Below are 232,929 nucleotides of genomic sequence, written 5' to 3'. Positions count from 1 at the left end.
CCTGAACCGGAGGAGAGAGGCAGGAACTACAATTACCCCAGACGAGAGAAAGCTTATATTAGTTCCTAGGTTTACGGAGGGAACCCTTTATTAATTTCCCTGATCCACAGAAGGAAAAAAAAGCCTAGTTATGCTTAGAAAGCAAACAGCTGTACATGTCAGAGGACCATGGCGTAAAGATTCAGGAATCGCAAGTCAATCACAGTGTTTTATCCTCAGTGCTACTGAGAATCATTTGATATCACTGCAGAGCCAACCCTGTCCCTCTGCGAGTTATTTATACTCCCTTACCTGTTGTAAAGGCTGGATCATGAGTTTACACAGTTTGTAAAGGGTGGGCCATAGGTACAGTATATACACTCTGTGAAGACAGAGCTGTATGTTTATTCACTCTTTAATGACAGGGCTTCACAGAGCTTATTCAGTTTGTAAAGGCTGGGCCATGAGTTTATACACTCTGTGTAGACGGAGTTGTATGTTTATACACTCTTTAATGACAGGGCTTCACAGAGCTTATTCAGTTTGTAAAGGCTGGGCCATGAGTTTACACACTCTGTGAAGATGGCACTGTGAGTTTATACCCTCTGTAAATACAGTAAGTACAGGCCTATGGGTTCATGCAGGTGTATTCTCTGTACAGGCTGGGCTGTGGGTGTACACCCTTTGTGAAGGCCGTTTGTTACACACTCTTAATAATGACCACCAGCTCTATAGTGTGACGGTGTCTGTGAAGGAACCTGGGACAAGGTGTTTGACTGTAGGAAACATGACCGCACCATTGATTCTGCTCTTGGAAATGGTGTAACTTTCATCCCCAAGTTCAATCTGATCTGCTTGGATCACTGCTGTCCTTCACACTGCTGTTTGTATTGGGAGGATCCATCACATTCTGCATGTCAGTGTTTTCTTTGTATTTAAATACTGTATTTTTTCAATCAATCTGCCTCTAGTGTAATAATATTAATAATAATTATGACGGTCAGCTGTTCCTATGTTTAGTATGTTATGTATAATTTATTTTTTCCTTTATTGGGTATTTATTACCTTATGAAACTGCTTATAAAAAGAGCAGAACATTTAGCTTTTAGGCATTTAGATTGTAGAGTATCTTTTTACATTTTATTTGAGATTTCTGTCTGTCTATTTTGTTTTTATTATTATTATTATTATTATTATTATTATTATTATTATTATTATATTGTCATATAATAATAATAACCCTTTTGACGCTGTTATTTTTGAGGAGTTTGTACAATTTACTGCTGTTGCAAAGGAGAAAAGATTTACTTTCAGTTGTGCATCCTCATTAACTCTCATGTCCAAACCCATTTCTTAAAGCACTCTGTATGGACAACTAAAAGAACACGTTTTTGTAATGGTTTATGTATAATGTGAAATGTCCTCTTTTTTGAAGATAAAGAAAAATTATATTGTACCCAGTTTTCACTGAACAAAAAGAGCCTGGCTCAATATTGCTGGGATTTTTTCACATGCAACGCCATGGAACGTCATTGATTTGGACCATGGTCCCCACCCACCTACGGTCCTGCTGTGAATCATGCAGTTTACAGGATACTGTGCCAGATTAAGGGTGTGAGGGCAGGTCTAGCAGCTAATCACGGAGCTGCCCCCTCAGTATAGGTGCTCTTGGCTGTGCATCTATACACACTCAAAGTTTCCACTGTTTACACCCCTATACAATATGTACGACCGAAGATCGTTGTAGAGAGGGAACAGTGTCTGGGTTGGACAGTATTCATGCCGGTGATGTTCCACTGTGTTGCAATGGCCATGGAAGATGACATGTTTTGTTTATGTAACTCCAGACCTGGAGAAAAATGCTTTGTTTTAGCTCCACAGCATGGCTTAGCCATGTCAATTCTTCAGGTGAGCTGCCAGAGTGTGGTCCTTAGTCATACCCTGTCAGCTGGCATCACGATTTCCATATCATACAGAGACCCCCAACAGCCCTACTCCCTGCCACATAGCATAGCTACCTGTCGCACAGTGATCCTTACAATCACACAGAGTGAGGCACTGGACCTCATGACCACGCCCTGCCAGAGAGTAATTCTGACCCGCTCCACTTTCAGACCCCATTCCTGAAGAAATGTTTACACACATAACATAAGGGGAGGAGCAAGTGATTGACGTGATGGAGGGGGTGGAGTTACTTCAGCTGGTATGCTGTATTGTTACAACAATAATAACTGCAGTAATAATGTTGATGAAAAAAAAAACTAAAAGACAATCAAAGTCAGAAATGGAGCTCAAAACAAAGTTATAGAGTAAACAAACTTATCTTGTGTCTCAACTTGAAATTAAAGATAATTTTGTAAATATAAGAGGTATAGATTTATATTTTGTTCATAACACAGTGTAATATAAGTTGTATATTTCTTTTGTCTTTTATTGATGTTATCCATGCCACAAAAAGAGCAGGTGTTGTGTTATCCATGCCACAATAAGAGCAGATGTTGATGTACTCTTGCAAAAAAAAAAAAAAAAAAGGAAAAAAAAGAAAAAAAGCCGTGGGTTGACACCTTCTGTTCCGAGTTCACTTTTTCAGTATTATTGCCAGTTAAGGCTCTAATAAAGACAGCGATGAGTTCTGTAACGCCCTGCTGGTCCTGGTGAGTACTTTCTGCCTCATGTGGTCTGTAATGCCTTGCTGAGCTTGGTGAGTACTTTGGTACAGTGATGAAGTCTATATCGCCTTTATGAGCTTAGCAAGTACTTTTACAAGATACTCTGTGTTGTCAGCTGGACGTTATCACTTGGCTGTCCAATCAATGAGCTATCGGTCTCCATCACTATGTAACCATGAATTTCTAATCGCTAGATAGGACTAGACTAGATAAGTTGATTGAACCAACTCTGCCATTTTTGTGAAAAAGTCTAAATACTTTCTGTGGAAATTAATTTATAAATAAATAAGCAGATAAGTTACTGAAAATTCACATTTTAGTAGTAATATGTCGGCTTGCGAGAAGTTTTTAGTTTTTATGTGTAGTTATTTCTGTGTATTGATGTGACTTATAAGTATTTTCCCCCAGCTGGGTCTATCTTCAGCTTGATATTACAAAAACAGGTTTTGAAAAATAAACACAATTTCAAAGGCAACAAAGGAAAGCATCATCTTCTGAGCAACTGAACACTCTTTTGTAAATCATGACTGTTCATTAGACATGGGGAAAGGAGGAACATGCAGATGACAGTTAAAGGAGCAAGCTGTTGCTAGCTACCTTCACATATGTTTAAACATAAAATCTCATTGTACACATAATCCGATGCTTCAAATATTGACTTTCACTTAATAAGCTTGAAACAGTCCGATGAACGACTATGACTCCCAATTACAAAAAGGTGAAGGCCATTGACAGCTTCATTTGCTAGCTTCAGCTAATCTGGTGGCTTGTCCTGCTAAAGGGACACTGTTGGGACCCAAACCATGATGGTGTCAGCACAGATTGTAAAAGGGGGTCACACTGGGCAATGCATAGCTGCCCACTGTGGTCCAGGAAGGGGGAGCTGTGGTCAGCGACTACCCTGCTACCTGCCGTCCACATGAAAAGGCTTTGGGGTGAGGCAACCTGGGCAGTACAAAAAAACAAGCAAGACACAAAAAACGTATTCCCTGTGTCACCAGTTTTACACATTTCTGCAAAATGTCGAACTTTTTTATCGGCATTGAATTGTAAACCACTTTACCTTATCTCCTCTAGGTTTTAAGTTAAATGCCTACCAATGAGAACACCATTAAATGTGCCCTGAACCACAGATACAGGAAGAGTCTGCACCATACTGTACGGATGCGGAAACAGACTACCGACGCAATCTATCAGACATACTCTGTGCTTTTCCTTTTCCTAATAAATGAGGAAATATCCACTCCATATACAGTACAACTAAACATAATGCTCCAGATGTGGTGATGGGGAAACCGTGCACACGGAGGTGCCTTTTTAAAATAGAGAATCAGAATTATTTTCAATCATTTAAATTTCTCATAGAGGATTTTTGACCTCAGTGTATTGGTCACATTCCACAACCCAACATTGCATTAAAAGGCTATAATGCAATATTTGAAGAAACCAGGGCAGAGGAGATTCTAAATTCATAGGTAATGGAATGATTCCACTTGGGGCAATCTACATTTTTAATCTGGTGCCTGCAGGACAACCAGAAAACTAAGTTTGCCCATCTCTTTTGTTTACTGCATGTGTGCCTGTGTGTGTGTGTGTGTGTGTGTCTTTCTACAGTCAACATACCCATTAGCAGTTGTGTCTGAATTTCATATTACATTTTTTTTTAAGTCAGCCCTTTTAATATGAAAACACTTGAATGTTTTAGATACTTTTATCCAAAATGGATGCTGCTGCTGCAACAATTCTGTTATTGAATAATTAACAGCTGAAGGTAAGACACCATTTAGCCCCAGCGTGCGCGTGTGTCCCCTTCATTTTGTAGAGGGCCTGCTCCAACAGCTTGGTGAAATATGGAAATTTAATCGTGGGTGTTGGAAATTGAGTGAAAACGATGTCACATTAATGATTTAAAGAAGGTAATAGGATGTGATGTGCTGCAAAGCCCCAAGCTAAGCCTAGTTTAAGACATTTGCTTAATGTATTCATGAGGGGGAGGGATTTGAGAGAGCACTCAGGGCTGCGCATGGCCTGAAAGGTTGCACTGTGTTGCCATAGACCCAACACAGGCTTAAATTGCACACTGCGCTGTGGTAGGGTGAACACATTCTGAAAGGTTGCACTGTGTTGCCATAGACCCAACACAGGCTTAAATTGCACACTGCGCTGTGGTAGGGTGAACACATTCTGAAAGGTTGCAGACTGTGTTGCCATAGACCCAACACAGGCTTAAATTGCACACTGCGCTGTGGTAGGGTGAACACATTCTGAAAGGTTGCAGACTGTGTTGCCATAGACCCAACACAGGCTTAAATTGCACACTGCGCTGTGGTAGGGTGAACACATTCTGAAAGGTTGCAGACTGTGTTGCCATAGACCCAACACAGGCTTAAATTGCACACTGCGCTGTGGTAGGGTGAACACATTCTGAAAGGTTGCAGACTGTGTTGCCATAGACCCAACACAGGCTTAAATTGCACACTGCACTGTGGTAGGGTGAACACAGTCTGAAAGGTTGCAGACTGTGTTGCCATAGACCAAACACAGGCTTAAATTGCACACTGCGCTGTGGTAGGGTGAACACAGTCTGAAATATTACTCTGTGTTGCTGTAGAGTCAGCACAGGCTGAAAGGTTACCAGTGGTTGCTGACAGGTGAACATAGTTTGAAATGTTACAGACTGTGTTGCTGTGTACTTTCTGCCCTCCAAATCAAAACTCATTATAGTATCTCCAAACGCTGATCTAAAATCATATTAAACTATTATAAACAGTTGTCTTTTCTTCAACCATCCCCAAGTGAACAGTAATGTTATAGACTGAGATTGTGTTGTTAACTGAAGTGCAGAAAATGTATATTTACAAATGTAGATTTAGCAGAGCATTTACTAAAAGCAATTGTTGAAATTAATACAGAACCATTTTTTGTTTGTTCAGTTGGTCTGCTTGATATGTTAGCCACACAACAAAGCACTACTTGTAAATATGAAGGGCCTATTGGGTGATATGTGGATGGGCCCCACAGTCTGGTATCAAATTCAGACTGAGCCACGGCCAGCCGCGGCTGGCAGTTCCACATGCTGGTGCATAATAGTGCGTTTAACTGGAAGACTGTGGGGAGAAAAGAATGCTTGAACAGGCTCTCCAGAATTGAGGGTGTAAGTTGCAGCAATCAGCAAGAACACACACAAATTGGCCATTCTAAATTAGGAGTTATCAAAAGATACATATATGAAGGCCGACTTAAAAATAATCAAATCAAAATCCTGTCAAACACTGTCAAAAAAAGCTGTCAAACACAAGCCTGTTATTGGATAAGACAGGAGGTACTGGAGGCTTGTCTTCCCTCAGTCATAGCTGAACTCCCGTCTGACTGACCATGCATTTGCTCAGTTTAAATATTCAGTGACTTCATCAGCTGCAGCTGCTCTGTTTATTTTTCACCACGTATTGACAGGAAAATCTGTCCTCAAGAACCTTCTGCCCTTCTCTCTCTTACGGAGTTTCCAACTTTCACTGTCAAAAGATTCTACAAAAAAATCAAAGGTAAACCTCTCCTACAATATGTTGTAATTAATTTAAGGTATTTATTTATTATTCCTCTTATCAAATATCTGTTGAACCCCTAAGCAATAAACATTTTTTTTTTTTTTTACTGTCAATGTTTTCTGCATTCAGCTCAGTGATGGAATGATGTCTCAGCCCAAAAGATGAATCAGACTACCTGCCACTCTAGATAAATAAGTCCCTATACATCTATGATTATAGGACCTTTGCTTTCTGTAGCACCTATCATCTGCCATATCTGTATCTGTTTATCCGAATTATTAAAAATATTTTTTTCTTGTCATTGGCACCACATGTACACATGCTAATAAAATGATAATGACATACAGGCCTGCTGTTCCGAGCACGTGTTGAAGAAAGGGAGGGGTCACCCAAAGCAGAAGAAGTAAATAAATCAAAAGCAAATAAACACGTCCATGAAATGTGCAGCATACGACTGCATGCAGTAAAATACAGAGATCTGCATTCTGCAAATGATCACAGAGTGGGGATGAAGTACACCAACCACTCACATCAGCAAGATACCGATAAATGCTAATTAAAATCACAGGTCCGGGAAGTCAAGCAGAATACAACTGAATGCAAATTAGACAAACCCAAGTTTAAGAGAATCCCTGAAAACAGATGTAGATAAATCACTGGATAGAAATTATGAATACAAACATTTGGATTCTTAAATAAATCAATTATCAATAAATAAAAACAAAACATACAGACCTCTGAATGTTGTTGGGTAGCACTGAATGTAGATTAAGTAAACAGACCCCTGGTATCTGCTAAATATCACTGAATTCAGATTATGTCAGCAGTTTGTTGTGTCGAGATGAGTTGGCAGTGAAATGAGCAGGGATTACAAAGGGGAGAATAAGAAATAGTAGTGATGAATTGACCAAGAATTTGTGAGAACAGCGTAAACACTAAGGACACATGAATCACCACCTAACCCCCCACCCCACCCCCGCGCACACACACACACACACACACACACACACACACACACGTACACACACACACACACACACACCCCTTCGTTCTCACTCCTTAAGTGCCCATTCCAACACAGACACCAACAGGCCATCACAAAATCTGTAATGGCTGCCGGCTGATACTACATCACCATTCTCCTCATGAGCCATAATGGCTGCCAACTGAGCAAAGAGCCCACTGCTGTCCCCTGCAGGCAGTAAACTGCCCCTCTGCCCAAGAGCCAGGCAGTCCGCAGGGACCAAAACTCTTCTGTCCAGACTGCGATACTTGCCTTTCCTCATCTTCTTGGAGTGCTCTGTTGCGCAAATCACCCGTCTCCTCCCAGCGCGAACATCACTGCATGAGACTTGCCACTTTTCTCTCATCAATGTTTTTCCTGCCTCGAATCCTACAGGCCTACTTCCAGGTAAAGTCGAATTGGCTGCACGCACTCCAGCTGAGGTCGTTCATGCCAGCAATTGACTTAATCGCGTTGTTCAGGCATGTCATGTTTCTCATGCCAATTCTTCACATACAGTATATATGAGCAGAGGTTGCATTAAAGACATAGTACACTCATTCGTATATTCATAGCAGATACACGAACATGTAATTCGACAGTGTACATTTGTATGCTTGTATATATCATGTTTTGCACAGCTTCCTATGTGGCTGATTGCAGGACATTGTGGTCAATATTTTTTTGTGATTGTAGGAATGCAATCTCACTCTGGAGCATTCAGTCAGTCAGAGTTAAAACTGAATCTGAACATGACTATGTTAATGCAGAATTTCATGCAGAATACATTAATTTACAATGTTGATCTTTTTAGCTGATGGACACCACAGCTCTACTCTCACTGAACACATTAGGCAGACCTGTACACCAGCTTGTTAATGCCAATATTTAATGAGCCAATCATGTGGCAGCAACTAAATGCCGAAAAGCACACAGACATGGTCAAGAGATTCAGATTTTTTTCAGACCAAATATCAGAATGAGGAAGAAATGTGATCTAAGCCACGGAATGATTGTTGGTGGCAGGCAGGGTGGTTTGAATATCTCAGAAACTGCTGTTCTCCTGGGATTTTAACACACAACAGTCTCTATAGTTTGCATAGAATGGAAAAGAAAATCCAGTGATGCGGGCAAAATGCCTTGTTAATGAGAGAGGCTAGAGGAGTAGGGCTGGTCAAAGCTGACAGGAAGGTGACAGTAATGCAAATAACCACTAATTACAACAATGGTATGCAGAAGAGCATCTCTGAACACACAACGTGTCAAACCTCTTACGGTAAGTGGATAGGCTACAGCAGCAGAAGATCTATAGAATAAGTCTAATAAATACCTAATAAAGTGCTCACTGAGTGTATATGGGCTGGATCTATGTTATAGAAAAATCATACAAATGTCTATGTCCCGAAAAAGAAAAGTGAGGAAATAATTTTGTCTATAATGAATGATTGACACAAATATATAAAATATCAGATTTAGGAAATATTTGAAATACAAAATATGACACATTTAATGAGATTTTATTATATGTATCCACCTACCTCCATGCAGTTAATTCCACTGTAAATATTAAACACTGTATAATTAGTATAATTGCAACAAATGCTGTTTACTGTAACTAACTTCTTCAGTTGGTAATTATATAAACCTGAATCTTGGTCTTCAAACCTCATTTGGGTCAAACTTGAATTGTGTGTGCCTGTTTTATATGAATAATTAATATTATATTATAGGGGCTGGAAACCCCTCTGTAAATAAATACATCTTTTCAACAAACTTAACATGAAACATTTTATTTGAACTCACTTTAAACATTTTTACCCACTCCTCACATAAGGGATGCTTTTACTAATGCTTATACCTCGAAAATTAGACAGCAGAGCAGGAGCATATTTTGAAGGTACACTGTCTGAAATAAAGGTACAGTGGATTTTTCTGCTCCAACGAAAAATATATATTTATATCCTGAAAGGTACAATAATGTTCTTTATGTAATAATTACATTATACAAGCAAAAAAGGTACAAATTAATTATTAAACACATGGCTTGGGGCACAATTTTATGGGTAGCACCCCAGTTACAAGCGTTTATGGACTTTTCTGTGTGTTTCTTCAGAGCGTGCTGGGAAGATTACCTCTCTCAGGGTTCTTACGCACAGTGAGAGCTGCACTCTGATCATAGCTGCCTCTCCTGTAGTATCCTGTAGCATTTTAGCTGCAGTTTTTGAATGGGTCACAACCTGCAATTATCCTATAATTCAGAAAGAAAAAAGGGGACATTTGTTAATAAGTAACTACTGTATATAATTTTTATTTTTTATTTTTTTACAAAAAAAGTTAAACAAAATTCTGCTTCTCTAACATTTAAGTTTTAGTTTAGCTGGTTAATATTTAGTGTCGCCTAGCTATTACTTTATTATTTAAAGTTCTGGATTATGAGTGATGACTGTAATGTAAAATGAAATGAAAACTATAACTATAGTAATCAGGAGCACAGGATATGTTTGATGCACCAGGAGTAGTGGATGTTTTTCATTTATATTCTTGCTGTGCAAAGGTAGAGGGGTTGCACTGAAGAGAGCACTTGAAATTATCTAGTTTCTTAGCTGCATATAAACACCTCTTTAAAAACAAACTGGCTGGCAATAACTGTAGAGTGAGAAATGGGCAAATCTCAGCAGTCTACGCACTGGCCACAATTTTCAGCCATGCAAGCCTCATTTATTATATAAATCAAGAGTGTTTATTTTGGTCAGAGATTTGTGTCAGGAGGATTCCGATGGCATTGATGTAGCCTTGGCTGTCTCTCTGTCTAGAAAAATAACTTGCTGGCTTTTCCATTATACTAAGTCACATACTAAAACTATTCATGCAGTCAGATGGCTCACAATGTGTCATGGGGACTTTTTCCATTCTGTCTTTACCCTGAAAGTCATTTAAACCAGCATTCATTTGTGATTCCCATGCTGGGAAATTATGGAAAATTGGGGAAATTGCACCACACCTTTGATCTGACAGTTTCCAGTGGGCATCTCTAAGTTCTCTTTAAGTTCTTAATATTTTTTGACATAATACAAGTGTCTGGGATGAGAAAAACATGTTGCAGTGAAAATATTTTAAAATATATATTTTATTTAATTTTAATTAATTGTCTTTTATGTTAAGAGTAATACTCTATAGTGCAGTAATTTAGCTAAAATGTAATGTCGTTGTTTGAGGACACTGGGTCTCAGGAGATTAAGACTTTACCATAACTGTGTGATCTCTGGCTTGTGTAGGATTCGAACATTCTCAATGGGGGTGCTATTGTTTGGCTCAATTAATATACTGTTTCTTAAAATATGCTGCTATGTTTATTGACTGGTTCCCTCAGAGGAACTAACATTCTGTATTGTATGCTGAAGAGCATGTTTCTAGACCTTCACTGAAAAAAATATGTAAATGCTTCAAACTTCAAATTCAAATTTATACTTCTCTGGTATACACATATATCATTTAGGTTTTCTCAATTGAAAAGGTTAATTCCAATTAAGTTAAACAAATATACATAAAGTAGAAAACGTATTGGATAAACAGAATTTTAGGTTTATCAAGAACACAGTTTTGCGGATTCAAATGAAAAAACATTCTCCCTGCCCCACCAGTAGTATATATGTATTATTTAACGACTTGATTAGATCCATAATCTGTTTATCGGACGCCAAACATTATCTGAAAAAGACTAAGCTGATTGAGTGTCAGTGAGGGAAGAAGTGACCCGTGTCTCTCCTGAAGAGATCCCCTGTACAGCACACAGCATCAGGCATGTGTGGGTGCTTTCACATACTTCCCTCCAAAGTGCTGCAGAGCTCAGAGCAGCTTGCCATTTTGTAAATTTGCCATGCACAAAAACAGTCCAAACTATGGATTGCACAAAACATTAAACTTTTTTAAAATGTTAATTTTGAAAAATCATTCAAAGTAAAAAAAAAATTGTTTTAGCAAATGTTTATTGTAAAATATATTAGTAATAAATATATTAGTAAAAAAAAATTGAGATTTAAATAAATGAAATTTAAATTCTCAGCAAAGTACAGCCTTTAAAAACTAAATATTGACAAACACACAAAACCACATACACGCATTCGTTTTCCGTTTTCAGTCGTATGTGTTTGTACGTGTGCGTCCATGTGTGCTTCTGTGTGTAATTTCGCTTTGAGAGTGTGTCAATATATGCGAGTCGGTATATGCGATGTTTGTGTGAAAGGTGAAAACAAATTCAAGAAATCACAATTTAACAGTCTGTACAGGTTGTTGCTATATCAGCTGTTGCACATGTATGGCTTATCAAGCCTGGTGTTATAACCGGAGTGTAGAGTCAGGTGGGGACAGTGATTTGGGAGTGTAGAGTCAGGTGGGGACAGTGATTTGGGAGTGTAGAGTCAGGTGGGGACAGTGATTTGGGAGTGTAGGAGTCAGGTGGGGACAGTGATTTGGGAGTGTAGAGTCAGGTGGGGACAGTGATTTGGGAGTGTAGAGTCAGGTGGGGACAGTGATTTGGGAGTGTAGGAGTCAGGTGGGGACAGTGATTTGGGAGTGTAGGAGCCAGGTGGGGACAGTGATTTGGGAGTGTAGAGTCAGGTGGGGACAGTGATTTGGGAGTGTAGGAGTCAGGTGGGGACAGTGATTTGGGAGTGTAGGAGTCAGGTGGGGACAGTGATTTGGGAGTGTAGGAGTCAGGTGGGGACAGTGATTTGGGAGTGTAGGAGTCAGGTGGGGACAGGGTGAAGTAGGATGGTTTATGTAATGATCTCTCAAGAAGGAGGAGCTCAAATGGAAATTGGGAGGGATTTAAAATGAAAGGAGCAAAGGGCCAGGAGTAACTGATTGGAGAAGGGGAGAGAAAGAGGTTTTAGATTTTAGGAGGTGAGGGGGATGGCTTTTGGATGAGAAGATTTAAGCAGGAGGGGTTTTGGAAGAAAGCGAGTGAGTATGTATTTGTGTGATGGGGGGTGGTGGGATGGATTTGAGCTCTCTTCCAGTTTTTCTCTGAAAATTTTAGCACTGGTACTTGGGAGCCATTTGAAGTGCGTAGCAAAGGTTGTCAAGGGATTAATCTCATATCACGCTGTGGTGCAGAAAAAAAGCTTCTTCCAAGAATTAAACACAATTTATCCATCAAAATAGTTCTTTCAGAATCCGAGACAAGCATAAATAATATCTCCGTGGTCCAGATTCGCTAATTTAGGAGCTTAGTGTCTTTAAATGCTATTACTGGCACTGACAAGGTTAAACAGAGCTGCTGTGGAGAGTGATTCATTATCCGTCTGTGCAGCATCTGAGGGTTCGAGATGCATACCTGACACCCACAATTCCCCACTCGACCTCCGAAACACCAGGGGTGACAAATTCTACACGTCCCCCATCCTTCACTCCAAATTCCAGCTTCACCACCCTGTGCTCACTCTCTGATACTCTCTGCCTCCTCTACTCTGTTTCTGACTACCAGTATTTTGGCTTGAAGATCCTACTTGCTTGAGGTTATGATCTCTTTAAACATGTGATTTCAGATTGTCAATAATAAAAGTACTTTTGGTGCCCAATGTTATGTTTAATTGATCCTGTGTAAGTACAGTTGTATGTTACAGCGTCATACTGGGTGAGTTTTTTATAAGAACACATTTGTCTGCTGTCTTGGGACAGTATAGCCCCTATTCCACCTAATTTATCTGCCTATGTTAGATCAGTTTGAATTTAAGTTTTCCCTTAAATACAAACACTTTTTTTCTTCACAAATGCAGTTCAACTGGAGCAATCACCAAAATGACTGAAACAAATTTAGTTTGCATGGAAGAGATTGCATTTGCATGTATATTTTTTACATTTTGAATTGAATCAAGCCCACTGTATAAAATAGTTGTTTGAGATGAGGTTATCCATCCTGTCCCATATACTGTATAGGTGTTCTAAAAGTGTGATTGAAGACTTTCTATCAGTTTGCTGGCAACGCATATGCCTGGCTCATCATGGAACCCTTTAGAAACAAATAGTCTGTAGTGTATGAGAGAATGGAGGACTGAACATTATTCAGCACAAAGACACAGAGTTCAGTGCCCATTGAACCCTCACATCTGAGCTCCAGACCTGCCAGAGACGCAAAGAACCTGGCTTCTGGCCAGGGTAAACATCAGAGTGCAGCAGGGTCTGGCTGTGTGGAGACTAGCTGGAGTGACACAGAGGAGGGAAATATAGAATCAGTGGGTCTGAGAAGAAATAGGGTTCCCTCCTCTTTTTCCACAAAGTCTACCCGAGAAGTGACAGGCTTCCTCGGTAACCAATAAGGGCACAGAAGGCTTTTCATTTCAATACTGACCAACCCCTGTCCATGCAACACGCTCTGTCTACTTAAAAGGGAGAAAAATCTGCCTTCCTCTACGTGTCTAAAATAGCATCGGCCTCCATGAGCATCCAGACGTCTAATTTTGATTTGTGTTAGGACCTCAGTGGGATGTTAAACCAGCAAAAAGACATGGATGTGCTTTTTTAACTTGACTATTCCAGAGGGTAACTGCACAAAAGAAAGGCACAGTAGTACATCGCAATTAGTGAGGAGCGCTGCTGCCGGCATGGCTTTGAGTATTCCGATTGGTGGGTTTAAAAGAGCTCAATTATCTGGCACAACAGGATGTACTCTGTGCATTGGCTTTGGGGAGCAATCAAACCTCAGGATCGCCCGGCTAAATTGATCCCACATGAAGAAGCACAGGGGTCTGTGATTGTTCCCCTGGGCCTGCAACACCAAGTTATAATTTTGATAGAATAAAAGGCAAGCTACAACTTTAGCTTCAGTTCAGCCCAAGTAATACCTGTGTGTACTCTCATTCTTTTTGAAATGTGGCACGTGCACGCCAAAATCTTGTATTTGTGTTATAGTTCAGATCTTGTACTATTTCAAAGACTTATGAAAGATGTTACATGCTCCTGCAAATACCTGTGGCTGTGTCAGTTTCAAATCTTTTTTCTTTTCTTTTTTCTCAAGCCAAGCTGATAATATGTACTGCCAGTGACAAATGAAACTTCACCATTCAGTAACATAATGCTTCAGCAGCTGTTTCTCCCATGAGGAACAAACAACAGTGAAATGACACAAGAACAAGGAAAACCCCACATGAACAGAAGCAGAAGAGGGGGTGCTCAGAGATGTGAGTTAGATTCATCTGAACACCTGCTTTATCTACCCCAAGAAAATGATGGAAGTCAGTGGAATAAAGCAGAGCCCGCAGTGGAAGTTTTTAATCACCACCAGCAATGAAACGTTAGGCTTGATAGTGCATGTGGTAATAGTTGTGGTCTCATCCCAAGATGGTGACACATATTATAATGTCTCCCTGATTTCATGGCATATCAGCCCTGATTCAAATGATTCCAGCACAGCTAAATCGTGTAGTGAGTCAGATTAACTTGAAAAAAATTAAGTGTGTTCCTGACTTAAGGGACTCTTTGGAGGAAATAGGCGAGTGGTGATCTCTAAGCACACTGCAGAAGGAGCAAGGAGCTACCAAGGGGATTGTCTGATCAGTGGTTTGAAAGCCGTTATCACCATGGTGACTGAAACACACACTATCTGCTATCGTTTGTCACTCTTCTTTTTGAACAATAATATGAGGGTGGTCAGACTTGATGTTCTTTCAAATGTGTTTATACTGTTATTATAGTTAGTCATATTTTTCTTATAATTCACAGATCACCAATGTTCAAATTCTGAGTGTGAAGATGAAGGCATTTTCACTATAACTTTGTTTGAAATGTTTTAATGTGATATGGGAAGATATCTTTTTAACATATTACTTCAATCTTAAACTGCTGGTGGTATAAATCTATGAGTGCTTAAGGCTACCTGCTGGTGATTACAATTAACAAGGAAAGCAAGTGTTTGTGGAGCAGGAGGGAGGCCATTTTGTAAGGGGGGTTGAGGACATTTTTATGAAAAACATTTTTTTTGAATGCAGTAAATACACTTTTTTCAATCCATCATATATCAGATGGAAAAGTGATGGGCAGCTTTGTCACAGTGAGACAGCTGAGCAAAAATAAATATATACTGAGTGAGCAATTTATTTGGTATTTATTAGACTTATTTTTTTAACTTATTGGTCTTCTGCTGCTGTAGCCTATCCACTTAAGCGGTTTGACATGTTGAGCGTTCAGAGATGCTCTTCTGCATACCACTGTTGTAATGCATGGTTATTTGCGTTACTGTCACCTTCCTGTCAGCTTTGACCAGTCTGTCCCTTTTCTCTCTGACCTCTCTCATTAACAAGGTGTGTTTGCCCGCAGAACTGCTGCTCATTGGATGTTTTTAGTTTTTCGCACCATTCTCTGCAAACTCCAGAGACTGAAAATCCCAGGAGATCCGTTGTTTCTGAGATATTCAAACCACCCTGTCTGGCACCAACAATCATTCCACAATCAAAGTCACTTAGATCATACTTCTTCCCCATTCTGACATTAGGTCTGAAAAACAGCTGAACCTCTTGACCATGTCTGCATGCCTTTATGCCTTTCATTGCTGGTGTACAGGTCTACTAATAAAGTGCTCAGTGTATATATGTAGGTGTACATTCTCTCTCCCTCTCTGAGACCAAAACCAGTATTAGAATTCCTCTTGTCTGGAGTGTGTGTCTGCTGTATGAAACCTATAGGAAACGGCATGTCAATGGAAGCCCCTCGGCATGTAATAAGTTTGGGGTTCACCATTAGCTTGAGTAGCATGTTCAGGATATGCTTAGCTACTCCTGCCAGGGTAAATTCAGAATTGTGTGCCGGCTTAGTGTCACAGTGGAGTTCATTCAGATTGTCTTAGTGGGGGGTTTTCACTATGCAGGGACAGGGACGGGCAGGGTGACAGCCTGTCAGTGTCGCCCCCCCCCCCCCCCCCCCCTCAAAGCAGGTTAAGAGGGAAAGAGCAGAACCATGCTCAGCACAAACCCCACCCCTTCCACCAGCATCAACATGACAGGGGATGGAGTCAAAGACATGTCATTAACACCTGATAGGGTGGGGCTAGGTTCGACAGGCCTGAGACCTGAGGATACGTGAGCCAGTCAAAGTGAGCGTGCTGCACAGTAGCAGCACCTAGAGCATCCACAGTAACAGAACTATGAGATGAATGTGTCCAGCAGACAAACACCTGGACTAGTCCCATCCATTACGATGTACTCTTTGTCTTCATGACTCTCTGTATTGATGTGGGAAAGAGACAATTAAGGGGCCACATAAACAGTGGTACAGTCCAAAGGGAGGCCAACTCTCAGGCTCAAAAAGGACATTGTTTTGGTTGTGGGTTTGATTTCCAGCAGTGACAGTCTGTACTGTAGTCCCATCTATAATCTTCTACTTCCCATCTGAAAAAAGCAAGAAAAAAATATTTAAAGGAGGGCAGACTTTCTGCTCTCCTTTTATTAAAAATGGAGCCACATAGACTTCAGGAAACTAATATCATGTCAACTAACAAATTCCTCACAGTGTTTTAATCATTCTTTTGAGACCTAATATAGTCAAACACAAGCACAAACTTTAGAAAAATATTTAACACCCTTTTCTACACTGATCAGAAGAAGCCATTTAAAATTAGGCCTAAATATATATATTTCTTTACCCTTTCCACTTTTCCCCCCTAGAGGGCAATTTCCACCTATTTTGTTCTAGTCGTATAAAAGTGTCAATATCTCAAAAAACAATTTCCTGCCCACACATGGTTGAAGACTGAAATGAAAGAACAGGATTGTTCAGTCTGAAATTTGTTCAAAGAATATTTAATCACATTTTGGACTATGCTCATGTCATCTGCTGTATTAACAATTAAAGTGCTTATATCTGTGTTCTACAAAGCACTTACTGTAGATTAATAACAAATGTTTGATCTCTTATTCATTACTCTGAACTATACAGAATATACAATTGAACCTCCCTAACAACTATAGATAGAAATACTTGTACACTTCAGTTTACAATGCCATAATAGGGAATCTTTATTCTTATATTTATTCCATATAAATATAAGAAATACAGTGAGGTGCAAAGATTTGGGCACCCTGGTTTAAATGTCTGTGACATTGTATCTGTACATGATCAAAAGCAAACCTGAATTCGAAATGGTGGAGTTAACATGAGACCTTTCTGCAAATTTTAAGGCATGATTGCTTTTAATTCTTAGTTTTTTTCACACAGGTCTAGCTGTTCACAGGACAACATTACAACCTACTTTAAACAACAAAGACCTACATGGCAGAGTTGCCAGAAAGACTGACCTCAACACAAAATTAAGCATCTGAAGTATGCAAAAGAAAACACTGAGAAGCCTTAAGTGTTTTGGAACTCTGTGCTTTGGACTGTCAAAAGGAGAAAAAAAAACGGTGAAGCCTGTGTACAGAAGAACACCATGCCAATTGTGATGCATGGAGGTGGATGCATTATGTTTTGGGGTAGTGTGGCAGCTGGGGGCATAGGACATATTGTGCGAGTGGAAGGAAAAATGGATTCTACGAAATATCAAGAAATTCTGGAGGCTAATGTTTGAAGGTCAGTCCTGACATTGATGTTGAGAAGAGGTTGGGTATTCCAGAAAAGGATCCAAAGCATACCCCAAAATTTTTCAAATCTGTGGAGAGATCTCAAACATGCCATACATGCAAGGAGACCGAAGAATATTTCTGAGCTAGAGGAAGAATGGGGAAGAATTGAAAGACTCTTATCTGGCTACAGGAAGTGTTTACAAGCTGTTATATTTGCCCGAGGAATGACAAAGTATTAACTGACAGGGTTCCCAAACTTTTGCACAGGGTCTTTTTCCTAAATTTAAGTAAAAAGTAATCTTGCTTAAATATTTGAAGAAATGTGTCATGTTTAACTTCAATACCAATTGTAAAAGATTTTTTGCACACCACTGTATTGCATTGACCTCCAATATTTCACTTTTATTTTGTCCAAAGGATGAGAACTGAATTGAGGAAAGAAGTATTCATGTTTTATGCACCCTACACTGCAAATAAAATGTATTGAACATTTCTTTGACTTCAAAAGACACTTAAAGTGGAGGGTAATAAATGGTGTCAACCTTGCTTGCATTTCAAAAGATTATTTTTGAACTGTAAGGACCCACATTTGTAGCTATCATTAGAAACATATCACTCCAATATGATTACTTACTGACAAACATGTTGACCAACTGACCTGTTTTAAACAGTCATGCATTTTACCTGGGTAAAAGTAACTCAAAATAAAGTGGTGTTAGAAAACACAGTTTATATGCAAATAAGCTTAATTTGCACATCCTACACAGTTTAGGAGACTTACATTTACATAAAGAACAAAACTAGACTGAAATGAAAAAAAAAAGGGAGCCAAGCAGCGAAGCTGCGTAGGCATACAGTGTGATTCTACCTTTTCTTATTCATCATCATCATCATCATCATCATCATCATCATCTTTTTCTTCTGGCTAGGGTATCTATGGCAACCCCTAGAACCATATAGTAAAAAGTTTCAAAATTTGGCACACTGATTGGAGAGAGTCCCATGATTATTTTCACCAAGATTCATGGTCTAACGCCACCAACGGGTCAAAGTTGGAGGTACGTTTATGCATGTAAGTTTTGAGCCGTATGCCCAATTTTCAAAAACGAGGTACCGTTGGATTCCTTGGATCAAACAAAAATGTTTTTTACATAATAACTATTGATGGGTTTGCCTTAAAATAGTAATTATTGTGTGTGGTTGTAACTTGGGAGATCCCAAGGCCAAGACAAAAGCATGCATCCATTACATTCAATCAAAAATAAAAGCAAAGTTGCCAAACAAGAATGGGATATCTCAGCAATGCTTTGATGTGTTACTACCAAACTTGGTATATGAACTCAGGACACCTTCCCGAGGATGTGGAAAAAATTTGACCACTGGGGGGCGCTGCAACAAGCAAAAACTACTTTTTGCATCGTAAGTGTTGATGTGTTTTCCTTAACAAAAGTGATTCTTGTAGCAGATGATGCTTTGGGAGATCCCAAAGATGAGATTTGGCATAGATGATCCTTGGATAACGAAAGTTATCAGATGGATTTTCTATTTTTAAAAACATTCATCCATTACAGATAAATCAAAGGCAAACGACCTAAACAGGACATGAGCTCATATCTTAGTTATACCCAATCATTGGTCACTTGACATAAAATTTACTTTCAGTCCTTACAGCCACACTTTTAACATGATCTGATCAAGTTGCCATGGCGACCCTGCCCTGCTGGACTGCTTAGCCCCCTTCAACCCTGCTTGCAGGTTTAATTATAAATATGATTGAAGTAATGAATACACTAGTATTCATACCTTCCTTTAATTTGACAGGGGTGATTTGGGTGTTCGATAACTTTTTTCATTAAAGAAATGAAATAGTAATTGGTTTTGTTTTGTGTTTACTCAGGTTTCCCTTTTCTAATATTGCATTTTGTCTAAAGATCTGGAACCATTCTGCGTGAAAAACACAAAATAAGCAGGAAGGGGGCAGATACTTTTTCAAGGCACTGTACTGCACATATACAGACAAATTCACATGTATTATATGTGCTCATATACACATTTATTAAACAGTATTCCTAGACAGATACCTCATTGGTATAATAAGGCTGTATTTTTGGGAGCATGTAAACATGTGTGAAGCAATAAAAATGTACTATAGAAAAAAAAAATGATATAATAAATATTTACTATGGATAATAATATTCATAATTACTAATGAATTTAAAAATCATGATACTGACATGGAACATAAAAAAAAAACCCTCAATTAAATTAATTTCTTCAATCAAATGAACTCTATAGGTGTTTTGAAAACTTCAAGCCTGCTAAAACATTGACATTGGCCTGTGGGCCTGTTGGCCAAAGTCCGCTCCATCCAGATTCAATACCCAACCCTTAGGGTCTGTCCATGTGCTGGAAAAGTGCCTTGATTGGACGAGCCACTGAGCCACCTGTAAAACAGCTGTGAGATAGTCTTACTATTATTACTGAAGATGACCATTTTAGTCACTGACATCAACTAAGCCATCATCTGACATAAAAACTATTAAATTAAAACCTGAATAATGCTAAATCCAAACATGCTCCATATAAATTGTCAGTCTATTTTTTCACTAGTATTAACATTTTAAGTGGTTTACAAGAAATAAAATATAAGATCTAGTGATGTTGGTTTCAAGTCTCTTCATCAAATATAGCAAAAATGTATTATCATTTAAATATTACAAGTTTAATTTACTGGTTCAGCACCACCATGTGGCCAATCAGTAGTGAATTCAGTCTGTTACTGGAAATTGCTCAATATAAATGTGCTAAAGTTTCATAAGAATCTGTGAGGCAATAAGCCCGGAAATCAGAAAAGGGGTGGCTGTTAAAATACGACAATAGGATAGATAAATAAATAATAATACCCACAAAAATAAGAAGTGCTCACACCCCAAATAATCATACCCCATATCATAATCAGGGCACAGTCACCACTAGCCATGCACAACTATATCAGCCCCTTACACCTCTAGAAGCTAGCTACATAATTACAACAGTTCTACCTCCTCTAGCTCTATGCAGCTCGAGCAGTCACACAGCTCTATCCATTCCACACATAACCCAGCTCTACACACCTGTAATGAAATTCCACCAGCTTTACCCAACACTTTCAACATTACATGGGCCCCGTGGTCTTGCTTCTTCTAAAAGACAATCACTCAGTCCACAATTCCAAGATGCACAACAGAACACTATCCTTACATAAAAGGGGAAAGTGCAGTTCTTGAATATTTAAGATCTGGAAGCACAAATTAAGACAGTTTTTTTGCCAACATCCAAAAATATTTTTGCATATAAAAAGACGAAAAGGTGAAGTTGTTGTAACATGAGTTTGCAGTCGCTCCTGCGATATTTAATATCCGTTCAGCGCGGTGCCAAAACAAGGCAACAGAATAAACGTGGTGGGAGGAAGCTGGGGAATTTTTTTTTTTTTTACAGAAGGCTGAAAAACAAGAGGATCTTGCAGCTCGGTGGCGCGGAGCCTGTGTCTCTGCGAGCGGAGCAGGTGACAGGTGACGAAGAGCGAAGGAGACGCGCACCCGGTTCATACCTCCACTGTCTGCCTCCCACACGGCCCCGCTTCTCTCGCCAGGTGGCAGGGTGCCCGGCGGGGCCCGAGGTGTAGCGCGTATCAATCACACACCAACACCTCGCACCCACAGCCCGCTGCAACCTATCGCTCTTCTCACCTTCCCTTCCTTCACCATCTGCACCGCACAGACGAGGACAGCCTGCCAAACCACCGCCTCCTACAGCCCTCTGCACACGAGAGCCCGAGAGCGCTAAACAGGGCCGCGGTAAGCTTTTCATTCGCACCCAGGGAAGGCAATTCCTCGGAGGAATGGTTCCCAAACGCTTCCCTGAGAATGCAGGGGTTGTTTAATTCTGAAGGGGGCTTCGACCAGCCCTGAATTCCTGACTCCAACAGGTGGTCGTGCTGTAGTCATCACTCCCATGAACCTCTCCTTTTAAGGTGTTTGGTCCTCGCTTTCATAAATATCGCAGTTTAATATGTGACATCCTCACTTTGATAACATTGTATTGCAGTCGTTGCCTTCATAAGCACTGCAAATTAACATGTGATCTTTTTACACTCACGGCTCAGCATTAGCATCTCAGTTCAAAATGTGGCTTGCTCTTATATCTGCAGTTACACCTGGTTCACTGCTTTGCTAACATGGAGGTTTTAACATTCCACTTCTTCACCAGTATGCCATTTAAAGCATGATTGTCTGCAGTTTAGAGCTGAATAAAAATTGATAAGTTAAATGGATAAAGAGATTATGCTTATTGCCATATGTTATAGTGTTGCCTTTCACTATCAGTCTTTGATATGAGATGAAGTGATGGCACTCCCTTCATCTTTTTTCATTTTATTCCATTTGGTGGTCTTGTGTTTTGTTACAGCACCAAAAGCCACCAGTTAGCCCTAAGACTTGCCCGTGCTTCCATCCACCACTGGACTATAAGTCCCAGATATGAGACTGTGAAATTTTCAGAACAGTTTAATGACTTATAATGAGATTCATAAAACATGGATAAACTTACAGAAAAAAACAAGCTGACAGCAAGCAGGCTTGACATTTGGCCTTCCATAATTAAGACCGTGCCAGATTCCATCCCACTAAATCTCAGTGCTAAATCATTATTCTCCGCGGTGTTGACTTTGTCATGTCATTTGCTTAAGCTTTACCATTTTCGTAAATATTGCAGCCAAAATTACATCACAGTTTTTTTCCTTAATTGCTTGCCCTCCAAACACAATCTGCTTTGGCATTACAGAACATCATATCTGAGTTCATACAGGCGGTGAACTGGCACACAATCTGCGCTCGGAAAAGAAAGGCTGAGAAGATGAAGTGTTGAGGAGCTGGAGATGCAGTCGGAGGAGAGAACTGATCACACAGACAAGCTGTGGAGCAGCAGGCAGGGGGAGCAGGGCTATGAGCACCGCAGAGAGGAGAGGAGAGGAGAGGAGAGGCTTGGGGGAGCACAGAGAAATGGAATAGGCAGAAAATGTATATGTGTACCAAAGAGAAAGGAGAGGGGAAACAAGTATAAGTGCCAGATATATATATAAAGAGAGAGAGAGGGGGAGAGAGAATGCTTTTTAAAAGAAAAAATATGTATGGTTGGGGGACAAAGGGGAATGGACAGTATCACAGCTGATCCAAATATTCCAGCCTCCATGACACAAAGGAATGTGGCCAGGAATGGTTCCCTCTCCAATCAGCCCTGAGAAACCGTCCCCATCTGCTCCCCACTGTGGATGGGGCAGATCACCTGGGGCGTGTTCAGGAAATACAACCTTCAAACCCCCCATATGCTTTTTCCACTGAGTGCGTGGATCATTGCCTACGTTAAAATGGTTCCTAACACAGTTCAGCCATGCTTCTCCTTGGTACTACTTACTGTGGGATTGTGAAAAGGTGTTTGACCTGGTGTGCCGGCCATCTTGCCGCTGTCCATGGACAGGAGGCCAATTAAGCTCCTGTTCTGAGCAAACTAAACTCTGCAAAAGAAACGCTGGACGGCATTGTTCATACCTCCCCAACATAGCTGCTGTGTAAAGCAATTCACAGCAGGAGATGACATTCAACATCATTTTTGTAAATTATCTTTGCATATTTGTATATCCACAGTAGCAAACATATCCAACTGAATTACATTTCAAACTAAATTGTAATTGTGAAAAGGTTATACTGTAATATTTTTACTGGCTATGTGAAAATATATATTTTTTATGGGCGGCAAGGTAAATCATACACTTTCATATGTCCTGACAGTTGGCGTTGCTATTTCACAGAAGGGAAAGCATAAACCCTTTCCCACCTGCCTTTTAAATGGAACACCCCAACCGTTTTTGCATTCTTTCACAACAGGACTGTGTACTGAAATCAGCCTCAGTGAGGAGGTGAACGCCTTTTAGAGGTGGTCACTCCGGTTTGGTCCCATTCCTGCCATTTCTGAAACATAGAGAGAATCTAACTGAGAGGTTTCAGAGGAAAGATCTCAGGGAGACCAGTCGTAAAATTAGAGCCTGCATGCCACCATGTCCCGTGAGACTGTCTATCATTCAGAGTCATACATTATACTCCATGTTAAACAAGTGGCTTTTTTCATGAAATAATGAGAGTTTCACAAAACTTTGTGATGATGCAGGCGGCCAAACAGTGATAGAGAACTCAGCAGGATCCTGTAATCTCTGTGATTGTCGGAGAGTTTTCTGTAGCCCAGTGCAAACTGTGCTCTTAAGCCATCTGCTATTAACTTTAATCCCCAAAGCTAGGGGGCAAGATGACACCCAGTAAATACCAATAACAAATAAAAGTGCTCTAATAGCAAGTCTCGCAGCTCCATCGCTCCTCCTTTTTATCCTGCTAATCTGTGGGGCAGTTTGACACTCAATTAAAAGTGAAGAATGAGATTTTCAGTTTCACAAAATGAACCAATTTCTGCGGTTCAAGGGTAGACCTTCCGGAGATGCCTGCCCCTGTTAAATGAAGAGATCTGTGCGATTCCTCTGAAAACAAACACGGGCAAGAAGGGACCGCAGCACTCCGAGGGAGCTCCAGACCTCGTCGCTGAAGCGCCATGCCCATTGACAAACTAGTGTGTGTCGCAGCGTGGCGCGAGATTTAACACGAGCCCGTAACTGTAGGAACTGAGAAACTGCTGCATCCCCTCTGACCTGTGAAGCCATCTAGGATGTCTCACACAATGGCCATCTGGAGCGGTCTGCTGTCATTTGCAAATAATTATCCGAGCGCAGATTATAGCGCAATAATGATTTTGTGCAGTAAGGTAACATTTAACCTTGTACTTGCTGAAGAGGGTGTAGAGCAGTGAAGCAAGGCGTGGCCTGCGAGCACGGCCTCACAGCTGAGGCGGGGGCAGTCTTCTCCGGGACACGGCTCTGTGGTGTGGTGTGTATTGCAGGCAAGGTGCATAACCTGCTCCTCGTGACCAAGAAAAAGCTGCATCAAAAACTAAAAACAATGTGCTAAAAAACACATTTTTTAAATGTACGACCATCATTTTTGGGGGATTGGCGGTCTCAATTAAATCTAGGAATTTCTAATCATAATATATATTTTGAGCATGAGATGGGCCACTTTGGCTCTATATTGGAGGAACAGGTAACACTGCCCCCTATGGGTTTGAATAAACCATAAATGGCAGCTCTGAGCCAGGGACTGAAGTAAGGATTGAGTGCTCCCTGAGGACTAAAACTTATTTAAAAAATAAGTGCTCTAAGGAACCAACAGCCAAAATTTTCCCTAGCTACAGTCTTACCCTGTGACCTGTAGTCAAATTCATCACTGCGTTTCCCTCCGCAACTTATGGTGAACCCTACTGTGCATGCTCTTGGCTTGAGGTCACTACAGAACCAAGCACACAGAGGCTTTTTTCAGGTCATTCTCACCTTTATTGCATGAACTCCCTTTACCTGCTGTCTTACAGTACCCATAGTGCCCTGCGCCTATGTTCATGGTCTGGGTTTGACCTTAAAACTGAGTTCAAAAAGGAACAAATTTGAGAAAGAAAAGATCTCTGCTATTGCAAATTTAGAGAGTAGACAACTGATACTATCCAGGGCTATGGTGTTGTGTTTCCTCTCTCAGTCAAAGAGAGACAGGAAGAAAATGGGACAGGCTGGACCAAAACAAAACAAGGACAAATGAATAGTTCAATTTATCCACAGTCAAACTCAGTCCACTTCAGTTCAAATGTAAACAGTATAAAAGCTTTTTGTTTTCAAAGCTACTATGCCTAATTTAAAAAGACAGACTATCCAGAAATCTCATCCATGCAACACACCCAATTTCAAAATCAGTGAACACTAGTAAATTATTAGGATGTAAACATCAACATGAAGCCAAGTGTACAGCCTAAAGACAATGTGAAGCTGTGCCTCCCTCCTGTGAACACACAGATTTGACCTTTAAACTGTAAACGAGCAAAGAAACAGCTACAGGGAGGGGGGCAGTGGTGGGTGAGCGGGTCAGGCATGTTTATGCCACAGCAGAAGGGCGGTTTAAGCGGGCACTGGGCTGGAGGAAAAGCCAGCACTGGGCTTTGTTTGTGCTGCAGGGTGCCGAGATGCTCACAAGCCCACAGAGTGATATAAAGTCATCCGTCACTAGAGAGCCCTCACGACGCCAAGAGAGGTCTAGAAGTCCACAGAGCAGACTCCACAGCTATGGGAACATGTCTTCCTGTTATCCACGTCCAATAAAAAAATATAAACTGGCCAACTGTTTACATTCCAGTTGACAATATATGACTTTTACACTGACTTTACCAACATGTTGATCTGGATAACTGTCCAGATGGATGTGCATTATACTTTGTAATGTGGCCTTTTTTATAATAAAGCCTTTTTTAACAGTTTCTAGAAGACAGAGTAGCCTGGAATTTCCATGGTTTTACTGGATATTCACGTCACTACTTTTTCCATTGAGCATCTCTCTTCTTTTTGAAGCCACAGCATTGGTCATTTTATTTTTCTCTCTAACCAAATGGGTGTTTCCTATCTGCCAAAAATGAGAAATATTATTCACTATGGAAAATATAACTCAGACAATGACGCAATTGTAAAGAGCTGTAATAGTGCATTCAAAATGGATGCACATACCTTCAAATTAATTAGTCTGCACTTTCATTTAGATCGTTTGAACATACATCCATATGGAGTGAACCCTGTAGGGATTACAGCAATTAAAATTTGTTTCACTGTCCAAATACGTACAGACATCACCGTGTAACAAATATTTTATAATCATTCCTTTCTCAGTTACACAATAGGCCAGTTTTGGTTATCATCTTCTGAGCATAGCGTTTTTTTAACCTAAATTCCATATCTACTTTCTCATTGTTTGAAAAGAGCTGGGAAGATGGAGAGGTTTGGAGATTCTGATTGGCTCAGAGGGAACCCATTGGCACACAGCATAGGTTGACTGCGTTTGGCTCCAATTGCAAGGTAATAACTTTCTTCACTAGACGATGAGACAGCCTCTCACATCCTCATCAGTCAAAGAAGAGTCATGCTCTTACTAAACTCCACAAGTTAAGTTATATTTATGCTATAAAACCTTTTTTGTTTGTTTAAACCCTTTATTCCTTATACCCCAATGAAATGCTTCTGTATGTACGAGATAAATAGGAATTCCTAACTCCACTGGTTCATTTGTCATGGTATGAATTCCAAGAGAGTACCCCAGAAATAGCTTCAGCGATGTTAATGTGAGCTGCCTGAGGCTCAGATCATGTAGGAGGCTTTGGTGATATGTGCCTTTCGCATATTTTGTCCTGGGTATTTTTTTTTTTAAGAGAAAGATATGCGCTTCCATTGCAGCCACTGAAAAAGGTGCATTTTTGTTCTACAGTACATTGTAGGAGGCTATGCCTATTATTTTGCTATGACATTACAGTTTTAATTGAATTGGATGCAATTTATTCTTAAGAAAACTTTTAATTAAACACCATATGGCCAGATTGTGGAGAAGTGGCCCCCATGATTTTCCCTGAGGGACATTTATAGGCATAATTAAGAATATGAACTGTACTGACAGAGATGGAATAGAAACTTGCAATGAAAACGTACAGTGTAGAAAATCCATTTCTATGGTGTTACTGGTGGTGGGGGCTGGGGAGTTGTGACTCCTTTTGCAAAGTCTAGTGAGAAACGGCAGAGAGAACGGCATTGTGGGATTGGTCACCTGATGGATGAAGACCTGTGGCATGGAGAGTACATACTTATTTTGAGTTAACTTGAGATCAGTGCAAAATTCCTCTCTGAGTCTATTTATGTGGGATTGGGAAGTTATGATACTTTCCTGTAAATGGTTCTTGATTCATGGTTTGCCATTAGTCAGGGTCAATACTTGAACTCTGGGAAAGTACTTTCATCATCTCCCAAGAACTTCCTACAATTGCAACAGGCTTCATAAAACAGGACTAAGTTCCAGCACTGTAGATCAAGATGGCGCCAGGATTAGTATTTTATCTAAAGTGGAGATTCTTCCCATAATTCTGTTTATATTCTGTTTAAGTTATACATTTTCACATGATTGCTATGTAAAATGAAAGCTCAGGCTCAGGCTTATATCAATGACTAGGAGCAGCAGTGAACTAGTTAGTGCCCACTATTAGAAGACTGTTTAACAAAATCTTATAAAATATCCAAATATATCCATCATGCTAGATACAATATAAGTTTGTATATTCATTTCTGGACTAACAAGTAACCATGAGAATCAAATCATATTTTACTATGATAATGCTGTAATATATCGTAATAATAACAAAATATTCTACTTGTAGCTAGCTAGCTGGCTAGTTAACTGCATCACAGTATTTAGACAAATAGAAGAAACAAACATCATATTGTTACTGGCTTATTAAATCCTTGTAATTTCCTTGTTGCCAGGAAATTACAGTTTTGACATGACACTTGTATAGTGCACATGGCAGCTGATTTACATAAGGACAGAATCAGAACGTATCGTCAACGCTAAGCTAGCACACAGCAAGCACTCAGAGCACACCATTAGAACACTGACCAAGGCCACACGAGGAATCCATCTCCCCAAGAAGCAAAGAGACGGTTATCTTATCTTTCTGGGAATTGTTTTGAAAAAAAGGAGAAGCTAGTGGAAACATTTCAGTAGAGAAAAGTAAGCATATGAGTCCAAAGGAAACGAAGAAAATAAATCAAGCACAACTCTAAACAAAAAGCATAAGGTTTGTGTGTGTGTGTGTGTGTGTGTGTGTGTGTGTGTGTGTGTGTGTGCTGATAGAGAGAGACAGCGATCCAAAGACAAAAGAGGGTCAACAACAAGAGCGAGGGAAGCCAAGGTGATGGCAAACTGGTAGCAATAAAAGAAAAGAGTGACAAAGAGAACAAGATAAAGAGATTGAGACTGAGAGGGAACAGTGAGACAGTTTTCATTAGAACTAAATTAATTTGCGGGGAAACACAGAACTTGAGAAGAATAATCAACCATTTCATCTCTCGAGCATCACATCCCTCAACTTATCCTCAGAGCTGCTCCTTCTTGGTTTTTGCCTTTGTTTTTCTCAAGGACATATTAATTATTTTAGATTACATTGATTTTCATGCTGTTGGAAAGGGTTTCTGTACTTTCCTTTAGATCACAGCTCTTGTGTTCTTTCTGTAGAAACACAGCTTTTTGTAAGAGGGTGGTGAAGCTTTGTTGTATTGTAAATTCATTATGAATATTGTCTTCTGTTTGGTCTTCTATAGCTCACTGACAAGCAGCATCGGATCCTGGTCTCTTCTACAGGTCTAATGATTGCAACACAATAACTTCATCCAAGAGTGTCACACCATGTGGTCGGTCCAGCAGGGACTATATGGTGAGAACTGAAGCCCTAGCTTTTTCTGGACCAGTATTGTAACCCAGATTTTTCCCTTTCTCTGAGTGTGGAATGTCCAATTGTACTGCCACTATACTCATCACTACAACCTCCTCCATAAGTGGGAAAGACTGCAGATAATCACCCACACACACATTTGTTTTCACAAACACTGGTCCACATGGCCATTGCTTGAGAGGCCAAGGGCATGCTATGACATAGAAACAAACCTGAACGACTGAAGGCCACCCTCCCTGGTAAATGCTACAGTCAATTACCCGCCACCCCGTGGGGCTACAGGCAACAGTCAGCACTAGAACAGCCAGGCTTTCCATTCAGTCTCACACAGGAATATCTTAACAGGATGTTGCCCAGAACTGGGTATTTTCATAATCAAGTGGTCATTAAGGGTGACAGGGTACTGGTAAGAGTCAGCGTATCAACTGCTGGTGCTTGAATACAGGTGTAGGTGTTGCTACAGTGTGCATCGGTTCCCTACCTATAACCAGTACACAACTGATGCTGTAGTATTGCTGTGTATGCTAGTTCTGGTAACAGAACTATTGTAAAAATTAATTATTTCACTTCTCAGTTCACAGGATGTTGAAACTGTTTTGCCAAAGACCATTTTGTACAATAAGTAATCTTCACATAAAATACTGTCCTCTTCTCCAAGCAAAGACCCAGTCACACTCTTGTAATACACTGTCATCATAATTCAGCACCAAAGAAACAAACCAATCTTGTGTATGCATCAAGGAAAATATCCATCATCTGGCTGCACTGGGGAACAGACCAATTACTTGTCTGCTATAGTAAACAGGCCAATCAATGCATCTGCTCTGAGGAAGAGACCAATTACATACCTGCACTAAGGGGGACAAATCATACAGTCTGTGAGGAACAGACCAATCACGCATCAGTTCTGAGGAACCCACTATGTATGCATCTAATTTGAAAGCAGCAAATTTTATTTCTCTGTGCAACAGCACTCAGTTTTTCACCAGCAAGTTGTCTCCATCAGGCATGCATTCTTGATGCAGTAATTGGTAAGACACGTTGTAAGAAGAGTAAATAAACTTCCAACCTCAGAAGGCTGTTTGTTGACAGCCAGAATATTTATACTCAATGGAGCCTTTCAAGCATCTCATCAGCATTTACCATTAGGGCTGGGAGCCATTTTGCACCTGGAGTTTCAGAAGAGAAAAAATGAAGGAAAAAACCTGTGCCAATTCAAGCATGTGATAATATCCCTTCTCTTCTGTAAAATGTTTCTGAAGTGATTTCAGCATTTGAACAGTCCATAGCGCCTCAGAGCAACTTGCTCTGTACTCAGTTGCACAAGGGCTGAGTACAGAGAAGGTGGCCTTGAAGTGCACTGCATTGCAGCTTTTAACCATAAACAAAAGCACTGCAGATTGCGCCTTCTAAACTAAGCTTTTTCTGGCTCCTATTCTGTGCAGTCAGATCAGAGAATGGGGCTACCACTGCGGACTGGAGCATGGCCCCACTGTTCTGGAGCACGCTGTGCACTGTAATCAGTACATACAACCGTTCGCTCTACACTCATACTCCCTCCGCCCTACCCAAGTTCCCTTTGTCCATCAGATTTTCTTTTATAAAACAAAACTGTTGCAATTAGATGCATATTTGTATGCGATGAGACTACTGCACTGTGATATGAATTGTAGATATAATGTAATATATCTTATGACAGGATGAGACTGATGTGATGCAAAACTGTATGGATTGTGATAGGATGAGACTGTCGCATAGCTATATTTATTATGATAGGTTTGGACATAAGATACATATCGCGATAAGGTGAAACGTGTGTTATGCTATGAATTGTGATAGGTTGAAACTTTTAGAGTCAGCGGTGAAAAGAGAATAAAATGATATTGTGAAATGTATAGTGATATGCAGTATGTATGGATATATGTTGTGATACATATTGTTGTAGTGGAATATGCAACTCCCACAGCTCTGCCAGGTACTCTAGTGAGCACACAGGAGGATTTACACTTCAGAAGCACAGATGAGCCAACGAGTGGGTTACTACGGTTACAGACCTGAAATCTGTCCATGAACTGGGAATCCATCCAGCACTGCAGAAGTGCAAAACAATCTAATGCTCAGACACTCATGCTCATAGACTTGATTTTTCCAGGCTAATGAATTTAGATTCTTCAGAATTTGTAAGGTTAATTTCGTAGTCTAGTGTAAAACATAATCATAATAATCATGAGAATAATCATAATAGTAATAATAATTATGATGTTGATGATTATTATTATTATTAGTAGTAGTAGTAGTAGTAGTAGGAGGATTAGCAGCAGCAGCAGTAGTAGTAGTAGTAGTAGTAGTAGTAGTAGTAGTATTATCTTCCAGTACTTTTTGAAAATTGTATGTGTTTTTACACGTGCTTATTTTGAGCAGGTAATATATGGTAATAAATGCACTTACCAAAATAATTATATCACTGTTTGGCGTAGCTGGTACTTGAGGCTTCTAAAGATAATGGTGAAGAAAATGTACAGATCAATATGATGGTGGAGAGGCAAATGGCTTAAATATTATTGGACATATTGTGCTATGGTCGCTGATGGAGTTGAATAAAGACCCTGGTTATAATAGTGCTGGGCCGGGTCAGAGCAGGAGTGCGTCTTCCGTGAGCTTTCCAGCGGGGGCTTACGATTGATACCGATTCCCCTGAAAGTCAGAAGTGATTGATCTTCACGTGTTTGCAGAATCAGATAGAAGGCGTCTTTTTACACGTAATTCTTGGTTGGGATTTTCTGTATGTTAAGTTAACATGTTGAACTGTACGAAGAGCAAAAAGCTCTCCGATACAAGTTTTGTACTGATGCTACGCATGTTTACACTCTGAAGCCTGCATCGGTATAAACTAGAGTACCAACTAGCCGTGCGCAGTTACACAACGCACTCTAAACTGAGCGTCAAGGAAGTTTTGGCCAGCTTATTGCTGACACCTGCTGGTCGCTTTCATTATTATTTTCTATTTTTATTTTTTATTGAGCCTTGAGAAGTGTTCCGTTTGGATGATTTTGTCTTCCGTATGAACTTTCTTACCAAAGTAAATTACGTCCTGAAGTAGGCTAGTTCATGTAAACAGTATATAATTTCCTCTGCTTACTCTAATTTCCTTGTTGATCTATATTTCAGCTCTTACCTCATTGGTTTCTAACTACCTGCACAACATAGGCCTCACGACGACGGAAAATCCACGAGCTTCCAGGTTTACTGTAAACAAGGAATGGAGGGGTGGGTCATTTTGTATGCTGGCTTCCGTAGCCTATCAGGAGTATGTACATCAAGAGTATGTACATTAATAAATACAAATAACTACAAATTATTACAATATTTTACATGCAGGAAATTGTACTTTTTCGTTTTTATGCACTTAGCAAATAATAGACCCACCTACTCTTACTTGAATGTCAGCTGTAGCCTGTTACATCAGGTGTTGAACATAATTCGAAATGAGTTGACCCGAAATGTTTTATAGTTTTATAGTTGTGTTCCTCTCATTTCTCCTTAGGCCTAATGCTCTAACAAAAATCATATCTTGGTCCTATGGCTGCATTAATTTCCGGATCGTCACTCGGCCTCGACAATTGTAGAGCTACGATAGTATGAACGGTTAGCTATACCGTAGTTTTCTCTCGGTTTAGAGAAGCCTAACCGTGGTTGATAATTTATTAGAGTAGCCTACTGCTTTTACAGCAGATTCACTTAAATTTAGCTTTCCTTAAATGGGTTAATTACACACCTGGAATGAGGCCTAACCAAATGCGCATTTCACTGAGCGTAAATAGCAAATAGGCTATTCTGGAATTTAATTTTCAAGATCATTTAGCAGTAGGTGATGCCAGTGCTTTTCGACCATGGGTACTTTGCATGTCGTCAAATACGGTTTCAAATGACTTTCGGAGTGAGTGCTAAAATGGATTTAGATTTTATATAATATATAGCCTAGTTAAAATAAGCCATTTCCAGAGATGTGTGTCCATACTCATTACGCCTGAAACAAGGCTGCCTGGCTGTAAGGAGGGGGGCACCTGTGCAGGGAGATACACCTGCTCGAGGAGTAGCCTAAGGCTCGTTTCATACGACATTTCTGGTTTTCGTGAAGCTCCTTTCCTTTCTAAAAGCTCTACTCAATTATGTGTTTCTTCATCCGCTTGTGTATCCGTTTTTAAAAAATTGAACGCATTAAAACTGCGTTCTATGTATTTGTAGTAGTCGGTGTGTATTTGTCTTATTAGTAGTTATATTATTTGTGTAAATAAAATTTTAGTGGTGTGGCCTATTATTGACACTGATGGGACTGTTGCAATCTCTCTCTCTCTCTCTCTCTCTCTCTCTGTCAGCAGAAGTGCGCGCGCATGAATGAATATGCATGCTTTATATTTAACAAATTACGGTCTGTCTTTGGTCTTTTCATTTCTGTTTCATGCTGCACATACATGTTTTTCAGGCAGTCCTGGCAAGCTAGGGCATAGGCTGCAGTCGGCAAAAGAGGGTTGACTGTCTGCATGGATCTAATGTTAATTGTGGTGCAATACAGCATTCAAATATGTCAGTGGTGCAAGGTTGCCTGAAGTGATGACTGTGGAGCTGAGAGAGGAGAGGAATGATTTAATGCACTGATTGTGGCTGGGGAAATTAGCGTAAATACAGATGGGCCATATGTTTTACAGATTTGTACAAAACAATGTATCAGGACCAAGAACAACACAAAGATACCAACCAATAAATCCGAGCATAACGGTCTGGGTTTGGGGGGGGGGGGGAGAGACACAGACCTCACAGTGCAGTGTGCGATACAGGGAATGATGTGGAAAGAGAGGGGATGTGTAATCTGTAATGCAGAGAATGAGAGATGCAGACCCCACAGTGTTTGACACAAAGGGGCTAAGAGATACAGACTTCATAGTGGATGCATCTTTGTGTGCTGCTAAAGCACAACAAAGCCAAAGAAAAGTGGAGAGATTAGCTCCTGAGGCCTCTCTCAGAGGAAGTGGTGAACAGCATTGTAATCTAAGCCTGTTTGATCCCAAGGGATTGTGGGTCATAAAAAGATTGAGACTGGCAATCCTTTGTAAAGATAACATGTTTTTCAGCGTGTAGCTATTTATCCCTCTCTGCTTTGCTGCCTATTATATTATCTCCCCACACAGCAGGTGCTTGGATCGGAACTGTAATGTAAATCTAATCCAGGATCTTCAGCTCTTCATTCACTTATGGCTTTTATCCTTGTTCACATCGAACCCATTGTCATCGTATGCATTCCCTACAAATGCTTTCTTTGGTAGTAGTTTTCCATATGGCAGGGAAAACATCTGGTCCATCCATCTGTTCTCAGGGTTTTTTCCCTTCACGTATCTAATTCACAGCAGCCTGTGCATTTCGGCACAGGTAACGGTGTGGATTTCCTCTGTTCGGGCACAAACATCTGTACTACAGTCACCTATTACAAGTATTAACAGCAAAATTACATTAAAATGAACAGACAATATCCTACAGAATTAGGTTTTTGGTAATATTGCTGTCTTCAGTATTCACAGATTATATGACAGTTTCAGTTAATAACAGGTACAACAGTCCACAGTATTTGCTATTAATGCGACAGAATCAGGTCTTCACTAGCAGTCTCATGGTGTCGTACATGCATGACAAATACTACTGCCTCACTTATTTTGTATAAAGGAAATAGCTGTTAGTTCCACACTTACTTTCCTGCTTTCATACAGCTGTTTATGTACATTACACCTTTCAGTTGTATTCTGGCAAGCCCGTCTGTTGTGTGTGCCTGTTGTCCCAAAGCACATCCTCGGCTGTGGCTGTGGTTGGTATGTGTTTATTTTATCATGCTCAGAGGTATGGGGACTTGACTCCTGCTGGGTTTGGTATTGGGACATGGATCCTCCCTACTGGCACTAGAGGCCACACAACTTTTATCCTCACAAGTTTCAGTGGTTTCAGGACATGTAGCTGGCTTTGGTTGGAATTTGTTGGACCTATCCTGACCTATTCCTATCTATTCTACGTCCTCAGACTTGTATTCTAAGGCTGGATCTCAGAGTTCTTGTACCAGTACTAGTGCTTTTATAGGCTGGTGCACCATCACCTTCTACACTGCCATTTTCTGCTCAGAGCCTTGGTGAATGGCAGTGTTGGTCCTTGTCTTTCCATCACTTTTGGTACAGATTTATACTTGTTTCTTCTGTCCACAAGTTCCAGAATTCAACATCCTCACCAAACCTTCCATATTCCACAATTCCCTTAGTTTTCCCAAATAAGGCCTGGTCAGAGTAAGGGCTTCCGTTCATCTCATGACACATCTGGGGCCTGGCTTTCCCAACAAGATAGCCATTAGCAAAGGTCACTCTATTCCCAATAAAAAGGGTCGGGAGACAGTCCCACATCCTGATGGTCACACTGATTGGCCTTCCAGCTGTTTGTTTTTGAGTACTTGTGGCTCCACAAGCGAGAATTGTGGAGACCACTTTGGTCCACAGAACAGAAAAGTGCAACTATCATCCAGTAAGGTCCGGCCAGAACAGCAATGCTAATCGATCCTCCACAGCTAATCGATCCCCATGAGATGCCCCTCCCCTACAGGGGAAAGGGAATTATGGGGTAATTAGTTCCCACCTCCTGCAGATAGGGGAGGTAGCGTACATGGTAACAGAGAATGGGGACCTTTGTACAAACAGGCACACCCTTGTGAGTGAGGACAGACTCTGGATTGCCCTGAGGTGGTCGTGAACTGCATTACAAAGAACTGAACACAAATTGCATTCCTCCCGTTGCAGCCCGGTCCTGGATGCATGTAGGTTTATGGTCACCCCAGACCTAAAAATGTGGGAGGGAGGCTGTATAAGTATGTAATTCATACATATAGTGTACGAACATTCCCTTAGATGTACCTGAAGGCCAACAGCAGGAGTTTTGGAAACTGCTAAGAGTGAGATTTCTGTAGTGAAGTGGTAATTGGAATTGACAGAACAGGAAGATGATTTTATTTTAAAGGTTTTTTTTCCTCAATATGATGATATCAGAGAGATTTCTGAGAAGTTAGCAGAGGGCTGAGGGCTCAGTGGGTGGTGGGCGTGAGTTGTTAAACTACAATATGTGCAATCTGTTGTCAGCCTTTGTCATAAAAACTCAATAAACCTACTGCACTCTGCACTGTGCAGGCCTTTAGACTGGTTTTGTGTTAGAGAAGATAGCCAGTGGTGGAGAACAGATGTCTGCATCATTGTTGAGGATGTAGAAGGGTTGATCTTTCATAATAGTAAGGAATAATGTTCTTCAAAGACAAATCCAGGGACACTAAAGAGTGAACTGCTAAGATGTTCAAACTTACCTTCAAATCTAGGTAGGTATGACCACAGGGCTGTGACATAGCATTTATCACTTATTCAAACTCAGAAGCAATGGCTTTCAGTCATCTAATCTTTCAATACAGTATATTATTTATTGTGTGCTATATTTTGAAATGTTATTTTCTGGCAAAGACATGTCATGAGAACAATCTGAGTACAATTTATGTGGAAATAGGCTATTTCTGATAATGGTGATTTACTTAATACTCCTGCTTGACAAAATATAACAAAACATTGTATTTAATGAGGTCACTGAGAAAATATAGAACATGCAAGCTGTGTACAATTAACAGAAATATAAATACTCCCCTGCTTAATCCAAGTCATTCATCAGATAAAAATAGAATGAGGGAGTCTGTCATGATTAATGAGATGAGACTTGTGCTAATTACTGTTTCCTCCACAGGTAATTAGGTTGGCACAGCTAATCAAGATGAATGAACACTTTGACCTCTCCTGCAGCTACCTGAATTGTTACTCCTAAACTCATCAGCATGCTCTAACAATGCACGCTTCTCATATCCCATCATTTCTAAATGGCAAGAATATCTATGTTAAAACACTGGTAGACCCCATTTGTCCCTGTGTGCGTTTTACACTGCCATTTTTTAAAATCTCTTTCTCTCTGTTATTACACACCTAGATTCTGCATCATTATACCACACGTCTCACTCGTATCTGAACTTTATTACATTGTTAATCTTGCTTCCACTCTGTCACTCTCTTATTTGTTGACAGATGGTTTATCTTTCATCTGCTGTGCTCTCACACTCTCAGAAATGACATTGCCTCTCTTTCACACACACATGCACGTGCGCACATACGCACACACACACGCACACAGAGAGTCCATTTATATTTAAGTATTTTTAGGCAGACTTATTACACAGTATACTTGAAAAAACTTTTAACCAAAAAATCTAAATAACAGATTGCAAAAACAATTTTACCTAACTAAATGTGCTTGTGGTGTATTTGAGGTCATAACAATCCAGTGCCCTTGTATGACTTGTTGCTTTGCGTGCATATTTATGCAATGTATTGGCATGACCTGCCTTAATCCTGCAAACATATATGGGAAAATTCCACACGATCAAGCCCCAACAGGTCTTGAAGCATTTTAGATTCGGCTCATTAAAATGAAGCTGATCAGAGATGTACACAGGCAAACAAGCTGTACATTTTGAATAACAAATGTCCACTCTTTGGTCACAGGAGGGCGATTATCTGTGGCTGCACCCTGCCCAGAACTGTTAGAGCACTTAACTGCAGGAACAGCTGCTATATTCATATGTGCAGCACTGAACATGGGATGCTCTGCTAGCAGAACACACAGATGCATGCAAACAGCGTAAGTAACAGGTCAGAGAGGTAAAATTTCATGTGAAAGGTGTGAGGTTTCAGGGGGTTACCTTTTGCCATTTCATTTTAGTTTATAAATAGAATGGTCATAAACTGGGCAGTAGAAGTAGAATGTTAAATGGGATTCTGTATTAATTTAGAAGGTGGTAACAGCACTTGCAGGAACTTGGATCTGGTGCCTTATACTGTTTTCCCGACAGTTATATACACTTTAGTGAGCACTTTATTAGATATTTATTACTGATTGATTTTTAGTTTTTCTGCTGTTGTAACCATTTGTTCTACTGCGCACTTAATGGACCACACCCACGTAATGCTGCAAACAGCTACAAACAGGTCTGAACAAGTTTGAGTGACAGTAGATGCTCATACTGTAATTAACCACCTAGGTCAGCAACCAACCAGTTGAGACAAGGCAAGCAATATTAAGATGATAATGCAGCACTGATAATTCAGCCGTGCAGTTATTCACAACATTTCAATCCTCTAAATCAGCGATATTATTTATTTCCTGGTTGGATGCATTATGAATAGTAGGGTGCATGGTCGCCAACCAATTCAGACCCAGGATGAGGTGCGGTGAGTTAACTGTAACAACAAAAGCCTGGGCTGTTTCACAAAGCAAGATTATGGACTAAGGCTGAAATTAAAGCAGAAACGTTGAATTTGGCGGTGCGGACCGTGCTTTGGGCGTGCTCAAGGTATTTGCACTGGCTAAAGGTCTGTAAATCAGGTTCACCGTTTCTGAAAAATCTAAAGTAGTATTACATTGGCATTAGTAGGAACATGAAGTCTTTCTTCACACTTGCAGTGGTGTTGCAATCAGTTTAGACTCTTTCCATAATCTCAATGAAGAAGAAAAAAACTGCTTAATTTAAAGCAGGTGGAGACTTAAAGCTGTGATTTCAATGTGAAATTAAATTCTTTAAATCACTAATGTAGGCAAAATAGTGGAAGAAATACCGGTAGTTACTGGAGTCCAGTGGCTGGCGACAGAGGTAATAGAACAGTGTAACTGTGGGGCTTGTGAATGCTCACATTCATAAAAATTCAATGTGTATATTACGAGGTCTGAGAGACTCTTTATTTCAAGCACATTCTCCGATTATCTCAGCAGGAAGTGGTTGTAACTTGACATTTGCGAAATGAAAACAAGTTGAAATGAGAATGGGAGATATTGAATTCCGTAATTAATGAGCGGCTCTTGGTGGAAATGACTGGAGGGGTTGCAGTTAATTCAATTACCGTCAGAGCCAAAGTGCAGCTGTAATTATTTCACTCCACATTAAAAATAAAGAAATGATCTCATTGTACTATGGTCACCATTATCATTAAAGAAAACCAGCGAAACTGCCAAGTCAGTGTCAGTATTGAGTAGAAAGGGTGTGTACATCTTTATTCTTAAGAAAAAAAAAACCCAGGAGAAGAGTATAAAATTTTTTCCAGTAAATGCAGCATTTAATTGTGTGAAAATTCCACAAAATAAGGGGATTAAGTTAATATAAACTGTAAAGAAACACCCAGTGATTTAACATTTCTTGTGTCTTGCGCATTCACGCAATTTGTGTCCTGCTCCACTCAGGAGCAGTGAATGAAACTACACACCTAGGGAGAACACAATGCTTACTATGTAAATGGGGATGTGCAGAAACAAGGAGTGCTTGAAGCAATATCGAACAGGGGGCACTGCCGGCTATCCTGGATGCCACATGTTGATATTCGTTTATATAATTCAGTTTCAGGATCCATGCAAATAGTCCCTGGAAAGCAAGCAGTCCAAAACTGAGGCACAAATTATGCACGGGGAATTAAGACAATTCAATCCAGCTCCAATAGTTTTGTGTGCAAAGTAGGGAGGCCTCCTTTTGCATTTTTATTACTGCCAATATAATTACATTGGTAAACCATTTTATATTAACCTTTTGTCATTTCAAAATGATATTTAAATTATAATTTGAGTGAGAGTATGCCATTTCTGCAAACATAAATATTGCAAATTATCAATATTATACGTATTAATGTATTTATTTAATATTATTAAGATAAACACAAACAGGTTCATGATTATATAGTTCCCGAAGGACAATGGAATACACAACAAAATGCTCTTTAATTGCAGAAAACAATGACATCCACTGGTTGAAAATGGAACGCCACTCAAGCATCATTAATCTTGATGCATTTTCAAAATGTTTAATAAACAGTAATGGCAAAGCAAATATTTGAGATTTAAACCTTTAACCAGTTAACACAAATAGATGCAATTTGGTAAAATATTTTAAACCATTTGAAAATGCGATTATCTTGACAATTCTCAGAACGGAAACGACACACTTAAATTATCATTGCCAAAAATACAGTTTGAACTCCATTTTGAAGAGCAGCTTTTAGGTAAGATTTCTTTATGGCTAAGAAAAAAGAAAAAAAAACCCACCATGGAGAAAAAGAATCTGAAATCTCTGGTCATGGTTAGTGTTAATGATTTGGCACAATACTCAGAGCCCATGAACTGGGTGGAATCAATGCAGGCAGGCAGATGAGAGCCATTTAGGGCAACATAGTACCAGACATATTCTTGCAGGCAGAAAATACTAGACACATTCACACAGAGAGAGCAAGTACTGACTGCCACAAAGAGGGAAGCAGAACAAAAATAAAATTCTGAATCAATGGCCAATTTCCTCCGGATATCAAAGTCACATCCCACTATAGTCAGTGGTGTTTCACTATGGCCCTGAACTTGTCACGACAGCCTACTTCATGTTAAGAAGGACACCAGCGTTTGGCCTGTCTGACTTCACAACTTTCCAGTAAAAGAGAGGCCCAGGGTCGGTTCGGTCTTTTCTTTGCTTTCTGAATTAGTCTGTCAGCAGAAAGAGCACATTTGGAATTTCCAAGCATTTATTTTTTATTTTTTCCAAAGAATTAGACATTTTTATATTTCAGAATTATTATTAAATATTATTATTATTATTATTAAAATAACATTAATAGACTACTTTCGAGAAAAAATAAAAACTGGCTGTCTGGGATTACCTGGAGAACCAGAAGCAAGTGAGATGATCAAAGTCTGCAGAAGAACTGTGGCAAGTTGTTTAATGTTTGGAACAACCTACCAGACTTTCTTATAAAACAGCAAGATGGTGTACCCAAGTGAATTGATGCTGTTATAAAGGCGAAGGGTGATCACAACCAATATTAATCTGATTTCATTTTGAAACTTTTTCTGCTCTCTTTGCATTATGGACTTTATTTTTCTGTAAATGTACCTAAGACTTTTACACTGTACTGCAGACATTACTAAAATTACTAAAATATGAAATATACAGCTCAAGAACAATATAAAAAATGGAACTGGAATGGAACAAGGAACGATTAAAAAATCTAAAGGAAAAACAAATCCCTATCCTAGACGTCAGCTTGACCAAAGGTTGGAAAATGCGCCATTTTGAATAGGTCCGCCCATCAATGAACAGGAAGGGTGAAGTTGGGGTGCTGACTTGCTTAAGTAGAAGCAGGCCTTTACTCACTTCCATGTCACGAATAGGGGCAGGGATCCAGACAAAACAAAACTGTTCACCTTTTGTGGCAGTACATGGCTCCACACAAAATGTGGTGGCATGACTTAATGAGATTTGACAATAGGACTAATCTATAGTGGTCTACAAAATGGAGTCAAAACACTTGGCTTTTGAACCCAAAAAAAGTGATTTCGTGTTTATTACCCCTTTAAATTTAACAAGCATCGATTTGATTTCAATTCCTATGCGCCTAGAATAGAAATTAGATAGTTGCACGATTCCAATGTAGACAAACCATGCACATCACTAATTTTCATGATCAAATTTTGTTTTGGGAAGTTTGAGAGACACAGAATAAGAGACCAAACACCCCCTCCCTAACATACATGCACACTAAAGACCCAACAGACCAACACATAAGGAAGCATTTTCAAGTGGACAGACATCTATGGTTTAGATTTTATTACCATATACATCAATTGGATTTTTAAGCATTACAGTATTTCACAGTTTGATCCAGGTTCTTATATTAGTTTCTTAAAGAGGGCCAGAGACTATTTACAGTAACTCACATTACACCATTAGAGAGTTTATATTGCACATACTCAAATGTACTTATACACACATGCTACAAATGGGCAAAGACGAAATTCACAACGGGTGCATTTTCTATGAAGTTACAGGTCCAAAACTGCATCTGCTTGTTTGGAAGTTTGTGAATGGAGTCCAAACGTGACTGCGCATTAGCCACCTTATTTGCTTCTTGATGAGGTTTAAAATGTACTAATGAGCACATAATGCATACACAGGTATTTGTCAGACGTTAGGAGAGGATCCGATGCACTGACGCTGTAACAGGAGTGTCAGCGTGCAATTGCCGCCATTCAGTGTCATTTTTAAAGAGGCCATTTAAGGACTTAACATTTCACCAGTTGTGTGTGGCAAGACCACACTGATCCCCTGTACCCTCAGCAAAACTATAAATGTACAACTAACCAGTAAGTAAGCCCTAAGCTTTTCACTATTTACAGTAAACCCGATCTTATTGCTGGACTGTGTAGAGGCTACATTGCTGCAACAATGAGATCGCTACTTGACAAAGGCCCTTAAGTTCCATTTACATTTTATACACTATTTTACACGCTATCCGTTTATTGAGCCGGATATTGACTGAAGCAGTTCACAAGAGGCACCTTACTCAAGGTACGACAGTGGAGTCCCGCCCTGGCTATGCAAGGGAGACCACACGGTTAGGCTAGGTTAGGTTAGGCTAGGAAAAGGGCTTCATCAAGGCCTCTGCTCTGAACCACACACCTGGCTCAGGCTTTACCAATCTGACTTTCCCAGTCAACAGCACAAGAGACGGATGCTTTTTTTAATTACAATATGTATAAAAATGCTAGATTTGAAGAGTAAAAATGATACAATATTGTTTCATTTATAATAGAAATATGCATTATTTACAAGCAAAAACAAATATCAGCACTTTGGTGTAGGGTTCATCGAGAAGGTAAACATTCTTATTGCAAAGAAATCTCTTCAGCCTAGCACCGTGTTAAAACGTGAGACGGACAGACGGGCGGAAGCTAGGGCTTACAACGTGAAGGAGACAAACAGCAGTCAGTGGACCACAGCACAGGAAACATCTTTCACATACACAACCAAACCGGTCTTTGGTCTCCAAATCGCAACTCTTTCAGTTGAGGCAGCAAGTTTAAATTTGGGGGGAAAAAAATGCATGCCTTTTTTAGGACATGACGCTGGCTCTGTGTGAAAACTATATCTGTGCATACAAGGATATCGCACAGCGAGCCGTAAAAAAGAAACGTAAAACCGATACCATCTCACGCATGCTGGAACTGTAAGTGAGCCAATGTTAGCTCACGGTGATGAGCATTCGTGAGTGTGTGTGTGCGTGTGTGTGTGTCAGCGGTAACATTACCGTGCGGTGCATGGTGCTGGGTTATTCACAGACTTGACCTTAATGCATGAATTTGGGGTTTATGCAAAAGTGACCGTGCAATGCATGGTGTCGGGGTTTATACAGGACGGGCCATGCAGCGAATGATGTTGGGAATTCATACAAAGCTGACCATGCAATTTTCTGCATTTCGTAGACAGCCAACAGTGCAATGAATGAGGCAGGGGTTTAGAGAAAGCTGATGGTGTTGAGACGTGATGTTGGCGTTAACGCAGGGTGTATAGTGCGTTCCTGGGACTGGGGTCGATGCTGTCCAGTGTATGCAGCCGTATCCACAGGCGAGAGAATGTGTGTCGATCAGGGCAGCCACCTACAGGAGCTCAGCTCTGGGTCAGCCAGTGCAGATTCCCAGCAGTTTTTCAGGGAAAGGTGAGCGCCGTCACTTCAGGCTTCATTTTGAAGTACTGGTTGAAGCGTAATATGGCATACCTAAAATGGAGGAAAACGTGCACGAAACATAAATCAGGAGCGCACATGACACACTTCCTGATTTCAGCAGCCACGAGGACATGCAGAAGATGGTTATCGACCGTGGCGGGTGAACAGACCGCAGGCTGAGCGCAGGGGCAGAGCCCTGTCACACGACGTTAGGCGCAACTTACGCAACTTTAAATAGCAGCACCAACATGAGTGCTGTGTCATTACGCTCGCCTGGCAAGCTGACTGGGAAGCAGTATATTTAGAATTCAATACGTCTCACTTTACAGCTGTCGTCCCCTCCAAACGCATAAATTCACTACTCAGTGTCATTTCATGGATTATTCTACGCGAAAGGAAACTGGGTGCGTTACCTTTGCTACTGCTGATATTGCCATTTTCTTTTCTATGGCAGCGATAGTGCCGCGATAAGCACTTTGAGACTTGCCACAAATCGCGCTATAAGAACAACATTGACGATCATGCGATGCAAACTTCCCCAGTGAAAGCAGCGGTCATGCCAGTAGCCACAATCACACGGTTGGCGTGACTAACAGAGACACCTGATGGCAAAGCAACTTCAGAATGACTGAAGCAGCGTCGCCAATCCATCTGAGTCAGGAGAGAGTAACAGCAGGGAGGGCCCCAGACGCACTTACCCCAGGAAATCAAAGTCAATGGTGGAGTATTTCGCCTGGATTAACGCCCACAGGCCCCAGAAGAAATGGGAGGCCTAAAGAAAGAGAAAAGCAAAGTGTACCATAAATGTACTATAAGTGTAGTTACAGTATCAAAATGGAACTTATAAATGAGCGGCTAGGCAGCGGTTAGGTAGGGTGTATTGCATATTAACTTTTAAAAATTATAAACGCTCCCTTGGTACAACTCTACACATGCAGTGGAAAATGTTGGCTCTTCTGTCCTTGCGCATTTTAAGCACCACTGCTCTAGCTGTTTTGTAAAGACCCCAGTGTAACAACGTTGCGGTTTAAAACCATCCACACTAATCTGTAAGCTCCCTCCCAGTTAATAATTGAACTGGCAGAGATGTTTGTGTTCTGCATCAACGAAGCTATTGTCACATTCAATTAAGATATTTACAATGGCATTTTTGGTGTGTTCCACCATTGTTTCTTTCAAGGTCCAAACACAGAAGCACTGAAAAGATTAAAGTGCTTTTTTCGAATAATTTGTGCTGCTTTTTTCCAAGGCGAAAGACCGTAGGATGTTTTCTGAGGGGGCTGCCGGAGGTCTTCATTTGCAAGTAAAATAAGCTTTTACACAATGGACTACAATGCCTCGACCATTAATTACATGGAGATGCAGCAGAGCATTTATAATTAAATAAAATTATATACACACCACTTTAGATTAATTAGTTTCTTGTGTAAAAGATCATCACTGCATCTTACTAGAACCCATTCTCCAATAAAACGACCAAATAACAAGGGAGAAAGGCAGGCAACGCATTCTAAGAACATCAAAGAGCAGGCCCACAGGCCAGGCCTTTGAGACGGCCTCGTTTAGACTTCAAAGAGAGGCCCGACTTTAACGGGAACGTAACTAAACGCTCAGAGCCACACCGCGGGGCCACCCTTTCCCCTCTTAAACCAGCCATACAATGTTGTACACACACACACACACACAAGCACAAGTATATAAATATGAACTTCAGTAAGATGTACGAGTCGGCTCATCTACAGTTCCAGAGACAGTGGAATGGAATTCAGAAGACGGAGGCAGCGGCCAATCCAAGCACAGCCTTACAGATGATGAATTCAGAATTCAGTGATCCGCCCCACACACGCCTGCACATGTGCTTAAACAAGACCATGTGAGGATTGCGTAAGCATTCTATACAGAGAAAAATGTTCATGTAACATAACGGGTCAGGCAGGGACAAAACATTCTTGGGCCTGAAAATACAGGAACATTCAACACCCTGGGCGTAAGAATACGAGAACGTTCAGCACCCTGGGGCCAATCACACAGGAACGTTCAACGCCCTGGGCACAGAATTCAAGAAACTGGAGGCAACGTTCCTACATCCACTCAGACACTCACCAGGGCAAAGCGGTTGACCTGCACATACAGAACCTCCACCTCTGCGTGTGAGACCTCTGCACTCTGGTCTTTGTGCTCATTGTAGGCCTCCAGGTATGCCCTCAGCCACATGAGCTGGAGGTCTCGCCCAGGATAGAGACTGTAGTCCACTTCATTCACACCTGTCACACAAGCAGCTCGTTAGTAAAAAATGACCACTTACCCCAGCCTTGGATCTAAATAAATTGCAAGAATTCAGAAACAGCCTTCATAAAAGGACTTTGTGGTTTTTCTTTAATGCAGCATACGGCCGTCAGTAGCTACATAAAAATAACTTTTGAAGAAGGCAAAGACTGGCATGCTCAGTGTATGCTTAAACAGCTGGGAATCTACAAGAAATCCTATAGTGTGAACAGGCATCTGAACGGTCACATTGCAGTTCTGTCACTACATACCTGCAAACTCATTGAAGTGGTTCCCAATGTCATAGGCTTGATAATTGTAGCCAGCATATTCATAGTCAATGAACTTCACATTACCTGCATGGGGCAAACAAATGAATACTCAATTAGTACAAGACCAAAGTTTATATATAGAAAAAAACCCCCAGACATTATTCTTCAAATGTTAAAGCTGTACTGTATTTATACCCTGACCGAGGCCCTACATGGTGTTTAGACTAGACTATTCCCCCTCTAAGAGTATTTGTGGTGTTTGTATCAGGGTAAGAGTTTGTATTTTGGAAAGGGAGCTGTGGGAGAGAACATCCCAAAAAAATAGAGCAGAGCAGAGGACATACACATCCACACACAAGCAAGAGGTTACACAACAGCATGCATGGCTACGTATGAGTGGCCAAAACAGGAGGTGGGGCACATTCTTTGTTGTTTTTTTGAAACGCAAAAGCATTCCTTTGCCTGTCCAATTCAGGTCCTGCCTTAACTGAATAGGACTGTCAGGCAAGTCAGTGAGGAAACCTCAAGTGGTTTCAGAATGACCGCGTGAAGCCTGTCTAAATGAGATCAAAAAGGAACTTTGGGAAATAGAGTTTTACCCTGTGTACCCTTCATTTACTGACACTCTCCTCTGTTGGAAGAAATGCAAAAGGGGAAACCATTTTGCAAATGCATTCAAATGACCATTATGTATGCACCCTCAAGATAAACATGTCAGTCAGGGGGTCAAAAGCTCAACGTTCTGATTCTGGTCATTTGCCTTCAGCTTCTATCTGAAGATGTGCAGGTGAAGCTACACTGAGTCAGAAGGTGAAGCTACACTGAGTCAGAAGATGAAGCATGCACAGACTGTTAAGAAAAGAGAGAAGTTTGCCCTCTTGTGGATGAAAATGAGTTCAGCATTTCAGTTAACTACCAAGCATAAAAACAGTAAACAAATGAGCAAAATGCAAACCCTTACCCCAGAACAGAATTATTTTAATATTCCCCACTTGGCCCCATTTCAAATATTTCCTCTAACTATTCTCAAGTTTCAGCTGTCGTTAATAAGGTCATAAATCTGTGTGTGCATAAGAGTAATCTACCCTTTCCACCCTACTGCAAGCTGACTAATCCTGACTGTGTGCTTTTTCTATGCTGTACTGTGTGTGCTGTTCCACATGTTATATTTTACATTGTGCCTGATCAATAGTATACAGGGTGTTTAGTCTGCAGAAAGACATGTGAGGTGGTTACCAGGCCGGGTGCGATCCTAGCGGAACACAACAGAACACCTCCAGTCAGTGGCTATAGCCCTGCGCAGCAGATGAAGAAATCTGGGGCAAGCTCACATCTGTCACAGAACACACACCGCTTCACTGAAGAGACGCTGCCCTCCCCCCCGCCCCACGGGCCTCACACTTCCTGTGTCGGCACACTCCCCCACCAATACTGCATTCTCATTGGCCCTAGGTCAACCAATCGTCTCAGTTTACTGCTTACATGCAAATGATATGAAAGGTGGCCCCATGTGAGCTACTCCACAGATAGATTTTTAGCCTTTAGACCTCTCAAAATTTGTATAGCATTTGACTATGTGTCACCAGCCTATGAGAGGGAGCACAAAGAAAGATGAAGTCCCACAACAAGTCCCACAACACTGCCTGCTGTACTGTGCAGGGCGTGCCCAGTTCTAGTGCTGTACAGAACAGGGAACGGCAGGTTTTACTGTAGCACAGAACAACTGGGCGTGGCCGCTGAGAGCCGTCTCACCCTCTCCAGCAGGCGGCGCTGTCACTCCTAAGGGGAGAAAATCTAGAGAAGGAGCTGTGAGAGCACAAGGAGCCCTTGCCAGTGCAGCAAGGGCAACTCTGCGCTACCAACTCCCCCACCCCCCCTCCCAACACACACCCGCCCCAGCTTCAGAATAACCATTTCATTCACCACAGCTGGTTAATTCCACAGAATGCTGCAAGGCCAGCTTGAGTCATTCAGCCATTAATGAGTTAAAGCATTCACATGATTTCAAATGTAAAAAGCTAAAATAAAAAAAATCACACAGAAGTGCAGACGGGTGCGGGCCCGTGACACATTAGACCCGATGACAGCCCTCTCGAATGCTCGGGCCAGAGCCATGGCTATGGGCTACAGGGAGCTGGCCATCTGCTTCAGCTTCACCTGGGCTAACAGAAACTTCTCACCTCACCAGTCACAATACGACTTCCACAACAAGGAACTCTGCCCCGGTAGAGTGGGGGGCAGCTTTTAAGGGGCCCCCTTCCCCCCTGCCCTGACCAGCAGCCAACACCAGTAGGGCAGTGAGGTCGTCACCCAAGGACTGTGAGGTGAGAAGCTGCGACATGTTGCAATAAAACCCAGTCTTACCGGAAAAGCCTTCACACAGTGTGCCCTGACCAGCAAGCCGGCTGGCCTCCATGCTATACCTCTTTTCCAATACAGAGCTGGAACCAGGCTGGTTCAATTCTGAGTGGTTAGCTCAGTAGCTGCATCAACTCAGCCGGGGGCATACTGTGGACATCTGTAAGAGTCTGCAAGCTGCTTCCACCAGTGTTGTCACTAGCAACTAAGGGGGAAATCGAGCACTCCATCACTGCTTATGACCACTTAATAGTGGTTGACAGAAATGGTCAGAAGCCTAGTTTTTTGGAGAGAATCCCTCAGCTTTGGGACGTTGCAGCACCCAACGTGCTGCAGAAGTGGTTGTGGGTAATAGGACTACCTCTGGTCACTCTCCAGCCTGATTCCAGCCTGACAGCGGGAAAGGAGCTCAGTTACAGCACTTGTTGAGCGGTCTGACAGAAGCGGCGCGGCTCTGTGGCGGTCACTCACCTGCGCTCTGGTTGAAGATGATGTTCTTGCACAGCAGGTCGTTGTGGCACAGGACCACAGGGGAGCCTAGCACAGACAGACTCTGCTGCATCCACAGCATCTCCTCCTTCAGACACTCTGCGTTCGGAACCTCCTGGGAGAACCTGGGAGAACACGACACACCGCGTTTAATGAAGAAGCACCGCCTTGCTCGCGTTCCCGGGTGACAGTCTCAGGAGAACACACGCTCCGTCCCAGGATACAGGTTACATAACAACATGCACGCGCATGCTCCCTTTGTAGCATGCACCTCTGCTCTAAGATGAGACGGGGGCCCTACCTCAGGTTCTGGCTAGGGTCCTGGAAGTGAGTGGGCACCAGGGAGAAGTACTTCCCCATCTTCAGCCACAGGTCAGACCTAGGCATCCAGCCATTGTGCGCATGGATGGCATGGTACTTGGCCAGCTGCCTCGCAATTTGCCTGAAGGTCATAGAAACAGAAACAGGTTAATAAACAAGAATTACTTGATTACTCTGAAAGGCTTCATTCCAACGGCCATGAGTCACAGGAGTTACAGGAAGTCGAGCACAATTTTTTCACCCAATTAAAAGCAAAGCCTTGAGCGACATGGCTCAGGCAGTAAGAGCAGTCGTCTGGCAGTCGGAGGGTTGCCGGTGCGATCCCCCGCCCAGGCTGTATTGAAGTGTCCCTGAGCAAGACACCTAACCCCTAAATGCTCCTGACGAGCTGGTCGGTACCTTGCATGGCAGCCAATCGCCGTCGGTGTGGGAGTGTGTGTATGAATGGGTGAATGAGAAGCATCAATTGTACAGCGAAATGCCAACCATTTACCATTTATTCATTGCACTGACACACCCACACAAAGTTGAAAGCTCAACTTAACTACACAAGTCTAATTATCTGAACAGCCAGTACATGAACAGCCCTTCTCATCGGCATTATATTCCATTATGTTCATAGATGGGAGAAAGGAACAAAGATGAAAATACAGCAACAAATAAAAGGGTGGACTTTTCTGAAATGCAGGCACCGCACCCATGACTGTTAACATTGCACTGGATCATGAAGCCTGCAGGGCATGACTGAAAAACTACTCTTTTTTTCAGTGCTAATAACCTTGGCACAAACAGCACAGCACCCAGGGGGAAACAAGAGTGCCTGCAATCCTCCGTTTGGGGTCAGCTGGTAAGCAACCCGAATCAAGGGCAGGAAAGCGAAGGACTACCTGAAGATGGAGGGGCTGCGGATGTGCTCGGGTTCGAGGGCGGTGCCCGGCAGGAACTCGTAACAGAGGCCGTTGCTGAAGGTGCAGTAGAGGCGAGGGGCGCAGCGGTGTGCCTGCAGCACACGGAAGCTCTTCACCTCGTTCTCCCGGTCCACAAACAGCTCCGTCTTGTGGCCGTAGATACGCACCAGGACCACCTCCTGCATGACGTTGCCCACGTAGCAGCCAATCAGCTTGTTGGTGATGCCATCGGTGAAGCACTACATGAAAATAAAGGGAGGGCGGAAGAAAATGAGAGTTGAAGATTAAATGGATCCAAACGGTCCGGTTACCTGGGCGCCCACTTCCGCAGAGTAGACTGCTCAAGAAGGTGACCCCAGGCAGGAAGGTCTGTGCGTTCACACATTATCGCATTACTGCTTTCGTTTTGGGTTACGCTGGGACCGCCCTCACACACAATACAGAGGGATTGCCTGTAGCGTAGTGGTTAAGGTAAATGACTGGGACCCGCAAGGTCGGCGGTTCGATTCCCGGTGTAGCCACAATAAGATCCGCACAGCTGTTGGGCCCTTGAGCAAGGCCCTTAATCCTGCATTGCTCCAGGGGAGGATTGTCTCCTGCTTAGTCTAATCAACTGTAGGTTGCTCTGGGTAAGAGCGTCTGCCAAACGCCAATAATGTAATGTGGGATGGGATGCGATTCCAGACACAGAAGCCTTGTGCACCACTTCACCACGTTTGATTATGTTGGGCTTGTACCAGCCAAAGTTTTGACTAGAGTCCAAACGTGGGCAAACACAATGAAAACAGAACAGTCATTCCAGGGTGTTTGCCCTGCATTGTGATTGCTGACTACTAACATTCCATCTCTAATCGTGTACTACCACTTTTTATTTCTGAATGGAGCTAAAGGATCATCCGGAATTTTATTTTGCCGGACCTGCGATGAAAAGAATGTGCTGAGTTTACATTTCCCTGATCACTGATGAATAATTGTACCCCCCCTTGCTCTGACAGGTTGAGGGCACCAAACAGCCCGTCTGACAGATAAGAGAACTCAACGAGACGCGCACACAACCCCAAGTCAGACAAATTGTATGACAGCCCTCATCCCACACTGTATTTATGTAGCGAGACCAGGATAAGGAGATTTCACAAGCCAATGGCATATTAGGTGAGGCCAACCAATTCAACAGCGGCAAATTCTAGTTTCTGACTGGAGGGGCTTTGTCGAGGGAAAACTACAACATAATTTACATGATTGAGCAATAAGACATCAAGTTATCTGACATTGAGTTGCGCAACATAACTTTGCATTTCTGTATGGTGTTTATGGTTCAGATCCCCACACAAACAGTAATTGAACACCTTTGATAGGGTCTAGATTTTTGTAAACTTATGAGAAGGAACTGGAAGTTTTGCAAGCAGAATAAAAGATTAAAGAAAAATAAATCGCAACTTTCCAAACATCAACCACCTGTCAAAACTTGCAGACAGCATAGCAATTATAAGATCAAATAAATACGTATAGTAATGCAAAACACTAAAAGCTCAATAAGCCAAAGGCATAAGGCCACACCCATTATTAACCTACAAACACAACTAAACATATACAGACCTACACACGCCTCTCTAAAGAAGACACCATACAGAACCTCACAGATCAATACCACCACTTTAAGTGATCCAAACACAGGAGGTTCCAGTGTACTTCCCCAAATGGCATCTGGACCCACTGCCCAAAAGGGGAAGGTAACAGGCACCCTCAACATTATTCAGCACTGCAGGTGCTGTCAGTTTCAGCCACCCATAGCTGCTAACACAAGGCAGCACACAACATAACGTCGATGAAGAGTTTGGGTCTACTGCAACTGCAGTCCCAGACAGTTGTTGTCTATGCAACAAAGGATTTTTACACTTAGTTTCTGACAACCAGCAGACTTACAATGTTGGGTTTCAGGGCATTCAGGTGTGTGTGTGCTAAAGCAAGAAAACGACACTACATGTAACTCCAAGCAGCTTGCAAAGCCAGTTTTTTCCTCCAGAAATCGGGTGCATGTATTATCGGATTACTCTCCCAAAAATGCCTTTAATCATATTTTCGGTTCCAACCGAAAGTAACCTGCGCAAGCAAACTGTATCCTATATTGACATCACGACATGCGTCCTTAGCAATGAAGAGCTTGCGCTACTTGAAAATTGAGAAAGGAATTGCGGGAACGATCACTGTGAATGGTATACTAACTAATGTTCTATACGCTCCTTTGGACTCGAAGTGTATATTCTTTCTTTAGACCAAAAACACCAGAACGCCATGATACCAAACAAAAGCTGGCAGGTCGCCAGAAACTTCTGTAGACAATAAAAGTGAAATATAAAATATAACCCCAAAAGACCTTAATCTGTATTACAATGCCAGACAAGAGTTATTTTCATTCCTGGTTGTATATTAATAACTGAGTCACATCTTGGCTGGTGATGTAAATATAAAAGTAAAAGGTTCGGCATCTGACCATTTCAAACATGAAAAAATAAACTGCCTCCGCCATAAAAATGGAGGACTGCTCGTTTTGGCAATGGTGTACAGTGCGGTTTAGATTAGCGTTCATGTGGAGTAAGATAATGATTTCTTTTGGTTTTTTTACTCGCCATACATTGCTCTGCATAGAAAATATACAAATTATCTAAGGTTATGATAAGTTAAATATACATCCTAACAACTTACAGCTAGCTAGTTCAGTTTCACACAATTACGCACATCTAATAAGGACGCCGACACGTCAACCAGAATAGGAATTTCTAGCTAGCTACGATAAATTAAAAAAAACAACAAAAAAAACGTTTAGATCGAGAAGCTAGTCTAGCTAGCTACAACATTGGGTTAAGTTAACTTAGCCTACCCTACGTAACTTCGCATTCTCAAATGTATAGGCATCGAATTAGTAAGTTAGTCTATTACAAGCTAACGTTGTGGTAGCTAGCTGGCTAACGTTAGATTTCATTTTAGCTCTTAGTTTTGCCAGCTAGCTAACTTTTGGCTCAACTATTAGTATTAACTACTTGGCGCTATGTAGCCACACTACTCTTTACATTTAGCTTAGCTGTATTAGTACATTAAGCTACTAATTATAATAGTGTGCCTGATAGTTACAGGCGGGAATGTTAACGGAATATCCACATGGACATACGGATTCTTCCAATGTCCAACGACAGCGACAGGTTGCTATGCACGCAATAAAGCTTCGGTTAGATAACGTTACTCGTGTTACTCGAATGGTCGTGGAGGCCTTCGCACATAACGTTACCACATTAGCAGGCTAGGGGCTAGGTATCTACAGCGTTGTCCGATTTTTAGCTATATCAGATAGCCCGTAGCTTGGTAATCAGTGAGCTAGCTAGCTTGCTAGGTGACGCAGTCTTCAAAAACTACAAGAAGACACAACAGCATACTGTCCAGTTCAAGAGCAGCTATATTAGTGGTATTTCAACACAATTGTACAGCTAGCTATCTAGTCAGCATCAGTCTGATGAAAATACCTTCATTTTGACCTCTGATGGTTTCCAATGGGGTCTCAGTTCCTTCATCAGTTTCAATGCTCCTGATCTGAAATCATTCTCGTCTACAGTGACATTAAACTTGGGAACAGCAGGAGCTCCTTCTGGTACGTGGATGTAGTTTGCCATCTCAAGAAACTAAAATTATTGCGTTTTTCTAGTAACCACTTAAAGGCGTTTCAATGAATTGCTTATAGCTACGTCCCCGCTTGTGTGCTAGACTGCAACTTGCACGCCTTGCAGGTCAACCAACTACGCCTCTCGGAAAATTCCACCCCTGTATAAATTTCGCACGCGTTGCATTCTGGTACGCGATGACTCACTGCATCAGGCCAGGCGGTGCTTCTCTCGTCACTGAAATAAGGTGCATTATTTATCCGCTTATTTATTTGCCTTCGACTTTGATAACGATTTGTCAAGTATGGAATTTTGATAAATACACTATTCCGTTACGAATAGGAAGTCTGCATTTGATACATTTTGGCTTCACCATGTAGAAATTGCAGCAGCGTTTATACATAGTCCCCCCATTTCAGGGCACCATAATGTTTGGGACACAGCAATTGTATGTAAATGAAAGTAGTCATGTTTAGTATTGTGTTGCATATCCTTTTCATGTCATGACTTCCTGATGTCTGACCTATCAATATCATCAGAGTCTGAATATCTTATTATCAGGTTGTCCTACAAGCAATCCTAAAACTCTTTGCATTTGAATGGATCTCTATGGTAATTGGGAGATGAGACTTGATTTCTGTTTTTCCTGTTGAACTTAATGTAAAATATTCAGGAGAAACAATTATTTCCGTATCCACTGCATATCTGGCAGCAGCATGGTGGTTTGAGGCTCATTTGATACCTCGGACCCTTGATAACTTAAAGCCTAATTTACAGCTGAATCTAGTCCCATTTTTTTATTACATTATGCGCAGTTGCTATATTATGCGTCATTGTTACATTATCAGTTTTTACAAGCCCTTTGTCTTGAGGGTGCCAATAATTCTGGAGCCCACTGTTGCATTATTGTTGCATGATTAGTGCAGCTATGATTGTACAGAGAATAACTTTCAACAATAAGCTTCACAATTGAGGTTGTCGTCTTCTCCTACACTCTGCGGTGGGACAACTCACAACTGTAAGAACATTAGTATGTTATACCAAACTGGAATATCACTTCTCTGCTGCCGTGTTGGATACCTGAGACTGTTCTGTCCGCGCTTTCCTCCTCTGACCATTCGCTTATTTGTGCCTCCATATTTATTCCTCCATCTATTTCCTCATCCTCATCACTACGTTTGTATTTCTTTCCTGGTCTTCCAGTTGTGCTTTCTCTTCAATTTCCTTCTCTCTCCAATTAAAATACTTTTAACAAACTAATCTGGAGACATATTGACTTTTAAACTTTTAACTTTGAGTATCAACTAGCTAGCTGGCTAACACACTAACTTACATCTCGTAGAAGTTATTGTACCGTTTTAACAAGCTACTGTCACTTTGTGGACATCAGCAACCCTAAATTATATTCGCTGGCAAGCCCTCGCTGTCATCGTCTAAACTTTTAACTTAAATTACAACATACAGACATCTCGTTCGTACATAGCTAGCTTAACAGTTTTGATACGTCCGATCACCAACTTTGTTGTCTCTGCTTCGCATCAAAATTCCAAACAGCTCTGTCGCTACAGTGTCGCTCAGTGCAAGCAGATGTTTGATTGGTGCAAAATTAGACGTTCCTGTCAAAGACACGTAGCCAATCGACAACCTCACTGTAATATTTATGAACCAATCTCAGGCTAGGCTGGCTGGAAGATACCATTGACCTAATATTACAGTTCAATGGAAGATACCCTACCAGGGAATGGCTTTGTTTTTATGGCGTGGTTTTTATTTGGCTTGAGATGTGTTTTGGTATCGTGAGAGTGTGATAACAGTACGAAAGCGTGTGTCTCAAAAGCTTGAGAGTTGGAAACTCTGTGGATGTAAATGCCTTCAAATTAGAACTGACATTCTGAACTTTAACTCATATTCATTGTTTCATTTAAAATCTATTATGCTGGAGTACACAGTCAAAACAACAACAGAAATTGGTCATTGTGCAAATATTGTGGGACCGCGCACTGCCTGTAAACTGTATGTGCCCTGATTAAAAAGGCCCCCGCCTAAAAATAAAACATATGTGCAATCAGAGTAGTCTAGAACCGGGACTGTTTCAATTATATTATTACTTATTACCTATCGCCTACTAATAATCGCTATAATCTAATAATCAAAACATCATTAGAAACATGAATACAAAAGATAACATCGATTTAAATGTAATTTCACCTCAGTGCTGCGCCGTAGCTAATGTTTGTTTGAACACGGAGGGCTTTTAAGTTACTCATTTCCGGTGTTCGCGGAACCGTTTTCTTCTTCGTTTCCTTTTAATCTGAGTCGTCCTCCGTGGTTTCCAGACCCCCTCCCACACGAGTTGCATATATTGTAGCCGGTGGCGCAGCGTTTTGTGAGGGGCGAAACTGTGCACCCTTGTTCGGGGACGTGACGGTGTCGGTCTGGTTTATATTAGCCTTTCCTCGATTTGGCATATTGCAATCACACAGAGCGAACCGGTGAGTTAAGGTACCAGTTGGCGATATAATGACACAGTGATAGACTGTATTACAGCGTGTTTCGCAAACTGAAGCACAATGCCTTGTTAGCTAACATTGCTAGCTTGCTAGCTTTATAGCTCAATTTATTTAAGTTTTTTCATCCTTTTTTGTTTGTTCCAGATCGTTAGTCATATTACAACATCTCCTTTCAGTCATCTCCCTCCCGATTCGGCGTTGGTCTTTCTTTTTTCCTTGGGTGTCTGTAATCCCTGTGGTTCATCATGGCAATGAGACAGACTCCTCTGACTTGCTCTGGACACACCAGACCGGTGGTGGATTTGGCGTTCAGTGGAATAACACCGTTTGGATATTTCCTGATAAGCGCCTGTAAAGGTTAGTTTGGTAATGTACTTGTACTGTAAACCTATCCTTGATTGGACACGCGAATAGGGCAGGCTAAAATGGAAATTTCATGGTCTGTCTTGGAATAGTGTGTGTATATAAATAAGTTGTTCAACACACATTTGCCCAGGCACATTGTGTTTATTGGAAAGTATTTTTTTGCATCTGTCACCTGTCTCGTTATTGGCAGAATACATTCAGTATCCATGGATGGAGTAATTCATGGATCCATCTTATCTTTTTGTGATGCCTCCTGTAGATGGCAAACCCATGTTGCGCCAGGGAGACACAGGGGACTGGATTGGGACGTTCTTGGGTCACAAGGGTGCTGTCTGGGGCGCCACTTTGAATAAAGACGCCACAAAGGCAGCAACTGCAGCTGCAGATTTCACAGCGTAAGTACTTGCTCACGTAAACACACACATGTATATAATACATGCCCACATTGACATTTGTGTGTTTTATGGAATGTATTAATATGATTTGAATGTGCTTATAAAACTAGTTCCCTCTTGTGTTTCCTTCATTCACCCTCTGTTCTGTCACGCTGTTCAAATATGTATTTTTATCATCAAGACAACAGAAGGCAGAGAATGCCAGTAATTGCTGCTTTGGCTACGGTAACACTTGTTATACTGTAAAAGATAGTAATTAACTGTGGATGAAAAGTTGGATCATACACTGGGCGGCCTGTAGCGTAGTAGTTAAGGTATATGACTGGGACCTGCTCCTGGGAGTGTGAGGCTCCAGATCCAGATTTATTTATGTTGTTTTCTTTTGTTATTTGTCTTTGTCTTCAGTCCACTGGGATTTAGTTAGTGAGTTTGGTTCTATGTTCTTTTGTTCACAAAAAAAATAATATTCTGCTGCTACTTCATCAAGTCAACAAGTGAACCAATCTGCGGCAGCCATGCATGCCCAAACCATAACATTGCCACCACCATGTTTCACAGATGGGGGGGGGGGGTGCTTTGGTTCTTGGGCCCTTAACCCTGCATTGCTCTAGGGGAGGATTGTCTCCAAATGCCATTAATCAGACACTTCAGAATGCATGTATGCTGATGACTATACTGAAGTGATTTTCCCCAGAGAAGCCCAACCCACCCCCAATCATGATGTTGGTAACACAGGCCTTTACAGAATGTGGTACTCATTTACTGGTCTTGTTGCTTATGATGCTTTGTTGGCTGTTCTCCTGTGCTGTCATGACTATATTTTAAAAAGCGTTGTCCACAAATATTTATTTCCTTTCCCTATATTCCCTTACTATTTCTGTTTCCAACACAAGTTGATTCAGTCATAGTGTACATAATGCATGTTTTTTTTTTTTTTTTCCATCTCCTTACAGTAAGGTGTGGGATGCAGTCACAGGGGATGAGGTTCTCACACTGGCACACAAGCACATTGTGAAGTCTGTCACCTTCACCCAGGTATGCCCGGATTTGTTCTGCATGTCCTCTTAAAACTTCAGCTGAGGTCAGTGTGATACAAAATAAGCCACCTCCAACTTCCTCTCTCCAATCTTTAGGATAGCAATTACTTGCTGACTGGGGGAAATGATAAACTTTTGCGCATCTATGATCTCAGCAAGCCTGAAGCAGGTAGGTCTGTCATCCAGCATGGATGTGGTGTCTTGTGCAGGGTGACTGCCTGTGTTTATCTCTGAGTTTTTGTTTTGCATGTGCTTTTCCTGATCATGTACAAAATATCAATATTGTTTTTAAACAAGACTGACAAGTTTACTCCCACAAAATGTCATTAGGGGTAACTATTTTGAAATAATGTATTTTCTGTGCATTGCCTGCAAATGTATACCCATTCGGGAATTTTAATAATAGTATGAATGACATTGTGAAATCTTGCATTTGTTGCATGTCTCAAGATTACCCTTAATTTCTTTTCAACCACAGTATTCTAAGAAAACAATTTTAATGAATATGAAATCATTTTCTCCCTTGATGACAGATTTGTTTTGTTCTGAATCAAACATTACCTTGCATGAAAATGGATCATAGCCATACCTTGACTGAAATATGGTGTAATCCTGAGTTTTAGTTGGTTAAGACACACACTTACATATGTTGCAATTCTTGGTTTTAAATAATACAACATTTAACACATTTTACTGGCTTGCCTTTTGTGGTCTATGTGTTTATATCTGCAATTTGTTTAGATCCCCAGGAGATTACAGGCCACACCTCTGCCATTAAGAAAGCCCTGTGGTGTAACAACGACAGACAAATTATCTCAGCTGCAGATGACAAAACTGTCCGGTGAGCATTTGTTTTTGTTTGATATCCTGATGGCTGAATTGTCTGTGTGTATTCAATAGGAAAGTGCCAATGTTGTATTGTATTCAATATGAAAGTTGTGATTTGTCTCTGTTCTGCATAAAGTACTGATTATGCTGAACAGACAGCATAAAGTGTTGATATTTTTCAGTGTGGAGGTGCTAATATTGCTGTGTGTTCAGTATGGAGGTGCTGATATTTCTATGTGTTCAGTGTGCAAGTGCTGTACTGCTTGTTTCAGGCTTTGGGATAGGTCCAGTATGGAGGTGGTGAAGAGCCTCCCTTTCGATGCTTCTGTGAGTAGCATGGAGTACATACCGGATGGAGAGGTGCTGGTAATCACCTATGGGAAGACCATAGCCTTCTACAATGCACTCAGGTACTGAAACCCCCCATGCCCTTCCCCACAGTACATGGAGGTACTGGAAACTAACTTCCCTACAAGGAATGGTACAATGTGTGTTGAGTGAACATACCAAACTAGCCTCTTGTGCTCAGGTGCTGAACTGACCCTCTTCAAAAAATTGTGAAACCTGACATTACTTTATTATTCTTTTAGCCTCATTCAGTGTAGAACTTCTAGGTCACATTTTGTTCATTGGAAAATGTATTGAATACTTAACAGTAGGCATGTGAATGTCAGAACACTTAAATAGTTGACTGCCGTGGAGTTGTAAATGTTTACAAAAACTATGTACCGATAACCTGTTTTTTTCTGAAGCTGAAATGATAAGGTCAGTTTAAAATAAATGTGCATTCACCACTTCTAGACGAAATGCAGAAATCCCAATATCGCATTAGTTTCCAAGTAGCTATGTGATTTGTTGCTAGAATGGCCTAAGCTGTCATTTTCCTTGTGGAAAAACAGCCGAAGCAAAGCTGTGTTGGTAGTCCCGGGGGGTTGGAGGGAGAAGAGGGTTGCTCGGTGGGGGGGATGTTTTGTACAACTACGCTAGCAAGAGCAAGTAGCCTACGTCGGAACTGGGCCAATTCGTGTTTCATTTAGAATCCCGATTTCCAAAACATAAGGCGTGCATATGGACCTTCCCGGTGGGAAACTCATGGAGACTGTAAAACCGACACCACATGAAAGCAGGGTTAGAACCAGACTACAAAATTCCTTGTCAGGAGATTGCGAAAGCCTGGCAAGATAAACTATAATTACCTTTTTGCTGGTGCAAAACGGCAAAACTAGTGGGCTTGCTGAAGTCAAATGGCCTACACGACTTTGACTCCGTGCTCACAGCAATCAGTAATTAATGTAAATAATTGCCCAACTGGCCAATCAAATATTATCTGACTTGGTGTCCAATAAATGGACATGAAAATGCAATTAAATATGTCAGTATTGTTTTTTTTTTGGTATAAGCAGTATACATTGGTATAAGAGTCCAGACTAAAAGGTGATTGTGACACTGATCTCTCTGGCCTGTACAGCCTTGAATTGATCAAGACTGTGGATGCTCCTGCCTCCATCCACTCCGCCTCCCTCCACCCAGAGAAAGAGTTCTTTGTGGCTGGCGGAGATGATTTCAAGCTCTACAAATATGATTACAGCACTAAGGAGGAATTAGGTGAGTGCACACTATAGGACGAGTAATGGGGTTGAGTACACGCTAGAGCACACAGAGGGCGCTGGGTTGGTGTACAATTATGTACACTTAAATATTAAAGCAGGCTAAACATTCCCTCTGAAATTCTCATTCACGCTCTTGGTATATCCGGTTTAAGGATTTGGCAAAGCGCTGGAGAAACTAACACCCCTCCTTCCTGCAGAGTCGTATAAGGGCCACTTTGGGCCAGTGCACTGCGTGCGGTTCAGTCCAGACGGGGAACTGTACGCCAGCGGCTCAGAGGACGGCACGCTCAGACTGTGGCAGACTGCAGTGGGGAAAACATACGGCCTGTGGAAGTGTGTCCTCCCCGGTGAGTGTGTGTGTGCGTGTGGTCAGAACACTAGTTAAGTTAGGTCACTTTTGCTTTGTTTATTAAAAAAATAAATAAAAAAAAATTTTTTTTTTTTTTAAATAGGCCCTGGTCCTCATCTTCGTTGTACAGGTAGACGCTGAAATTGTACTTCCCTCTAGGGTCTTTCAGCGCACTTATCCCTGGTTATGGGTATGCACTTTGTTGTACGTCGCTCTGGATAAGAGCGTCTGCCAATTGCCATTAATGTAATGTAATGTAACACCATCTCCACTCCAGTGTCTCAACAATAGAAGTCCTCTCTGCTGGGTCCTTAATGAATAGTCTTTTTATGGCAGACCTGTGTGTATGGTTTCTGTTCTTTGGCAATTCTCAGTACAGACAACAGCACAAGTCCTTTGTATTGGGGCTGGAAGTAAAGAAATTACTAGTGTTTGTGGGGGGGAAATGTGTGGTTTTGCATTCCATCCACCGCTCCCTTCCCCGTTTGTTTACAGAGGAACTGGTGTCGGAGAACTCGGACACCCTGTACTGCACTGCTCCTGAAGTCAAGTCATGAGTGCCAGAGGTGTGTGCCCAAGACGAGAAGGAGAGCGGATTGGCTAGGTTCCTTCAGACCACGCCCCCCAGCACGGTGCAAGGCCTCTTCAATAAGGACCGAAGAGGAACTCACCTGGGAATCCAAGCAGACAAATACACCAAATACCACACACACACACCACACACCACACACCACACACACTACAGGGACATCCACAGGGGGAGCAGTAGAGCGGTGGGTGTTAGGGCCACAGCTGCCTGCTCTCTTTCTGGTGAGGTCGCACTCGGACCGGTCTTCTCCCAGTGCTGGAGAGACAGGGCCAGCTTTGATTCCTTTCATCTAGAAACAGCGCAATCTGTTTTGGCTGCACTTACAGAATACCTGATTTAGTTTTATTATGGGAAAAAAAAAAAAAAGATGCTTGGGAAAAATATATACTGTAAAGAACAAAAAAAAAAAAAAGGCAAGATTATTTTGGTTCCTGGCTTTGTTTTTTTTTTTTTAGGTCTTATGTTGCAATGTTACAGTTGTATTTGGTTATGAAAATAAAGAGGTACTGTTTACATGCATTTTCTGTCAGGGGTGAATTAGTGTTTGGCTATCGCATGTCCCCAGCCATTTTAATACAGTATAATACACACCATTTCTCTAGTGATGCTACTCGAAATAACAATTTCAATTTAGTTTTGTCATTGTCAAGACCACACCATTACATTTGGCGTGATTCCTATAATGGAAGAGACCGAATATCAAAGAAAATCAGTCTGGAAAAAATCTCTAGTTCACAAAAATGACAGGTACTTTTGCCGCCATAAATGAGTCAGACTACACGAAACCAGATTGTCAAGATCGCTATCATCAACCTACCCTGTTGCCCTTTTGTAGAGGGCAACTTTATTTTGAGTACAATGTTTGACGTCAGTTCTTTAAAAAAATAGAAGCATAAGTTTCTCCTCCAGGGTCCAAATTACAAGCACATTAAAAATGTTGGATCATTGATAAACATCCCCTTATTTAACAGTAGTTGTGTTCTCATGCATTACATTTACATTGTCGACAGAACATAAGATTTCCTTCTTAAATACAAATACCATGCCACTTTGCATTCTTCTTTAATTAGTATTGCCACACAATTAGTGCACTACATCATGTATTGCTATAATTTAATTGAAAAACAATGCTCTCTGAACTCTCCCGGGTACATTAGGCCGAACTAAGAGACAATGGTGCGTCTGGCCAGTGCTGCCACTCTGGGATTTCTCCAAATGAGAAAACTCACCAGGGAGGACTAATGTGGCACAGCGGGGCCCATGGCAAAGCAGATTACTGTGCATCAACTGAACAACCCAAACCATTCGACCATGCAGTCATCTCTGAGAGCGAGTGCCAAGGTATTCCAATAGTCAGATGGTACCCACAGACACAAGACAGATTCGCAATACGGAGCACTCCTCCAAAATTCAGCACCGCCACCTCTCACTGTCGTACTCGTGATGCTAAGGCACATACAAGTGCAGTCGGGTATCCTGAGCCACTCCAAAGAAAACTGAAGGAAAATCATACACCTCATATCAAAAATACAAAAAGACTTTTCTCGCTCTGCTGTTCTGTGTGGGAAGGCCACAACTGAGCTCAGCGCCCTTCACACCCACCTGGGCCCCCGACAGTCTACTGAATTCCCGCCCTTCTGCAATGGGGCGGGAAGCTCTTTGGAAGCCAGTCTGTCAAAGATGGCCGAAGGGCAGGGGGGATGCAGGTCGGGGCGTGTGGTCCAAAGTGCCATCAGTAGTTGGATCGGAGTCTTCGGTTTTCTTCCTTCAGCTTCTCGATCTCTTCTACTAGTGTGTCAGTCACAGAGTACTTCTCAATCAGCCCATGGATTTCATTCTGAAATCGAGCATCTGAATTAGACCATGGCTCTCATTCTGAAGCAGCATCTCAATTAAGACCATTGACCTCATTCTGAAATCGAGCATCTGACATAATTCCCCTCTAAGGAAACAGCGGGCGTGGGGTTAGCTCGGTCTTAAGCACAATGTGAATGGTAGACAAGTAGTGAAAATGCCTACCAGCTGTATGTAGAACTGCCGGATCATTTCAACCTGTAGGTTCACTATGTCCCTATGGCAGGCATCCCTGTGCACAAAGTGAGTCAAAAGAGGTTTAAAAACTAAAATAAAGTAAATACATATTTTTCAAAAGTCAGTCACTGAATCGGAGCAAAAAAATACACTAAAGTGTCCTCGAAAGGTTAATTTTTGCAAAAGAACATTGAAGGTATGAGTCTTCAAGGTAAGCTGTAGACACCGGTATAACTGGCAGCTCATTGAGACTCACCTGAAATCCTCCAGTGTCTCCTGGATCATGTTGCGAATGAAATGGATCTGCAGAGACGTAAGAGGAGCCCCCCCTGGCTCCCCCCCTATCGTCTCCATTATGCGCTCTGACAGACAGGAGGCCACACCCCCTGCACCTGTCACACGCACAAAGACACCGTTCACACCTGCACACACTACGTCCACTTGGTGAATACTCGGTTCCGATCGGATGCTAGGTGATTATTTTTGAATATGTGTTCAACATTTCGCTTCGCGTTGGGTGGTTCTTCGCCCCCGCATCGTGCGTTATTCCGCCTTACATATACAGCGAGTGCATAATATACATTATTACACACCATTACACTCTAGCACGCGTACGTGTGCACCATAACATACGCATATACTGTTCACATACAGTATCACACAGTGTTCATATGTAATTAAACGGTATGTCCACAGTTTAGATAAACGTCCTCTTCGACACGCATACATGCACATATAATGACTCACTAGGCGCAGGGGCTGGGGCGCTCGTGGGCAGTTTTCCGTTGAGTGGCGTGTCACAGCTCGACGCGGCTGCTGCATTGGATTGGGATCCCAGCGGAGTCGGCGTGGCCTGGGGAGAGACGGCCATGGGCAGCGGGTCCAGGTCCAGGCTGGGGAAGCTCGTCTTGCCCTCCCCCTGAACGACCGCAGACACCAGAGGATCAGAGAGATTAGCCTGAGCCATTAGTCAAAGCTCTCTTCCCATGTGTACACCAGGGAGTGATAATTCAGCCCTTACACTCCATACATTATGGATTTGTTACCCGTAACACATTCATTCAAGATAAAGGCAACCTCTTAGGTGACAGTGAGAGGTCGCAGTGCCTGAAAAGCAGGGAAATTCAAATACGAGTGCCAAGGCACCCTTATTATGACACAATATAGCTCACTGTCTTTCACGCACCACATGTGATCTCACATGACAATGAGCTTGCCAGGTCACTGAGGTATGTTTCCAAGATTTGTAATCTTCTCAAATTATGCAATAAAAGAATTGTGTTCGCTTATGTGTTAGCTATGACCACCATTACGCACAAGTGTGGCTTCACTTCACTGAAAAATTAACTGAAAAAATGCATCACAGATCGTCAAATTATTTTCTAACTTACAGAGATATGCTTGCACACAGAATAATAAGATTGCGTACTCTTAGTCGTTTAGCATGCGTGTACTGACAGTATAGAACTAAGCAGTTTAGCCCAGACTGACCGGTGTGATGTCCTGCACTGCGTGGCCTGAATCAGTTTCCTCTTCTCTAATTGGTGGAGGGGTCTCAAACACTGACAGGGGGCTGTAGCAGTGCCCCGCTGGAGTGCCAAGGGGAGTCCTACGGTGGGGCAGAGAGCTGGAGTACCGGGACAGGAAGTCCAGCTCTGGATACAAAAATGCACAAAACCGTCAACAAATTCATAGTACTCATAGTACTGACAATGTACACCGTCCATGAATATACGCATACCGTCTGCCTTCTGCCCACTAGGAGGGTCTCCCATTCCTTTGTGCGTTTTGTAGTCTAAAAAAAAAAAAAAACATAAAACAAACAAGTTTGTGTTTTCATCAGGAAACTGTTTGCATTTGATTTGGAACCATTGCAAGCTTCTACCAGAATGTAAGCAAAGCAAAAAGAACAGTATGCAGAAGCTGAGACCTAATTCTCGGAAGGCAAAGTACACACAAAAACACATCAGCATTACCTATAGATTAGATTTTTCAAATGCAATAAATGGGATTTTTATTCTTTATGACTGATGGGACAGCTTTTAGACTGAGACAGAGACAAGACAGAGGAGTAAAGGTGAAGAATAGTCAACACAATGGACTCATAAAAAATATTAACCCTTTCCAACTCATAAAACATGCATGTTATTCTTTACTTCATTTTAGAAAAATATTAAGCATTTTCCTTTTGAAGTAAATTTAGACCCCTAAGTGTTGCTGATAGGGGCCTGATAGCAAGCCCCAGTGTCGCCACAGTAAGATCAGTGCAGCTGTTGGCCCATGAGCAAGGCCCTAAAGCCTTTATCTAGTCTTTTTTAATGAGCCCCTGCTTAGTCTAAATAAATGTAATGTAGCGACTCACCCTCTCGGACGGGGGAGAAGATGTCCAGACTGTTGCGCCCTACATTGCTGAACTTGTCCAAGCTCGGGAGGCGGTCAGCATTGCGCTGCTCCTCTGTCTGTCTGGAGAAAACGTCTCTGCCTGCAGGCAGAAATATGAGCACTGACCAACTCACACAAGTACAGGTGTTTCATGCTGGGATAACATCTTCAGAGACAGACTGCATCACAGATGCAACCCTTTTAGTAATATATTAAGTGCAAAGCCCAGAAATGTATAAGCACCCACAATACAAATGAGAATTTAAAAAGTTTCTACTCCCAGCCCTGACCTGAGTTCTGAGAGTCCCCTCTCTCATCCACAGACTGCTTGGTGACAGGTTTGGGGCTCGGCATGGTTGTGGGAGCTGGAGGGCCCCACTGGAGATTAGTCAGCTTCCCTGACGTCCTCTTGCTAGGAACCGTTGACTTGCTGGACACCCCTCCTTTACTGGACTGTAAAATCATGCAGATAGGATGAATAAATGAAAACTGAACCTGTTCAAAGCCGCCAGCACTGACAACGAAGCGAGTGGTTCCTGCTTCTCTTGAGGTTTACGGGGGAATGTACCTTGGAATGGTGCGTATGGCAGTGCTGGAAGCGGAGGCAGGTGACAGAGGTCTTGTGTGCAGTTGTGGTCTTGACCGGAGCGTTGAGATTTCGCAGGTCGTACAGGTATACCTTCCCCTGGGTGGAGCCAACAGCAAGCCCTGCCCCGTCAGGTGTGAAGTCAATGGCAGTCAGGGGAGAGTCCACACGCATGCTGCGCAAGACACTGTGAACATACATGTCGTCACATGAGGAAGTGCACCGCCCTGTTGACAATCTAATTTTTAGCCTAGAAGAATGCTTTCATGCTGCCAGAAGAAGAAAAAGGGTTAGAAAACAGTCCTTACATTTTGCTGGAGGTGTCATAACAGATGATCTTCTTGTCCAGGCCCACAGTGACAAATAGCAGGTCATTGGCAGGGGAGAAGGCCAGCCCAGAACATGGGGCTTTGTGGGAACCCTCAAACACATGCAGCTCCTTCTGCGTGTTGGCATCCCAGAGCACAACCGTGCCACTATCCGAAACGCTCCCGAGCAGAGACCTCTTCACGTAGGAATACTTCAGGTCGTGAATGGGCTAAGGGAGGAAGCAATCCATCAATCAACCAACAAATCAATAATTTGATCGTTCACTCATTCCTTGCAAGCCAAGGGAGCTAATCATCAGTATAAATCATATGAACATACATACAAACATTACAGATATGACTGTGATCATGTGAACAAACATACAAAAAAGCTGACAGAAGAGACATTGATTACTACCACAGAGATTGCAAGTACATTGATTAAACAGGTAAAGGATATTACTGCTTGCACACTTCACATGCCTTACCTGGTTGGGCCCAAGTCCAAATGGCTTGCTGGACAAGTTGGTGGTAATGCTATGCATGATGATGTCACCGCTGGTGGAGCCAGAAGCAATGTAGCTGTCGTTCACATTGAAGGACACACAGGTCACTTCTTCCTTGTGGTCCTAAGCAGGTAAAGAGGGAATGTTACGAATTCTGGGATCCTTGGGGGCATGTTTACTGACAGAAAGACAGGATAAATGCACATGTGAATGAGGGAGACATTAACTGACAGCAAAATAAATATAAATACAGTATGCGACAGGCAATGAAAGAAAGCATCCGTTAGATTTTACTTCTGTAGTTTTTATCTGTAAAATATAGGACTGAAACTGAACATGTAATCATCACACTAGTGAGGAAAACATAATCTATCAAATGAAAGGTGGCTTGTCGATCTTGTATGCAGAAAGTAAAACTAGCACCCACAGCTGGGGCACAGACACCTGAGGGAGAGGTACAGATGCTTTCATTGGGGATAAAAACCAGAAACTGATGAAGGTTCAGAAACACAGATATCTGCGAGATGGACACAGACACAAACGTTTGTTGGAGGTGTGTAGTCACAGATACCCGAAGATATCAGATAGAGTCACCTGAGAACGGAGTACCGACACAATCAGAACAGACACAGGTACCTGAAGGGTGCGGTGCTGCTTCTTGGTCTTCAGATCCCAGATGTAGACGGTGCCATCCAGGCCTCCACTCACAAGGAACTGGGAGGTAGAGTTGAGACTGACACGAGTCTGTTTTTTCTGGGAATGCAGAAGAACACAAGCACAGACACAGACACAAATGAAAACAGTAAGCAAAGCAAAAAGGGCAGAAATTCCACAGTGGCCCTGCCAGAGAACTCACCCCCTCGGCCAGCTCCACCACTGGGACAGGTGAGGACTTCAGGCTGGAGACCACCAACTTATCTCCAACAGTGCTGGCACTGACCAGGAACTGATCTGAGCTGTGAGTCAAGGCACCCAACTAGAGAAAAATTAAGGGTGAGATGGCACATGTGAATGGGGGGCAAGCCTACTTCAGTGGAAATTAAATGAAGGATACTGTTGCTGCTCCAGCACACACGGGCCACAGGGTGAGTTGCGCTGTGTGGGTTGAACTGCTCCACCATCGTCATGGAGGCGGAGTTCCAGATCTTCACGTCATCGCCGGACGACACCAGCCGTATGACGTCCTCCATCGCAGCTGCTGCAGAGACAGAGGAGTGGCTTTTAGAACACAGAACATGGCTACACCCAAGTAAGTAGGGTACAAAGGCAGCACTGTGGCAGACAGAGCCACTATTCCCAGTGCATTGCTGGTGCCAAATAGCAGACAGACATCCGAGTGTCCACAATGCGGACTCTAATAGACTGCAGATACTAAGACTCAAACACTACCCAGGGTTTAAAAGTGAATAAAGCTCTTGCTTTCGCCCACTTTGCATAGCATTTGCTCTCTGTTCAAAGCTGGTCAAACCCGTTCTAACACCATTACCATTAAACCTTTTCCCCCGTGTGCTTTACTACAGCATTAACCGCTATAATTGATAGGATGAGAGATGGGGTGCAGTTCTGACAGGGGTGCAGTTCTGACAGGGGAGGGAAATTAACAGAGCAATAAGGTGTTATCTCAGTAAACGCCAAATTCTTAGCACAATATGTAGCTGGGTTCAGATTTAGCTATGAGTAACTGAATCAAAAAATCCACTGTCAAGGACAAACACATGATCGTGGTCATATCTGATACGTTAGACGTTGAACGGAAATCCGCTTCACGTTAAGTCATGCCAATAACATCAACATATTGTTAGCAAACTGACATCATAAATTCCGCGTTTGAATACTTCGAGAACATTTTTTTCAGGTTTCAAAGCGAGTTAAGCTAATATTGTTTTGAAATATTGTAATTTCCCCACCTCGCTTCAAGCATTATAGCTATCGTTATTTGACAACTTAAGAAGAAGCCCGAATCAAAAAGCTTTCCAACAATCCAACGAAGATGTTAGCAAATGTAAGCTATTATTAACTCATGACCTCAGAAATGTTGCTCGCAAACACTTTCCCAAAACTATTGAGCTGTAAGTTACCAAATAAAAGTGAAACATTTCTGGCAGACAATACTTCTAGAGATATTTATTGGCTGCACGTTATGATAATGCTGTCAATCGCTAACGTTGCTGAGGAGACGATTTAGCTAGCCTAGCTAGAAGTGGATAGCGAACTAGCGATACATTTCAAACGTTATTGTGAACTAAGCTTTCATTGTCCAATATAAGAAGAGAGACGATTTCCAAAAATTGCATTAAACCGTTCATTAGTATATCTTTTGTTTGTTTGAAGTTAGTGCTAGAAGTCTAACGTTAGCCAACTACTTTGCTTGCTAGCCAAGTTTCCCCAATGTTGAACTAACTTGGCTACCTAAATTGGCTAACAACAAACTAAGTTAGCTGACGTTAGGTAGCTAGCTAGCTAGCTATCGCTGTCTTAACACTTAGCGACCTTCTTTTCGGACAATTTGATCAAGACTATCGACTTCAGGCAGTACAATCTTAATCTTACTTTTCTCAATCAAAAGAGTATTTTGGTTCACTTTTCTCTCCTTTGGGGTCCCTCGAAGTAGCTACCTTGAGATTAAAGTTTCTCCTTTGCAAGAATTTCCGCGCCTGGAGCTCCAGAACTAAGTAATGCCTCCACTACGGCATGTCGGCAGGGCCAATATAATGAGCAAGAGCGAGTTCAACGATGCTGTGACGCCGATGGTTCAGTCCATCTCGGAAAATAAACCTGCATTCAAATCATATTCACTTGATTGTAATCTTATGTCGAATAGTAATGATTTATTGCTGTATATTTGTACTGATATGATTTGTACACGATTGCTCAATAAAATAAAAAATAAAAAAGCCTGCTTTCCACTCAAACTTTGTGGAACTTTTGGTTATAGATGTATACGTGTATTTTTTATATCCATAAATGTACATTTAGAAAGTTTACATACACTTGTAGAGAACATGTATGTCATGGCAGTCTTGAGTTTCCAATAATTTCTACAACTCATTTTTATGTGATGGAATGATTTTTCACAAAAAAAATGAATTTTGTTTCTTTTATGAATGTATTATGGGTCTTCTGAAAATGTGACCAAATCTTCTGGGTCAGAAATATACATACAGCAATGCTAATATTTGGTTAAATAGCCATCCACAAGCCATAGCTTTTGGTAGCCATCCACAAGCTTCTGGCAGGCTTCCGGTTGAATCTTTGACCACTCCTAATTATATTATCAGCATAACAACTTGAGTGAAAAGTTGCATTTTTAAAAAATGACATTAATTTCATAATTTCTTAGTATATGGTATGTCCACCTTTTGCTTTAATGGCAACGTGCACTCAAGCTGGCATCAACTCCACAAAACCAGATTATTATCCCAGCATTACTTAATGTCCCAAAGAGCATCTTGTGATGTTACTGAATGCTTGGCTTTCTTCAAGTGTCCCCATAAATGTTTAATAGGGTTGAGGTCCGGAGATTGTGGATTGTGCAGCAAGAAGTATCAAAAAGTGCCTGCAGAGTTCTGTTGGGCAGAAGAGACCAAGATCGACTTGTACTGTATCAGAGTGATAGCACAAGAAAAGTGCAAAACGAATTTCCCAAGAACCAAATCCCCTCCTCCTCTGTGAAACATGGTTGTGGGGGTGTTTTGGCATACAGTCAGGTCCATAAATATTGGGACATCGACATAATTCTCCTCTTTTTGGCTCTATACACCACTACAATCATGTTTCACAGAGGAGGAGGGGATTTGGTTCTTGGGAAATTCATTTTAACCTCTGCACTTTTCTTGTGCTATCACTCTGACCGATCTCAGTCGATCTTGGTCTCTTCTGCCCAACAGAACTCTGCAGGCACTTTTTGATACTTCCATGTTTCACAGAGAAGGAGGGGATTTGGTTCTTGGGAAATTCGTTTTAACCTCTGTGAAACATGGTTGTGGGGGTGTTCTGGCATACAGTCAGGTCCATAAATATTGGGACATCGACACAATTCTCCTGTTTTTGGCTCTATACACCACCACAATGGATTTGAAATGAAACAAACAAGATATGCTTTAACTGCAGACTTTCAGCTTTAATTTGAGGGTATTATTTAGAATTGTGTCGATGTCCCAATATTTATGGACCTGACTGTATATGGCTGCCACCAGTGCTGGCTCGTTTGCTGATAATGCCACTATTGATAACAGCAGCAGAATGAATTCCGAAGTGTACAGAAGTATTTTACCTGCTCAAGTTCAACCAAATACCTCCAATGCATAATGGCATCCTCGACTGTCATTGACACAACTCTGGTCCTCGTGTTGACAAATGCAATAATAGAAGGCAATCAAAAACCTAGAATCAAGACTAGATCCTGAATACGTTCTCATACCTGCACAAAGGAAGCGATTAAATACATATTATTAATCTGAAGGATCTGAGAAACCAAAAGTCCGATTACTGTCTTCGGTCGCCTGGACTAAATGGATGGGTTTTATATAAAAATGGATTTAATTCTTACATGGATCGCCCAATATGGATGTAAATAGCCACTGTCAATATATTTACAGCCTGCACTGTAGCATGTCATTATAACTTTGGCAACAGCTGCAAACTGATGGTCCATTGCATCTTCGACATAGTCGTGAGTGAAGTGAGCGGCTCTTCCTGTGACCACGAGAGGGCACACCACTACCATTGTAAATTGACAGCCATCTTTGTCTGGCGGTGATTGCGCCCGTTTTCTCAATGTTTCCAGAACTTTTAACGATTTAAATGGAGTTAAATGTTCATAAACATTAAGAACGACATTTAGAAACGTCTTGCAGAGAACTCGTATCACACGCATTTAGTGAATTAACGAGTATCGGATAACACGATAAAACCGAACCTAGAACTACTTAGAAAGCATTTCATATTTTACATATTTTAAATTCCAGGACGTTTAGAAAAAATATCAGCCTCCAGGGAGCTATAACATGATTCAATGTGTGTGAATACGTTTTTGTTTAGTGAAGGACGGGGTTGTCAGTTCCTGCAAATACCACTCAAGTACTACATTTTAAAACAACGTCCACGAACCGAGTGTAAGAGAACTATAGACAAAAGACACTGCGTGACACTGAAACTGCGTACAGTGAAAAACAGCACTAAATGTGTTTCTGAAATGGAAGTCGTGATATGTAATTTGATATAATATCTCTCAAATCAGTCAATGTGGGGTAATAATAAGTGGCTGCATGCCAAGTTACTAGTTGATGTCATAAGGCCGGTGTAATTTGGGATAAATGAGTAACAGCAACGCGTTTTCAATGTATCGCTTATATTTATATTTATTCAGTTTTACCAAGTTAAACACATCAGTGAAACATAGGAACGGTGGGTCTTCCAGGTTTTCCACCACCAACCAATTGTTCTGTATTGTTTCTTGAGCGCTCATATTTGTCTGCACTTTTAGCCAATGGTGACGTCGTTTATTTAGTGTTATTGGCCAATGGTATTCAACTGTGTTGGATGGTTTACAACACAGACTGCCCCTTGCGCACCATGGTCGGTTGCTAGTGGGCCGGGTACAAAGTGTTGCTTTCTTTCTTACTATGCCTGGCGTGTTTTGTCACTACTAGAACAGGCTAAAGTTATCCCTTCCGTTCTATGTCGCCCCTGCACATTCGCTGGAAGAGGCACGCTTTGCACGCAAAGGGAAAGAGAAACAGGAATTGTTGCTTGAGACCAGTTTAGCGAGCTAGCAAATTGTTTTTGATTCGCTGTTTCACTCGAACGAGAGACGGCAGTTGGCTAGCGTCAGCCAAACATTTATTTTCTTGTTGAGTATAAATTAGTTAGATAACCTCTCAGTTGTGCCAGTTTTATATTTGTCGTTATACTCAAGGTAAGCAAACATGTCGGAATTTCTGGAAGATCCGTCGATTCTGACGAAGGATAAACTGAAGAGTGAGCTGGTGGCGAACAATGTGTCTCTGCCGAGCGGCGAGCACAAGAAAGATGTTTATGTGCAACTGTACCTGAAGACCCTGACCGTGCGGAACAAGAAGAAAAGCCCTCCGGATGCATTCTCTAGCGATGAAGAGTTGCCTCCGCCTGTGGTCTCGAATAAAAGTCGTTCAGGAAGGGTGAGCGTTTCTCCCATCTCGCATGCACAACCTCATGTGCACATACACAAATTGTCCGGCATGCTAATGCCATCGGATTTCAGTTTCGCAGGTGTCATTTGTAGCGTAAGGAAAACAGCTCCTCCCGGTTTGAAGGCAAAGTTTTAGTAATAAATATTAGCTAATGTTAACGGCATAATACTGAGCCACCGTCCTTGAAAATATTTATATTGGCTAAGTTAGCTATGCATCTCACGCTGAATCTAAAATATTAGCTAGGAGGCTAGGCTAGCTGAGGCAGAAGTTAATAACTTATCTGTTGTTTTTGTAAGACATTGAGTTTGTCGAGCAAGATAATCTACACACATTTTTATGAGCATCACATCGATTATTTTTGTGTTCTTCGAAGCAGCTATGGAACGTTAGTTTCGCTTAAGATATCTGGTCCTCTTAGCTGAACAAATTCGCGTGTTGTGATTTGCCTGAGCGGTAGCGGACATTTTCCCGCCCAAATCATCTGCCAGTATTTGACAGCGCGGATTAGTGTCGCCTTGTGCTGCATGCAGCTGCTAACTTGTACGTTTACAGCTATTTCAGGGATACGTCAATTTTTTGATATTATGATATTTAGCTTCTACTGTATTTTCATGAAGTATACGAAACAACTAGTTAATTTAGATGTTTTTGTATCAGCTGCGTCAACTAACCTTATTGGCAATATTGAATTATATATTTCCTGTACGAAAAACATTTCCCCCAATTTACGATAGAGCGGTACAGCTACCGTGTCTAACATGGTGATTCCTAACCAAAATAGCTGGTAATTTGCAGAAGTTTTTATATTAATAATTTCTATTTCTGCCAAATGCCAATGTAATGTAATGTAATGTATTTCAGGGGGTATTTTAAGTGGAGAAGTGGCGAAAAACAGCATTTTCTGGCATACACATTTGTTATTTTAATGTATCAGTGAATCGGGATGTTTATTCACACAGGACAGACAGGCTGCAAGATCAGGCTATTCTGCAGATTTAAGGGTAGTTGAAGTTATGACTTTATATCATAATATGACAGTATGTGTCACTTACAATATATACACTCAGTCAGCGCTTTATTAGGTATTTATTGCACTTATTTTTTTAGACTTAAGTCTTCTACTGCTGTAGCCTACCCACTTAGAGGTTTACGCGTTGTGTGTTCAGAGATGCTTTTCTGCATACCACTGTTGTAATGCATGGTTATTTGCGTTACTGTCACCTTCCTGTCAGTTTCGACCAGTCTGGCCCTTCTCATCTGACCTCTCTCATGCATTTGTGCCCACATAACTGCTGCTCACTGGATGTTTTTTGTTTTTTGCACCATTTTCTACAAACTCTAGAGACTGTTGTGTGTGAAAATCCCAGGAGATAAGCAGTTTTTTAGATGCTCAAACCACCCTGTCTGGCACCAACAATCGTTCCACAATCAAAGTCACATTTTTTCCCCACTTTGACATTTGGTCTGAAAAACAGCTGAACCTCTTGACCACGTCTGTATGCTTTTATGCATTTAGTTGCTGCCACATGATTGGCAGATTGCATTAACAAGTTTGTATACAGGTCTACCTAAGAAAGTAATCACTTATTGTGTCTATATATGTATATCAAAAAAGAAACTAGATAACATCAAATAGAAATGGAGGGTAATGGATTACTTAAATTGGAGAGAACTTGACTGGCTCTTTGGTCTTGCCATAGAGACTTACAAGTGTAAAGAGGAATGGAAAGAAAGTTAGGCAGGTTGGCAGAGACTCATTTTGTATTGGCAAGTTAGCCCAAGTTTTGTGCTTAACCTCCAAGCAGATTACAAGGAAGCCCAGATCTTATATTTGCCTAGCCACAACCTAAGTTTCTGACATTCTGTTGATCCCAGTTTTGGGAGTCAGCTGGGTAGTTGCAGAAGTAGATGTACTTTTAGTAAAACTAATTCTGTCTGTTCTTGGCTTGCATGCACAGCTTTGTGGGAATAACGAATTTTGTTGTATATTGCGAAGGCACCTTTAATGGTTTTTATTTTGTTCTGAAGCAGGAATCCCCCTTCTGCCCATAGGACTCGAAATGGGCAGTTTGGAATTATTGGGCTGATGTCAAATATAACTGTGTTGACTTTAAGTTCTGTGTTTGATTGTACTTGCAAGGGGGACACAGAGTTGAAATCTCCTTGGTTGTAGTGCAGGTCCTTCTCATTTCTCATTATTGATTTTTTGTTCAAGCATCATGTACTTGTCCATGCAAGTACAAGTTATTTGCTCCTCTAATATACAGAACTGAAGAAGGCCTTAAAAAGCAGAATGCTGAGAAGCAGATGACAATCCTAAATATCTGTGGAGTTTTTTTTCGAGTGAACTGAGGGTTTGATCCTAAAATGTTGAAGTGCTGGTGAAACTGCAAGCTAATTGGTGCCAGCAAGATTGATAAACGAGGGCCCTTGTCTATAGGCCTAGTAGCGTATTCTTGTGGGTAGGAATCATGTTGGTATTCTGGGGCCTGTATCTATTAGCAATAATTGACAGGCTTTATTGGCTGATACTTCCCAGTCTTGCATTATAATATAAATTGCAAGCTTTAATTATAAAAAAAATTCAATAATAATAATAGTAATAATGAAATGAGTCAGATGATTATGATTGGGTGACATTTTTCATTTTCACGTTTTTGCATGTTCCATGCGACAGAGTAATAGGAAAGAGAGGTAAGTAAGTTCATGTGAGTAAGAAGTGTGTGTGTGCCTGCGCGTGCGCTGTGGGGGTTGGGAATCTGATAAAAGAAACAGCTGCTCTTTTGTTCTTGCTGTTGCTTTCCAGGAGTCAAGGCAGGTTTAGAGGGAATGCATATTAGCTGTGAAATTGCTACTTACCCTATATTTATCCCTGTACATTAAATAAGAGTGATAACTTGACCAAGAGACTATATGTGAAGTAAGCGTTAAAAAGAAAGGAAGAAAAGTGCTGGGATACTTCTCAAAGCAGAACCAAAACCATGTTGTTACAGTAAATTGCTGTCACGCCCATGGAAGCTTGCCCTGAAAAGCACATTGTTTTGTAATATTGAGGTGCCGTTGAGACCTTGCGAGATTCTCCAGTTCCTGCTGCTGAACTTGCTGTTTTCATAGTAGGCTCTGTCCCTTTATTGAGGAAATGCTTTCCCAGGGAAAGGAATGCTGTCCAGACTATTCAGATGTGGAGAATTATTTTTTCTATTTAAGAGTCTATTCTTCAAAAAGTTTAGCTGAGGGCCAAATTTTTAGCCACGTGAAATTCCCGGCTGTGTTTTTACGCAGTGGCAGATGGAGTCCCCTTTGGGTCACAGGAGGACCCAGGCCAATCCCTGGCCAGTAATTGTACTATGGTGTGGGCTTAAACTCGGCCAAAGTTTGTTTGGGTTCACTGTATTCTCTCCCCTCCCCTCCCACTTTAAAGGAATACACTTGGGAATTTTGGAAAATGTTTTCCAACTTACCCAGACTTGGACGAGATCGATTTAATTTGAGTTTTTGTGCATTCACTGGCTCGGTTTCCATGTTAGCAAAATGTGTTAGCTTAGCATGAACACTTGAAGCCTATAGGAATCAGTAGCCTACCTCCTTCTAAATGAAGAAATAAACTAAATGAAGAAATAAACTTTACTGCAACTCCGAAGCTGTCAAGGGTATCGTGTATTTGAAATGCACGTGCAGGAAACAAATTGTAAAAAGGAGAGACGTTTTGGAACTATAACTGCTGAACACGCATGTATCCTTCCATCCTTATCTTACTTTCAGAAGGTGTGCGGATCACTGCACTCAACCAGCGGATGACTGAAGGATACATGTGTGTTCAGCAGTTATAGTTCCAACCGTCTAACTCCAACTTCAGGTCTTTGTGCTAAGCTAACAGGTTATGCTAACATGGAAACTTAACATCTCATGTAAGTCTGGGTAAGTCGGAAAAAAGGTATATTTCCCAAAATGTTGGTGTATTCCTTTAAAGAAAAGTTATGGAGAGGTGATCACAGGGCTTTGAAATATCTGTGTTTGTAAGCCATGTCATTTACAGCAAGCTGGTTACAAAGTAAATTGCGTGCAAAAGATTTAGTGCATGCTCAGACTTAAGCCTAATTATATGTTTAGTTTTAGTCTGTGGAAATGCTTCATGTGGTGTTGGCTAGTCACATGGTTAATGAGGACAATTTTAAAACCTCACGTTATTTTTTAGCTGGCCTGACTGAGTGTGTACACTGTCTAGGAATTTCATTGGCCAGCTTTCCACTCTGTTAACGACTCCTGAACATGAGCTGCACTTGTCATTTTTTATTGGCACCATTTACATGCCTCACACAGTACGTGGGTGTTTTTAATGGATTAGTATCAAGGGTTTGTTTTTTCGTAGTGACGATGTACAAGTAACCAAGAGGGCTTTCACAATTGCACATAAAGACGATTTATGGTTTTTGCATATCTGTCATCTCTACTGCGCAATGAGACTGGGATAACCCAAACTCCACCCTCCCTCGCTGGGAAACGGCTCTGCCAGTTATGCCAGTTATGTCTCGGTTCGGAACGGGCACATTCGGCATTCTACAGCAGACTGTCCGTTGCATCACAACACTGAAATCCAGTACTTTGTGTAGGACACATCATTTGACAGCTCCCACGTAACACTTGGTAGAACTGCTGCTGCCTTACCCAAACTGCTCCCTGCTGACAATGGAAAGACTGCACTAAGTCCAGGTATATCTCCACAGAAAGCCACGAGGAAGACGGATAAGCCTCCCGCAGACGAAGTGGACGCCGCTGACCTGTCTGACGAGAGCTTGAGAGATCAGCTCCTGAAGTATGGAGTCAGTATAGGACCCATCGTGGGTGAGTCGCACATTCTCACACTGTTTTTCAAGTTACAGGTTATTCGGTTACTGTAACAAAAAGTTGTTTTTTTGTTTACACCTAAACTTGGTTTTCTCTAGACCATATGTTCAGGCACTGTTTCAGTGGTGGGTGGATGGGCCCCATAGTATTCTGTGGAATCTGAACCATGTCAGTGCTGTCTGTCACCAGCAGCCCCGCAAGGCAAATACACGGGCTTGAATTGGCTCCTGCATTGATGGGTTTCAGATGGTGGGATTGATCACACCCCAGTGACCTTGCTGGTTATTTGGGTGTACCTTGAGCACCTGTTGAGCTGCACATGATTTATCTTCTCAGACAAGACTATCGCCTGTATTATGGGAGGTGTATTTCAAATTGTCATTATCATTCCGTAGCCTGCCCCATGAATAGAGATACTTTAGCTCTCTTGTCGCCTCAAAACTGGTACATCGAGATTGTGGCCAGCGGAGTTTGTAGATGTTTAAATTCTACCAATCAGGCCCGTATAACCTAATTTTGCTTGGATACTGATGGCCTAGACATAACTCAATGCTATGGTACAGTAACAACTGCAGGTAAAATGTTGTCATGGAATCATTTCAGGCCGTTATAATTTTCTGATAAATGGTTTGATTCCTTTTCTGCATTTCATTCATCAATTTCTATCTCATAATAAAGTATGTCATGCAATTTGCCAACTTGCATTTCTTATATAGAAGTTGTCCTCGAGGTTTGTTCTGCATCTGCAGTGTTTTATTCTGTGTTATACAAAGTTTTTGGAAGTGGCATTGCTAGCTTTGGGGGCGAGCAGGTGCTGGTCTGTTATAGAAGCTGTTGTAACTGATGAAAATAATTGGCTATTCCACATTTGGGGAAAGAAAGGGGGGGGGGGAGCAATTAAGAGCAATTTTCTCTATAAAACGGATCTAGCCATCACACAATCTGTTGTTCTTCTTTTGAAACCCGAATTAGTCTCTCTCACACACATGCAAATGCATGAATAATCGGGTGCAGTTCAACAGTAGCACTCGCCCAAGTGGCGATCCAGGGCTAATCCCCAATTCTGTTTGTTCAAATCTCTTTCTGGTACTGCTAGCACAGAAGCAATGTGTGTTAAGAAGAAAATATGTAATTGGAATTGGAATATTAGTACAGTAGATTGTGACCATGCCTCATTATGTCATGACATTTTATTATTTATAAGAATGAACTATGGTTATAAAAAAAAAAAAAAAGTAAACATGGGCCGCCTTCATTTACACCAGTATACGTCATCACTGGATATTGGCCCAACCCTATCCACACACAGTATCAAGGATACCCCTCTTTTTCAGACACCAGGCTCCACTCTTAAGTAAGCTGCAAGATGGCACAGGCTCTTCTCCTCTGACCTCTCTTTAACAACGCGTTTCTGCCCACATAACTGCTGCTCACTGGATTATTTCTTTCTTTTTCTTTTTCCGCATCATTGTCTGCAAACTCTAGATACTGTTGTGTGTGAAAAGCCCAGGAGTTTCTGAGATGCTCAAACCACCCTGTCTGGCGCCAACAGTCATTCCACGGTCAAAGTCACATTTATTCCCCATTCTGATATTTGGTTTGCAAAACAGCTGAACCTCTTGAGTACGTTTGCGTGTTTTAATGCATTTAGTTGCTGCCACGTGATTGGCTAATTAAATATTTTCATTAACAAGTTAGTCTACCGGTCTACCTAATAAAGTGAGCACTGAGTCTATATTTTCTCTTCCTAGCAGCATCTAGATCGCTAGATAGCTAGCTGATAGTGAGCTAGATCCAGCCATTATTGTATAATTTCGAAAATAAAAGTGAAATTGTCAGATCGCGATATGATGTCCATTAATTAATTTGCTTATCAGTAGTGTCGCTACACTTAACTTAATTTGTCAGCTAAAACAGAAATCATACACTGAAAAGCTTCAAAAAATTATAGCACTCTGCTGCAGCCTCGGTAATTTTTAATTTTCTGATTTCAAATGTAATCCGTTCCTTTGATCTCTATTACCATCTTGTCGTCGTCCATTTTGAGGAATGTACCTCTTCCGATCCACTGCCTCCCACAACAGTGGACCGTAAATATAAAAATCCCGACGGCAAGTTCATCCTACCGCCTTCCATCTTGCCATCATTTTCTCATTGAAAACGGTGACATCCGGTTTCCTGCCGTCTACCATTCGCAGTGTGAACGGCCCTTTACACACAACCTGTGTTATTCCTTCTCCTAGCCTCCACCCGCAAGCTGTATGAAAGGAAGCTGCAGAAGCTGATGGAGCAGGGCCCCCCCGAGCCTGCACCCCCACCCGCTGCCCCCACAAAGATAGACAGCAACCAGAACGGCAACACGGACTCCGACCAGTACAGTGACAAGGAGGAAGGTGAAGCACATATCAGTATAATCATTCCCTACACTAACCCTAACCGCACCCCAGTATCACTCCAGGGTCTTCCCAAACAGTTATGCTGTGCTAGAGCCTTTCATTTACCCCACGTAACTAAATGCTTTTACCTGTATTCAAACGGGAGGAAGTTATCTAATGTAAGGCCTGTTGGATAACAAATATGCAACTGGCCAGTCCTGTGAGAACTGTGTGCACGGTCTGCCTTTAGGCCCTTGGGAGAACTATGAACTGTTCATCAGATTTTACCATCCACATATGGTACTACATTTTTCACTGAACTTCTCAAAGTAGCATGATGTGTGCCTAGTCCTACCCCGACAGGACAGAACACACTGTCCCCTGATTTCAAGTCAACTTTGCAATATCAGTAGTTCTCAGGCTTTGTTCTTGGCAAGTACATTCCCAAGCCATAACTTTTCTGCTCCTGAAGACATGTGTGGTGTTGTTTGTAGTTGAAAATGCAACCTGACTGGTCAGTTGCTGATTGAATGGAACTGTTTGCCAGAGGTGAGGGCAGTGCCTGAGCCAGAACCTGAGCCACAGCCCGAGCCAGTTCCTGTTGTGGAGAAACCTGCGAGGAGCAGAGGGAAAACCCCACCCCGCACCCGCCGTCAGGACCACAACCGAGTGAGTGACCCGCAGGCACATAGTTTTACACACATGCACATATGCGAGGGTCACATACAGTACCGCTTCACATGCCTGCACATATGAGAGTCGCATACCATTTTACATGCATGTCAATAATGCAAGTCACGTACCGGTTTACACACATACGCACTTTAACACGCATGTATGTAGTAAGTACCAGGATTATTGGCACCCTTAATAAAACATTTTTTTTAAAGGCTGCATATAATAAACTACATTGATTATCTTTCTTCTTTTCAAACATACAGGAAAAATATATACTTTTAGTTCAGTACGTTTACTCATGTTTCACAGTTTTTTTTCCGATTTCTAGTTTAAGTCCTGGTAATGGGTTAAACATACCATATAGCACTGTAAGGACAATAATAAAAAAAAAAGTTGCAAACTTGCCAGGACGCAAGTACACGTTGTTCCCAGGGAGAAAGATCACAGTTTACAGATTGGTTGCATCCTGGGGTCACCAAGAACCATCTCCATACCAGCAAACTCTTTGGAAGGGTGGCACGAAGATGGCGCTTGCTGATCGCAATAAACAAAACCAAGCATCTGGAGTTTACCAATCTTCATTGGAATTATGACGATATGGTCAGATGAGACCAAAATGGAAAGTTTTGGTCATACACACCATTGACATGTTAGTCGCATTCTATTTTACGCACACTCGCATATATAAGGGTCGCATTCTGTTTGACATAAATTTGCATGTGAGAGTCTTTCTGATTTCCATACGAATCATGTACTTGTGTCAGTCACTCCGGATAATAGTGTCTGCTAAATGAATATATTGGTGCTTAGGATTAGACCCAATATCTGTTTAATTGAATTTGTTCTGTACTGGCATCTTCTGTGGCGTACTTCAATGCCTATTAATGAACAAATAGTAAATATAGCCAAAGCTTACACACACACACACAGAGAGGTGAGAATGTTTTTGTAAGTTTATTTTAATTTTATTTTTTTTCTCATTGTTTTCAGTAAGAAAATAAGTTTTTCTTGATTTAAACTCGATTAACTGCGAGAGACATTGCAGGCTCCACAGCTGTCCGTATGAGTTGTGTTCTGCATGACGGGGAGGGTCGTATCCCCCTGCAGGCTTGGGTGGAGTGGGGATAAGGAGAATGGAGCGGGACTAAGCGTTCTGTGTAGGAATGGTCTATGAAGAGCATTCGTTCTGTATAATGGAGTGTGCTGTATCTGACCTCCAGATGGGAGGGAATGGATCCTGACTTCAGGAACCACATGACTTGGATTAGCTGGTTTTCCTTTGCTTGCTTGTTCTGTCCTCTTCTCCCACTGTCTCTGCACTAATATCCGACTGATTCCCCCACTCAAACTCTTGCCTCCTAAGACCAGAAGAGACTACTTTACCCCTCTGCTATTTTCCCGTAGACACTATCCACTTCCTTATCTCACCCAAGCTATTATATTCTCTGTAGTTCAGTTAGAAAATCCCTCTTCCTTACTCAACGGACCCTGCTAAACATCTCTCATCCATAACATAATACTACCCACCCCCACAGTTCTATTTCGGGTTTAAGTTAATTTAACTGAATGGAAGAGTGTTTCTGAAATACTAAGTGGGAACTGAGTTTTAATGTTGACAACTGTTGACAATGATAATAGCAGTCACTTGATTCATTCTTAGTTTAGCTTAAACTAGTTTAATTAACACAATGCTCAGAAAATAAATGGAACAAATATAAGTCATAGAAAATGATATTCACATGTATGGTTGCTGTATATCTAGACTACTACTTTTGATAGCCCAGAGGATTACGACTTGGGTCCATTAATTTGCCCACCCCTGTGCAAGCCTATGATACAGCTGTTGCACTGTTGCGTATCACTGCCCGTAAAAAAAAATCAATGCATGCAAGTATGTATTGAATGAAAAAAAGTTATATCAACCATAAAATCCATGTTGGCCATCTTTGATGGCGGTGTGTCAAAAGCCAATTACTATAGATAAGGAATCGGACTGTATGCCTCCGGTTTGCCTCCAGAGAATGAATGCGTTGAGCTCAGTGTGTTGCGTAAAGCGGTAATCGAATGGAATGTGTGCTGCATTTCGCCTGTCGTGTGTGTGCCTGTGCTCACATACGTGCATGCATGTGTGTGTGTGTTATCTGCCTGTGGAGGAGGACGACGAGGAGGAGGAGGAGCAGGTGGAGGATCATCTTGTCCTGAATGTGAAGAGAAGGTCGAGGCGATCCTCCCTGCGGCTGGACCAGAGAGTCCCTGCCAGCAATGACGGCGTAAACCTATCAGCACCCCCACCTCCTCTCTACACCTCCCTTGTGCACTTTGTTCCCTGGGGTTGTGTGCACTGGGTGTGGTGATGTTTGTGTTTGTTGTTGCAGTGGTTATAAAGTTTTATGGTTTACAGTCAATGCTGGGCACTTTGGGGATCGGTCAACCCCCTTTCTTGGGTGTTGCATGGTGACTATTTCTCAGGACTTTCTCAGCTCCTCTGTTTCTCTGTCTGCATTTCCTGCAGCAGGACGTTTCTGAGGGCCAAGCCCCCAGGCCAGTTACTCCCACCCCACAGGGAAAGGGCTCTAAACTTCCTAGACGGCAGTCTGTGGTGGGTTCTTGTGCCGAGTCGAGCTCAGGGAAATCGACGAAATGTGTTCCTCTCTCTTCATACCCTGTATGTGCAGCTCCTGCCCTTATGTTCCTTTAATCAGTTGTACTTTGAACTTTGCCCTTTCCTTTTATATTTTTTATTTCCTTTTCCTGTGTGACCTGCTGTTTCTTCTAAAGGGGCTGTTGCAGGAGCCTAAAAGTCTGTTGGTAAACAAATCTTCAGAACCCTCCCCCTTGTCGAAGTTTGAGGGGCTGGGTTTACCTTCCCCATCACCGCGTTTTGCCCACGTTCCCTCAACCAGAGGCATCCTGGAGCAGCCATCTTTACATCAACCCGCTCTGGTGGAATCTCTGTCTCCTGTAATCTCCCAGGTGGAGCTCACTTCCCTTTCCCCGCCACAGCGCCAGGTAGTGTGTGAGCTGTTTGATGCTGTTGAGTTATTGGCCACCGGTGTAGAGGTAAGATCTAGGACACTGGTTTAGTGTTGGGGATCTGGGGTGTAACTGTCACTAGTGACGAGGCATATTGGTGTGGATTCTGGATTGTCACTTGGTTGAATCTACAGCTCAACCTGATGCCCCTGCTCTTCTGTTTCTTTAATCCTGAGTGTGATGGGGTTTCTGTTTGTAGTTTAGTGTTAAATGTGGGCGGCATGGCTCAGGCAGTAAGAGCAGTCGTCTGGCAGTCGGAGGGTTGCCGGTTCGATCCCCCACCCGGGCTGTGTCGAAGTGTCCTGAGCAAGACACCTAACCCCCAAATGCTCCTGACGAGCTGGTTGGTGCCTTGCATGGCAGCCAATCGCCATCGGCGTGTGAGTGTGTGTATGAGTGGGTGAATGATAAGCATCAATTGTACAGCGCTTTGGATAAAGGCGCTATATAATTGCCAACCAGTTACCATTTGAATAGAGGCTAGGTACTGTGGGGATGATCAACCGCTTTTCTTGTGGTGATGCACTTCTACAGATTATTTCACAGGACTCTCTCCGGTCCTCTGTTTCTCTGGGCTCATTCCAATCACTTATTTTATCCTTCCCTGTCTACTCGTTCCTTGGCTTACCAGGAAATCAATAGACGTGCGCCATCTTTAAGAAAATTGCAACCCGTTTTATGTTCCTTCAAGAAGCTGGGAGGCTCCTGAAAATTAATTGACCAAGAAAACATGCGCACATCCTTTGCGGAAGAGGTTTTTCAGGAAGTTTAACATATAAACGATTGACCTGTGGATCCAGCTCTCCCCATCTGCCACGTGTCTTACTGATGTTGCTTCAAATTGACGCATGAAGGAGCAAGGACGTTCCATTTGCCTAATTCCCGTTTGCTCCTTTTCTCCCCGTCTTCTCTGACATTTCTGGCTTCCTTTCCTTGCCTCCCTGATGGGTGGAGCTAGCAGCAAGGAAAGGAAGGAGGTAAGAAATAAGCGATTGGAGTGAGCCCTCTTTCTGCATCACCTGCAGCAGGAAGTTTGTGATGTTCCTAACCCCAAGCCAGTTACTCCTGAACAGGAGTCAGTGGTGGATTCTTGTGCTGAGTCAAGCTCAAGGCAATCGCTGAGATGTGTTTCTCTCTCCATGTCCTGTATATGTGGCTCTTGCCCTTCTGTTCCTTTAATCAGTTGTGGTTTGAGCTTTGTCCTGCCCCTTTATAACTAAGATCTCACCATGTTCTTCTTAAGGGGGTGTTGCAGGAACCTAATGGTCTGCTTGTAAACAAGTCTTCAGAACCCTCCCCCTTGTCCAAGTTTGAGGGGGTGGGTTTGCGTTTTGCCCACGTCCCTTCAACCAGAGGCATCCTGGAGCAGCCATCTTTAAATCAACCCACTCCAGTGGAATCTCTGTCTCCTATAATCTCCCAGGTGGTGCTCACTTCCCTTTCCCTAGTGTGTGAGCTGCTTCATGCTGTTGAGTTATTGGGCACCGGTGTATAGTTAGAACCTGGGGCAGTGGCCTGATATGGGTATCCTTAAGGCAATGCTCTATTGTCAAGGGTGATGGTGTCAAGTGACTGCCATTATGGTATCAGTGTGGTGTAACTTTCACTCGGGTATCGCTGTGGAGGTAGCTGTCTGTAGAGCAGTGGTGTGTTTTGACTATCACAATGGTATTGGTGTGGTGTTACTATCACTAGGGAATCAGTGTGGAGGTTACGGTCACTAAGGCAGTGGTATGATCTGTGTGTGTAAAGGCCCGGACACACCAAACCGACGGTCGGCCGCGGAGCGCCGACAAAGATCGCCTCGCGTCGATACGCGTCGTTAGCTGTGCCGAACACACCGCAACGACGGTCCGCCGACGGCCGAGTTGCACATATGTTCTGCGCCTGCGTGAGAGGTAATAACTCTTGTCTTTCAAAAAATGGAAACCGGAAGACCGGGGAATGCGTTTGCATTGCGTTGGACCTAGAAGCAGCCATTGTCTCGCTTACAACAAACAGTTTGCAGCAATTTCCTTGTTCTCTCGCTATTTAGTAATACTAATCGAAAATTATGTCTGGTAGTGATAGTAACTTTGGAATGGCTTGCTTTCGTCGCTTCCGTTTCTCTTCTCGTGCACTGATTCGCTAGCTGGACAGCCAATCAGAGAGGTCTCTCTCATCGACGGCTCCGGGGGCTCCGACTCCAACGTGTTGAACTGGCGTCGGAGCCCTCCACACCGGAAAGACTCGGCCAACAGGGCGCCACCGACGTCCGACGGCCGACCGTCGGTTTGGTGTGTCCGGGCCTTAAACGTACTAAATAAGGGTCTGTAGCCGTTCTTCCAAGTTCTCTCCCCTATTCAGTGCTCTTTCTACCCTTTGTTTAACTCCACACTTAAATCTGTAGCCCCTACCAATTTGTTCCTTTAATCATTTGTGCTTTGTGCTTTGAGCTTTGTCCTGCCCCTAACTAAAATCTTCCCCCTTTAGGCCCAGGCTGACCCTATTTTTATTCTAAAGGGACTGTTGCAGCAGCCTAAATCTTCAGAACCCTCCCCCCTGTCTAAGTTTGAGGGGCTGGGTTTACGTTCCCCTTCACCACGTTTTGCCCACGTCCCCTTAACCAGAGGCATCCTGGAGCAGCCATCTTTAAATCAACCCACTCCAGTGGAATCTCTGTCTCCTATAATCTCCCAGGTGGTGCTCACTTCCCTTTCCCCGCCACAGCGCCAGGTAGTGTGTGAGCTGTTCGATGCTGTTGAGTTATTGGGCACCGGTGTATAGTTAGGACCTGGGTCAGTAGCATGTTATGGGTGTCATTAAGGCAGTGCTGTATTGTCATTTCAAGGGTGATGGTGTGGAATGACTGTCATTAGGGTATCGGTGTGGTGTACCTATCACTTGGGTTTTGTTCTGGTGTGACTCACTCAGGTATTGGTGTGGAGGTTACTGTCGCTAAGGCAGTGGTGTGATCTGGGTGTCTAAACTTTTTAGGTAAAGGTCTGTAACTCTACATCCCAAGTGCAGTCTCCTATATTCAGACCCTTCTCTGCCCCTTGTCCAACGCTACACCTAAAGCTGATGCCCCTGCCATTCTGTTCCTTAAATCAGTCATGCTTTAAGCTTTGTCCTTCCCCTTTATAAGTAAAATCTGCCTCTCTCCGATTATGACTGACCCTGTTTTCCTCTGAAGGGGGTGTTGCAGGAGCCTAAAATTCTGTTGGTAAACAAGTCTTCAGAACCCTCTTCCTTGTCCAAGTTTGACGCTGTGGGTTTGCGTTCCCCTTCACCTCATTTTGCCCACGTCCCCTCAACCATCCAGGAGCAGCCATCTTTACATCAACCCACTCAGGTGGAATCTGTGTCACCTGCATGCTCCCAAGTGGAGCTCACTTCCCTGGTGCAGACTGGCCTGTGTTCCCTATCCTCACAGGGTGTAGACTGGCCCGTGTTCCCTTCCCTCACAGGGTGTAGACTGGCCTGTGTTCCCTTCCCTCACACAGTGTAGACTGGCCCGTGTTCCCTTCCCTCACAGGGTGTAGACTGGCCCGTGTTCCCTTCCCTCACAGGGTGTAGACTGGCCCGTGTTCCCTATCCTCACAGGGTGTAGACTGGCCCGTGTTCCCTATCCTCACAGGGTGTAGACTGGCCCGTGTTCCCTATCCTCACAGGGTGTAGACTGGCCCGTGTTCCCTATCCTCACAGGGTGTAGACTGGCCTGTGTTCCCTATCCTCACAGGGTGTAAACTGGCCCTTGCTCCCTCCTCTCTCTCCCCGTATGTGGCGACAGTCTTTTCTGTAGTTTTAGTCAGTCTAACCCCTCTCCTCCGTGTCCCCTCCCCTACTCACACAGGAGGAATGGGTGTCTGAATGGTCCAGGAGCGACACCTCTATCATGCAGAAACTTCAGAGAATTGTCCCCTTGCCAGTTGCAGTCACCCCTGTGAGGGGACAGGGAAGTGGCTTTCAGGGGATTGGGGTGTGTCCGTAGCCCCGGGCAGCAGAGGGACCACAGGGAGTTATGGTGGAATGGGTCTGCTCCACATATCTGAAGCAGCTCTGCTGTCACATGGGTGATCACCGCAATGGAGACCTCTAGTGGTGTCCAGCTCTACACACACTGTGTGCTCTCCTTTTGTCATGATGTGTCTCTGGGCCACAGCCTTCAGGAACAGAGTAAGGAAGGACACAGCTAGTTATTAGCAAGCACTGTTTTCAGTCCTGGTCGTCGGGAATGATGGCCCTTTTTCAAACGGCTAATTTTAGTTCTAGCTGTTTGGAAGTTTATCGTTAATTGGGCCGTTTAAACAAATTCAGGTAAGGTATTGTCGTAATCATGAGCTGTTACTACTAGCTAGTTTTGGGACCTTAGTCCATGCATTTCTCCCCTTAGTTTTGTCCTTATGTGAGCCTCAACACTACCTGTGCATTTGCATGGCTAAGCACTATCTTTGGCTATTCTCTGGATGAGATCACCGGTTTGGATCAGTGAAAATGTGTGTCGGAGTAATGGCTGCCTTCACCATGGCACGTTCTGTCGTTTTACATACACAACCACACCCGCAGTCCCCTGGCTAATTCATCCTTTGTGTGTATACAGGTTGAGGAGAGGCTAGCAGCACGCGATCCAGTGTCTGTGGTGGGAGAGAAGGATCTTCTGAAGGAGATGTTCCCTAACCAACCCAGCACGCCCACAGGCATTAGGTGAGTCATCACACCTTCTCAGACTTGCCCCCACCTATCTAATGTTCATAGAGGACCAACTGAAAATGCCGCTTTGGTGCGAAAGTTTCAGACATTTTGCATCAATTTTAAAGCTGTTCCAAACTCCGAATTTAAAAAGCCACGCCATTCATCCTGGTGGTTTCAAGATATAAAAAAATAGTATTGTGGGTTATTTGCGTAAAAAATGGGTGCTTGGGTATCTGGCGTTTGCGACCGCAGCATTTGATTGTTTATTATTGCTGGGTGATACTTATCTGGATTGCAGGGTAATGTTACTTCTAAGTGATCAATGTTTAATTCTGTGATGGGATTGTCCACAAGGAATAGCTATTTTGGTATACTTCTCAGATCTGCTCAACAAGGCTAACTTAACACCTTAATACATTACATTACATTATTGGCATTTGGCAGACGCTCTTATCCAGAGCGACGTAAAGTTGATTAGACTAAGCAGGGGACAATCCTCCCCTGGAGCAATGCAGGGTTAAGGGCCTTGCTCAAGGGCCCAACGGCTGTGCGGATCTTATTGCGGCTACACCGGGATTCGAACCACCAACCTTGCGTGTCCCAGTCATTTACCTTAACCACCGCGCTACAGGCCGCCCCCCCATATAGCCAGGTATTTAGTCTGACCGTAGTCTCAATCTCATATTCTGTCTGTCTCACTCGCACGTCCTCTGTCTCTCAGTGCCACCTGTCGGCGGCCGATCCGGGGTGCGGCAGGGCGTCCCCTCACTGCCAGTGACTTCCGGCTGGACGACACGTGGCGGCGCTCCAAGCACATAGAGACCAGCACCTCCTACGTGGAGAACCGCAGCACGGTGCGAGCGGCAGCCCCGCTCCTCTCCTCCTCCTCCTCCTCCTCCTCTTCCTTCTCCTCCTCCTCGGTGGCAGCTCCCTCTGTGGGTGTGGCACGCCCGCGGCGCTCCCTGCCCGTGTGGCTGCAGCTGCTGCTGCTCAGCGGTGTGGCGGGGTTTCTCTTCTTCGTCTACCAGGCCATGGAGACCAACAAGATCAACCCATTCGGCGGCCCCAAGGATCTGGAGGGTGCTGGCCAGTAAGGTGGCCCTGACCCTGCCCCTGCCCCTGCCCCGTCCTGCCCTGTGATCGCCTCTGTCCTTCCTCCATGTCCCACCTGTTTCCAGTGAACTTACACGGTCTACTCCTCTCAGACATGACCCAGCCCACCATGCCCCAAGTAATCACACTCTTACCAGCTCCGCTTTGCTTGTGGATTAGTTATGCCCTATGTCCTCTTTCTCAAACATGGATTTCATTTCTCAATCTTTCCTCCTGGCTGTTTTTCTCTCCTCTTCCTCTTGTCTCCTCACACTCCCTCACTTCCTCTTTTATATTTGTTACATAGCCCCCACCTGCCCCCATGCACACACTTTCTCAGACTGTATGGAGTTGTCAAAAAGAAAAAAAAACTGGCTTCCAGAAGAACACATGGTCCTCATGTATATGAAGTCCTCTTTTTGTCTTTGCGTCTATAAGCATTCACTGGGATTTCAGGATTTTTGTCTATGTATGAGTTTGTGCTTTTTGTCTCAAGCTCTGAACCTCTTACTCACCTTGTGGAAGTAAGAGGGGGGAGGTCATTCTATCCTTTTGGAATTGAACCTGAAAAAGCTGACCGGTCAACTACCCCCAGGCAGAGCCATAATGTCTCTAGGTCCTGTAAAGGCTCTCTCTTCAGAGCCTGCATTTTAGAGAGTCTCTGATAAAGTACCTGAGCACCAAAGAGCACTTAATCTCAATGACGTTTTAAAGCACACTAGAATATCTCCATTACAGCCCAGGTACTTCTGTCTAGACTTTAAAGATAATTTATTAACCTTTAGATAAATTACATTCTGTAGTTTGATTGGGAAGTTTTAAAATTATTTTAATGACTGTGTTAATGTCAGCGATGAGGGTAGACTCGTACAGTATGGTCAGTGGTAGATGGTGAGACTGATCGGTGTTTGTGCTCTCATTAAGGCACATTTTTGTGCATCTGTGTGTTCTGCTATTGAATGGTTTGCACTCTTTTCCCTTCTTTCTCCCACCCAAAACCAGTCAAATAATCAACACCAAGTGCCGGGCTGAGTGACAGATTCTACAGAACATTCTCCTGGGCGATTTAACACCTGCTGTCTAATCTAGGGCAGGATTAATTGTGATTACCACCCACCCCTCCTTTCCCTGGGGTCTAATGTATGCAGCTATATCATGAATAAGAATCATGTTTTTAAAGTGCAAATGGAAAATTTCCAAAGGGGTTGTTTATATAGATGGTATATGCATTTTTGTTGTTGTCATTGTAGCATTTAAACCATGGACAAAAGTATAATTTTAAATAATAAAAATACAAATAGCAAGTTTCTGCCTTAAAGCAGGTATACCCATTAAAGACCAGAATATATCCATGTAACCTTGGAATTCTTTGATTTTGGACATTTGTGCCATATGGAGTAGGACCGATGTTTAGTCATGTTTGCCTGTGAACTTTTTTTTGTAACTGCAGTATTTTTCTAATGTGTGTCTTAAGAAAATAAAGCATCCAAAATGTTTTCAATAGTTTTTTATGTTTATATTAACAAGTAAAGGTAGCCGCTACTGCCTGCATGTAGACTGGAGCGGTGTGAGGCTGCTCTGCCTAGTTATTTTCAGGACAACACATGCATTATTAACACTGAAGCAGAATAACGCAGCAAGAAAATCTTTCAAATGTATTTATTTGACTCCTGCCTGATGGGTTTGTGGATGGGGAATAAAACATGTCATTGTGGGAAGGGTTTTTAACTTGCTGGGTTTTTATCGTAGTTGGTATAATTTGTAGAAATGGAAATAAAATTGGTTAACTTCAGATCAGCCCTCCCAAACCCTCTCTTTTGTGTGTCTCGAGTTCCCCCCTGAGTCATCGCCCTTCTTGCTCAGTGACCCACCACAGGGCTGCCCCCTATCTCCACTCATCTGCTGCGGGGAAGCAGGCCACCCGTGGACCCACAAGCCTTTGAGGCTGTTTTCACACTTAATGATGCTTGCTTGCGGATACTGCAGACTAGGCCTAAGCTTTACATCCTTCAACACCGCTTCCGAGCGCTTCACTCGTACTCATAACCCCTGAAGGCTGCACACTGGAACACACTTCATCACAGCCATTTTGAGCACTCCACACTGCAGCTGTTGACCCAAACATAAAATCTGGCATGGCTGGACTTCTACCTCTTGTACTGGGTTTGCATGTTGCTGTAGGGCAACTGGTGTGAACTGCTTTTGCTAGCATGGTACTAAGCAGAGTTGTTTGTCTTTAAAATGTATTTTGATAAAATGATCTCCATAACATGATGTACAGAAAGAAGTTGTGTTTTCCTTAAAATTGATTATTCAGATCAAAATTAAAACGGGTTGAGACCAATGATCAGTTTAAAGGGAGGCCTGCCACATCTATTTTCTGCTCCCCAGTTGGCACTGATAAAAAATATTATTAATGAGTTTTGTGAATTTTGATGCACATTTTTGTGCATGTTTAAAGAGATTGTTATTTGCAATTTGCGAAACAGATGCATCAGTCAGACATGCATACAAATGACCTAACCATCCATCCATCCATTATCTGAACCCGCTTATTCTGATCAGGGTCGCAGGGGGGCTGGAGCCTATCCCAGCATACATTGGGCGAAAGGCAGGAATACACCCTGGACAGGTCGCAATTTAGACTCTCCAATCAGCCTAACGTGCATGTCTTTGGACTGTGGGAGGAAACCGGAGTACCCGGAGGAAACCCACGCAGACACGGGGAGAACATGCAAACTCCGCACAGAGAGGCCCCGGCCGACGGGGATTTGAACCCAGGACCTCCTTGCTGTGAGGCGGCAGTGCTACCCACTGCACCATCCGTGCCGCCTATGACCTAACTAGCCGCCTGAATATGCAGAGAATGTATTTATTTTGTTTGAACTTCATTTAATTTACACTTCCTAAATCTATCTCTAAGTGCAAACCCTTAGAATTGTATGCTACCTAGTGATAGAATGTGATACTGACCCGTGTTCTGACAAAATGACTTACAAGGTGAATAAATACTGTCTTTGCACACATGGAAATGGCACCCTAGATCTACAAGGTGAAAGACATTAATTATATGGAAATTCAACTGTATGACATAAAATAAAGTACTTTTTTTGCTTTCCCCGTTATGTACTGACATCTTTTTTCTTTTTTTCTTTTTTTTGCCAGATTGGCTTCAATTAAGATAACAAAATAGGGAGGGAATTACAAGGGATCCTTGTAATTAATGTGTAGTCTCACAATTTAACTTATAATTATTCAAGCTGGTTTCTTAAAATAATCAAGAAGGGCTATGACAAATGTGTGGTAGGTTGCAGGGCTACATTACATGTTACAGTGGGTGATCTGTGCCTGGACAAATGACTAGCAATGGTGTTGGGGGCTGCCATAACGTGTGTGTTTGGTGGGGGGAGGTGCTGCTGAGGAGGTCAGTTCACCTGACTAACAAATTTAAAAATAGGCCTGGAGGAATGTGCCCTTCTGCCTGCCCTGTGTAATCTCCTTAAACTGCTAATGAAGCTCAGTTGTATGTGTGCATATAAAAGAGCCTTGTGTGCATGAACCCTTTTCTTTGTATCCTGCATGGAAATGTAAAAGTATGATTGTGCATATAATGCGTACTGGAGTACATTTTCATTCAGTTGTTGCTCTGTGTGAAAGTTCATGGCAACGACAGAAAGGTACCATAATGCGAATCAAGTAGTACAGTTCACTCGATAATTCCGTCTGCAAGTATTAACTTCCCACACCGGAACTGCATAAATCCACGACAACTATAGTGGTAACCGGAACTTGTCATATAAACAAAAGGAAATTGGGTGAGGAATCTCTACTTAAGGATTTAGTTTGCCTCTGTTTTTTGACTGGACAAATAGCAAATGACGTTTATATTTTAAGTGTAGTGACGTCGAGGAAGGACAAATTGATTCAAAGCGAGGACGTCGGGCCTTTACGAGCCGCGGGTGAAGGGAAGTGGAGGCGCCATTTTACAACAGCGGAAAGTGAGAATATGGCTTAATTCAATATTGTGAATGTTGTCCATTGTTTCACGTCGCATTAAACAAATGTTATTACAATGATTGCTTAGACTTGGTATTGCAATTTCGTCGAATAAATTTGATTTAAACCTAATCGTATCTCTCTTGATTTAAATGCAACTAGTGCTAGTTGGCTAACTTGGCTAAGTTAGACAAGTTAACTTACAGATTTAGCTAACTAGATAAGACTCAATTTATGGCTAAAGGTGATATTGGCGTGTTAGCTAAGTTACCTGCAAGTGTAATTTCCAAGCATATTGATTTGAAACGTAACTTTATTTCAGTTCCCTCCAAGTTTCTGTAGCTAATAGTAAGTTACTCCCTTTCACAGCGTTCTATCAAGAAAAATGTACCCTACCACGCTGACTCAGTTGGCCCGGGCGAATCCATTCAGTGCCCCATTATTCACGTTGCAACATATCGAGGAACCGAAACAAAGCAATGGACATGACCGACGCAGGTTAGCTGCAGCTGCAGTGGCCGGTAAGATTAAGCATTTCATTTTAATTCAACGCAGTTAGCCGTTAGCTAGCTTAATTTACTCCTCTTGCTTTGCAGGACAAGATGGGACCTCTTAAAAATGAGTCATTTCAGTTATCAGGGCAGGGGTAATGTTAGTCGTTTTAAGTCGTCAACGATAAACGTATATACATATACGCTTGTTTGTTTAAAATATGGGACGTTTGTGGATGGAATAGGCTAGTTAGCTAACTTATTCATTAAGCATACTTTAGCTAGCTCATGTTGGGTTGTGTATTTCGCTAACAATTCTAAAAATTACTAGTGAATTCAGTTGTAGCTAGCTAAATGGCTGCAGGTCGGATTAAAACACTCAATATTTGTGGTCTGGTGATATGTTAAACAAGTTACTAGGTAACGCTAGCCTAGGCAACTAGTGTACCTCCCAGGCCCCACCAGCCCTCCTTCAGGACGTAGCTAGCTAGAGGGCAAAACTAGACGATCTATTGGTGAGATGTCAAGAATAAAGTTAATCGAAAGGGCCTTCGCTTTTCCGCGAGGCTGTACCGCGAGATTTGTTTCAACTTGAACTTCAAGTAAAGGCTAATACAACTTGTTTTAACAACTTCGAACGATTCAGCGCCACGTGACCATCTTCGCTAGTGAGACGTTGCAGCAAAAGACAACATGATTGGTTGTTGCTGACTAATAAGTGACAGAAACGCAGCAATGTATATATTTAAATGACTAAAGTATGCATTTAACTTCTATTATACTGAAAATAGCAAGCTATGTTACATGCGCAAAACGTGTATTGTTAGAGGCACATTGACGGTGGTATGGTGGAATTCGGGTTCATGTGTGGTTAGTTTATAATTGATTGGTGGGTTATGCCCCTGTGTGTGCCATTATACTGGAGTTTTTTGTGATTCAGTGCTGTGGGATCATTGCACCTTTTTCCTTAGAGGGGGACAGCTGTGAATTTGGCTCCCAGAAGTATTTCCTCCTTTGTGGCTTGGGTGGGATTCTGAGCTGCGGCACCACACACACAGCAGTTGTGCCCTTGGACCTGGTCAAATGCAGAATTCAGGTCTGAGGCCCTAGCTGCAACCCTGAAAGGGCCAGTCTCTGCATGGTGTGAAGCACACTAACCTGAAGTAACAGCTGCTGAATTGCACTTTTTAAAACCGAAATAGCCTGTGCACATGGTGACTATCATCAGGACCAGCACCTTGAGCCTCCACAGGCCGCTTGGCACCTCCCCCTCTCAGAACCTCCACCTCACGCTCACGACTACTGTCTGTTCTGGCTCCACGGTGGTGGAACGAACTCCCCGTTGAGGTCAGAACTATAGAATCTCTCCCCACCTTCAAGCGCAAGCTGAAGACACACCTCTTCAAGCAGCACCTCTCCCCATCCCTCCCTACCTCCCTGTGAACCTTAATTGTTGTCTCTGTGACTTGCTTTGTGTATCGGTATTTTTAGTTGGCTAGGTAAGCAGTGCTTGGATAGTTAACTTTGGTAACTTTTGCTCTGTTTGTTTGTTTGTTCAAAAAAAACAAAAAAAAAAACAAATGGCCCTTGTTCTTATCTTTGTTGTACAGGTAGCAGTTGAAATTGTACTTACCTCTAGGGTCTTTCAGCGAACTTATCCCTGGTTATGGGTATGCACTTTGTTGTACGTCGCTCTGGATAAGAGCGTCTGCCAAATGCCAATAATGTAATGTAATGTAATCTGAGTAACCATATGAAATACCCAGCAACAAAGTACAATGGACATTTCTGGCTTCTTGTCCCGATGGATGATAATAGCTTCCCTTTGTATGTACCTGGCTCCATGCTGTTGATGTGAATGCTGCACTGTTCCAGGGCTGTAGGCCTAATGGCTAACAGTTTTGATAACCTTTCATTTGGACAGCAGTGTAGTGCAGTCATTAGGAAACACTGCTGAAAATGCAAAGGTTGTCAGTTTGATTCTCAGGTGGGGGACTTATTGTGTCTTTGAGCAAGGTACTGAGACTGATTCAATAAATATCCAGTTGTGTGAACGCTATACATGTCAAAAGAATATGCATTTGTAAGTTCTTTGTGTCTGCTAAAGGTCCAAAATGTAAGTGCAATGTGTATAGAAATGGTTGCTTTAATGGGTTGGTAGGATCCAGCGGTACATATGAATGACAAACCTGTTTTTATTCCCATTTGTTTCTGCTTTGTAGAGGCAATCATCCAAAGTAGGGTGCCGTTCATTACATTCTGTAATGTGCATACCCCAAATCCAAAGTTAGTCAGAACATAAAGGTTTGTGTAGCGTGTAGAAATGGATGAACATGACTCGTTAATGTGGTTAGCCTCCAGGTTGCTGATACTGGCATGGTGTGGTTTGCCGCTGCATGGTGTGAGCTTGACTGCACGGGGTGATGTGTGTTCCCTGCTACAGACTCGGAAGTGAGCTGTGAGTTTGGCTCCATGAAATATTACGCTCTCTGTGGCTTTGGGGGCATCCTGAGCTGCGGCCTCACGCACACGGCGGTCGTTCCCCTCGACCTGGTCAAGTGCCGCATACAGGTCTGTATCTGACCGCTCACTCACTCCTAACCACTTTGTGCACGAGTCTGGTTGCAGAGTAAGTCTGCTGACTGTCTGGAAGGCCTGCGAGAGGCAGCCCAAATATAGGAAATGTGGAAGTTCAGTATAGAAAAGAAACGCTTATGAACCTACTGGCTGGTTTCCACTTCCTCAGTAGTCTACATTCAGCTGAAATCATCCCACGGTCCAACTTTTTCGCAATTTTTATAACCAGTCCTAGGATTTTGAATATTGTGGTGTAATCAGATGTGACTGTTTGCTTTCGGTAGTGCTACCAAATTAAGAGAACCTGAATTTTATTTTGCTTGTAGACGTCCTGTATTTGTGTGAAGATGCAGCTCAACTTCAGCAAATGGACAAACTGCTGCAGTCTAGTCAAGTTCACGCAAATGATTTAAAAAATCACAAATACTCATTGTTTAGCCATTTTGTGTGAGTAAATACTCACTTAACACACTGTTTTATGTTAAGCGGCAGATCTTTTGGTTTGGTGCTGAAAGATATTTCGCAGTTTAAACCAGCTACATTTGAATGCTAAGGAGGAGCAGTCTCAGAACTGATCCAGCCTGGCCATAGCAGGATGAGTTGGGATTAGCCAGTATGACCTCAGTGGGGATCTGTCATGGGCTATTCAGTCTCCAATGTGCAATTCTAACTTGGATCTCTTTAGAGGGCGGGATCAGATGTGGGCATTTGCTAAATCATTTTATCCTTGTTGGGGGCATGTTGATTTCCTTGACTTAGATAGATAGGTTGGATGGCCTGTACCTGACTATGAATGTTTTCCCCAGAATTGCGTGTTGCCCCTCTAATCTTCTCATTTGTGTTTTCCAGGTGGATCCAGAAAAGTACAAGAGCATTTTCAACGGATTCTCCGTCACCCTAAAGGAGGATGGCACCAGAGGGCTGGCCAAGGGCTGGGCCCCTACGTTCATCGGGTACTCGATGCAGGGCCTCTGCAAGTTCGGCTTCTACGAGGTGTTCAAGGTCCTGTACAGCAACATGCTGGGAGAGGTGAGCGCACGCGGTAGGAGGTAGCGCTTTCCGACCGTAGCGTAAGGGTGAGCCGTTTGACAACGCCGCGACACTGTCTCTGCGCTCAGGAAAACACCTACCTGTGGAGGACGTCCCTCTACCTGGCAGCATCAGCCAGCGCGGAGTTCTTCGCTGACATAGCCCTGGCCCCTATGGAGGCGTGTAAAGTGCGTATCCAGACCCAGCCGGGCTACGCCAACACCCTGAGAGAGTGCGCTCCCAAGATGTACGCCGAGGAGGGCCTGTGGGCGTGAGTATTCCATGCCAAGGACGGTTAGTTTCAGCTTCATCACACAGGGAGTCCACAGAGCACTCTTTGTTCCGGTGAACGTGCCTTAATGTAAGCAGTCTTTATATGTTACTAAGTCACTGTACACGCTCCTTAGATCCACCTCTTGAGGGCGCTCCTGCACTGCTGCAGTCTGGAGGGCCCTCAGCAACTTTACCGGTTGTACAGTGAGAGGTGCTTGAGTCATTGGCGTGTGAGAGCAGTACACCTGCCCCCTGGCCCCCCGCTGCACTGGCCCCTCGCTGGCTCCGCCTGCAGGAAGCTCCCAGTGCAGCCAGGCCCGTGGGCGGACACTTCCTCCTTCAGTCCACACTGTTCTTTTTTTTCCTTCTCGGTGCATTCCTGCCATATCAGTTGGGCTAGTGGTCCACTCAGAGCTGGACGTTTCTGTTAAAGACAGGGCTGCCCAGTCCTCTTTCTGGAGATAACCTGCTGGACAGTTTAATTTCAACCCTGATTTGGCACTCCTGATTCTACTAATTAGCAGCTCGACAGCATCACTAGATTTGTTATAGTTGGACTGTAAACATACAGGACGGTAGCTCTCCAGGGACTGGGTTGAGCAGCCCTGGGTTAAGGCCATACCGCTTTGTCCGAATGTCTTGTCAGCCGGACCCGAGCTGGGCTGGAGGCCTGACTGCCTTCTCTCCTGCAGCTTCTACAAGGGCGTGGTTCCCCTGTGGATGAGGCAGATCCCGTACACCATGATGAAGTTCGCCTGCTTCGAGCGCACGGTAGAGGCCCTGTACAAGTACGTGGTGCCCAAGCCACGCAGCGAGTGCTCCAAGTCAGAGCAGCTGGTGGTCACCTTCGTGGCCGGTTACATCGGTGAGTACCGGGACCGGGCGGTTGGGCCTGCTGCTTTCTCAGGGAGGGCGATGGAGCAGTGGAGTGTGTGAGTACCCTGCTGCTTCCTGTAACGCCTCTCCTCCTCCTCCCTGCAGCTGGGGTGTTCTGCGCCATCGTGTCCCACCCTGCTGACTCCGTGGTGTCTGTGCTCAACAAGGAGAAGGGCAGCACTGCAGCACAGGTGCTGAAGAAGCTCGGACCCAAAGGTGAGTCCCCACACAGACCCTGAGCTCCGTTCTGCTCCAGCAGTCTCACTGACGACACTTAATATTCACATTTTAATATTGCTCAAGCTTGTATGGCATTGATTCATGGAGTAAGACTAATATAAGCAGTCTATCTGTTACCAAGTCACTGTACACGCTCCTTAGATCCACCTCTTGAGGGCGCTCCTGCACTGCTGCAGTCTGGAGGGCCCTCAGCAACTTTACCGGTTGTACAGTGAGAGGTGCTTGAGTCATTGGCGTGTGAGAGCAGTACACCTGCCCCCTGGCCCCCCGCTGCACTGGCCCCTCGCTGGCTCCGCCTGCAGGAAGCTCCCAGTGCAGCCAGGCCCGTGGGCGGACACTTCCTCCCTCAGTCACGTGATTGGGGCTTCAGGGAGAACAGAGGAGGCTACTGTGTGTGCACGCGTGTCCATGTCCATCTCTGACATATCTGTCTCTCAGGTGTGTGGAAGGGTCTGATTGCTCGTATCATCATGATCGGTACCCTGACGGCCCTGCAGTGGTTCATCTACGACTCGGTGAAGGTGTACTTCCGCCTGCCCCGCCCCCCTCCCCCGGAGATGCCCGAGTCCCTGAAGAAGAAGCTGGGCCTCACGGAGTGAGCCGACGGACTGTCTGCTCTCCACACGTCCGAGCATAACTCACAGCCCCCGTGTCTATTTAAGCACCTACTGCAATCCACAGCCCTGTACTGCTGCTCAAGCTCACTGAGGATAGAGAAGGGAGGTGGGCCTCCCGGCTAGGAGGATAGAGGGAAAGACTTGGCTGCGTGTCTGTTACATTTTGTGGAAATTGTAATAAAAAAAAAGGAAAAAACCTGATGAAACTGACTAGTGTGCTTTTTATTTATTTTTTATTTTTTTAAGGGCTGAAACGCTGGTAGTCAATGACCTCCTTTCTTTGGCCTAGTCTACAAAAATAGGCCAACTGTGTGTTTATTTATTTTTTTTTTTATCCCCACCAACCGCTCACCTGTTTTAGGCAGAGGAAAGCAAGCCTTAAAGGCATCATTTACATTTCTTTTTAATAGTTTAAAATTATATTTGCATGTTTTTTTGGTCAGGATGTGTAGGTATGCAATTTAGATTTTTACAGATTGTTTTATGAAAGCCATTCCATTCTTGTGCTGTAAAAGCTCTCATAAGATGGTGGCTTGGATGTGGGATGGTCTCTATCGATGGGTGGTTTAGGAGTATCCCCCCTCTATTTAGGTTTGGTTAGCTGGAGTAGGTTGGCTTGTTTTGGAATTTACTTTGACTTCTACTTTTGGTTATAGGTAGCCCCACTCAGCTTTTGCATTTCCTTTGGCAACACCACAGCCCAGCCCGATTGTAACTGGATTATTGGGGGCTCCTCCAGGATGTGTAGGGGTTCTTAAAGTGGGTGTGTAACTTTAGATGTAATGATGAATGTCCAAGAAGTAATGAAAGAAAATGAGAACTCAACATGACTAGCTCAATGTAAAAGACCAACAAGTAGGACAATTCCAAAAAAAAACTTTTCTGGTTAACCCAACCCAAATGGGGGCTGGCAAACATTCCTAACCTAGTGTCTTTACGTGAACTGGAAACATTGCGCCGATCCATGGAAGTCGCTCTCTTGCCCCGTCGCTGCAGACGATGGGGTGACACCACGGTAAAACCGAGAAACGGGTACACCTAATGCGGAGCTAACACAGGAGTAAGGATTTGCGCGAAAATGAGTACAATAAGCACAACACGAACTGCTATAGACAAGAATGAATGGGCTTTCGTGAAAACGCAGGCTGGCTGGCGGATATTTCGTTGGTAGAATGAACCTCCCAACGTGGTTAGGACACTGGAATCATTGGCTATCTTCCGACACAGACTGCAGTCCCAACTTGTCAGAGTGCATTGATTTTAGTTCCTGTCGCAGTCCCTCCTTTTGTATTATTTCAGGTAAATGCATTTTTATAGTTTTAGGATATATTTTTAAGATTTTGGAGAGTTCTCTGTATACATTTAGAATTTGTACTTTGTTTCTCAGTTATTAATGATTACTCGCATTAATGATTTGCCTTTGCATCAGTACTAATTAATCTGGGAATGCTAGCAAGTCTAAATCTATTGCGCAGATCAACCCGGTTAATGCTCATGTATTTTATTGAAAGTTTCTCTGGATGAGAGCATCTGAAATGAAAGTAATGTGATGAGTATGCTAGTACTCGATCTTTTAAACTGGAATTCTTAAAGACAAATCATTGAACTTGGCAGTTTGCGTGTAGACGAGAAAATGGTCGGTGTACATATTTTTGTCGTGGCAATCTGACAGGGAAGGCGATGCTTGTAAAGGTGTGGAATGAGCACATTGACAAAATGCATGGTGTGGATACGTATTTGATTGACAGCATAATGGCAGTAACAACTGGTGAGCGGTGTGTATGTTTGAGAGTGTGTTTGGGTGCATTGTTCTGGCCTCTGCACATTTAAATGGACTAATGCTGCAAATCTGCGTCACTCTTAATGTGCTTGGAGGAAGTGCTGGACCTAGTGTCGAGCAGTCCTGGCTGTGACTCAATTACTCTTGTTGTCATTATCGTCCATCGTGTTTGGTCCTGATTGTTAATGTAGTTTTAAGTCCTCTGAATGGAGACTCGGGGGGGTGGGTTCTGTGAAACATCCTCTCGTTATTTTCCTGGAATGGATCCCGCTACGGCTTCTTGATGGTGAGGGTGAAAGGCCACATAAATTGAAGCCCCATATTTCCGTGACCCATACATTGGTGTGTGTTTTCTGACAATAATAGCACAAAATTCTCCACTTTCCCTCTTGAATAATGCAGCACGGTCCCTGAGGTATCCAAACAGAAAAAGAAAAAAAATGTGTGTGGAATATGTTCCCTGATTTTTCTTTATACCTGGTTGTACAAATCAAATAATTCCTCAAATAGCCAGTGAATTTCGACAGATTTATCAAACCATTTCTCTTGTAGCTTTCTGTGTTTTCTTGAATGAACGTACCTGCTGAATACGTAAGACTTGTTCCCTTGAAGTTCATCTGTTTGCACTCCCACACAAAGCCTACAATGCTGTTTTCCAAAGCCATGAGGCCTGAATTTCTTGCATCGTAAGTTACTAACACCATTTAAATCCAAACAGATGTGAGCTCAGGCTTTTCAAGAAGTTGCCAAAATCTCTGAAGAACGCTTTGTAGCTAAGAATTCTGAGGGTTAGGTTTAGGGTAACAATGAACAAAATAAAAAATAAATACATTTTTGTATATACATTTCCCACCCCAAATTGAAAGGACATTTGTGCTGCCAACATGTGGTCTTGAAGTAACTTCTCTCACCTGCTGATTCACAGACTACAGCTACTGTAAACTTGCCCAGAGCGGAGTCCTTTCATGTCTATGATTCAAATGCACTGCTAAATAGGATCTAGTGGCTGGCAATCTCTAACTGACTGAACCCTCCCCACAGAAATTGGGTAGTCATCTATTGGGGTCCCCGTATGGAGCTGGAGCTGCAGCTGCAGTCAGCACTGTGAGGCTAGTGCTTCTTGAGTGCTTTTGTCACTGTGATTATGTATAAATGAAGTAAATGTTATGATCCACATCAAGTACACGTTTCTGTGTGATGGTACCAGTTCTTTTATTTGTTTAGATTTTTATTGCATGGAGGTACTCTGTCCCTGCTCTTGCAGTCACACAGAGTTGCGTTCGGTGTTTTCACTGTTTCGGTCAGAAGGGAATGGGGCTTAGTTTGTTTTTACTGTGGCATTATGTTTAGCAACAGCAATTTACCATTCAGAAACATCATACTTCTGAAAACTGGACTGGGAAAAACGTCATGCTGCATAAGGTCAACATGCAAGGGCAGAAGCAGACTCCTACCCATTCCAGCCCCTATGCGCGTGTGACTTTGAGCTTTTCCTGTGTTTTCAGGCATGGCTGTGTGTGGGTATGGGCGTGCCTCTGTCTCTGTCCTTGCTCATGTTGTAGAGGTTGTTCTCAAATAGCTGCCTCTGTTCCAGTGCACCTCATGACCTGCGCTGCCAGGCTGGGTATAATATTGCCTGCTGATAGACACAGGCAGGGTAGTAGAATCATGACAGCATATCAGCATTATTTACGTAATCAGAAATATTACATCCTTTGCAACATTTCATAATTAACATACTGTACAACTAAGGAGTCTGTATTGTGTAGAAAGTGACAATCGAGTGAATTGGTTTTGCAAATTAACTGGACAAAGTGAAGGAATTTGAATTCCATTTGAATTCACCCATTAAAAACAGTTAGCATCAGCACCATGCTATCTGTACTTGTGTAGTCAGCAGTACAGTGAGCCACTGCCACTTTACTGTATACTGTACACTGTATTGTGTACACTTTTCCACAATAGATCAAAAACATACTGTCTTCTACATGACAGACAGCATCAATCAGAGGTACATCTCTTATTCTAGGGGCGGCCTGTAGTGTAGTGGTTAAGGTAAAGGACTGGGACACACAAGGTCGGTGGTTCGATCCTCGATGTAGCCACAATAAGATCCGTACAGCCGTTGGGCCCTTGAGCAAGGCCCTTAACCCTGCATTGCTCCAGGGGAGGATTGTCTCCCGCTTAGTCTGATCAACTGTATGTCGCTCTGGATAAGAGCGTCTGCCAAATGCCAATAATGTAATAATGAAGGCAGACAACTGGACATTTTAACACATGAATTAATTTCCTTTCTTGTGGTTTTATTTGTTTGTAAGGCAGGGAATAAACAATCCCCAAAGTTAAAAGGTGCCATATGTTATCATCCTTTTTAGAGTGTGGTGTTCTAGGGATTTTGAACAGTATTTTAGTTTGCAGTAAATGGAATAAAATCCATTTAAATGTGTGTCAAACTGCAAGCCTGCCTGCTCTTCCACAATATTGACAGGGAAATAGACGGTTTCATAATTTGCTTGTATCTAACAATAATAATAGAATAGAGTAGATGTTATTGTTCTGAACATCTCAAAAACATAGATCATAGTTCATTGCACTGAACAATAAAATATTTAGCATTGTTTGGCATTTACTGTAATTATTCTAAACAGTGATAGGAAATAGATGGTAGCTGAAGTGTTGTATTGTGATGCAAAAGCATTCTGTTCTAACGTGTAACCCAGCAGTAAGTGCCTTTGGCTGGTGCTCCTACTTGCAGAACCGCCCGAGGGCCCATGCACGAGTCCTGGATAAAAGCCAGGAATGTCATGTGTTTTGTCTGTATAATGGCTGCATTAGTTGGTGACCCCTAAATCAGTGCCCTGCAGTCCCTGTAAATAACGGAAGTGGTTGTCTGAGTGCATTCATGTAACGGAATTTACTTTTGCAGTCTCTGGGGCAATTGGAGTAATTATGCAGGAGTCAGTAAGGACAGGCATGAAAAATCATCAGATGCCAGATGTTTTACTTTAATCTATATTTATGAGATAAACATATGTGTGGGAATGCATGTGCCTCTGCATGGTCCTTTGTCATGTGCATGTGCTGAGTTATTGTGTGCGTGTCTGCTTGTGGCTGTTGGGGGGAAGGGAGTTCCGAACATTTTGTTCTTGTGAGCTATGTTGCCTCATGCCATCAGTGTGCTAAAGCTGTATTTTAATAAAACCCAAATGAAAAGCTTCATCTCACTCTAATCTAAACCACAAGGCAACTAGCCTCAGTTCTTACAATGTATTTTTCACCAGCATCAGGAAACTGGACTGTCTGAAACTGACATTTACTTGGTCTTTTTAACAGAACCAGGTAGTTCAGCCCCCCCCCCAACTCCACACCAACCCTGTAAAGCGCTTTGAAACCCAGATGGTACATTCAATCCATACTTCAAGACATTTACAGGCATTTACTGGACAAATAGTCTAAACATTGATGTGCTTGCATGCGTGTTTTATGTTTGTAGTATATTACTGATAAGGCTGGGAGAAGGAAGGCAATGGCCTCTGTCTTATTATAATCCAGTCCCATTTTTATTACTGACTGGCAAGTACACTGAAGTGGGACAGGCCCTCAGCAAATATGCATTCATGAAGGAGCTCAAACACACATGCAAACTTACACTCAAGAATCTGTGGCAAACAATCCTCCTCCTCTTGGCTCAATATGTGGATTCATCTTTTCCAGTGCTCCGATTGGCTTGTCAGGTGGGAGGATCTCACGGCCCAACTAAGCTCTATTGTGATTGTTGTGGTCTGCAAGGATTGCTTTGGTAAGAAGGAATGCTAATTTATACAGCATGCTGTCAAACACCAACTCGTTGGTGCATTTGCACAGATACTGTAGATCTGCTGCAGAATACTCCAAAATTACTTTCATTTGCTGTTTTACAATTTTAAATAGTTAACAAAAATAGATTAGTTACATTACTGATAAGTTCGGAACTGTGTGTCATCCAGGGCTGAGATTGTTCTATTGTTACAAGTATTTCCCGCTTTAGAAGTGTATTTTTATATTGAGCTGGCAATTCTTGGAGAGAGGAAAGAGCACACCGAAAGAGAGGGAAAGTTTCCATAGCAACCAGGGTTACCTCTCGCTTAGAATGAGGTCAAAAGAGAGAGGGAGAATGTAGTAAGAGAGTGTAACATGAGGAGGTGGAGAGATGCATTATGAAAGAGAGCGTAAGCCCTTCTCTATATACGGTGGCTTACAGGAGGAATTCCCTGTCAGTTGCTATTCCAGACTCTTCATTTGTTCTTCATGGAACGCTGAAAATGGAAATTAATCTCCAAGGTCAAAGATAGCGAGTGACTGAGGTTCTAATTGCAGCACCGGCCACACTTCCCATGCTGGAGATAAGAGGCTTTCAGTCAATGACATACAGGACTTACAAAGCTAGATACAGTGCAGTTAGAGACAGTAGTAAGAACCAACACAGAAGTTCGATTTCATGGAGAAGAGAGAGAGCATAAGACACAATACAGACATCAGTTATATACTACTGGAGTTAGCCGATGTGTGTGTGTGAGCGTTTGTTTTTTCAACACAAGGTGCCACTATGCCCATGTTATAAGGTAAAACAGGAAGTCTAACTGGTGCACCAGATCACAGTACTCACTCTCCCTGGCCCACCCTTCACAATGATCTTGAACATCAACATCCCTTATTGTCATGGAATTGAAACTTGAGCAACATTACCCTCTTAGTTCAATAGGACTACCCCAGTCACACCAGACCCCACAGCTATAAAAACAATGATAAGCACAAACATCATTCCCACAGCTGTAGAAACTGCTCTCACCCCAATTTTTCCCAGGGGTGCATCAGATCACATGTATAACTATATTTGTTAACTAAATTGGGTGTATGGTATTCAAAATAAACAACAAATGCAAACTATTTTTGGGTGGAATCATTGAAATAAAGTATGTAAGCTATATTCCTGTAATTTAAAGATGTGTTTCTGGTGACAGTTAAGGTGAGGCACCACAGATGAAAAGGATGATTTTGGCTGGATGGGTACCTCTGGAGATATTATGACATTTAACTTCTATAACTGCAGTAGTTTCATAAAAATATATGAGACAATGAACAGAAACAACTTTAGGCAGTTCATTTGAACTTATATAGCTACCAAATTTTACTTTGCACTTCTTAGCCAAAAATAGCTGGGGAATTGCAGAGGACTTAAAAAAAATATATAGCTTTTATTTTATTGATAATTATTTTGAATATTTGAAACACATATTTGAGATATTTTTAAAAAGATAATTAATCAATAAAACAAAAAAATTGAAAAACACCTCTGTAATTCCCCAGTAGACTTAATCTACTGAGACAATAAACATGCTTTAACTAATATGCTAATTTGCATCCTTTTTTATTATCCATAAATAATTTGCATATGGATAATTTGCATATGTTACAAAAAAAAATAATGAAAGTCATAATACAAAATGGTTGCATTTGTGTCAACATTCAAAATATGAAATGTCATTTTGATTGGAAGCATTTCTCCCTATTCACCTGTGATACCTCCCCTTAACTCAACTATAATATAACAAAAACATAACTGTTCTGAAGATTTGAAGAAATCCAGCCATTGTTTCTGGAGAATTTGGATCCATCACTGTGGCTGTACATCTGTAAATGTACTTTGGAGTATGCATTGACTGTATGTGTGTTTATAACTTAGCTGTGTTATATACAGTATATTGGCACTGCATAGCTGCTGGAGAGGTCCGATTGGAATTCAATGTTTTTTGTACTGTAGGCAAGTCATTGTAGACCTTGTGTATATACTATAAGTAAACTGTGATTCATCTTCTGTCACCTAATGATGTAATTTTGCCTTTCTCTGACCATGTCCTCTTAATCTTCCATTTTAGAGAGGAGTCAGACATAGACCTTCTTGGCTCTGACTCTTAATATAATGGCAAATGCTAAAGTGTTTCTCATAAACTATTTTAAGTTCTAATAATATAATCGTAATGTGCAAAATAAAAACTTGAAAGTTTTTCAACAGTGGCATTCTATCAGGCCACAGTGCAGTTGTAAATAAATTGTCCACTGAGGTGTTGCAAGACACCTGTTCATGGACACAAGGTTTTCTGTCCAAAACAGGAACTTGGACTCTCGCCAACCTGTTTCCAAGGAAGCAGTGTGTCAGTCAACACATTCCACATTCCCTTTAAGAGTTTATATAGACAGAGACTGCCCATATCAGACCTGCTCTGTGCCCACGACCCTCCCGTTAAAGTAGTTTAATATTCCCTCCCAGACGAAAGCCTCTGCTCAACTTCAGCCTCTGCGATTCGTCACGCGCACACTCATTGACTCCGTTGCACACAGAACCTTCCTGAACCGAAGTGACGCATTCTTCCTCTCTTCAGCTTTGTTGGAACCAAGGGAACACGCAGTATTAATCTCTCCGCAAAAATGTATGTATTAAAGCCATTTTGCTTTTAAATTAGAGACTATTTATTTGACTAATCTCTGTGACAGATGATGGAGGTACAGTAGTGCATAGTCTACGCATACCATCGTACATCATGAATGATTAAATTAGCCTTTTCTGGGTACGCATTCTCCTACATTGGAAATAATCCTCGACCGCTATATTTTATTGTACCGACCGATGGATTGACCCATGGCCGGGAATATGATTTACTGTATTAGACGAACACCGTGTATACGATAAACGCATTTAAAAAAAAATAGCGTTTATCGTACACATGATTTGCATTCAATTTCAAAATGTAAGCACACTCAAAGGTAAGGCTAAAGATGCTGGTCCTTTTTACATGTAATTTACGTGTGGGTGAGTAAATTCAAAGCAGTAACTGGTCAATTCGAACATCACCTCTTTTTAAATCTCGTATTACAGTAAAGCCGAATACGAGTCTGCGACGAAATCGGCCATCTTTCCTCCATTTTATGGATGAACTTGACATTGTGCTTCACTGCTTCGGGCTTTCCCATTGCTATTCTAGCGGTATCGTCTAGTGAGAGAAATGTGAGACTTCCTGCATCTCGACGTGCATCGTGCTACATGTCTCATGGCTACTATTTTGTGGTTAGTTCACCATCAGAGCAGTGTGCTATAAGATTCTGGTTAGGTAAATTATGAAAATGATGTATAATAATTGACAGCCTTTGTAAGATCTGTAACTTTATAGCCTAGAGTTAGGGTATTATAAGGACAGTTCCTCCTCATGAAAAAATTATTAACAGAAGGATTCGTCCGCTTATAGGAAAATACCCAAGAAGTTTGTCCTGTTTTTGAACTTAGATACTATTTATACCCTTCACCTAACGGGCATTTTTACAGCATTCAGCCTATTTTTATTACGCTACTGTTGTTGCTATTGTTGCAAGAAACGTGGAGCGTATTGTTAAAATGTAGGTCAATTTTATTTCACTATCAGTCCTTTTTTATTACTTATTGACCTCGTATCATATTATAAACTAGGTTGCGTAAATTTCGACCTTTTTCCATTAGCTGAGCCAATTGTTTGTGACCTTGGGGACAAATACACTTTTCATTGTTTTTTTATGGATTTTATTATTTTACTCATGCAGATTGTGAGTAAACCATATGCAATCCGAATTCTGTCCCCATAATAAACACGGATTATAAAAAACAAGAATTAACACTAACGTTGGTTATTATAGCTGTCGCTGTGTCTTACCGACCTTCACTCTGGCCTGCTGTATTCTCGCTAGGCCTATAATAAATGATTCTGTTCGTTGATTATTGTTTGATAATCTCCCTAATTGTATACAGTGTTAAATGTAAAGTGAAAAGTATTGTGAATATTATATGGACAATAGACTTGAATTGAATAATAGTTTAACAAAAAAAGTATGAATAATAATTATTTGTTTTAACTTATTGTAAAGTATGTATGTATGTACATATGTATGTATGTATGATTTTGTGAATCAGTTTCTGTACCCAGTCATTTCTTGGAATGCCTGATTGCAATTGAAAATCCATCTTATCTCGCACATGCTCTTCTGTGCATTCTACGTTGCTGTCTGATGCTTTTTATCCCACTGCCTGCCATATGAGCTGCAATGACCCAGGACATCCCTGATGAAATTCTCCCTCCCAGTGTGCCCTATTATGCACAGTTTGCACAATAATGGTTTGCTGCAAGACAAAATCACTGTACTCAAATCCAGTATTGTGACACGACAAGCCACCTGCAGCTTCCCATTATTAATTTACTGTTTGTGGACAGATTACGAAATGGATTTAATAAAATGCTTTGGACAGTAAAGTGGTTTTGTACCAGCAATTTCTGACACATATGAAAGCTGCTATGTCGCTGCTTCATGGGCTAATGGTTTCATTGGGTTAATGGTGAGTTCATTAATAACATTATTTATTTGACTAATTCATGACTGAACCACACTAGCTAGTTGAATTAATCTGATATAAAAAGTATTTTTTTCTGGAAACACTCACTAATTAAATTCAGTAAACTGTAGTAAAACAATTACACATCCTCTATTTATATATCTTTTGTCAACAGTAGCACTGTGCAATTATCTATTAGGTTTTTATTGAGCTCTATTGTGTCTGTGGTTTTCAGTGAAATTATGAGCCCTGCAGGCACTTGAACTGTTGACATGCCAAGAGTAAACCACAGGAGTAAACCACATTTTATATGAGCTACCAATGTGCAGTATTTACTCTTTCAGTTCAAGTAATAACATTTATTTTTATTTTTACAGCTAATATGATATGGGTGAATGCTATTTATATGCAGTAGTCACAAATAGCCAGTTTTTTGCAATTTTTTCCCCATTTTTACTGTAGGTCAGCATGATAGGATAGTTTACTGATTAATATTGAGGATGCCTTTACTGATGTACATTTCGGGATATTGTAAAATGCAGTTTTTCATGTAAGCAATTGCATCTTTATTCTTTAGACCCCCCCGTGTCAAACATGGTAATCCTCAAGGTGATTGAAAAAAAATGCTGCTTTGCAAATGAAATGTGTAGCCACAACTTATAATGTTCCTTCAGATGTGCCATTGCACATAATTATTAACATTACTTTGAACAGAAGTTTCCCCTTCACTTCTCCACGTCGCAGCAATGTTCCGAGTTTATTTGGAATGGTTGGCGTGCAGCCAGATTGCATTCGTGCCGCAGTGCTGCAGTAACGCCAGCTCGCTGGCTGAACACACTCCTGCAGCGGGAATGGCGGTTGGAGAAGCAGGCTTTCCGCTAGCGCTCTGGTCTGTTAGCTTGGCCGCTGACAGGATTACTCTCCTCGGAACGCTGTGTAGGCCGGGGTAGGAGGAGGATTACTGGGCTATGTAGAGGATCGGAGAGACAGCAGCCTGCAGAAATGGCTGGGTGGCGGATTAAAGTGATGGCAGGGTCCTGGTACGCATGTGTGAACGGTGTGACGGGTGCTGTGTGCTCAGCGCCTTCCTGATCACCCCGGATAGGTTTCGGCAAGGTGTAATCGACCTGGGAGCTCAGCGCGTCCTACGTACGCTGAGCCACGATTGTCTGCCATGATAATTACGTGGTGGTGTTTGTGTCTGGCAGTTCGGAGCTTCAGCAGACAAAGCAAGTATTGCGTTTGTTTTTGTATTATAGCTCCTCTTTGCCATTGTGGCCAGGTCAGTGCGATTGTCTTCTAGACCATCTCGGGGGTAGAAGACATCGTGTGCTGCCGGTCTTTAACGTGGGAAGTCTTTGTGTGTAATTATTGTTGTGGTTTGACCTTGATGAAGAGGTCCTGTGAGGGCAACAGGATGTTGAGGTTATTGGTTCCTCCTTTCCGTCTCTGGATGTTTGAGCAGTCTGGGCAGTGTTGTGTTTGAGCACAGTCATGGTGAACAGAGCAGAATCTGTGAGGGGACAAATTAAGCTCTATATCACAGGGGTTTTGCGCTTACTCACAGCCGTCTGCTTAAACGTGTGTGTGTGTGTGTGTGTGAGACAGAGAGAGAGAGAGAGAGGGAGAGAGAGATGTTTATGTTAGCAGTGGTCTATTTTATAGCTCAGTGTGCATGTGTGTGAGAGAGAGAGAGAGAGAGACATGTTTTTATTAGCAGTGGTCTATTTTATAGCTCAGTGTGCGTGTGTGTGTGTGTGTGTGTGTGTCTTTGTATACAGTAACTATGGTACAGATCTTCACTTTTCCTATAATGCATGTACACTGCTTAAAGCAGCCACTTTTAAAGGGACAGGGACCTGTTACAGTCCTTTTTGTCTTGTATGATAATTACAATAAAATCCATAGATTCAACAAAATGCTTTGACACATGCCCAAGCTTCACCATATCCTGAGGCTACAGATGCATCACCCAACCCCGCGCAGTCTACATCCCTTTGTGTGGAATTTCTACTTTACCTGCTAGTTTAATACCTTAACTGTTACCCACTTGATAGATTTCTTATTACATTTCTGTTATATCCATTCTACCCTTACACCTTGCTGGCCAGCGGAGGAGTTTTTTTCTTGCCACTGGGACTTTATTTCCCCAGTGGAGAGTCTTGTTACCTGAGGTGCTTGGTCTCTGTAGGTTCAGGCCTGGTGTTTCCTCTCTGTTCTTTCCTCTGTAAAATGTCTTTGTGACAGTCTTCTGTGAAAAAGTAAGATTGTTCGTGTTGAGAAGGGGGCTATGTTGCCCTACTGTCACCATTTCCAGTAGTGAGTGTGAGTGTGCCATGTCTGATGGCAGCCTGTCGTCCTCCAGAGTGGATCATGGCCTCCGTTATGCAGAAGCTCATCACCCCCCTGAGCAGCGGCCCCAGTGAGGCCCCCAGGAACAAGGTGACCGTGGTGGGAGTGGGGCAGGTGGGCATGGCCTGTGCTGTCAGCATCCTGCTGCGGGTAAGAGCTCTCTCCTGTGTTACTGTCTACCTGACTGCTGTACGATTACTGAATTAATGTTACTTTATTACTGCTGGACAAATACTGTATCACTGTCTCTAAATGACTGCTTTACGATTTGTGAATTAATGTTACTATATTACTGCTGGACAAATACTGTATCACTGTCTGTACCTGACTGCTGTATGATTAGTGAATTTATGTTACTACATTACTGCTGAACAAATACTGTCTCACTGTCTTTACATGACTGCTGTACGATTAGTGAATTAATGTTACTATATTACTGCTGGACAAATACTGTATCAGTGTCTCTACATGACGGGTGTATGATTACAACTCCTTTAAATATTATGTTAGTGATGTAACTGTATCCTCAGTGCAGTAGAATATAAAAAGCACTACTTACATTCAGAAATGCCTGAAATAGTCTGCATTTTTATTAGACAGTTTCCTGACAGTTGCATCCTCCAACATGTGTGCAGCGAGCCAGTAATTCTTTCCTCTCAGCAATCAAGCTAAGCTGGACAGTCATTTAGTCAGGGGACTACATACTGTACATACCTATGTAGCCAGAGAGGCGACATGGCTCAGGCAGTAAGAGCAGTCGTCTGGCAGTTGGAGGGTTGCCTGTTCGATCCCCCGCCCGGGCTGTGTCGAAGTGTCCCTGAGCAAGACACCTAACCCCTAAATGCTCCCGACGAGCTGGTCGGTGCCTTGCATGGTGTGTGAGTGTGTGCATGAATGGGTGAATGAGAAGCATCAATTGTACAGCGCTTTGGATGAAGGCGCTATATAAATGCCAACCATTTACCATTTATGTAGCCCTTTGGTTCCTCCCTCCAGTCTGAGGAAGTATCCTACACATTTCCATCCATCCCTTCTCCCTATCTCTAATATTAGTCTCTCTCTCTCTCTCTGTTTGTCGGTATAGGAGATGGCTGATGAGTTGGCTCTGGTGGATGTCATTGAGGACAAACTGAAAGGGGAGATGATGGACCTGCAGCACGGAAGCCTCTTCCTTAAGACACCCAAAATCGTAGCTGATAAAGGTGCGAAAGACTCCCTGGGACTCTGTGAAGCCCTGCCGAGCGGCTGAGTGAGGCTCCTGCTGACCTGTGCTCCCGCACGTCTCTCTGTGCCACAGACTACTCCGTGACGGCCAACTCCCGCATCGTCGTGGTGACGGCTGGGGTGCGTCAGCAGGAGGGCGAGAGCCGGCTGAACCTGGTGCAGAGGAACGTCAACATCTTCAAGCATATCATTCCGCAGATCATCAAGTACAGCCCTGACTGCATCCTCGTTGTGGTGTCCAATCCAGGTACACGCGGGATATTTGCCCTTACACACGCAATCACACACACACACACTCACAATCACACACACACAAACACGCTGACACACATGCATGCACAGACACCCACAGAGCCAAGCTGTTACACCCCATTTAAGCAGAGGTGGAAGGTCCAGGGTTCAGAAAGTAAAAGCCCTGCCATCATTTTGAACCATGAACTCAGGCCATTAACTCAGGCAGCTGATTAATTTGTTTTACCTCCAGGCTGAAGACTTACAAATTAGCATTTGCAAGCGTTTGTGGAGGAATTTTACATTCTGAATCTTCCACCTCTGCTTTTAACTTCAGTAGTAAGTTCCTGCAGTGCCATGTTAAACGTAATGCTGTATTCGTGCAGTGGACGTCCTGACCTATGTGACCTGGAAGCTCAGTGGCCTGCCCAAGCACCGTGTCATCGGCAGCGGAACCAACCTGGACTCCGCCCGCTTCCGCTATCTGATGGCCGAAAAACTGGGCATCCACTCCACCAGCTTCAACGGCTGGATCCTCGGAGAGCACGGAGACTCCAGCGGTGAGTGTGTGTGCGTGCGTGCGTGCGTGTGTGTATGCGTCCGTGCGTGTGTGTATGTGTGTGTGTGTGTATGTATCTCACAGTTTGCATGTGTGTGTGTTTGTGCGTATGTGTGCATGTGTTTGTATCTCACTGTGCGTGTGTTTGTGCCCGTGTGTATGCCTCACAGTGTGTGTGTGTGTGTGTTTGTGCGTATGTGTGCATGTGTGTGTATCTCACAGTGTGTGTGTGTGTCACAAGAGACAAGTATCTCTTGACACAAAGGCAGAATTGAAACTTGTGGAAGAGGACACAGGGGACTAGCAAGCGTTTGTGACCTCTGGAGCGGGTTTCCTGTGTGTTTCAGTGCCTGTGTGGAGCGGTGCCAACGTGGCAGGGGTGAATCTGCAGAAGTTGAACCCTGATATCGGCACTGATGCTGACAAAGAGAACTGGAAGGATGCGCACAAGATGGTGGTGGACAGGTACTTCACATTACTGCAGAGTGAAATAAGGGCTGCTAGGATCATATTAAGACATGCTGTTTTTGAAATATGTGGTTATCATAAGATTGCTTTCTTCATAGAGTAAAAATGACAGAAAATGCATCTAATGTCATATTACAAGAAAGTAAGTGTAGCTAAATGAAAAGTATACACTTGTGTCGCCGTTGGATTTTATACATGATTATATTACACATTTCTTCAGCCACTGGTTTCAGTTTGCTTTTTATGTTAAGACCTTTGATTTATTTACCAGCAAAAGATTCCTGATTGTCTCCTCTGTGGATTCAGTATAATGATGATAGAAATGTACCTAAATATAATGCAAGCATTTAAGCATTATTCCTTCAATGTATTATAAATTGCCTAGAAAATCAGATGGCACCAGTTTCATTGAAACATAATTACGTGATGTCTGCAGTCTGGACCAGACTTTGAAAAACCCCCTTTGCACAAACTCTCCCTTCCCGCTATGCTTGCGCTATGTGCTGTTTTGGGAATAACACACATTGAAACCTTGCTCCTCAATAATGATCCTTTGTTAGAACCTCAGTGAATATCACATTCTATGATATTCTTTCTCTCTTGTTGTTAACTGTTACATTCATTGTTCCAGTGCTTATGAAGTGATCAGGCTGAAGGGCTACACTAACTGGGCCATCGGTCTGAGTGTGGCTGACCTGGCTGAGTCCCTCATCAAAAACCTGAACAGGATCCACCCTGTTTCCACCATGGTCAAGGTGAACACACAGAAAAATGCACAGCCTCACACAGCCACATGCTACCAGACTACTGCATACTGCCCTGCACTACCAAAACGCAACCACTCACCACTATGCACTATAACACTCAACCACATATCGCCTCAACCACACATTATCAGAGGACGTCATTTAGGCAGTTTATTTTTTGCGATTTATCCTGTACACTTTGTAGAGATGGATATTTACTGATGCAGTTGAGGACAAGCATCAGTTAGCCCACACACCCACGCAAGCGCACACACACATACACACAGAAATATGGACACGCATACACAGACACTTCCCCATATAATGGTAGTGAAAATAAGTCATAATCTATGCGTGTTGACTGAGAGGCTGCGTCTGCCACAGGGCATGTACGGGATCAGTGATGAGGTGTACCTGAGCCTGCCCTGCGTGCTGAACAACGGCGGCGTGAGCAGCGTCATCAACATGACCCTGACGGACGAGGAGATCGCTCAGCTGAAGAAGAGCGCTGACACTCTGTGGGGCATCCAGAAGGATCTGAAGGACCTGTAATTCCCTGATGCACCAGCAGAGGGCGCATCACACTCCGAAATCCTCCATTCACCACGTCTGCACTACAGTCCTCTCCTGCCGTTACTGCTACACTCTTCCTCCTCTCTCCTACCTTTACTATTGCACTCCACCTCTTTCTGAACAATACTGCTACACTCCAACGCCTATCTTGTGCTTTCACCAACACACTCCCACTGCTCATCAATTCACTTCAGGAGTAACTGTGTGTCCTTATCCCCCTCATAGACTGTGATCAGGTTTTTTAATTTTTTAACATTTCAGAATGACACCTAGACTTATTTTGCCACGTGCTCTCTATGTGCGACTATTTGGGCATGGTGAGACAGAAAAGAGCCTCTGATTCTCTCTGCCAAGGTCACAGGGAAAGCATAGTGAGGAGCATAAGATTGGCCATACTGTTACTGTTAGTTCTGTTGTACTTTGTGGTGAACAGTGTCCATGACTAAATAAAACATATGAGCTCATATTGTAGTTTTTTGTCTTTGTCCGTGGTGCGTACATGATCCCTTGATCCATGGATCAACCAAGGCATTCGTTTGCTTGCATAACCCTGTTGCACAAATTCTGAAAAAGATGGTCATATAGGACATCCTTTTGGCATGAATACCGATTCATTGCGGTAGTTAATGTCAATCAATCAAATGTGGTACCGTTTCTTTATTACATCCAAAACTCATTGCATCTCTGCTACAATCTCTAAATAACGAGAAACATTTTTTTCACTTGAATCCTTGACGTTTCATTTACTTAAAAAAAAAAAAGATTTAATATTAAGCTCCTTCGAATTTGTATCCAAACAAAAAACATCTCAGTATAATTTCAATTTTTGCGCATGGTTATTTATGTCCATTTTAGACTCCCATGTGAATGGAGGTGGCCCAGGATGGTCGTAGTCTGAATTAGTTGGTTTTCTTTATTTTCACTTAATATTACAACACTCGCCATTCGGCAGTACGTATGATAAGCATTCATTTCGTTGATATTATACAAGCTGTTTGGCTTTTTACGCTTTTATTTCCGTATAAACCTACCAATTTCCCATTTCAAAATAGTTATAGTTAAAAATAAAACTTGTTTTGTGACTTTTTATTATCATCGAGGCAACGGCGAAAAGCAATCACAATGGACATTGTTGCCAACGGCACAATAAAACTATAGGCCATGCGAATATAATGCTTAGAAATTAATATTTTCATAACATTAACGTTTCGTTAATTAAATAATGTAACATATTAAGATAAAATAAATATCCTGGTAAAAGTACAACATCTGTGTGTAACAAATGCAGGACGTTTTAATTAGCCCACGCAATGAAAATCTTTAACATTTGCATAATATGGAAATTAGAATTAACATATTTTAGGTATCATAAAAGGAAAAAAATGGATGAGGACTGCTTCTCCGGTCAGACTCTTCTCTCTTGGAAATACAGTAGATAGGGAAGAAGCTTGCTTGTCCCTGGTCTTGCAGTTTTGCTTTTCGGAAGGTAACTCCACTCGCGTTTTCCAAATCGGAGACCGAAAGGATTGCGGTTGAATTTACTCCGAGAATATCGGAGCCGGCAGGAAATATGGCCCTCGATTTCACTGTCTTTCAGGAAGAAGCAGAGATCCGGTTGTTCTGAGTAATTCTGATCTGCGACTTCTCTCGGTACTTTAGAGTGGCCCCAGACCCCAGCAGACGCACGCTCTGGATACAGAGAACCTAAACAATTAACACACAACAGACTATTTCCTACTTTTGTTTATATGGCGTCATCTTTCTTTGTTTCTAATCTGTGCTTCTAGGCTGCACAGTAGGCTGAATGTTCACTTCACATTATGGTTCAGTCTATGATTATCTAGAGATTATCTATGATTAAATAGAAGTATGCAAGTCAGTCTATGAAATATTAGATTCAGAAATATTATAAATATTATCCGATGTGTTAACTTCCCATGATTACTTTTCCACATTTTTACAAATTAAGATTTACCTGTGTTGTCCGTCCGCTCCGCAGAAATAAATGCATTTTGTGATTTCCCCATTGCTCCGTAGCAGCAAGCTATCACAGCAACCAACAGCAACGCGAATTTACTCATATTAGTTGTATGCAACAAAACCTAAACTCTTTCAAGAGTGAGTTTCTCTTATATGGTCCAGCTTCGTATAACAACCCTTGTCTGGTCAGTTGTGATAGTGAAGACGTGTAGCCCACAGTGTATATATTTAGGCTGTATATATGTAGTTCCATCGACTTAATTGACCTTAAATTGCAGTTGTGATAGCGAATGAGGCGTCCGCGTTTTTCCAACAACCGAATTGGTACGCTGTCCGTTCTTTACAGGTGCTGAATGTATTATGCACAATTTGTAGGAAATGACAAAATGACTCTGTTCCGTGAGTATTCTGTGTTCTAGTTATATTTTGCGAATGGAGTTGTTTTGATAATAATGCGAATTCCAACAGGAATGTACTACAAATATACGCAATGAGTCTGTGTCAAATTATATAACCAAATATGCGTGATTTTCAATGCTCAAACTACTGACGTAAATATATGCTGTTACTGTTTTTAGGGACAAGGAATTTATTATGCCGTTGTCCAGTAGGACAACATAGTCCTCCCATTTCAGTGCACCATAATGTTTGGGAAACGTGTTTCTGATTAGTTAGTTGTTTTAAAAGGCTTCCGTGGTGCAAGCAATCTTGATTGGCTTCTGATTGCCTTCTGATTGGAGTTTGTTATTGGTGATTGTCAACATGAAGATCAGAGTTGCGTGAGGTCAAAGAAGACATTATGAAAAAACAAAGACATATTAAAAATGAAGAGAGCACTGGTGTACGTTTGGGATTGTGTGTGGCATTAAGCACCGTCATATGAGTTCGGTGGTATTTAATTGAACTTCAGCAGATAAAATGTACGCTTCAGAATTGCTTTGCTTTCAATTTATTTGGTTTTTGGCAGTTCCATTTAGCCTCCACGCTTTACTCTTGCCATCACTCTGATACAAGTCAATCTTGGTCTCATCAGCAAACTAGTTGTTTGTATCTTGCAGTAAAGTTTGTGAAGTCTCCTATGGACAGTGGTCACACATCCACTCCTGCCTCCTGAATAGTCTTTCTGTTCTGTTGGACAAGTGTTTGGGGTTTTTTCTTCATTATGGTGAGAATGTGTCAGTCATCAACTGTGGAGGTCTTCCTTGGCCTGCCAGTCCCAGTGCTCTCTTTCTGCTTACTGATGTTCCAAACAGCGTCTTTTCATAAGGCTGAGGTATCTCTGAATGTTTTTTTCTTTTTGCCTTGTAACGGCCTCCTTGCTTTTCAAATGAATAAAGTTTAGTACAAAATCAAAACAGTTCTTAATGCTGTATTGATATACGTATTCCCATTCCTGTTACGTTGCAGCTCTTGCTCGAGGAGCCCGACAAGAAAACTGGGAAAAATAATAGAAAAGGGCGCTGTAAAATTATATTTTAAAGTGCGTTGAGTAAATGTATCCACTAGATGGCGATACATGAAGCGAACTAGACGTTATCTTCGAAAACCTTTACCAAGCAATAGTGTGCACCCCCTCCACCGCAACATTTTGAAACCGTTTGAACAAACATAAGAAAAGTGCGCGATTGGTCGAAGCGGTAACCCCTCTGTGGACCTAATTCAGTTTTTGTATGAACAGCAGGGTTACATTTAGATTAGGTACACACGCTTACAACATAATCCATAGCCCAATGCATCTGCCTTTATAAATACACCACCCACAAATTCAAGTATAACCACATACAAATGCATCATTAACTGGAGGAATTACCTTGATGTTAACGCTATTTCATTCGTGCCATTTCACACCAGAAACAATGAAGTGGTCACATAGCCAGTGGTTATCTTAACAATTATTTATTTATTTATTTATTTATTTATTTATTTATTTATTTATTTATTTATTTAATTTTTTATTTATGTTTTACGTAGATCGATTATAATTGTTTATTTAAATATAAGAATCTGTCCTGACATTCAAATGCTTCAGTGTTTTAACAGGCAAAATAATTTATGTGGAGTATATACAATACTGGACATTGACAGAAAGCGCAATAATGTCTTTCGCATACAAACGTGTATGCGCAGGTTTGCAAACGTGGACTTTAATCGTGCTGTCTGGGTGAAATAGGGGGGATGCGAACGCGAGTGGATTTGGTTAAAGTAGGCGGAGTAATTTGTTTGTGCCAGTTGTCCCCTCAATTGGACGTCTGTGAAAAAACCGCGAGGCTTACCAAGTTATTGAAAAGTCAGATACATTAAAACTTGTCATATTTTCGTGTCGGCGCCGGATTTTTGATAAGGTAAAATACGCGCGCGCGCGCGCACACACACACACACACACTTTTTTGGCTCTGTTCTGCAACTCATTGGATTTGAAATGAAACAATGAATGTGAGGTTAATGTGCAGGCTGCAAGCTTTACTGTGAGGGTATTTACAACAAATACATTTCAGGGTATTTACCCATATCAGGTGATCGATATAGGACAGCCATTTTCAACCATAGCCCTCCCATCTTTGGGGAGCAAAAGTATTTGGATAAATGAACATCATCTGAAATGAAGTTGTATTTCAGCTATCTTCAGTTCTTGTTTGATTATGGGTGCTTTGTATTCATTCTTGTCTTCAGCAATGCTATGCAATGAATGCTTGCTCAATTAGACTCAGGAAGGGTGAGTGAATTGGCCTTTAGCAGAATCGTTGGGGTCATTGGCCTTTTGTAAGGTGAAGTGCCATCCAATGAGTTTTGATGCATTCTGATGGATCTGAGCAGGCATTTCTGTATACAGTACTTCTGAATTCATCCAGCTGCTGCTGTAAGCAGTCGCATTCGGTACAGGTTATTACTCATCTCATCTATCCATAAGCCATGTTCCACAACTCTACTCCTGTTTTTAATGTAGTAACCTGGGTGCTCTGTCCTTGATTTGCATGGTGCGGTTATGCTGGTGTGTTCTATTTGCATGGTTTGGTTATGCTGGTGTAGTCTTCTCTTTATTGTAGCCTTTGACACATCGATGCCTACATCCTGGACTGTTTTTTAGTTAAGGGGGTTTTCTTGACAATTGAAAGTATTCTTTGGTCCTCCACTACAGTGGTCTTCTGTGGTCTACAAGGTTGTTACTTTCAAATAATGTATGAACGGTTGACTTTGACACATGTTTTGTGCTTATTTAATCAAGTTATTCATATTTTCCTGCCTCATGATGACCCATTTCTTCTGGCATTGACACTTACTTGGTCTTCATGTTGAGGGACAACAGCAACAGATAGAATCAACTATGATCTTTTATTAGTTAGGTATATTATAATGTTCATACCCTCAAATTAACTCTCCCAGTCTGCACTTTGCCCTCACAGTCTACACTTTGCCATTGCTTTATTTCAAACTGAATGTGCTGGAATACAGAGCCAACTATCTGGAGCCAAAAAGGTGCCACACTGTACTGTATGTGTGTAGTACATATGCAAGAAGGAGGCTCTGGGTTCTAGTCCCAGCCCGATCCTCTCTGGTGCATGTTCTCCCCTTGTTTGCGTGGTTGTGACTCGTGGGGTGGTACTATAAATACATATACATTTACAACAAAATGTCCAGTATCAAATCAACTTAACACTGATCATTTTACATTGTGTGTTTAATTGTTTGTTAGTAGGCACGTGCACTTTAGCCGGAAGCCAAGATGCCACTGTCCAGGTCTCTGTCGATGACATCACTAAGTGGCCTGCCAATTTGGGAGGATGAAAAGTTACCTGTGGAAGATTTACTCCTGTTTGAGGTTGCTTGGGAGGTAACTAATAAAGGTGCGAATTCATTAGTAATCAGTTACTGACTGACTGTTACTGTTACTTCCTGTGACAATGTCACTGACTGTGTTAATTCAGCTAATTATTCTAATAATAACAATAATAATATCTAATAATCCCTCATTCAATTAACATTTGAGAAAATTGTGTTAACCTTAAATATTGCATGGCGCTATCATTGATTGTACAGCTATTATGTTTTGACTTATTCATAGTGATGATTCTATACTCATGTTAATATGTGGCTGCTATGTATGGCATGACTATTAAATAGTGAAATTACATCCAGTCTAAATGACAGGAATACATAAAATATTTTCTTGGCTAGGTTTAGACATTTCCATCGCACTGATAAATGATCAGGTTGGTCTTAACAATTGGTGATATTTAAAAAAAATGTGATTTGAAATGATATATTCCCTCTTATGCTACACTCATTGTGCTATCCAGCAAGAATGTAGAAAACTGAACAGCTCAGTTTTAATGCAAATATAGTATAGCTGTGTGAAAGTAAATCAACCCTACTACACATATCTCATTTTTTTTAACCAAGAGAGTGTAGCAGCATTGTATTGCACCCGTCCATTCTGTGATGAAGAGCATTATTATTCAAAACAAAGACAGAATATTTACCTCCAGTGCAAATGCTGAGGCGTTGTGTGCCACAAGGGAGAAACGCTTGTCAGAGCAGTCAAATATGAATCCCTAGTTAAATATGACATTTCTGGAAGATCATTTTTTGTGTGGATACAGTGCTCTTTTCCAGACTGTTATGCTATGCTGTGAGAGTACTCCCTGGTTAGCTGTGGTTTTGGAGGGGTGACCTCAGCTCACAGTGCAGGCCTGTAACTCGAAGGCTATGGGATTGATTCTGTAAATATGCTTCAGTAAATATGCAGCTGTATAAAGGTGATATATGAGCTTAATTATATATGACATCTGTATAAGTCACCCTGGATAGCAGTCTGCTAGATGCTGAAATGTAAATGTTCAATTAATGTACTATATATATCGCTTTATGGTGACATTAGTTATGGAGGTAAGAGCGGTCGCCTGGCAGTTGGAAGGTTGTTGGTTCGATTTCCTGCCCTGGGTGTGTCAAAGTGTCCCTGTACAAGACACCCAACCCCCAATTGCTCCTGATGAGCTGATTGGTGCCTTGCATGGCAGCCTATCTCCGTGTGTGTGTGAATGAGGGCCATCGATTTGTATCAAAGTGCTTTATAAATACAGGCCATTTACCTTCATAATTGCACACATCAAAATATTAGCCCACAAATATATTAGCTCATACCGAATCTTGTTGTTGATATTAAATCACATGTAGAATCCCGTTAATGTATTATCACTCGTGATATTTAATTCTTCTGTATATTATTCATGCACTGGCTACTCTTCTGAATGCTATAAAAGTCAATGGTTTGTAAAAGCCCTGACTGTAGGAAACAGCAATCATGACATTGTTGCAACTGGGGTATAACAAGGACATATCTGTTTAAGGAGCTTTTATTCTTAAATATTTATTTAACTTTTAATTGATCAGACATTTTCCCTTAAACTCAGAATTTGCATTCCCAAAATGCAAAGTCTGCACCTAGATTCAACTATAGAATGTTTGTTATTGTACAATTATGCATTAACTAACGATGCAAAGACACACAGCCGGCCAAGAAACACTCAACTTACTTTTACTCCCCTAAAAGGGGTGACTTTAGGATATCATACCCTCAAATTAAAATTGACAGTCTGCAATTTAAGCTCATATTCATTGTTTTATCTGCAATCCAATGTGCTGGGCTACAGAGCCAAAACAACAGAAAAAGTGTCACTCCAAATACTTACACACAAGACTGTATGTGTGTGTGCATATGTATTGAGCAGTTGGAGGAATCTACACAGTAATCCAGACAAAGGCAAAACTGACTGTGGATGAATGGGGGGAGAACTTCTTCATGGTGGGGCCGTACTATGAGCACAACTTCAAGATGCAGGTGGAGGAGTGTGAGGCACCAAACCCAGCCATAAAGAAGGCCATGGATGCCCTGAACAACAATGGCTGTCAGGTACTGACTGAAATCTCCCAGTAGTCTCTAACCCTGTCCATAGCCTCTACCCTTACTCATAGCTCCTGTTTTTTCCCATGGCCTCAAAGCCCTGCTCATAACTCCCAACCCAAACCCTAACCACAAACCCCATTTCTGGCCATAGTAGTCATTTTATGTATTTTCTTTATTCATGAAAAACAATTTTGGGCAGGTCCCAAAAGTGAAAACATTTGGGTCATCCAAAATCAAGGCTTAACCCATGCACTAAATATTTCCCTAGCTCATAAACATACAGTAAATCTTATCATGCCACACCTAATACTTACTGTATTCTTAACTATAACCTTAACCCTGACCTGGCCATAGCCTGCAACTCTACCCACAGCCTTTACCTTATCCTGAAACTTCCCATAGCCTCAAACCTTGCCCATAATCTGCAACTCTTTAACCCTAATGCTAATATGGCCATAGCGTTTAACTCTCTCCAAAATATCCATTGTCACAAATAACCTATAATCACAGACATACGTGCCCTATACTATAGACTATAGTCTGATACTGTAATAATTCAATATGCATGGTATTGGTATGACACAACATTAATTATTCTTTATTCCATAAGTTGTTAGAAATAAAGGTCAGATATAAATAGCCTTTAACACCCAGGATTACTCATTAGAATCCTGTTCAATCCGGCACAAGTTCAACACATAACATTGGTTACATTTGACTGTGTGAAACTGGTGCTCACTGTTCTGTTGTAAAATACTGAATACCAGGTGAAAATGTCATACTTACATTCATGTAAATTATTCAATCTAATGCTGCATGTATGATGAATATAAGGGAAATATACTAATAAAATAGTATTCAGGGATTTGCTGGATGGCTTGTCTGGGGCAGGGCAACACAAATTCAACGCTTGTGATCAGGTTCAGATAGGAAGGCTCTGCATCTCATCATTCTCTAGTGACCCCCACTGGTCAGTTGGGTAACTGCAAGCCCACCAGCTAGGCTGCATGTGAAGTGTTCAGAGATTCATCTCTGTGCAAGCCTGACCTGCCAGCAGTGACGTAATAAGAAGTGGCACTTGGCATTGTGCATGTGTTGTCTGCGCAGTGGAGGATACAGTAATGAGAGCTGAAATATGATTGGACATTCCAAATTGAGAGAAAAATTATAAATAATGTATGATGTTGGACAGAAGTCCCTCCAATGGTAATAATATAGCATACTGATTTGAAGTGTGGATTTATGTTGTCAGTGTATGCTACTAGGGTAGTTTTTTTTGCTTTTGTAGTTGTCAGCTTCAGTATATGCATGCAGATGTACACATACTGTCAATGCATGCACCAACACAAAGTTTATCAGAATGTGAGCATTCTGATACCGCTGATTTAATCTCATTTCTGCTTTCTTTTTGATTGGCTGAGTATTGTGTTCACTGGGTGGATTTAGCAGCTCTGTGTTTTTTCTGTGTTATAATTGCACTTTTCAGTTAAAGAGTTCTGCTGTATGCACTTTAAGTGTTTCATATTGTAGAGGTAAGTGTGTTACAAGTACAGTATGCTGACCAGGCATATACTGTGTGTATATTAGGTGTGTGTTTGTGACGTGCTGCTGTGTTGCAGGTGCGCTTTGGCCGCTGGCTGATTGAGGGCAGCCCCTATGTCATTCTGTTTGATATCGGCTCTGCTGCCTGGAACTTGGACAGGTGGAAGGCGGAATTCTGGGATACCTGTGGGATCGGACTTCCATTCCATGACAGAGAAGCCAACGATTCCCTTATCTTCGGATCACTGAACGCTTGGTTCTTCAAAGAGGTGTGTGAGAAAGTATGATGTCTTGTTTTACATGCACAGCGCATTGGTGCAGATGCATTATTTCATTTGTCTCATTCACTAGAACAGTGCTAGATTTTAAGTAGCAGCAGAATACTGTACATCGCACGCACGGTAAAGTAGGCTACGTCTCTGAATGACAGCTGACAGACCAGCTCCAGGGCGCGCCCCATGTCATCGGTCACTTCCACGAGTGGCAGACGGGACCGGGGCTCATACTGTGCCGTTCGCGGAAGATCCCCATGGCAACCATCTTTACCACACACGCCACCCTGCTGGGCCGGTACCTGTGTGCTGCGAATGTGGACTTCTACAATAATCTGGACAAGGTGAGAGTTCCCCTCCCTCACCCACTCAAATAAAACACATTAAGCCTTTTCCCTTTCATACAGCTAGGAACGAATGAATGGTCTCGTTCAGGTGAATGGTAGCCACACATAGCTTCGCATTTCAGGCCTATCGTACCTTACCTAATTGCCTATTAATAAAGTCAAATCAACACTGTCAAAAGCATAACAGTTACAAGGTACCAGATATTTTGCAGAATCATTTTGCCTAAGTATTTCTCCAGTGTATGATGCAATGTACTTAAGTTTGTAGGGCGTCAGCGTAATCATTATTTTTGCCTTGCGGCCTTACTTTTTGTAGTTTTGAGACTGCTGAGCTGTTGTGTGATTGTGTTTCGTGTCTCAGTTCAACATCGATCACGAGGCTGGGGAAAGGCAGATTTACCACCGGTACTGTCTGGAGCGAGCCTCTGTCCACTGCTCCCACGTCTTCACCACCGTCTCTGAGATCACCGCCATCGAGGCTGACCACATGCTGCACAGGAGGCCAGGTGTGGGCTCCGTCAGTCACTGCTGTCTACTTCTGTTACCTGCTGTGCTTTCCTCTACACCTGGAACTAGCTGCTATTCCGAATGCTACTACATAGTGCATTACCTGGGAGTATATGCTGTCTCATCATCAGCAACTAGTCATTGTTATCTGGGGTCTTCAGGTTCTTTCACTAAACTTTTTTGTAGCTGGCGCATGGAACCAGATGTTTATCTGTGGAATGCATATGGAAGGTAACATCATGCCAGAGTTGCTTCTTGTTTCTAGACGTGGTAACACCAAACGGTCTGAACGTGAAGAAGTTCTCCGCTGTGCATGAGTTTCAGAATCTGCACTCCACAAACAAAGGCAAAATCCAGGAGTTTGTCCGAGGACACTTTTATGGGTGAGGAACGGCCTCTGTCTGAATGAACGCTTCTATGTTGATATACCTCGTCACTGCTGAGTCCATTTAAAAGTAAAAAACAAACTGGATTTAGTAATAAGCAGTAGCTCTCACACCCTGAGATAAAAATGTAAATGCATTTGATATACATCTATAGATTTTGAAATATACTCACATATTGCACTACACTTTTAAGTACCCCTGGACAAATTATTCAGTGCATTTATTTTTGTATTATTTTAAATAGGAGGACATTTGTAGCTCCTTTGGCTTAAGTTACAACATGTTCAAAAGAATTAATAGAGTATGTCCTTTTTTACATTGCATGTATCCTATAAAGCATATGCAAATAACTAGCAGTTTGCTAGTATTGTTTTAACAGTTCTCTTTTTACTGGCAGACATCTGGACTTCAATTTGGAGAAAACTCTATTTTTCTTCATTGCTGGCCGGTATGAGTTCTCCAACAAGGGGGCAGACGTCTTTTTGGAGTCACTGTCCAGGCTCAATTACTTGCTTAGGGTATGCTGTGTGCATCTGAGCACTCTTAACACTTACAGTAACAGTAAACCCAGCTACTGACCACTAAGTGTCTTTCCTAATGTATAAAATAGACCTACATGGCCGAATAACAATGTTTGTTATTTTTATGCATGCGTGTGTGTGTGTGTGCGTGTCTGTGTGTGTGTGTGTGTGTGTACGTGCTGTGTGCCTGTGTGGTACAGGTGCACAGGAACGACGTCACTGTGGTGGTGTTCTTTATAATGCCCGCAAAGACCAACAACTTCAACGTGGAGACTCTGAAGGGGCAGGCTGTACGCAAGCAGCTCTGGTAAAGACCCAGTGCTTCTCACAACAATAATCCAGAGCAATAACCTTTCACAAATACCGACACTAACCAAATACCAATACTAACCCCACCAACTATTGCCCAAGCCCCAAGAGCATTATTCAAACCCTGACCCTGCTGCTTATTACTGTAAATCATGTATTCTTGCCTAACAGGGACACTGCTCATTCCGTTAAGGAGAAGTTCGGCAAGAGGTTGTACGACGCCCTGTTAAAGTATGTTTCTTTTCTTTCTGTCATGCATGAGTTAGGTAATTAAGATAATGTGTTTTATGAACAATCCCACGACGGTCACTCCAGATTAGAACCTGTGCCCCTCCCTCTTTTATCCTCAGTTTCACCCAGGCCTGTTTTCCCACTTGTCAGTGGTGTGAATTCCCAGTCACTGTGACAAGTGATAATGATACTGTGCTGTTATTTCCAGAGTGGTCTTCATGGGTTGGCTGGGTGTTTCAATATTACGTCAGACTGGTGTTGATGACTTCCTGTAGCATGACCCGAGGCAGTAACAGTAACACCTTCTCCTCCGCCTTCTCCGCAGAGGGGAAATCCCTGACATGAATAAGATCCTGGACAAAGACGACTTCACCATCATGAAGAGAGCCATATACTCTACTCAGGTACAGAGGGAGAGAAAGAGCCATTTACGACACACAGATAGGACCTGAGAGCCCTTCCTCTGGACAGGTTTACATATAGTGGAAAAGACCAAGATGGACAGGGGAATCATTGCAGGGTTTTTGATTAATGTTTCACATACACAGGTTGTTGAGTCATTTTTAAATATGAGCACACAAGGTACAAATATCTGAACTGCATTAGACCAGAGTGATGTTGATTAGCTGTCATTCCTCCATCGCAACACACACAGTTACACACACGTGCACTCACGCATGCACATGCACACACACAAGCACACACACACACACACACACACACACACATAGTTAGAAACCCCGGGTCAATGGATTGTGAATGCTCCAGAATGTTCCAGCGATATATCTGTCAGACAATTAACAGAGATCTGTGCGCAAAATGCCGATAAAAAGCAATTTTATTAAGATTTATATCTGCATCTGCCTTTTGGAGACAGGAATATAAAAGCTATTGATTATTTATGAGTGGGCTTTGATAGATTTGGCCATTATGAGTTCTATTTTAAAACTCCGCTCTGTGGTACACAGTCACGTGAATCTCAGGGTAAGGAAGGATTGGCTTTGTGTCATGGAACACTAAGTCCATATTTTCAGATGGACTTCTCGCTTCTGTCCATTCAGTGGCAGAGAAATAAAACCTGTTTTTTGAGCTCCACTGGCCTGGACCGCTGAGGGATGTTTGCTATTGGCTATACCTTACCAGCATTAAATTACATCGCATCGCAGTGCAAAGGGAAGCTCATTCAAATGTTAATGGAACATGTGGGGAAAGTATGAGTATACCTGTGAGAACTATATATTTTTTCACATTTGTAATATTCTCACTGCCATCAGCATATGTCAAATTCATGTATTAAACCTATAGTTTCTGTTCAATCTAGTGCTCAAATATCACAATTTCCAGAACTTTAGAATTCATATTCTGTGCTTGTTGATTTGTAAAATAACATTACCAAACTTATGTTGCATGGAAAACATAATTTGAACTACTTTCAATTTACCTTTACTTACTTTTAAAGCTACCTTTCTTACATTAGCCATTTCTGTTCCTTACATAAAACTGATGTTTAGAAAGTAGCATATTAGCATTTGGGGAAAAAAAGAACCATGGATGCAAAATGGAGACCTGTTCAAATGAAACATGTCTTTTTCTGAAAGTTTACCAAAGGATACAACCTGCCAGAAAGAATGTGGCTAGCTTTTTGTACTCAAGTAACACCCAGAATCACCTTTAGACCTGTCAAGACTTCAGGCAGCATCTTCATACAACTACAGACTGAAAACATGAATTTATCAAGTACCAGGCATATGTCCAATACTTCTTACAGGCCCGTTGCTTATAACTGAGCAGGTTAACAGACTGCAATCTGATGTTTTACTCACACAGATACACACACGCTGCTCAACCTCTGACCTTTTCTTTACTGTACTGTTGGCAGAGACACAGCCTGCCCCCAGTGACCACTCACAACATGCTGGACGACACCACTGACCCAATCCTGGCCAACGTACGGCGCATTGGCCTCTTCAACGCCCGCACCGACAGGGTTAAGGTAGGCTGCTACTCCTGTATCCATCCAACTTCAGTACACAATAATGTGATCCACTCCGTCTTAATGAAGCTCTCTCAGGAACAATACAGCTGTGAGAAGATGTGTCCGTAGATTGTGTGCCACAAGTTAGTGTGGACTCCATTGACCATGCAGAGACAGAAGATTAGACAGCTTGAATTCCTGTCTCTGTGTTTCGTTTAATGTTTATTGTCATTATTCTGAATGCTCAGATTGTTTGCATTTGCTTTTCTTGTGTCTAATTGATTGTATCTACTCCATTCCTGTTCGTGAATGATTTCACTCTATGTGTGTATCCGTTGTTCGTATAATGCCTTATTAATAGATATAGCAATTATTTCCATTAGTTGTGAAATTGTTCACATCCAGACATAGTAGGTATTCATATCCCAATATTAATATTATAGGAATTTAGCAATAAGTACACCAATAGTGTAACTGTTCCTGAACTTTGCTGAATATCATATTGTCACAAAGTACTTCAGCTTTGAAGTACTGTGCATATTCAATGTATGCTGCCACCTCTGAGTGAAGGCTCAGGTATTCAGCTTGGAGGCTCTGTGCTGACATGTTCCCTCAGTGTGTTTAGGCTCTGTCTTTGTGCTCCTTAGATAGTGTTCCATCCAGAATTCCTGTCTTCCACCAGTCCTCTGCTCCCTATGGACTATGAGGAGTTTGTGCGCGGGTGCCACCTGGGCGTTTTCCCTTCTTACTATGAGCCCTGGGGCTACACACCAGGTGAATATACAGCATTATTGTCAATCCTACATGCTCACACATAACGTATACACATAAACCTGGTGTAAAGTATGCAGATTCCGCCCACTGTCATTATATGTGTAAAATGGGAAAAATGGTTGGCATTTATATAGCGCCTTTATCCAAAGCGCTGTACAATTGATACTTCTCATTCACCCATTCATACACACACTCACACACTGACAGCGATTGGCTGCCATGCAAGGCACCAACCAGCTCATCAGGAGCATTTGGGGGTTAGGTGTCTTGCTTAGGGACACTTGACACAGCCCGGGCGGGGGATCGAACCGGCAACCCTCCGACTGCCAGACGACTGCTCTTCCTGCCTGAGCCATGTTGCCCCAATGTTGTACCAATAAACCATTAAACACAGTACATACTGCATTCATCACGGTGATATAGTATTGTGCTTACCGTGTGTCTCTCTATTGGTTATTACTTTTCTTACCTGAATGTGTGATTGGGTGATTCTTTCACCAGGTGAGTGTACAGTGATGGGGATCCCCAGTGTGACCACAAACTTGTCTGGGTTTGGTTGCTTCATGGAGGAACATGTCTCAGACCCTACAGCGTACGGTATGTAAAACTTTGCCTTCACTCTGAGATCCTCACTCTTAGTACGTACCTACTCTCACTATGGAGTGACTCCCCATTTACTGAGAGCTCCTCTTTCCCCATACATAGTGTTTCAGACTCCATTTTAGCCAGCACCTCATGCCCCATTGTACCACTGGTTATGTGCCTCTACATTCTGGACCACCAGCAGTCCTGCTTCTCTTCTCTCAGGGATCTACATTGTGGACCGGCGATTTCGTTCGGCAGATGAGTCCTGTAACCAGCTCACACAGTTCATGTTTGGGTTCTGCCAGCAGTCCCGTCGACAACGCATCATCCAGCGGAACCGCACCGAGAGGCTCTCGGACCTACTGGACTGGAGGTATCTGGGAAGAGTGAGTAGTGAAATATATTTAATATGTTGTACTTTATTTAACTTGGAAACCATCTGTGTATTTTGTCTTGTATTTTTCTTAATGAGTAATTGCACTAATATCCCATGTCAGGTAAAACTGTCTGGTAATGCATGTGTATGTTTTTAAGGGCTTTCTACGGTCTTGGATGCCAATTAGTGACTAACCTGCTGCTTTGTTTGTAGTCTCAGTGTTGACCTGCTGTGCTGATTGGTTCATAGTCTCAGTGTTGACCCACTAAGTTGACTGGTTTATAGCCTCTGTGTTGAGCTGCTATGTTGCCTGGTTTATGGTCTCAGTGTTGAGCTGCTATGTTGACTGGTTTATAGTTTCAGTGTTGACCCACTATATTGACTGGTTTATAGTCTCAGTGTTGAGCTGCTGTGTTGACTGGTTTATAGTCTCAGTGTTGAGCTGCTGTGTTGGCTGGTTCATAGTCTCAGTGTTGAACTGCTGCGTTGATTGGTTCATAGTCTTAGTGTTGAGCTGCTATGTTGACTGGTTTATAGTCTCAGTGTTGAGCTGCTGTGTTGGCTGGTTTATCTGTGCTGTGTTGTCCCACTGTAGTAAATGTATTGGAGTGTCAATGTGGTGATGTGGTGTGTTGTTATGTTCCAGTTCTACATACATGCTCGACACCTGGCCTTAAGCAGAGCCTTTCCAGAAAAGTTCAAGATGGACCCAACCGCACCTCCAACTGTGAGTGTGACCTCAGTATATCATCACTGACATCTTCCGTGTATAGCAAAAACAAAGGAATTTACCTTGCTGTTCCAATACTTTTGGTGGGGGACTGTAACTTTACTTAAGTAAAGGAATAATATATATTTTAACTTATTGAAATATAAAGATGTCTCTGTAAAACGTACCTTTTTTGGAAAATTAATGCTTGGGCTCTTCAAATGGCCCAAGAGTGCCAGAGATGGGCTTGCTTTTGGCTTCATCCAAACCTGTAGCTATATAATTAGATTTGTTCATCCATCAAACTCTTATGATCAAGCTCAGATAGAACATAAAGCAGAAATATCACTGGCACTCCAGGACCAGGGTTGCCTTGTTTCTACCCCTGATACAGATGGTCAATATGTCACTGATAGAATAGACTTATTGCACAATATGTTACCCTACAGAGAAGGGTTTAGCGATGATATACTGTATACCCTTGGTCATATTCTGTAGCAGATAGACATTAAATTGAAAGTTGTAGATCTCCACAGGGAATGATTTTCTACATGTATTAAAGGTGCACTAGATAACAGGACAGAGAAATATTCAGGACATTAATTGAATGAAATGGTTGCTATATATAAATATTTTATTTTGTTCAAAGAATGCAATGGCTACTCTAGACTCTGTCCTGCCATATTAATGGGGGTGAAGGTCTAAGCTTTAGCTGTCTTGGTCTTTGATTGACAGCCCCTCAGGACTAGATAAAGTCCTGTCAAGTCTGACTCCTTTTCTCTGCACTTAATTGACAGTTTAACATTTTGGCAAACACTGACAGGGCATTGTTTGAATTCACTGCTTAAGTACATGTATACTTAAAAAAACAAGCACACATCTCTCACATCAACTGATACTGTACACAAACAAACATGTGGAAGGAATAAACCACTCCAAACCATGTGGTTCTCTTGTTCCTGTATATATATACATTGCCCTCCGTTTTTTATTTGTAATGAAATAATTCACATGTGATGGAAGTGCAGATTCTCAGCTTTTATTAAATGGTATGTTTATATATTTTGATTTCACCAGGTAGAAACAACAGTTTTTATATATAGTCCTCCATTTCAGGGCATCAGGTCACTTTGGGACAAATTCATATTATGGAAATGAAAGTAATCATGTTTAATAGTTGTCACACATGTTTTGATTCCAATGAATGCTTGAAATCTGTGACCCATAAAAATCACCAGGTACGGAATATCTGCCAGGCCTGTACTGCAGCCATCTTCAGCATCTGTATCACTGGCTAGTTCATTTGGATTCAGATTGAACGATTGCCAGTGAATAATTTTTAAGTTATTGGCTTTGAAAAACCCTTTTTCGCGTTAGCAATATGTTTGGGATCACTGTCTTGTTGTTGATTGAGGCATTTGCTTGAACTGGAGTATATAAGATATTATTCCAGAATTCAGTATGCTGCTATCAGCCTTTATGCTGTTATGTCATCAAGGAAGACATGTGAGCCAGTACATTACATTACAGTTGTTTACTGTGGTAGCCATCTGTCCACAGAACATTTTGCAGTGTAGCCTCTGTAATTATGTACGTTAAGTCGTCTGCAGAGAGTAGTCACTGTACATCCATGTCATGAGAGTTTTGGATCTGTTGGCCAGGGGTTTGGGGCTTCTTCTTTATTATAATGATAATTCTTTGGTAACCTACTATGGTTGATAACTTTTCTTTGGTTAGCTTCCTTGACTTTCATTGGCACTTTTTCATTTACATCATCTCTCTTTTTTTTTTAATAGAAATTTCCTCCGACAAATTGAAGAATCTCTTTCCTAATGTGTGTTTAACTGTGATAGGTATGTGTCCGGATTAAACATACGTTTTTCCTTTCTGCCGACAGACGGAAGGTTTCCGCTTCCCTCGTCCTCTTTCTGTGCCTCCCTCTCCCTCTGCCTCTCTGCACTCCACCCCTCACCACAGCGATGAGGAAGATGACGAGCCTTATGATGATGATGAGGAGGCAGAGCGTGACCGACAGAACATCAAACAAATCAATTAAATTAATAATTGAATGGCCAGAACAGTCAGCCTAAGGAGAATAGCAACTGGGGCAATCCTAATGGTCACTGGCAGCTTCACACAAACCTTTCTCCCATTTTCAACAACCCAACCCAAAGCTCTCACTTCCTCTCACAGCTCTCTCTGGTTTCCATAGCCTCCCTCACTCTATAGCTGTGACCCCCCACAGCCCTTCTCCTCATGCTACACCACTCTACCTGGCTCCACCCATAGCCTTTCTCCTTGTTCTAGTCCTTCAATTTTCCTGCCTTTAACCGTTGGATGGTAGAAGACTGTGATAAATTCCATGGCAATGGACTTAGATTATGTTGGTCAATGTTTTTTTTTATTTCTGCAGGAGAAATGTTATTAAATACTTAGAATGGAGTATTGCCATACAATCGATACCACTTACCATAAATGTGCATGCACATTGATATGCTTAGATGCTGCAATGTTATACCATAGAACAGCAATTAATTGAATTTATAAACAGCTATAAACAACACATTAACAAACTGTACAATTCCCAGAGTAAGGCAATCGGCACTTGCCATGGTGCTAGAAACACTGCAATGAGCAATTTGGTTCTTAAGCATGCCTTTATCAACACAAACAATATTACTTTGATGTTAATACATTTAATCCAGTGTTGGAAAACTGAATTTCCTGAGGGCTACTTTCTTAATAACAAAACTGTAGAAATATCATTAATGTTGTGAGCCCCCCACTAACCCAATGGCGAAGTTAGCTGTGCAGGGCAAAGGTATCTGTCTTTGTCCTTCAGGTGCTGTTGGAAAGAGGTTGATGTTGTTAAATATTCTGGACTATTCTGTGGAGAGACTAGATCATCCAATAAATAACCAAGTTACAAAGACAGCAGTACCACTCTGCCTTATTTATTCTTTATTCTGGAATGGACTGACTCAGAATCTCCAAAATAGTGCCTGTCTTTTAGTTAATATAACCTTTGACTCTGTTTCACGATATGGTAGGCATTTTCATAGCCCATTTATCCAAAGCACTGTACAATTGATGCTTCTCATTTACCCACTCATACACACACTCACACACCTACAGACGACTGCTCTTACCATCTGAGCCAATGTTGCCTTTACCTGACACAATTTAAAATAATTTAGATTTTAAGATCTAATATTGGTGGATGTGTTAATTACAGTTTAGACTTGATTGCTAAAGGACTCTTGTCCTGCAGCAGCTCATTGGATGATAACCTGCTGGTCCCACAGCACGTCACATCATGTGTTATGTGCATGACTCACAAGCTGGCTAGATGTCTACAGTCACTTCAGAGGCTGCAAAGGATGCTACTTCTTTAGATATGGATGTTTAGCTCCTCAGGGACCAAGAAGGCCAATATTAGCTATCCCCGTTCTCAATATGAATGAAATGTTAAGTGGAGAAGATGTAGGTATACGGGTGCAATACTCTGTGATAGATTAAGTGTAAGTTTACATGCCTTGACCAACTGGAAGGGGGTGTCCAAGCATTACCTGTACAATGGAGAGTGTTCAGTAAGAGAAACCATGCAGATCAAGTATAACAATTTATTTTGCCTGGTAGGTCACTTCTTTAATCACAATCCAATTACAATACATTATGTGAGAGGGAGAGAGTAATTAAGGGGGGGGGGGGGACGTTGTGGAGTAAAAGACATTGTGGGAAGTTGTAAACTTTATGGCATCTACGGAACTGTGGCCTGCTGGAAGTGGTGGTGAGTTTAAACTTCATCACCCCACCACCAGAGGAAGGCCACCTCACCTGCTCACTGCTAATGTATAAAGGTCTAATTATTTCATTATTAAGTGGTATTGTAGTCAGTCTGCCTTACATTGTGCACTACCAGCCATGGTCAGTGTCAATGAAAATGTTTTTAGTGTTATCTGAGATTGGTTCAGCACTCTCAAACAATACACTGCAACTAGAAACAACATTCACATCACTGTACAGGTGTGTCAGGGCTCAGCAACTCCATTCCTGGGGAGCCAATATAAATGCTGTTTTTTTATCCAAACCAATTATTCTGTCTTAATAGCATCTACAAACTCAGAAATCATATATGTGCAGTCTATAGCTCATGGAAGGAAATATCAAATAATGATGGACTGATTAGATATGTAATTAAAATGAACATGTAACATGAAATGGTTATGGTCCCTGTAGTGCACTCTTGCTGTTGGTTCATAGCACATATAGATGTATCAAATAATTCTGGAGTGTAATATTAATGTGCCTCCACACTAGAACTATGTGCTTACCATTTTCTTTGTGAGCATCTTTGTTAGGATTGAACATCTCAGCATTATAGTGAAGCAAACTGTAACACTATTGAAGGCACCCAGGCAGTATAACTGGTTAGCAATTGTTTTACAATAAAATGTGTTGCATTGAATGCAAAAGTGTTTTAATAGTACATTCAAAACATTCACTGCTACACCACATAATCCATTCTTTTTTTACATTACAGAATTAAATAAAAATGTAATACATTATTTAAATACTATAACGATCAATCAGATCAATTTATTATTTGAAGTATTCTCTTTTCCAAGCAGGCAGATCTTGCAAGTAGACTTGTTCTTGATTCTCATCAGCTGTAATGAGAGAAAATAAAATTTGATGAGATTTATGACACTGACCCATTCATGCAATGCTGTTTTTAAAGCATACTTCATATAAACAGCTTATCCTGATCCCTCCAGCTTTACATTTGAATCTGAGTTGATGAATTTATAATGGAGGGAGGAGAATACATTGGGGTTGGGAGTAGAATTTGTTCCAGCGGGGACAATGCATATGAATGAATTTACAAGCAGAAATATGCAACTTGTCTAATACATGTGAACTTGAAAAACAGGTAAAGGGATATCTAGTCTAAGAGGCCATTAGTTGGGTGAAAAAACATTGTAGAGATGTTGGAAAATTACTGTCCATATAGTACTGAAGTAGGAACTATATGTGCCCTGAGAAAGTTCAAATAGAGGAGCTACATGATTATATTGTAGCTATGGGACAACCACAAGTGATAACTGGTGCTACTGAATAGCAGGATAGGAGAACAATCCATGCAGTTTTTGCAGCACGCTGTGTTTTGAAATGAGCATGTACAGTTGTAGAAGTCCCACCTTCTCCTCTGGCCTGTTGGAGAAAGTCGAGGAGCACTGACGCTGCCTGGGACACTCTGCGTTGTTCTGTGTTCTGACTGCGTGTCTCTGAAAGCGTAGGACAAAATGTTGCATGCAGTTCACTGGTGGCCAACCCAATAAAGCATTCAGTGAAGACTCAAAGTGCTGACCACACACATTCTCATATTATGAAATTTTCCTTTGAAAATGTACCAGTTTTTCCCACCTTTTCAATGGCCTTGCTATAGTTTATTTCCAAACGATCAGCCCACTTTTACAGAGAGGACAGAAAGAAGAGCATTACCTAAATGTATGGTGTCATACAAGTTTCCTTCTTTTCTGTCTTCTGTCACAAAACGACGTCCCTCTAAAATAAAATAAAATAAAAAAGTTGTCCAAATGGGCACATATTTTAAATGGTTCTAATCAGCAATCAATACATTATTTGTCGTTTCAATGAAGCCTGTTATTAACAAGAGACGCAAAAGGCATTTTTCAAGACCTATAATTCGTAAACACAAACTAATGTGTTAAATACCTCTTCGGAAATCCACAGAGGCTGGATGCGCCGTACAAATAGTAATGCCAATATAATTCAGACTTCAAAATACAGCACATTTCACAGACGCGTTCCAAGAAACACAACGGTAAATACAACTACTGTATATTTTCTACATAAGTGAAAATGACAGAGCAGGATACATATAATGTATTTAAATATTTATACTTATTCGTATAGGTCGTGGAAGGTGAAATCGCGCAAGCTCGTGCGAATTCCTTTAAAATATCGAATGTTCCATAAACGTCAGGATTATCTGATAGACCTGAAGATACTGTATATGTCAAAGATGAAATTCGGAACAAATGCCACCTGAAAAGCCCTCCCCAGAAAACACCTGCAACTAGGCTCAGGATACTTACGCGCGCCCTTCAAGTACAGCATCGCCTGGGGAGTCCAGTTTCTCCGATGATAGGTATCCTTCAATCAGAAGCACAGATCGTTTGAATGAAGTTAGGACTTCTGAGTCACCAGTAAACAGTTATAAAAGAAGAGTATAACAATGTCATAGCTACCTTCGGCGCACTCCACGACTGAGAAACGAATGTTGCCAAGAATAGTAGAGTAAGGGAATAAGCCGTAAAAGTTCTCAAACCCTGAGGAAATAGAAACAAGGACTCTTATACATGGTTCTGGGTCCATGTAGCTAAGAACATTTGCTTCACCCATGACAATATCTTTTTATAATATTCATTAAAATGCTGCACTTATTCCCGTGCGTAAAAACGCACGTTGGATAATTGGTATGCTGTTGGAATCAATGTTAGCGTCATAACAATATACATCCGTGGCATGCACATAAATGCACAATGTTAGTTCCCCTCTATATTACTCAGAAAAATAAACCTGAAGTTTGCGAGATGTAAAGCAAGCATTACAGAAATTTACATGACCTATTTTGCTCTTTTATTTTGTACAGCACTTTGTAAACTAATGATTTAACATACTATTTCAACATGAAAAATGGCTACAAAAAAGCAACGAGTCTTACTTTCATTCTTGCAGTCATCTTCTCCAAGAGAGTTTGTCAGCGTTTAATGTAACGGCGATGCTATGTGGCTATGACGCACTCTTCCTCGCTCTTTATAAACAATCGCAAAGGTGGGGGTGTCTTGAGGGAACTCCTGTCAGAACCTGTGAACAAGACTTGCGTTGCTCTCCTGTGAGAATTGTCTAATTCGATCGGTTATAATGCGATTGAGAATGTGAGTTGGTTCTTTATAGCACGTATGCCATCTTTTGTTTCAATGTGATTTGATCTCCCCCCTCGGATAACCCCGACCTCTCACTCTTTACCTCCTTTATTATTTCTTCTCATTTATGTATTTAGGATATAGGTACAAATAATTGAAAACCACCTCTGGAGAAATTGCAATAATGGATAAACTGGCCAATTTATGGATAAGCCAGTGGGCTCCTGTATAATGTTCGGTGAATAATGTTCGCTCTGGCCTTTTTTATTTCTTATGTGCCTACTATGGAAGAAAATATTGCACTGGACATTATTAATATGTTTACTCCAGGTGCAGTGGAGCATAGCATTTTATAATGAACGGCCATTTTTATGAATGAAGGGATCGTTGACAGCCTGTCAATGAATGCCTGGGTGTTTGATTGGGCAGCCTCGGCAGAGTGACACTTCCTGCAAGCTCAAAGTGTGAGAGCTCGCGCCGTGGAGAGGCCCTCCAGCTGGTTTGAAAGGCCATTGCTAATTGGAAAAGGTAACATCGGTGTAATAAGATTTATTGAAAGGGTGACATTGCATTCCGGTAGATTTTAATGGTTGCACGTGTTAAAGGAGCATTTAAAAACATACATGATTTGTTATTTTATATACCTCATTTAGGAAAATATCATATATACTTTTTGGCGAAATTAGTCAGAGACTGAAATTATATTAGTGGAAACTGTTGTTGTACAGACACACAAGGCCAATTTGGCTCCCTTTACATGGGAGAGGACTGTGAAGGGTTGCACCTGTAGTCTGTTGCAGTAACTGAAGTTACAACTTCAGTTCACTGCTTTAAGTTGAATAGAAAGCTAAGGTTAACTTCAGTAGTCAGTAGTGTTTACTGACCATTCCATGATAATTGTCCCCATGTCTAAAGAGCACTTTCTATAGTTTTCTTTAAGATTTTGGATGGTATAGAATATATAAAATATATTATATTTTATATATTCTATACCTATCCGTTGTATATCGTGGATATTGGCACAGCTAGGAGTGTAACGGTGTAATAACGTCGTGCCTAACCACCCCGCTAGCTGTGGATAGCAATATCCACGGTATACCACGGGTTCTCGTTCCATAACGCTATAAAGTATATACTGTATATTTAAGAAGCATATGTTTTTAGTCTTTCAATGCATACAGCAATTCAAATCTGTATCTCGGGGGCACCTAATGAATCCGTTTTGACCTAGGTGAAATCTGATTAGTTTTTCACACTTCAATTTGCACCTAAGTGACACATCAGACGTGACAGATTTCCATCAAATGCCAAAAGTGCCCTAAGCGCTACTGCGTGTTGTATGAACTAAAGCATTGTGACTGTGTAGAAATGTCTTGCACTGTACAAAAATTCATTGACAGATTGTGAAACTCCAGCAAGCAAGACATTCTAATGTGGGTAATATTGTCAACAAGGGAGAAAACAAAAGCGTGAATACAGTAAGCTTCGCTGCATTTTAAAGGTAGAACTAATGTGGCAAATTTTGGACAAATAAAGAAACCTTGGGTCATTTATGCATTTCCCTAAGCTCAAAAACTACACAAGTTCTTTAGATATGAGATTGGGCAAATCTTTATTTAAATCAAAAATTAAATTTAAATGAGCTTTTTGTATTTTGTTAGGTTCTAACTAAAATAACTTAATTCAGACCAAGTATGTTGGTCCACAGTAAATGCCCATATCCAACAAACTGGGCCCTACAAAAGCAATCCTCACCCTGGGCTCCACTGTGTATAATTCAGGCCACAGCCCCAGGTCTATTCTGCATTGGCTGAGGCCGCACTCCAGTGCTCTATGTCCGCCACCTCCAGGGGAATCGGCAAGAATGTTTTTGGTCCATCAACTGGCAAAGCATAGTTGGGGTGTCTTCATGTGACAGACAGAAGGGTGCATTTAGGCTATTCAAGAAGTCAGTATGTATGTCCCCTAAGTTTGAATTCATTTAGATTAATTCTGACAGTTTGTGACACAAAGTAAGACCGAAGATAATGAAGAAACACAAGACGGCCTAAGGCTACTGTTCAGCAGAAACTACATTCTCGCCTGCTGTCTAGCTGTCTTTTTAGTTAAAGGTTGAAAAACTTGTGTGTAAACCTTCTGGTTCAACTTGCTCACGGATGTAAAGGAATGAGACCAATCATGAAACAATTAAGCTCAATACGGAACTCTTCAGCCTTTGTGTCGCCACTAGCACAGAAAATATTCTATGCCAGCGTTTTCTGTTATGACAGTCTTACGAAAAACACATTTCACTTTTTTATTTCAAACATGTATTTACAAAAGTTGCACAAAAAACAAAGGCTGCTTTTGCGTTATCTTTAAATACTTTGACACAGATAAAAAGTTTGATTCAGTTAAACCCACATACTGCAATACCTGCATTTGCGCTCGTTGTACATACAGTAAGTGCTTGTGCATTATTTGGTTCTGCTGAGCAGGGTGAAGTGGAACGGAGTTCATTCCAGTTGCCATATTAAAAAAATGGTTGGTTAAAAAAAAGTATATCATCAAAAGGTTGGGAACTGAGTTCATACCGAGGTGTGTGCAGTCAGGGATTTATTCCACAACTAAAATTGTCTCCAAAGGAAAGGAGAGACAGAGGCACAAAACAGAAGAGGAGAATGACTGCTGTAACAATCCCGACATGTCCCATAGCTCAGAAGCTATTGTGATTCTTGGTACATTCCACAGAAATCCTGATGTCTGTTGAAGAACCAACGTGGTTTGTCACATTCATACAGCTCCTGGTCCTCCAATGATATGGAGGGCAATGCGGAGAGGCCACTTATGGAACCTCATAGGACACATTTTGTCCTTCAGGTAAGTCTCTTAGTAACAGTGTTCCATGGTAACTGGGCGTGGCGACTTGCCCACGCTACAGAAGTAATTGAACAGCGACATAGACAAAAAAAATATAAAAAAATGTAATTGCCCTCTCAATTTGAAAAATGATCAGTATTCTCCTGATCGGATGATGTAACCTCAACTTTGGGGAATATTTTACCAGTTTTGTAAAAAAAAAAAATACGAATGAAATGATCTTCAAAATAAAAACATTAATAAATAAAAACTTGTCACTGTTATACCATGTTGTTGCTCTCTCCAACTTTATCCACAAACTGAAATATAAAGAAGAAAGAAACAGGATTAGTCACAGTGGTGACCTTGTAACTACAGTCAACCAAATAAAAAAATATCATGCACGGCTAAGTATCATAACACATATTAAAACAAGAGAAATACCAGGATGACAGTATGATACATGATTGCCCTTTCTTTAAGACACAATAAAAAACACTTGCTCTCACCTTGCTACTTTATGGCCTAAAATATATCAGCTGAAGCCCGAAAGAGAACAAGTCATTTTTCTATTACTGAGGTCTGAGCATTTTGCGTAGCAGATGAACAACATGGAGAAACTAGTGTGACAGAGGGGTAGGAAGAAGAGAAGAGAAAGAACGATAGCGAGAGAGATCTGATAAAGATCTGTTAAAGAATAATTACTCTTTTAGGGTGAAAATGTTGTATAAGCGAGACTTAGTCAAAGGTTTCTCCCATTGTTTTGCAGACACTGTTTTTATAATCAAAAGAGAAGCACAAGGCTCTGAATGCATAATTCTCAACATTTTGTCTTATGTCATGACTTCTGTATACACGCAGATCAATGAGGGAAAACCTAAGACTCATGTAATGACCTTGGGAGAAACAAACAGCGACTGACCATGCCTGCAGATGGTCTTCACAGCCTTAGGAAGGCTTTAAAGAAACGACAGAAACACAGTCAGCTCAAAGACAGTGGTGCTGTAACACAACAGCAGGCAGCAGGCAGTGTGGGACAGAGCTGGGGCAAAGAGGAACAAGCCCCTGAGGCCTGGTCTGCTGTCCTGGGCCAGATAAAGGTTAGGGAGGTTGTATACCCTCAGTAGTGCCTGGGTAGTTAGTCGGGACACTTACCCCACTAATTCCTGGGAGATTTAGCAAGGACCCCAGGATAGGAATCCTCCTGATGAAGCCTACGATCACTGGGAAGAAGCCCCTGAAACAGGAGGATGGCATGGAAGAGCAGTGAGAGGAGAGGTGGGAACAGAGGTGAAAGACAGTCACAAGACAGATACTGCAAGGCCAAAAGACAGGAGTGAACACTAAAATGTACAGCGAATGATGATAAGGAATCAGGTCTCTTTAGTGACGCAGCAGAAGGCAGAAGGTTGGTTATAGGACTGAATATTTTTTTAAATGAGAATCATGAACTGAAGTTAATGGTCATGTATATGCGCACAATGTCCTATGCCAGACTAAATGTACAGCCTAAACAATTTACCAACTATTTTTGCTTCTACCTGATTGCACATCTGAACACTCATTTGTGTGCACAGAGTAATGAAGCACAAACCACACTAGTGTAGAGTTCAGAAGCATCAGTAGGAAGCTTAATTAACAATATCAACTGTTCTCTTGACCTAATATTTATACGACACTGCTGCCCTACCTGCCAGTTCCAAACTTACAGCCAACCTACCCCATAACACTACCTTATATTTTGTGTACATGACATACACGAGGAGACATCACTGATAAAACAAAAACAACCATGATCAAGGTATTACACTACTGATTCTGTTCAAAACACTCACACTGTGCTAGCCACAGTAGTTCATTTCACAGGAGCTATTCCACCTTATCCTTTAAATCAAAATGTAATTTTAATTTTGTAAAAACATTATTCACAACTGAATAATTTTGCTGCGTTAATGAACTTGTGAGTTATGTGACACTGAAAATGGATATGTTCCACTAGCCTCCTGGGTTGTTTGTTTTTTGTATGTCTACTTAAATTGTTGGTAGATCTATTATAACAATAATGAGCTCTATTTATCTAATGAATTTCACCAAGTGAAGAGGCAATGCACTGCAGCCATTGTGCAGCAGATCACTCGTCATATAAACTGTGGTTTAGAAGCAAGGTTACCTTGGATGCTAATAAATTCATGTTGATGTTGCATAACCCCATACTCTCCATTTACCATTTACTCTTGCTTAACCACATTAATTAAGTTCTTGGTTTCAAGCTTCATCCAAAAGGCATCCCTACAGTATGGCTTTTTGATATTGTACTGAGGCATTGATTTTCTACTCTGTCAAAGACTAGACTGCCCCCTGCTGGTCAAATTATAACACTTCCATTAAGAACCAGATCTCTGATCAGTTCTTCCCCAATTAGATTTAGCCATTTGGCAATAAGGGTCTACAGATGCTGGTGTTGGGTCTTTCATGGTCAGGCACCATTAATTCATACTGCTGATTACATGGTGGGGGTTAAAACATGACCTTTAAGTTAGCTTAATTTTCCTTTCTTCAGTATGATAATGCAGGTATAGCAACTCTATTATTATTTTTGTGATCAAATGTTGTTTTATTCAACTAAAATTCTCAAACATAACATTCAACAGTCTTTTTTATGTATACTCTATTATGAAAGTTCCAAATTCATAATGGTGTACATATATTCGCCATCCAAAAATGTCCTTAAGCTGTACTGAAATAACAAACTAATAAAACCTTGTAAAAAGATGATCATGCCATCCATATACCCCACTAGACCATCTCATCTACCCATGATGCTTTGCTCTTCCCAGGTTCAACTCACCTGAATAAGAGGAAGAATCCATAAATCTCCAGGACCATCCCAACCACGGGCCAACCAATCAGCACCACAAATATGCCCCCCAGGAAGAAGCCCGTAGCCTTCATTTTGTGTTTCTGGAAGAAGAACCTGAAGGTCCGCTCCAACCCGATGACAAATGACAGGCCAGCCACAAACAAGATCTATACACACATATAATACGTACAGGCAGACATGCACATAGTATGCATGATAACATTCATCCATCCACAAAGAAGCACAGAGAGAGAAAGGAAGGGAAACCGTGTCAGGAATCAATGTTCACTTTGCCAATGGTCAGGATCACTGAAAACAAAATTAAGTACTTACATTTCCCATGGCAAGGAGTGCCTTGTCAAAAAACAGGATCATTCCAAAGAATAGGAAAAACACTCCAAAGCCTGTTAATCCCATTCCAATTTCTGATGGCAAAAACAGACAGATTAAATTAAACTATGTATCTATGTATCCATTTTGACTCCTGTATGACTTACTGGCATAGGCATATACCTTCACATTACTTAATGCTGCCACATTCTACTACCACATACTTAGGCCTCTTGTCGATGCATTTCTGTTAATACATATTTTTCTTTAGTTTTTAGTCAGCAACAGAATCTCTGTGCATGTAAGCATCAATGTGCAAATGCAATCACCTGCTCAACACTTCTGGTGATCTCAAAACATTTCAAATAATGAACTCCATTTAACGTTGCGAATTCCCGAAATAACAACTTTTTCAGGACAAATAACTGTTATAATTTCTTATCACAAACTGTAAATGCACAAAATCCACAGCACCGTTTGGATTTTGTTAAATAAAGGTGTCATTTTGCCAGGTGTCATGCTGAAAAACACATCACGGCATGAAATTGTATTTTTAGAGATCATAACTTTGTAAGTAAAAGTCCGAAATCTTTGTACATAGCAATAATTTCTACGTAATTCTGCATGTAGAATTCACGTGGTCTCACAAAACAATGTTTCAGAGATATTTGGCCCAAAGGGGACCAATTTCGGGGGGTCATATCTTCAACCCTGTTATTAGTAACATGCTTATCTTTACACAATGAGAAAGTGCCCTCAGATTACTCATTTACAAATAAAATCACACTAAAATATGTTTACTTTTGGAGAAACTTGGCCCCTAGTGGAAAAAGGTGCTACTACCCCTATTTTAAGTATTGAGTTCTATACTTCATCATTATCTAACAACATACAGAAAAAAAAAAAAAAGGTGTGCTGTAGTGCAACCACCTGGAGTTGGCATTCAATGGCCCAAATGGCGATTACAGAACACTACCTACTGTGTATTATCAATACATAACTATTGCATTGGTGAATACGCATTGACTAACATAGAGTTCTCGTTTATTTTACGTGACTCGAGTGCAGCTAGTGACGTCGCTATGTCAAAGCAACAATATTTTGACAGGCAAAGTGGCATATTTTTCAGTGAACAGAACTACCTAGCAAAATGACATAGAGAGGCATAATGCCGAACGTGAGCGAAACCTTCGTTCAACTGTGATCTTCTCTGCCCATCCTAGCTTATAAACTAATGCCCGGAGGCTAGCTCTATATGTGTCCCCAAAGGAAAGTAAAACCACACGGCTAACGTCAGCAAACTAACTTACACTACACTAGCTGCCATCATAAATCAACAACAAACAAGAATAACTGGTGAGGTAGGGAGTATGAAACCGACAGGCCCATCAACGTCTTAAGGCTACTACTAACGATCAGAACTAATCATTCATTCAGCTGCTGATCTTGATGTCGATATTGTAATACAGCACGCGACATCAAGGAATGGCTGATGTCAGTTAACTCGATAAACACGTGAAAGTGGTTTCATCTTACTCTGTGAATCCGTTAGAGAGATCATTTTTGCGCTGGCTTAAATGCTCCACTTATAACTTTCTTTAAAATGATCCTGCCTGTTGACGCTTCTGCTAGCTGACTAGCTAGCAACTTCTGCAGTAATCGCCACGTCTTCCGGAACCACGACTGCACATACTCATTGGTCCTCCGACAGAGATTCTGTGCTGTAATCCAATCAGCGAAAGGCGTCGAATGCACGCACTGAACTCTACGTCAGAGAGTCTACGCTAACTTCACGCCCAGTGAATAATGCTATCCGGTCCAGTAGATGGCAGCAATGTAGATTTGTCAGGCTGAATGTGGAATGTAGAAGAAGAAGAAGAAATTGAGCGCTTCCTCACAGAACTGCTACTTCCACGAAACTGTATCAGATATTTTATACAGTCTGTGATCAGACAGCAACAATAGACTGTATGGTTGCTCCCCTTGTCGTAGTTTATTAGCTTCTGGTGCCAAAAAGCAAGTCCCAACTATAAATTTAACCACGCAAAATTGAAATTCTAAAATGTCTGCAAACTGAACTAAGTCCTCTCCAGAGACGATTTTTTTCTGAGCAGCACAGAAGAATGGATATATGATTTATTTTTATTTATTCTTTATTCATCCCTTCACGTTTAGGTACCCAGTGCGCATGTTCTGGAGGGTCAAACACGGCAGCATCCATGATTTAGCTTCATGTACCACCGATAAGTTCCCATAGAAGGAATCCATACTGCCAACTGCACTGCCCACAGAACTGCACTATCAGTTTCAGTTTGACTAATCCGCACTATGATTGGTCCTCTGTGAGAGTTGGTTCGGAATCAGCAAGGTAGCAACCGTTGAGAGGACTAAAGTGAAACAAACGAAGAGGTTTGATGGTGATGAACAGTGAGTTTCGCAGCTATTCGTTAACGTTACTGTAATATTACCAATATAAGTACTTAACACTACTTGATTAATTTTGCTCTTTACTGATGTAGCTAGATAGTTTGCTATGTATAACCAGCGATATGTGTTTGCTAAGACTAAAGATAGTTTCGTATAAAAGCTAGGTAAAAGCTAGATGTCAACTATTTTTAATTCAGTTGAACATGCGGGCTACACGTTGTGTGTAAAAACGGGGTTTTCCATCTAGAGCATATGATAATATAACCTAAAGTTACCAAGATTGTTCTGAGATTGTGGACCTTGTGTCTTAATTGATATTAATTATTAGGCCGAACTTGGAAGAGGTTCGGGCCTGATTATGAATTATGAATTAACAATTAATAAAATAATTCGGGACGTACATTCCGGTAACTGGTATATTATCGGTTAGCCTGTAACATTACCAAAAAAGGAACAGCCCTTAATTGAAGTGGTCCACCAGTATCACACTTGAATTGAACAAGCTCAAGGTATTTTACCCTTGTATTTCAAACTCGAGAAAAGGTACACATGCATTTATTTTGTTTGTTTAGCACGAATGTTAAGACTAAATGTAGCAGTGAGCTGGATTTGTACAATAATGTTCGTGTGTGCGCGCAAGTGATCTATGATTATTATGGGAATTTGTTAGATTTTTGTTAATTTGTTAATTTGTTAAAAAGCATCCCTTTTTACTTGATGTAATCTGGGGTTGATATTTTATACGCATTAGAAAATTGTGATAATTTTGCCCCTATACCGTATAGAATGCACATCCTAAACATTGGAGTGCTGTACGGTAATTGTACAAGAGATCTGCAGTACAAAGGAGTGCCCAGGTATTGTTTACATTTATTACCCCTGCTAAATTCAGTACTCTTATCTTGAGATTTCAGATAAAGGGTTGAGTCTCCAGGGATTCTATCTGCTCTGAGGAATTCTTTTATGTACCCAACTGCAGAAGCAATTTAGTCTAAGTCCGTTTGGTGTATGGTTTGTGAGCAAAAGAGTTGCTTTTCTGGTTGTATGAATGTGGCTCACATGTACCTGTGTTTACATGCTGTCCTGGAATGTTTGTTTGCCATCAGAGATATAAAGAAGCCAATTAGAGTACCCAGGGAGATCACCTTGTGGCTTATCCTGTGAAATGGACGGAGACAATGCTAACGGTAGGTCTTAGAAATATTTGACCATTCAAAGATGTCTTGTGTACAACAGAAAACGTCCATTATAAACAAAAGTTGTCGATGTTGGTAATACAAGGTAAATGAAGGAGAGTGGCAGTGTTCTTGAGCAGCGCCTGAACGTTGCTGCTGCATCTCTGCAGAAGTGCAGGTGGAACTTGACTCTGTGGAGGCAGAGCTGGAGGTGGTGGAGCTGCAGATTGCGGAGCTGCTGGAGAGGCAGACCAATCTGAACTCCAGGAGGAAACGCTTACTGAGGAGGGTGGAGCAAGCCTGCGATTCAGCCCGTCCCTCAAGTTCTAACCAGCCCTCCAAATCGGGCAGCACCAAGCAGGACCTGCAGCGCTATGAGGGCACAGGTAACGCACACACACATACACACTCACACAAAAATATCATTAAAGAAGAACAAAAATAAGTAGGTTAAACTAAGAAATTTTCAATCATATGAGTAAATGGCAAGATAAGAACAGCCATTTGACAAGAGAAAATAAACGTGCCACAGTGGCATATTAAATAGAGATGATCAAAGTGCACAAATGAGACCAAAAAAAAAAAAACAGTGTTAAAGTCCATTGTTAATGAGGTATACAATGTATTTCGACATAGAATACACTCTCTGCATTGTGCACACCCTCACTGTATATCCATATCTTTCACCCTGAGTGTGCACTCTTTATTGCAGATTTCCCATGGTCCAAGGATGTGAAGGGGCAGCTGTCGGCTGCGTTTCAGCTTCGCAAGTTCCGGCCACTGCAGCAGCTGTCCATCAACCTCACCATGTCTGGGCGAGACGTCTTTCTGGTGATGCCCACTGGCCGTGGAAAGAGCCTGTGCTATCAGCTGCCTGCTGTCTGCTCTAAGGGTATTGCCTCACTGTCAAGCACTCCCCAGCAACTGTCCATATTATCTACAGCACATGTAGAAACTCCATATTGATTTGCTGAAAACAATGGCTTTTTAGATATGTATGTATCCTGTTAACTTCCAATTTCCCAGGTTTTACGTTGGTCATTGCTCCTCTGGTTTCCCTGATGGAGGATCAGCTAATGTACCTGAAGACTGTTGGTGTCTCTGCAGCCTCTCTCAATGCCTCCAGCACCAAGGTACACATCTCAGCATCCCTCTTTCTCTAAACTCCTCATTCTTTATTAAAATAATTCATTTTGCAGCAAATGTACATGTGTATATGTCGAGAGTGACTAAACATCTTCCATCTACATACAACCTTCCAACCCTAAATACAGGAGCATGCCAAATGGGTCATGGCTGGTATGACGGAGTCGAAGCCGTATTATAAACTCCTGTATGTGACTCCAGAGAAAATAGCCAAGAGCAAAATGCTGATGTCCCGGCTGGAAAAAGCGAACAATGCAGGGACATTGGATCGCATTGCTGTAGATGAGGTTCACTGCTGCAGCCAGTGGGGCCATGACTTCAGACCGGGTGAGTCTCATTAGTACAGACTGACTCAGTCTCGCAATACTACTGGCCTTTTAATGCTTTTGTTATTGCAGATCTATTTAGTTTAACTGGGCAATAGAGAATTAACTGATTCAAAGTACCCGTGCTGACCCCACTATTTAAATACTTGTTTCGAATGGATAAATGTGGAGGCCCATAGAGGGAACAAGCAAATTAATCAAATTTTGCTTCTGAATTATGGACATTCTATTGTTTTCAAATGGATTCATTTTATTTTGTAGCTTCAGTAATAATGAAGTTTTTTTTTTTTTTTGTACTGTAGTGTCTGTCATATCTGACAAACAGGATTATTCTACATTTACTGGATGTCAATGCATTCTTTTACTACAGAATAATAGATTTGAGACTCAAGACAGTCAGATCTCAAGATATTGCGTTAATATTCTTGCAGGTAAAGCCATACCTCTGATGAGAGTGCCTGTACAATGGCAATAACGATGTTTACATGCACACTGTATGCTGGATAATGGTCCTTATCCTGGTTACAGTCATATAATTTGATCGCTGCTGCCCTGAATGTTGCGTTTGTGCAGATGTGCTCATACTATCAATCCCGTGGGCCTGGTGACTATTCCGCTCTAGCACAGCACCTGCTCAGGCTATCAGAATTGGTAACAAGGCTCTTTATTAGTACATTACATGGCCTGTGTGATATTTGTGCGTATTTGGTGAAAGTTTAATGAGCATGGAAATCCTTAGGGAATTATTATTGCTGAACTGGTGCAGGTGTGTCATTAGTTCAGATCTGATGGACCTCATTAGCCCAGAACCGAAACCCCTGAGGGTTTCATTAGCACAGAACGGATGAGTACCTCTTGTTAGCACATTAGTGGTGTTCAGAGTTGACGCCCCATCTCTCTTCCTGCTGAAGACTACAAGCTGCTGGGGATCCTGAAGAGGCAGTTTCCCAAGGTCCCCCTCATTGGGCTTACTGCCACTGCCACCAGCAGTGTCCTGAAGGACTGCCAAAAGATCCTGTGTGTCCCTGATGCCCTCACTCTCACTTCCTCCTTCAACCGACCCAACCTCTACTACCAGGTGGGTGTCGCAACAGTCAAACGCTATTAAATTAGTGTTTGCCAAGATGGTTTTATCATTACACTTTCGTTTGACTATATAAGCTGTTCATTGTAGTTTCTGCATTAGTGTATACTTTTACTTTACTTTAAACTTTTATTACTTGCGTTGTTTTTGCCAAGTCTGTTTTATCGCTACTTTCGTTTTCAGTTTGTCTCATCAGATTAATCTACAAGGTTCAAGTTCATTCCGAGAACCTGGAACTGTACTTCCTTTTAGGGTCCTTCAGCGCACTTGTCCCTGGTTATGTACTTTGTTGTATTTTGCTTTGGATACGAGCGTCTGCCAAATGCCTGTAATGTAATGTAACGTAATTTAATTTGCTGTTAGGTCATGCTCATGATGTTATCTTCCCAGTAGGAGTTATTTGGCTTCAGGTCTAGTCCCGGTCCAAGTCCTCTTTGATGCTTTTACTAATGAGTGATGTTTTATTTGTATAGTATTGTATTTGCACAAATTGCGCTGGGGTTCAGCCTTTATTTTGCTACAGATTGTTTGTGATTGAGGTTTTCCCATTTGCACAAGGTTCGGATCAAAGACAACAATTCTGAATGTGCAATGGAGGACATTGCAAAATTGATCTTGGAGAAATACAAGGATCAGTCCGGTAGGTGTGTGTGTATGGGAGAGTACATGCATGTGTGAGAGGTAGATGGTGCAGGTGGATGTTTGTGAACAAAAAAAGAGGGCAAGTAAGTTCAAATGGTTGAATCTCTAATCTGATTCTCCTGTAATGGGGACATACAATTCTAGACTGGACACCGCATTATGTGTGAATAGATTTATTCATCAAATTAATTAAAAAAAATGCTATTTTGTATAGCATTCTTTACAGAAGTAAATTGCAAATTGGAGAAGAGAGGATTTATGGATTCACTGAATCCTTCTAATGGCAGAAGTCTCATAGAGTTTTTCCAAGGCTGTTTTAATGTGAATGCACATGCATAGTGTGTTTTCTGTTGTTTTAAAGCAGGGCAGAATAAAGGAATGAAATGTTGATGTTTTTTTGCAGGAATTATTTATGTGTTTTCACAAAAGGATGCGGAGGCTGTGTCGGCTGCCCTGCAAAAGAAGGGCATCGTGGCCCAACCATATCACGCCAACATGGAATTCGCTGACAAGACCCGAGTGCACCACCAGTGGACCGCCAACAAGATTCAGGTGACTCTACACAAGATGTCCCGGGAGTGTGTGGAGGGCAGGCTTCTGGGAGGAACCGTTTATAATAATTGAATGATATGTGGATGGAGATATTTGATGTTGGTGTTTTTGGCAAGAGGTTTGCATGTGAGGGAGTTGCATGGGATGCTGGGGAACTTTCAGAACAGCATAGAGAACAAGGACCATGTACTCACAAGATTCAGACCATGTACGCTCAGATCCCTGAAATGTGCCATTTGCTAAAAACAATCTGAAGTGAACATCGTGAAGTGCCAATTTTATGGCTGCCCACTCGGCAGAAAAAAGGGGAAATGGTTCAATGCAATGTGGGATGAAGCGCTAGCCCCGGGGTAGGGGGCACCACAACCCTTTTCATGCCAAGAAAAGCCCTGAAATGATAAGGTGCAATGGACAAGAAAGTGAGCATGTAGATACTGTAGTTATTGGGCCGTATGATTGTAGGTGGTGGTGGCGACTGTAGCGTTTGGGATGGGAATCAACAAGAATGACGTCCGATTTGTTATTCATCACTCTCTCAGCAAGTCTATGGAGAACTACTACCAGGAGAGTGGCCGCGCAGGTACGATCTATATTTTATCTGAGCGGACCATTTTATGTACCCATTGCATGTACTGTATGCACCGAACCCTGCAGATGCAGTTGCTGCACAGGCTTTTAATACATTTCATGGGCTAAATTAAATTTGCTTTCAGTGTGACATTTCCTTATGTAATCAGGGAGGGATGACAAACCTGCGGACTGCATCCTGTACTTCGGTTTTGCGGACATCTTTAGAGTCAGTACCATGGTTGTCATGGAGAACGTTGGCCAGCTGAAGCTCATGCAGATGGTGGCCTACTGCCAGAATTTGGACAGGTACAGTACTTTCAGAGAAGATACGAATGTAGGAGGTGCGGACTGCTGAGGAAAGATCCCTTTTTAAAATGTATTACGTATGGGGAATAACAAGTTCCTTAAATCATTAAGAAAGAATGAGATTTCGATGCTTAGAATGGAGTAACCAGCATCAAATGACATCCAGTGGTATGTAAAAGCAGTAAATGAGGAACATGCTCCTTTTGGATACTGCAGCAGCATTGTATCTCATAGTACTTGAGTCTTGAGCTGACTGAAAGAGTGAATCTTTCCCTTTTATAGAAGCACTGCGTGAGGACAGCTCACTCACCTGCTTATTTCACCATCACTCCACAGGTGCCGACGTACAGTCATGGCGAGGCATTTTGATGAGGTCTGGGATGATGAGGGTTGCAACCAGATGTGTGACATCTGTCGACATGGCAATGGTGAGGCCACACAGTCCCGAACCCTCAAAATCCATGATTACGAAGCAATTCTTAGACAAATTGGTCAGGCTCGGGCTGGAGGTAGTGATTTATTAACAAATATGGTCCACAAACGCACCTCAGATTTGCCACTGTGATTATAAACAGACTACATCACTGTGGATATCACCAAGCACGCTCGTGAAGCAGTGCAGATTGTTGAGGCGGCTGCGTCCAAGAACGAGAAGGTGACCCCATTGAAGCTGACTGACACCTGGATGGGGAAAAACAGTTCCGCCAGACAACGCAAGAACGTACAGGCCACGTCCCTGTCCCGTCTGGAGGTGGAAGCCATCCTCACTCACCTCCTACTGCAGGGGTACTTCAGGTACCTACTGCCCTTTCCTCACCCAAACTACCACTGCATCTCACATACCATTTATCCCATTGAATGTCAGTCACAATTTCAGGATAGACTGAGGGAAAGAATGTACAATTCTACTGCTCAAATAACATCACTTTCTTTCTCTAAAAGTGAGGACTTTAGCTTCACCCCCTACAACACCTTCTTCTATATGAAGCTGGGTCAAAAGGCTGCGCTTCTAAAGGATGACAAACACACCATCACCCTGAAGATGAAAAGAAACTCTCCCAGCAGCGATTCTGTAAGTCAGTCAATAAACGATCTAATTGGTCCCGCCGACCCGGTCCTCCGTTAGTCCAAGGTACACGGCTGTAAGTGCACATACTCTGACTTTGGAGTTATATGTTCATGTGACCTCGTCATACTGGGTCCATTCAGACCAACTTTAAGGCACTGCAAGTCCTTGTGGGCTTGGTATCCCTGTAAGCCTGGCTGAAGGTATTGTAATTTCCTGTAGCCTGGATGTACATCTTATGGACCCCTTTTCCTTTAAGCAATTGCATGCCGGTAGCCAGCTGCAAGTCCCTGTTGACTGGTTGAAAGTCACTGTATGTGCCTTTAGCTCTTAACTAGCTGTAGAACACATTGTTTCTTTACTCATCCATGATACTGATTACATATCCATCTCTCCCTGTAGCTCTCCTCTGTTTCTATACCTTACCTCTGGCCTTTATTTTTTATCTTTCAGCCTTCTGTTATTAGAATTGTTTTATTAAAAGTATTTGAAATTTCTGTTACACATATCATTTTTATATGCAGTCAACAAAATCAAAACCAGATTCAAAAGTCACTTGGTTGTTTAGGTGACATCTGTAATGGCAGCCGGTAGTTACATGTCTGCTATATAAATTAGAAGTTTTAAAATATCATTTTATATGATTTTGATACCATCTCTTCCTGATTACACTTCCTGAACTCAACCTGTATCAGCTTCTACCTCTTTCTGTCACCTGATCTCTATCTGCACCAGTTTCTACCTGTATTTCTCATACATGGTATGAAAAATACCCCGAGTAACTCTTCAAGGTAGGTCCTTGCTGTTTTTCTATTTACATTTTTGTGCCAAATAATTTTTTTTCTTCACACATTAGATTCAGTGTGTCACTAGCGAAATCATACACTGTCCATTTACTAACAGAATCACAAATTAAATCTTATCACAGCAGTGTAATCGTCAGCACTCTGCACTCAAAATGAAAACCAAAATGTGCACGATGAATTCTGATTCAGATTTAGCTACGATAAAATTGCTGAAATTCCTGTAACAGCAGTGTCCTACAGTCATGGGCAGAGGCTGTGATGATTGTTGCAGTTTTTGAAGGTTGCCAGGGGCAAACAAAAAAAAACAAAACGTTTTTATACTTGTTTATACCAGGGATTATTTTACTGACTAAACAAGAAATTCCGAGATCAGAAAACATTGCATTAACAACAGTGAAATGGCCTGAGGTGGAATTTATTTAATATTTTGCCATCTCAGTAGCTTCACTGGCTATTACACATAAAGTTCCACTCAGTGGTGGTCAAAAGTAACACTAAAAGGTACAACCTGTCCCAGTGAAGTGAACTTGTCAGAAGTTATTAGTTATACTTTCAAGTCAGGCAATAATTTCAGCAGGAGTAGAAGGAAATTGGTTTGGAGGAATCATGCAATGTGTGCAAGCACTTGCAAATGTATGTATAGAATAGGAAGGAGCTGTCCACCTCAATACAAATGCTCTTACAAGTAATCTACAGGACCTGCCCCCAAATCTCCTTCCCATCTCAGTAGCCTCCAATTCACTGGTATCCGCTGAAGGTTTGGGTATCAGAGTCTAAATGAAACTATATGCTGCTTAACTGGATGCAGTAATTAAGCCTGGTTTCTCAGTACGTTTCTGGTTGAAAGGCATCAATCAAAGTATAACAGCTGTTGCCCCACATCCCTACCAACTAGTGTTTGCACAGATGAAGTGGATGAAGAATTTAAACTGGGAAAGTAGGAAGCAGCTTTGCATGGCACGGTAGTGCCCATGCTATGAATTTGCAGGCTTGTCATATTAACTAACTGTTTAAAGCTTATTTCTGTTGTTCATATTTAAGAAAAAATACTTGTTTTGGTATCATACCCTGACCCAAAGTAGGTTGTTAAGAGGTTAGGGTTAAGATAAGACCTCGATAAACAAGCCAAACGGAAAACGCATCAAATCTATTCCCTGGCCCTAAAAACCTGCGTTTGAATCAACTGTGCTAAAATAAATGTGTAGTAATCCATTTCTACTTTCTCCAGTGTTCAGTGCCCCCTTTCACAGTTCATGCTATTAATGACCAACAGGTAAAGATGTCCAGCAGTGGGAATAGTGCACAGACCAAAGGAGGGAAAAGGTCTGGTGACAAGGCGGGAGGCACTCACCCCGTTGCCAAGAAAAAGAAGGAGGTTCACTAATTTCATCCACAAGAAGAACTGAAAAGTACAGTTCAATTACTATTCTTAACAACCCTTTGCATCTCAGCATGCAATGCAGGACATCAGCCTTCTTGCCCAGAGTATTGAGTGCTTGCCGAAACAATGTAGAGAAATGCTTAGCAGGGGATCAGGAATACTGTTCATTTTTTAAAGAAATATCAAAGCCTGTTAAGAGTTATTGAAGCATGCTTTTGTTTGTGCATATCCATTCATATGCTGCATACTAACCTGGTGTGGTGCTTATGGTCGTCTAATCACCTGCATGGTGGGAGGTGCATGACAGAGCATGCCTCGTTCCTTATCAGGCTTATGAGCACTAACCTCGCCCCATTTCAGAGATCACTAACGCCACTGCATTTCTGCGGGTAAATCATGGCCACTGTCTATCGGGGGTTTCTCATAATCGTTTTCTTCGCAGGACAACAGTTTGGCTGAAGTCACACAGGTGGGGGTGCCCACCTTCACCAGAGAGAGCAAATTTACCAAGATATCCAAGAATCAGCAGAATCAATCCAGAAAACACGACAACATCCAGAGCAAAGCTGAGGGCCAGGCTGAGGAAGACCCCACACCGCAGCCACATCTCCAGCTTGCTACCATAGAGGTGGACGTGGAGGTCAGTTCTGTGGTAAAGGACAACCAGGTTTCAGAAAGCGCCAACCAAGTTCCGCCGCCTCCTGACATCTCTCCTTTCAAAGCCGATGAAAAACGAAAGTCAACACCCAAAAAGAGACGAAAGCAGAACCCTACCGAGGCTAAATGCAGTGCTTATAAGACCCCTGTTCATGGGGAATCGGCACTAGTTAGCGCTCCCTCTGAGGTTTCCATCATTTCTGCAGCTGCTGTGGAGGAGCTGAGTGACTTGCGCAGCTACTACAGCAAGCAGCTTCAGAGAATCAACTACATTTCCCATGAATGCCTAAAGGACTCTGACTCGGGGGTCCTGACTTGCAGCCGAGGGCCTTTGAAAAGCCTGCGGCTGCCCTCGAGATCATCATTCACCAGGTCAGTGCGCAGCTTCTGGATGAGAGTCAGCACCAGGAGAAAACTTATCCGGAGATGACTGCCAACTCATTACGTTTTTGTTTTTGTTCCCGTTCCCGTTCCTCCTCCTCCTCCTCCTCCTCCTCCCCCCCTCAAGCCACAATACTGCTTCGGAACTCTTGAAGGAAATGTTCTGTATTGAGTATTTGAACCACTGCAATGTTGTCTTTAATTGCCTGTCTGTGTTAATGATTTTCATAATTACTGTCAACCATGTTGCACTCTGTTAGTCTTTTTATTTCTCCTTTGAGTAATATCCCTTATTTTCAATCTGATATCTTGTTTCACTGTTTTACAGAGTAAATTAAAAATGTAATAAATTACACATTCACTAAATGATTACCCTTTATTTACAGACAGCTATAACTAGATATGGGATTAGGAAGGCATAAAACTATCATCATACAATTGCCCAAACGAGCAATGTTTTCAAAGTGCACCAAATGACTCAACTTTGCCAGCACTCTCATGACTGAAAAGCTGGCAGCAGAAACCGCCTGGAAAGACAGGCAGCTGACAGACGCTAGCTCAGTCAAAGTAGTCCTCAATGTCGATGTTGGGATTGAGAAGCTCCTCTCCATAGGCGGACAGGTCCATCTGGTTGAGCATAAGGTTCTCAAAGGTCTCCTCCAGGTTGGTCTCTCCGATCAGCACGGCCCCCACCATCCGCCCCTGCCTCAGCACCACCTTCACATACTCTTCCCCCTTGGTGCAGCGTATGAGAAGCTCATGATCCTGTCCCAGGCCCTGTGCATTGAACTTCCCCAACAGCACCACCTGCAAAGCAGCAGGTACAACACGCGCACCTCAATCACAGTGATCGCTACATGTGGACAGTATTTTTTATAATAATGTATTATTTAGCTGAAGCTTTTATCCAAAGCCCCCCCCCACAGAAAAATGAGGGGTTAAGGGCCTTGCAGAAAAGAAAATTGGACACATTGCAATTCAAATTCTGGGCTCTGTGGGCATGCGTATATCAGTCTCAATTCAGCCTACTTATACACAAAAAGTACCCTCAATATAGTACATAGCCACACATTTTAACTATCAGAACAGACTATATTCATGTTCAGACCAAGAAGTAACTACCGGAATAACTAAAGAGATTTGGACAAAATAATGCAACTTCTGTCACAGTAGACTGTCCATGATCACTATGTTGAGATTTGTCTGGGCAAACAAGTCCCGCACCTTGTAGTTAAAGAATTTGGTAATGTGAGAGAACAGCTCAAAGCAGAAGTCCAACTCAATAGGCTCATCCAGGAGGTCTGCGCCTATGCACCGCGCTGCAAACCAGCCCATCTGCCGGGCTTGGGTCCACAGTCGCATCTGTGAGAGGGAGAACACACTGCACCCTGAGACTACATTATACTGTTCAAGACCAGGCTCATGTTCTGTTATGTTCCATGACAGGGAGAAGTACACAGACACTCATAAAAATGCACAAATTCCTTTGGAGATAGTGTAGTAGGAGTGTTGATTGTTTACCATTTCAACATTTAAACCAAGTCTTGTAATAACTTTAGCTACCATGTTTGATAATTAAATGTTTATTTGGTATAGTTTCTAACCATGAATGGTCCTAAATATCAGCATATTGGTGAAGAGTCCAATCTTTAATTTATTTTTTGCTTTAAAAGGACATTTAAATAAAATTGATTTCTGAATCATCCAACGTTGTGATGGATGTACACATCACATTACCGATGAGAGACTGTGTGTGTACAATGATATACAGTAAGAAGCCATACTAGAGGATGCCTTTAATCCACACTCATGCTCCTATCATTAAGTACAGGTTTGAGGGTGCCGATAGAGGTTACTGCACCTGCTGCCACATAGGACTGGGCTCCCAGCATGCAGTGCACACATCCCCAGCTGCATACACGTCTGGTTCCGAGGTCCGCATGTGGTCGTCCACATTGAGGCCAGAGTCCTCCGCCACTGTAAACTGAACGGAAGAAAGTACAGCTGTGGCCTGTTGCAGCACCACCACATAGCCATTCCTTCAGTCTGGGAAATGTGAATTCTTACGTTGTTTCCTTGGAGAAACGGTTCAGTGTTTGGCGTGACCCCAGTAGCGCTGACTATGAAATCGCAGCCATAGGTTTTGCCATTGGTTAGCTGTATGTACACTGGCCAGAGCCCTAGGAAAAAGCAGGAAGAGATGATTACCACTGAGATTTCCCATAAACATTCAACTCCTTTCATCTTTCTCTCTACCCAACCCTGCATCTCTCGTACCTTTAGCTCTACTTTTCTCTGACCTCGTACCCTAGCCCTCCATTATCACCCGTCAGCCTCTTAAGTCACCTGCCTGCTTTTACCCTCACCTCACCCCGTCTCAGCTGTGCAATGCTCACCTGGATCTGAGGAGGGATCTGGGCTACGCTGCGGAGAGCTCAGGAAGTCCTCAGCCGAATAGACCTTCAGGACCTCACACTGATACTCCACGTGGACTCTGTGGGACATCTGTACACGGCCACACGATGCAACACGTTATCATTATCACATGACCTAAACTACTCAAAACTACGCAGCTGGTATGAAGGAAAGGTAGCACCTTCACAGGATGACCACTCCCCCAGCACCTCTGTCACAATGTGAGGGCTTTTCCATTAAGCAGAGTTCCACTGCTAGGTCAATAATAACATGCATTTAACTTCATTCATTTCACTGTTCGCATACAAAGAAAGGTACATACTGTAAAGACCTATAGCAAATGACCTCAGCAAGTGGGTTCAATCCATTTTTCCCCTCCCTTGCACGCCTGCAAGCCCACACAAACGCATACACACCTCTTGTGTTCCTCTCAGTTCAATCCCCTCATGCCAGTCTGGCCCCAGGGCACTGCCCAGTTTCTCTGCTGAACCAGGGTTACGGTTCGGTTCATCACACTCTGACAACAAACACAGGATACAATGTGAGACTGCCTTACAACCCAGTCAGAAACAATGTGATTCACAACTGTCCACAGCACACATGAGTCTAGAACAGTGTGTGAATGGAGTTATACATCTGCTCTGGTGTATGTACATCCAGAGGCCTAGAGATTTGTATATTCTGTGTATATGTAAGTTTATGCTGTGGATCTACACCTACAGCTAAAGTGTGTTTCGGTGTGACTATATACTTACAGAAAGTTGTGCATCTACATTCTAGTGATACTGTATATGGGAGGATATACTTACAGATGGGGTGTGTATGTGGTCTAAACTTGCAGGAAGGGTGTATGGACTGTATCTACAGAGTGGATGTGTACAGTACATGGATCTACAGTAGAGAATGTGTCCGTATGGGTCCAAGCCTCTATGGTTACAGTGGTTGGTGGTTTATGTGGTTTGCGTGTGCAGTAGTGTATGTGAGTCTTCACCAGGTGCGGCCCTGTCGGTGGTGTAGCGGGCCCTCTTGCAGGTCGTGGCTCTCTCAGGCTTGTCTGCGCCCATGGAGGGGATGAGGAACTGCGCCGCACCAGCGTCGAAAAAGGTATTTCCAATGGCCTTGTCCTTCACCGCCCAAACCACCTCACAGCCCTCCACCTCATACCTGCAGAGACAAACACACGCTAAATACACATCACCTGTACCCACAATATATACACATGCTAAATACACATCATCTGTACCCACAATACATACACACTCCCTGTACATGCCCAGCCAGACACTTATACAAACATGTCCACAAACAGAAGCACATTACACATCTCTTGCAGGTCTCACACCTACATACAAAATTACATATCGGCAGTCTGAACACAGGTCAAGATGTTACACTCACACCAGCTCCAAGGCAATTCCTCCATTCCCGATAACAACTATTCTCTTTGCCTTCGATAATCGCTTCTGAAGCTCCTGCAAACAAAATGCAATGAATAGGGTGCACAATATAACCATTATTAATAAAGAGAATTAAATGAACGTGGATGGACACTTGGGGAGTTGCGCAATTATAGGAGTTCCTTGAGAGTACACAGAGTTAAATTGACTTCTTACTTGTAAATGAGTTGTTACTGTTGTTGAGGTAAAGATGTACCTGTGCGCTGTCGGTGTCTCGAATCCCCAGCACATGGGGGCTGTCGTGTATGAAGAGCTTTGGTTTGCCTCCACTACAGAGACACAGCTTCTCATAATGGAGCTCCTTCCCATTCTCCGTCAGCAGCTTCTGCGAAAACAAACACCTTCAGGGTTTTTGAGCTTTTCATATCATTTTCATATCATCCTCAAGCTTTTGGTTTGTATCCATACTGATTCAAGTTTAAAAAATTCAATTTCGGTAGAAGTATGCATATTTTAGGATCAAACTGCTATTTTTCCAAGCTGTTTGTAAAACGATTTTCCCACGACGTATGTTTTTGCATAATTATCGGGTGATGTTGCTAAATATAAACCTCTGAGCCCACGTACCTGCCTCTGAGCCAAAACCCTTTGGACAACCTTTTGTGAACCCTGTTGATCTTCTAAAGTATTAGTTAGTTGTTAGTTATTTACCAGCTATTTTGCTCCTTGATCCTTCTTCCTCTCCTTCACTATTGTATTCTTTCCACTTAAGCTACACTTTTGCCACCGCACATGTTAAAACTAGCTGACCGCATGAGGCGCAGGGGTTAGGAACTTTTTTTTAAATGTCACTGCTCTGCAAACATTTTGTGGGAATTTTAGATACAGGAAGAGAATGCTGATGTGTGTGGGCCTTTAAAAACTATGTGTATCTCTGTGGGGCTAATCATCACTATCATCAGACTGACCCATTACCAGCTGACTATTCCATTAACCACTGTTTCACATGCCTACAGTAACTACGGTTCAAGAACTGTTGTTAGGGAAAGGATTTAGGAGTTACCTCCACCCCCCAATTAAAATAGGTGGGAGGGATTAGGATGAAAACATGGAGGACAAAACTGGAAGAAATCAAGAGAAATGACACTTGATGTAGGGAGAATAAATCCAGATGGAACTATAGAACATGAAAATTAAATATAGATATTAAGATGTCTGTATTATGTGTAACATTGTTAATTCAAACCTCTGGGCTGTTTCTAAGGAAGAATATCTGCAAATGTTTCCACAAGATGGCAGTATTGGTAGGGTTTTAATGTTACAGCTTAAGACATAAATCTAGGGCCCTATTCAGACTTGGCTGATTAGCAAGTTAGTAAGTTAGGCATGTTTTTTCTAAGCAGGTACTCAGACACAAATTGCGCACTTGCTTATCTTCAATATTTGGAGGTGCTTCCTTGGGCAAGCTGGAAAAAGTTAATTTGCTCAAGTTAAGCACACTTCCAGGGAAAAAATATTGCTGAAATTCCACTTAACTGCCTGCCTAGTATCTGAATCTTCTAAACAGAAATTACATTTTAATCATCAAACTCAAACTCAACTATTTAATAAAGGATTTAATTAAGGGCTGGTTGCAAACACAGATTGAGCCTTGTCCAAGACTAAATTACATTTTTAATGGAGATTCTCCATACAAAACTAATTTTTGTCCAGGACTAAATTTAGTCTGTGAAATCTGGCCTAAGAGTTGTAACCTAAAAGCTGAAAAACATGAAAACAACAATAAATAAAACTTATTTATGAAAAAACATTTCACCTTAAGCTTTATAGAATGATCTACAGGAGTGCATACCTAGCTCCCCAAGTACCCCCTCAATTGCACAAAAAATAAGCACCACACTCTGAATTAGCTTAAAGTGCCACAGTGCACATTTTTGGAATTAAACTGACTTTGGAATTATGTTGGCTTCGTATTTCATGTCTGAATAGCCCCCCTCCTGAATAAAGAGAACCAGATTTACTGAACTACTCATGAAAAATACTTATACCACTGCACTGTTCTACAGACCCACTGCAGGACAGCTCTAGAACACTATTAGACAGCATTATGACTCACTACACTTCAGCTCTACATTACCAAGAGGGTTCAGACACATTGCGTCAGTCATCTGCAGAATTGCCAGAATCCAGATTCCATAGCCCCCTCTCCAGTATAAACAATGATCTGGCCCACAGTAACACTCCACACTTAGCCAAATGACAGAACATCATTACTCCCAAGCATTAGCAAGACACTAAACTGCACAGTACTACTTTACACAGAACATAATTATGACAGTATTGCACTGCTGATTTTAGAACCCCATTAGTTTAATGAACCTAATTACCATGGAGTTATGACGTACATTTGACTGTGTAAGGTTGAGAGGCAGAGTGGTGCCCTCTCTGATTATTTTACCCAGAACCCCTCTCTTATTCACAGAATCTAACACAGTCATCCCTTAAACCCAGATTATGCACAGCACACCGTGTGAGAGCTGATGAACTCACATGTTCCTTTGCTTGAAGCTGTTTCACTTCTGACTGGATCACTTTCACATTTGGATACTTTCTCTCGATAATGCTGCAGGGCTGCTCTTCCACATCGAAGTTCTCCAGTGTCTTTGAAACCTTTTAAGTGTAATAAGTGCACAATTTACTTTCACTGCATTTCCTTACATTAAAAGTAGACTGACAAACATTTTAATTAATTCAACATTAGTGTGGTTACTTCTTGGCAAATGACATTCAGTTTCTTTTAATACAATTACAACTTACACAACTAGATATATGCAAGAACAACTTAGGGTAGGAGTTCCAAACCTTTAAAAGCCTTCAGCTTCATTACCTTTAGCTCAACTGTCTATCTCTTGTTGTTAAAACGAAACCCAACACACATTAATAATACATAATTTATTTAATGTTATGCTTTGTGAACAGCAGGAATGTTTCATGTGTAACCCATACTGTGCTTTACCTTTTTGAAGTTGGTCACGGCCTTTATCAAAGGGGCAGCAGTCAGAAGCACAATTTTTTCGGATGGAAACTGTGAAGCAAGCTGTAAAAAAGTAATCAGACGCGCAACTTCCATCAATGTGCATACAATGCCGTTTCTCTACAGACGCCTTAGCACTTCTCCTGACTTCAGCAAAGACATAACTTAAGGTAGGTAACATAAATAACAAACCCCGTTAATGTTTCAGAAGACGTCGCAAATGGCATATGTTTTAAAATCGTAGCCTACTCGTAGATAGATTTAACAGAGAAACGAAAATGTACGTTTCAAGCTAGCTAACTGAAATGTCAACGTGTGTACATTGCCATGTGTGTATACATATAGCACGTCACTAACATGTTACAGTAGGCTACAATTGTCACACCAGAGGCTTCGGTGTTATTTATTTTTATTTTTTCATCTCACCTGTTCAGTACAGGAAACACCGGCAATTCCACCGCCAACCACCACAAACTTGCAACTCTTTGCGGTTTTATTTGCCATCACTTAGCTAGCTAACCCTTACAGCCCAGATAATTCAGGTAGCTACCCCTCTACTCTGTGCGTGCACAGATACTCGGAAATAAGAGAAAAAGAAGTGGAACGCTGATCTGCTGTTAATTTTTCCGGCCAAGAAATTGCAGATATAGCCACCATTACTAGCAATTACATCAGACTTTGAATTCCAATCTGCGCCAGTGTCTGAAATTATCTATGAAGGCACTGTTACCACTGTTCCTGAAATAAAGATCATGTGAATACGGTACACGGTAAGGGTCAAACTTCAACCAAAAGCTTTCAGGCAACAAAATAGATACGGCGATTGTGAAACCCTGTCCTTAGACTTTGTTTTGAAGAAATCAAAGTTTGTAAATTGAATAAAAATAAAAAAAAATGTTATGTATGCTTAACACACAAGAGTAATCTTGACTGTTCTTCTAATAATAGAAAGTGGACAATTCTGGGATTCTAGCTCCTTGTGACTTATATAAATATGCATATATATTTTTTTGTGTCAAATTTGAAATACATGAATAAATAAACAGTTGACTATATGATTGAATACATAAATAAACAAACAATTGCTGTTGACTAATAATTTGAAATGTAATAAACAAGTTTTTTGGTTCTCTAACACCAAGACAGAAGCCTCCTTTGAATGGACCCAAAGGCAATACATGTCAGGTCAAATGGTTCCTGCCACAACTCTCCAGAATTTGAAAGCAAATAACAACACAATTCTTTTTCCAGCTCAGCACTGTTGTCTTTATTTGTTCCTACTGCAGGGTCCAATCAACCGTCTGTTCTACTCAAGCCCATTCAATGATGTCAACATGTATCACTGGTTATATAAATAGAAGGCACAGGCAAAAAACACATTGAAAAAATTCACAGAGAAATAAAAAATATTTTCCAGCTTCTCCATCAGTGGCAGAGGACTTAGCAATATTTCACACAAACAATGCTACATTATCATTGCCCTGACAGTTTCAATTTCAGCCCCTTAGATTGAATGCAAATGTGCTATGTCCATTTCTGCCCTTGACCCATGGAAATACATTTTTTAATAAAAAATATTTTTTATCCTTTTGCCTCCTCAGTTCAGTACCCAGTCAAAGCAGCACAACAACAGGAAAATAGCAAACAATTATACAAGATCATAGAAAACTGTACTAAATTTTACCGTGAAACATAGTTAGAGATTATTAAATTATGTAACACTGTCATTCATTCCAGCTGATCTAATGAGGGTAGAGCCAGGATTCAATAAGAGGAAAAGGGTTAGTCAAACACAGAGGTAAGTTGGTTATTAGTAGCAAAGTGTTTAGTGGTAGATGGGGGTTTGAGAACACACAGAGGTCACATGTTGGCCATTAGGACTTAGGTACAGCCTTCAAAAAAACAATTGTTCTCACATTTTGTGTTGTATAATTAAATAAATTTAAATATTTAAATATTTAAAGTGAAATAAAATATTTTTATGTCTTCAGAATCATATTAAACAGTCATATTATACATCAAAAGTAATAACTTTTGTAAATGAGACATTTTCCTTTTTGAAAAAAATGTTATTCAATGAGAAGTATTATGTACATCATGATCAAGAATATTGCAATGCTTATTCTTAGGTCTGACATGGTAAAATGTAAAGGTACAGTTTGAACATCTAGAGTCGGTGTGTGTTTGTGTGCATTGGGCCTAAAGGGAGTGTGAGAGACTGTTAATTTCCCTGAAACACACACTAGAAGGCAAGGGCTAACTCATCCATGAGAAGCCATGGAATTAATTAGAGTGTGTATATTAATGAGTAATATTAATCAGTCCTTTGTGGTCTGATTCAAATGGACTTGAAATCTAAAGATAATAATAACAGAAGAGAATTAACTGTCCTTGTGTGCTAGCCATAATAATTGCCCTGGACAAGCAAAGTGACCATTGAACCCGCATTACAAAGGCGCGGCAGTACTCACGTCAGTGTTTGAGATGTCTCTGCGACTGAACCTCCCCCATGACTGCAGTTATCTGACAAACTCATTAGAAGCTGTAATGTGTTTTTTTTACGCCTCCATTAAAGAGAAGTCACGGAACCACACACTAGAGGAAAAGCACATTTCCGCTGTCATGTTAATTATGCTGTGTGTTATATCACAGGTGAGGAACTCAAATGACTCACAAATGGTCATCAGTGAGACAATTTCCAGCCGTCCCCACAAGCCAGATGAATGTATTTAATTAGTCTTAACTGATGAATCTCAGGTTTACAAAGGTCTTAGTTTATGCTTGAACATTTAATTACATTTTTCACAGAGTAAGTATGTTGTTTCTAAATGAGATACAATCTCAAAATACAAGCATGACTTTGAATGGTCATTTATTCTTTCTACAAGAAAGCATGACTGTGTTTTAGCATTCAGATTGCAAAAGGACTACAACTGGACTTCTCTGATGAAAAAGACCAGGGACCAAAGATTAATTTATAAACGCATAAAATGTTTAATCTACTTTATGGGAATATCTTGGTAGTTTGCACGTGTTAGCTTGTTGCTCAGTCAACTACACTGGGCTATGCTAACACTCAATGCAAAGAAAGTGATCTTTGCCAAAGCAGACAGCTTCCAACTCAGAAATGGCCGATATTGCTTATTGACCAAATAATCTTCATTGTTTTTACAAGATAATTAAGCTAGGATATCTCTAACTCCAGATGGCCAGTAATGTTTCTCAATAGAAGATTTGTTTTACCTACATGGGACCAGTAATTTCCATTGAAATGAGGAATATGTTTATGTACAAATGAGTAGTAAGGATATCTGAATGGGAGCACATATTTCCCTGCAATACAGTACTGATGCCTTGGGTGAGGTAAAGATAGATTCATAGAAATTGAAAACCGATTTAATTGTATCACTTGGCTCTCACAGCAAGAAATGACATGCCTGTCCATTGTTTCTTCACCAGACTTCTGTTGTTGGCCCTATTTGAATGTAATTAACACTAAAAACTTTTCAAAGTGTATTTTGTTGTTTTGACTTCTCTGTCCCTCTGTCTAGTGGTGCTATGTCCTTATAGACAGATGGTCTGTGTTTGTGTACCACTAATGTTCCTGTATGATGCCTGGTCTTTAATTGACTGTAGCTATGACAACAACACTGGTAATGCACTGTATATTTGTGTTGATAGTTATTAATTTACCCCCTTGCTGCTAAATAGACAGGTGCTTGAGCGAGATGTAGGCAGACAGGGTCAGAGATCCTTGTGGGGGATTGAGGATATGACAGGAGATAATTCTCACTCATCATTTTTGCTGTGTGTTAATGTTCATCTCTGTTCAGATTGGCTGCCCACTGACCCCCCATCCATCACATTCCAGCGAGCTAATGGCAGATTATTGATGAGACTGTTTTCATTATTCTCTCAGTGTCTCCTTTACTGACTCACCTCATTTTGGGTTCCTGACTGAAGAACATCATGCACTCCATATTCTTGGTCTTGTTTTAGCAGTGCATATTGCATGAGTGTGCTGTGTCCTGAACACACAAGTGAAGACCCATTTGATATATTTACAAATTAGGTTTTATGTTGGGCTCCAGGCTTTTCCTTAATTTATATCTTCATCATCTAATCTCTCTGATGTCGCATTTCTGCATACTGCTTCAAAAGACCCTAGATATCATGACTGATATTATAGTGCTGTGTATGTGTGGATCACATGATCCTGATCTTGGACTTTTATTTTGCAAATGCTGTTTTTATATTTTAACAACTGAAGAATGTCTGTATGGGATTAATTAATATGCTTGTATTTGAATCTTAGATGTGAATTATGCTGTATGAATCTGAAGATCTGAAGTATTCACTGACAATGACACACAACAGGAACTTTGGCTTTTGAACATCTTAAACTTTTATTACAAAACGAACAAAAAGACTGATTCAGTTCTGCTAAATATAATTGCTCAAGGTCATTTATTTTTTACAATACATTTTACATACATGCCATTTTGTGATCCTGCATTGAAACAACCTGTGACTGGTGTAAAGATGGTGAAATTGACTCAAAATGGCCTGAAATTATTGTACAGACACAGAAGCTAATTTCCGGCAGGCTGTAATAGGTGTACAGATAGGGTGTACAGATTCAGACCAGTCCACAATGTTCCTCATGACCATAGATGTCGCACCAAAAGGCACTGGGAGTTTAGGGTTAAAACTACCACTTAAACTCATATTTAATGATTGCTGAGATGTTTAAGATAAAAGATATGAAAGACTATTCGTAGCTCGTTCTTAGTGAGGTCATTCCAGAAGGGTAGGGAGTTTCCCCACAACCCCAGAGCTACAGTGGCAGATAGCTGGTTGGTTGCAGGCGGTCTCTCTTGCCGTAGGTGTTGGAGCCCACATTGGTCGGAGCGTACAGGGGACCTAAAGTGTGACTGGAGCGGACCAGGAAGTCTGCCAGGCGCTGGGTGACACACGTCGCCATGTTGCACTTCCGCTTCTGTATCCGGTGCCTGGGGAGTGGTGGGGAATGGGGGAGATGAACAGAAACGTGATCATTTCATTCAGTAAACTGCATGGAGGAGCAGCCGGAGCAGCCATGTGGAGTAATACTCAGAGAAGCAGTGCTTCTATTAGAGGTGTGGAGTAGTGGTCAGAAGAGAAGTTTAGAGAAATGTTTGGAGTGGGCAACATGGATTAGTTCTTCTACCTGTGACACTATACACAACATTATTCCAGTAAAAAAATGTTTATGAATGAATAAGGTTGAAAAAAAAACAAAAAAACAAGACACATAAAGCACCCCGCGAAAATTATTTTTTCAAGATTATTTTTGTGTAAAAAGACAAACTCTTTTGTCAATCTTTTTTTTCTGAAAATAGTCTGTCTGGGCTTTTATATTTGCAGTTTGCAGGTTGCAGGTTTTGAGTCACAGGCAGGACACTGCAGTTCTTCCATTAAGCAAGCTACTTAATTTGAATTGCTTCATTGCAATTTCATTGCATTGCCTGCATGTCCAACAAGCATGCTTTAAAAGGCCCATGCAATGCTGGAATCTGACTTGTGTAAGATATTAAACCAACTTCACGGTTGGAAAATTCATTAGGTTTTCGTTATTAGCAGCAGGTCACTTAACTACCAGTGTAAATGTTCAGAAGAGAAAAATAATTTGGGGCTGAATATAGCAGTGCAGCATCAAAAAATAAGAGAAACATAAATTGGAACACCACACCCGCTCAATGCCGTTAGCCCCCCCTGCGGTAGCGCTCCAGCTAGGCTCGGGAAAGGGTGCTTGGAGATTCCGGACAGTTGCCAGCCCTCTCTCTCTGGTCGCGCGTCTGCTTGTTCACTGGATAAAGTTGCATACCTGAAGCACAGCGACAAAAGGGCATCTACACCATCCGCTAGATCACCACTCCATGCTCCATCAACTCGACAGAGAGCACTCTAAGCCAGAAGTGGCCTCTCATTCAAAGAATTGCCTCGCGATCCCATGCACGATCGATTACTCTCAAACGAAAAGTTTCAGCAACGGAGATTGAAGAGCGCGACTGAGTTTTTAACAAGGAGGCATCACGATGGATACTACGTGGTAAATGGTATCATCGAAGGGTGACACCCTAATTTCTCACCAAGGGTTATTCTAAAAATGATATAAGGACCATAATTAGCAGATATATAATATCAGCGAGGAGATGGAATAAACGCCTGAGCACTTACCTGTTGTTCGGGGCAGCGGTGACGCAGCGTAGTACCAGGGACAGCGCCAGAAGAAGAGCTGGCAGCTTCTGATTGCACATCATACACGGATTATCTAAGGTAGTTTAAACAAGTATCATTCGGTTAATATTTTATTATTATAACATGCGGCTATTATCGTTCTGCATCCATGCTATCCATATTAATACTTATTTGTATATAGAATCATTTCTGTTAAAAAAAGTACAGCTGTAATAGTTTTAATCGCGATTTATGTGTTGTTTTAAATAACGATTAAAGACTCACTGCCACATCAAGTTTAAAAAAAGTCTAACTAAGTTGTCCAACTAATTTTTAGATCTGTGCACGAGTAAATATGAAACAAAGATCAAATAAACCCTTAGATTGCAATGTTAGCAGATGATAACAGTCAGATAAGAAAGAACAACAGAACATATACTATCATTGCATTCCAATTAGAATACAGTGAAATATAATATTTAGTGGAATGTGCCTTAACACATATAATGTTAGGAGTAAAGTGCACTAAAATCTATTCGTTATTATAACCCATTTAGCTAGCCTGCGCAATTCTCAGAATGCTGTTGTGACAGGGGGACTGCGATGGTCCGTAAAGACTGCAGATCTCACTTACATTCAGGAGCTGGAAATCAGGTCCAGAGTTAGGAAGAGGAACGGCAGGAGGTCCCAACAGGCACTAGTGTTGGCACTGATTTCTGTGGGTTTGCCTATAGAGTCTGTCCTGTTATAGGCGTCACGCCTGGACCACTCGTGACATCATCAGCCCTCCAAATATAGCCCTCAGTTTCTATCAGTGAAGATGATTTCCATCTGCAGAGATGGGACCTCACTTGAAGAAGGCGGGGATGCAGCACGGGTCAAATGCATGACAAGGGCACAGCGTCATCACCATCGTAATCCTCTTTGTAAAAAACACTAACTTTGTACCTGCGGTTAGTGGCCAGCCAGAAGCCCACACGCAGATGGGCATATCTGAAACCTTGACTGTCATTCTTTAACTGCTCAATCAGTTTCACTATTGTTTTTGGGAACTCAGATCCACACATTTGTATGCCATTATGGCTTAAGATTAATTTTGTTAATGCTGTAGGTCTTGTCGTCTCCCCTGTCCTCTTTTTGACAACTTTTTTATGATTCAGAAACACACCAACACATACACACACACACAAACACACACACACACATACACACACACACAGGAAATGACCAACATTATGTTCATTGGCATATATGATAGCTGAGGGAAACCTCTACCCTCAGTTATAAATCTGAAGAGACACTGTCTCTTTCATTTGGATCACAGTTCTTGTGAAGCACTCTGAAATTAAAGCACGGACACCCTGCGGTTCTGCCACTCTCTGAATCCAGTACACTTATACGTGAATCATTGCTGTTGCACTAAATGGAAACAGGGTGATGTACACAAGGGAATTAAACATTGGATATGAAATCATCCTCACAAACATGATAATGGTGTTTTCAACTGTAATGCTGAGATTCAGCTACATGACCAGAATAAATGAATTATTACCAGAGTATTTTGTGGCAACGTCAAAGAATTTCCAAAAAAGGCATTATTTCAATTGACCAGCTGTCCAGGTTGTGTAAGCACAGTATTTTAAAAACATATTACAATATAACCATATACAGTGGGCTCCAGAATTATTGGCACCCCTGATGAATCTCCATAAAAGTGCTGTAAATTAAAATATAATACAGTTGTTAACATAAGCTTTATTTTCCAACATGCGTGATGTGGTGTGCTTTCTTAATGATTCAATGGAATCAAGTCTTAACATTTTTCAAATAAAAAATGTATTTCACAATACACAGGTTCCACAATTATTGGCACCCCTGGTTTAATACTTTGCGCAAACACCCCTGGCAAAGATGACAGCCATGACTGTTTTCCTGTAATTTGTGATACGATTAGAGAACACACTTGGAGGGATTTTTGACCATCCCTCCACGTAGAAGTTTTCAGAATCGTTGATATCCTTGGGATACCCCCCTCTTCAGTTCAGATCACAGGTTCTTTATGGGATTTAAGTCAGGAAACTGAGATGTCCATTGTGGAACATGGTTGTTGTTTTTAACCACTCTGGGTGGATTTTGATGTATGCTTAGAGTCATTGTCCTGCTGGTCAATCTACCCACAACCAAGACTTCAGAGGCAACCAGATTTTCTGCTTTGACAGTAGGTATGAAACTCTTGTATGCATTCCATTTTGCCACCAAACATGTTGATAGTGTGCATGCACAAAATTCAAAATTTTGGTCTCATCTGTCCATAGCACAGTCACAATTCCAATTAGATTAGGCAAACTCTAGTTGCTTGGTTTTGTTTATTGTGTAAAATTGCGTTGCCAATATCATTTTTTTTGTTTTTATTTACATTTATTGTTTCGGGAGCCAATCATTTTCAGAAAAAATTTGATAACAAAATAAAATATATTGAAACATGAGAGTAAATGTATTGAAATAAAAGTATACAGCTTTCCCGCATGTTTAAACATAAAACACAGATCATTAACCATGTTGATTTTTTACATGCAGCCTTTTATCTCCATTTTTATTAAGTGTGCCAATAATTCAAAAGCCCACCATAACTGCATCCATCACCCCTACCCTTATCTCTCATGCCTCAACTTCATCTTATCTTATTTTAATGTGCCCTTAAATCTCTCCCTACCAATGATCACCAACTCCGTCCTTGAACCACTTCCAGCACTAACTTGCACACCCTATCACCTCCCCCCCACACATATTTCTGTCCTCTGCAGGTCTATGTTAGACCTGCTCAACACCACAGCTGGACACACAGGGAGAAGATGCACCAGCTTTCTCCCCAGAAGCCCTTTTACACCCCAGTTCACACTTTCAGATGCCTTTTACTTTTCAGCTTTTCTTTGATTAATTCATTATTTGTGCATGTATTAATTAAACAATTGAAATGATTGATTGAGGTGAACGCAGATGTTTTTTTTAAATATTTTGCCTGGATAGGGTCGTAGATTGAGTATGGTTTGCACGTCAACAGGAAGAGACTATTTCCATTGTTTTATTTCCCCCAATACCACTCTGTTATAAACAAGGGTAGGGTGATGACTATGAAGCCAATCATGCTAGGCTGGAGAGGAGGTCATTTTTAATCAAATAAAAACTCATTGAGATGCCAACAGCTCAGGCCCTGTTGTAATTGAATGTGTTGTGCTTGCCCTCTGAACTTTGGACTTTGTTGTCCACTGGGGCTGGTGGAATGCTGTTTTCAGGCAGAGAGGCAGGGAGATGGAGATCAGAATAATGAGTCCATAGTGCCTATTAATGTACTAGCTACTCTTGTCCACTGCAGATATGGGTGAGGGAATCACCCATTTTCCATGTCTCTGCTGCTAATGGAAGATACTAATAAAAGTAATTATCTACACAGGTGATTCATTTTCTTGTTTTCACTTTTGTCTTTGCTTGTTTCGTATCTAGCGAATGGACAAAGAAGGTATTAGGTGAACAGGCAATTGCAATTGTTAGAGGACAATGTTCCACAGTGCAATGACACACAGAACTATATGTATGTATGTGACATGCCCTTGCATTCCTACAAATTTGCTTTACGTTCACATTAATTTGTGGTCAGCACTCACATATCGAAGCTGTGTCACTGCCTTCTGGCATTTCTATTTTGATCTTCCAGAACAGACACTGAGCTGATAAAGTTATTTTGATTGAGTGATTATATTCAAACATCTGCAAAGGTCTTCAGGAAACAAACTACAATCACCACTTCTAAATATCTGTCAAAATGATACCTATAAATTCAGACATTATATTGAAATGGCCACTCTAAACTCTTTATCAATCTGCAAAAAAAAAAGAAAGAAATAAAATACATTAGAAAAATCATGTTTTATACAAGAAAATATATAAAATATATTGTAAAGTCTGCTAGAAGCATCTGCAATTGTAAATACTTATTCTGCATATGACACTTTTTGAACAGTCCATAAAACTGAAGGTGACTTGAGTTTGTGCATTGAAAAAATATCCAGAAAAAATCTTATATATTGAAATTCCTGTAATGTTTATGGTTATGGCTGCTTGATTCCAGGCGGTCATCAGTATTCATTTGGTTAATTATACCAGGAGTATTTATATATAATCCTGTTTTACACTCCATACTTCACAAATATGTTGATTTACTTGAAAAAAAATCCCTCCTGGAACAAACTATTGAATGATTGGTGATCTTTGTTCTAGAAGTACCCAGTGGATTGATCCTCTTTCAAGCCCTGCCCATTGGTCTGATCCACCCCTCTAGAACTGTCCATTGGTTTGGTCTGCAGTCCTGTCTGCCTCCTTCTCTGTGTGGGTGGGATGGAGTTCCAGTCCATCCTGCTTTGACGGGGGGTTTCCGGTTTTGTCCTCCTCCGTCTGAAACTGCTTCCTCAGGAGCACTATCACAGCGGCAGCGAAGAAATAGGACGTGCCGCTGAGACACGTGATGAGCCCCAGGAATATTACCCTGCAGATCACAGTCAGGAGAAATCTGCTTTTATTCCCCCCCCCAGCCAAATCCCAGGCATTCGGATAGAAAATAACATTCCCGACATTCTTCTCATAACATTGCCTTCTGATCAGAGTTTCACATATTTTCTTATACTTGGATGTGGTCCACTCACTCACCTGTACATATCAGAGTCATACATCCGACAAGCTCCCCTGCCCCCACATTTTTTGACTCCCCATTTTAAACAGGTGGAGTCGATCAGGGCACCAAAATACACTGGAGCTGGAATTCCCCCTGTGCAAGGACAAGAAGCAAAAATCAGCTAATTTAGAAATATGAGTAGACACATTTTTAAACATGCTTCACTTGGTTTTCATCACGCAATTTTGCAGGGTGTTGTTATGACAAAGGTTCCAGGGTTGGGGTTTGCCAATAGATAGTCAGCTAGCTCAAATTTAAGCTAGAACCAGTCCTGGCAGTGTTTCCAGTGTGCTAACTTCTAGAATGAAATGATGTCAATTACCCAGAGTTCTCATCACCAGGGTCTGGATGCCCAGGGCCAGAGATTTTAATTCAGGTGCGATGCATCTAAAAGAAAATCACAAATTAGAAAAAGCTCACCTCTAATCACATACTGTATTGACCATTCCCCTGATAAAATCAAGCTCTACTGACACATGTCCAACATAACCCTGCTATAATCTGTTTCCCTAACAAAACATGCTGCGCTCTGTCCTACCCAACACAAATGTACACCTTAAAAATTAGGAATCAATTTAAAGAATGAAACAACAAAATGGACAAAGAAATGTGAGAGCTGATATCTTCAGCTTATGAGTGAAGGTCCAGGGGGGCAACTGACCGTATGACGACCATGTATCCTGGTGTGGTTCCCAGGGAGTTTATGAAGGAGCTGAGGACAGACACGGTCATGTACGCGGCGAAGCTGCGGTCGCAGGCGGAACCACGAGCGCACTGACCCAGAGACACGGTCTGACTGCCAGACTCAGGGGGAGAGGCCATCACACAGCTGCAGTTGTGGAAGGCCTTTTGAAGAAATGGACACTTGGAGTTCAAAGACATTACATTTTCAAGATTATGTCTGGTGAAGGTAAGAGCATTAATAACATGTAGTCTTTATTTTATTGTGTGTATTCCACTAAGCCAACAGTGTTTGATATACACTCAGTGAGCACTTTATTAGGTACTTATTATACATTTTTTTTAGACGTATTAAGTCTTCTGTTCTGCTGCTGTAGCCTATGCACTTAGAGGTTTACCGCGTTGTGTTCACAGATTTTCTTCTGCATACCACTGTTGTAATGTGTGATTATTTGCGTTACTGTCACACTGTCTGGCCCTTCTCTTCTGACCTCTCTCATTAACAAAGTGTTTCTGCCATTCAAACACTACACTGCCAACTGCTGCTCACTGAATGTTTTTGTTTTTTTGCACCATTCTCTGCAAAGACTAGAGACTATTGTGAGTGGAATTTCCAGGGATCAGCAGTTTCTGAGATACTCAAACCACCCTGTCTGGCACCAACAATCATTCCACGGACAAAGTCACTTATATCACATTTCTTCCCCATTCTGACATTTGTTCTGAAAAACAGCTTAACCTCTTGACCACATCTGCATGTTTCTACTCATTTAATTGCTGCTACCCAATTGGCTGATTAAATATTTGCATTAACAAGCTGGTGTACAGGTCTTCCTGATCACTGAGTGTACATCAACAAAAAAGCATGGTACTTTACCATGTTCTTCCCAAATCCAGATGAACTAGTACAGCCCGCCAGGCATGGAGACATGTAGGTGATACCATTTTCAGAGCATACAGGGTCCCACTCTTTCCCAGAGCAGGAACAACCTGCGTTGCACTCTGAAAACAATGTGTGCTCCTCATATGAGATCCCAGTGGACCTGTGGGATAGAGTATGAATCACTGTTGAAGGTATGGTTTCCACATTCCAGATTAGACTTATAAATAATGTTTAATACGTTTAGCTGCTGCGTATCTTGTGCAGTATGCATAGTATTTAAGGCTTGGGTCAGGGTTCCTGATTTCTTAAGTCTACTCACAAAATCAGTATGTTCATTGAATATAATGACACAGAGCAGTTGGGTGGTTCCACCTGTTAATACATTGTTTTGGTGTTTGAATGGGCCCCATGGTCTGGTTTTTAATTGGAAACAGATTCCTATTTTGTAGGAATAAAGCTAATGTGTAGGAGGGCATATTGTATGAACCTCCGTACAAATAGGAAGTTAATACAAATGTTTAGCAGAATATTGTGTGTGGCATGCATGGTAGAAACCAATATGCATAGGACCATTAACTGTCAGTGGGTCATGCTGTATCCCCATTCTAATATAGAGGAACCTATAGTACCATGTAAATGAGACAGTGAATGCGGTACTCACATTGTAGCATGCAGTAAGTAGCATTGCCAACCTGACAGATATTCTACATATTCTATGGCACAGTGACTGCAATACTCACCCATTATATGAGACAGTCAGCCCTGCTACCTGTGAGTTCTCACATTTGATTCCAAACTGCGGGAGGAGCAGTAGATAGGCCAGAAAAGAGGTCACAAATGAGAGCTGGGCCCCTGATACCACACTGAGCTTGTACCTCTTCATCAGCAGCCCACCCAGAAATATCCCCACCGCAAAAGTGGGCAGATTCAACACACCTGCAGGGAACAGAACAAGTTTAAACTATGTTGGTTAGATTGGTCAGCCCCTTTCTTCTCAGAGTGATGAGGGAACTTCTAAGGGGGTAGCGCTTGCACACTTGAGAACGTTGGCAAATAACGCACACTCACCAATGAGGAAGTTGGCTCGGGATGCTGACTGGCCAAACTGCTGCTCCATATACTTAGCTTTGAACGTGAAAACTCCAACGAAGGAGTTGAACTTTAGAACAGTGCCACATAGAAGTAGGAAGTAGGCTGGTGTGCCCAAAAGCTTTTTCAGGGAGGGCAGGAAACCTATAACAGTACCAGAATGATGAATGTAATAAAACATAATATTTCATTTGGGCCTAGAGGTATATTTACTGGCTCACTTAAATGGGACAAAAAGGACTATAACCATGCAACTCTGTGTATTATGGGTTTATACATTCCATTCTCCTGAACAAAGAAGACAAAGTCAGCTAGAAAGAGAGCAGAGAATGTCGAGGGTGATGTCCCATGTGACAAAAAGAAAAACACTGCTGTTCTGCAGGCCCTACTGTAATCCTAGTGTGGGTCAGGGCTTGGGTCGGCTTGCCTTTGGCGATGCCAGCCAGCTTTGAGGTATGAGGGGCAGGGAGCCCGGGTGGCACCGTGTGCTCCTCGCCCTGTTTGGGCAGAGACCTGGGGAAGAACCAGAAGGGGAGGCCCGCCAGGAGCATGATGGCTGAGGACACCAGGAAGCCCAGCCACCAGGCTCCAACCCACCGTGCATCCTTTGGAGTGATAGTTATGCTGTCTGCAAGAGACCAGCCTCTGTCACACACACACACATGCAAAGTCAGGTACTTACACATGCACTCTACTGCGTGTGTGCACGTGACTGTGTGTGTCACCAACACTGATACACTTCTGTCACCAGCGCTGAGCATAGACCCATTTTTATCAGTCCAGTAGAATGTAGTACACAAGAGATATATTATATTCATAGATGGTAACTTATACACAATACAATATACAATGGTACATCATCAGCATCATTGATGACAGTCTTACCTGTATTGATAAAGCCAATGTCTACATATAGTCCAGCACACATTGACCCCAGTAAGAAGCCAAACATGGGTCCCAGCAAAGTGATGGTCTGTAGACAAGCTGTGAATCAGATGAGAATTCTATGAAATATGACTGACTTTCATCGATGTGCAATGGCAGTTTCTAATGGTGATTACCAATGTAGAAGGCTGAATTCTCCGCTTTTGCAAAGTCATCGATGTATGAGATTCCCAGAGGTGTGACGGGTGTCTCGCCTATTCCCCTCAGGGCGTTTCCCAGGAATACATAGATCCACATGTGAGACTGAGAGTCCTTCACACATCCTGTAGAAACACATGCACACACACATGCACACAGACACAGCATACACACAACAACACATGACGCCTATACGCAACTTTATTATGTTTAACTTTATTAAATGCAATTTTATTATGTTTCAGAGTTTCAGTTTGTATACGCACAAAGACAAAGAGATACAACGACACACAGTGTTGGGAAAGTGTTTGTTGGTCCTTGCCCAAAGAGACAACTGATGACCATTTTTGGGCTCTGAGTAACACCAAAGGGTCTTTATACTTATGTAAATAGAGATTTTGATTTTTGATTTTTAATATATCTAAAAACTTGTTTTCACTTTGTCATTGTGGGTTATTTAGTGTAAATTGATTGGCAATTGTATCCATTTAAAATGAAGTCTACAACACAGGAAAGTGTGTAAACACTGAAGGGGTCTGAATACTTTCTGAAGCCACTGTAATATATGTATTGGCTGTGTCCAAACAAATATAAACGTGCAACATTTTCTTTATAACCAGACTTATCCCTCCTAAACCCCCTTATTAATGTCTCTGAAGTGCTTATCATAGAAGGATTATTTTCATCATAACCCTGACACATCCCACACAATACTGAGATACTGGTATGTCCCTTCCAATAATCAATGAATCTGTGAGTCAAATTTACTCTTTTTGGGGCAAGTCAAGTCTGGCTCATTGAGAAACTCGACTGGTCTTGAGATCTCACCTGTGTTGATATGTAATGTTCTGGTGTGACTTGCATTAATGTCCAGTGATGGTATAGGTAAGGTCTCCTGGGGAGCAGGCTGTTTTTGATCCTCTAAACAGGGAGATATACTGCCATTTTCATTCACTGACCTTTGGATCACAGTGTCAAACTTGTAACTGCAAGATAAAGGATAATCACAGAAACAAACAAAAAAACATTCATCCATTTCCACTTTGAATATTTAGAGATAACAGTCTATGGATGATGCCTGTTCACTACAAGATATTTAGCACTGCATAATGTATCAACTGAAGAGCGGACAGTAAAATCACTACAACAAATATGTGTGGAAATATGATCATTTCCAATTATGTGATAATGTGTATTTACCTTCCCATGAAGAAGTGAGGTAGCCCAATGAGGCCTGTACCAACAGCCATGACTAGACACCCTGCCCCTATTAGTCTGGGACGGTGCAGTTTGGCCCCAAAGTGACTTACTGCCACCAGGAACAGCAAGTTCCCTGCAGGAGAAATATAGCATGGACATCTTACCTGCAGAATGGAAAGCAACAGGAGTAGCAGAAAAGAAGTAGGACTGATTAAAAGCATTTCACTCATTATGATAACGTGCTATTGTTACCGATCTCAAAACTGCCATCTATTAGCCCAGTGTGCGAGCTGGAAAGATCAAACCTCCTCTCAATCTGTGTGATGGAACTTTTCATGTAGGTCCCTGACAGAGCCTTGGAGAAGTAAGCAAAGGACAGGGCTACAATGAACAGCTGAAAGAGAGACAGAAGAAAAAAGAGAACAAGCACTCTATAAACTCTGAATCCAACCAGAAGTCATCACTGCACCTTTGTTCTTGTGTACTCCCTCATACACCTGCCAATTTTAAATAGGAATCTGATTATAGTGGTCTTGCCAGTTCTTGGAATTTTGATCATTGTTTCAAATTACATATCATGTCTGAATGAAGTTACGGACTGATAAGAATTTAGAATGTCGCCATTGCCAGTCGAACCTGTCTGAATTGCTCTGTATCACATGAATTACTAGTATGCCTGCCAAGACATTGCCAAGGATACAAACAACCTAGTGGACAAAGTGGACAATTCATCCCTTGCCAGGAAAACACAGAGGACACACACTCTGCAGTCTTTCTCAATGTTCAGAATGGCGCCTCTCTCGCTGGAACAGTCATTACCTTCAGTGTGGAGCAGCTTTGATCTTTGGAGGTGTCTTCGTGGCATAGGGCCTCTTGACTGGTCAGCCTCTCATCCACCTGTTCTGCAGGATTGCTCATCTTCCTGAAAATATACACCGACCCCACCATAAATCCAGATCAATAACTGAGCGGTCAATAGAAAAACAATGGGAAAAACCTGAGTTAATGCAATGCATACTATTGACAATCCTCATTGATCCTCAAATTACATGTGGCATCAGTATATACTGTATATCAGCAATGTTTATTTCATGTTTTTGTTCTTATCACATCTATTTACCCTACCCAAGTACCCATTATCCTATGCAATCACCTAGTTGCAATCCCAATGAAAACTACAATGGCCTCATAAAATGCAATATTTCAGTCTTAGAAAGGCACTTATCCACACCAAAATGACCAAGAAAACCCTACCAGTATAGATTCAAATAAAACGTTTCAAATTATTTCTTTAACTAAGTCATATCCATGATCTTGTAATTCTGATAAATAATTGCAACTGCAACAATTATCATTTAAGAGCATTTACACAGTTGAATCGGAGCAACTTGGAGTTACCTTACCTTCAATCTGTTTCTAAGTACGTCACTGTTCTCACAAACATCCGTTCATGTCTGTAATTGTCACATGATGACTGTTGACTCCATGTCCTGCCAGACAGATGCAACATTTAATTATAATTTCTTTCTTTACCTGAATATTGAAGACAAAAGCAGCAAACACAGGGGAATACAAAACTACTTGATGCTGAGAAGCTCACCAGTTTTCAATACTTACCAGTATTCCGGTAATCCAGCAGATTTAGCCCTTGTAATTCTCCCCTGCCAATAATGAGCCTTCAGACGCACAGCAAGCAAAAAGCTAGAGAGAAAACACCCTCCTGCGGAGAGGTCTCCACAGAGTGCTTAGGAATGCAGGCAGTTTTTTTTTCTGTGCTATCAGAGCAGAATAACCAGGTGCTGAAAGCCAAAGGGGGCTGGAATGCTACAAGAGTTATGAACAGTCTGTAGGGCCAGGAAGAGAAACTCCCTTATTGTCCTGTAGGTAAAGGACTGATCAGTGATGGAACTTATCTTCCTGTAGGTGGCAGTGAGAGTGTGGCCTTCCCAGTCCATGGCTTTGGGATTGCGTGAATGAGTTTCTACAAAGATCCTAAGAGTGACCAGCACAAAGGACCTGGCACATTTATTTTCTGCCCATGTACCAGCCACTGGACCGGACACGGCAGCAAAGCAGCAAATACGCTTCAAGGTCTTTTAAGTTCACTCTCCGATAAAGCTGTTTTCACCATTTTTGAGGATCATGCATTTGTGGCTTAATTATAAAACGTGTCAACATGCAGCATGTTGCATGTTGCATGTTGAGATCCCTTCCCCTCATAATTTTGTGGAAATCTGTGAATCTATTAATTTGTGAATCTATTTCAATCTGTGAAAGTTCTATTTTTTGTAAAAAAATAAAATAAAAATAAAAATTTCTAGCTTTTTTTGAAAGACCACCGCACAGCACTTTAAAATGAACTAAGTTAGACATTTGTGGTTTAAACAGCAAACTTTGCAATAAAATTTAATATACATTTCTATATATGTTCTATAAGAACTTATTTTGTACGTGGAAAAAAGTGGATGTCATGTCCCATTGTGTTTAAATGTTTAATTCTAGCAGAGCGACAGTCTACGGAATGTGTCATTAACATTTTTTTATCAGCATGGGGTACAGGCAGGCTGGTTATACAAACAGCCTTCCCTTCACGGGAGATTTAAGGATTAACATTTAAGCACTAGCGTACAGCACTCTTGAACTGAGGGGAATGTACTGAGGCAACAGACTGCACACATTTACTCAGCAGACACAGCAACAACATTACACTCATTAATTAACCCAACTGACAATGGCAAAACGTTTTACACCAGCGACGGGTCAAGAAACCCGTTTTTTGTTGATGTTTTCAAATATTTAATTCAAATGCATACACCTTTGTGTTGACTAAAACAAACGGCACATGCATTTATTTTTCAACTGTTAGCAGTGCCCATTAGAAGTCATCTTGGGAAGTGATTTCACCGGCACCTGTGCCCACCTCTGAGAAGATAACATAGCCCATACTGTATCAGAGCACCTTCCTTGTCAGTGGTGTCATGTTCTGCCTTATTTTATGCCACCGGTTGTTTCAGTGACTGGTCCAACACCAGCAGGCACTGCCTCAAACAATCCTGACATGGACCTTAATTTTCCAGTCCAATAGGAGAGGTGTAAACTGAGAGCCTAATGGCTCAACCTGTCTTTATGGGTTTCAGGAGACCTATTCAAAAGGCTGCTGGAACTGCTGGCAACTCCACAGCTCAAGTTTCGTACAATGGTCCTTGGATGATCATGCTTAAATGCCATTCTGATCCACCTTTTTCACTTTGCTACTTGTGTGATGCCCTTGGATCTCTCCTGGGCTTTGTAAGGCTACAGTCACTACTGGACTCCTTCCTTCAGCAGCCTGCTTCGTTCAATCACCCACATATGCACACTTTACTATTTAATGGTCTCTCATGGTTTTATGGGCTCATACATGGATTACTGCTGGTGCTTTTGGCGTGTGAGATGTTGTCATTAGCCACTGTCGCTAGCAAGAATTTTGTTTCCCTTCCTCCCCAGCAGTCAGGTTTCCTTTTGTTCCCTCCTGTACTCAAACAGTACTCCAAATCCATACCTGCTGCCAGTATACACACAGACTGTATCCTATTTCTAGAGAACTTATGTCATGTTCAGGCCTAATAGTCCACTCAATCAAAGGTCACTTTGCTTGTGTTATGGAATATACATGCAATACTACCCAACTCTTTAGGTATTAGGTTTGCAAATACAAATATCCTCACCCCCCCTCCACCACAAAAAACCCTTATACTGACCTTTCCAAGTACCAAGGGTGAGTCTCAGTGCCTGGTACAACATATTACCTCAGTGCAAAACAACTGTCACTCACGCATGTAGAATCAGGGACTAGTGTATAATAGTTAAATTGTAACTGTTAAAGATTGTGCTCCTTTTTCAAACCATTTGCAAACCATTTTTCAGTATAGTACACAAGATAACCTGAAATACTGTATGTCTGAAGGCTGGTTTGTACTCCGTCGGGGCGATTGTTGCTGCAACCAGCTGCTGACATTCAGTTTATATTTCATAAATGAAAAAAAAAAAAATGTATTAAGCAACAGCCATAGTCAATGTCGGGCAATGTTAGAACGGTCATGAACATTCTCCAATTTCATTCAAGCAATGGAGTGTAAACCAGTCTTAAGAGAGTAATTTGAAGTAAAACATTCATGTGTAACCCTGCTTTACACATATATGCTCAACTTCTACTCAACCTAAGACACGCTTATTCAGCTGACAATGCACAGACCAATGCTTTCTTTTCCAGATTTGAGGCCCATATAGTAATAACGGCATTTAATTGAACATAATCGGCACACATTTAAGTCATGCAGTCTTAGCAGAGATATGGTATACTCTAAGGTATTTGTACAAAGTAAAATGTGAGAAGAGAAAAAAAAATTGTTTTCATGGAAATTGCGCACATCGATGCTGCATTAAACTTGCACTGAATACTAGAGTGTTTACTTGTCCAATCGGTTCGATCACCAAGAGTACAAAGTGAAGCCTGTCGGTATCAGAGACATTTGTGTAAACATAGTAAAAGAGCACCACCTACAGTCGGTGTTAGAGCACTGCTTCAGCTACAGAACTGGTCTGGGACAGTTGCCATAGTAATGGAAAAAGACCAGAACACAGCAGCAAGAAAACAAATAAGACTCTGAAACAATTTGACTGTGTAAATGTACATTGTTCTAGTGGAAAAAGTATAGTAAAGTATACAAATCTACATATCAGCTATGACTACAATACAATGTAAAACGCTTTATTAAGTCCAGGCATTGTGACCATTGGTTCAACATTTCTAGCATTATGAATCAAAGTAAAAACTAAATATATTAATCAAACTATAGAAATCATAAATTATTTCTTACAATGTAGACAAAAGCGAACAAAGTTGGTTAAAAGGCTGTCCTCAAACTGGAATGTTATATAACGTATGTATGGTTTTTAAGCAGTTCTGTAAAAGTTCAGTAAAACATTCATTTCTGTAAAAAAAATTAAAATATGTAATGTAATTTACAATATATTAAAATACTGTTGATTCATCCTTACACACAACAGCCTTACACTATAATTCAAGTATTTTCATACACCCATTATTGCATAATTATGGCACAAGGCATATGACAATTTTAAACTATAAAAGGTGTATATACAAGCTGTAACCATTGGTAATGAAACAATAACAATGAGTAACAATATCACATTGCACTGTGGGCAATGCGAGTGTGTGTGTGTGTGTGTGTGTGTGTGTGCCTGTGTGTGTGTCTGTGTGTGTGTGCGTGTGCATGAGAGAGACCAAGTGCGCAAGTATGAAACTTACATGTGAAGCATTTAAAACCATGTCAAAGTGACAGAAAATATGAGTGAATATGTCAGAGTAGAAGTCTAAGATCCATGAGCATGTGTTTGTATGTGCAAACACAACACATTAATATGGACGGACTTTGTCCAGCTCAAAGGCCGATACTTAAACTTCTCTGACTCTTTGCCTATTTTTATAGTGAACTTCTGTGTACTGTTTATGCTTAGCTTTGACAATATGGGCCGGTTTCGCAGACGCGGATTAAGCCTAGTCCTAGAAGAGAGATTCTCCATATAAAACATGCCTTTTTTTAGAGGACATTAAGTTTAAAGACCTCAGAACCCGCAACGTGGACAGATCAACTTCATGTGACTCATTCTGTGGCTCCATCTGCAACACGTGCTTAAAGAAAAGGCCACAGGGTTCTCACACCTCAACACATTGGAACACCAAGACAACGCAGCAGTCTCGAGGTAGCACAGACGTAGGGAGGCAGTCAGGCCACTGAATGTATGGCGACTGTAAGAAAGGTATAGGCAGTATAGAGGCAGTGAAGTAGATACGGTGTATCTCATAATTCCATTTGGCACAGTTTAAGGGTGGGAAGGTGCAGTATGGTGCATCCAGTGTACTGGCGGGAGAGTGTAGTAACATCAAGCTCAGTGCAGTGAGTGCAGAGACAGGCATGTCTCATAAGGCGCACTCGCTCTCTGGCTCCACACCGTCCTTCAGATTGGCTTCAGAAACACCGTTTCCGTTCACGTTGTTCTTCTCGTCCTCCTCCGGCACACACTTCTCTGCTCGGTCCTGCAGTGCCTGTTTTTTACATTTTTTCACCAGGCTTCTGTAGAGAGCTGCCCACAGCAAGAAGGATGCGGAGTACATACCGTAGATCAGGCCCAGGAACGCATTTCTACAGAAACACAGATCAGAAGGTGTTCCAAGTCTGCATCACAAACCAGTCCCACAGAATGCAGAATGAAGAGCTGCTAGCTGCCCCATATAAGAAAACATTTATACAATAATACTATAAAATAGAGTAATACGTTTTTTATTCAATACCAGTTCCCGTCCCATAGAATTTAGGGTTGATGCAATATTTTGAAAGATGTATAAAGGCGAGGCTCACCTGAAGGCATCAGAATCATACAGCCTACAGGCCCCTCGACCACATAGACTGGAGCCCCACTTCAGACATGTCCTGTCAATCAATGCCCCGAAATATATGGGAGCAGGAATTCCACCTGCAGTATGACACATTCCAAACAGCCGCAATTAGAATAAACCATCAGAAAAATGAAAATGTCATGACATCTCATTGCCATATGAAAACAGTTCTCAGAGTTCTTACCCAACGCTCTGACAATCAGGATGTGCATGCCAAGCGCCAGAGCTTTCAGTTCCTTTGGAATGGACCTAAACACAAGTTACGGCAACAATGTAACATTGCTTTATAAATATTACAAATATTAGCTGTAAATATATAAAAGCCTTTTTTTTTTAATTCCATTACACCATATTTCAGGATATTATGTAATTCTAGTTTTTAGTTCACAGAGACATGCACAAGGCTGCTCACCGGCTAATCCACTGAGAACAGAATGAAGACTATGAGTAGGTAGAGCTCCAGAGCTGTGCTGGACCTTACCTGAGAAGGACAATGTAACCGGGTGTTCCCCCGCAGGCAGAGACAAAGGCCCCCAACACTGACACGCCCATGTAGAATCGAAACATGCTGTCACAGTTCTGCCGTGGACACTGTGCCAAGACCACAGAGGAGTTGACTGAGGGAACAGGCCATGTCTCGATACAGGAGCAGTTGTGGAAACTCTGAGAGACAAGAAAAAAATGAACACACAAAAGAACAGAGATGATTCATCAAACAAACTAAGTATCAGAAAAGAGTTTCATTGATATTAATGATCCTTAAAGACACAGTCACGAAAACCGCCTGTTCTTGGTAAAGCTCATGAGAGACGGTGGAGAATGGACAGGTAGAACTGGACAGAGACTGTTTTTGGTACTTAAAACCACAAAAACATCTTGCGGATATCAGGACCTAAAATAAAATACTGGTGGTTAAAATAAAATACTAAGCTGTACAATATGGGACCTTTAACATCTTCAGTGTATATGGATTCACGCATTCTCGAAACACACAGAGATTAACACTCAGGTTACGACTGCTATAAAACTAAAATAAACATAAGCCAGAATGGAAAGATATACTCACCATGCCTTTACCCACACCACTGGAGGACTGGCACCCAGCAAGACAGGGGGAAGCGTACGTGATCCCACCAGAGGAGCACACAGGATCCCAATGTTTGAGTGAACATGAGCATCCCATGTTGCACTGGGACAGCAGGCTCTCCTGCTGGTATGACACCTGTTTTACCCTAGGCAGAATATTTAAACTCAGTTAAAACCACACACTAGTAATTATCTAGGAGCCCTGGGCAAAATTTGCAAAGCATAGTTTTACCAAAAGGCAGTAAAAATAAGAATTTATTAATGCATTGTCAGAAAAGTAGTATTTTACTACTATCATCAAAATAAAGTTGTGTCTAATATTATAATATAGGACCAATGACTACTAAAATATTTGTTGCTTATTTTATAAATCGTGATGTAATATAATTGTACGAACTAATGGTACATAGACATCACTGAATATGATGTGAAAATCCAACAATTTCAATAATTTTAATCCTTTGTTTCTTTGAATCGCATATTTTCATTCAGGAATAATCTAATTTTGTAGCTATAATCCCTAGTTTAATAACCAATAAACAAACTAGCAGGATCATGTTAGAACATGGAGGGACGAAAGTATGCATGTTTTCATTCCAGCCAATCACTACACCTGCTGATTACACTAATTAGTTCCCTCCACTCTGGTTGAAAGTGTGTTAAATTTAGCTGGGGAAGTGATTGGTTGAAACCTGCATACTCTTGGCCCTCCATGGCACATGATTGGGCACCACTGCATTAGAACATTCATACAATTTCTGTACCTCAGCTTTCCGAATGGTACATCCTTTCAGCTACTGTTCTCTCCTTCAATATGTAAACATGCTGTCCAACAATCTAGCATTTCGCCATAGTCTACAGACACATTTTGATAATATAATTATTATCAATGAAAAACCTGATTTGTTCTCATTTAATACATGCACTTTTTTGCATAGGTCAAAGTAAATGAGAGAAAGTACCAGATCAGGGCTAAGTGCACTTACCCCTGATAAGACACAGTTAGTCCAGCCACCTGTGCGTTGTCACACTGTATAAAGTACTGGGTGACGAGGCAAAGGAAAGAAAAGACAGAGGCACAGAAGGATATTCTTGCAGCCCCCAAAACTCCCAGCTTGAATCTCTTCATCACAAACCCTCCAGTGATGATTCCCAGGGCCACTGCAGGGAGGTTCAGAATGCCTGGCGAGAGACAGTCACAAGTAAGATACATTACATTTACATTGCAGTTAGTCCTATTCAGCTGATGTTTTAACCAAAGCAAACATTTTACATCTTAGGCTGTACCTAATGAGCTGCTATTGTATTGGTCATAGTCACAGCTGTTACATAGATGGTGTAAAATATCATCAGATTTACCTCCCAAAAGAATAACTTTGCCATACGAGACCAAACTGTCTTTCTGTTTTATAAATTTATGGGTTTTATATTTTTATTTGATCTTAAGTAATGCATTGTCTCTTTTGACATTGTGTCTTGTACATTTTTGTAAAGCACTTTGTGCTGTATGTTCGAAAAGTGCTATATAAATAACGTTATAATTATTATTACATTGTACCATTTTAGCTGACTGAACAGTGATGAGGAGAAACCAACCTATTAACAAGATGGCCTTGGAGGGAGACTGGCCATAGACTTGCTCCATAAACTTAGGTTTAAATGTAATCATGCCAATGAAGCCATTGACTTGCATAACGGATGTGGAAACGATCAGCACATAAACTTTTTCTCCAAACAGCCTCTTCAAAGATGTCAGGAAACCTAGAAAACATGGATATATTCATTTAATTAGTGCTGAAATTAATACAGCAGAAAATACAAGAACTCAATAAAGTGATGGGTTAACATGTAAGTATTGAACAGCAAGGTCAATTACTTTGTTTTTGCTATACAATGAAGACAATTGTATGAGGTCAAAAGATGTACATGACATGACAGATCCAAATTTCTGCTTTTTTCTTAACAATAAACTAACATGAAGAGCAGAGAGCTGTCTTTGGGAGAATCGATCAGAGCCATTGCAAAAGCATTGGGGATAACTTGGAATGTCCTGAAAAAGAAAGAAACCACTAGCACACTGAGCAACAGAAATTGAAGAGGTCGACCAAGGAAAATGACAGCAGAAGTTGAGGAAACTCCAAAACATCAGTCAGTGACATCACAAACAATCTCCACAGGGCAGGGGTGAAGGTATCTCAATCAACTGTTCAAAGACTTAGAGAGCAGCAATATAGAGGCTATTCCACAAGATGCAAACCACTCATCAGTAGTAAGAATCAGAAAGTGAGATTACAATTTGAAAAGAAGTACAGAGATGAGCCACAAAAGTTCTGGAACAAAGTTTTATGGACTGATAAGACCAAGATTAACCTCTACCAAAGTGATGGAAAGGCCAATGTGTGGAGAATGAAGCAATCTTCTTATGATCCAAAACATGCAAGCTCATCTGTGAGGAAGTGGAGGAAGTGTCATGGCTTGCATTGCTGCTTCTGGAGTGGACTCACAAATCTTTATTGATGATGGCAGCAGCAAGATGAATTCAGAAGTCTGCAAAAACATTCTGTCAGCTAACATACAGAGAAATGCATCCAAACGAATTGGGAGGAACTTCATCATGCAGCAACACACTGCCAACACAACAAAGGACTTCATTAGGGAGAACAGGTTGAAGGTTCTAGACTGGCCAAGTCAATCAACATCCCTTTACCCAAATGACCATGCATTCCACCTCCTGAAGTGGAGATTGAAGTGAAAAACCACCTGAAATAAACAACAACTGAAAGAGACTGCAGTAAAAGCCTGGGAAAGCATCACAGAAGAAGAATGCAACAGTTTGGTGATGTGTCACATGCTTGATGCACTAGGGATATGCTGCCAAATATGAAGTGTTATTTACTGTGGTCTTGGTTATTTACTTTCATTTAGTTCCAATACTTTTGCTCACCTAAAGATTTGGTGGTCTGATACAAAAGGTGTTATGTTCAAAGTAGTTTAACACATCTAGGTGTAAATGCCAGGAAATAAAAGCTGAAATTCTTAACACTTGTCTCGTGTTCATCTTTTTATCTCAACCTCAGATGTATTCAGTGTATTACAAAAACAAAGGAATAGGCCTTGCAGTTCCAATACTTTTGGAGGGGACTGTTTATGTACTAGATTGAGTGATATAAGCATGCATAATCAAAGGTTGGTGTATATATGCACAGGATGGGGTTATGTGTTGGAGATGGGTATGTAAGCATGCATGGTTTGTGGCAGGTGAATTATGGATGAAGCTTAAATGAAAGGTTATCTGTCGAATCGTAGAAAGAAGGGCCATCACCTTTAACTCATACAGATGAATATACAATATATACTGTAGTGATAGGTCAATCAGAAGAGCATAACCAGTCATACAAAATCTATTCTTTGCTGCCAGCTGTCTTGCAAGATACCATGCACCCCCACTCATTCCTATAGGAGGAGGGTCTGTGGTGGTGACAGAAGGGAGGCCAGGCCAGGTCAAATCTTATATGAGCAAACTAAGATAATTGTGGATTGTGGAAGGCTTGCTCAAGATTGCATTTAAGAGAAGTCCAAAGGGACATCTGGGGAGAATCTGCTTAACAGTTCTCTTAGTACCATAGTCCTGTTGTACAAATATTTGGGCATTCATCAATACTCACTTTGCGTTCCTTTTCTTTGTCTCAGTTTGTTAGCTCGTATGTCTTTTCTCTTCATAGCGGCCTTTGTTTATATAGCTTTAGCTTTACAATTGATGCCTCTCATACGCCCAGACACACACACACACACACACACACACACACACACACACATTCACACACCAATGGCAATAGGCTGGTACCAGTCAGTCGGGAGCAATTCTGGTTTAGGTGTCTTGCTCAGGGACACTTCAACGCAACCAGGGTGGGGGATCGAACCGGCAACCTTACGACTGCCAGACGACCGCTCTCATTTCCTGAGCTAATGATTCAGTTCGGATAGCGTATGTTTAACAGTTCTCCTGGTACCATAGTCTATGCCGTACGGATACATGTGGTTACGTACGGTGTTAGTGAATGTATTCATGCTTATTTGCCTTATTCAGCATGGCTTCTTACTGTAACTTAATAGAGGACTTTTGTAGAAGGTTAAAAAATATTATTTCTTACCTTTAGCAAGCCCCAAAATGGTAACAGGTTGTGGGGTTTCAGAAGGCAAGGAAGTCTCTGGAATGAAGTGGTCCTGTTCATTTGGGGAATCATCAGCGCTCTCTGCCTGTTGCACACCTTGCTTTAGGAGAGACCGGGGGAGGAGCCAGAATGGAATCGCAGCCAGAAGCATCACAGACCCAGAAACCAGGAAACCAAGCCACCAGGCCCCAACCCAACGCGAGTCTTGGTGTGTGATGGACACAGTGTCTGTAAGGGGTATGAAGAGGTGTTGACAAACAATTTCTCTGAGAGACATGTTCTGTGTGAATCTACACCACTGCAAAGTCAAGTATTTTCTATATTTTTAAAAACTTAATGTTTCAGTTTTGTTAATGGCTATAACCAATCTTGACACTTTGTGATGGAGGCAGAAAACACTTGAGTGAACTGCCATGACAGAAAGTACAAAAATAAAAAATTAATAAAAACTATTCAAACTTTCAAATGTTTCTAATATGCATACAACATACACACAGTTCCTAACAATTTAAAAGGAAAACTCATAAATGCCACACAAAAAGTGTAAATTATGCAATAATGATTTACTGTAAGACACAATGCACCTAGTCATTTAACTTTAATAGTTGATAACTAATAGAATGGAAACACAGCTGCCTAGCTATTTCAGCTATTAGTATGAGACTAGTGATTAGTGAACAAGAGCCCAATATGGAATCGTTATTTAAGAAAAAATATAATATATGTAGGTATTAGTACAATCAACAGGTAGTACAATCTCATATGAAGTCATTTTGTTTCAATCTATCTTGCATGATATGCAGCTTTATACTGATTATACTGTCACATTCAATGTTTTGGATATACCCTTCCACACTCTACAGAAGCATCTGTATATACATCGGTAAACAGAATTTACTTTTTTCAAAAGCAGTCTTTTGAAGCAATATGCAAGAGAAAATCACGTGGTTTGGATATTGATCTTCCGATATAAACGAGGTGAAAGGACAGTGATGAATTTTGGCCTTGAACTTGAACTGTTATCACTGCTCACATGCAAACAGAATACCGGTTTTAATCCAAACAGCTATCCTCTTAGAACACAGGGGTCAATCAAGGCTGAATTAAATAATGAAATAGTTATGCCAAATGTCTTACTTGTACACAGAACAACTGCAATGACAGAGCAGAGCACCACATTATGGACATAAAGAAAGTACGACCTGAACTTGATGAATGCAAATGGTAAAGTGATTTTTTTAAATTTATTATTGCATTTAGTCGTGTCCAAATATATTAGATGGGGGTCAGGACCAAATTATTTATTTTCAAATTGATGAAAATCAAATGCATTATTTATCAAATGCAGTAAAACAATGTTTTATACAAACAATGGTGGATTGCAGTTATACTATTTCCTTATAACTAATAACATAGCTTATTATTTATTACTTATTACTTATTTCACCATTTGACACTGGCCAATGAAAGCAATAGCAATAGTTTAGCTTACCCATCAGTGCTTGCCAACTGAGGCAAAGTTTCTCTGCCACATTTTTAACATTGGCTGCAGTGGCCTTTTCAAAGCTCAAATCCTAGTGTACTGCCTTCTCTAAAAGATACATTCGTTCTATTTTGTTTTCTCTATGAAGAGCACAACCAATATATGCAGGAATTAGTTCACTGTAAGCTAGTAAGCTAGTAAGCTACAGAAATGTACATCACAACTGATTAAATCTTAATGTAGGTGTTTCATCTACAAGAGGAATATTTTATCAATTGTTTGCAGTTGATCAGGCATGACAAAACACATGTACAGTAGGTCTATCTGAGTGACTGCACACTGCATTTTAAATAATTTGGTATGCAAAATATTAAAAATGGCACAAAAATTCTCTATAGGGGCACCTGAAATCAAAAAGATTTTAAAAGAGAGTCATTTTTTAGTTCTAAATGAAACAGAGACAATATCATTTTGTATTGTAACAATAACAGTGTAAGAATAGTACATATTGCACACTTAATCAGCATTTATTCGCATGTCGTCTCTTGTGCAGTTAAATTACCTAAATCCACGGAGCCGATGTCCACATAGAGCTTGGCACAGAAGGAACCCATCATGAATCCAACCATGGGCCCTAAAATGCCCACAGTTTGTATACCAGCTGGAGAGGAAAGACAAGATCTTACATCAACATGGATCAGCCCTGATTTTACAACTACAGTCTATGTTGGAGAGATTACATATCTCATATATGTTGTGCAGCCATGACATCATAACTACAGTCTGCAGTGGAGAGATCCCATATCTCATCTATGTTGAGAAGCCATGACATCATAACTACAGTATGCAGTGGAGAAATCCCATATCTCATCTATGTTGAGAAGCCCTGACATCATAACTACAGGCTGCAGTAAAGAGATGAGACATTACGTGAGTAGGATCAGTCCTTATTTTACAACCACAGGCAGCAGTGGACAGGACAGTCATTACTGGGCAGAGAAAACAGACAACAAAAACACATCTGAAAAAATATACTAGTCAGGTGTAGGACAGAGTGATGTCCAGAATTAAAGAATAAAAGTCACACACTGATAACTCCTGTATTCATGCTTTATTTAGCACCAACAGTGAGGTTCCAAGCCAAATTGCTCTTCATCAGACTACATGATGACTACTACTGATGCTAAATAAAGTGTGAAATCAGGATCAGCATGCAGGCTTTTTGTGTGGAGAGAACAGACATTACTATCAATGTGGATCAGGAAAGGAAAGCACTTCAGATATGCTTCACGGGCATATTACGTCTGTGAATGTATATGTATATTTAACGTGTTTCAGGCACATTTGGGACCTCTCACGACTTACCAACTTTTTCACTTCCTGATGACAGACAGTTTTTGCACTCACCCACGTAAAAAGCTGTGTTCTCCTCCCTGGCAAAGTCGTCCAGGTAGGACATGCCTAAAGGTGTGATGGGAGTCTCTCCAATTCCACGCACCATGTTTCCCAGGAACACGTAGATCCACATCGGGGAGGCTGCCTCTTTCTCACACGCTACAGGAGCCAAGCCCATCATTACTCTCTCATGACCCAGAAAGTCGTACAGTCCCAGGTGCCACACTTTCTCACAGGTATCATTTGAAAAGCAAAGAGCAAACACTTTGACCCTTTTTGGCCTAAACTGAAATATGAATCAATCATGCCTGGTGCTATCTTTTCAGCATCCTGTGAAATGGCAAACATATGTATATCCTCATCTGTTTGGGTCTATTGTGTATCATATTACAATCATCAGGTTCAGGCATGCTGATCTCAGAATGAATCCTCTATTGACTGCAGTGTTATGGGCACTGCTTTCTCTGGACTATGTAAAAAAACAAAATGAAATCCTCCCAAGATCAGGCTTATACAGTAATAAGTATAATTTCCTTCTTTCTGTTAAACTCTGGTATGGTTGTTCTGTACCTGCTATGCCCTTTGCTGATTTCTCATCATTCTTCAGGACATGGCTCTGATTGGCCAGGCATGGAAGGATGCTCTCAGTTGAATTGGTGACTTGGGGCTGTGTAACAGTTGTTTCATACTGGTACCTATGCGAGAGCAATGCAAGGACAGACAGGGGTGACATATTTCTGTTTGTCAATTTCTCAGCAGGTAGAAATCTAGAAAACGAGTCTGTGATTTAAATAGCCTTCACAAATAAACGTTCATAGCCAAAACAACAAAAATAGCATCACAATTGCATCTACTGCTTTAATTATGATCGGCTTGAGAATTAGTACACAGCAGATTCACGTGTGGTGTAGGTGTAGCGTAGGTCAGACTCACTGGCCCTGAAAGAAGTGAGGTAGAGCAGTGCAGAATGATCCAGCTGCCATGAGTATACAACCGGCTCCGATCAGTCGTGGGCGGTGGAGCTTTGCACCGAAGTAACTGATGAATGCAATGACCAACAGGTTCCCTGAGAAGCCAGGCACAAAACAGAACATTGAAACAAGGTAACGGGGACAGTTCACACTAGCATAAAAATGTCCACACTAACACCAATCAACACAGACACAATAGGAGCTGCTATGGACACCGCTGAAATATGTGCTAGAGGTATATAGCACGTGAAATAAACAAATGCAGTGGTCACTGCAGAAAAAAATCTATCATTACTGTATTAATAGGTGAAATGTAAGCAATGTAAGCCACCCCTGGATTACGGCCTTTGATTATCATTAGACAGATCATCAGTGGTTAATGACTCTTAGTGTTGTATTGCTCGAACCTCACCGAACTCAAAGCTTCCATCGATTACTCCAATCAAGGAGCTGGGGATGTCGAATCGCCTCTCTATCTGAGTGATGGAACTCTTCATGTAACTCCCCTGGAAGGCTTTGGCAAAGTAAACGAAGGATAGGGAGGCCAAGAACAGCTGTACCGGAGACAACACATTTAGGTGTTAAGCTCATTGATGATTTTTTTTGTTTTGATTTGTTTGATTGAACATTAAAACATTAGACCAGATCCAAACACCATTATAGCAAAGCTAAACAGTAAATACATGTGCTTTAATTTCATGAAAATATAATTTTGGTCACTCCGTCACCCAACTTTGTGAACATGCAAAACATTAACCTCATTGGATTTGTCATTCTAGAGATATTAGCTCTTAAAAAAGGGGGGACAGCACCCAAAGTCAGTCACGGATGGGAATTGGGTTTTCGTCAATTTTCATATCTTTGGCATTAAAGCAGGCAAAAACCTTAAGTGTACTCTGACACAATTTTGTTTCTGATATAATTCATATAAAATAAAAAGGTGGTAAATTGACTTAAAGCTAGAGTTAGAGTTAAGTGTGGTGCTTGGGTGTGCATCAATGATTATCAGTAAGAGTTCAAGGAAATAGTGAAAGACTGTGTGATGTTTTAGAGATGGGTGAAAGGGAAGGAAATTAAGTCACCTTGAATTTGGGGCAACAAGGTCCTCTTTCTTCCTTGACATCGACTTTCATGGTGATCAGTGAAAGATGCTGTACCAAAGTAAACAAGCAGTTTAAGAAACAATATTTCCAGACAGGACCTGAGGTTTTTACCAAAAACTTAAACATTTATTCAGTGTCACACAGCAACGCTTGAGAGTAGCTACGCTCAAGTTTAGACTAGATTATATTTAAAATGAAATAAAAATAATTCTGGTAAAATATACATTTTCCATTATTAAGTAAGAGATAATACTCAATGGACAAGTCAGTTATGAGGAAATAATTGCCTGACAGGGTGGTGCCACCTGAAGGGCAATTATTGTTCACAGGTTATTATCCCAGTAATGTAGCTATGGACAGTTTATTTTTAGTTTAGAAACAAATGTAGTCATTGAAACAGGAGAAACAATAGTCCCTGTTGCTGAGAAAAATATCTTCACGCAGCCAAAAAGTGCCTGCTGCAACTAAAAGCCAAATAATAGATTTCAATGTCACAGCTGGCATGTCTAGTTCTTGCAGCCAGTCCCGCAAAACAACATATTAAATGTATTACACGATATATGTCGTTTACACAGAATATCAGTGTACTGAATATATTTTCGCATCTCGGTTCGTTCCGCGTCTAAGTGTATTCCTCTTGCTACTTTCTGTTGTTTTACGGAGTGAATTACAGACGGTAGCCTAAACGTTTGATCACTATCTCCTCACTCACATTTATTGTAATTGTCAGTTATGTTATCATTACTGCCATAGTTAAAACGCTCGGTTACATTATGTCTAAAACCTCTCCTATGGTTATATTGGGAGAGGTTTCAAACATATCTTGTTACTCAATGCAATGTAACCTTTTTTGTCACCAGGTCGGCTATAGCCGGACTACTTGCATAAATTACAAATCAACTGTTCGATCAGTTCTCGTTTGCAAGGTCTCGGCCAATCAAAATGCCTTATTTGCCGTAGGTGGTCGGTTATTTTTCAGTGATGTGTATAATTTATTTAATTTAATTAACACAAACATCAGAATCCAAGGTGTAAATTATAATGAAGATAAGTAAAATGAGACATTAATCCCCAGGTAACAGAGTTGCCCCTTACATTCGTAATGCAGGACGTATACTGAATGCAGAACATAAATATTAATTTGCCTTAAGTTGTTTGGCAACTACTGGTTCTAATGTACAGTCCTAAAAGCATAGCACGTTGTATAAGATGCTTTGGTCCCATTTGAATTGCACTTCTAATTATGAAGATCATTACATATATTTTAACGTATTATGTATAAAAGTAAATTGTGCCCAATCCTCTGGACCCCCATCTAACTAAATATTAGATACAACAATGAAACATTCCCAAGTGCCTTTTTAGGGACTGAAGACCCAGATTATTGCAAAGCATAAAATCACACTCAGACACTAGAAAAACCCTGGATTAAAAAAAAAATGTTTTTAGAAGGGTACTCTAAATTAAATAAATAGAATAGCTTACATTTGACCAGAACTGCAGGGACTGTTTTCTTCAGATAGATGGGTAGGCTACTGGTGCTTTTCCAAACGGGACTTTGGTCATCTGAGATGTTATAAAATCCCGTCTAATCAGTAACCGAGTGCCCCTGTTGATTCTGTGAAAAGGTCTCGAACAAACGTGAACCTGGAGGACAGTTTACTTGTGGGTTATATCAATAGGCCTAGGTTGTCAAACTTTGCACCGCCCTTCTGGTTAAAAGTCAGTATTACCCCGCCCTAAACACATTGACACCTCAACGTACAGGCTGAGTATCGATGAATGACGTAATGGTTTGTGATCAATGCTTAGTTTTCTGATTTCTGATGTTCACTGCATCATAATGTCTACAAGATGGCTACACGTCTACTACGGAGTCATTTATTCTGGGCAGCCACTCTGCAAACCCTGAGAGTGTAACGGATCTATTCCTGGATTACACACCAACCTTTTCTATTTATGTTCTTGTTTTATAGCATTTTATTGTGGTCTGATTTACGAGTGAACCGGTCATGGTGCATAAGACTGATTGGCTGATTGAGCCAGGGTAACTGGTGGCAGCAAAATTCGGAATACAAACCGGCCCTCCCGAACTTTAGTTGCTCATCCCTGCAATAAAACGCCGTGTGTCGACTTTCCAGCCGCATTGGCAATCGAGGAGGCCCCTTAAACTAATCACTGGTCTTGAACTGGTTTAAATCATTTTCCTTTATTAACAAGTTTGCTAATGATGGGAATAACCCATTGGCAGGTAAACGCATAGCTTCTTTCTTCACAACCATATTACAGAAATTAATAAATTAAATTTCAGACACTTCGTCAAGTGTACAATGCAATTAAATTAATAAGGACGACGTCGTATTTAGCTATTGCGTTGCAATAAAGGTAATCTAACCTGAGTTTCAAGATTGTTTTAATTATAAACTGTCCCTATTGTTGATCTTTGCCATTCTATATTCTCTCAGTGTGCGGAAAAAAGAGTAGCTACTTGTATCCACAATTTACAATAGCGTAGATTGAAATGTGCACAATATTCAGTTGTTTCTCGTTTTACCTAATTGACAATGGCGTCTCCTGCGCTCAAAATTGGTGGGGCACAAAACATTGATCTCAAGCTGTTTTATTTCATTTCCATTGCGTGCCAATGCTCTGGATAATCAATCGGAAAATAACACGCTTCTTCACATGTGTTAAATGATTAATACAATTGAGAAAAATCAGTTTCAATCACTAAGAATTGGCAGAGATTTCCTCTGAGTTTCCTTGAGTATGGGAGACCGGATAACAACCAAGCGTTTAGGTTTATAAAAAAAGAAAGAAAAGAAATGTAGGCTACACATATTAGTGCAAATAGTTTTAATCTAGAAAGAAGATGCATGTCCTTGCTAAGACTATAAACCATCAGTGATGGACTTATTAATATTCATAGTTCTATGCAATATTTCTGTCTTGATCATCAGATCATCATCAGAGTCTGGATATCTTATTTTCAGGTTGTCCTACAAGCGATACTAAAACTATTTGCATATGAATGGGAATTAGGGTGTGGCACTAGATTCATCTGTAAATTATGCTGATACAGTAGAGAAAACATTTGTTGGCTAAATGGCTTTAAGTCGTAAAGGGTCCAAGGTATCAAATTAGCCTCAAACCATCATTCTGTTGTCAGATATGTAGCATATATGGATGGATCACTTCAAGGATTGTTAAAAATAATGAAAATAATGACAGCCCCTAAAATGTATAAAAAGGGCTGTAATTCCTACACTGTTCTCCAGTTATAGATGTGTGTGTGCTGTATTTGTTTTGTTAAGTGGCATTATGTTCAGTTAGATATGAAGCGTTTTATTATTATCCATGACGCCATCTTCCACCCCAACATGCTCCGAATCGGCTCAAAGTGGTGTCATTAATCTGGCCTGGTCATTTGCGCTGTAGAAATTATTCACTAGTCTCCTTTTCTTTACAACGAGCACTCTTTGGCCATGTTGAAATTCTCTTGATTGGCGCAGATTAAACTATATCGCAGAGTTCCTTTTGTGTTTTACAACAAACCAGTTGCAGTGGCGGCTCCTGAACTCAAAATCTAGGAGGCAGAAAATATCCCCTTAAACTAATTATTAGAAGGTGTTGTTACTATCAGGTGTAGCAACTTTACTCAATTAGGTAAAACAGAAATAATTCTCTTTATTTCAATTGACGTTTTTCAAAATTGTTGATACATGTAGCTGTTCTATGTTTCTCCAACAATTGAGTTACATTGTGCAGACTTTGTAGCCACAAAGTGTCTGAAATTGAATCGATTAATCTCTGATATGGCGTGAAGAAAGAAGCTATGCGTTTACCTGCCACTTGATTATTCCCATCATTGGCAAACTTGTTAATCAAGGGAAATTTCTGCCTCCTCGATTTTGAGCTCATATGCAAATATGACTGGACGGCTGGGTGATTATTCACAAGTCAAATGGTTTAGGCTACTATCTCAAAAATAATACCAACTCAAACAATTATTTCTACGGCACAAATGAGCACAAACCCAGCACGCACGAATGACACAACTTTGGGCCGATTCGGAGCGTCGTGACGTCATTGTTAATAATAAAACTCTTCATATCTAAATACACATAACTGCACTTAACAAAACAAATACAGCACAAACGAACGAGAGTACTTTGGACCGATTTGGACAATGATGGGGTGAAAAATGACGTAACTCGTGAACAAAGTAATGTTTAATAGCAAAATAATAAAATAGCACATTTGTTTCTTTCAACGGCACAAATGAGCACAAACGTAGATCAAACGACCGAGAACTCCTTTGAAGCGATTTGGAGTTAGCCTACTTGGCGTAGAAAGTGACGTCACAGCTTAAAAAATATAATGTGAAATATATGTATACTCATGTGGATAGAAAAACGGTGCTCAAGTTTATGATGCAAAGAACAATAATGTATTTACAGAATAAACTGGTAGGCTAACTGGTAGCCGGTAGGCTAAGCATTTTACCTATGATAGGGTGACATTGGCTCAAGTGGTAAGAGCATTCAGAGAATTGCCGGTTCAATCCTGCCCTGGGTGTGTCGAAATGTCCCTGAGCAAGACACCTAACCCCCAAATGCTCCTGACGAGCTGGTTGGTGCCTTGCATGGCAGGCAATAGGCGTTGGTGTATGAGTGTGAGTGTGTGTATAAATGGTTGAATGAGAAACATAAATTGTACAGCGCTTTGGCTAAAGGTGCTATGTAAATTCCAACCATTTACCAATTGGTCTTTGTTATTGAGACCAAATAAATAGTTTGACTGTTAATTCAGGGAGTCAGGGAGTTGCCGAAAGTACTTGTGGAGACCCATTGTCCCAACCTGGCACCATGGCACAATCAGCCGCTTGTGGGCATTTCATGCATTTTTTAACTTGCAGTGGTGTTTGTTAAATTCCACGATGACATTGTACGAGAATCTGGGCATCTTGACACCTGTGTTCTCCAGTTTGTAGCATTGTCTCTGTGATTAGTTAAGGATCATTTGCTTGTGCTGTTTTTAAACTCGGATTAATAGTCATTGTAACATGTTGTTTTTTTTTTCCACTGCAAATGGTGTTTAGTAGAACTATAGTACAACAGGGTGTGTGTGTGTGTGTGTGGGTGTGTGTTTGCCTCAAGTGAGGTAGGCAATTCAGTTTATTTAGCTGCCAGGCCAGGGCAATTATTGGGGGAAGGGCCTCTGGTGCCAAGTAGTGGTTTTGCTAGTTATTTAAGCAGTTGTGTAGCTGCACCAGTAGCAGCCTCTTTCTCTTCCTCTCGTAGGTGTACTAAGTCATGGTCCATCTGTCCATGTCTGAGAGTATGTCTATTGTGACCTCTGGGGTCTGCCAATTGGCTATCCAGAAAGCAGACTTCATATCTGCTAATGCCTCCAACCTCAACCTTAACTTCCTCACGCTCACAGAAATGTGGATCTCAACAGAGAAGACAGGCTGGCTGCCATCTCCTCTGCCTGTTTATTTCCCCACACATTCTGACCTACTGGTGGAGGAGGCAGCACAGGTCCCCTAATCTCATCCTCTTGGAGATCTAGAGTCATTTATTAATCCTTCCCCTACTCTTTTGAATGTCATGTGGTTTCTGTCACTTCCTCATGTAAACTTTTCATTAGTGTTGTCTGTCACCCTTCAGGTCCTCTGGGGAGCTTCTTGGGTGAGATGGACATCCTGCTTAACTCCTCTCCAGAGGATGTGCCACCTGTCCTGGATTCTCCGGGACTGTCCCGGATTTTTGTTGTCTGTCCTGGAAAAAATAATGAAACAAAATGTCCCTAAGTATTTTTGAGTGTTGCATACATTAGTGTTGCTTAATGAAATGTAGACAGCGTATCCAGTGTTCGTTCCTAAATGTTATGTAAGAAATGGTGCAGAGATGTTATTAACCTTCAGGAATTATTCTCTTTATTTTTGTAATGAAAGAGGAATTGGCACAAAGCACATTCCTTCAGGCTCACGCACCCTCGAGAGCAATTGACAGTCCGGTTTGCCAGCTTCTTATGTGTCCAGGATTTTCACAGGACTGAGGTGGCAACCCTACACTCCCCTGATTGTCTTGAGTACCCTCAACTTCAATCCAGCAAGATGGTGGAGTTGATCCACTATGGTCTCAGCTCTGTCCACTTAGGGCAGTGGGACTGGCTCAGGGCATTAATCTGCGGGGCAGCTAGGCCCTGGATGGTTCTATGACAGAAGACCCCTAAGGGTTTTTTTTGCCTGCCTTAAAACCAGGATGTCTGGGTAGACCATTATCTAAATGAAGACTATCACACTGGATTGCCGAATCCAGTTGCCATGGCTTTGCACCTGTGGCGCAGTGGTCAGCGTTGTCAACGGTTTCTTATTGTTGCAGTCAGCACCTCCTTGGGGAGGTTGTGCTCTGCACTGCCCCAGAAAAGTGTGTAAAAATTCCACTTAAGTCAGCTTGGCATCCGGCTGGCTGAGCGGCCTTCCACCCTCTCAGTGTTGGTCCATGCGCCTGGCAGGGCCTTTACCTGTTTGGGGTTTAAACAGGTTGCTTGTGTTGTACTGCGCTCAACATCTCCTCGGGGTTTGTCTGTCAGTTTCCCTCGGGGGGAGCAACAGTCTTGATAAGAAAGAGAACTGCATCTAAAAAAAAAAGTATTTTATGTTTACTCAAGTTGCCTTTGTCTAATATTACAATTAATCTAAAGATCTGAAAGCAGTCAGTGTGACCTACCATCCTGTAGGCTTTCATTTCCAGAATTTGGCACACGCTTAGGCTACAAATTTGCAGCATGAGATCTCTAGCTATTGAATGAGGTGTGCTTTGTTAGGGTTGGTATGAAACCTACAGGAGGGTAGATCTCCAGGAACATGATTGGTTACTTTATCTCCCTTGCTTTTCCCTGGTTGTACACTGTTAATAGGATTTATTTAGCTTTTAACAAATGTTATTGATATAAAATTTGGAACTACAGCTTACAGTATTAATCAGGGGAATGCACTTATGGTTCTCATATTCTGTATGCTGCTTTGGATAAGAGTATCTGCTAAATTAATGTAATTGTAAGGGCATTTTTCTCTGCACATAATGTACATTAATTATAGGACCACTCTTGAACTTAAGCATTTGACAGCAAAGACCACAGCAAGATGAATGCTTGGGAATGGTAATAGTGTCTACAACACAGGGAGATGCTGCACAGAGTATCAGTGTATTTCTTGGATTGAAAAGCATGTGAATTCAAACTGTACAATTTCACAATTTCTTTTCAAGGGAAATCAAGTCAAGTGATTACTATATCGTTGGGAAATTCCTTTGGTTGTTATTTCCATGCATTAAAAAAATATCTGAATTTTCCTCTGGAAATGGGGGGGTTGTCAAGGGCTTTGTGGTTTACTGTTAGATCTACAAAAGACAAATGGGTTTAAACATTTTTTGTGAAATGGTCAAAATGAGTGGAATATGTAATTCCCAGTATCAGCATTTTTAAAAGGGTGTGTCCCATGGGGATGTAAATTTGCATTACAACCAGTTTCACAATACGATGATTAGGTTTTGCATTTTTATTCCAAGCAGAAAGTTGCACTACACATAGCTTTAAGGAATACAATGCCATGCAAGTAAAAGATGGCACTGTTGGTATTCTGTTTCCTGGTACCATGTCAGTTATCATAATTTAAATTGAAGGTTTACAGAACACAGACATTTTGGGGTCAGAGACTCAAAAAAGAAAAATACACCTCCCCACACACACACACACATCCTCCTTCCTGATAGTTGGTGCACTGAGTTTTTCTCCAGGGCGTACTTCTATACCATCTTAATAGTTAACTTAATGAGGCACATATTGATATGCTGTTGTTCTAAAGACAATGACTGTACTTTATCAGTTACATCAGTTACATGGACATCAACATTAGTCTTCTACATAGTTTACCTTTACAATTTTCAAAAATCTATTCCAGTTCATGCTGAATACTCATCGGCCATTGTTTTTTTAAATATACCAGGATATTGCCCAGATAAGACGTTTAGATCCTTGCTATAAAATATTGTGTAAGAGGACTTTTTATTTTTTGTTTAGTCAAGTTTTATGTCCAGTACATTCAGTCCTGACCTTTGATCCCACTCATTCTTTGATCCCACCACAGAGGAAACTTGTCGATGAGTAGCCTGCTGGCCGATGTCACTGTGTTTCAGATATTTAGTTCCACGCTGTCCTCTGCACAAAGTATCTGCCATTCTGTTGCATAACATAGAAATGTCTGGAAACACTATTAGCTTCATTGATTTATAAGAGCTTCTGTGTGGCTCTTGAGCTGCAGCACAGCTTGGCATGTGAACACCTCCACAATGTGCTAGCTAGACATGGGAGCGGGAGAGAGAGATAGCCTGGTGCATTAGCTAGTGTGCCTAGCCACCTGTAACTTTAATGATAAGAGTGAGGTGTGTGGGAGAGTGTACTTCATAGAATCTAAGTATCCCCAAGTAGTTCAATAAAACATAGGAGATGGTATGAATTTTGAAGCTATAGCCATAGTAAGCTACCTTTAAGTTCATAGATAAACTGACATTACCTGCATGTTTTTTATTTCTTTTTTGGAAAATGGACATTTTTACCCACAGCACTTTATATATTTACATAATATACATTTATACAGCTGGCTATATACTGATGCAATTTAGGTAAGTGACTTGCTGAAGGGTTCTACCTGAGAATTGAACCTGCAACCTTATGATTACATTGTACTGACGCCTACATCCTGTTCAAACTACATTACGGATTACCCACCCTCCTTGCCTAAGTAATGTACTTTTCTAGAATACATTTACATGCCATTATATAGCAGGTCTTGTGTTGATGTCATTGGTTTAAATTGTTTTTTTCTTCTAATTGAGGTAGAAGTGGAGTTCGTCATTGTATACCACTCCTCTAGAATAGGCATTTTGAGGCAATTTGAGAGTAGAGGTACTCAAATTATTTAAGTAGAGACAATTTAAACATTAAATTAAGATCTTTGGGAGTCCTCTGTGAGGGGAATAGTTTGGGGAATTCCATCTTTTTTTGTCAGATGTGTCCATTCCCATTATCCCTTGTCACTTTCCATTGTGTTTTCCACAACATGTTTTTCTCTCCCCCCTCCTCCTTTGTGGTCTTCTATCCTCTTCTGACTCATTCCCCTGTCTGCTAACTTTGCTATAGCCACTCTCCTGTCTACAGTATCCTTGACACTCTGCCATCTCTCCAAATCAGCAGTCCATAGCTCTCCATAGTTAGTAACATGCAGCTAATAACTCACAAAAACCATTTTCTCCTCCCCTATGTTACCCGCTTTTGCACTCAAATTTCCTTCACTGAATGAATCTTCACTAGCTACTAACATCCATTGGTTCTCAGTGTTCAGCATCCACATAACCTTGCCCTCAGCTCAACCTCAATTTTCCTCCTCGCCTGATCTCATTGTTTGATGCTTCTTGTCTTCATCATCAACAACCTGCTCCCTGGATCATATCCTTTCAATCCTTTCTGCTTGTTTGTTACTGCCTTCTGTTGTTCAGCTTCATTACCAAGACACTAGAGGGTGCTGTATTTACAATTATATTGAACGACTTCATGGACTTTTAATTAGTTTGACTTAAAGGCTGGATACTTCAAAGAGGCAGGTCTTCCACTGCAATAATTGCTTGTTCTTTGCAGCTATCAATCCAGTAGATTTTACTACACCTGGAGTGGCCCTCTTTTTTACTATCACCTTTTCTCAATAATTTTCATTGATTTCTGCCCATACACTACACTGATGATTGTTTATCTCTACGCTAATAATTAGCGAACAAGGAACACACAGATTTTACAATTACAAATGACCTCATTAACCTTCACCCTACCCCTTGCTTTACCTTCAGACCCAATGTCAGATATACTCCAAGGCAAACACTCAACCCTTTCCTGAACCCACAGCTAACTCCGGCCTTATGTGCCGTTCAGAAATCAACTATGCAACTATAAATACCCACAGTTGCTTGTTGTTTCTTATGTTTTTTGATTTGTCAAATTACACAGGACTATAGGCTATTTAATATCACACATGGGTGGGTATTGCAACACAGCAGGTCACCAAAGGGGGAAAACATTACGAGCATTAGAAGCTCTTAGAACATCAAAAGCTGTTAGAAATAACATATTTTTGCCAAGACAGGGAGTTTCCTTCAGTAAATCAGTGCTGCTGTTCCTTTTTACAAATCAGAGAAATGGGTTTTAATTTTTTTCTTTTCTTTTAACAAATATCATCCCTTGGCTCTCCTTGTATAAACTTTAATAATTAGGAACAAGCCTAATTTCCACTTCATTATTTATGATAGTCTACATAATGACCATTGCCACAAGGCGGACATTTCAAATTTGTCTCTCAGCAACATTATTTGTTTTAACTGACCGTATTTAATGAAACTACTTTCCTGGTAGATTACTTTGGAGGCCTGCCAAAATTTTGAGCCAACAATAAAACATATATTATAAGGTACACCAGAACATGAGATGGAAATCTGAACAAGTGGTCCAATGTGTGAAACTTTATCTTTTTTGATGACAACCTCATTATATACACACATATACACACATCTATATTCTGACCAGCAGAATGCAAACAGGCAGTGCAGTCCTCAGATAATAGTTACTTGTGTACACATGCATGCACTTTCTTCAACACAGCATTAATACAAATGTATAAATACATTCTCCACAGACACTGGCTTCCTCCTTTCTGTTCTTTTTCTTATACAGAAATTGACCAGAACCAAAATTTCAGATATTTAGGAAATATTTGACCATGTGTTTTGGTTTCCTGCTACCAGAAACCTATTTAACAATTTCATTTGTTAAAACACAAGGGAAAAAATAATACCAAGAGGTTTCCCTGGATATGTAACACAACAGATTTAACTGCAAATTTAACACATAGAAATGGGATAAGCCAGATGCTTCTGTCATCGTTTCCATATTACAGATCTATAAGACCTACAAAACATTGTGTCTGCAGTGCTCTCATTATTCCACAGTATGTACAACACTGCTCGGCCACAATTTAACATCTGACACAAACCACGCAGCTTTAAATGATACATTGTGTACTGAAATCAGAAACACCCAGTTTCTTACAAGAATTACAGACAGATTAAATATTTTGGTTTTGAAACAATTCAAGTATTTTCAGGAGACAATACTTTAGGGATAACACAGAAATCCAAACAACTATCACTGATGCTACTGCCATTCATCATGATTCTCACTGCCAGTATAATTCTATACACACACGCACACACACACACAATGCTTACTGTAACATGGATTATTTACCGTACATGTGACTAGGTTTTGGCCTCAAAGAAAATATTTCTGTAAAGCTTACCGAATGATACCAGCCCTCATTTCAATATGGCAGCCAAAACCAAAAGGATATGTAACCTTAAGTCTTTCAGAAGAAGGAAATCTGGAAATGTTTCCAATTGAAAAAATAAAAACACATTCCATTCTGTCCTCATCTGTCATGTCCCATGTAAGCAGATGTCCTGAATATCTGGATGATCCCTGCCGATACAGGCCACAGAAAACCGAAGAGGCTGTAGAAGAGTATAATGACCAAATTCCAACATATGGCTTTCTTAAAGCAAGACTTAAACATCACAGATGTCATTATTCATTTCGATCTGTCTCACAAACGTTCAGCGATGGCTCCTTTAGTGGTTCTCTTCCAGGTGGGAGTAGTATCTGAAAACCTTGTGTATCCACTGAGAGTAGAAGGGGACGTTGACGAAGACGGCAGGACGACCCGGTCGAGCACACCCCCTGCTGTGTATGCTCACGCCGAGTATGATTTTACTCTCGCCCTCCTGACACACCAGTGGTCCACCATAGTCATTCTGTGAGAAAGGAGTAAGATCAAGAGGTCAACAGAATGTATGTACAAATGTCTGATGCCAACTTCTGCTTTTAATTATTGAATTAGCGAAATAATATCTAGATCAGACATTTGTATATGAACCAGCTACAGCTGCAGACTGCAAGTACGTCCTAAAGGTTGTACTGTTCTCAAGTACAGGAGTGAACCAGCATCTTTCCTAGAGTTGTCAGAAAAATAAGTTAAGGTAATTGGTTGGAACAAAAACCAGCTCGCAGACCGGCCCTCCAGGACCGGAGTTGTGCACCCCTGGTGTACAATATGGGACCTTTAAGTTATATTTGGTGTTCATCCTGGGTTTCTCAACCAGATGTACACTAATGTCCGACCACTGAAGGCTAGGCAAATTAGTGAAGTCATCAACCCACTGGCAGGAGGGCAGCAAGAACAAGCTTGGCAACTTCACTCCAGTGCTATGAGTTACAGTTTTTTATTGTAGCTCTTGTGCCAATAAACGTTTATGGTAGTTGGAGTAACTCTCCTGATTAGAGGGTATGCTTTCTGGCACCAGTTTGTATGCACAGCTTCAATGTTTGCAAACACTGAAAGGGGTCAAAGTTGATTTGTTAAAGTGTGATTTGGTGTGATCTGGGCTCACAACAATGCGGTTTAGCATTGGATCATTTAATGCAAAAGTGTGGCGATTTGGCTAAACATGCAAGGATTTTTCCAATAAATTTAGATAGAAATATTGTGGGATTGGACAAAAGCACAAGCTTTCACAAATAATGCGAGGATTGGTTGAATTTGCATTAATTCTGAGATCAAAGGATTGTCAATTCCTGGGGGGACTGCTCATTAACAGAATTGCTTCTCACTGGATGTTTTTTTTTTTGCTTTTTGCACAAAAACCTGTACATTTTAGAGAACGTTGTGCATGAAAATCCCAGGAGATCAGCAGTTTCTGAGATACTGAAACCACCCTGTCTGGCAGCACAGCAATCAATCCACATTCAAAGCTCAAATTTCTTCCCCATTCTGATGTTTGGTCTGAACAACGTCTGAACCTCTGACCATGTCTGCATGCTTTCATGCATTGAGTTGGTGGCACAAGATTGGCTGATTTGATACTTGCATTAACAAGTTGGTGTACAGGTCTACCTAATAAAGTCGTCACCGCGTGTATATACAAATTATTTCGAGCATTGGACCTGTTTTCTTTAAGTAAATCCCAAAGAATTGTGAATCAACATTGCATGAGATTCAAATATCATCATTCTCCCCACAGTGACCAGCTCGCATGTGGAGAGTGTAATGCATAAAAAACTCACATCGCACACTCCCTCATCCTTCCGACCCCCAGCGCAGATGTTGGTCTCCGTTATCGGATTCCCCCGGTGGTTCTCGCTGCACTTCTCATTACTAACTATTGGCAACTGCACGGCCTTCATCACACCTTCATAGCCAGTCCCTTTAAAGACACAAACAACAAAGGAGAAGGACTCATAAATCACAGTAACCAAAAGCAGACGCTCAAATGTATGAATGAGCATGTGGGGTGGGGTGGGGGTAGGGCAGGCCAGAAGGTTATATGCTACAATTCCTGGATGGGGCACTTAAATAGCCCTCTGCAAGTTACTTGACCTGACAATCAAATAAAAGTATAGAACACTCTAGACAAGGCCATCAACTGAATATGAATTATTTGAGAGGTAGGGTAGTATTGCTGACAGTACCTTTGGTTTCCCCCCATCCATACATGGTGCAGCTGATTCCTTCTTTCATGGCACATCCTGCCACTGGGAGTTGCAGTGTTCTCACGTTCTCTGCCAGCCGGGCAGGTCTGGGCATGGAAGAGCAAAGCACGGCTTTAATGACACTGATGGACACTCACCCACATTGTGTGTTGTGTAAAAGGCTGCATTCTGTATCCTTCTAAGCAATTATCCTTTATGAAATTAATAACTTCTATGACATCAAATCCTAAACAGAATAATGCATGATTTGTAAAATACAGAATATTTTTGACTTAATAAGATAAAATAAAAGTAGTGTAAAATATTTTTGTACCACAGTATATGATTTCAAATGCATTCCATGTATTTGAGCACCTCAAATCATATTTCTATTTTGCAATATTCATCAACATGTTATTTTTCAATAGGTGTTTCCCATGGAAGCTAATATGAGCGAGGGAACCTATTCCAGGATGCTCACTGTGATAACTTGAGGAGGGCCAGGTTGGAGCCCTCCGGACCACAGATGACATGGGCAATCCTCAGTTCCTGCTTCGCGGATGCCTTCCCACCGGAGTCATTGAGGTAGAGGAACCCCATCCACACTCTGTATTCAGTTAGGTCAGGGATGCTGTGGAGCAGGGCAAAAATGTGGTCAATAGCCATTACACCAGTGTTTCCCAACTCCAGTCCTCCGGACCCACATGCCAGAAGGTTTTTGTTGTAACCAGTAACTCACACACCTGATTTAATGATTGAACCAATCAAACCACAAAAATGCCCTTGATTAGTTAAATTGCTTCTTTATGCATCTTTTACCCTCAGCTTTTTCCACTGCTGAGAGTGGAGTGCTTAAATCACTGCCAAGCACTGATGCACACCTGGATCTGTTGTATATTAATATTTCGACATACTGGAGAATCAGCCAGTTGTAGTGAACCATTCACAAGCCCTAATGTGTCCATGACATGAGGGTGTAATGCAGTGTTTCCCAACTCCAGTCCTCGGGACCCACATGCCAGAAGGTTTTTGTTGTAACCAGTAACTTACACACCTGATTTAATGATTGAACCAATCAAACCACAAAAATGCCCTTGATTAGTTAAATCAGGTGTGTGAGCTACTGGTTACAACAAAAACCTTCTGGCAAGTGGGTCCCGAGGACTGGAGTTGGGAAACACTGCATTACACCCTCATGTCATGGACACATTAGGGCTTGTGAATGGTTCACTACAACTGGCTGATTCTCCAGTATGTCGAAATATTAATATACAACAGATCCAGGTGTGCATCAGTGCTTGGCAGTGATTTAAGCACTCCACTCTCAGCAGTGGAAAAAGCTGAGGGTAAAAGATGCATAAAGAAGCAATAGTCGTCCACTATTATAGATCCACTGACCACCAAGATTTTATTTCATACTCCTCATGAAAATTCACTAGAACACTAATTCACAAGAACACTGACATGTCAAGTACAGAAGTTAAGCAAATGAGACTTCCAACTAAAAAGGAACAAAAATTCAGAGGAACTCTTCCCCAATGCCACAAAAGTAACTCATTATATTTCGCTAAAATGACAGCTTGTTCATACACTTTCACATTTGTTTTAGTATGTAAAATAATTACCAGGATGAGAAACACTGTCGATGGGTTAGTACCCAGTCCTCTCGTACCAACGACCCGCCACACCAGTGGAAGTTACTGGGAACCAAAGTAAATTACAGCAATTCAGGTGGACTGCTTTGGTACCTCACATTGCGTTAACACATTTCAAGTTTTAACTTAGGACATGAAAGGGCATACTGCATTAGTGCAGGCTTAGTTCTCAATGCTGTGATACGTCTGCCATAGTAAACAAAGGGGGCTTGAATCCATTCAAAAATCCAGTTCGTAAAATCAATTAACAAAGTATTGATCGATCCACCTGTACAGATACAAATAAACTGCAAACAATATTCTAGAAGAAATATGGTTAATGTACATTCATAATGCTTCTAAACCTGCTCGGTTAATAATAGTGAAGAACCATGTTGGAAAACCTATGGCTCTCCTGTGGCTGAGACTGATTTAATATGAATGGCAGATGTAGCAGAACTGTAAAGCCTGTTAAAATAATCTAGAGACAGTTACCCTTTCTGTATGCTGACCATCCAGCTCCCTTCCTTCATCCTGACCTGCGTTCCTCCCACAATCCTTGTTGTTTTGTGAACAAAGCAGGATGCCTTTGATGTGTCAGCTCGAACAAAGAGAAATAGACCAAAATCAAAACCCAAACCTGGAGCACTAGAAGGAAATACTTTTCCACTTTGAATGGGCAGCTGCTCCAAGCAATTGAATAAAAAATAATTCAGCCTATTAGCCTGATTCTGGAAGATATAAAGGTACTCACTCGTTGCAGGGATCATATTTGGTGAAGGTTTACCTGGAATTAAAAGCAAAAAAAGAATGCATATTAAGTACTAATATCATAGCCATTTCATGAGCAGTATCTTCAAAAAAAAAAAAAAACATGTTATCTGGAACAAACTACAGCAACACAGATAACTGAACATAAGTAAACACTAGAATTTCTTGAACAGAAAAACACAAGATTTCCATCTGTTTAAAGTAGATATAAAGTAGATATATAGCTGGTAGTGGGCTATAGTGCAACCCTCTTTTTCCTCATACAGAAGCAGATTGGGATTGGTCTATGACCCACAAACAACATGTGGAAGCAATACTATAATTTCAGGGTTACCAAAATTGCAAAACATCTTGGCCACTCATGAGTGCATTAGCTTATTGAAAGTTTTGGAAAGGAGAGCCTTGTCAGGTCAGTAATAAACTGCTTGGATTCTACCTCTGGGCTTTAGCTAATTACTTTGCTACAAAGGACCACCATGGTTTTTTAAACACCTTGAACTATGCCCAAGGACCACACTGCTGCAAACAGATTGGGTAGTCTTTAAATATGATGATAATAATGAAAAGAATATCATACTATATCCTATACAAATCTTTGAGAGGGGCCATTTGTTAAGTACCATTTCCATAGAACTTACATGGCTTTATTGGGCAGTAGTCCCAGGGAATACATGAGTTGTTAGTGTAGCACCATGGCCCATGTTTGTCCTTATCAGGGTTTCTGCAGAAGTTCATCTCCAGTCCAGCTGTCAGCACTGGTGCATCTCTGTCCCTGTTCACACAATAGAACAAAGACAAAAACACAGTCAATTGGAGGAAAAGGTTCCCTGAACAATGTAAGGTGAGTGACATAGTTACACTGAACTTTACAGAAATGCAATCCTGATTTGGCCATTACAGCTCAAAAAAGAAAATCAATGAACGGTCCAAAGGCCCAGAGGTTCGTAAAAAACACTCTGGGGAATATGAAGTATGTGCTTTGAGCATTAGTCATGACGTGCCCACCTAGATTCATTGCTCCCACATTCTCATTGCTGAAGGAATTCAGCGTTTTATTTTTTCACTTTTTGGAAACAGCCTTCTCTGTAAGAATTCCTTAGGTGGTAAATGTCAAAACTTATAGGAAAGACATATGGTCTAAAAATGTATAGCACAGACCAAGAAGTTATTTTGTTCAACAGTCACCCCTGGAAGATATCTGACCAGCTGTGAGATCACTGTCTTTAGAATTTATTACTTTTTTTCAGACTGTATTTAAACACCAAATATCTGTAAATGTGTGTTTCACTTGCTTTGAAAATTATTTGAAGATTGTCTCAAGCCATAAAATTGCCTTATTTTTTCAAGCTAAACCAATATGATCTCACGCAGGATTAGCCCCTGTGGTTCCAGAAACTTTACCATGTTGTTTTTAACACTTACAGCTATGTTGGGTGAACTTTGAATTGACCCAGTGTCAAAACAATTGAAACTGATTCTTTGAATTGAAAATTACGGCAACAATCTGTGAATTACCAAGATGTATACAATTGATGCAAACCCTGTCTGTACATTGCTTACAAAAGGAAGAGTTTAACATTGTATGATTAGAACACTCACGGTGAAAGTGAAATATTCAGAAACAAATGTCATAATATTAATGATTACCATATCATCTGAATAAACATGTGTGTACTCTATACAAAATAAAACAATGTGGCACCATTTTATTGATATACAATATGATTACAGAACATCAAAAACTGATCATCTGAATGGAAAAAGAAAATGAGTATTTCTTGTAGCTGAACAGCAGAAAAAAGGACTGCAATGCAGACAAAATGGCCAAGGTGCGTTTCCATAGAAACTACGATTGAAATGTATGCTTTTTTCCTCTCCCCGTAACCCCAGTATGGCTGACGTAGGAGGGAATACCTTTTACTGTGATCTTCCCACATCCCACAAGGAATACCAGATCGTGTCTTGGACAAATGTCCCCGGTACATCTCACCACTGTCCTCATAGCAGTCTAGAACAGAGAAAGATCCATTGGCTCTCAAGCCAGTCTTTCACAATAACTGACAATAACAGATACAGTACATAACCCTCCATAGGGGTGAAAGAAAGAAAAACATTTGGATGATCAAAAGTGCTTCATTTCAAAATGATGGATTTCACTCTCATATTCATCTTGTCTTAAAATAAGCATGTTTGAAAACAGCCTTATTTGTAGCTGGCCACATTTTCCTTCACAGACGACAGTGTAATGTGTGGTTTCAGGAAAGCCAAGGATTCAAATCCTTTTGTTTTTTATTCATGCTGAGATCTGCAGTGCAATGGAAGAAACTGTGCTGCATTGATCAAAAACCCACAGCTGAATAGTCCGCTTATTTGATACTTTCAAACCCAGATCACAAAGCAGAATGCATCTGAAAAGTGTTATTTTGCAGAAGACACCACAATAATATCTGGAAAGCGAGAAGCAAAAATCCATGCAAAAGAACAAAAATTGTATCACTGTCCAGGGACTGTGTGCTAACTTCTCATCAGTTCATGATGAACACTAACCATCCTCAGAACTGAGGCCACAGTTCAGTTGGTTTCAGAATGGTTAGCTACAGAATCCACATCCCAATTTCACTGTAATTTACTCACCCGCTGTCTCGGGGGCCTTGGCCCCACACCTGGGGATGCTGGTACAGAAGGCCTTGCGCACTTTGGGATCAGTAGTGAAGCACCACGGCAGGTCGGCCCCATCCGGGTTCCTGCAGTAATTCTCCCTCAGATCTCTGTGACAGGAAAACACAAGAGGCCAGGAAACACAAGTGTCAACAGTTAGACAGTGGCAAGTAATTTAACGCTACGTCCTGCTTATGGTGTTCATGGCAGTTTTCTGAAGTTGTGAGCGGTTGTTGAATCTGATGTGGTACACTCGTACAAACACATCGTATGAAATTCAAGATAAGATATGAAAGTGCAGGAAGCCTTACTTGCACTTGTAGTTCCGGGGACTGTAGGAGTGATTATGGGGAAACTGTGAGTCCCAGCGTTGACACTGCACTCCATTTGATGTCATGGAAACGGTCCCACGGTATTTCTCCCCCTGACCATGAAAGCACTCTGTTGTCACATCAGCATCATTCCTGGTGTCTGACTCTGGGAATTGAGAGAATGAAATGGTGAGGCAATGAACTCACCATCTGTATGCAATTCAAGCAGAGATTAATGCTGCCAATCAATTAAGCAAATCACAGAATAAAATAAAGTTAAGAGAAACAGGCGCAGTATCCAATATGAGCATCTCAAAAAATGAGATGACTTCAACGATGATATCACTATCACCAAGGAAAACATCTGCAATAATCTTTTGCTGAATATCATTACAACACCTTGCCTGAGGACTGGCTGAAAATATTTCTCAACAATTCATTCTCAAAGTCATTATCAACAATCAGTACAGTGTACTCTGCCAAAACACATGTTAAATTACAATGCTGGCTTCAAGAACACTCATAATATTTTCAATCCAAAGCATGTTGTATTTTTCATTTTTTGGTAAAATACACAATAATAACTTTAATTTCATACATGTGTCCCCGTGTGTAACAGGCAGGAGGGTGTAGGTAGTGCAGTAGCCTATAGACACATTACTACAGTAATATTACGCTGTTAAAATAGCAATGGAAACGGCAACATGACTTAAAGCCAGGTTTTGGTTAGTCATAAAGCAAACACATTCAGTTGCATCAAAATAGCAATACGTGCATAATTACCATGACCACACCTAATTTAAAGACCAACCCAACCAATATGCACTATTTATCTGCTATTATAACTGTCAAAGTGCAGGAGGGAAAGGCCATTGCGTCTCTCTAAACTAGCAATGACACGTGTTTTGGCTTACCGCTGCATTGCGTCAGGTTCAAGGCCCCATGAGCGCCCTGATATTATTACATGAAACGCCCACTAGGTTTAAGACTTACGGACATACTGTATGTTCAATAAGTTACCTACTGACTGGTCAGCTGGCCACACATGAAACCTTTAGTAGCATACATGATTTTTTAAAGAAAAAAAATAATACAAAAAATGTGAGTGGAAAATTAGAGGGTGTAAAATGTCAAAGCACAATAGCTTTAGTATAGAATATGGGAAAAACAATGTTCAATATAAAAAAGCAGTGAAAAAGCAAAGCATCATTTGCCAAAAGGTCACTGAAAGTGAAGCATATTTGGAAAGCTTGTTTGTGTTTGTGAGTTCCCACGTAAGAAATAAAACATTTTAATAATGTCTGGGACAAAGTAGACTTTTTTTAGACACGTTATCAGGATACCAGCTCCTGAAGCTTCTGCCACATTTAATCACTCCTCCTCTTCATAAGTGGTTGTGACATGATGTTAATGAAAATGAATGATGAAATTCTCCAGCATTGCAGAGCGTATAGCATGTGATTAAAATAGCCCTGAGGTGTATCATTGCTGGAGCGTAATTGACCCTCCTTGTTTTGTCTTTGAGGAGGTTCAGAAGTTTACTTACAAATGAACCTGCAGCAATGGGGTGGATTATCTCCAGACGATGGCGGGGGTTCACAAAATAAATAAGTTGCGCCATAACTGCTGAGATAAGAAGGGGGTTGGACATGGTGGAAGGCCACTCCACTCCTTTTTTGTGAAACACCCTTTTTAACAAACAACATTCCGCAGAGGTTGCCAGCGACAGAGACCCGAAGGACAGGAAGGGGAAGCAGTAAATTTGGCCAACTCACCACACGCTCTAATGCTGCAGTACTCCCAGGGGGTCTTGGGATCTAGCGTGTAGCACCACGGGCGAAGGCGGTTGTCGGGATTGCGGCAGAAGTTGTCCTTCAAGCCCTTGTCAGGGTACCTGGGAGAGGGAAGGGGCACGGGCATCCCGCGGTCAGGTTTTATTTGCTGAAGCGTCACACAGAAAGGGCTTGGCCCGCGCGCTCTCCAACGCGCAGACAATCTGCTTCGGACGCCTCTAAATCACGCGCCTGAATAAACGCAGGGGTGAGGAGTGGGCCGGCTTATCCAAACACATCGCTGAGGAGCGCTGTCTGGGACCTCGGTGCAGTCATGCAAAGGAAACACTGGGTCACAGTTCCTCTGGGCAAAAGAAAAAGGCCCATATTGGAATTCCTCTTCTTAATTCCCCTTCTTAAATTACCTGCTGGTGAAATGTTATTGTACACAAATTCCTTTGGTTATGGCTTTCTTTGCTATTTATTGCATGGGGAAACATAAACAGACAGAAACAACTTTCACTCCTGACAGCAAATTATATTCAGATGGCTGGCTGAACCATGCACACTATTAATGATTCTCAATTAACCTCTTTATTAGTTTTACTTAAACAACCATCTTAAACACATACACATGTGCGAAAACCATAGCAAGAAATGGAATATTATGTCTTTCTGTTTCATTTACTATCATTTGAATATGAGAAATCAGTATTTGGGCCCAACTAAAATTACTTAAGGGGAAAAAAATGCAAACAATGTTGATGTTACTGTCAGTTTGATAATTGGCGCTTGAAAAAATATTCCAAAACATATTTCTTTATGCCAATTCTTTTTATTCAACACATCAAGGTTGTTGCATACATAATGAGAATAATCAAGAAATTCCAATACTTGCTAATATTAACAGAATATTGCCTCTCATTTTGGTAATTTACTCATTTCTCTTACATTTGCAACGAAATAAAGGCAAACTGAGCATGCAGTGACCTCTAAAGGCACACACAGCCCATATTATACAATGCAATGTGTTGAATATTAACTAGTCAGTACTTCTCAGCCAGTACCACTGCTCACATACTCAGAATGTACACTGTGACAAACAGTTTAATCCAATAGTTACATATGAGCACTATCACTGGTCAGGCATGGCATGTGCTGATAAATATCTCATTTAGAGCAGAAATTACTCTTGTGTGTTTCTCCATTCTCACTGCTTATCACACCATGCCCCAGCAACTGCGTCTGCTTTTCTCTTGAACTCTCCATTTGGCTGTCATAACTTTGTAATGTACTCAAGGACTTTGGCAGGGTTTCTGAACAGACTCATAATGATTATGGTGAGGATTACTGAAAGTTGGCAGCTGTGATGGTAATGAGAAGAGCACTGATGCGGACGTAATGGATGAGAGTGAGGACAGACTCCATTAACAACACACAGGGCTCGGGCCAACAGCCAGCGCAAGCTCATAACACTCTGGAGGGCTTTGGTGGCGTACCCATGGGCACAATACAACAATGTCATGCACACAGACCTGTATGTGGTGAAGCAGCTAGCTAACTAAAAACATCTGGAGGAAAAACTGTTTTTTTTTTCGTGCACAACGTGTGGCTTAGCATCTCCAATTCTCACGCCGGAAAGGTCAATCATCTACGACTTCATGCTGCAAACCCCATTGCTGATTCGGGAGAGTGTAGACACTCCAGAACTCCGGAACACGTGTTCCCAGCTGCTTCTTCTTACACCTCAGACTACAGCTAAGCTTGCACAGAGTGGAGTCAGAGGAAGACCCTTTTGGCCTTTCAGCTTTCACATGTAATACACAGACGCCCGATCCACCAGCAGGGGTCGCTAGATAGTGATAAATGCAGATCCCTGATCGACCATCCCCTGCAGTTGGCTTTGCACATCACTTTATAGAGCTAAAGGCCACAGTTGGCACTGGCACAGTCTGGATTTAATCTGAGGCTTTGACACCTTTAATCTGGATTTAAAGTCTCAATTGTTTCGATAAGTATTTTTGCCAGCTGTTTGCTGCACTTGCCTATTAGCCAGGTGTGAACTTTAGTTAGTGAAATTATACCAATATTCTGGGGCAAAGTGTCCTTTGTGAGGTAAAGGTGTGCCTATATTGTGCCTATATTGTCTAATAGTTCTGCCAGAAAAATAAATAGTTCTCAATTAAAATGTTCATTTTTTGATGTTTGGGAGTAACTGTAGCATTATATTTGGAAAGAGGTCCATAGAGGTCCATTATATCATGGTGAATTGAAACTAAAAAAGTGGAGGTGAAGCTTGGCTACCCGTTGAAAGCCACCTTGATTAACTGAGAAAACAATACTAGACACATCATGACCTCCTTTCAAAAAGTTTCTCTTGCATTCAAAGCTAATTTATTCCGTCAAAATACATTTTCCCTCCTACCTGTGACCCTCCTGACCCCCCTAATGGTCTTTTGACTTTAGCTGACAAGTTTCAGGGAGGTAATCATATTTAATGTTCTTTTTTGTACATTCTGTTTAGACAATTAGGTTCACTCCTGGCATGGTAAGGAGTGTAATGTGCTGAACTATGTAAGCAGGCAAAATTAATCCACAGCTATGCAGACAGGAGGAATGACCCACAGCCACCCCTCTGCCGGGTTTGAAATAGTGCTGGATTTCATTTTATGTCTGTGATAATGTATGACCAGGTGCCTCTTTCCTACCTTTTGGGATGGAAGTGGTGTTTGTGGGGCTCCATTAGGTCCCACCTTTGACACTCTTTTCCACTCTCAGTGTGGTCCATGGGGCCTCTGTACCCTTCCCCATTGCATTTCATACATTCCACTGCATAGAAAAAAAAAAAAAAGGCAAAATTTAGTGTACTTTTTTTTTTTTTTCATACTTTACCACAGTAAATATGTTTGGTTTTATATAGCTATGAATGTGAACTGTACAGTAAAACCATATACATGTGGTTTATGACATGTAAGTTGTGTTGACTACATGATAATTGCCATAGGATCGCATACAAAAAAATTCAGTTTTACTCTGACTCACTATAATATGAGAAATAATATGAAAAACTGTTCAAAGCATGCAAAACAGACACGTTTGTCACTCCTGAAACCTTCATTCACTCTAATTTATAGGGAAACAAATGAGTTAACAAACAATTCAATGCTAAATTCATCCCTGAGCTCACAAAAAACAGCACTTCAGCACAGTCACTGTTTTCTAAAGCACATCCTGTTTGGTTTTCCAGAGACTCAATCAGACATACACAACATCTTCCTCTTTAGGCCACTTTGTACACATTAAAGGAAACCATGCCTCTGAAATCTTGGAGTAAAGGGTACACATTTAGTCAAACCACAATGCAACCACAATTTCTGTTGCACACATTTTTTTCTTAAAGTTTTTAGTGGATGGCTAAGATACTTACATTATATTGAAATTTGACTTAATCTGGGCCAAATCCTTGAAATGGTCACTTACTGGCACAAAAACAAGACTTAAAAAGGAGACCTTTTTTGGTGCCTTTTTGCCATCTAGTGGAACATATAGCTCTTAATTTATGGGAGCATTCATGCAAGACTTCAGTCAGAAAAAATGCTTCTGTGAAGTAAAATTTGTGTGAGGTCTAATTTTGGCTCCCAATTTTATATATATATATATGCCTAATCTAAATAAATAATAAGTCAAGGATAAATTCAGAATAAGACAGAAATTGCACCTTCTCTGTATTAAAAAAAACATATGAATTTGAATCATTAACAGCATCGCTAGTGATAAAATACATTTATTTGGGGCAGTCATCAAATGTAAGGGACTGTAGGTTCTAGGTTTTATAATTTAGAAGCAGTGTCAGATGTCCTACTGTACGCTCCAAGTGCATATTTGATTAATCCTGTTTTACCCACAGAGGGTTCCTTGTTTCGGTATGGCAGACGAAGATTTACCCTCAGAGCACTGTGGGATGTCACACGTCTGATGCCGGACTTTGGAGTCGGTGGTGAAGCACCAAGGCCCCGTGGGCTCGTTCTCTGGATTGCGGCAATAGTTCTCCTGAAGGTCCCTTCTCCTGTACCTTGTAGGCTGGAAACTGAGCAGAGAAATGACCCATGAATCCACTGGGTTTGCAAGTAACACTGCAACGGTTGGATGGATATTGATCTCATTTTTCATGATACTTTGACATTCAGTGGAGGCGCCTTGGACATACTGTGAATAAAAAAACACTTTCTACAAAGACTGCCCCCAGGGGACAATCGGCGCCATGCTTTTTTGGACAAGCACATTGACTGGACCTCTCTTGGTGGCAATATTAGCGGAGGACACACTACTATGGAGGCATTGGCCAGATGTAAGACATCATTCATGCAACAGCAGCCAATAAGGAAGTTATATGTTTTTCATCAGCACATACTGTAGTAATATTTCAATCAAGGGATCAATTTCAATTTCATTACATATTCAAGCTACGCCTGATAAACAAAAGGCATTGAGTAGCTTGCCAGGGAACCATTTCTGTGTAGACAGTATGTTAAAATGGCAGAATAATCTGTTATGTGAGTTGCCGAAAGACTCCCTGACTGCCTCCCTACAAAGGAGAGGGCTTCATTCCCTCTCCAGAGCAGGATCTAGAAACATGAGCTCCCTTATCCAGACTTCCACGCGTCGATCTTAGGACAGAAATAAAGCCAGAAATAACAGATTTTGCCATTTTGCTACACTTCTGGATAAGTAATCTTTCTGTAAGCATTCATATCTGGGATGATATTGTTGCAATTTAGACAAATGTATGTACAAAACATGTCAGGGATGCATGTTATGCAAAAAGCATGTTTGAAGTACTCAAGCTACCATTCAATTATTGCAAGATATACTGATCTGATTTTGCTTGTGGAAAGTTAACACATATGATTTGCTTTAGATTCAAGCTATCAGCAATAACTTTTCATTCTCATATTTCTCCATTTCCAGAATTTTCCAGAATTTCCATTGACCAACTGTAGAGTAAAAATCCTTGGATCTTTGAAACTTGCCACTGGAGAATGGTGATACCATTATATTTCCCCCCCTAAAAACATAATATTTGTGTATATTATGCTGCTCTGGATAAGAGCATCTGCCAAATGGCAATAATATAATGAAATGTATAACAAGCAGCTAAGGATTAGATGACCCAATGACCCAATGACTTTTGGCAACAATTAAAGATTAAGAAATCATTTAACGTGCGGTAACACATGGAGAGATAAGAAACCAATAACAAATTGGCACTGACATCAAACAGGAGGAAGGTATGGGTTCAGAGGGAAATATCGCCATGCCATGTGCCTGCAGCTTTGAAAGAACAGCTGGAAGGCACGCAGAAAACAGTCCTTAAAGAGTCTTAGTGTGTTTCTCCCCTACCCTATAAATCTCCAGTACTCCTGTACATATCTCATAACAAACAAGTAATGCTGGAAGGGATTTGCACCTCTAATGAACCCTGGTTGTTGAACACTTTAATGTTCTTGAACACCTTTAACTTTACAAACTTCTTTATTCATTGGCTTTGCTTAAACACTTAGAAACACTCCTCCACACTTATAACCTAAATTAAACATTTACATGTGCCAATCATTAACACACTTTTGAAAGACCCATACAAATACATAAATTTTGATATGCATCAGTCACTTTCCTGTAAATTATATTCTAATTTCTTAATTTCATTGATACAGTATGTGCAGAAGTATCTATAGAATTCAATAGAAAACTGGCTTTATAAATGCCATATTTTAAGATAGCAGCGGCCTGTTTCACAAAGCCGGATTGCTGGACAACTGCACAAATTAAAACCCAGAACAGATATTTTTACTGTTCCACATTTGGGGGGTTTGGATTTGACTCAATTACCCAGCTAACTAAATAATCCCACTTTGACCCCAGGACACCATGTGACTGAAAAACTTCACTTGGTTGGATGGCCTGAAAATTGGTTCCAAAATCTCTCCTTGGATACATTGAACCATTCCCTCGATTAGTTGGGGGTATCCAAGGAGAGATATGGGAACAAGTATTGTGGAAAGACAGGTTGGGCCTTATTTTCATGGCAATGTACTGTATGCACAAATGTGGGATTACTAGTTTTGTCTCCTGCAAATTGAATATTTGTTGCCTGCACCAAGACTGGTAGTTTTATGATCTGCATAAAACCCATTTACATCAACATGGGTTGGCTGACACAATAAGGGACTTGTCGATAGAACAAAATGGCGGTGTGCAAGTTTGGTGGTCATTAATCCATTTACATTGCGCTTATGCAATCCAGCACAGGTTTTAAGCTGCAAAATAGGGGGACTGATTGGCTGAGAGCTTCTCTCGTGAGTGGACATTCATCATATCAAGTGCATGTCTGAAACGATAAGCACTTGATATGACTATATGACTTAGTTGAAGTTAGATTTTTTTGTTTATTTAAAATAGTGATATTATTGTATTGTAGCGTAACGGAGCCTCTCACAACATGCTTGCTCATCGACCAGGTAATATATTCCTACCAGCCACTTTTACAACTGCGCCATAGTTGCACTAATGCTGCATTCATGTCATATTGGAATTACTGAAATTGACACTTTCCGACTGGGAAAAACTATTCACGACAACCTCCAAGTTACAATTCGAAATTGGAAAAATGGAAACCTTCTGACAGCTCTGATATCTCCAATCTGTCGGTAAAACTATAGGAGTCACGTGAATGCTACAAGAGAAATGGCTTTCATGGCCAAATTAGCAAGCGTTCAGATGAACAAAATCTGAATATAATTTTATATTTGCACCATCTTGCCTTTGCGTGCTTATGGTTCATTATAGGGCTACTCTCGCTTGCAACTGGTTTGGTGTAGTGGTTAAGTTAAGCTCGAGGACAAACGAACAGCAGACAGGCTACATATTTAACTAGTCTCAATAATTTAGGCTAGATATTGGACCAAACATAGCTTCATCCTTTTTTTCCCCTTGTGTGTGGGTGTGCATAAGGGATCCAATGAAATCCACCCCAAGCAGATCCACCCCCAAGTCAGATCAATGGGAAGTTGTCCCTTCATTTGCATTCTCCCATGTGATATTAATGCAGCATAAGGCCTGGTGTCGTGAAAGTACCAAAATTTAGTAGGACATTCCTTAATTCACCAGCACCTTGAGTAGAAGCCTTTGCACCTTGACTGTTAAAATAGGGCCATTTGTCCTAACAGTAGCTTTGGATAGCCAGGCAGCTTTTTCCAGCCACCTCATGGCAAGAAATCTAGTTAAGTGCACAGACAGGATGTGCAAGCCTGTTAACTTGCACAAGTAACTGTTGCTCTTGAACCCGACAAAAAAACTTATGGGTGACAGTTTTGCAATGACTGGTGATGCATTCAGTATCACTTGTGAAATCCATTTGATTAAACAAAACAACTTGCAAAACAACATTACAATCACCGATTCTTCATGACTAAAGTATGCATGATCCTACAACAATATACAAAGCAGCAGAGCAATGCAATGAAACAGCAAAAATCTTACGTGTGATCATGGGGTATGGTAGATGACCAAGCTTGGCACGTGATTCCAGCTTTTGTGACAGATTGGTTTCCTTTGTAGTTCAGACCAGTACCAACGATGCACTGTTTCACATAGTCTACAAAAGAGAAGCCAGTATAAAAATGAGGACTCATGAGACCACCTGACATTGACAGTTTCACTGTTCACAAGAGCAATGTCACCTGAAATTATTTGCTCTAAATCTAAATATTCCATTGTCTTTGTTTTGATATTGTGATAACAGGTGCAGTAGGGATTCTTCGGCAATCTGCAGAACTGCAAGTGTCTTACCTCTTACATTTCCACTTGGTCTGGGATCCTCAACTCCAGACCATCGTCAACAAACTAAAATTATGCACCTCTGACAGGGTGTTTAGTTGCTCATACAGAGAGAGTAACAGAGTGCGGAATGTTGGGCAAACTGACCAACGTATCTCTAGACCACAGAACTGGATAAAAAGTGGAAGAGCTACTCCAGATCTGTAAAATAAGGAGCAGCTGATCCAGTTGATGCTGAAACTCCTGGTTGCAATTTCCCAGCCAATGTTAGTTCAAACCCAAAGCCAATAGGAACACTGACCTTTCTTCTCATAGAGATTGAAGTTGAAGTCCTGGACAGTCTGGATGTTGGGTGTGTGGCTGTTGAAGGAGAGCCAGTGGCATTTCTTGTTTATGTGGTCAAAGTAGAAAGCTCTGTGGAGACAGGGGAAGGTGTGATGGACACCAGGTGATAAAATCCTAGTTCTGCCATGTGAGGCAATGCAAATAATAACAAAGCCAAGGACACAGTGAGTAACCAATAAATCTATCCCATAAAAACTACTTTCATTGATGAGTATAAGTAGAGCAAAGGAACAGCCTGGAGAACTATCACATTCATGCAGAAATTAGGTGAAAAATAAATATTAACCCCATTTACTTTGTTTACAATAATCAATATTGTGAATATTTAACCAGCTCATGCATAGGGTAACTAAAGTTAGAGGCACGTCAAGAAACACTTACAACTGCATGTAAAAAGCAATATATAGTGGCCTATGTTTTTGGGACACAGACATATATATCTTTTTTTCTTGATTTGGCTCTAGACTTCATCAATTTAAGATTTCTAATCAAATAATTCAGATGTGGTTAAAGTCTCAGCTTTTATTAAAGGTTCTGTATAGAGATTGCAGAACTGTTTGTTCATCACCCCCCATTTTAGGGCAACATAATGTTTTGGATTCACATTTTCCGAATAGTCAGGTGTGTTAAATTGCTTCCGCAGTTCAGGTGTAAGGGAGTTTGTTCAGTATCTAGTGCCTTTTTTTCTCAGCCACATAATTGCTTCCTTGACATTCATTGGCCCAACTCTGGTCCTCAAATAGTTGAGAAATGCCAATGACAGACTCCAAAGACAATCAGAAGCCAGGAATCAACATTAGATACTGAAAGCTTTTCAGCTGAGAAGCCAACTATCCAATTAATTGTGGTCCGCTACATTGGAGGGACTGTATAAAAAGGGATGCAATTCATTCACAGATTATTTGAAATAGAACCACTCTCCAAATACTTATATACTGCACGATAGTTCATATCCACAGAAGATATTCTGTGAGCAACCACATTAGCAGAGTCAACATTCTACAAACAATCAATCTTCAATACTATTGTTTTCATCCAAACAAATGTTGCAAACCATCATAGAAAAGTTAATATAATGTATTAAAGCCCTGATATCAAGAGATGCTTATGTGGAGATCAAGCAACCAGACTGACTTCAATGACTCAGTGGTTCCCTGTTTCGCGTATGGAGACAGATAAAATCATGTCTACAGCTAAAATGTATTCAGGGCATTAATTGCAAGTGCTCAGTGTAAACCATTCCACATCTGTACACATCCTCAATAAAAATGTAACTGAAAGTTATAAATATTTTAAGGATATTATTGTTAACAGCTAGTCACTATTTATGTACTGCTCCACCTTTTTTGTGTTCTGGATTTGAGCGACAAAAAGCTAAAATAAATATGATGTGAATGTAGTGCTTAAAATGTGCTAGCAACATGTTTGGCTGAACAACATTTGGACAACCCATTCCTGCTTCAAAGGGGTTTAGATATGGTGTTAAGAGCTTGGTAATTTCCATTCTGTTGCTTTTCTGCTGACTTACTCCAAGATCTGAATCCAAATCAGTTAGAATGCTTGGCTTTTGATTAAAGAAGTTAGCAGGTGGCAAGATTATTTTCTTTAGAAAACAGATCAAATATAAAGCCCTGCCCATTAAAGTATCCAATGATAATTTAATTCTAAGATAGTTTATATGAATCCAATGGGGGGAGTTAAATCTATATATCTGTGTGTGTGTGTGTGTGTGTGTGTGTGTGTGTGTGTGTGTGTGTGTGTGTGTAAATTAAAATATATTTAACACTGAATATTTTACGTGTTTTATTTTATGTGACTTTTATACTGTGATCCCTGAAGTGTATAAGTGTTTATGTATATGTTGGAGGAATCATCCAAGTAACAAAGAATGGCCCCATTTCTCACCAGAGAGGGACCAAATATTATCTGTAAGAGTTCACTTAACAATTTGCTGCGTAAGGATGCATACATGCTACTTCTGTGCTGCGTCTAACCTATTTGGATGTGTGTGTATTATCTTTCTTTTCTGTCATATACCATCCCTAAACATCTACAGCAAAGGACTCCCCACACAGTCAAACGTACCTGCAGATAAACCTTTCTTCCTTGTTTTTCATTTCCTTGTTTCGACTACATCTCCGGGCACACTTGACCATGCTAAGGTTCTTGCTCTTTGTCAGATAGGAGCCAGCAGGTCTGATTAGACGTACCCCATCACTCTTCTGGTAGTCCTGAAGACAGTTTCTTTTACTTTCTGAAACAATGCAACATGAAAAACCACATCAAAGAAAAGGTCTGGAGCTTTACCCTGTAACACTTAGTACAGCTCTCCGGACAGCTACTCAGTCAGGAATTGGTGACAGTTTATTGTCATCCCATGTTTCAGTTTTTCCATCATGCAATATTTAATCAACTGTTCATTATATGCAGACTCAAAGCTTAGCCACATTCCCCCCAAAAAAAGTTTTTTTTATGAAAAGATGTTCTCTACCGCATGCATCCCATCCCAAAAACAGTTTCAGTTACGTGTTTTACTTTAAGAAAGGGGTACAGTTGATTGGATTTAAAAACAGCACCATACATCATTGTTATGTTACTCAGTAATGACTCATACGGAGTTGCTCACTGGAGGCGGGTAAGCACCTCCCTCCTTGAAGACAGAAGGACTGACTGAGGAGCCACTCATTTTCACTCTCAATGTGAGTCAACAAGCCCACTGCAACCTGGGACCTCCTGACTAGAGTAGCTTTATTCCTTTCTTGCCAGGTTTCCGAAAGCGCAGAGTGAGCAAGACGGTATTCACCAGTCTTTCCCAAAGCTTTCCATTTGCATGCCATGAGCTACTGTGACCCAATTACTCAATTATCGATAACCAAGTCATTTTACACTCATCCCTTCACTTTCCTTTTGTTACCCATCCATGGTCGGTAGCCTACTATTGCACGAACTGCACCTCTAAAACACTAGAATTCCATTAATTATTTTCTGTGCCTTGTTAATGTTGTTGTTCCATAATCCCAATTTCAGACAGAAAGGATATTTTCTCTTGAGAAAAGGATTATTAAACACACAAATTACCACTACTATTCCAATAGTAGACATTCCAATATGTATGAACATTTCTGAGAATGTTAACAGATAGAATTAAACCTGTTTTTCAATTTAAGTCAAAATACACCCAATTAATGTTTGGGCTACACTGGGTCACATCTGGCAGTTATTTATTCTGTCATCGGCAGTTGGCTTCACAAGTAGATTTCACTTTAGGTTGATGTCTTGCATTCCAAACCATCCCATTTTCTCGGTGCAGCTGTAAATGTAATTAGGGACACATTTGTGGACCTACTTTATTGCCACAAATGACACTTGACTGGTTTTTACATCCTCTTTTACTGGCAAAAGATTAGCTCAAGTGACTGGCGTAATTAATCAAATCAATACATCTTGACAACCTTTCTGTTCAAATGATAGGTCAGGGAAGAGGTGCTGCCTCTAGCTGATTTTACTCTATCGCGTTATTACCTTTAGCAAATGCCTGAGATAACGGTTACAGCCTCGAGAAAAAAACACACTAGTACAACGCGGTGGGTTTGGATAACTTTAAAATTGTTTGTTCTTTCCGGGTTACAGATGTTGTGTCCGTTGCGGTGCGTAAATTGCTTCTGATGTCATTTTTTTGCAGTCGTACATCAAATCCTCCACAGCCTGCAAACGATTGCTCTCCAGAGAAAGATTCGGTACACAGCTGAAGTTGATCTCTGTCAGTTCTTGCAGCTTAGGTTCTTTGCCAGGGGTTAGTGAACAGCCGCATATTTGGAGGAAAATATATGCATTTAATTTATGTCGTCTCCCTTGGCAACGATAAAAGTGTCCCACGTTATGGAAATCTTATGCTTTATCACAGTTCATGCAAAAGTGTGCAACGCATCATTCATATGCAATGCTGGTAGAAAATCTGTTTGCAAGTTTAGGGTTTGATTGAATACAACATAATGCTCATAATCAAAGACGAACAAAAAAACCCCAGTATCAGTCAAAAATATGTATTTATAATGCAAGTACGCTACTTCACGTGCAGTCAATGTCCTGCATAAACCACATATTCCGACTCATATTATGTGATGAATCATTTTCTTCAGTGAACGCAGTGTATTTAGTTATTTCCGAGTTTATCTCGTCTTCAGGTGTATTTATGAGGCGATTAGTGGCTATTTGATATGCGCATGTTGAGGTTCAGCATTGAGTCCCACGCACCACTCACTCTACCACAGCAGCCACGAACTTGAGTTTAGAGCTGAGAGACCAACCGTTTTGCAATGATTATTGCAATGACAATTATTTTTTCCACTGAATACTACGTAGAGTTTCTAATCCGATGGCAGTTTATTATCGTGGTTACCTGTCTGTGCACTGGCACATCTAGACATTCGAATAACTTGACAAATAGGCCTAGCCTATATGATATACAGAAGTCAATTTATATGTCATGCCTAGCATTGTAGATATTTTAATATTTTTCCAAAATAATATAACAAAGATAAAAACACCCTATCACACGTAATGAAACATATCACCTGCAACATTCATAAAAAAACTTAATGGAATATGTCATTTAAAAGCACACGTGCGGTGTGAAAATAGATAGATAAAGAAACGTAGGCTACGCATCTCAATTCCACCAAAAATACCCAGAGTCCAAAACTTACCTGAGTAAACTACAAAAGCCAAACACAATAGTGCCTTGTAAATCCACATTATCATTGTTCTTGGAGCAGGTATTCCGAGGTTTGCGAATGACTGAGCTTCTCGCTGCGCTGCGTCTGTTTATAAGGTCTGATCTCACCATTAGCTTGTATGATTAACTGGAAAAATCCTTACTACAGCAAAGATGCCCCCTTACTGGAAAGGATCCGTCCTCTGCTCAACCCTCAATACGACTACATCGCACCGATACCCCACCCCCGCAGCCGAGCACTTAAAGGAAACTCAACCCCAGTCTGCTTCCAGTTTCAAACAAGTTTGTTTGTTTATTTAACGGGTTTATTTCACCGAGGGCTGAGATGGTTGACCAGATGCATATAATTTATTTTGGCTAGCTTACTCCAAAAAATACACATACAGTATATTGTAACTGAATGCAATATCGTAGCCTACTTGCATCCTAATGTTGCCCTATGGTTAGTCATGTTGTTAGCTTACAAAAAGCCCAATTAAATGTTATAGTGTGTATGGCCAATTAGCCCAGAATTGTACTGTATTTGGTCAAAAAAAACAAAACGAAATGGGAATGGCAAAAACTATACACCCTTCAACTGTGCTTCTTAGGATACAGTATGAAGTTATTATGTTGATTAACTGCTATACATCGTAAAGCTATCCTAATTTCAAAATGTCATATCTGGATGCTGAGTTGAACATATTTATTTCCTTCTCCAGGCTGGAAGTCTGTCTTTCTGCAAACAGTGGGGTTCATTTCAACGCACAAATGTGGTGATTGGTTCATGAAGAAGGGCGACAACAGGTACTGATTGACCTTTTTGTGATGAACAGTTTTTATTCCTATTTTGTAAGTTAAAAACAGACAGTCTGGTTCTACCGATTGACTCCTGATGTCAGTGAAAAATGTCTCCACGTGTCCACAGAACCTGCACAGTTGCTACAGGTGATAATGATCTTATACACTAAAAAATTATTCTTGCTTCTATTAAAGATATTGTCCTTGCTGCATTACAATGTCAAGTTAAGTGAACTTGAGAAGTGAACTCTACACAAGCAT

The 232,929-nt window shown here is 41.3% G+C and overlaps 17 protein-coding genes and 2 non-coding genes across 37 annotated transcripts; 9 read left to right on the top strand and 10 right to left on the bottom strand.

Annotated features, from left to right (window-relative positions):
• Positions 1–40,035: 40,035 nt before the first annotated feature.
• Positions 40,036–54,239, bottom strand: etnk1 (ethanolamine kinase 1). The gene is made up of 8 exons (XM_061251088.1): positions 53,953–54,239; positions 50,423–50,676; positions 49,510–49,656; positions 49,191–49,333; positions 46,362–46,445; positions 45,928–46,088; positions 44,523–44,596; positions 40,036–43,875 (listed from the first exon to the last, which is right to left on the bottom strand). Exons 1-8 carry the CDS (start codon positions 54,097–54,099, stop codon positions 43,806–43,808), a joined length of 1,080 nt encoding a protein of 359 aa, XP_061107072.1. The 5' UTR covers positions 54,100–54,239; the 3' UTR covers positions 40,036–43,805.
• A 2,115-nt stretch (positions 54,240–56,354) lies between these two features.
• strap (serine/threonine kinase receptor associated protein) lies at positions 56,355–62,290 on the top strand. Of its 3 annotated transcripts, none has more exons than XM_061252443.1 (10): positions 56,355–56,579; positions 56,774–56,954; positions 57,223–57,358; positions 58,312–58,393; positions 58,492–58,564; positions 59,137–59,236; positions 59,496–59,633; positions 60,692–60,828; positions 61,031–61,180; positions 61,678–62,290. In XM_061252443.1, exons 2-10 carry the CDS (start codon positions 56,843–56,845, stop codon positions 61,737–61,739), a joined length of 990 nt encoding a protein of 329 aa, XP_061108427.1. In that variant the 5' UTR covers positions 56,355–56,579; positions 56,774–56,842; the 3' UTR covers positions 61,740–62,290. The 3 variants fall into 3 exon arrangements, with proteins under 3 accessions (XP_061108427.1, XP_061108426.1, XP_061108428.1); XM_061252442.1 differs by having other exon boundaries at positions 56,742–56,954; XM_061252444.1 differs by having other exon boundaries at positions 56,355–56,589; positions 56,742–56,954.
• Positions 62,291–62,809: 519 nt separating this feature from the next.
• Positions 62,810–73,744, bottom strand: nedd1 (NEDD1 gamma-tubulin ring complex targeting factor). 5 transcript variants are annotated; one of them, XM_061252434.1, is made up of 15 exons: positions 73,635–73,744; positions 68,639–68,782; positions 68,441–68,535; positions 68,221–68,337; positions 67,567–67,707; positions 67,079–67,308; positions 66,753–66,957; positions 66,475–66,637; positions 66,165–66,284; positions 65,544–65,597; positions 65,294–65,457; positions 64,550–64,721; positions 64,059–64,194; positions 63,791–63,857; positions 62,810–63,608 (listed from the first exon to the last, which is right to left on the bottom strand). In XM_061252434.1, exons 1-15 carry the CDS (start codon positions 73,681–73,683, stop codon positions 63,504–63,506), a joined length of 1,962 nt encoding a protein of 653 aa, XP_061108418.1. In that variant the 5' UTR covers positions 73,684–73,744; the 3' UTR covers positions 62,810–63,503. The 5 variants fall into 5 exon arrangements, with proteins under 5 accessions (XP_061108418.1, XP_061108420.1, XP_061108419.1 ...); XM_061252436.1 differs by lacking the exon at positions 73,635–73,744 and adding an exon at positions 70,200–70,327; XM_061252435.1 differs by lacking the exon at positions 73,635–73,744 and adding an exon at positions 70,135–70,292.
• Positions 73,147–92,246, top strand: tmpoa (thymopoietin a). Of its 8 annotated transcripts, none has more exons than XM_061252427.1 (13): positions 73,147–73,742; positions 78,482–78,599; positions 80,846–80,995; positions 81,525–81,646; positions 83,809–83,925; positions 84,171–84,320; positions 84,434–84,715; positions 85,932–86,111; positions 87,161–87,403; positions 87,864–88,022; positions 88,524–88,626; positions 89,272–89,374; positions 90,084–92,246. In XM_061252427.1, exons 1-13 carry the CDS (start codon positions 73,512–73,514, stop codon positions 90,454–90,456), a joined length of 2,331 nt encoding a protein of 776 aa, XP_061108411.1. In that variant the 5' UTR covers positions 73,147–73,511; the 3' UTR covers positions 90,457–92,246. The 8 variants fall into 8 exon arrangements, with proteins under 8 accessions (XP_061108411.1, XP_061108414.1, XP_061108413.1 ...); XM_061252430.1 differs by having other exon boundaries at positions 84,168–84,254; XM_061252429.1 differs by having other exon boundaries at positions 84,168–84,320; positions 84,434–84,664.
• A 2,052-nt stretch (positions 92,247–94,298) lies between these two features.
• slc25a3a (solute carrier family 25 member 3a) lies at positions 94,299–100,759 on the top strand. 2 transcript variants are annotated; one of them, XM_061252439.1, is made up of 8 exons: positions 94,299–94,452; positions 94,820–94,971; positions 97,385–97,512; positions 98,368–98,547; positions 98,637–98,818; positions 99,513–99,685; positions 99,802–99,912; positions 100,375–100,759. In XM_061252439.1, exons 2-8 carry the CDS (start codon positions 94,836–94,838, stop codon positions 100,533–100,535), a joined length of 1,071 nt encoding a protein of 356 aa, XP_061108423.1. In that variant the 5' UTR covers positions 94,299–94,452; positions 94,820–94,835; the 3' UTR covers positions 100,536–100,759. The 2 variants fall into 2 exon arrangements, with proteins under 2 accessions (XP_061108423.1, XP_061108424.1); XM_061252440.1 differs by lacking the exon at positions 97,385–97,512 and adding an exon at positions 95,913–96,037.
• On the top strand, positions 98,941–99,152 carry LOC133135960 (small nucleolar RNA SNORA53). Its single transcript, XR_009709467.1, has one exon. It is a non-coding gene; the product is annotated as a small nucleolar RNA SNORA53 (small nucleolar RNA).
• LOC133135959 (small nucleolar RNA SNORA53) lies at positions 100,064–100,275 on the top strand. The gene has a single exon (XR_009709466.1). It is a non-coding gene; the product is annotated as a small nucleolar RNA SNORA53 (small nucleolar RNA).
• A 7,849-nt stretch (positions 100,760–108,608) lies between the features above and the next one.
• ldhba (lactate dehydrogenase Ba) lies at positions 108,609–117,342 on the top strand. Its single transcript, XM_061251555.1, has 8 exons — positions 108,609–108,800; positions 113,091–113,227; positions 114,162–114,279; positions 114,375–114,548; positions 114,919–115,092; positions 115,439–115,556; positions 116,191–116,314; positions 116,690–117,342. The coding sequence occupies exons 2-8, from the start codon at positions 113,099–113,101 to the stop codon at positions 116,855–116,857; spliced, it is 1,005 nt and encodes a 334-aa protein (XP_061107539.1). The 5' UTR covers positions 108,609–108,800; positions 113,091–113,098; the 3' UTR covers positions 116,858–117,342.
• A 941-nt stretch (positions 117,343–118,283) lies between these two features.
• Positions 118,284–119,051, bottom strand: kiss2 (kisspeptin 2). The gene is made up of 2 exons (XM_061250696.1): positions 118,854–119,051; positions 118,284–118,582 (listed from the first exon to the last, which is right to left on the bottom strand). The coding sequence occupies exons 1-2, from the start codon at positions 118,957–118,959 to the stop codon at positions 118,284–118,286; spliced, it is 405 nt and encodes a 134-aa protein (XP_061106680.1). The 5' UTR covers positions 118,960–119,051.
• A 2,025-nt stretch (positions 119,052–121,076) lies between these two features.
• On the top strand, positions 121,077–136,167 carry gys2 (glycogen synthase 2). 3 transcript variants are annotated; one of them, XM_061252167.1, is made up of 17 exons: positions 121,077–121,200; positions 122,550–122,700; positions 124,585–124,766; positions 126,380–126,571; positions 126,733–126,918; positions 127,283–127,427; positions 127,694–127,811; positions 128,212–128,332; positions 128,536–128,642; positions 128,816–128,875; positions 129,201–129,279; positions 130,755–130,868; positions 131,498–131,624; positions 132,126–132,221; positions 132,432–132,595; positions 133,232–133,312; positions 135,192–136,167. In XM_061252167.1, the coding sequence occupies exons 2-17, from the start codon at positions 122,580–122,582 to the stop codon at positions 135,348–135,350; spliced, it is 2,052 nt and encodes a 683-aa protein (XP_061108151.1). In that variant the 5' UTR covers positions 121,077–121,200; positions 122,550–122,579; the 3' UTR covers positions 135,351–136,167. The 3 variants fall into 3 exon arrangements, with proteins under 3 accessions (XP_061108151.1, XP_061108153.1, XP_061108154.1); XM_061252169.1 differs by having other exon boundaries at positions 121,094–121,200; positions 122,553–122,700; XM_061252170.1 differs by lacking the exon at positions 121,077–121,200 and having other exon boundaries at positions 122,577–122,687.
• Positions 136,168–137,757: 1,590 nt separating this feature from the next.
• Positions 137,758–140,122, bottom strand: spx (spexin hormone). The gene is made up of 6 exons (XM_061252171.1): positions 140,046–140,122; positions 139,570–139,650; positions 139,417–139,474; positions 138,800–138,862; positions 138,496–138,582; positions 137,758–137,964 (listed from the first exon to the last, which is right to left on the bottom strand). The coding sequence occupies exons 1-6, from the start codon at positions 140,061–140,063 to the stop codon at positions 137,897–137,899; spliced, it is 375 nt and encodes a 124-aa protein (XP_061108155.1). The 5' UTR covers positions 140,064–140,122; the 3' UTR covers positions 137,758–137,896.
• Positions 140,123–142,529: 2,407 nt separating this feature from the next.
• golt1ba (golgi transport 1Ba) lies at positions 142,530–148,556 on the bottom strand. Of its 2 annotated transcripts, XM_061251135.1 has the most exons (6): positions 147,812–148,556; positions 146,279–146,370; positions 145,934–146,112; positions 144,241–144,322; positions 144,008–144,042; positions 142,530–143,405 (listed from the first exon to the last, which is right to left on the bottom strand). In XM_061251135.1, exons 1-5 carry the CDS (start codon positions 147,834–147,836, stop codon positions 144,034–144,036), a joined length of 387 nt encoding a protein of 128 aa, XP_061107119.1. In that variant the 5' UTR covers positions 147,837–148,556; the 3' UTR covers positions 142,530–143,405; positions 144,008–144,033. The 2 variants fall into 2 exon arrangements, with proteins under 2 accessions (XP_061107119.1, XP_061107118.1); XM_061251134.1 differs by lacking the exon at positions 144,008–144,042.
• LOC133134762 (ATP-dependent DNA helicase Q1-like) lies at positions 148,141–158,338 on the top strand. Its single transcript, XM_061251129.1, has 16 exons — positions 148,141–148,702; positions 149,809–149,889; positions 150,048–150,263; positions 150,590–150,769; positions 150,904–151,010; positions 151,152–151,350; positions 152,261–152,427; positions 152,992–153,073; positions 153,479–153,627; positions 154,090–154,207; positions 154,365–154,503; positions 154,840–154,931; positions 155,079–155,298; positions 155,446–155,575; positions 157,649–157,784; positions 158,199–158,338. The coding sequence occupies exons 2-15, from the start codon at positions 149,868–149,870 to the stop codon at positions 157,757–157,759; spliced, it is 1,932 nt and encodes a 643-aa protein (XP_061107113.1). The 5' UTR covers positions 148,141–148,702; positions 149,809–149,867; the 3' UTR covers positions 157,760–157,784; positions 158,199–158,338.
• On the top strand, positions 157,828–159,147 carry LOC133134494 (uncharacterized). The gene is made up of 2 exons (XM_061250695.1): positions 157,828–157,860; positions 158,199–159,147. Exons 1-2 carry the CDS (start codon positions 157,828–157,830, stop codon positions 158,841–158,843), a joined length of 678 nt encoding a protein of 225 aa, XP_061106679.1. The 3' UTR covers positions 158,844–159,147.
• pyroxd1 (pyridine nucleotide-disulphide oxidoreductase domain 1) lies at positions 159,037–166,397 on the bottom strand. Of its 2 annotated transcripts, none has more exons than XM_061251130.1 (12): positions 166,067–166,397; positions 165,623–165,703; positions 165,157–165,276; positions 162,863–162,991; positions 162,608–162,681; positions 162,201–162,373; positions 161,626–161,726; positions 161,191–161,299; positions 160,862–160,974; positions 160,656–160,778; positions 160,019–160,156; positions 159,037–159,601 (listed from the first exon to the last, which is right to left on the bottom strand). In XM_061251130.1, the coding sequence occupies exons 1-12, from the start codon at positions 166,142–166,144 to the stop codon at positions 159,353–159,355; spliced, it is 1,488 nt and encodes a 495-aa protein (XP_061107114.1). In that variant the 5' UTR covers positions 166,145–166,397; the 3' UTR covers positions 159,037–159,352. The 2 variants fall into 2 exon arrangements, with proteins under 2 accessions (XP_061107114.1, XP_061107117.1); XM_061251133.1 differs by having other exon boundaries at positions 165,623–165,691.
• A 4,080-nt stretch (positions 166,398–170,477) lies between these two features.
• LOC133134607 (islet amyloid polypeptide) lies at positions 170,478–172,567 on the bottom strand. Its single transcript, XM_061250822.1, has 4 exons — positions 172,494–172,567; positions 171,860–171,953; positions 171,372–171,506; positions 170,478–170,652 (listed from the first exon to the last, which is right to left on the bottom strand). The coding sequence occupies exons 2-4, from the start codon at positions 171,940–171,942 to the stop codon at positions 170,478–170,480; spliced, it is 393 nt and encodes a 130-aa protein (XP_061106806.1). The 5' UTR covers positions 171,943–171,953; positions 172,494–172,567.
• Positions 172,568–176,012: 3,445 nt separating this feature from the next.
• Positions 176,013–183,258, bottom strand: LOC133134982 (solute carrier organic anion transporter family member 1C1-like). The gene is made up of 16 exons (XM_061251669.1): positions 183,139–183,258; positions 182,925–183,011; positions 182,341–182,443; positions 181,774–181,915; positions 181,522–181,654; positions 181,200–181,307; positions 180,300–180,454; positions 180,124–180,222; positions 179,666–179,866; positions 179,218–179,382; positions 178,890–179,085; positions 178,144–178,309; positions 177,247–177,431; positions 176,908–176,972; positions 176,561–176,678; positions 176,013–176,399 (listed from the first exon to the last, which is right to left on the bottom strand). The coding sequence occupies exons 3-16, from the start codon at positions 182,437–182,439 to the stop codon at positions 176,192–176,194; spliced, it is 2,040 nt and encodes a 679-aa protein (XP_061107653.1). The 5' UTR covers positions 182,440–182,443; positions 182,925–183,011; positions 183,139–183,258; the 3' UTR covers positions 176,013–176,191.
• A 2,999-nt stretch (positions 183,259–186,257) lies between these two features.
• LOC133134862 (solute carrier organic anion transporter family member 1C1-like) lies at positions 186,258–199,816 on the bottom strand. Its single transcript, XM_061251391.1, has 15 exons — positions 199,677–199,816; positions 198,171–198,239; positions 197,501–197,642; positions 197,051–197,183; positions 196,688–196,812; positions 196,130–196,276; positions 195,285–195,383; positions 193,219–193,467; positions 190,664–190,828; positions 190,054–190,249; positions 189,048–189,213; positions 188,463–188,644; positions 188,166–188,230; positions 187,944–188,058; positions 186,258–187,727 (listed from the first exon to the last, which is right to left on the bottom strand). The coding sequence occupies exons 2-15, from the start codon at positions 198,219–198,221 to the stop codon at positions 187,505–187,507; spliced, it is 2,058 nt and encodes a 685-aa protein (XP_061107375.1). The 5' UTR covers positions 198,222–198,239; positions 199,677–199,816; the 3' UTR covers positions 186,258–187,504.
• Positions 199,817–208,798: 8,982 nt separating this feature from the next.
• Positions 208,799–231,962, bottom strand: hgfb (hepatocyte growth factor b). Its single transcript, XM_061252460.1, has 18 exons — positions 231,860–231,962; positions 229,239–229,407; positions 227,110–227,222; positions 226,512–226,626; positions 222,917–223,059; positions 221,681–221,801; positions 218,976–219,094; positions 217,201–217,366; positions 216,866–216,999; positions 216,146–216,239; positions 214,870–215,003; positions 214,215–214,247; positions 213,956–214,061; positions 213,452–213,526; positions 212,308–212,457; positions 211,827–211,933; positions 211,422–211,561; positions 208,799–210,112 (listed from the first exon to the last, which is right to left on the bottom strand). The coding sequence occupies exons 1-18, from the start codon at positions 231,912–231,914 to the stop codon at positions 209,930–209,932; spliced, it is 2,157 nt and encodes a 718-aa protein (XP_061108444.1). The 5' UTR covers positions 231,915–231,962; the 3' UTR covers positions 208,799–209,929.
• Between the last annotated feature and the right edge of the window lie 967 nt (positions 231,963–232,929).

Source organism: Conger conger, chromosome 8 (genome assembly GCF_963514075.1).
Source record: "Conger conger chromosome 8, fConCon1.1, whole genome shotgun sequence".
In the NCBI taxonomy this organism is placed as follows: Eukaryota; Metazoa; Chordata; class Actinopteri; order Anguilliformes; family Congridae; genus Conger; species Conger conger.
Note: the sequence above shows the minus strand (reverse complement) of the source record. Positions and strands in the feature narration are given on the sequence as shown.

Coding starts and splice junctions, on each gene's coding strand:
- LOC133134607 (XM_061250822.1), bottom strand. CDS start 171,942: ATGATGTGCAATCAGAAGCTGCCAGCTCTTCTTCTGGCGCTGTCCCTG. Junction 171,507..171,859: donor ACCGCTGCCCCGAACAACAG/GTAAGTGCTCAG, acceptor GCTGTGCTTCAG/GTATGCAACTTTATCCAGTG. Junction 170,653..171,371: donor GGGCTAACGGCATTGAGCGG/GTGTGGTGTTCC, acceptor ACCACTCCCCAG/GCACCGGATACAGAAGCGGA.
- LOC133134762 (XM_061251129.1), top strand. CDS start 149,868: ATGGACGGAGACAATGCTAACG. Junction 150,264..150,589: donor GCAGCGCTATGAGGGCACAG/GTAACGCACACA, acceptor TCTTTATTGCAG/ATTTCCCATGGTCCAAGGAT. Junction 155,576..157,648: donor ACTCTCCCAGCAGCGATTCT/GTAAGTCAGTCA, acceptor AATGACCAACAG/GTAAAGATGTCCAGCAGTGG.
- pyroxd1 (XM_061251130.1), bottom strand. CDS start 166,144: ATGGCAAATAAAACCGCAAAGAGTTGCAAGTTTGTGGTGGTTGGCGGT. Junction 165,704..166,066: donor GTGTTTCCTGTACTGAACAG/GTGAGATGAAAA, acceptor ACTTTTTTACAG/CTTGCTTCACAGTTTCCATC. Junction 165,277..165,622: donor CCGTGACCAACTTCAAAAAG/GTAAAGCACAGT, acceptor TACACTTAAAAG/GTTTCAAAGACACTGGAGAA.
- strap (XM_061252443.1), top strand. CDS start 56,843: ATGGCAATGAGACAGACTCCTCTGACTTGCTCTGGACACACCAGACCG. Junction 60,829..61,030: donor CAGCACTAAGGAGGAATTAG/GTGAGTGCACAC, acceptor TCCTTCCTGCAG/AGTCGTATAAGGGCCACTTT. Junction 61,181..61,677: donor GTGGAAGTGTGTCCTCCCCG/GTGAGTGTGTGT, acceptor GTTTGTTTACAG/AGGAACTGGTGTCGGAGAAC.
- etnk1 (XM_061251088.1), bottom strand. CDS start 54,099: ATGGCAAACTACATCCACGTACCAGAAGGAGCTCCTGCTGTTCCCAAG. Junction 49,334..49,509: donor GACCCTAGCCAGAACCTGAG/GTAGGGCCCCCG, acceptor GTGTTCTCCCAG/GTTCTCCCAGGAGGTTCCGA. Junction 44,597..45,927: donor AGGTCAACCGCTTTGCCCTG/GTGAGTGTCTGA, acceptor CTCTTTCTTTAG/GCCTCCCATTTCTTCTGGGG.
- hgfb (XM_061252460.1), bottom strand. CDS start 231,914: ATGATAATGTGGATTTACAAGGCACTATTGTGTTTGGCTTTTGTAGTT. Junction 229,408..231,859: donor GGCTTTTGTAGTTTACTCAG/GTAAGTTTTGGA, acceptor GCATTGTTTCAG/AAAGTAAAAGAAACTGTCTT. Junction 213,527..213,955: donor ATGGTCAGCATACAGAAAGG/GTAACTGTCTCT, acceptor TTTGGTTCCCAG/TAACTTCCACTGGTGTGGCG.
- kiss2 (XM_061250696.1), bottom strand. CDS start 118,959: ATGAGTAAATTCGCGTTGCTGTTGGTTGCTGTGATAGCTTGCTGCTAC. Junction 118,583..118,853: donor GGAGCGGACGGACAACACAG/GTAAATCTTAAT, acceptor TTAATTGTTTAG/GTTCTCTGTATCCAGAGCGT.
- ldhba (XM_061251555.1), top strand. CDS start 113,099: ATGGCCTCCGTTATGCAGAAGCTCATCACCCCCCTGAGCAGCGGCCCC. Junction 113,228..114,161: donor CTGTCAGCATCCTGCTGCGG/GTAAGAGCTCTC, acceptor TTGTCGGTATAG/GAGATGGCTGATGAGTTGGC. Junction 115,093..115,438: donor AGAGCACGGAGACTCCAGCG/GTGAGTGTGTGT, acceptor TGTGTGTTTCAG/TGCCTGTGTGGAGCGGTGCC.
- gys2 (XM_061252167.1), top strand. CDS start 122,580: ATGCCACTGTCCAGGTCTCTGTCGATGACATCACTAAGTGGCCTGCCA. Junction 126,919..127,282: donor TCTACAATAATCTGGACAAG/GTGAGAGTTCCC, acceptor TTCGTGTCTCAG/TTCAACATCGATCACGAGGC. Junction 131,625..132,125: donor GCCCTGGGGCTACACACCAG/GTGAATATACAG, acceptor TTCTTTCACCAG/GTGAGTGTACAGTGATGGGG.
- LOC133134862 (XM_061251391.1), bottom strand. CDS start 198,221: ATGAAAGTCGATGTCAAGGAAGAAAGAGGACCTTGTTGCCCCAAATTC. Junction 189,214..190,053: donor CTAACTGTGTCTTATCAGGG/GTAAGTGCACTT, acceptor TATTCTGCCTAG/GGTAAAACAGGTGTCATACC. Junction 188,231..188,462: donor GGTTACATTGTCCTTCTCAG/GTAAGGTCCAGC, acceptor ACTTGTGTTTAG/GTCCATTCCAAAGGAACTGA.
- slc25a3a (XM_061252439.1), top strand. CDS start 94,836: ATGTACCCTACCACGCTGACTCAGTTGGCCCGGGCGAATCCATTCAGT. Junction 94,972..97,384: donor AGCTGCAGCTGCAGTGGCCG/GTAAGATTAAGC, acceptor TCCCTGCTACAG/ACTCGGAAGTGAGCTGTGAG. Junction 99,686..99,801: donor CTTCGTGGCCGGTTACATCG/GTGAGTACCGGG, acceptor TCCTCCCTGCAG/CTGGGGTGTTCTGCGCCATC.
- golt1ba (XM_061251134.1), bottom strand. CDS start 147,836: ATGATCTCTCTAACGGATTCACAGA. Junction 146,113..146,278: donor CACTCCTTGCCATGGGAAAT/GTAAGTACTTAA, acceptor ATGTGTGTATAG/ATCTTGTTTGTGGCTGGCCT. Junction 144,323..145,933: donor GGATTCTTCCTCTTATTCAG/GTGAGTTGAACC, acceptor CTCCTGTTTCAG/GGGCTTCTTCCCAGTGATCG.
- LOC133134494 (XM_061250695.1), top strand. CDS start 157,828: ATGCAATGCAGGACATCAGCCTTCTTGCCCAGA. Junction 157,861..158,198: donor CATCAGCCTTCTTGCCCAGA/GTATTGAGTGCT, acceptor TTTTCTTCGCAG/GACAACAGTTTGGCTGAAGT.
- LOC133134982 (XM_061251669.1), bottom strand. CDS start 182,439: ATGAGCAATCCTGCAGAACAGGTGGATGAGAGGCTGACCAGTCAAGAG. Junction 180,223..180,299: donor GAATTCAGCCTTCTACATTG/GTAATCACCATT, acceptor TCTGATTCACAG/CTTGTCTACAGACCATCACT. Junction 179,383..179,665: donor GCTGGCTGGCATCGCCAAAG/GCAAGCCGACCC, acceptor GTACTGTTATAG/GTTTCCTGCCCTCCCTGAAA.
- tmpoa (XM_061252426.1), top strand. CDS start 73,512: ATGTCGGAATTTCTGGAAGATCCGTCGATTCTGACGAAGGATAAACTG. Junction 83,926..84,167: donor TCCCTGCCAGCAATGACGGC/GTAAACCTATCA, acceptor CATTTCCTGCAG/CAGGACGTTTCTGAGGGCCA. Junction 84,716..85,931: donor TATTGGCCACCGGTGTAGAG/GTAAGATCTAGG, acceptor GTTCTTCTTAAG/GGGGTGTTGCAGGAACCTAA.
- nedd1 (XM_061252434.1), bottom strand. CDS start 73,683: ATGCATCCGGAGGGCTTTTCTTCTTGTTCCGCACGGTCAGGGTCTTCA. Junction 68,536..68,638: donor TGTGTGCTGGAGCAGCAACA/GTATCCTTCATT, acceptor CTCACAGCTCAG/ATCAGTTCCTGGTCAGTGCC. Junction 65,458..65,543: donor TAGTGGGCAGAAGGCAGACG/GTATGCGTATAT, acceptor TTTTGTATCCAG/AGCTGGACTTCCTGTCCCGG.
- spx (XM_061252171.1), bottom strand. Junction 138,583..138,799: donor GTATGACACCATACATTTAG/GTAATGCTCTTC, acceptor CTACGCTTTCAG/AGACACGCAGTCAGAACACA. Junction 137,965..138,495: donor CCAACAGGCCAGAGGAGAAG/GTGGGACTTCTA, acceptor CTCTCATTACAG/CTGATGAGAATCAAGAACAA.